Source organism: Aquarana catesbeiana, linkage group LG11, assembly GCF_042186555.1.
Source record: "Aquarana catesbeiana isolate 2022-GZ linkage group LG11, ASM4218655v1, whole genome shotgun sequence".
Taxonomy (NCBI): Eukaryota; Metazoa; Chordata; class Amphibia; order Anura; family Ranidae; genus Aquarana; species Aquarana catesbeiana.
The window spans coordinates 239,194,359-239,482,716 of NC_133334.1; positions in this window are offsets into that span (position 1 = coordinate 239,194,359).

The window sequence follows — 288,358 nt, forward strand, 5'->3', positions numbered from 1 at the left end:
CGGATTCTTTATTGGCTGTAGAATGGTCATTGACCACAACAGAACATTGATCAGTATGTCTATAGAAATGGGCAGTGTAGAGCTGCTCCAGGTTGTGATATCTTTCTCCTGTTCCTCTTTGCAGAAATCTTTGCGTGAAAGGAGACAAAACAATAAACATTCACCAATTCCAAGGCCAAAAGGTTGGCACAGGAGACTTTGCATAAGGCTGTAAGGCACCTTTGAAATAATCTTCAGGTCTTGAACCCCTGCTAAAATTTTATGATTGGGGTCAGTGGGAAAACTGCCCCTTACAATGATGGCCAGGCTAAAGCATCCCCCCCCCTACAGTTGAGGTAAGAATGCCATCCTTACAAACAGCTAAAAAGATCCTTGGAATCATACAGCTGGCTCTGCCAAGTGGCAATGGACCTGAAATCATGTAAGCACCATCAAATGGGAGGTCAATCGGCCAACCTCTGGAAGAGCCTTAGGGATCCATGGAACCATGGAATGGCTGCTTTAAGAACACACATCCAACATCACTGTCATCAAACCTAGAGTGAGATTGGCAAATGAAAATAAAAATAAGTGCAAACTTGTTTTGGTAAGTAGTCAGAGTCTGTCCGTTTTCCAAATAATCAAGTTTCAATGTTCTTTGGTCTAAAGCAGAATAATAAAGGTTTGTTGATATGAACAACAAAGACATTCTCCTTTCCTCCATTTTTATAAAACAGCCCTCATATATTCCAGATGTCTCATCTATAAAAGGGTTAATACATTGTCTCTCCGGACTGAGATGACAGATGTTGTTTGGGTTAAATGCCCCATAATTGGAAAAGCTAAGAGGCCAAAGCACCTTCCCATGTGAGCTGAGTTCATGCACAGCACATCTGCAGTGTGAAATGGACCACATCGAGTTCCAGCGTGAAAAATACATTGCAAAATGTCACAATTATTTTTTTTATTTTGAAAGAATGTGCTAGAGCCAGTCCCAACAAACTGTGCGGTTTTCAGTGGGAAAATCCATTTTAGTAGCAGGAAGCCAAGTGCAATTTTGTGTTTCTTGTCTGTGTCTGGACAGTTATTATCTGTGGGTTAATCAATAATATTACAATGACACTCTCTGAGTCTCCTCTCATAGGTGACATTCATTAGGCCTCTTTAAATTTCCACTTGAATAAAACTCTTATTGCAAGTTCAGTGAACTATTCTTAACTATTTTTTGTCTTGTGCTGTCTAGATCTTGGGACATGCATCTTATACTGGCCTCTGATCTTCAGTATTCTTTAAAGCTGAATGCTAGGCAGGTAATCACAAATGAATGCAGATCTGTATGAATGTATTTTTAAAGCCGAACTCCAGGCTAAACTAAAAAATTATCCCATGCAGTGTGGCTGCATCTGCATTGCAAGTGCTCATTGCTTGCTAAGGTCTAGAGCAGGGGTGGGCAACCTTGGCCCTCCAGCTGTGGTGAAACTACAAATGCCATCATTCCTCTGTTTGTCGGGGTCTTGCAATGTCTTATGGGATGTGTAGTTTCACCACAGCTGAAGGGCCGAAGTTGCCTACCCCTGGTCTAGGGGGACAATGAAAAAAAAAGATTTACTTACCCGTTCCCCCACTCCTCACCACTGCTTAACCGGCCTATGCCAAGGTTGACAACCTCTGTAAGTGAAATTTGCTAAGACAACACAAAAAATTTACGGACAGAGACAAATTTTTTACTAACAGTTCATAAAATTAGGCAAAATTATTGTTATCAGTGCAAATATAAATATTTAAGCTACAAACATGTAGCTAATGCAATTAGCAATGTGCTTAAGGTATTTCTTTTACATGAAGGTCAGGTTAATATAACCCAGCACAGAGTTCTCCTTTGCATCCAATGCTTTGGACTCTGGTGTAAATAGAAACTCTGATGTATTGGGGTCTCTGGTCACCAAAGCCCCCCTTACACAAGAGCTCACAGAGCTCCGCTTTACAACACAGTCCACAGAGTTTCCCCTTACATCAGTCTCCAAAGAGTTCCCCCTTACATCAAAGTCTGCAGGATTCCCTCTTACAGTGCAAGGGGGAACTCTGTAGACCCTGATGTAAAGGGAAACTCAGATGTAAAGGTGAAAGCTGCAGACCATGATGTAAGGGGGAATGCTGCAGACGCTGGTTTAAAGGGGAAATCTGATGTAAGGTCTGGTCACTAGAGCCCCCTTACAACAGAGTCTGCAGTGTTCCCCTTTACATCAGAGTTCCCACTTACATCGGGTTCTGCAGCATTCCCCTTTACACCAGAGTTGCCCCTTACATCAGGGTTGGCAGAGTTCCCCCATGCACGGTAAGGGGGGATCCTGCAGACTCTGATGTAAAGGGGAACTCTGAGGACACCGATTTAATCAAGAACACCGGGAACTCTGATGTGGTGGGGGGGGGGGACTCTGGTGACCACAGACCACCTTACGTAGAGTGAATAAACTAAGGTAAGGGAGGGTTACTGATATAAGGGGGAACCTATATATCAGTATCCCCCCCTTACCTTAATGTATTCACTCCCCCACTACATCAGTGACACCCCCCCACCATCAAAGACTGTGTAGCCTGGTGGGGGGTGCTGTCACTTACCTCATCCATAATGCTCATTGTCGCCTGGGTGCACCATGCAGGGCAAGCTCAGTCAGATGGTCGAGGTCCTCTGGTTTGATCCTTCTCCTCAGCCCTATCCAGTGATAATCCTCTTGGCTCCTGTCCCAGTGGCATTTCCACTCTCCCAGCTCACTCCCTCCCCCTCTAGTCCTTTCTGTGACATCACTGCGCCCAAGCCTGCCCAAGTCTACCTTAGGCCCCAAGCTTGCCCAAACCTGCCCGAGCCTGAGCCCGGCTGGCTTCAAAACTGTGCATGTGCTGTGCAGCCTCATCAGTGGCCTTCAGTGCCCATCAGTGCAGCTTCATCAGTGTACATTAGTGAAGAAGAATTGTTTTTAATTTATTTGTTTAACAAAATGTAAAAAACCCAGTGGTGATTAAATACCACCAAAAGAAAGCTCTATCTGTCTCAAAAAAAAATTATAAAAATGTCATATGGGTACAAGGTTGCATTACTGCACAATTGTCATTTAAATTGCGGCAGCACTGAAAGTTGAAAATTGGCCTGGGCAGGAAGGGGGTGAAAGTGCCCGGTATTGAAGTGTTTTCTTTTGTGGTACTCAGATACAATTTCATTTTGTATTAATTCGGCTTTAAAGATGTATTAATAAATACAGAGCTGTGTTAATGTGAACCCCTTATATCTGATTATGTTTTTTATATCTGATTAAGTTTTAACATCAAATGGAATAAAAGAACTAAAATATGAGGTTATTATGGAGAGCATGGGCAGCAGAGGTGGATCCTGGGGGTTTAAAGAGGTACACATGTATTCAATCCCGTCTATGAGGTTACATGAGGCTTCCAAGTCTCTCTTCTTTAGTAAGAATCTAAAGTGCTCATTGCAGCAGCATTATGAAATCAGACCACAGAATATATGGAAAGTGCTTTTAAATTGAAAGATGCAATAAAAGCGCTCATAAACTAATAAAGCTTCCTGTTAATTTTATGTCGGATACAACCTTGTAATCAATCAAAACAAACAGTAAACTTCCCAAAGATATTGATGATGTTTGTGTGTGTGGGGCTCTGTATTAAACCCACAAGGAGCTTTCCACACTCATTACAGTGATTGTGAGTCGATGTCACTGCAATGACTAATTTTCTCAGCCACGTTTCCTAGCGACTCCATTTGTCATAGGTATTGGGTCTTAGAGTTAGTAAGGTCTTCAGAAAGGCCTTAGATGCCCTGGCCTAGAAACCTGGTTTGCACAGTCATTTGGAATATATGTGGCCTGTACTGGGAATACATGCTTTACCATAGAGTAAGTCATTTATCATATACATAATCACTATCACATGTCTGGGGTTATCTTATAGGCAAATGAGTGAACTTCTCGATCTTCCAGGTGGCTGAATCAAGAAAGAAATTACCACTATTTTGACAAATAACATATTCTGATAACTGGATGAAGTTATACCGTTATAATAGTATAAAATCATTTTTTTTTTTTTTTTTTTATCTTGCATGTCTTTATTGATATTTTTGTCTCCATATTCACACGCAGACCAAGTTGACCAAAAACAGTGGCAATGACAGGGCCTGGGACAAACTATAACATTGCCAAGGGTGCTCATTATGGTTACATAGTTTTGGCAGTATCAAAGGCTTTGCGCTGGCTGGGGACCCAGGGCCTGGGCTAGCAAGTTCCCTCTTATGCCGCGTACAGATGATCGGAATTTCGGACAACCAAACCGTGGATTTATTTCCAACAGATGTTGGCTGAAACTTGTCTTGCATACACACGGTTGCACAAATGTTTTCGGAAATTCCGATCGGCTAGATTGCGCTGACGTACAACATGTACGATTAGAAGAAACCAATAGCCAGTGCACCACCCTTTGGACTCCTTCTGTTAATCTCGTGTTAGTAGAAGTTTGGTGAGAGACGATTCGCGCTTTTCAGCCTTGTGCTTTTACGATCGTTACTGCTCTTCAGTTTGTGCTTGTGGGTTCGTAGCTGGTTTTCAGTGCGTGTAGTCAGTTCGCATCTGGTTTTCAGTGCGTGCTATTTCTAGTACGTATTTGATTTCCAGTGCATTCTTGTCCGCTCGTTTCTGATTTTCAGCTCGTTCTTCTCAGATTCTTTATGATTTCCAGTGCGTTCTGTTAGTTCATTCTGACCGGCCGACCGTTTTGAAGCCATGTTGCGGTTATGTACTCGTCATAGAGTTCATGCTATGCAGGGGCTTGGTGTTGGGGTTCTTAGTTTGACCCAAGTCCAGTCCATGAACAGGGCGGGGAGGAGTTCATGGATGAAGAATTAGTTGCTCCAGCGTGACCAATTCTCGCACATGCCTTTGTTGTGGGAGATCCGCGAGAATAATCCTGATGATTATCTCCGGATGACGGACCCCGTTTTTCACCATTTGTTGGCTTTGCTGTCCCCTTATATTATGATGCAGGACACTTGCATGCGGCAAGCCATCACTCCCGAGCAGAGGCTCGTTGCCACCTTGCGGTACTTGGCGACAGGGAGAAGTCTGCAGGACATGAAGTTCTCGACAGGCAACTCCCCCCAGGCTCTGGAGATTATTATTGCAGAGACCTGTTCTGTCATCATTCAGGTCCTGCAGAAGGACTATATTAGGGTAAGTTTTATCCTTTAACATCACATTCTATGTATTTAATGTTTGCTAATGTATTGTATTTCCTTCATCATTTCATAATTACCATGATTATAATATGCTGTGAATGTCCTCTTTATCTTCAGGCATGCTTGAATTTTTTAATGCTCCTTTTTTGTCCTTCATGCATATTTGCCTTCAATAACCTCCCCAGCATGTTATCCTGGGCCCATACACACCTAGCCTAGTCACTTAACAATGTATTTTGTCAGCTCCATTGTAGTGCTTTACCCTAAACACCACCTAAAATGTGTACAAATGTTATTTTTGTCCTTAAATTCAGGGAGAGTACAAGAGGTTTTTTTTGGGGGGGCCTAAACTCATTTATAACCCTCCCTCCCCCCCAACCGCTAAGTCAACCGATACCAATGCTCTATCTGCTGACTTTGACAAACCCATACACACTATACCTACCTCTTTTGTGGTCATATTTATGGATGAATTCACAAAAGCATGTAGTGAAAGGGCCTGCCTGAATACTTTCAAATGGTGCTGTTTAAAGTTTTGTTCTCCTATTATCTAGATATGTAATTGCAGAATGTAAAAATGTGCTTCAATTTGTACAGTATGTATTCATATTTTTGGATTATGACACTTCTTACCTGTCCAGTGGGCTGCCAATAGTGTAAGTAAGGAGGGGCTGGCCAAAGTAACACATATTATTTATGCATTCAGCTCTCAATGAAGTGGAGAGGGTTACCTGTCCAAAACATCTACCCCCCCCATAAAATTTTTAAATGGGCCATCAGAGGGGGTGAGGAATCTGATAAGTGGACCTTATATTTTTGTCTTTAAATACTCCTTAAAATAAATGTTTTATACTTATGTTGGCCAAGAATGTTTTTGTCTAATCTGCTTGCAATGTTATGTGCAAAAGTACTATTTTTTTTTTCTTGTTTGACTCCACAGTTTCCTTCAGTGCCACAGGAAAGGCAGACTGTGGCTTCCCAATTTGCCCAGTGGTGGGACTTTCCCAACTGGGGAGGGGCAATTGATGGGAAACACGTCCACATCGTGCCATCCCCCAACTCTGGGTCATACTATTATAATTACAAGGGGTTTAATAGTATTGTGATGTTGGTGGTGGTGTCGGCGACATACGAGTTTCTCTATGTTGAGGTGGGGAAGAATGGCCGGATGTCGGATGGTGGAGTCATCGCCCAGACCGAGTTCTACGGATGGCTCCAGAGTGGTGGCTTGGGCTTGCCACCTGCAGAAGACAACGTGGCTGGTCTACCGTTCATCTTTTTAGCTGATGAAGCATTTGGACTTGGTGATCACCTGATGCAGTCGTTCCAGATGAGGACCCTCACCCCGGACCAGAGGGTTTTTAACTACCTGCTGGCCAGAGCCAGAAGAGTGGTGAAGAATGCTTTCGGGATAATGGCCAGCCGGTTCCACCTGTTCCTGACGCAAATCAACATGGTGGAATATAAACTAAACCATATAATACTTGCATGCTGCATTCTACACAACTTTCTCAGGAGAAATGCTACAAACTATGTGGCCTCAGTTGGGCCTGAGGCCGGATTTCCAGAACAAACAACAATCCTGACAGCGCTTGAAGCTGACTGTCCTGGCTTGCCCCCCCAAAATACCAGCGAAGGTCCATTAAAAATATATGGAATACTTTGCGGGTAGGAGGGCCATTGATATGCCAGCAAATGTTTGATAAACATTTTTAAAATATTTTTTTTTGTTAAAATGAAATAATATTTCATTTGATTTACTGCTTGTGTTTCTTTTAGCTGTCTCCTAGGTTCTCCAATGGGCTTTTCTTTTTGGCCATTTTCTTCAATAGTACAAACGTAATTTAGTTGATACATGAGGTGACAATCTCTTCTTCAGCTAACTATTATGTTGTGTGTCTGCTACACACATACAATGTTTTTGTTGTTAATGTATGTAATGCATTAATGATAAAAAAAACACATCCTTTATCCTTTTCGGCATCATGAATTAATTGTTTTGAGTCCCTAAACTGGCCTGATTGGGGCAAATTTTAGAGCACTGTTGGGGTAATTTACTAAAGGCAAATCCACTGTGCACTACAAGTGCACTGCAAGTGCACTTGAAAGTGCACTGAAACAGCACTGAAAGTGCACTTGTAGTGCAAAGTGGATTTGCCTTTAGTAAATAACCCCCATTGTCACTGTAAACACCAAATTACTACAAAAACTGGTATTGAGTATTGAAAGAAGAAGCCACACTTTGTTGAATAGAAAACATTTTATTCAAAGCACAATCACAAGTGCTTTAGAAAAGGGTTTTTGAACAAACCAACATATTTGTTGTATAACATTTTTAGGTTTGACAGCCTTTTTTGTGTTAAACGGGTATGTTTAAAACCATAACATACACAACTCAGTGACTTACAAAGTTCAACTTTGACAAAGTGAAGGCAATATCATCCATTAGTATGTCCAAACTGTGTTGATATTGCCTTCATCAGATGGGTTGATGTCACCCCTGTGAAAGTCAAATTTTGAAGATGCACACAAATTGGGAGTCAACATGTGGATTTCCCTTCTGATCCCATGCCTAATGTCAACATGTGGGGGATCAAGGGATGTGTTTCGGGGGTGCAAGCCCTTCCTCTCATCTACTTTAGTTGCGAGGAAGGGGTTGCACCCACAAAACGCGTACCTTGATATCCCGTGGTGGCAGATAGCACATTGACACACTGTGTGCATCTTCAAAATTTGGCTTTCTAAAAAAGATTTAAATGTGTGAAAAACAAAAAAATTTAAAAAAACTAGAATAATTTTGGGGTGTTTTAGATTCTGCCTAAAACATCAATGATGTTTTTGAGTCTTTTTTCCACATCATTGATGTCTTCCTTGATCTTCTGGAAATCACGATTGCACACCATGATCTCCCCGATGAGGATGTGTGCACTTGCACTTGTGAAATGAGATTCTTCTTCCACAACATCCACATCACCTAAAATCAAAAAAACACACCATGTATTATAAATATGCAGGCATCCATCTATTACCTGAAGCTTTGGTCTCAGACACTCACCTGTTGTGGTCACTATTTCGCTCACTTCATAAACCTCTCCTTCCTCCACATTATGAGGTTGTGGTATTGTGAGTTCCCCTTCTTTATGAGGTTGGGGGTCCCTGGTGACCTCAGACGTCCCAAGTCTTTTCTCCCCTATGAGAATTAAAAAATAGGTATACTTAGCACACAGATATTTGAGGCTAGAAATAGGAATATGAAAAATTGCTTGAAAGTGATGTACAATTATCTGTTTTGGCAGAGTTCCTTCCAAGCTGAAAACATGATTTTTTTTGCCTTTCCAAAGCTGGAATAATTACCTTTTTTGTGCTAGTTTCACACATGGAGACACCCCTGATATCCACTGGAGCACCTGTGTGGGACACCCTAAAAAGTTTGTTCTGGTGTCCCACACTAGTGCTCCTGTGTCCAGATGCGTAAACAGCTGCTGAGTGTCCTCTCCTTACACTGAATCAAGTTTGCATTTCATTCTAGTTACAAACCGATCTAGACAATAATGTAATAAACTTTTTTTAATACAAATAGGCCTGAACAAATGTAGTTAACCTGCATCTGCCAAAAACATCGTATTAGTGAGCGACCGAACGATGTTTACTACGAACGATTACTGTGCCCACGAACCTGAAACTTGCCATTTTAAACTGTACAACAGTAAAGAAAAGCACATGGAACAGCACGAACACTGTATGCTGTTCCGACGGACCAAAAACGACGCATGCTCTGAAGCAAGTACGGGACGGAAACTTTTGGCTACTGGCTATTGAACTTCCTTTTTCTAGTCCCGTCGTAAGTGTTGTATGTCACGGCATTCTTGACGGTCTGATTTTGGTTGGACTTTGGGTTGACTGTGTGTAGGCAAGACCGCTTGAATGGAATTCCGTCGGAGTTCCATCGGAGAAACCTTCTGAAGGGGTTTATTCCGACGGCAAAACCGGTCGTGTGTACGGGGCATTATGCCCCGTACACACGATCGGACTTTCCGACAACAAAACCGTGGATTTTTGTTAGAAGGATGTTGGCTTCAACTTGTCTTGCATACAAACAGTCACACAAGTGTTGGCCAACAAAAGAAAAAAGGAAGTTCAATAGCCAGTGCAGCTCCTTCTGCTTGATTCCGAGCATGGGTGAGCTTTTGTGCGTCGAACTTGTGTACACACGATCAGAAATTCCGACAACAATGTTTTGTTGGTGGAAAATTTGAGAACCTGCTAGCCAACATTTGTTGGCAGAATGTCCGACAACAAATGTTCGATGGAGCGTACACCCGGTTGGATTTTCAGCCAACAAGCTCAAATCCAACATTTGTTGTCGGAAAATCTGATTGTGTGCATGGGGAATAAGTCTTTCCACCCCCAGGTCCAGTGTGCAAGCCTGAAGAATTTTGTTTAGATACCTTTGGCAGCTGCTGTAATGGGAAAGGGAATCCAATGCCCTGTACACACAATAGGATTTTCCGACAACAAAATCGTGCATTTATTTCCGACGGATGTTGGCTCAAACTTGTCTTGCATACACACGGTCACACAAATGTTGTTGGAAATTCCGAACGTCAAGAATGCGGTGATGTACAAGACGTATGACGAGCTGAGAAAAAATGAAGTTCAATAGCCAGTGCGGCTCTTCTGCTTGATTCCGAGCATGCGTGGAATTTTGTGAGTCGGAATTGTGTACACACGATCGGAATTTCCGACAACGGATTTTGTTGGAAAATTTAAGATCCAGATCTCAAATTTTGTTTGTTGGAAATTCCGACGGAAAATGTCCGATGGAGCCTACACCTGGTCAGAATTTCCGACAACAAGCTCCCATCGAACATTTGTTGTCGGAAAATCCTATCGTGTGAACAGGGCATAAGGCTAGTAAGATGGAGCCTGTTTAATGTCCATTTGATCTCTAAGCTTTAGGGCTCCTTTACACCACTGCTTAGCAATAAAACACATTACATATGTTGGTGTGTTGCTAGTCCATTTATGCCTTGAAAAAGTTTTCATACCCCTTGAAATTTTCCACATTTTCTCATGTTACAACCAAAAACGTAAATGTATTTTATTGGGATTTTATGTGATAGACCAACACAAAGTGACACATAATTGTGAAGTGGAAGGAAAATGATAAATGGTTTTCAACGTGTTGACTGGCAATTGCGAGGTCATGCAACACTGTACCCAAATAACGTTTATATCATTATTTTACACAAATAGAGCTTTCTTTTGGTGGTATTTTTTCACCACTGAGTTTTTTTATTTTATATTATTTAAATGAAAAAAGACTGACAATAAAATTGAATAAAAAACAATATTTTTTTAGGCCAAAATGTATTCTGCTACATGTATTTGGTAAAAAAAAAAAAAATCGGAATAAGTGTATATGAATTGGTTTGTGCGAAAGTCTGCAAACTATGGTATATATACTGGAATTTACTCAGCTATAGACGCTATAGTGTAATGGCAGTGATCAGTGACTTATAGTGGAGCTCTGGGAACCTGGGAGGGTCACTAACTGCCACTGATGCCACTAGGGACACTAATATAGTGATCAGTTATAATACTGTACACTGTGCTAATGATGCTGGCTGGGAAGAGGTTAACATCTAGGGGAAATCACTGGGTTAACTGTGTGCCTAGGGAGTGTAATAAGTGTAATGTGTGCTGCTTTTACTTACTTTTTCAGGGAGAAGAAAGCCAGATTGCTGTTCCTATGTCACAGCGTTCTCTGTGTTTGTAAACACAGAACTCTGCGTGTGATTGGACACAGCCCAGAAGTGATCCAATGCGGGCATTCGCTGGGCACGAAGTTGAGTGAGGGCAAGATGGCCCCCACCCAGCTCTATACCCTTGGAGGACCGGAGCGACCTCACTTCTGTTTCTTGGGCAAAAAAAATGTTTTTTTTTTGTAAAGTCAAAATGTCAAAAACATTTTTTTTTTTTTTTTGGCTTTTAAAGGTAAATGAGAGATCTGCAATCTTTTTGACACCAGATCTGTCAATAAAGAAGACCTGTCATGCTTATTTCTATTACAAGGGATGTTTACATTCCTTGTAATAGGAATAAAAGTGATAAAAAAATAAATAAATGAAGGGGCAGTGTAAAAATAAAAAAATATAAAGTAAGATAAATAAGAAAAGAAAAAAAAAATAAAGTACCCCATCCCTCTGTGATTACGCACAGAAGCCAATGTCGCGCCTGTATATGTAAGCGCTGTTCAAACCACACATGTGAGGTATCACCACAATCGTTAGAGCGCACAAGGTAATCAGTATAAAAATATGTAAACTGCGCTATAAACCATCTATCCCTAGAATAAGAATAAGCAGCAATTCTTTTGTGTAACACAGTCACAAAAACAGTAAATAAAAAGTAAGTAAGAATTAAGCTAAACATTAAATGTGAAGTCCATAGGTGTATCCATATGGATTATAATCATCTGTGCAAATATGTCCACAAGCAATGTGATAATAGGTCAATCTCTTTAATGGCAGTGCCCTCATCCAACACTAAAAACCGCAGTAAATCCACCACCAGCTGTAGAAACTGTTTACCAGCACCTGTAGACCCCTTATTACAGGGGGTCAGTGTGCGCCTGTGGCTTAAAACCCAGCTGTGGCTTTTCTCCACACCTTAGGGCTTCTCCACGCTTCTGATGTCCCTCAGTGGGAAAGGGATTGGGCACCAAAAAGAGACCAAAGGCTCCACATAGCATAAAATACTTGGTGGGTTTATTATGTAATTAAAAAAAAACTTACAGCAGTGAGTATGTAAAAGCACCTTAAGTTTGGTGTGTTGGCCGGCACACAACCAAACAAACCTTTCTTTCGGGACACGAAAGAGAGAGATGGTGATGTAAGCATGTCGCTCCGCCCTACGCGTTTCATCAGACATTACGTAGTTCTGGTGCTCTGTAGCACAAGTCCTCCTCTGTAACTCTAAACTGGTAACCTGTAAAAAAATGTAAAGTGTCGTCTATGGAGACTTTTAGGTAGTTTGTTCCACAAGCATGCGCAATTTTAAAGCATGTTATCTATCTGACAAAACATCATCTTTCACATTGTACAAAACAATTATACAAAAAAATTGAGGTAACTATTGTTTTTTTTTTTTTTTATTATTCATTAAAGTGTATTTTTTCCCAAAAAATTGCGTTTGAAAGACTGCTGCCATTTTATTTTCTAGGGTCTCTGCTAAAAAAAAAATATACAATGTTTTGGGATTCTAAGTAATTTTCTAGCAAAAACATATTAATTTAAACACCATACAAGGCCTGGTCAGCAAGTGGTTTATTAGGACACACATTATTGCCTGTGTGTAAATGCAACGCACAGGTGTAAAGTCAACCTTAATGTCACGCCACCCCACATATAAGTAAATAAGAGCCATAGTTTGAAGGCTGTCAGTTGCTGCACTGAATCCTTTGCAAAGAAAGGAAATAAGTGTAAACTGGTTACAGTTATATTTTTTTTGTATTTGAAATCTTACCATGTGCGCTTGCAAAAACAGATAAAATGACTAAAAGATCATGTTTGCCGTAAGCAAAGATTCCAATCATTACACTGATACAATTGCACTAAAAGTCTCATAATTTTAATGCATTTTCGTCACTGCGACTCCGTCACCCGGATGAACCGAGCCCGGTAAAGGGCAGCCCATCTCCCAATGAGCTCATTTATCGGTAATGCAGGTAGACAACCAGCAAGAGATAAATAAACAACATCAATTGCGACTGTCTTTGTCAACTTAATGCCAAAGATTTATACCTTGTGCGGTGAGGACCTCTACCCGACACATTTTAATTTAATTAAATTTCTGTCGAATTGATGTTTTATCAATCAATAATGTTAATGTTTTTGCAATTTGGAGATTAAAACACGCACATAAGAAATGTAGATGGGTAATCATGGCCACATAACAATTTTGAACATCACCAGGCCCAAATTAGGAGCTGATGGCTTTACAGGCAGCTTGGGGAAACCAGGAATATGTGATGTACGCAGCTCACTTTCAATGAAGGTTTCCATTTTCTAAGTGGGGATTTTAATAACCTGGACCTGTCCCTAATTGAATCGGGACTTGCTCTGTTCCAATCATGTGCAGCATGGGAGAGCTTGCACTGCCTACACAAAACTACTAATGAGTTTGGAAAGGTGAGCTTACAAAATGCAGACGGTATGGGGAATTCATTTTACATAGACTAGTAAGTGAACTATCATGGTGGATTAACCCTTAGGCCACATGCACACTGTATTCTCTATGACACCTGTTTTTCCTACAAGAATTTAGCAGCAGAAAAATGCAGTAAAAAGCCGCGTTTTTGCAAGCACATTTAAGTGCACTTATGCATGTTAACACGCATGTTTACGAGTCTGACATTAATTCAGTCATGGTCAGAATATGAATCTATTGTGACCATTAGAGTGTATTAATGCACGAATGCGCATAAATGTTGTGAGCGCTTTTTATGCGCAAACGCGCCTCTTCTGAATGCGATTTTGGCGCTTTTTTCTGCCTCTAAACGCCCCTGCCTCTAACCTCCTGTAAACGCCTATGTTTTATCACGGTTATGTGATAGTTTATGGGGTTTTTTTGATGTGCAAAGAGGGATCACGCAAACACTTGTAGGTAACATCAAACTGTATATAACATTTAATATGTAATGTATATGTAATGTAATAATATTGGAAAATGTAACAAGAATACTTAGCTATAGATGTCTTTTGCCAAGGAGTCCCCCTTACGGCTTGGCACGATGATCAAACCAGGCGTGTACATGCAGCAGCCCTGGAATAGGACTACCCTATTCCCAGTGTAGTATATGGACTAGCGGGTAAGTAATAGCCAAATATAGCTCTTGAAAGAGTAGTATTCAGTGGCGGCTGGTGGATTTTTCTTTTGGGGGGGTGACAAACAGCCCTCCCACCCCAGTCAGTCGACTGGGCGGTGGCGGCAACCCCCCTCCCACCGAGAACAGTTGGGACATTAAAGCCCCACAGCTTTCTTCCTCCTCCTGTGGTGTTGATCATGGCGGTGCATCCCCCTCCTCCTAAGCGTTCAATAGGATCACCTGACCTATCAGCCAATTGGGAAATGGGAAGCAGACCTGCGCTTTCTGATTGGCGGAAAAGCGATTCAGTGTTAGAAAAGCGAATATTTATTTGCTTTTTTAACACACCTGGGTGGGCCCTGACTGCAATGCTCTGTGCCACAAGTCCACCCTATTTTGAAGCCTATTAGAGCCTATGGTGCTTCAAAAAAACACCCCTGCCACTATAATTCAAGTGCCCGGTGTCCTAAAAAGGGCCGGATGCATAAATAGGTGTGGCCAGCGGCGGCCGTTGATAGATTCATGCATATAGGGGGTGGTGTGGATAGAGGGGGCGGCACCCATGTGCTCTTAATGGACGGGCTACCCCTGGTATTATTATCTTTTAAAGAAGATAGCGCACATTCCTGAAGGAGCTTGTTAATGACTAGGGATGAGCCGAACACCCCCCTGTTCGTTTCGCACCAGAACATGCGAACAGGAAAAAAGTTCATTCGAACACGCGAACACCGTTAAAGTCTATGGGACACGAACATGCATAATCAAAAGTGCTAATTTTAAAGGCTTATATGCAAGTTATTGTCATAAAAAGTGTTTGGGGACCCGGGTCCTGCCCCAGGGGACATGGATCAATGCAAAAAAAGTTTTAAAAACGGCCGTTTTTTCAGGAGCAGTGATTTTAATAATGCTTAAAGTCAAACAATAAAAGTGTAATATTCCTTTAAATTTCGTACCTGGGGGGTGTCTATAGTATGCCTGTAAAGTGTCGCATGTTTCCCGTGTTTAGAATAGTCTGACAGCAAAATGACATTTCAAAGGAAAAAAAGTTATTTAAAACTACTCGCGGCTATTGCATTGCCGGTCCGACAATACACATAAAAGTTCATTGATAAAAACGGCATGGGAATTCCCCACAGGGGAACCTCGAACCAAAATTTAAAAAAAAAATGATGTGGGGGTCCCCCTAAATTCCATACCAGGCCCTTCAGGTCTGGTATGGATTTTAAGGGGAACCCCGCGCCAAAATTAAAAAAAAAAACGGCGTGGGGTCCCCCCAAAAATCCATACCAGACCCTTATCCGAGCACGCAGGCCACAGGAAAAGAGGGGGGGACGAGAGAGCCCCCCCTCCTGAAATGTACCAGGCCACATGCCCTCAACATTGGGAGGGTGCTTTGGGGTAGCCCCCAACACACCTTGTCCCCATATTGATGAGGACAAGGGCCTCATCCCCACAACCCTGGCCGGTGGTTGTGGGGGTCTGCGGGCGGGGGGCTTATCGGAATCTGGAAGTCCCCTTTAACAAGGGGACCCCCAGATCCCGCCCCCCCCCCCTGTGTGAAATGGTAAGGTACCATTTCACTAAAAAACTGTCAAAAATGTTAAAAATGACAAGAGACAATTTTTGACAATTCCTTTATTTAAATGCTTTCTTCTATCTTCTATCTTCTTTCTTCTATCTTCCTTCATCTTCTTCTTCTGGCTCTTCTGGTTCTTCCTCTGGTGTTCTCGTCCAGCATCTCCTCCGCGGCGTCTTCTATCTTCTTCTCCTCGGGCCGCTCCGGACCCATGGCATGGGGGGAGGCTCCCGCTCTTCTCTTCATCTTCTTCTCTTCTTCATCTTCTTCTTCATCTTCTTCTCTTCTTCTCTTCTTCATCTTCTTCTCCGGGTCGCTCCGCACTCATGCTGGCATGGAGGGAGGCTCCCGCTGTGTGATGCGTCTCCTTGACTGTGACTTGACGGGACTTCCCTGTGGCGTCACGGGGAATGCCACTGGGAAGTCCCGTCATGTCCCGTGCGTCAGAGGGGGGCAGGGTCACCGGGTGGCCCCGCCCCTCATTATTTAAGAACCGTCAGAAGACGCGTCACACAGCGGGAGCCTCCCTCCATGCCAGCATGGGTGCGGAGCGGCCCGGAGAAGAAGATGAAGAAGAGAAGAAGATGAAGAAGAGAAGAAGATGAAGAGAAGAGCGGGAGCCTCCCCCCATGCCATGGGTGCGGAGCGGCCCGAGGAGAAGAAAATAGAAGATGCCGCGGAGGAGATGCTGGACGAGAACACCGGAGGAAGAACCAGAAGAGCCAGAAGAACAAGAAGAAGAAGAAGAAGATGAAGGAAGAAAGAAGAAAGAAGAAGCATTTAAATAAAGGAATTGTCAAAAACTGTCTCTTGTCATTTTTAACATTTTTGAGTTTTTTAGTGAAATGGTAGGGGTACTACCCCTTACCATTTCACACAGGGGGGGGCGGGATCTGGGGCTCCCCTTGTTAAAGGGGGCTTCCAGATTCCAATAAGCCCCTCGCCCGCAGACCCCCACAACCACCGGCCAGGGTTGTGGGGATGAGGCCCTTGTCCTCATCAACATGGGGACAAGGTGTTTTGGGGGGCTACCCCAAAGCACCCTCCCAATGTTGAGGGAATGTGGCCTGGTACGGTTCAGGAGGAGGGGGGCGCTCTCTCGTCCCCCCCCTCTTTTCCTGCGGCCTGCCAGGTTGCGTGCTTGGATAAGGGTCTGGTATGGATTTTTGGGGGGACCCCACGGCATTTTTTTTGTTTATTTTGGTGCGGGGTTCCCCTTAAGATCCATACCAGACCTGAAGGGCCTGGTATGGAATTTAGGGGGACCCCCACGTCATTTTTTTTAAAATTTTGGTTCGGGGTTCCCCTGTGGGGAATTCCCATGCCATTTTTATCAATGAACTTTTATGTGTATGTCGGACCGACAATGCAATAGCCGCAAGTAGTTTTAAATGACTTTTTTTCCTTTGAAATGTCATTTTGCTGTCAGACTGATCTAAACACGGGAAACATGCGCCCCTTTACAGGCATACTATAGACACCCCCCAGCTACGAAATTTAAAGGGATATTACACTTTTATTGTTTGACTTTAAGCATTATTAAAATCACTGCTCCTGAAAAAACGTCCGTTTTTAAAACTTTTTTTTGCATTGATCCATGTCCCCTGGGGCAGGACTCAGGTCCCCAAACACTTTTTATGACAATAACTTGCATATTAGCCTTTAAAATTAGCACTTTTGATTTCTCCCATAGACTTTTAAAGGGTGTTCCATGGCATTCGAATTTGCCGCGATCACCCCAAATTGTTCGCTGTTCGGCGAACTTGCGAACAGCCGATGTTCCAGTCGAACATGTGTTCGACTCGAACTCGAAGCTCATCCCTATTAATGACATTCCTATAGTATAAAGTCAGCTAAGGTAACCTTCCTTATATGGTCCCTTAACCAACTTTCGTTGGCATTCTCATACATTAGTAAGCCACAATCAAGGAAAAAATGATTTCTCCATCAGCTTATAGTGTGCATGGACACGTAAAAGAAGAATACAAATATATGACACAATCCCAGGCATCATATATCCTGCATATGCTGGGGGGCAAAGTACAGATCGATTTTATTTTAGGACCGTTCCAGAGTTAGCTTTGATAAAGCCTTTCCTTTTCTTTTTTGCTTAACCACTTGCTAACATTTTTTCCCCACAAATAGCTTTCTTTTGGTGGTATTTAATCACAGCTGGGATTTTTATTTTTTGCTAAACAAACAAGAAAAATGGAAAATTTTGAAAAAAAAAAATCATGTTTCATAGTTTGTTATAAAATTTTGCAAACAGGTACTTTTTCTCCTTCATTGATATGCGCTGATGAGGCGGCACTGGTGGGCACTGATAGGCTGCACTGATGGGCACGGATAGGCACATTTAAAAGGCACTGATAGGCACAGTTAAGGCGGCACTGATAGGCACAGTTAAGGCGGCACTGATAGGCACAGATAAGGCGGCACTGATGGGAACAGATAAGGCGGCACTGATGGGCGCAGATAAGGTGGCACTGATGGCCACTGATGGGCCCTGATAGGTGGCACTGATGGGTGGCATTGATGGGTGCAACAGATGGGTGGCACAGATGGGTGGCACTGATAGGTGGCACTGATGGGCGGCACTGATGGGCACTGATGGTTGGCACTGATGGGCGGCACTGATGGGTGGCACTGATGGGCACTGGTAGGTGACACTGATGGGCACTAATAGGTGGCACTTATGTGCAGCACTGTTGTTGAGGCACTGATAGGTGGCACTGTGGGCACTGATGGGTGGCATTGTGGGCACTGATGGGTGGCACTGTGGGCACTGATGGGTGGCGCTGGTGGGCACTGATGGGTGGCACTGTGGGCACTGATGGGTGGCGCTGGTGGGCACTGGTAGGTGGCACTGCTGCCTATTGCTAGGTGGCACTGGCAGAGGGCACATGTGGGCACTGAGGATCTGGTGGCACTCGCCGTGATCGGGACTGTTGTCCCTCTCACGGCCGCCGGTGATCGTCTTTTTTTTCCTCCTCACGCTGTCAGCGTGAGAAGAAAAAATAGCCGATTACCGGCTCTGTTGATGTCACATGATCAGCTGTCATTGGCTGACAGCTGATCATGTGGTAAGGGGTCGCGATCGACCCCTTACTCCGATCTGTGATCAGGCGAGTCTCATAGACTCGTTGATCACAGAGTGCGCCGCGCGCACCCTGCAGGTAGCTCGCAGGCCGCCCATGCACGGGACGATGTCAATGGACGTCGTCCCTGCAAAGCAAGTCCGCGCTGTAGCCGGACCCAACCAGAGCGCCTTTATGCCCTGTACACACGGTCGGACATGGATCGGACATTCCGACAACAAAATCCATGGATTTTTTCCGACGGATGTTGGCTCAAACTTGTCTTGCATACACACGGTCACACAAAGTTGTCGGAAAATCCGATCGTTCTGAAAGCGGTGACGAAAAACACATACATCGGGACTATAAACGGGGCAGTAGCCAATAGCTTTCGTTTCTTAATTTATTCTGAGCATGCGTGGCACTTTGTGCGTCGGATTTGTGTACACACGATCGGAATTTGTCGGAAAATTTTATAGCCTGCTCTCAAACTTTGTGTGTCGGAAATTCCTATGGAAAATGTGTGATGGAGCCTACACACGGTCGGAATTTCCGACAACAAGGTCCTATCACACATTTTCCATCGGAAAATCCTATCGTGTGTACAGGGCATTAGCATAGATCTTTGCTTTACAGGGTAGTTTGCATAGAGCTTAGAATGGGAGTGAGAGTAGGTTTAAGCTCGACTTCCACTTTAAGCCACAGTGTATACTCCATGTCAGCCTTTCTGCTCCAGGTGTCGGTCCTCTTCAGGAGCATGTCTCGCTCAACACATGCATGAATCCAACTGATCGGGGTCGCACATTGGTAAAGTCAACTGTAAAAAGATAAGTAGGATTCCGGTGTGGCGTGCTCAGTCGCCTCCTTTTGGCCCTGCCCTTCTGATATGTTTCACCCTGATAGGGCTTCATCGCAGAGGTTATCCAGAACAATTTGGATTAAAAATAGGAAAGTAGACACATCTCTTTCATTAGGCAGGATAGGTAGGAGGAGGGGGAGGGAACTTTTTTTTTTTACTTTCTTTATTTAAGAAAAGGATTACACCACAGACGCTCAACAGAAAAACATTGTACAGGTCAGATTTTTTAAGGAAGAACAGAGTATTAAGCATGTTAATTGTACAGGTTATAAGTTATCTGTTGGCTTACCCACAGCTTCCAAACATGACCAAAAGTTAGAAGTAAAGAAATAAAGACATAATCTCAGTGCAGTGGTGTCACCCGGTTTTGGCAACATTTTTAGGAATAGTTAGGGCTCTTGCACACAGGACGTTTTTACAGCTGCTGATGTTTTTTTTAACTGCCTCTAAATGCCCCTCCATGTTAGCCTATATGTCCATGCACACTAATGCCCCGTACACACGGTCGGATTTTCCGATGGAAAATGTCCGATCGGAGCGTGTTGTCGGATATTCCGACCGTGTGTGGGCTCCATCGGACACTTTCCATCGGATTTTCTGACACACAAAGTTGGAGAGCAGGAGATAAAATTTTCCGACAACAAAATCCGTTGTCGGAAATTCCGATCGTGTGTACACAAATCCGGCGGACGCACGCATGCTCAGAATAAATAAAGAGATGAAAGCTATTGGCCACTGCCCCGTTTATAGTCCCGACGTACGTGTTTTACGTCACCGCGTTTAAAACGATCGGATTTTCCAACAACTTTGCGTGACCGTGTGTATGCAAGACAAGTTTGAGCCAACATCCATCGGAAAAAATCCATGGATTTTGTTGTCGGAATGTCTGAACAAACTCCGACCGTGTGTACAAAAAACGACAGCCTGTGCATCCAGGAACAGAGGCTGTTGAGATGTAAAAACAAATAAATATGCCCAAAAACGCTGCTAAACGCGGTTAAACGCTGCAACAAGCGTTTATCCACATTTGGCATTTTTCCATTATAGTGTTTTTACTGAAAAGACACCAAAAATGCTAACGCCAAAAAACTTGGAAAAATGTCTATAAACGCTCATCAAAAGCGTGGCTAACAGTGCGTTTTTAACGCTGCTTTTTTCACGGCAGCCACGCTGGCGTTTTTTAAACGTCATGTGCGCATGAGCCCTTATAGTTAGTTTTTTCTTCCACTTTAACAACCCAAAGTGTTATACTACACTAAACCTTTCACCAAACTTTTACAATATTGCATTTAGTATATTATAATGCCTTTATAATGGAATAAGTAGTGGTGGAAGAAACACTATTGGGTTTAAACAATCATTTTTTTGTCTAGGATATGTCTGCGCAACTAGGACATGTGGTAGGGATGTGCCCATTGCCCACATACTGTTCTGTCCCAGAGGCATGGGTAAGTGCAGATGTGGGTGGCAGTATTGGAAATATGTAGTGGAATGCATGCCTTTATATGCACATGAACTTTAATGGCATCAGAGTCTTAGTCCGTAGGGTTCAATATCATCCTTTTAACAGCAGATTTAACAGCTTCAACTCTTCTGGGAAGGCTGTCCACAAGGTTTAGGAGTGTGTCTATGGGAATATTTGACCATTCTCCCAGAAGTGCATTTGTGAGGTCAGGCACTGATGTGGATGAGGAGGCCTGGCTCACAGTCTCTGCTCTAGTTCATCCCAAAGGTGTTCTATTGGGTTGAGGTCAGGACTCCGTGCAGGCCAGTCAAGTTCCTCCACCCCAAACTCGCTCATCCATGTCTTTATGGACCTTGCTTTGTGCACTGGGTGGAGGGGTGATTATGGTGTGGGGCTGTTTTTCAGGATCTGGGTTTGGCCCCTTAGTTCCAGTGAAGAGAACTCTTAAGGCGTCAACATACCAAGACAAATTTGGACAATTTCATGCTCCCAACTTTGTGGGAACGGTTTAGGGATGGCCCCTTCCTGTTCCAACCAGTGCACAAACAAGGACAGCAACCCCAAACATGCAGCCAATGTCATTAAGAATTATTTTCAGTGTAAAGAAGAACAAGGAATACTGGAAGTGATGGTTTGGCCCCTGCAGAGCCCTGATTTCAACATAATCGAGTCTGTCTGGGATTACATGAAGAAGCAGAAGGATTTGAGGCAGCCTACATCCACAGAAACATGTGGTTAGTTCTCCAAGATGTTTGGAACAACCTACCTGCCAAATTCATTCAAAAACTGTGTGCAAGTGTACCTAGAAGAATTGGTGCTGGTTTCAAGGCAAATGGTGGTCACAGCAAATATTGATTTGATTTGGATTTCTCTTCTGTTCCTTTATGTTCCATTTTGTTGATTGATAAAAATAAACTATTAATATTTCTATTTCTGAAAGTATTCTCAACAGCATTTTTTCACACCTGCCTAAAACTTTTACACGGTACTATAATATATTTATATATATAAATATATATATATATATAACACCTATTGTGCTGGCATCCTCCCTCTTTAAGGCCCTTATGGCTCCTCAGTTTGTTTGTGTTATGTATGGACAAATCACGCTGTTCTAAATAAATGTAAATTGTTATTTTCAAAGTCACGCCGCTCCCGATACGCACCTGTGTTCTACATTCTTACACCTAACGGCATTTTCTTGCATTGAGCCAATTAAAAAAAATAAGCTTCAGGCAGCAATTTGGAGAGTGTGCAATTTGTCTTGTGCTGAAGTGCAGAGCGTTGTTGTGTGCTCTGGATGTCAGTGCAGTATTCTGAGATCTTGTCAACCTTCTTGTCCCATTCTTGGCAATGTTCTCTTCTCTTTGTGTACGATAAACACACCATATGCTTTATACAGTGTTCAAGCTCATTTTGCAGTCTAGTATTTTTAACACTCCATGTGCATAAAAAGAACATTGATAGTATTTACACCGCCTGAGCCAGATTTTGAACCGTTGCCCGTGATAAGCCCCACCTTAAGCAATAAGCTCCACCTTCTCACACAACAGCTGCAGTCCCCAATTTAGACACTAGCTGATACATACGCTAATATGTAAAGGTTCCCAAGGCAAGTTAAGAAACGTGTCCTAAGTCTACTTAGGAGGTCACCAAGAACAGGTAGTCCTTTAGAAAATGAGTATACAACTGAATGAGAAGAACAGGTGGTTTAGCTCTATGCAGGACCCCTTTCCTGAAGCCAAAAAGTAAAGCAAAAATGAATATACACAGTAAACTGTATACAACTAATACAAAAATGCCACAGATCAATTATCAAAAAGCACCTGTAATCATTGTGACATTAGACCAGTGATGTAGAAGTAGATATATACAGTATCTCACAAAAGTGAGTACACCCCTCACATTTTTGTAAATATTTTATTATATCTTTTCATGTGACAACACTGAAGAAATGTGTGTGAGTGTACAGCTTGTATAACAGTGTAAATTTGCTGTCCCCTCAAAATAACTCAACACACAGCCATCAATGTCTAAACCGCTAGCAACAAAAGTGAGTACACCCCTAAGTGAAAATTTCCAAACTGGGCACAAAGTGTCAATATTTTGTGTGGCCACCATTATTTTCTAGCAATGCCCTAACCCTCTCGGTGATGGAGTGCACCAGAGCTTCACAGATTGCCACTGGAGTCCTCTTCCACTCCTCCATGATGACATCACAGAGCTGGTGGATGTTAGAGACCTTGCGTTCCTCCACCTTCTGTTTGAGGATGCCCCACAGATGCTCAATAGGGTTTAGGTCTGAAGACATGCTTGGCGAGTCCATCACCTTTACCCTCAGCTTCTTTAGCAAGGTAGTGATCGTCTTGGTGTGTTTGGGGTCGTTATCATGTTGGAATGCTGCCCTGTGGCCCAGTCTCCAAAGGGAGGGGATCATCCTCTGCTTCGGTATGGTGCAGTACATGTTGGCATTTATGGTTCCCTCAATGATCTGTAGCTCCCCAGTGCTGGCAGCACTCATGCAGCCCCAAACCATGACACTGCCACCCCCATGCTTGACTGTAGGCAAAATACACTTGTCTTTGTACTCCTCACCTGGTTGCCGCCACACACGCTTGACACCATCTGAACCAAATAAGTTTATCTTGGTCTCATCAGACCACAGGACATGGTTCCAGTAATCCATGTCCTTAGTCTGATTGTCTTCAGCAAACTGTTTGCGGGCTTTCTTTTGCATCATCTTTAGAAGAGGCTTCCTTCTGGGATGAAGCCATGCAGACCAATTTGATGCAATGTGCAGTGTATGGTCTGAGCACTGACAGGCTGACCCCCCACCCCATCAACCTCTGCAGCAATCCTGGCAGCACTCATACGTCTATTTCCCAAAGACAACCTCTGGATATGACGCTGAGCACGTGCACTCAACTTCTTTGGTCGACCATGGCGAGGCCTATTCTGCGTGGAACCTGTCATATTAAGCCGATGTATGATCTTTGCCACCGTGCTGCAGCTCAGTTTCAGGGTGTTGGCAATCTTCTTATAGCCTAGGCCATCTTTATGTAGAGCAACAATACTTTTTTCAGACCCTCAGACAGTTCTTTGCCATGAGGTGCCATGTTGAACTTCCAGTGACCAGTATGAGAGAGTGAGAGCGATAACACCAAATTTCACACACCTGCTCCCCATTCACACCTCAGACCTTGTAACACTAACGAGTAACATGACACCGGGGAGGGAAAATGTTTAATTGGGCCCAATTTGGACACTTTCACTTAGGGGTGTACTCACTTTTGTTGCCAGCGGTTTAGACATTAAAGGAGTTGTAAAGGCAGAAGGTTTTTTATCTTAATGCATTCTATGCATTGGGATAGAAACCTTTTGTGTGCAGCAGCTTCCCCAGCACCCCCCAATTACCTACCTGACCTTCTTCTCTCTCCAGCAATGTCCACAATCCCCTTAAACATCCAGTACACTCTTCCTGATTGGCTGAGACAGATCAGAGGCGCTATTGGCTCCAGCGGCTGTCAATCAAAGTCAGCCAGCCAATCAGGGGTGAGAGGGGGCAGGGCCAGGTCGGGGCTTCGTGTCTGAATGGATACATGGAGCTATGACTCAGCTTGGGTGACAACCTGTAACAAGCTGCTGGCTGAGGGGCACTCAAAGGAGGAAGGGGCTAGGAGCAGCAAAGAGGGACCTGAGAAGAGGAGGATCTGGGCTGCTTTGTGCAAAACCAACTGCACAGAGGAGGTAAGTATAACATGTCTGTTATTAAAAAAAAAAAAAAAAAGAACCTTTACAATCACTTTAATGACTGTGTGTTGAGTTATTTTAAGGGGACAGCAAATTTTCACTGTTATACAAGCTGTACACTCACTACTTTACATTGTAGCAAAGTGTCATTTCTCCGATGTTGTCACATGAAAAGATATAATAAAATATTTACAAAAATGTGAGGGTTGTATTCACTTCTGTAAGATACTGTGTATATATATATACACATTTATATATGTGTATATATATATATATATATATATACACATTTATTTTTTATTTAATTTTCTTCCTTTTTTTTTTTTTTGGCAGATTGAGCTCCTGTGTTTTTTCCCCTAATATATAGTATATTCATAGTTGGTCAGGCTGAAAAAAAGTTGATCTGGTTCAACCAAATATAAAATAACCAAGACTGCTCACAAGCAGTTAAAGGTGAACTTAAGGAAATATTTTTATTGCATTCTTACATTTGTCCAGCTTGGCACACTGTAATTATGCATATCTCTTACCTGATGGGCTATTGGGGAAGCTGGAAATCACTAGAGTAGTTGGCATGTGGGTGGGTGCAGCGTGGTGGTGCGGCAATAACTTATACACAGTCCAAGTGTAATTGGTAGAACTTGCATTGTAGTAAAGGCAAAAGCAGTTCACAACAAACCCGGTGGGAGAAGGCTCAACTGGAAATACTCACGAATGCCAACAGCATGTAGTGGAGCAGGTATCATCTCAGAGCATCTGTGTGGAGGGCCAGAATGTGGCCTGGCCATCACATTCCCAAATGGCAAAATGTCCATGGAGATTGTGAGTCCTAAGCTGTCCCTTCTCATCTGGAACCTTTCCCTGCCACTAATACTGTCCCTGGCAGATGATTGACCTGTCCCTACATTACCCACATGCAAATACGCGCCAAACCTGGGAGCCAGGGCCTTAAGTAGGCTTTGCCTGACCCAAGATGGCTGCTAGAGTCACATGGAGTGTCAGCATCCAACTTCCCCAGTGACCCTGAAAACCATAGAGGAACCATGTTCCTCTTGACTTCCTCTCCCTTCCCCTGCTATGCGGTTGAGCACCACCTGCAATGGAGAAAGCAGACTGCACCTTTCGAACAGGCACTAATACACTGATTTCCACAATCTTCTGTGTCCTGCCCAGGATCTATGCGAGCAGCTGCTCCACTACACACTAACCACAGGGACTCGCACCAGCACCACCACTGTCACCATTCATAGAACACATACCTTGTATTTTTTTCATTGAATACAAGGCATTCTCTGATTGGACAAGCTGGGAAGGCGGGGCAGTGAAATCATGATTTCCACCTCATCCAACCAGATCAAAACCTGGAATTAATGAATTAAAAATACAAGGTGTTCTATGAATGATACTGGTGACCCCTGTGGTCAGTACCATAGAACATGAGAAGGACCCAGAAGACTGAAGGTATCACTGTAGCAGGCCCAACTGATTTTCAGCTTTCCCAGTGGTTCATCAGGTATGAGTAATGCATATGTACATTGTGCCAAGCTGGACCAACGTAAGTATGCAATATAAATAATTCCTGGAGTTCCACTTTAAACGCACATTTAAAGTACATACTTTATGTGTTATGTACATATGTACATAATGGCATTACCTGCCCCATTATTAGTAATTCCTTGAGTTAATTTTGTGATCACGTTAACCTTCCACATAGAACAGCCAGGAAGGTGACATCGTTTTTTTGGTTTAATTATGTAGCTTCCCATTTCACCTATTCACCTCAAGCTTGCTCACTGGAAAACAAATCAGCACCATCACTTGACACATTCCCTGTTTAGTTAGTAAGCAGGTGACACAGATTTCTGAATGGGGGATACAGGAGTCCTTTTCCTGGCTATGCAGAAATATGTGAATAATAAGGCGGAATCAACAGAATGTACAGGCCATTTGGCCAGACTAGCAGTTTACATATTATTATTATTATTTTTATTATACAGGATATATATCGCCAACAGTGTGTGTAGTGCAATATAAAGAGAGACCATACAGTTGCAATACAATAAAATACAAGAGGGTTAAGAGGGCTCTGCTTATAACAGCTTACAATCTGCAGTCCAAGTGTCTTTTTAATTAGTTTCCAAGGGTGAAAAAAATAGAAAAAAACGATTTTTGATACAAATAATTTTTAACATTATAATTTTATTGAATTGCATTTTTTTTTGTTTTATAAAATAAAGTTTTATTGGTTTTTCAAATATTCATAAAGTTACAGAAAAGCACACCATGCACCAAATTTGTGGCAAATTAGAGCAAATTTGTGGCAAGTATAGAAAATACAATTGTGGTCTGGATTTGCAAACATCCCAATCAGTATTAAGACTACATCTGGCTGACAGTGATGGCATAACCTGTCTCCATAATGACAGAAAGAGTTGGGTCCAAGATATGAGTCAGTACAACTGGATGCAATCAGAAATCTGTAGCTGGAAACTGATCAATTTTCTCTTTCAATAATTTTTTTACATAAATATTTTAAAGCGTTTGTTTCATATTCCTGATATGTACCATGAACTTGTATGAGAAAGCATCCTGTTCTCTTTGTATTGCTTCCTTTATGTGAAATCCCTGTTGTTCCTGCCAGTCCCCTTGCTTTCCTATTAAAAACTGACCCACCTAAGCAGGATAGCACACCTTGGTCAATTCTCTTGCCTTGTCAGACTTGTCCTGATACCCCCACCCCCCTACACAGCCTGTCACTGGGAAGCTCAGTGTGCTGCTGCTTCTCTTCTCCCCAGCTCTTATGCAGCTGAGAACAGAGGGAATGTGATCAGAATGGAAAAAAGGTATTTATAATGTATTTTTATAGCTATACAAAAATGTTTTTCCTTTCATTTCTATTTTAAACTCAATGGGTTATTTTACGAGGTGATCGTTTACAATTACTTTTTAAGGATAGAGAGTATAACCTCATGCAGATGTATGGGCAAGATTGTCATATCAGTGAGTTCTAAAACAGTATTCATCAAACATCAAGTAATAGAAGAGTAAGAGGAGAGTTGAATATCAAGTATACATAATAGTAATACAATAATGATTTACCAAGGAATGCTAAAACACAAACTACGAGCCAGTAAAGAAGTAAAGGGCACTCATAAGTTTGGTGTGGATGTTGGGTCTGCTATGTGGAAAACCAAGAATTATTTAAGCAGGGACCTCCACAGTAGGAGAGCCGAAGACAATAAGAGGAGAAAAAGTGTAGAAAAAACAAGGGAAAAAAGGAAAGGAGGGGAAGACTGCAGGGACACCCAGCCAGAGTCCTAGGGCCTCAGTTCTTATATCAGCAGTAGACATTAAAGGGTGGGTGTCTTCAATCCACGGAGTCCATGTCCATGACAGACTGAGGAATAGCATGCAATGTCAAGCAGCAGCTAGCAAACCTGGCAGACTATAGCATGCATAAAAAAGGGGATATAATCAAGGGATAAAACGATAATCCTGCAACTTTATAAAACCCTAGTTAGGACACATCTGGAGTATTCCTTCCAGTTCTGGTCACCAATCAGAAATCAGAAAGGATGTGCTGAAGCTGAAGAGAGTCCAGTGAAGGGCAACAAAATTAATATGGGGACCGGAGGACCTCAATTACGACAAATGACTACAAGCACTGAATTTATTCTCCCTGGAGAAGAGATACTTGAGAGGAGATATGATAGTGATATACAAATACCTCAATGGTGATCCCAGCATAGGAAAAACTATTCTCAAGGAGTGTAAGAGGACTCGGGACCACACAATGAGATTGGAGGTGAAGCGGTTTAACCTTAAACTGTGGAGGGGGTTTTTCACTGTCAGGGCGATGAGGATGTGGGACTCTCTTTCACAATTGGTGGTGTCAGCGGGGAATATGGATATTTTTAAAAGACTCTTGGATGTGTGTAGCAAGGTCCCAGGTCTCCTCTAGTCTATTGAGAACCTTTAGAGCCAAGAACTCCTGACATCTTTCCATATAGAGTGGGTTGTAAGGCATAGTGGGTATAATGAAAGTTAGATTCATGGGCGCCAGACACTTCTTGAATACAAAGAGAACTTTGGGAGAGAGGGTTAGGGCCAGGACACCTTTAGGTAGTTACAATGTTAATTGGCAGACTCCGAGACTTCTACAGGTGGACAGCCATACAGGGAAAGGCATCCAGCAAGATGCCACATCTGCATGTGTAGGAATGCTGTCTCCTATGGCAACAGTCTTTAACAGTTCCTAACACAAGGTGTAACAGTTCCGTCACTTCCACTACAATCACTTCTTGTAGTTCTTCAACCCACTGAGCTCCCAGTCTCTCTCTCACTAGACTAGATGATTCACTGCCACTGAATCCCTTAAGATCTTCCAATCTTCACAGTGGTATCTTCCTCAAGCGTCACCCCGGCTTCTCTGCTGGGTCCCTAGCTTGGCACTCCAGATACTTATCAAGCTTCACCCCACTGGCCTGCTCAGTCCCTGGCTTGACACACAAAGCTGCTCTGCAAGGGTCACCTCCACTGGCTGGGTCCCTGGCCTGACACCTGCTGAAGTTTCCGATTCTTCACCATCCCCGGTTGGTGAGAATTCTGCTACGGTACTTACTTCAGCTACTCACTGTGGTCCCTGGTAATAAGTTGGATGGTCCCTTAGTGGCGACAGCTTCCCCTCTACTTCCGACCACGACAGGTTCTCCAGACGGCAGAACCGTCACTTCTGGTTGGACTGCAAGCCGCAATCCCAACCCTACGCTGCTCTCTTGCTTCTAGATAGGCCCTCAGACAGCCTAGCAGCCAGATATGCCCAGGATAGGCCCAATCTCTGGCCTAGCAGCCCAGGCAGTACAACACACATCCACCCAGACAGCCGTCCAGGTGGCAAAGAACCCAGATCACCTGACTCCACCCAAATATATAGGTTCTCCCAGCAGGCCAAGGGATTCAAGAAAACCTCCCATTGGCTGAGATAACCCATTTACTCCTAATCTGTTTTGCCCTTGTCTTATGTAATGCCACCAGGTACCCGGCCACCTAGCGACAGAAGAGAGAAGTGCAGCAATTCTGGACTTAGGGTGAAATCAATCCCTAACAATGAGCCAAGGTAATTACACCTGGAAGGTAGATTTAGGAGCAACCCCGCCTAAACATCAGAGTGCTACATGTGCATCTTAATGAACACAATGGGAAATGATTATCGACACTGACACACATACACCTACACAGATTGAACTGGATGGATTATTCTCTTTATTCAACATTACCTACTATGTAACTATATGTGACTATGTTTTTAAAATTTTCTTGTGCATTTTTAGAAGAATGATGGTGAGGTTTTCATTGGTAAAAAAAGAAATCTAAACAGTGGTGGACTTCTGTAAAGGGTATAAACTGTTGTCTCTAAGCTCTTGCTATTGTTGGTTTTGCTGCCAGTAGTACATACATTGTCAATTTAAATTGAGACCTCAGGCTTCAAGTGAAACAGGACATACCACAGACGACTGATCAATTTTCTTAAAAATCTTAATTGTCATACTTTGCTTTTAAGAAAAATGTAAATTAATCTTAATTTCTCAACTTCACAATCACTGTAGCCTTGAGATTTCCCCCCTATTTATTACTTTATAATACTGACCTGGTTCTTCATCAGCGGTTCTCAGTATGTGGTGAATGTACCCCCAGCAGTAGATCTGGCAGGTGCAAAGGGTTCTCCTGCTTAGTACATTCAATCAGCATACTACATTGAAATTCCATTAAACTGAACCTTACGTAATTTTGAACTTTTTGAAGGAAACATGCTATCTAAGTACAAAGAGCATTTTTAATTGTGCCCCTCTCTGATTCGGTTTCACTTTGTTACAGATGCCTGACTTCCTCTGACTTCACGGCCCTGCCAACTGCCATTCCACTGCCCTATGTGGCTTCCTTAAAGTACAGTATATGTGAACCCTCGCCTTGTAAAACAACCCATTCAGTTTAAAATAGAAATGCAAGGCTAAACATTTGTATACAGGTGCATCTCAAAAAATTAGAATATTATCAAAAATTTTATTTATTTCAGTAATTCAATTTAAAGTGAAACTCATATATTATATAGATTCATTACACACAGTGATATATTTCAAGCATTTATGATTATGGCTTACAGCTAGTGTAAATGTAGAATATTACATACGACCAATAAAAAAAAAGGATTTTTGAGGCTGGGATAACACCAGTGTGAATTGGATGCGGGTTTTCCTGCATCCAATTTGCAGAACAGGAGATTGTCACCGGCTCTCTATGGATTCGGTTCACGCATCTCTGCAGCGGCTCCGGTATGAATTGCACAGGAGTCTTTTGGTCCGTTTCAGGTTCGAATTCAGCCAAAACTTCGGCCTGAAATCGGACCTGAAATGGTGAATGGAGACGCACCGGACTCCTGTTGTGAGCCACTGCGTGCTGTAGTGTGAAATATATCCCTCTGGGTGTAATGTGTATACTGTATATATAATATATTAGTTTCACATTTTGAATTGAATTACTGAAATAAATTAACTTTTTGATGATATTCAAATATGCACTATATTACCAAAAGTACTGGGACGCCTACCTTTACACGCACATAAACCTTAAATGGCATCCCAGTCTTAGTCCGTAGGGTTCAATATTGAGTTGTCCCACCCTTTGCAGCTATAACAGCTTCAACTCTTCTGGGAAGGCTGTCCACAAGGTTTAGGAGTGTGTCTATGGGAATGTTTGACCATTCTTCCAGAAGCGCATTTGTGAGGTCAGGCAGTGATGTGGATGAGAAGGCCTATATCGCAGTCTCTGCTCTAATTCATCCCAAAGGTGTTCTATCGGGTTGAAGTCAGGACTCTGTGCAGGTTCCTCCACTCCAAACTCGCTCATCCATGTCTTTATGGACCTTGTTTGTGCACTTGTGCAGTGGCAGCCGCTCATAAGGGGCGGCACTGCCCCAATCCATGTGCCTGGTCCCTAATCTCCATGCAGGGCGACAGACGCATTCATTTCAATGTTTTTTTTTTTTTAAAAGCACATGATTAGAGCCTGAGGCCCACCCACTTGTGTAAGAAGTAGGTCAATGGCTGCAAAGGTGTCAGTGCGTTACCTGACCAATACACAGTGATACAAAAAAGCACCACTGCCCCCATCTATAACTGGCCATCGCAGTAAGCAGCATTGAAGGGCGACAAAAGGTATCACTGTGTATTGGTCAGGCAACGCACTGACACCTTTGCAGCCATTGAGCTACATGCTGGGTGCTCAGTGTACTCCTGTACCTTTATAAAGGGGTGGCTCCCCTTCAGTTCACCTGCTCTCCATCTATCCATCAGAATGCATGTGCTTCCACTGTGGAGACACTTATAAGTTAGTGTTAGGGTTAGGGACCGCAGATACCAGGGTACCGTGGCAAGGCTCTGTGGCTTACGCATGCATTTGCAAATGCATGCAGACTAAACTCTTGCTTTTAACACATACTGTTAGACAGGTTTATTTGGTTGTCTGTGAGCTGTTCAGTAAGTAAGCTTGGCTTTTTCCTTGGATTTATCCTTGGCTTTGTTTATACCTAAGACTCATTTGACTTGAAGAAGAAGCGACTGCCGGGACTCAACTGGAGGGCGGGCGGGCGAGCAGGTGAGCGAGTGGGCGATCGATCGATCAAGCGACAGGGGAGGGGAGGTGGTGGGAGTGAGTGGGGCAGGTTTGTTTGCAGACCCCCCCAAAAAATGAACTACCAGCCGCCACTGCACTGGTGTGCACCATGCAGTCATGTTGGAACAGGAAGGGGTCATCCCCAAACTGTTTCCACAAAGTTGGGAGCATGAAATTGTCCAAAATGTCTTGGTATGCTGACGCTTTAAGAGTTCCTTTCACTGGAACTAAGGGGCCAAGCCCAACTCCTGAAAAACAACCCCACACCAAAATCCCCACTCCATTAAATGATTTGGACCAGTGCACAAAGCAAGGCCCATAAAGACATGGATAAATGAGTTTGGGGTGGAGGAACTTGACTGGCCTTCACCGAGTCCGGACCTCAACCCAATAGAACACCTTTGGGATGAATTAGAGCTGACAGCGTGAGGGGAAAAAAAAGCCGATCAACAGCTTCTGTTGAAGGGGCATCAGTCCCAAAGAGGAAGAGGCGAAGCCGCCTCATATGTGCCCACCAGTACCGCCTGCCAGTACCACCTGCCAGTGCCACGAATCAGTTCCCACAGTGCCCACCAATCAGTGCCCACCAGTAAATAAGTGCTAGAAATCAGTGCCACCTATCAATGCCCACCAGTGCCACCTATCAATGCCCACCAGTGGTGCCATTCAGTGCCTCATCAGTGCCACCTAGCAGTGCTACCTATCAGTGTCACCTATCAGAGCCCATCGCTGCCACCCATCAGTGCCCATCACTGCCACCCATCAGTGCCCATTAGTGCCAGCTATCAGTGCCACCTATCAGTGCCACCTATTAGTGCCCTTCAGTGCCACCTATCAATGCCCTTCAGTGCCGCCCATCAGTGCCACCCATCAGTGCCCACCAGTGCCAGCTATCAGTGCCCACCAGTGCCGCCTATTAGTGCCCATCAGTGTCACCTTATCAGTGCCCATCAATGCAGCCTATCGGTGCCCATCAGTTTAGCCTCATCAGCGTACATTAATGAAGGAGAAAACTTACCTGTTTGCAAAATTTATTAACAAAATATAAAACGGTTTTGTATTTTTTTTTTTTTAATTCGGTCTTTTTTAATTTTTTTAACAAAAAATAAAAAAAACCCAGAGGTGATCAAATACCACCAAAAGAAAGCTCTATTTGTGGGGAAAAAATGGTAAAAATTTAATTTAGGTACAGTGCTGTATGCCCGCGCAATTGTCATTCAAAATGTGACAGAGCTAAAGGCTGAAAATTGGTCTGGGCAGGAGGGGGGTTTAGGTGCCCAGTAAGCAAGTGATTAAAATCTCCTTTACAACGGAGCACAGACTGGAAGGGGAATGGAAGGACAGGGAACCAGTCCATTGCGCTGAAAAGCTTCTTTGCCAACAAGGAACATGATGGTACGAGGAGAGAGCACAGCGAGATGAGCTCATCAGTATGCTACTTCCCATTCATTGTCCAATCACAGGATGGGGGAGGGACAAAACCTGTATTTGTTTTATTAACTGTGATAAAGAAAAAGGCCGGTCTCCTGCTATACCAGGTAGGGCTGTGCACTAAGGCAGAGCTGTATAAATCCCAGAAATGGATGCACAAAAATAAAACAGCCCCCATATACCATACGTCTTTCATTTGTGTACTAAACTGTTTGCCTAGATTTTAGTTTTAAATGTCATTGTTTTTCTCTGTAAAAGGGTTGCCAATATGCTTGTTATCACAGCTCTTTCAGCATAAACTGTGACCATAACCACACCACTAAAACCAGCCGATATACACAATGTTATTTTTATCACAAATAATCATCTAAACAACACAGAAGTAACACTGATAACTCTAACCAAAAGTCTGGACAACACGCTAAGCCACTTCCTTCCGCAGCAGAGATTTACTCAGAATTTCTTGTTCTTCGTATTTAATCTTTCTGCAATATGTGCAAGATTCAGTATAGTAGATTCAGTATAGTAGATTCAGTATAGTAGACTCAGTATAGTCTAATCTGAGATACAAAGACATATACAGTGGGGATGGAAAGTATTCAGACCCCCTTAAATTTTTCACTCTTTGTTATATTGCAGCCATTTGCTAAAATCATTTAAGTTCATTTTTTTTCCTCATTAATGTACACACAGCACCCCATATTGACAGAAAAACACAGAATTGTTGACATTTTTGCAGATTTATTAAAAAAGAAAAACTGAAATATCACATGGTCCTAAGTATTCAGACCCTTTGCTGTGACACTCATATATTTAACTCAGGTTCTGTCCATTTCTTCTGATCATCCTTGAGGCTGGGTTCACACTAGTCCGACAAACGCTCCGACATTGGGAGCTCATGTCGCATGACGTGTGAAATTCAATGTTTCCCTATGGGAGACGTCCTAACTGGTCCGACACAAGTCGTTCCGACTTTAGAAATGCTCCCTGTACTACTTTGGTCCGACTTTGATCCTACTTCAGCCCATTGACTATCATTGAAGTCGGATCAAAGTCGGATCGCCGTCTCGCATGATCCGACTTCGGCATGCGACTTATGCTCAGATGATCTTTAGGGGGAACTCCGCGCCAAATTTTAAATAAAAAACCGGCATGGGTTCCCCCTCCAAGAGCATACCAGGCCCTTGGGTCTGGTATGGACCTTAAGGGGAACCCCCTACGCCAAAAAAACGGTGTGGGGGTCCCCCCCAAATCCATACCAGACCCTTATCCGAGCACGTAGGTCAGGAATGGGGGTGGGGACGAGCGAGTGGGCCCCCCCTCCTGAACCGTACCAGGCCGCATGCCCTCAACATGGGGGATGGGTGCTTTGGGGCGCCCTGCTGGCCCCCCCACCCCAAAGCACCTTGTCCCTATGTTGATGAGGACAAGGGCCTCTTCCCGACAACCCTGGCCGTTGGTTGTCGGGGTCTGCGGGCGGGGGGCTTATCGGAATCCGAGAGCCCCCTTTAATAAGAGGGCTCCCAGATCCCGGCCCCCACCCTATGTGAATGAGTATGGGGTACATGGTACCCCTACCCATTCACCTAGGGAAAAAGTGTCAATAAAAAAACACACTACACAGGTTTTTAAAGTAATTTATTAGACAGCTCCGGGGGTCTTCTTCCGGCTTCGGGGGTCTTCTTCCGACTTCGGGGGTCTCTCCGGTTCTTCTTCGCGCTCTCCGGGTCTTCTGCCGGGCTCCTCCGCTATCTTCTGCTCTTTTGCCAGCGGTGGCCCGGACTTCTGCCTTCTGCCTTCTTGTCTTCTTCCCTCTTCTCTTCTTCCGATGTTGCCACGACGCTCTCTCCGGCTGGAATGCTCTCTGAGCGCTCCGATGTGACTTATATAGGCGGTGACCCCGCCCCCTTATGCCGTCACAGTCCCTGGGCATGCTGGGACTGTGACATTTTAGGGGGCGCGGTCACCGGGTGATGTTGACCACGTCCCCTTATGATGGCACAGTCCCAGCATGCCCCGGGACAGTGACCTCATAAGGGGGCGGGGTCACCGCCTATATAAGTCCATTGAGGAGCGCTCAGAGAGCATTCCAGCTGGAGAGAGCGTCGTGTCAACATCAGAAGAAGAAGACAAGAAAGCAGAAGGCAGAAGTCCGGGCTGCCGCTAGCAAAAGAGCTGCAGAAGATAGCGGAGGAGCCGGCAGAAGATCAGGACACCGAAAGGAGACGCCGGAGAGACCCCCGAAGTCGGAAGAAGATCCCCGGAGTCTAAAGTAGACCCCCGAAGTCGGAAGAAGACCCCCGAAGTTGGAAGAAGACCCCGGAGCTGCCTAATAAATTACTTTAAAAACCTGTGTACTGTTACCCCATACTCATGCACAAAGGGTGGGGGGCCGGGATCTGGGTGCCCCCTTATTAAAGAGGGCTCCCAGATTCCGAAAAGCCCACCGCACGCAGACCCCGACAACCAACGGCCAGGGTTGTCTGGAAGAGGCCCTTGTCCTTATCAACATGGGGACAAGGTGCTTTGGGGCAGGGGGGGGCCGCAGGGAGCCCCCTGCCCCAAAGCAGCCACTTCCCAATGTTGAGGGCATGTGGCCTGGTACGGCTCAGGAGGGGGGGGGGGCGCTCGCTCGTCCCCACCCCCATTCCTGACCGGCCTGGCTGCGTGCTCGGATAAGGGTCTGGTATGAATTTGGGGGGGACCCCCACGCTGTTTTTTCAGCGTAGGGGGGTTCTCCTTAAGGTCCATACCAGACCCAATGGCCTGGTATGCTCTTGGAGGGGGGATCCCATGCCGTTTTTTTATTTAAAATTTGGCGCAGAGTTCCCCCTCAAGATTCATACCAAACACAGTTCCGGGCATTGGCGGGGATCCAAGTCAGATCCCCGTTCATTGAAAGTCGGACGCATGTCGGCTTCATGTCGCAGGGCAAAGTCGGATCCAAAGTAGGACGGCTGTCGTGTCGCACCAGTGTGAACCCAGCCTGAGATGGTTCTACACCTTCATTTGAGTTCAGCTGTGTTTGATTTTACTGATTGGACTTGATTAGGAAAGCCACAGTGCATGTCAGAACAAATGAGAATCATGAGGTCAAAGGAACTGCCTGAAGAGCTCAGAGACAGAATTGTGGCAAGGCACAGATCTGGCCAAGGTTACAAAAAATTTCTGCTGCACTTAAGGTTCCTAGGAGCACAGTGGCCCCAATAATCCTTAAATGGAAGACGTTTGGGATGACCAGAACCCTTCCTAGAGCTGGCTGTCCGACCAAACTAAGCTATCGGTGGGAGAAGAGTCTTGGTAAGAGAGGTAAAGAAGAACCCAAAGATCACTGTGGCTGAGCTCCAGAGAGTCGGGAGATGGGAGAAAGTTATAGAAAGTCAACCATCACTACAGCCCTCCACCAGTCGGGGCTTTATGGCAGAGTGGCCTGACGGAAGCCTCTCCTCAGTGCAAGACACATGAAAGCCTGCATGGAGTTTGCTAAAAAACACCTGAAGGACTCCAAGATGGTGAGAAATAAGATTCTCTGGTCTGATGAGACCAAGATAGAACTTTTTGGCCTTAATTCTAAGCGGTATGTGTAGAGAAAACCAGACACTGCTCATCACCTGTCCAATACAGTCCCAACAGTGAAGCATGGTGGTGGCAGCATCATGCTGTGGGGATGTTTTTCAGCTGCAGGGACAGGACGATTGGTTGCAATCGAGGGAAAGATGAATGCGGCCAAGTACAGGGATATCCTTGATGAAAACCTTCTCCAGAGTGCTCAGGACCTCAGACTGGGCCGAAGGTTTACCTTCCAAAAAGACAATGACCCTAAGCACACAGCTAAAATAATGAAGGAGTGGCTTCACAACAACTTCGTGACTGTTCTTGAATGGCCCAGCCAGAGCCCTGACATAAACCCAATTGAGCATCTCTGGAGAGACCTAAAAATGGCTGTCCACCAACGTTTACCATCCAACCTGACAGAACTGGAGAGGATCTGCAAGGAGGAATGGCAGAGGATCCCCAAATCCAGGTGTGAAAAACTTGTTGCATCTTCCCCAAAAAGACTCATGGCTGTATTAGATCAGAAGGGGGCTTCTACTAAATACTGAGCAAAGGGTCTGAATACTTAGGACCGTGTGATATTTCAGTTTTTCTTTTGTAATAAATCTGCAAAAATGTCAACAATTCTGTGTTTTTCTGTCAATATGGGGTGCTGTGTGTACATTAATGAGGAAAAAAATGAACTTAAATGATTTTAGCAAATGGCCGCAATATAACAAAGAGTGAAAAATTTAAGGGGGTCGGAATACTTACGTCCCCACGATAGATAGATAGATAGATAGATAGATAGATAGATAGATAGATAGATAGATAGATAGATAGATAGATAGATAGATAGATAGATAGATAGATAGATAGATATTTGAGACTAACCTTTTCTAGACCTTCAATACATTTTATGAAATCTCAGATATACTAAATACTTGGTTAGCCATTCTAGCCTTGTGCACGAGACCCATTGATTGAATTCATTTGCATGAATTTATCTGTGTATTGTCTAACATTGTTCTTCCCAATACCAGTCCATGAAATATGACACTATTATATAATCAGATATTAATGTCTTCTGGGAAGGACCAGTGAACTTTGGGAGTGGGGTCAGGAAATCAACACTTCCAGAAGTGGCAGCAATATTTGCAGGTACCCTGTTTCCCCGAAAATAAGACCTAGCGTGATTGTCGGTGATGGCTGCAATATAAGCCTTACCCCCCAAATAAGCCCTACCCTGTTTCCCCGAAAATAAGCCCTACCCTGAAAATAAGACCTACAAGGACTTTAACTAGGGCTTATTTGGGGGGTAGGACTTATATTGCAGCCATCACCGACAATCACGCTAGGTCTTATTTTCGGGGAAACAGGGTACATCTCTTTTTGCCATTTTCATACCCCCCAACATTTAGAGATGGGAATGAGGGACACCTACTAGAAAACGTATGTAGGTATAGGACACGCCCCCTGCCACACCCCCGTAAAGGAGAATTAACCAAAAAAAAAGGTTCATTAAATCCACAAAGGCTTTTTTTTACCACTACTTTTCAAATTTACAAATGCAGCAATTTAGATTTTGGATGGAAAGTTTAGCTCTGGGAAACACTTTTTGATAGATAAAAAGTGCATGTTTATATAAACTATATGGATCAGACCAAAATGAGGGACAAATGAGGAGGAATGAGGGACAGAGGGACATTGCTCCAAATCAGGGACAGTCCCTCGAAATCAGGGACAGTTGGGAGCTATGCATTTTAAATTTTGCCACAAGATCTGTCACAGGACTTCACTTATCAGAGGACAGAAGATTTCTACTAAAGCATCAACCAGCAGCACAAGGGACACCTTACATTGATTGTAAGTAATGTCCCTGGTACTGGTTTTCTTTAACCACTTCACCTCTGGAAGGTTTTACCCTCTTCATGACCAGGCCATTTTTTTTGCGATACAGCACTGTGTTAATTTAAATGACAATTGCGCGGTCATGCAACGCTGTACACAAATAGCATTTAGCATTTTATGTCCTCCCCCCACACAAATAGAGCTTTCTTTTGGTGGTATCAACTCTGTGTTTTTTTTTTGCTCTATAAACAAAGAACGACCGACAATTTTGAAAAAACAAATCAATATGTGTATATATTTTTTTTACATACTGTCACCAATCAGTGTCCCTGATCCCGTTATATGATAACATTGTACTGCACTGGTGACAGTATGCAAAAATAAAAAGCTGTCCCCGCCGGGAGAACACAGGGATTATTGCTAGCGGCTATAACAGCTGTTGGCAATAATCACGTGTAAAATCTGACAGGCTGGTTGTATCCAAGTTGAACGATCAATCAACTTGGGTACATTCAGCCTGCCCATACATGGTTCGAATCTCATTCGGGCTCTGCTGAACCGGCAAAGATTTGAACCTTCTATGTTAAGTTGGTTGGCTCCTGTTTAAATTGACCCTAGACTGTATGTGTATGCATTGTGAGATAGGGACCTTAGATTGTAAGCTCCCTGAGGGCAGGGACTGATGGAAATGTAGGTGTTGGTGTTAAATATAAATGCCTGTAATAAATTCAGTAGAATCCTAAAAGAATGCATCTGGTTTGAATGAGCCCTTAATTTGAATTTATATATAAACTAGTAAGCAGAAGTGGCAACATGGCTCGGCTGCGCGAATCGCCGTCATGTTACGTCGCTTCCTGATTTGGCCACTAGGAGCGCCCCCCCCTGCTTGCCCACAGTGCCCGGCGGTCGCAATCACTGCCGGGCTCCTGTGATCGCTCGGGGCACACCGAGAACCGGGATGTGTGTGTGTAAACACACAGTTTCCGGATCTCTGATGGGAGAACAGACAGATCGTCTGTTCATACGGAGTATGAACAGCGATCTGCCATCTCGCCTACACAGTCCCCTCCCCCCTTCATTTAGAACACACACAAGGGAACACAATTAACCCCTTGAGCGCCCCCTAGTGTTAACCCCTTCCCTGCCAGTGACATTTTTACAGCAATCAATGAATTTTGATAGCACTGATCGCTGTAAAAATTCCAATGGTCCCAAAAATCTGTCAAAATTGTCCGATCCGATATGTGTAAATGAATGTATCTTAATATACTGTTAAATAAGAACAGATGTGTAGATGTGTAAAAATGTTTTTGTTAAATAAAGATTAAAAAAAAAAAAATTGTCTGACGTGTCCGCCATAATGTCGCAGTCCCGAAAAAAGTCACAGATCGCCGCCATTACTATTAAAAAAAAAAAAATAATAAAAGTGCCATAAAACTATCCCTTATTTTGCGCTATAACTTTTGTGCAAACCAATCAATATAGGCTTATTGCGATTTTTTTTACCAAAAATATATAGATAAAATACTTATCAGCCTAAACTGAGGGAAAAAAATATTTTTTTATATATTCTTGGGGGATATTTATTATAGCAAAAGTAAAAAATATTGCCTTTTTTTTTTTCAAAATTGTCACTCTTTTTTTTGTTTATAGCGCAAAAAAAATAAAAACCACAGAGGTGATCAAATACCACCAAAAGAAAGCTCTATTTGTGGGGAAAAAAAAGGACGTAAATTTTGTTTGGGTACAATGTCGCACGACCGCGCAATTGTCAGTTACGCAGTGCCAAATCGCAAAAAGTGCTCTGGTCAGGAAGGGGGTAAAATCTTCCGGGGCTGAAGCGGTTAAAAAAGAAATTGATTCTCCATTTGTAATATTAAAAAAAAAAAAAAAATTATGTTTGGCAATGTATTTGTGCTATGTGTGCAGAGATCAATTCAGCAGTTTGCGTCTCTCCGTGGAAATAAAAAAAAGGCAGTTAAAAAAAAAAAAAAAAAAAATGAATGATCTTCATCCACTGACAGTGATCATCACTGGGGAATCAAGCTGGTGTGTGGGGCGTGATCAAAGAATTATACATATATATATATATATATATATATATATATATATATATATATATACACACACACATATATATATATATACACACATATATATATATATCAAAGTCTTATTTTTTCTCCCCTTTTTCTTTTTTTTTCTTCTTTTTTTTTTCTTTTCTTTCTTTTTTTTTCTTTTTCTTTCTTTCTTTTTTCTTCTTTATACACAATGTACCTTTAAAGTCCCCTATCCCTTATTTACTGTCTCTTATATATCTCAGGGATGTTGGTACCATATTATGATTAAGCTCTTTTGGAGCTGAACTCTGTCTTTGCTTATATATATATAGATCTATCTATCTATCTATCTATCTATCTATCTATCTATCTATCTATCTATCTATCTATCTATCTATCTATCTATCTATCTATCTATCTATCTATCTATCTATCTATCTATCTATCTATCTATCTATATGCTCCTTAAGGGTAGGGACTGATGTGAATGTACAATATATATGTAAAGCACTGCGTAAATTGACGGTGCTATATAAGTACCTGAAATAAATAAAATAAATGTGTATATATATATATATATATATATATATATATATATATATATATATCTGAACAGTATATTATATAGTTTGACTTGAAGCAGACGTGACAAGCCATTATCACAGCCATGAAATCTATTAAAGGCTGAACTCTGTTATCTGTTCATTGTTAGAACAGCAGATTCAGGTGATGTCATTTGCCTTTTCAGTGATATTAAAACTTCTTCAATTCTATTTGAAAATGAAAGGACAAAGAAATAATTGGCTGTGCGGTGTCAGAGCAATCTTCTTGATACGTCGACCTTTGATGTCTGTGCTTTCAACAATAGGAGACTTTTCAAGGTTAGTTTAGACGTGGGCCTTACAGAGTCAAGGTGACCCCCTAGTCTTGTAGATTCTGGCTTTATCGAGAGCAGCTGAGTGAGCTCAGTCCTCCTCTCTCAGCCTCGACACATGAAAATATCAGAATCCAAAATCCTTTGCTGCTTTCACAACCCTGGCTGGGGTTTGTTTGGAAGTTAAAGGGCCATCAATCAATAAACTGCAAGTGGGTTTATATGAAATATTTAAATGTCATTCAAAGATAAGCTTGTAAAAGTTTTTAAAGTATATCTGCACTGAAGAAATTTAGAGCTGAACTCCAGACAAAGATGAATACACAGATAAAATACATATTTGGTTGATTAATAAAAAAATAAATAAAATACACGTAGTTGATTTAACGACCAAAGGATTTGTATTGCTGTTCAGCCGGTCCTGATATTAACACAGCACTGCCAGGTTGTTGACCTGACTTTTCACTACTGCAGTTATCTGATTAAGACTGGTCAACTCTCCACCCCCCAGTCTGTGGCTTGACAGTGAAGGAGCAGCAGCAGACCACTGAGGTCATCACTCTGCTCTCTTCCCCCTGTAAAGCTGGCCACACACAGAGCAATTTACAGCCAGTTCCTGATGAACCAACCAAAATTTAACCTGTCGGTGGCCTTGTTAGCACCCATCCTTGGATCTGGAAATCGAAGAAGCTGGGCAGATAATTGTCCAATCATATGTAGCCGCTGTCAGTTATTTGGACAGCCACGGGTGAAGGGCATCAGAAAACAATAGCTAGAAGGGAGATTCTTCGATCCACGTAATTTAGCATGGAGTCCACAGATTTCTCTCATTCATTTCTTACATTGCTTGGACAGCTTAAAGTGATTGTAAAGTAGACATGTGCGTCGTCAATAAATTCGTTTCGTTTCGTTCCGTATTAAATTTAATTCATAATTCGTAATTCGCGTCCGAAATTCTATTCGGATTCGTACGAAATACGAATTTTCGTTAGGTTCGTAAACTTTTCGTAACAATAACGAAAGTTCGTTATGATAAATTTATCATTATGAGGGGCTCCCACTATCCCTGTGCTGTGCTGACTTCCTGGGGTTTTTAACTTTTAGGTTCGGTAACTTTTCGTAACAATAACGAAAGTTCGCTATGATAAATTTATCCGAAGTTCGTAAACGAAATTTCGTACAGAATTCGTATGCATAAAAATTCGTATTTCGGATCCTCACGAATGTATGAATTTTTCGAAATTCGAAATTCCGATTCGTACGAAACTAATAGCACGTGTCTATTGTAAAGGTTTAAATTATATATAAAAAAAAACAAACATGTTATGGTTACCTGCCCTGTGCAATGGTTTTGCACAAAACAGCCCTGATTCTCCTCTTTCTGGGGTCCCCTCTCCGGCGAGCTCCTGGCTCCCCCCCCCACTGAGTGCTCCCATAGCAATCCGCTTGCTATGGGGTCACTCATGCGTGCTCGCTCCCGAGCCCTGCTCTGTGTACCCATATGACATACAGAGTGGGGCATGGTCCTGCTCTCTACTCCCTCCCCACTGGCTGTGATTCGCCAGTGGCTCCCACTGCTGTGTCTGAGCCAATGAGGAAGGAGAGAGCTAGGAGGGCCTCTGCTCTGGTGCACATTGCTGGATCAATCTGCATGTAGAACGTTTTTTTACTTTAGTACATATAATAAGACGCACTTTTTGTCTGCCCCCGCCGGCACTGCCCCCGCCGCCGTCACCACCGCCCCCCGCTGCTGTCGCCATGCTAGTACCAGAAGACAGACATCCCAGGCCCCCGCGAGCGCCGGGTGTTCTCCCGGCTGGGCCTGACACCTGCTGAGATAGACGACAGAGCAGCCCCAGCAATGGCAAAGGTCAGGCTGCATTAATGGGAATAGTCAGGCTGCATTTCTTTGGCACAGGTCAGGCTGCATTTATGGCAATGGTCGGGCTGCATTTATGGAAATGGTCGGGCTGCATTTATGGAAATGGTCAGGCTGCATTTATGGCAATGGTCGGGCTGCATTTATGGCAATGGTCGGGCTGCATTTATGGCAATGGTCGGGCTGCATTTATGGCAATGGTCGGGCTGCATTTATGGCAATGGTCAGGCAGCATTTATGGCAATGGTCGGGCTGCATTTATGGCAATGGTCGGGCTGCATTTATGGCAATGGTCGGGCTGCATTTATGGCAATGGTCGGGCTGCATTTATGGCAATGGTCGGGCTGCATTTATGGCAATGGTCAGGCAGCATTTATGGCAATGGTCGGGCTGCATTTCTTTGGCACAGGTCAGGCTGCATTTCATGGGCACTGGTAAATATTTTAGTACACCATTTGGTTCAGAATATTTTTTTTCTTGTTTTCCTCCTCTAAAACCTAGGTGCTTCTTATCATCAGGTAAAAATACGGTACCCATTGCACTTTATATGAACTGTTCACTTTGTGACATCTTCTGAATTTTTTTGCACTTTACTGTATGGATTTTTGCACAATTAATTAGCAAGTCTTATGTGTATACCTGATTTGGTTTACATGATATAATTATAGGTGATTTTTTATAATCTTGAAACATATTGGTTGGGATAGTGCACATTTAATATTTTTATAATATGTTAAGTTTGTCTTTACTACCTGGTTTGGTGCCTGTTTTCTTTGATATAGCCCTACTATTAGGTACTAAGTATTATTTTCAGTGATTTACTGTGATATTGTATGTTTGTACACTCAACCTGGTGTGTCAGAGGGGCTGAGGTTCTTAAGAAGATTGAGGCAAAGAACAGAGAACCTATCCTATCCAGTGGTTCCTATGGGAATAGTATTGCAAAACCATGTGCTTTGGAAAAATATGCAGGGTGTAGAAATCACCTAGTTTTTAGCCAGCGTGAATTTTATAAAGGTTTTGAGGAAAATAACTCGGGTCTTTGTTATTGAAGACACATTGTACCTGCATAAAATAAAATTTTTAGACAAACATACGGATCTCTGGTTGGATTCTGATGGGTAATTAAATCTCCAGATGAATCCTGAAATCACGCGACCATGTTCCTTCCTGTAGGACGTGTTTGTGGTTATACAAATTCACATTCCTGGCTCTGTTATTTCATATTCAATCTGGTTATTAATAAGCCAAGGCTACGTGGGAGGGACTCCCCCTTAAGATCTCTGCTGTTTTACAGGCTTTCATTATAAAAAATAAAGTGCAAAAATGTGTCCTGCAGGGTCTGGTGGTCAATTTTGACAAAGCCTGTGAAAACAGCTAAAACATCCAGACATCTGTGGATCTTAGTTATGTAGCTGATGCACAATGTGGAGTGTCTTCTAACAGATCTGCAAACCAGATGAGCTAGGTTCTGTGTAAGCAAGGTTTATAGGTAAAAGCAATTTTAGTTGCAAATAAAGGAAAATGGGTCTGATATAAATTGGCATTAGTATATATATTCCCTATATAGACACTGGATGGGCTGCCACACTGATACATCTCTTTGTATAAAATAACATCTTTGCTTGGCAACCCTCGCTTTCACTTAGACCTAGCCGGGTGACCTAGATTGGTCCCATGGCCTTTTTTCTGGGCTCATCTAGGCCAACCTTTTCCTGTGCAGCGCAGTGTCCATTTCCCTAAGTTCGGCTCTACATTTATCGCAGTGACATATCTAGTTTGGTCTCTCAACAAACATCCCCTGAGGAAGCCCCAGCGGGCGAAACATGTCGGGATATTAGTGCTGAGTGACCCCCTTTACCATTTAATTTGATGTGTACTGCTGTTTGTGTGATTTATGTATAGCCAGCACAACTTTTAAACGTTTTCTATGTTTAATAAAATGTGATAAATATTTTTTTTACTTTGGTGTATGTTTAATTCTATTTGCCTGGCACCCTCAAAATCCCACAAAATTTTCTTCCTGTTTACATATATATATATTCCCTAATTGATACAGATGAGAAGATGGGATGAACCTTGTACTTCACCATCTCACCTGATCTGTTCCTTGTCAGCTAGCCTCATAATCTGGGTAACCTGTATATATCACTTTGTTAAACTTTTTTTGGATTAGGTTGAATACATGTAGGCAGGTGCAGTGGTGCGAGCGACTGAAGCGGCAATGTAGAAGGGGAAGGAAGTCATGAGGAACTTTGTTTTGTCTCCTAGAAAACAGCTGTCCAATTGGACGCTGGTGCCCCTTGTGACCTCTGTGGCCATCTTTGGTCAGGGCAGTGTCTATTTAAGACTTTGGCTCTCGGGTTTGGAGCACTTTTTGGTGAGGGGCTAGTGTAGGGACAGGTTCTCTGTCTGTTAGGGACAGAGCATAGTGGCAGGGAGAGGTTCTCGAGGAGTAGGGAAAGAGAAGGGACTATGCCATATCAACATAGGAAGCCTCCCATTTGAACATGGACCGACCAGGCCGCACTCCCACTCCTCGTTGCAGAATCTGTTGGCATCATCTCAAGATAACTCTCCTCTGCCACAGTGTGTAAGTGGCTCCAGTTGCCTGTGTCTACCCACCAGATGTAGTTGTGCATTGTTGGGGCTTTCTTAATACACCGTTCTCCTTCACCTTGGCCTGTGTGTGGTGTCTGTACGCTGACATACCACGTTGCACCCTGCTCTCATACATGCTTGCAGTGCATCCGAAAAGTATTCACAGCGCTTTATGTTTTCCACATTTTGTTACAGCCTTATTCTAAAATGGATTAGATTTATTTATTTTCCTCAAAATTCTACAAACAATACCTCATATTGACAATGTGAAAGAAGTTTGTTTGAAATTTTTGCACATTTAAAAAAATAAAAAACAAAAAAAAAAACACATGTACATAAGTATTTGCAGCCTTTGCTCAATACTTTGTTGAAGCACCTTTGGCACTAATTACAGCCTCAAGTCTTTTTGAGTATGATGCCACAAACTTGGCACACCAATTTTTGGGCAGTTTCCACCATTCTTCTTTGCAGGACCTCTCAAGCTCCATCAGGTTGGATGGGGAGCATCGGTGCATAGCCATTTTTCAGATCTCTTCAGAGATGTTCAATCGGGTTCAAGTCTGAGCTCTGGCTGGGCCACTCAAGGACATTTACAGAGTTGGCCCGTAGCCACTCCTTTGTTATCTTGGCTCTGTGCTTAGGGTCATTGTCCTGTTGGAAGATGAACCTTCCTCCCAGGTCCAGAGGTCCAGAGGTCCAGAGCACTCTGGAGTAGGTTTTCATCAGGGATGTCTCTGTACATTGCTGCATTCATCTTTCCCTTCATCCTGACTAGTCTCCCAGTTCCTGCCGATTAAAAAAACATCCCCACAGCATGATGCTGCCACCACCATGCTTCACTGTGGGGATGGTATTTGCCAGGTGATGAGCGGTGCCTGGTTTCCTCCAGACATGACACTTGCCCTTCAGGCCAAAGAGTTCAATCTTTGTTTCATCAGAGCAGATCATTTTGTTCCTCATGGTCTGAGAGTCCTTCAGGTGCCTTTTGGCTAACTCCAGGCAGGCTGTCATATGCCTTTTACTGAGCAGTGGCTTCTGTCTGGCCAATCTACCATACAGGCCTGATTGGTGGAGTGCTACAGAAATGGTTGTTCTTCTGTAAGTTTCTCCTCTCTCCACAGAGAAACGCTGGAGCTCTGTCAGAGTGACCATTGGGTTCTTGGTCATCTCCCTGACTAAGGCCCTTCTCCCACGATTGCTCAGTTTGGCTGGGCGGTCTGCTCTAGGAAAAGTCCTGGTGGTTCCAAACTTTTTCCATTTACGGATGATGGAGGCCACTGTGCTAATTAGGACCTTCAATGCTACAGACATTTTTCTGTACCCTTCCCCAGATCTGTGTCTTGATACAATTCTGTCTCGGAGGTCTACAGACAATTCCTTGAACTTCATGGCTTGATTTGTGCTCTGACATGCACTGTTAACTGTGGGACCTTAGATAGACAGGTGTGTTCCAAATCATGTCCAATCAACTGAATTTACCACAGCTGGACTCCAATCAAGTTGTAGAAACATCTCAAGGACGATCAGTGGAAACAGGATGCACCTGAGCTCAATTTTGAGTGTAATGCAAAGGCTGTGAATACTTATGTACATGTGTTTTTTTTTTTTCTTTAATTTTTAATTAATTTGCAAAGATTTTAAACAAACTTCTTTCACGTTGTCATTATGGGTTATTATTTGTAGAATTTTGAGGAAAATAATTAATTTAATTAATTTCGGAATAAGGCTGTAACATACCAAAATGTGGAAAAAGTGAAGCGCTGTGAATACTTTCCAGATGCACCGTATGTAACAGGACAAATAGACCTGTATTAAAGTCTATCCTGACCTGAGGCAGCATAGCTGAAGTGATTGGAGAAGAGGTAACTGCTCTGAGGCCCACAAGTTAAGCAGAACCAACTATGAGTGCTCCTGTTTTTTATTTGATAGGTGGGATTTTGGCTTTGTAATCCATTTAATCCAAAAGATTATTAGGTTTCCAGGCTGCCGAGAGTTCTCTCTGGCCCAGGCACCCACTGGCTGACTGAAGTAGTAACATGAGTGTCACCACTCCAAGGTTTTCATCACTAAAGAAATTTTAAATTTATTATTATTATTTATTATTTTAGGTTATAACCTAAAGGGCTGAATGGAACAGTGAAAAGTTTTGTGTAAATTAAATTTTGCATTAAAGCCTAATGATTAAATGAAGTTTCTCTTAACTAACATAAAGGGATTTGCACTACTGCAGTTCACAATCAGCAGAAGACAGACCAAGAACACACAGCCTGATATTCTTCTTCTTCTTATTCTAGTGTTCTCCTGGGAGACGAGGTTAGCGTTGACCAAACTTCCTTGGTTAGACATCTTTTTCTCTGCTCTGCCAAAAGTATGCAGATATTATTTTACCCCTTACAAGGTTACCGGTGTTCCACTGCAAACAAAAGTAGAATTCCTGCAACCAGTTGTTTGGCTGCACTATGTTTGGCTTCACCATGTTTGGCTTGTGTGTGTCTCCAGACAACATTTAAAGAGGAGTTCCACCCAGGGGGTCCATTAAAAAAAAAAAAAATTAAAAGTCAGCAGCTACAAATACTGCAGCTGCTGACTTTTAATTGGACACTTACCTGTCCCTGGGTCCAGCGATGCGGGGGATCGCCCCCCCCTCTGCTCGTCGGCGCCGGCATTTCAACTGTGGGCGCCGGGCTGTGGCTTCACAGCCTGGCACCCACTGCGCATGCGCGAGCGGCGCCGCGCGCCGTGATTGGCCGCTCAATCACCTGGGACCTGTAATGAGTCCCAGATGATTGAGAGGAGGGAGGGAGCAGAGCCGAGCCCTTCCTGTGCCGAGGGGGAAGTGATGTCACCAGCCCAGGCAAAGGAAGAGGCAGACTACGAGGGACCACCTAGCAACAGGCATTTAGAGGTAAGTAAAAAAAAAAAATATCCAAACGTTTTTTTGTTTTTGTTGTTAGAATTTTTCAGGTATTTTTGTTTTTTTGGGTGGAACCCCACTTTAAAGGACCTGCTGCAGCTGATAAAAGGCTGTGATAAAAGGTATGTGAGAAGGGGGATCAGAGAGTAGTTGTGAAAGTATTCTGAGAACTGAAAAAGCACCTTAAACCAACATGTAGTGAACATGGGTTTTTATATCCTCAGGAGCTTCTCCCAGGGGACAGTGGGTTGTTCACACTGGATGCTTTGGGGTTGATTTACTAAAGGCAAATAGACTGTGCACTCTGCAAGTGCAGTTGCTCCAGAGCTTAGTAAATAAGGTGAAGTTTCACTTAGCAAAGAACACCCAATCACACGCAAGGGGAAAAAAAACAGCATTTTTGCTTGCACATGATTGCAAAGTGCACAGTTTATTTGCCTTTAGTAAATCAACCCGCTGTCTCAAATTTTGTTTCAGTTACCAGCACAGGTAAAATGACAAAATCCAAGAAACAATCTATCCACCTGTTGACACATGTTGCTTTATAATATCTTCAAAAAAGAACACAAACTCAATTTTGGGTGCATTTTGCTGCTTTGTGTCAATCAGGTCAATGTAGATTGTGTAAATTGAAAGTAAATGCAACACTAGGGCACAAGTGTGACTGTTCCCTAAGTCGCACATAACAAACCCTAACCCTAGAGGGTCGAATGTGGTTCTTTGCTTGCCTTTATCTGGTTTCTGAGGTACTATTGCTCCTACGGGTGCCAACAATGAGGCACTATTTCCTCAACTAACACAAACAACAGGCATAATTCCTCCCACTGACAATGATGGAGCATAACTTCTTCCATTAACACCAACAATGGTGACGAGTTCCCACTGACACCAAAGATGGGCACAATTCCTTCCACTGTCTCCACTGATGGGGGACAATTCTTCTCCCTGACACTAACAACATTGTATTAATGTCAAACTGACACAATTTATGGGGCGTTGTTCTTTCTTCAACCGACCACAGGCGCTGGACCATTTTTTACTTCTACTCACCACCAACTCTGAGACATATTTTACTCCCACTAACCACTGAGCTTGAGGCATTGTCTATTCCCACTGATTGATGTGGGCCATTTTACACTTCCACACTTCCACTGGCCACAGAGTGGCCTCCCTAAAGCCTGGGGGACAGCGTACTGGCCCTTTATATAAAAAGTGTGGAGACACCTGCTCTGGAATAAGGTATGAAAATAAAATGAGAGCATAATATGCATATCCTCACAACCTAACTTTAGGATGCTACCCGGAAAAGAATCCTTGCTGGTAGACATACCTTGTTCAGCTTTTTATTGTGACTTTCATCTTGACTAGAGTTCCCCTAGAGATAAACTTACAAACTCATATTTTGGGAGATTTTTGTCCAATTTGCTGGTTGCTTCAAGTGCATTCGTTATTTGGGATGAAAACAACAAAAAAAATGAAATAATGCTAAAAACTTGAGCTACAGGAAGAGAAACAAAAATCAATGTTAATACTGAGAGTAAAACAATCAGGTCAAAAGTACATCTCTTCCATACAGCAGCAGAGAACATTCACAATTAGGTCACTGAACCCACGTTTGGAAAACTCTGCTTGACATGGAATGCCTGCTGCAAGAGACCGCTTATGTCTCACATACCAGCAACAAAGCAGGCGCAAGATTTTTAGTATTGAAATTCTTTGGGAAACTTGTCACCCATAGCGATCATTTCGATATTTTTTTTTTATGCACCAATTGCATTTACCGTAATCATGATCTGAAGGTGTGATCCTGCTGGTTTTCTGTTTTTTTTTTTCCATAATGAGTAAATTATTTTCTACAAATTAGGATTTAGACTTGCTGTCTCAGGGGAAACAACCCACTCTTTAATGAACTTCTGAAGGAGTCTTGTGGACCCCTTATCAGTTGACTTTCTGGGCCTTCCTCAAAAAGTGTTTTTTCCATATAAGAGTGTGGGCATTCTACCTCCTAGCTCAGATGTTTGCCATGAATTGCAATTTTGTCTCAGGTGAAACAACCCACTCTTTAATGAACTTCTGAAGGAGTCTTGTGGACCCCTTATCAGTTGACTTCATGGGCCTCCCTCAGAAAGTGTTTTCTCCATATAAGAGTGTGGGCTTCCTACCCTTTATATATCCCTATCAGTACTTTACTTAATAAGTGGTATAATGATACCTAACTATAATGGCATATTACAACAATGGGGTACCCCTCCCCACAAATTATTTGTATTATCAGTATCCAAATAACAACAGGATTCCTCCTGAATCCGGCGTATGTGTTTTTGGCACTGGTAAGTGGGCACTTGTTTTCTCAGTGTGGGACTTGCGAATGCACCCTGCCTCACATGTGAGAACCCCAGTGGGGGGTTTCTACGATTAGCTGCGAGAGGCATCCCCATTGAAAACAATGGGAGACTGCCGTCTCCTGCAGCTAATTGCACCCATTTGCATGTGCTTATGCAGCGATCACATGGAAGTTATTGGCACTGGATGCAGACTGCATGTAATCAGAGGAAAGGGTGCATGCACAAGTGTGAACTTGTACCCTTAAAAGCAAGTTAAGAAGAAAGTGTGTGCCCATGTGTCACTGATATACAAAAACATACTTGGAGGGCACACCCTAAAATGCTTTACATTCAAGATGGTGCTGCTATAATACAAAAAACAGTACAAAACAGATTACAGCGCACACATTCAAAAATGACATTTATCCTGCAAGGCTAGTTAAAAAAACCTGAACATATTCAAAAATATGGGGGTTTGGTCACACTATATGGTCATATAGTGCTAAGCCCACTTACTGCGACAAAGCATGTGTGTATCAGTGTGTCACTGATACAATGAACCCTGTTCTTACACATAAGCTGACTGTAACACCTGCCCTGCATTGTAACCCTGCCCTATGCAGAACTTTGCGGCCCATTCATACTTCCACATGTTTAACACATCACCACAATGGATAGTAATGCATGGCATTCTGTGATAGAATGGCACTCCTATGCACAATGAGAGTAATGAGCAATGAACCTGTTGTGTGCTGTGTTAGAGAAAAGACTATTTTTTTTCTGTTATTTTATGTTGGTGGTACATTCATAATGAATAGGCTGCCTTAACATAATGTACTTTAACGCATCCCAAATGTGTAAAATCAGTCCTAAATTGTACCAAACTTAACCATTTAACCTACTCTACAAAGCTTAACCCAATGCTGAAAAATAACCCCCAACATGTAACCTTTTACAATACCAATAAATGTTAGCTTAAATTTCACTCCAAACCCTAATTCTTTGATTCTAGCCTTAAAGTAAACTAGTGCTATACCCATGCAGGGTAAAGGGCAAAGAAAAAGGTTCTCATATATGCTTCCTGCCCCAGTTGAACATTCTCATCTCCCCTTCACTCAGCTGCTCTATTTGGCAATTGGGAATGAAGAGAAATTAATTCCTTCTGGGTGTGGCGAGCATGTGACTCACTCCCCTTTCTCTGATGTCACAGCACTGAGGGGGGTTGATCTGTCACTCTGGGTACTCCATGCTATCATGTGGGGATAGGGACAGATTCCTCAGCCCTGTGTAAGCTCCAAAACTTAACCAGGAGTTTGCTCCTATCTTTTCTTCCATTAGTGGGGCAAGGAAACACAAAAGCAGGCAAGTATGTGGAATTGGGGAGGGTGACGATTAGATGAGTCTATTGTTGTGCCCTGCATGGGTAAAGCACTGGTTGAATTAGCTCTAACCCATAATCTCTAACCTTTGACCATTGACTCTAACATTTACCTTAACGTTAACCTAACGCTACCACCTTAAATCCCACATTTAACTTTGGGCCTTTAAAGTTGGTACCCAACTGCATCTTGTCAGGTGACCTTCTGTTACCCAAGGGGCAGCTCTCACTTGGGTTGTGGACTTCCTGTTTGGGGACCAGTAAACTTGTAAATGGACTTTCAGACTACATTTTATCATTTCACTATCACTTTTGGCGATGGAATTAATCAGCAGTGCAGAGCAGATTTTACAACATTTGCCCATCTCTATTAGTGACTCTCTTGTGTTGAGATATAACTAAGCGGATATTTTCCTTGCTTTGGTTGAAACATTTATCTGCAGCTCAAGCCAACGTTCTGTTGGTCTTCAAACTGTTCTTACACAAATATTTTAAAACCAATAAAACGTCTAGTTCTGGGTGGCTGAGGGAAGCCGTGGTTTGCCTAGGTTTGTTATTTTTCAACTTTGTAACATTTTAAGTTGTGCTCTGTTCCACTCGGCAAGAAGGCAAAATATTTGACTGAATTTCAAGTGAACTTCCTGTTGAGGTGTGATTTGCATTACCCATTATACTCAGTTCTTCATATATCTGAAGTTTTTCACTCTTTCTGATAATAAACTTTAATATATTGTTCATACACTTTAAGCAATCATAACAATAATATTAGTAGAAATAGACATGATGGTGGATTGAAACCAGGTCTGCCAGGCATGAATTGATGCCTTTACGGCATTCTTATTTTAGGACAAAGGAGATTAGGCAGACAAATCCAACATGGCTACACACAACAATATAATAAATGCTTCTAGATTCGCCAACAAGAATCTAACATTTACAGCTATCCTAATAAAAGTTGTTGGAAAAGAACAATTACAAATACTTCAAAAACGTAGGTGCACCCCATTTTTTAAAAGGTCTCTGTCAAGTCTTCGAAAAAATGCTTACAGCAGGCCCTTGCACCAGAAGAACTTTTATACTTGCCTCTTTGGTAGTCTGTGTCTCCTACCTTCTCTCTGTTCCAGTGTTGCAGCCTCCATCAAGGTCTTGTGTGGCATGTCATGTGCCATGGTTCCATCCTCCCACGTGCATGTCATTGCTGTGTCCTGTATACCCAGAAACGTTGAATGTTGAAAACTGTCCAAAGCTGGAACAGATGGAAAGTAAAAGACATGGACTGTCAGAGAGGCGAGCAAAAAAAAAAACTCTTCTATTGCAAGAACCTGCCAGTCAGGGCTAATTTTAGATAATCTGGGGCCCTGGAAGGCCCATTGGGTCCCATTTCTGTCAATCACAGCCAGTGAGCCAATGAGGAGAGAGCGGGGGCGGGGCAGATCTGTGGCTCTATGTGTCTTATGGACGCATAGAGGAGTGACTCATGAGTGAGCATGCATCTGTGACCTCAGGGCAAGCGGCTTTCTCTGGGGGCACTGCTCGACGGGGAGGAACCAGGAGTGCCAGCGGGAGAAAGAAGAAGATGATTGAACTGCTCTGTGCAAAACCACTACACAGAGCATGTAAGTAAGACTTTTTTTTTTTTTTTAAGAAGCTTTAATACCACTTTCAACAGACTTTCTGAAAAAGTTCAAATTTAGAAACAAATTAGAATACTACACGGTGACAGTTTATATTCCATGAGATATAAGGAAAGGAGAGGTGAAGGGGTGATTGGAGGAAAAACAGAAGTGGTGGAAAGTTGGTGAAGGGATGGATTTACTGTGACCCAGAAATTATCAAAAATGTTATACCTTTAATTATTTTAGAGGTCTCATCAATTTGGTGAGTGTGGAGTGAATCCAGAAGGTGATGAAATTAATATAAGAAAGAAAAAGGATCTTTGCATATTTTTCTGTTTATTATTTGCATATCTTGTGTAGAGAAGGTGGTGGTTAACCTCTTTGGCGTTTTCACCCCCTTCCTGCCCAGACCAATTTTTACTTTTCAGCGCTGTCGCACTTTCAATGACAATTGCGCGGTCATGCAACACTGTACCCAAATTAAATTTTTATGTTTTTTTTCCCCACAAATAGAGCTTTCTTTTGGTGGTATTTAATCACCTCTGCGGTTTTTATTTTTTGCGCTATAAACAAAAGAAAAGCGCCAATTTTGAAAAAACACAATATTTTTTACTTTTTGCTATGATAAATATTCCAATTAAAAAAAAAAAATGTTTCCTCAGTTTAGGCTGATATGTATTTTTGTACATATTTTTGGTAAAAAAAAAAATCGCAATAAGCGTATATTGATTGGTTTGCGCAAAAGCGTCTACAAAATACGAGATAGATTTATGGCATTTTTATTTATTTTTTTAGTAGGAATGGCGGCGATCTGCGATTTTTTTCGTGACTGTGACATTGCGACGGACATATCGGACACTTTTGACACATTTTTGGGACCATTCACATTTATACAGATATAAAAAGCACTGATTACTGTGTAAATGTGACTGTCAGGGAAGGGGTTAACACTAGGGGGTGATCGAGGGGTTAATTATGTTTCCTAGGGAGTGATTCTAACTGTAGGGGGTGGGGACTCACAAGGGGAGGAGACCGATCGTTGTTCCTCTGTACTGGGAACACACCAACGGTCTCCTCTCACCTGACAGGATGTGGATCTGTGTGTTTACACACACAGATCCATGGTCCTGCTCTGTTATCGGGCAATCGCGGGTGCCCAGTGGACATCACAGCCACCGGGCACGCGCACTGGGTCCCGAGCAACGCGGCGGGCGCGTGCCACCTAGACAGCCGGGAAGCCCAGGACGTCATATGACGCCCCTCCTGCGGACGTCATATTACTATAGCTGGGAAATGAAGTGGTTAATAATCAGGAATCCCCCAACTCTTTAAACAAAGGGCCAGTTCAGGGGTCCATCAATCACACTGGTTAGGGTCCAGACTATGGTCACTGAGAGTAAAAAAAAATGCCTATCCATTGGCTCCTACTGCTGTCAATTAAATCCTGTGAGGAGGGAGTGGGGGGGAGCCAAGCCATGCTATGTTTGTCTATGGACGCACACAGCCTGGCTCGGGAGCACGCCCGCATGAGTGCCCCCCCCACAGCACACAGCTTGCTATGGGTTTACTCAGAAGAGGTGAGAGACCCTAAAAGAGGAAAGGGGCCACTCTGTGCAATACCTTTGCACAGAACAGATAAATATAACATTTATTATTTCAATTTAAAAAAATCATTCTCTACAACCGCTTTAAAAACATATGTTTTCCAAGATAGCACAAAGTAGGCCTAGGCCTCAGATTAGATCCATGCCACGGATTAGATTTGTGTAAATTCACCTCACAGAATGGGGTGGAAGTGCCAGCTTCTGATCTACAGAGAAGACACATTTGATGTTTGAGATAGGATAAGAAACCATTAGATGCTTAACCATCGTGACTTTTGTGGTGCTCTGAAACTGTAAGGTCAGGATGTCTGCGAACACAACTTCACAGTGTGGTTTGTGTCATCTTGTGAGTTCAATCAGCAGCTGTGCACACCAGCAAATTTACTCTGGTTTGTGCCTAAAAGAAATCTAGGTTGTTTCCACAGAGTTATTTTCTCATAAAATAAAACTTTAAGGTTGCTTAAATTTAGAACTTCTGTTATCAAAAGTAACATTTATATAGTAGTTGTCAAACGCCCAACCAATAGAAGACAGCCTGTTTGTGCTGTAGCTTCGGTAATGGTAGACCACACTAGGGAATTATGGGAAATAATGCAGAAGAGCCAGCTACTACTACCATAAGACTTAAGCTGTTATATTCTATTGCAGAATAGTTGTGGTTGTGGCTTCTTCCTTTCCTGCTCAAATGAAGCAAAATCACAAAAATCTTCAGATTAACAATGTTAATAAAAATGGCTTCCAAGCAAATGGGTAAATACATAGTAGTGATACACAGCGGTCAAACGTTGACCTGTCTAAGGATTAGTAACTCTGTTCAGCCACTTTTGTGATCAATACACCTCTGCCACACAGAACAGCCAAGGAATACACGTGTCTAGTGACCGGGAGCTCAGTGTGCTGAAGAACTACAAGGAGTGATTGTAGTGGAATAGAAAGGAACTGTTCAGCTTTGTGTTAGGAACTGTTATGCCGCATACACACGGGCGGACTTTTCGACTGACTTTTCGACTGACTTTGCGACTGACTTTTCGACGGACTTTCCGACGGACTTTCCGACGGACTTTCGAATAAACGGACTTGCCTACACACGATCAACCAAAGTCAGACAGATTCATACGTGATGACGTACGACTGGACTAAAATAAGGAAGTTCATAGCCAGTAGCCAATAGCTGCCCTAGCGTCGGTTTTTGTCCGTCGGACTAGCATACAGACGAGCGGACTTTTCGACCGGACTCGAGTCTGTCGGAAAGATTTGAAACATGTTTTATTTCTAGGACTGTCGGACTTTCAGGAAAAAAAAGTCAGCTGGAGCCCACACACGGTCAAATTGTCTGACGGAGTCCGGTCCGCCGGACCTAGTCTGTCGAAAAGTCCGCTCGTGTGTACGCGGCATTAAAGTGGCTGTAAACCCTTACAGACCACTTTCACTTACAGGTAAGCCTAGATTAAGGCTTACCTGTAGGTGCAAGAAATATCTCCTTAACCTACACGGTTTAGGAGATATTTGCAAAAAAGACTGTACTGATGTCTACGGCGCATGCGTGCCGTTTCCAAGGGCAATTGTGCCATCACTGGCGGCTCCTGCGTGCATGCGCGGGAGTGACGTCTTCGCGGCTCCGGCCAGTCACACAGCCAAACACGGAAGTCACTCCAGGAGACATGGCGGCGACGGGGGAGGGGAACGAGGACCGCTGTGGAGGCTTCGATCTCAGGTAAGTAATTCATAATGAGCTAGTATACTATGCATACTAGCTCATTATGCCTTTGTCTTGCAGGGTGTATTTTTTTTTTTCTTTTTTCTTGTTTACTTCCTCTTTAAAGACTGTTGCCATAGGAGACAGCATTCCTGCACATGCTGATGTGGCGTTTTGCTGGATGCCTTTCCCTGCATTGCTGTCCTCCTATTGAAGTCTCGGAATCTGCCAATTAATCTTGCAATTTCCTAAGGGTGTCCTGACCCTGACCCTCTCTCCCTCAAAAAGTTTATTAAGAGAAATAAACTTTTTGCATTCAAGAAGTGTCTGGCGCCCAATAACTTTAACTACTCTACACCCACCATGCCTCACAACCCACTGCATACAGAAGGATGTCAGTTATGGACGTGGAAATTCCAATATATGCTGTGCGTAATCCATGTCTCCTGCGCTAATAAAGTGCCCTTTCAGTATAATGCATCTGTGTACACCCGTATCTTCCCAAGTAAACAGACATGACCATCATCCTCACATCCTGAGCTCCACGGGGAGACTTGCCGATAATGGGAGCAATCTTTATTTATATAACAATAGAGCTTGTTAGCTTCGCAATCGGCCAATCAAGCACAGGAATTCCTTCAAACAGGAGGAGTTATACAAATCTCAACCAATGAACAATGACTAGGGGAGTCTTTGGGTGTGTCTGGGCAGTGGCAGTCTGTATGATTTCCTGCCCCCTGTACCTGTAAGCCATGCTCTCCAGTGAGACAAAGGAAGGCACATGGCTGATTTTGAAATCATGGATGAGGTCCCGGACCATAACGCACTCAAAGACTGCCGTTTTTACCGTTGGCGTGAATCCTTATTCTGCATTGTTCAGAGAACAACGCATACCTGGATTATACTACCATTCCTGAGGATGGGAGATTATCTGCAGGAACTTGCCATAGCCTCTCTACGTGCTGATCAGACACACAGAGACACACGAGCGTACATCCCCCATAATCAATAATGTCTTTGCAGTGAACACATTCCCTCCAGACGATCGTCTGTGCATTGCACAGGGGCCCTTCACTGATGAACATATCCCCACTCAGGGGCGGACTGACCATTGAGCCACTCGGGCACTGCCCGAGGGCCCTGGGCCACTAGGGGGCCCCATCAGGGTTGCCAGCCTCAGTAAAACCAGGGACAGTATGGACCAGGGACAGCCAATAGACAGTATGGACCTGGGACAGCCAATAGAAACATGTCTGTGTACACTGTGTGTACATATATGTGTATACTGTGTGTGTGTATACTATGTGGCCCCATAATCTCTGATTGCCTGGGGGCCCCATAATCTCCTATTGCCCGGGGGCCCCATGAGTTGTCAGTCCGCCCCTGTCCCCACTCTGCAAATATTTCTCTGCATCCTCAAGAAGCTTTCCACTACCAAAACAGGTCTCAACCAGCGTCAGTCTTCCCCAGTCCACTCTTTGGAGTGGGCTGCAGGAGAATTAACACTGGGAGACAGAGAAAAAGGGATCGCTGCTCACAGGTGATGCAATCGGTAACACTCCAGTGTTGCTTCTGTGAGGTGGAGTGAAAACATGGAACAGAGAATCTTCAGATCGGCAGCACACCCACACAGAAAATAAAGTATATAGTATAGTATATAGTATATAAAGTAAGAAAATAAAGTCTTTATTGAAGCATAAATATTAAAAGCACTGGATGGATACAGGCAGGGGAAATGCAGGTAGGTTGACGCGTTTCACACTATAGAAGTGCTTTGTCAAAACCACCAACACTGGGAGACACTGTGACAATACATATTAAATACATCTTAATAACATTTCCACAACACTATCCCTGGCCCTGGAGGTTCTCATTAGATCAAAGAAGGCCTGGGACTTTGCTACATATATTTTTAATGAAACTAGAAAGTAACCAAATCTTGCATTTCCTTGTACAACAACACACAGATTATACAAGGGAAGGACAAGACTGGAAGCCAATCTGGTGTGTTGCATGCAAATGGGCTAACAAGTAACATGCTTGTAAGTGGGTATTAACACATTCATACTTTACGGCATTTCTTCGCACCTGCCTAAAACTTTGCACACTACTGTATATATAGTATAAATACATCCCTGGTGTACAGAATGCCCACAGAAATGTAATTTTCTGCTTGTTTGATTGACTTACTGATTTTTACAGATGTCTGAACTAAGATGCAAGTCAGATTTTGGGCATCCCCTGTAACAAAAATGTAATTTTTGGTGAGAAACTCCCAAAGGGAAATCACATCACTATGCAGGCTGTGCCACTTTCCTCTTTGGAACCCTGCAAGTGCAGCAGCTGATAAATGTTAATTATAAAATTCCTTCCATGCAGATTCATTGCACATGGACGCAGAGAAACAGCTATTTCCTCAGAATGACAAAATACTAGAATCTGTCATGTACATAGATCACCCAGAGAGGAATGTTTTTTTTCCCCCACAAAAGTGGAGTTACTCTTTACCCTCTTATAAAATGGCATGGTCATTTTTATGCTATATTGGTTGTTTATGTGTGTCATTTATATTTGTTAGTTCCAGCTATCTTTGTATTTTAACCACTTGACTTCCAGAAGGTGTTATCCCTTCCATGACCAGGGCATTTTTTGCTATTCAGCACTGTGCTACTTTAACTGGCAATTGCGCGGTCACGCAACACTGTACAACATTTTCTTGAATTTAAATTTATATCCTTTTTTTTTTTACACAAATAAAGCTTTCTTTTGGTGTTATCCAATAAAATCGAATTTCTTCATAAATTTACGCCAAAATGCTACATGTCTTGGGAAAAAACCAAACTGCGTTTTTGGGGACACTATGCTATTAGGGACACTAGTATAGTTCTGATCGTGATCAAGATCATGATCAGATAATCGTGAATAGTGATGTATAGTGATCAGACACTATACTACTAATAAACACTCAGAGTTAATTTTGGGAAGAAGAACAGACAGATCACTGTCTGTGTACAGAGTTCTGAATGTTTGTCAAGAACTCTGTGCTGTGATTGGCCACGGTCTATCAGCAGGTTTCAGCCAAAATAATTGGCTGAAATCTTCTGACAATCTTGTGTCTAATCAGAGCATGGGTCAGCAGGGGGCACGCGCTTGTACGCCGCCAAACCAGGAAGTACCCATACGTTGTTGTGCCTGGCTATATCTAGTGTGAGCGGGCAACAAGCGGTTAATATGGGTTGTGTTCTTGAATGATAAATGCAGTTCCAAGCACAAGACACCCCATACTGGCATACAGACCAGAGAGATACAGTGCCTTGCAAAACTATTCACCCCCATGGCTTTTTACCTATTTTGTTACATTACAGCCTTTAGTTCAATGTTTTTTTAATCTGAATTATATGTGATGGATCAGAACACAATAGTCTAAGTTGGTGAAGTAAAATTATACAAATATATACATAAACTATTTTTCAGAAATAAAAAACTGATGATTGGCATGTGCGTACGTATTCACCCCCTTTGTTATGAAGCCCATAAAAAGCTCCGGTGCAACCAATTACCTTCAGAAGTCACATAATTAGTGAAATGATGTCCACCTGTGTGCAATCTAAGTGTCACATGATCTGTCATTACATACACACACCTTTTTGAAAGGCCCCAGAGGCTGCAACACCTAAGCAAGAGGCACCACTAACCAAACACAGCCATGAAGACCAAGGAACTCTCCAAACAAGTAAGGGACAATGTTGTTGAGAAGTACAAGTCAGGGTTAGGTTGTAAAAAAATATCGAAATCTTTGATGATCCCTAGGAGCACCATCAAATCTATCATAACCAAATGGAAAGAACATGGCACAACAGCAAACCTGCCAAGAGACGGCCGCACACCAAAACTCAGAGACCGGGCAAGATGGGCAATAATCAGAGAGGCAGCACAGAGACCTAAGGTAACCCTGGAGGAGCTGCAGAGTTCCACAGCAGAGACTGGAGTATCTGTACATAGGACGAAAATAAGCCGTACATTCCATAGAGTTGGGCTTTATGGCAGAGTGGCCAGAAGAAAGCCATTACTTTCAGCAAAAAACAAAATGGCATGTTTTGAGTTTGTGAAAAGGCATGTGGGAGACTCCCAAAATGTATTGAGGAAGGTGCTCTGGTCTGATGAGACTAAAATTGAACTTTTTGGCCATCAAAGAAAACGCCGTGTCTGGTGCAAACCCACCACATCACATCACCCAAAGAACACCATCCCCACAGTGAAACATGGTGGTGGCGGCATCATGCTGTGGATGTTTTTCAGCAGTCGGGACTGGGAAAGTGGTCTGAGTTAAGGGAAATTCTTGAGCAAAACCTGTACTGCCCTGTACACACGGTCGGATTTTCCGACGGAAAATGTGTGATAGGACCTTGTTGTCGGAAATTCCGACCATGTGTGGGCTCCATCACACATTTTCCATCGCATTTTCCGACACACAAAGTTTGAGAGCAGGCTATAAAATTTTCCGACAACAAAATCCGTTGTTTCCGATTGTGTGTACACAAATCCGACGCACAAAGTGCCACGCATGCTCAGAATAAATAAAGAGATGAAAGCTATTGGCTACTGCCCCGTTTATAGTCCCGACGTACGTGTTTTACGTCACCGCGTTCAGAATGATCGGATTTTCCGACAACTTTGTGTGACCGTGTGTATGCAAGACAAGTTTGAGCCAACATCCGTCGGAAATAATCCTAGGATTTTGTTGTCGGAATGTCCGATCAATGTCCGACCGTGTGTACCGGGCATACCACTCTGTGTGTGATTTGAGGTGAGGACGGTGGTTCACCTTCCAGCAGGACAATGACCCCAAACACACTGCTAAAGCAACACTTGAGTGGTTTAAGGGGAAACATGTAAATGTGTTGGAATGGCCTAGTCAAAGCCCAGACCTCAACCCAATAGAAAATCTGTGGTCAGGCTTAAAGATTGCTGTTCACAAGCGCAAACCATCCAACTTGAAGGAGCTGGAGCAGTTTGGGAGGAGGAATGGGCAAAAATCCCAGTGGTAAGATGTGGCAAGCTCATAGAGACTTATCCAAAGCGACTTGGAGCTGTGATAGCCGCAAAAGGTGGCTCTACAAAGTATTGACTTTAGGGGGGTGAATAGTTATGCACATTGACTTTTTCTGTTATTTTGTCCTATTAGTTGTTTGCTTCACAATAAAAAAAAAAAATCTTCAAAGTTGTGGGCATGTTCTGTAAATTAAATGATGCAAATCCTCAAACAATTCATGTTAATTCCAGGTTGTGAGGCAACAAAACATGAAAAATGCCAAGGGGGGTGAATACTTTTGCAGGGCACTGTATGGCCATGCACTAAAAAAAAATGACTTTATTGAATATTACTTTAAATGCGAGTGCTTTGACCGTTGCCTTAAACTACTATGTCTTGCCACTGCTTTCATTACAGAATTTCATTCATATTATTATGTAAATAATTTGTGATGTCAGCAAAATTGCATAACTGATCTTTTAATCAATCTAGGCCAGCGCAATCGAAGTGACTGAACTTTGCATAACTACCTGCAGACCCAGACACTTGTGACCTCTGAGCACGTGCTGCCAACCAATCTCAGCGCAAACACATTTTATTTGTCTGAGGAAAGCAAACAAATACAAAGTGTTTCAGACAAAATTAAAATAATGTCACGTGTAGAAGCTCAGCCTTAGCTAACCTCTGCTGGTAACTCTAAAGACAAGAGACGCTTTAGTTCCTGTTCTTGATGGCTGGCATGGCAAAGGTCAAACTAACACTTTAAGGGCTTATTTACACTTGGGGAGGGGATAAAAATAGGCAGTTGAAACATGTTTTTACCAACAACCAACTGCCCCCCTTAACCTACAAAGGTAGTCAAACAAGGTTGTCTACATCAGTGGTTCTCAACCCTGTCCTCAAGTGCCCCCAACAGGCCATGTTTGCAGGTTTTCCTTTATCTTGCACAGGTGCTTTAACCACTTCAGCCCCGGAAGGATTTACCCACTTCCAGACCAGGCCATTTTTTTGTGATATGACACTGCGTTGCTTTACCTGACAATTGCGCGGTCGTGCGATGCTGTACCCAAACAAAATTGGTGTCCTTTTTTCCCCACAAATAGAGCTTTCTTTTGGTGGTATTTGATCACCTCTGCGGTTTTTATTTTTTGTGCTATAAACAAAAAAAGAGCAACGATTTTGAAAAAAAACCCCCAAATTTTTTACTTTCTGCTATAAAACATTTCCCCAAAAAAATGTAAAAAAACTAATTTATTCATTAGTTTAGGCTGATATATATTCTTCTACATATTTTTGGTAATAAAAATCACAAAAAGCGTGTATTGATTGGTTTGCGCAAAAGTTATCATGTCTACAAAATAGTGGATAGATTTATGGCATTTTTATTATTTTTTTTTTTTTACTAGTAATGGTGGCGATCAGTGATTTTTAGCGGGACTGCAACATTGGGGCGGACAGATCGGACACCTAACTGACATTTTTGACACTTTTTTGGGAACCAGTGACATTGTTACCGTAATCAGTGCTAAAAATATGCACTGTTATAGGGCGTACACACGGTCGGACTTTGTTCGGACATTCCGACAACAAAATCCTAGGATTTTTTCCGATGGATGTTGGCTCAAACTTGTTTTGTCTACACACGGTCGCACAAAGTTGTCGGAAAATCCGATCGTTCTAAACGCAGTGACGTAAAACTTGTACGTCGGGCCTATAAACGGGGCAGTGGCCAATAGCTTTCATCTCTTTATTTATTCTGAGCATGCGTGGCACTTTGTCCGTCGGATTTGTGTACACACGATCGGAATTTCCGACAACGGATTTTGTTGTCGGAAAATTTTATCTCCTGCTCTCCAACTTTGTGTGTCGGAAAATCCGATGGAAAATGTCCGATGGAGCCCACACACGGTCGGAATTTCCGACAACACGCTCCCATCGGAAAATCCGACCGTGTGTACGGGGCATTATTGTACTAATGTCACTAGCAGGGAAGGGGTTAACATCAGGGGCGATCAAGGGGTTTAATGTGTTCCCTGCAGGTGTTTTCTAACTGTATGGGGGACTGTGTGACTGGGGAAACACACAGAAAGGATCTGTGTGATCTCCCCTGTCAGAACGAACATCTGCCCTGTTTACGCAGGCAGATCCCCGTTCTGTCACTGCGGGGGATGATCGGACCCGCTTATTGGCTCCCCCGCTGGCCAATGGGAGCATCCACAAAAGGGTGCCCACAAAAGTGAGTTCCCGAGCCAACGTACACCTACAGCGATTTGCGGGAACGTGCCACCTTGCCGCAGTATAATGACGGCGGCTGGTCGGCAAGTGGTTAAATCAGAGACAATGGCTTGGTATTTTGAACAGCTATTTTATCTAAGAGAAATTCCCAAAACATGGCCTGTTAGGGGGTATTTGAGGACAGGGTTGAGAATCACTGGTCTACATGCTCTAGCCAGAACAAAAATTATACCCCATGTCATGTTCGACAGCGTTAGTGCCTGTAAATGTGCAAGTAAGTGGGGCTGCACCACAAGCGCTTTAGCATCACGGTGGTGTGCAATTTACAGGGTTAAAGCAGGTGATTGGGAGGCAAAATACTGCCTCCCCACTGCCTGTCAAATGTCTCTGAAAAGCAATTGCTTTTTAGGGGGGAGTATATGCCTCAAGTGTAAACGTAGTGTAGCACGGACCCCTAGGGGACTGCTGAGAATTACCGTATTTATCGGCATATAACACACACTTTTTTCCCCTTAAAATCAGGGGAAAATCGCGGGTACGTGTTATACGCCGATCCCCTGCGATCCTGAGCCGTCAGATCTTCAAAATCGCGGGCCGCGATTTGAAAATGGCGCCGCCGGCGCCGAAATACACAGAGCCGGTCCTCGGCCCTTCTCGGCCACTTTCGGCTTCACTCGAGCACCGCCCGAACCTAGCCGAGTGTACTCGGCTAGGTTCGGATAGCTTCACTCACAGTCACGCCCATCCCGGGCGGGACTACGAGTGGAGCCGAAAGTGAACGAGAGCCGCCGAAACGAGCCGAGGATCGGCTCTGTGTATTTCGGCGCCGGCGGCGCCATTTTCAAATCGCGGTCGGCGATTTTGAAGCACAGGATCGAAGGCTGCACTGGGGCAAGGCTGCACTGGGGAAGGCTGCACTGACAAGGCTGCACTAACAAGGCTGCACTGGGGCAAGGCTGCACTGGGGAAGGCTGCACTGACAAGGCTGCACTAACAAGGCTGCACTGGGGCAAGGCTGCACTGGGGAAGGCTGCACTGACAAGGCTGCACTGGGGAAGGCTGCACTGACAAGGCTGCACTGGGGCAGGCTGCACTGACAAGGCTGCACTGGGGAAGGCTGCACTGGGGAAGGCTGCACTGACAAGGCTGCACTGGGGAAGGCTGCACTGGGGAAGGCTGCACTGACAAGGCTGCACTGACATGGCTGCACTGGCGCAAGACTGCACTGAGAAGGCTGTAATGATGGGCATTTAAATATAAGTTTTTTTCCCTTCAACTTCCCTCCTAAAAGTTTTTTTTCCTTAAAATTCCCTCCTAAATTTGGGGTGCGTGTTATACGCCGGTGCCTGTTATACGCCGATAAATACAGTACCTGCTCATTTGCACGGCCATGACCAAGTGAACCTTTCAACCCACCTGACACTCTGGGTTCAGACATCATTGTAGCACTGTGTGGCAATAGTCAAACAACTCAGTATGATTAGGTTCTGAAATATTTTACTTGAACCAAATAAGGGAAAGTTATTTCAAAGAGAGAGTTAATAAATCTGCTGAGCCGAGATAACAGCTCCAACTCAGCAAACAAATTCCTCCCAATGTCACAAGACAATGGTTCAGCAACAACAATATTATATGCAGTTATGTGCACTCTCTTTAGATCAGAAATCACCTCCTAGCGGATGTTTCAGTTAACTACTTATGCTGTCAAACTGAGAAAGATGTAATCTAGCCAGCTTATGCTACCCTAATGAAAGAAGCGAATCAACAAAGGGTCCTATAAGTAATGGCAAAAGAGTTCCACATTACAGATCTGATGTTCTTCGCTAGCTAGTTGGAGCTCGTTAACTGTAATCCGTTTGGTTATGATGAAAGCAATAGATTCCTTATGGTGAAAATCTAAAGATGTCTGAGCACAGTGATATCAAAGAAGGAAATGGCTGCACACCAGGCCTAAGCCTGAGTTAATTTATTGTAATATTTCAAAGTGACACACACCGAACAGTGACAGGTGCAGATGGTTGATGAATTTCACACAAGAATACTGTGCTTATGAATGAACAACCATCTGCACCTGTCACTGTTCTGTGTGTGTCACTTTGGATGATTACAATAAATGGACTTAGGCTTAGGCCTGGTGTGCAGCCTCTTCTTTCTTTAAAATCAGTTTCATGAAAGCGAGCCGGGGTTAGCACCCATACGTGGAGCCTAATAGGCCTAATCACTTGACCTGAAGTAGTGTCCTCCTTGTTTTCTAAATGGACCAGTCCCCAGCCGGTTGTTGCTGCAGCACCCAAATCTATAGAGCTTATCCAGGAACGCGTGCAATGGGAATATGGAGTACTCCTTGTTTTCTCAGTCTCAGGTGATACACAGAGATGTAAAAAATACTCCTACATGGGTTTTATTAGTTTATCTACAGTCTTCTCCTCTGTACAACCTTTCAAAATGGCAGATCCTGTTAAAAATCTTTCTTTATCTGTCAGCAGCAAAGAGGAGGGGGCGGAGAGACTGCAGTTACTGTGCGTGAGAGCTGATTGGAAGAAAGGAACACACCACCCTCCACATAGCAGAAGAGCTGTGCTGTGAATAGACAAGCTCCGTTCTGAGTGAGCACCACCCCCCACCCCCCCCCCCCCCCGCTCCGACACAAATGTATCTCATGTGTCCAGAAAACTTCTCAGAAGTGCCTCATGCTGATAACAGAGGAAGGGAGCACCTGAGAGAAACAACACTTAGAGCTTTGGAAAGAGATAAGTAAACACTACAGATATATGTGCTTTGCTCAAATTCCATGACTCAGGTTTACAACCACTTTCAGTGACACTTCCAGGTCTTGTCCCTCCGCCAGCCTGTGGCTGGACAATAAAAATACAGCAGGCTGATGAGATCATCCCTCTGTAAGTCTGTTTTCCCCCTCAATAAGCATGCTCCTTGTTAGCGTATGAGCACTGCAGCACAACTGATTGGCTCCTTGTGCTGCTTCTCCCTCTCCATATTTCAGATTTGCTCTACAGCTTATATCAGGTCAATTTCAATTACTTTCACTGCTTGCTTTACAAAATACATTTACATTATTATTACCACCTACTATACAGGATTTATATAGTGCCAACAGTTTGCACAACACTTTACAACATGAGGGCACTCAGGGCAGACAGTACAGTTACAATACAATTCACTTCAGGAGGAATCAGAGGGCCCTGCTCATTAGATGTACTAATGGATAGAAAGCTTGATTGATTTGTGTCCTTTTTGTTATCTTTATAGGAGAAATATGGGGTTTTAAAAAAATAAATAGATAAATAAAATGCTTTACATAATTACCTCTATGCTGAAGCATTGATGTGGTCCCATGACAGCTCTAAGACCCAGAACTGAGAGATAACTACTCTGCCCCTCCAACACTCACTTGAACGTTGGGCTGGGGAGAGGGGTGGGCAAAGCTGGCTCTGGCTCAATCAGACAGCTGGGTGGAACCTGACAATATGGTCAGGATCCTTCCAGAGCCTGGTGCGGCTCTGTGACATCATCTGACAGCATGCTTTTAGACCACTGTTGGCTGATTCTGGGTCACAGGAGTAAAAAGTAAGTGCATTCCTGTGACCCAGAACAGATGTATAACCAAAAAAGCTTTGACCATACTTCTCTGTTAAGGTAGAACTATATCTGGCACACCACCTTGTTTCCATGCTTTATTTTGTTGGAAAAAACACCCCCTTGCATTTCTAGCCGTGGCCATCTTGAAAGCCCCTTCTCCCCTCTCCCTTGGATGAAAGAGAAAAAAATCCCATAAAGACTCCTGGGATATATGACATCATTTTGGCCTAGGCCAAAAACTATTTAAAACAAATATACAGTAGCTCACAAAAGTGAGTACACCTCTCACATTTTTGTAAATATTCTATCTTTTCATGTGATAACACTGAAGAAATGACACTTTGCTACAATGTAAATTAGTGAGTGTACAGCTTGTATAACAGTGTAAATTTGGTCTCCCCTCAAAATAACTCAACACACAGCCATCAATGTCTAAACTGCTGGCAACAAAAGTGAGTACACCCCTAAGTGAAAATGTCCAAATTGGGCCCAAAGTGTCAATAGTTTGTGTGGCCACCATTATTTTCCATCACTGCCCTAACACTCTTGGGCATGGAGTTCACCAGAGCTTCACAGGTTGCCACTGGAGTCCTCTTCCACTCTTCCATGATGACATCACTGAGCTGGTGGATGTTAGAGACCTTGTGCTCCTTCACCTTCCGTTTGAGGATGCCCCACAGATGCTCAATAGGGTTTAGGTCTGCAGATTTGCTTGGCCAGTCCACCACCTTTACCCTCAGCTTCTTTAGCAAGACAGTGGTCATCTTGGAGGTGTGTTTGGTGTCGTTATCATTCTGGAATACTGGGATTATGCTCTGCTTCAATATGTCACAGTAAATGCTGGCATTCATGGTTTCCTCGATGAACTGTAGCTCCCCAGTGCCTGCAGCACTCATGCAGCACCAGACCATGACACTCCCTCTACCATGCTTGACTGTATGCAAGACACACTTGTCTTTGTATGCCTCACCTGGGTGCCACCACACTTGCTTGACACCATCTGAACCAAATAAGTTTATCTTGGTCTCATCCAGTAATCCAGGATCCAGTAATCCATGACCTTAGTCTGCTTGTCTTTAGCAAACTGTTTGTGGGCTTTCTTGTGCATCATCTTTAGAAGAGGCTTCCTTCTGGGACGACAGCCGTGCAGACCAATCTGATGCAATGTGCAGTCTGAGCACTGACAGGCTGACCCCCCCCCCCCCACCCTTTCAACCTCTGCAACAATGCTGGCAGCACTCATACGTCTATTTCCCAAAGATAGGCTCAGGATATGACACTGCACTAATCTTCTTTAGTCGACCTTGGCGAGGCCTGTTCTGAGTGGAACCTGTCCTGTTAAATCGCTGTATGGTCTTGGGCATGGTGCTGCAGCTCAGTTTCAGGGTCTTGCCAATCTTCTTATAGCCTAGGCCATCTTTATGTAGGGCAACGATTCTTTTTTTGAGATCCTCAGAGAGTTCTTTGCTATGAGGTGCCATGTTGAACTTCTAGTGACCAGTATGAGAGAGTGAGAGCAATAACGACAAATTTAACACACCTACTCCCCATTCACACCTGAGACCTTGTAACAGTAACGAGTCACATGACACCGGGGAGGGAAAATGGCTAATTGGGCCCAATTTGGTACTGTATACAATATGCCTTCCTATCTATTTTCTACAGCTAACAGTATGTAGCGCCTCCCTAGGTTGCTAGTCACGCTAGGTAAATTTAGTTCTTGTGGCTCTCTTGTAATCATGTGAGCAGCTTGTGATTGCCTTGGGCTGCTCTGGGCTTTGCAGGCTGCAGGTTTGATTGCTTTCCCCTGTTATCTCAAGGATTCAAGAATGCAGTGGGCAAGAGTGTTTAAATATTTATGTGGTTCTGGACAATCCCTGGGGAAGGGTGCCCAGTAGGTGGCTGGAGGTTGCATAAATAGTATAGGGCCTAAGGCAGCCCTGTCTTGTCCAGGAACAGAAGAACCAAGCCTGGAGACCTGCTGTCATCTTAGACAGCTCAGCACCATCATCAGGAGCTCATAGAGGTCCCAACTCTGAGGGAGGTGGCTATTTGCTGTGAGAATTTGAGGCTAAAGAAGGGAGATTTCACCTAGGATCCAGTCTCATCAGTTCCCTAAGGAAATGTCAGCCTGACTCTGGGAGGCATCCAAGTACTCAAGGGCTTGTGAGTACAGACCTAAGTGCAGGACCTGGGTGACTGTTTCTGCTGTTAATCCCTGGTGTACTAATTCTGAGGCTTACCTGAGCTCTACGTTGCTTATGGTGTTCCAGTGCTGTCCATTTCCTGAGCTGTTGTTAAAGGGACCGTTCTGAGAAGAAGCTGTAAAAGAAAGAATTGCTACTTAAAGTTCTGGAGTATCTGACCAACCATGTGCCCTATCCACGGTCATATCTACTGCAAGGCAAGCAAAGTGTACTTCAGGGGGGCAGCGCCACCCTGTGGTGTTGCTACAGGGGGACAATTGCCCCCCATGTGCCCCCCGCTAAATTAGTACTGCTGGCCAGCACGATCACCATCAGGGGGACAGCCCAACATGTAGGGGGCCTGGGCGCAGGGACTCCATGTGCCCTATCCACGGTCGTATCTACTGCAAGGCAAGCAAGGTGTACTTCAGGGGGGCAGTGCCACCCTGTGGTGTTGCTACAGGGGGACAATTGCCCCCCATGTGCCCCCCGCTAAATTAGTACTGCTGGCCAGCACGATCACCATCAGGGGGACAGCCCAACATGTAGGGGGCCTGGGCGCAGGGTTGCCAACTATTCGTCCAGTGAGGGAGGCTGAACGCGCAGTCAGAGATGTGATGCCACCTTTTACAAATAGCTAAAGAGGACTGGAGGGGGCGTGGCCAAGCATGGCATGAGAGGATCTTCTTCACCGGAGCTCCGGTCCAGCTGCCGGTTCTCCCTCCAGCTGCAATACCTCTTGGCCTGGATCTGCTACTCCATCCTCTGCCAGTCTGCATGCATCTGCTCTCTGTTGTGGTGCAGTCTCCTTCCGCCAGCCCGACATGGTGACACTAAAGGTTAAAGGCTCAGAACTGCCACAGAGGACACGCCCATCATGCTGAGAAACGGCAAAACAGACACAGTGAATAAACAGGGCAAGTCTGCTAAACCAGACCCTGACCATCTCTTGTATTATGCCTGCAGTCTGACAATCTCTTGCGCCATGTTCACAGTCTCTGACCATCTCTTGCGTCATCTCCGCAGTCTCTGACCATCTCCTGTATTATGCCTGCAGTCCAGTGGCAGCTGGTGCTCAAAATTTTTTGGGGGGGCGCAAACAAACTGAAAAATTCTGAAAAAAAACTATAAATTGCAGCCTCACTGTGCCCATCAAATGCAGCCACTGTGCCATCAAACGCAGCCACTGTGCCATCAAATGCAGCCACTGTGCCCATCAAATGCAGCCACTGTGCCCATCAAATGCCGCCACTGTGCTCATCAAATGCTACCACTGTGCCCATCAAATGCAGCCACTGTGCCCATCAAACGCTGCCACCATGCCATCAAGCCCTGCCACTGTGCCCATCAAATGCTGCCACTGTGCCATCAAACCCTGCCACTGTGCCCATCAAATGCTGCCACTGTGCCATCAAACGCTGCCACTGTGCCATCAAATGCTGCCACTGTGCCCATCAAATGCTGCCACTGTGCCATCAAATGCTGCCACTGTGCCCATCAAATGCTCTCACTGTGCCCATCAAATGCTCCCACTGTGCCATCAAATGTTGCCACTGTGCCCATCAAATGCTGCCATTGTGCCCATCGTATGCTGCCACTGTGACCCCCCCACCCACTCACCCCATCTCAGTGGGGCAGTGGGTCATGGTGGGGAGTGGTGTCCTCCATGCTCCTCCATGGACATGCTGCTCCATGTCCTCCATGTCCAATCACAGCACCTGTCATTTCAGCCAATCAGGTGATAGGTAACAGACCCAAGCACCTGATTGGCAGAGAGGCGGTTCAGTTTTAGCAAAGCGAATATTCATCAACACATCTGGGCAAAACTGCGCGTGCCAAGCATGGTGCTCACAGGTCACCTTTTTTGATGCCTATTAGAGCCTATGGTTCTAATCAGGTGCTTCAAAAACACCCCCTGCCGGTGTAATTCAGGCGCCCGGTTCCTGAAAAGGGGACAAGTGCCTGAATAGGGTGTGACAGCAATGGCCATGGATAGATTCATGCAATGCATGAATCTATCCATTGGCCATAGAGGGGGTGGCTTGAGAGAGCCCTTATGGATGCACCGCCACTGCTACAGTCTCTGACCATCTCTTGTGCCATGTCTGCAGTCTCTGATTACCTCTTGCACCATGTCCGCAGTCTCTGACTATCTCTTGCGCCATGCCCGCAGTCTCTGACCATCATTTGCGCCATGTCCGAAGTCTCTGACCATCTCTTGCACCATGTCCGCAGTCTCTGACCATCTCTTGTGCCATGTCCGCAGTCTTTGACCATCTCTTGTGCCATGTCCGCAGTCTCTGACCATATCTTGCTCCATGTCCGCAGTCTCTGACCATCTCTTGCACTATGTCCGCAGTCTCTGACCATCTCTTGCTCCATGTCCGCAGTCCCTGACAATTTCTTGCACCATGTCCCCAGTCTCTGACCACCTTTTGCACCATGTCCGCAGTCTGACTGTCTTTTGTGCCATGCCCCCAGTCTCTGACCACCTTGTGCCATGTCCGCAATCTCTGACCACCTCTTACGCCATGTCCGCAGTCTCTGACTATCTCTTGTGCTATGTCAGCAGTCTCTGACCATCTCTTGCTCCATGCCCGCAGTCTCTGACCATCTCTTGCTCCATGCCCTTAGTCTCTGCCCATCTCTTGCGCCATTTTTGCAGTCTCTGACAATCTCTTGTGCCATGTCCGCAGTCTATGACCATCTCTTGCTCCATGTCTGCCATCTCTGTCTTGCACCAAGACAGCAGTCTGGGACACAGCAAAATATATGCACTCGTTATCCGCTTTTAATGTACAGAGAGGAAGAGGTGGAATTCTAATAGGAAGAGGTGGAACTTAAAGTGGAAGGGGTGGAGTTTACAGATGAAGTGGTGGGTCTTAAACATAAAAAAAAAAACATAATACACCATCCATGTTATCCAGCAATAAACTTGAAAGAAAAGCACACCCTAGACTGCTCTTTGAGCCAAATTTGTGGATGCTGCTGTGTGCCTGGTAGCTGCTGTACATTTTTGGGGGAAAAAGACCCTGGGAAAAATTAGCAGCTCCTGCGGGGGTATCGCTAACAAGTATAAGGATTAAAAACAGTCAATGTTGACTGAGAGAGTTTAGTTCTACTTTAAAGTGGCTTTAGACATGGGATAATCATCATCAATATGAGCACTTTGGATACTGCTTGCTGACAGATTTAAGGTGATATAGCATTCAGTAATGTTATAAGACCTGTCTGTGGGTTTGGGAATACATCCCTCTTCCAAGGTCTTTGAGGCTGGGCCATGTCACACCAGATGTAACCAATCAGCACTAAGCAGTTGCAACTTTGGGGCTGCTCAGGGGTGTTGGTGAAACAACTGATCTGCGGGGGTGTGACTAACACATGCATCTCTCACTTCCCAATGGTTAGCAGCTGGCAAAAGGGATGTCAACATGTTTCTCACTTATTAATGTTTTCAAGATGTACCACAAAAGCCCTCTCTTATTTTAGCTTTGTGTTATTCTCCAGAAAGGTTAACCCGAAACACAAAACGCAGGCACTGGTAAACAGCTTTCCACTTTTCATAAGTATTACCTATTTGTTGTGCTATACCATACCATACCATACCATACCACAGAGCTCTGCAGACTTCCTGGCATTGCAAGGGTAAAAGTTACATTCTGTTATTTGTCTTAAATTAGAAGACTGCGGTATTGAAAAAAAGAGACATTCTGTTGAGTGTACATCACACCTTGTAACCACTGCTAGCACTGAGAATGTGCACTGCTTATTGGCGTAAGTAGATGGTTTCATTTTTCATTTTCACAAGTGGTAATAGGTATGTCTTTTCTTGTTGTGTGAAGTCTTTAGCAGAGATGATGGTGATAGTTCTGATATTAGTAGCCTGAGCCAAAAAAAAAAGTTATGTAATCTATTTATAGTTTTCAATATTTTTTAATTTGTGTAAACCTTTTATTTTTTTAATTTTAGCAGTTTTTGAGCAGTGAAGGGTTATAACCTTAGTCAGGTTTTTATTGCTGTCTGTGTCCCTGGTAGATAGATGCATGCTCTTTATTTGTGTTGGTAACACTTTTGGAATGCCCCTTTATTGGGACTTTTAAGGCAATATAATACAACTGTCTAAAAAATATGTTAAACTTTATTTATACTAGGTATTAAAATAAAAAAATAAAAAATGATGGCTGATTTTCTTTGTATACATGTGTTTAACAGCATATTGGTATATACCTACCACACAATCCCGGTTAACATAGTCCTGTATCTTATTTTGCGGACATTGTTAACACAGGATCACCTAATATATTTTAGAAAATTATATTTCCTTCTTTAGGGATTTACAATGTGGAAAATGTATCTTATGATGAACGTAATGCAGAGATAGAATGTACAGCTGTCACATAAAAACAAGGCATATGATTGCTGTCGCCCACTTAGCCAACATGGAGTTGCACCTAGGCCTGGATCTAGATGGCCCGGGATATACTGGGGCCACCCAACCTAAATACAGTATCTCACAAAAGTGAGTACACCCCTCACATTTTTGAAAATATTTTATTATATCTTTTCATGTGACAACACTGAAGAAATGACACTTTGCTACAGTGTAAAGTAGTGTACAGCTTATATAACAGTGTACATTTGCTGTCCCCTCAAAATAACTCAACACACAGCCATTATTGTCTAAACCGCTGGCAACAAAAGTGAGTACACCTCTAAGTGAAAATGTCCAAATTGGACCCAATTAGCCATTTCCCTCTCCGGGGGGTCATGTGACTCGTTAGTGTTACAAGGTCTCGGGTGTGAATGGGGAGCAAGTGTGCTAAATTTGGTGTTATCGCTCTCTCTCTCTCATACTGGTCACTGGAAGTTCAACATGGCACCTCATGGCAAAGAACTCCCTGAGGATCTGAAAAAAAAATTGTTGCTCTACATAAAGATGGCCTAGGCTATAAGAAGATTGGCAAGACCCTGAAACTGAGCTGCAGCATGGTGGTGGCCAAGAACATACAGCGGTTTAAAAGGACAGGTTCCACTCAGAACAGACCTTACCATGGTCGACCTAAGAAGTTGAGTGCACGTGCTCAGCGTCATATCCAGAGGTTGTCTTTGGGAAATAGACGTATGAGTGCTGCCAGCATTGCTGCAGAGGTTGACGGGGTGGGGGGTCAGCCTGTCAGTGCTCAGACCATATGCCACACACTGCTTTAAATTGATCTGCATGGCTATCTTCTCAGAAGGAAGTCTCTTCTAAAGATGATACACAAGAAAACCCACAAACAGTTTGCTGAAGACAAGCAGACTAAGGACAAGGATTACTGAAACCATGTCCTGTGGTCTGATGAGGCCAAGATAAACTTATTTGGTTTAGATGGTGTCAAACGTGTGTGGCGGCAACCAGGTGAGGAGTACAAAGACAAGTGTGTCTTGCCTGCAGTCATGCATGGTGGTGGGAGTGTCATGGTCTGGGGCTGCATGAGTGCTGCCGGCACTGGGGAGCTACAGTTCATTGAGTGAACCATGAATGCCAACATGTACCGCAGGGCAGTATTCCAACATGATAATGACCCCAAAACACGGCTCCAAGATGACCACTGCCTTGCTAAAGAAGCTGAGGGTAAAGGTGATGGACTGGCCAAGCATGTCTCCAGACCTAAACTCTATTAAGCATCTGTGGGGCATCCTCAAATGGAGGGTGGAGGAGCGCAAGGTCTCTAACATCCACCAGCTCTGTGATGTCATCATGGAGGAGTGGAAGAGGACTCCAGTAGCAACCTGTGAAGCTCTGGTGATCTCCATGCCCAAGAGGGTTAAGGCAGTGCTGGAAAATAATGGTGGCCACACAAGATATTGACACTTTGGGCCCAATTTGGACATTTTCACTAAGGGGTGTACTCACTTTTGCTGCCAGCCAGTTTAGACATTATTGGCTGTGTGTTGAGTTATTTTGAGGGGACAGCAAATTTACACTGTTATACAAGCTGCACACTCACTACATTACATTGTAGCAAAGTGTCACTTCAGTGTTGTCACATGAAAAAATATAATAAAATATTTACAAAAATGTGAGGGGTGTACTCACTTTGTATCTGTATCTGCTGCAGTCTGTCAAAATACTATGTTTTTCTCAATAAAAACGATTTTCTGATTTAAAAAAATAAAACCAAACCAATTTCCATGCTCAACTTACTGACCAGCCTGCGACCAACTGAATTGACCTGTCTAATAGTATGCGTTGAAAACAGGGGTTTCGTCTGCACACATTTGCAAATACATGCATAAGCTACAGGCCCCTTCAAGGCATCCTATTTTCTGTAGTCCCTAAGGCTAACTTCTAAGAGTCTCCACAGTGGAAGCATATGCTTTTTAATGGATAGGCGGCAAAGGACAGGTGAGCCGGAGGGAGCCCACCTCTTCTTAAAGGCACAGGGGGCGCACTGGACACGCAGCACATAGCACTATGGCAGCAAAGATGTCCGTGCGTTGCCTGACCAATATATTAACAATACAAACAAATGGCCAATGCCCCTACCTTTCACTGGCCTTTGCAGCAAGGATCACTGGAAAGGCAACGCATGTCAAATAAAACTAAAGCAATTCCCAGCTCAACTTACCGACCAAGAAAGACAAAAACAGAACATTCCATAGCTTAACTCACCAACCAGTCTGCCAACTGACCAAATTAACCTGTCCAATAGTCTGCGTTAAAAACAGGGGTTTAGTTAGCATGCATTTGCAAACCCATGCATAAGCTGCAAGGCCTCTTCATGGCACCCTGTGTATGCTTGCAGTCCTAACACTACTGAATTTATAAGTGTCTCCATAATGGAAGCACATGCATTAAATGGATAGATGAGGGGCAGGTGGGCCTGGAGGCAGCCCAATCCCCCTTAAAGGAAAAGGAGCACACTGGACACCCAGCAAGAGCACAATGGCAGCAAAGGTGTACAGTGTGTCCCCGGACCAATATATACCAATAACAAACAAATGGCCCCTGCCCCCACCTATAACTGGCCTTCACAGCAAGGAGCACATGGAAGGGCTATCACATGAAAGACAAAAACAGAACATTCCATAGCTCAACTCACCAACCAGTCTACCAACTGACCAAATTAACCTGTCCAACAGTCTGCTTTAAAAACAGGGGTTTAGTTAGCACGCATTTGCAAACGCATGCATAAGCTACAAGGCCAATTCACGGCACCCTGTGTATGCTTGCAGTCCTAACACTACTGAATTTATAAGTGTCTCCAACTTACCGACCAGCCTGCGATCAACTGAATTGACCTGTCCAACAGTATGTGTTAAAAACAGGGATTTAGTCTGCACACATTTGCAAATACATGCATAAGCCACAGGCCCCATCAAGGCACTCCACAGTGGAAGCACGTGCATTTTAATAGATAGGCAGAGGGCAGGTTAACCCGGAGGGAGCCCACCCCTCCTTAAAGGCGTAGGCTGGTCAGCAAGTTGAGCTAGGAAATTGCTTTGGTTTAATTTAACATACTTTGCCCTTCCAGTGCTCCTTGCTGCAAAGGCCAGATATAGGTGGGGGCAGTGGCCATTTGTTTGGACAGCAAACATATGCCTAGTTTTTATGTGACAGCTGTACATTCACTTTGTATTCATTGAAAAAATGCAAAGTTACCCCGTGCCAAGTGGCTGAACCTCTGAGTTCACAATATAGCAGGGCAGTCTTTAGGCATGGGACCCAGAAGCTAACAGAGATCACTGGAGTAGCAGTGCCTGCTACAGTCATTTCCAGCTTCTAGAGGGATCCCGCTAGTATGGTATATGCCTAGTTACATTGGTCCAAGCTTAACCAATGTTCTCCCTGGAGAAGAAGCTTGCTAAGATAGCGATATACAGATATCTCAATGGTGATCCCAGCGTAGATAGGAAACTATTCAGTTTAAGGGAGTGTATTGCCACGTACACCCTTCGAACAAAACCGTGGATATTTGTTCAAAGGTTGTTGGCTCAAACTTGTCTTGCATACACACGGTCACACAAATGTTGGCCAACAATTACGAATGTGGGAACGTGGTGACGTACAAGACGTACAACGAGCCGAGAAAAAGAAAGTTCAATAGCCAGTTCGGCTCCTTCTGCTTTGATTCGTGTACGATTGGAAATTCCGACAACAAAGTTTTGTTGGCGGAAAATTTGAGAACCTGCTAGCAAACATTTGTTGGCGGAAAGTCCGACAACAAATGTTCGATGGAGCATACACACGGTCGGACTTTCAGCCAACAAGCTCACATCCAACATTTTCCATTGGAAAATCCGACCGTGTGTACGCGGCATAAGAAGACACAGGGCCACACAATGAGACTGGAGGTGAAGCAGTTAACCTTAAGCTGTGTAGGGGTTTTTTTTCACTGTCAGGGTGGTAAGGATGTGGAACTCTCTTCCACAATTGGTGGTGTCAGCAGGAAATATTGATAGTTTTAAAGGACTCTTGGACGTGCATTTTAGTGAACACAATATACAGGGATATGGGAAATGATTATTGACATGAACACACACATAAACCATGTACACAGGTATAACTGGATGGACTAGTGCCTTTATTCAACCTTACCATCTATGTAAAAAATGGCATACCTGGAATTCTTCTTTAATTTTGAGGAGGAGAATTAGCATTGTTAACCTGCCACAGAAATGCTGTCACTGGCAGGATCTCCAGATAAAAATGTTTCAATATATTCTTTAAAAAAAAAATGTCCTTAAGAAAACTGAAAGACATGAGGAGACAAACAAACAGATTTGGGGTTTAGATACATTTTAAACCTTTTTTCTAATATGTTTTACTTACATTTTTAAGCAAGCTGTACCCACAGACACTTTCTACAATGACAACGCTTACTCATTGTACTGTAGCTATAGGAGCTGCTGCAGAGCTCTCACTCTTTCCTATGCTTTCCAAAGTTTGACTACAAGCAGCTGTGCCAACGCCCAATGTGCTGGCCAATTTTGCTGCAGTAAAACTATGATGTCCAGCAGCTGCTGGAGAGCACACTCATCTTCAGGAAGTTCCTACAAAGGGCCTACAGCAGTGGTGGTTAACTTAATTTGTCAAGTGTGTCCCCTGACATCACTATAGGGCCACACATAATCCAGTTTATATGATGCTACAGAAAGCCAATAAAGACAACAGACATGGTACAGGAGATGATCAGATATAACGAACATGCTGCAGGAGTTGTTGAAGACTGGGGACATGCTTCAGGAGACAGTCATACACCGAAGACACGTTACATGAAACTTCTAGAGCTCACTGCTACTACAGCTCCTTTACAAATCAATGCTTCCACTTTAGTGCTTGGATGGACAGCACAGAAAGAACAAAAGATAGTGTGAAAAAAATAAACCAAACCATTTAACTACTATAAACCAGTCTAAGGAGTATTTTCCTTCGACTGGCCTGAATAAGCACCAAAACCCCTGAGGAATAGATTGTAGGTACCAAAGAGCCACAGGTTGGGCACCAGGGGTCTTCAGGATGTGACAGTGCTGGGAAAAAAAACATGTACTATAAAACATTGTCATCCTATTGTAGAGCTCCTCCCGAAAGGGCCCGCTTGTAGGCAGATGCAGTCTGGAAAAAAGGCTCATAAAGTGCTGGGTGCTGCAGCGATTACCAGCTGGGTCCTGGAAACATCATTCAAGTGTACATATTCGCCAGCACACCATGGATTAACAATCAACGTCCAAAGGTTTCTTTATTGTAGAAAGATCGCATCACAGAGACAAGTGCAGAAACATGCCTGACGAAGGGGTCCTGTGTGGCTCTGAAACATTGCACTTGTCTCTGTGGTATGATCTTTCTACAATAAAGAAACTTTTGGACATTGATTGTTGATCCATGGTGTGCTGATGAATATGTACACTTGTAGGCATATGCAGTCTGCTTCCTCAACTGTAGGTGGCGCATTACAGCCTGGAGAGGAAGTCAGTGGAAACTTGGTTTCTCTGTGGGTTCCTGGAGACAGCAATCTGGTTGGCTACACTGCATCCTGGTGACCTTTGCCAGCCATCTTGGGTCAGCAGAATCTTTTTAAATCCCTGCTCCCCAGGTTTTGGTGCGTGATTGCAAGTGGGTAGTGTAGGGACAGGTACCCCATCTGTCAGGGACAGTCTTAGCGGCAGGGAAAGGTAACAGATAAGGAGGGAAAGCATACAGTTTACATCTTCTCTGGACTCTTCGGCAGGAGACAGCCAGGCTGCCTTCTGCCCCTCCGAACATGTGCTGTCAATTTGGCTGAAACCTGCTTCTCTACACGCTGTTGGAATCCGTGAGTGTTCCCGGTTGGGCTATCTTCCCACTGGGTCTGTTGTGAACTGACTTGCTTTACTTTAAAGCGGTGTTCCAGCCACAAAATTTTTTTTTTTAAAAAGTCAGCAGCTACAAACACTGTAGCTGCTAACTTATAATGAGGACACTTACCTGTCCAGGGAGCCTGCGATATTGGTTCCCCGAGGCAGATCCGTCCATCAGAAGGGGTGCAGGTGCCTCATTCCAACTAAGGTAAACCGGCAGTGGAGTCTTCAGGCTTCAACACCGGTTTCCTATTGTGCATTCGCCAGTCGTGCAACGCATCCTAAATGGCCCAGTCATCTTCTGGGACACACACAGGTCCCAGAAGGCAGCGGGGGAGAAGAGGACGTGACGCACTGAGCCACAGCGAGGCTGGTACAGAAGTACTCAAGGTACATCATAAAAGGTAAGTAAGTAAAAAAAAATTATCCAAAAATTGAGTGGTGGAGGGGTTCTCTTTCCTTTAAGACAAAGTTGTAAAAATTATCCAAAAATCGAGTGATGGAGGGGTTGTCTTTCCTTTAAGACAAAGTTGTAAAAGTGGGTGGAACTCCACTTTAATATAAGTTATTTACATGGCACCCGGACTGTTATTTACATGGCACCTGGACTGTGTGTGTTATTGCCGCGGCACCACGATGCACCCATCTACGTGCTGAATGGTCCCAGGGTACTTTCCCAAACTAGTGCATTCGCAGCCAGGCACACAATCTCAGTAACTCTTCTGGCTAAATTATCAGTCTAGGGGTATCCTTTTTCTCAAACATTCCTAGCTCAGTTCTTGCAGCAGCAAATAATGGGCTGAACTACACAGAGACACCGTAAAGAATGTCCACCTTTCAACCCAGGTTGGCACTAATGTATGAGGGATAGTAGCAGCACACAGTCACTGGGATCTCACACACCAGTCTGTACTCACAAATGTCCCTGGGTATTTGGATGCCTCTTTCCAATACCAGCCAGATGTCTCCTGTGAGCTCTTCAGACCAGATCTTCAGGTAAATCCCTTGGTCAACTCCAGCAAAATTCAGTAGATTTGGCCCCAGCTCTAACACAGCTGGGACCTTGATGAGAAAATGTAGAAACACAGCTGGACTGTCCAGAAAGGCAGCAACCCTTCACGTGGGGAACTTCTCCTCCTGGATAAGAACAGCTCTGCGGTAGGCCTGTAACTAATTATGGACTCTCCCAGCCATCTAATGGGCACCCTCCCCCAGGGATTGGCTGGGACCACAGAAATATTTAAACTGTAGATTTGACTCTCCTGGCCTTTTACTTTCCAGAAGTCCCCAGAAAACAGGAAGGAGCAGTCAAATCCACAACAGCTAAAGACCTAAATTTACCTAACCTAGCTAGCACCTAACTAATAGTGCTCTACATAACTAGGTACTATTATATAGGCATGTGGCTCTACTGGAGTTTTGCTTTGAAAATGAACAAACCCTCTCTGTGCTTTTGTTTTGAAGGCTGTTAAATCGTCTTACTCAGAAAGTCTCTTGAGTCATTAAGGGTTAAACAGTTTATGTCCATTTCCAACATGCCAAGAGATATGGGCTGGAATCAGTGCACGTTGGACTTATCTGAGCAATTAAACAGAAAGCTTCAAGACTAACAGGAAATCCATAGGCCACAGACAAACAAATTGTCTTGTAGCTTTCTGCTCCGTATGGATTAGCTGAGGTTTTTCATGACAGACTACGTCCATTCAAGGAAAAATGATGTTTATGCTTAATTAGGCCGGGCACGGGACTGGTGCCGTTCACCTGCCCAGAGGGGTTGAATTATTTTCCGATACAGTCGTATGTTTCTCTCTTGAAATTCCTCCATCTAATCCTAGCTTAATGACAATGAAATAACGAAGAGTCTGCAAGTAGGATATTTGTCACTACAGGCCCATTTATCTTTACATAGAAAGCTAAGTACGTGGCAGCTAAGAAGGTTTGTTTGCATAATGGACAGTCTGCCAATGGTTAGGTAGAGGATAGTTCAGGAGGTATTAATTGGGTCTCTCAAAATCTTCTCATGTAAATATATTTGTACAGTCACTACTATAACCTATAACTGAGGCAAAGCTTGCTTGAGAAATAACTGTTTTGTTGAAATCCTTGATTTAGCCAGCTGTTCAGTGAAGTGGAAGGTGCAAAGCATTTAAGCTTTACCGCCTTTCTCCTTTTCCTTTTTTAACTTTTTTGGCAATAGATAGTATATATTTTTAAATATCCTCTCTCACAAACACTGCTGTATATTTCTTATTAGTCTATTAAATGGGTGCTGGTCACTAGCTTCATGGCCATCACCAGTCATCCTGTTCTAAGCACATTACTGCATCCTTTTAGGACCACGGCTTTCCCAAAATGGCTGCTGGTTAGAGCTTTCTAGTGCAAATGCTTTCTGTCCTCAATTTTGCAGGGTTCTTTCGAGTTGGATGCACTTGGAATTGCTCGATTCATGTCATCCTGTCAGAAGAATTTCCCATCAGAACCTAATCATACATTAGAAACTAGTTCATCAGTCCTGGAGATGGCTACTTCCATCTCAGCCTTCTCATACAAATATTTTATTCGAAGCCAATAATTTCCTTGTAAGGAAAATAATCTATAAGTGGCATAGGTATCAAATGACTGCTCATTTGTCTATGACCGGTCAGCCCAGCTCGGTCCAGCTCAGTTGAGTCAGCCCAAGAACTGACTGTCTGATGCTAAAAGTAGTCTTCAAGAACCCCAATATTTACACTGTGGGATCATTAGGTAGCTCTCAGTTGGTGTCAAAGTGCATACATAGTTACAAAGTTACATAGGAACATAGTAGGTGAGGTTGAAAAAAGACACAAGTCCATCAAGTTCAACCTATGTGTGTGATTATGTGTCAGTATTACATTATATATCCCTGTATGTTGTGGTCGTTCAGGTGCTTATCTAATAGTTTTTTGAAACTATTGATGCCCCCCATCTGAGACTGACGCCTGTGGAAGGGGATTCCACATCTTTGCCGCTCTTGCAGTAAAGAACCCTCTACGTAGTTTATGGTTAAACCTCTTTTCTTCTAATTTTAATATGTGGCCATGTGTCTTATTAAACTCCCTTCCGCGAAAAAGTTTTATCCCAATTGTGGGGTGACCAGTACCGTATTTGTAAATTGAAATCATATCCCCTCTCAAGTGTCTCTTCTCTAGAGAGAACAAGTTCAGTGCTCGCAACCTTTCCTCATAACTAATATCCTCCAGACCCTTTATTAGCTTTGTTGCCCTTCTTTGTACTCGCTCCATTTCCAGTACATCCTTACTAAGGACTGGTGCCCAGAATTGGACAGCATACTCTAGGTGCAGCCAAACCAGAGTTTTGTAGTAGTGGGAGAATTTTCACTTTATCCCTGGAGTTAATCCCCTTTTTAATGCATGCCAATATTCTGTTTGCTTTGCTAACAGCAGCTTGGCATTGCATGGCATTGCTGAGCCTATCATCTACTAGGACCCCCAGGTCCTTTTCCATCCTAGATTCCCCCAGTGTATAGATTGCCTTCATATTTTTGCCACCCAAATGCATTATTTTACATTTCTCTACATTAAACCTCATTTGCCATGTAGTTGCCCATCCCATTAATTTGTTCTTCAGATCTTCTTGCAAGGTTTCCACATCCTGCGGAGAAGTTATTGCCCTGCTTAGCTTAGTATCATCCTCAAATACAGAGAACTGTTTACCCCATCCTCCAGGTCATTTATGAACAAATTAAATAGAATTGGTCCCAGCACAGAACCCTGTGGGACCCCACTACCCACCCCTGACCATTCCGAGTATTCTCCATTTATCACCACCCTCTGAACTCACCCTTGTAGCCAGTTTTCAACCCATGTACTCACTTTATGGCCCATGCAAACTGACCTTATTTTGTACAGTAAACGTTTATGGGGAACTGTGTTAAATGCTTTTGCAAAGTCCAGATACACCACGTCTACGGGCCTTCCTTTATCTAGATGGCAACTCACTTCCTCATAGAAGGTTAATAGATTGGTTTGGCAAGAACGATTCTTCATGAATCCATGCTGATTACTGCTAATGATACCGTTTTCATTAATAAAATCTTGTATATAGTCCCTTATCATCCCCTCCAAAAGCTTGATGTTAGGCTAACTGGTCTGTAATTCCCAGGGATGTATTTTGGGCCCTTTTTAAATATTGGTGCTACATTGGCTTTTCTGCAATCCGCTGGTACCATTCCAGTCAGTAGACTGTCAGTAAAAATTAGGAACAATGGTCTGGCAATTACGCGAATGAGTTCCCTAAGTACCCTCGGGTGCAAGCCATCTGGTCCCGGTGATTTATTAATGTTAAGTTTCACAAGTCTAATTCTAATTATGTCCTCTGTCAGCCAGGGAGGGTGCTTCCTGTGACGTGTCTTGAGGATAAGCACTGCAGTTTTGGTTAATAAAGCCCCTGATTCCCTCGTGAAGACTGAGGAGAAGAATAAGTTCAATACCTTTGCCATCTCCCCATCCTTTGTAACCAGATGTCCTTTCTCATTCTTTATGGGGCCAATATATTGTCTCTCCTCCGCTATGTGTCTTTCGTGTTCTATATTAGTCGCCCTAATTGCACCCTTACATTCCTTGTTGCAATTTTTATAAAGTCTGAATGCTGATGATGATCCCTCAATCTTGTATTTTTGAAGGCCTTCTCCTTTGCTTTTATATGCATTTTTACATTGGAGTTAAGCCATCCAGGACTTTTGTTCGCTCTTTTAAATTTATTACCCAATGGGATGCACTGGCTAACGCCCTTATTTAATATGCTCTTAAAGCAAACCCATCTCTCCTCCGTGTTCTTTGTTCCTAAGATTTTATCCCAATTTATATCTTCTAGCAAGGTTCGTAGTTTAGGGAAGTTGTCTCTTTTGAAATTCAGTGTCTTTGTATTCCCCTTATGTTTCCTATTTGTGTGATTTATACTGAAGCCAATTGACCTGTAATTGCTGTTTCCTAAATTGCCCCGTATTGCCACATTCTTGATCAGGTCTGTATTGTTGGTAATCAGTAGATCTAGTAACGCTCTATTACGATTATAGTTTCCTATTCAACATATAGGCTTAGATTATACATATGGATAGATTCGATTTTTAGAACAATGTGCTGTGAACTAAGGAACAAAAGAAAAGGTTGATTGGCCACAGTAACAACAGACATAGTTGGTGCAAGCCAAAAACAGCATTTCAGGAGACGTTCCTCATACTTACTGTGAAACATGATGGTGAAAATGTTATGGTCTGAGTTTGCTTTGCTGCTTCATGGCGTAGGCAGCTTACAGTCATTGAGTCAACAATAAATTCTGCATTATATCAAAGTGTGCTTAATGAGAATGTGAGTCCACCTGTCTAAACATTGAACATAAAATAGATTTTTTCACACTATAATGAACTGAATCTCACTAGCAAATCTATCAAGGAATGTCTCAAGATAAAGAAATGGGCAATTTATGGACTGGTCTATTTGAAGCCCTGATTTGAAATCCATTAAATGTTGTGGAGGGATTTGAAAAGGGCAGTTCATGTTAGAAAACCCACAAACAGTTTACGACTAAAGGAATTTTGCATGGAGGAGTGATCAAAATTTTACAATTCCAATATCAAAAACTGGTGGGTAATTATTCAACATGCCCTAAAGATACACTAAATTACCAAAAGTATTGGGACATCTGCCTTTACACGCACATAAACTTTAATAGCATCCCAGTCTAAGTCCGTAGGGCTCAGTATTGAGTTGGCCCATCCTTTGCAGCTATAACAGCTTCAACTCTTTTGGGAAGTCTGCCCACAAGGTTTAGCAGTGTGTGAGGTCAGGCACTGATGTGAACGAGAAGGCCTGGCTTGCAGTCTCCACTCTAATTCATTCCAAAGGTGTTCTATTGGGTTGAGGTCAGGACAGTTTGGGGTTGGGGGAACCTTACTGGCCTGCACAGAGCCCTGACCTCACCTGTGAGACTGTAAGCCAGGCTTTCTCGTCCACATCAGTGCCTGACTTCACAAAAGCGCTTCCGGAAGAATAGTCAAACATTCCCATAGACACACTCCTAAACCTTGTGGACAGCCTTCCCAGAAGAGTTGAAGCTGTTGTAGCTGCAAAGGGTGTACCAACTCAATATTGAACCCTACGGACTAAGACTGGGATGCCATTATGTGCGTGTAAAGGCAGGTGTCCCAATACTTTTGATAATATAGTGTATATTACCAAGGTCAAACACTAAAAGAAGTGTAGTCCTCATCCTTTGGTTTGTGTTAGTAGAACCTGACTAAAGGCTTGTCAGGATTTTTAGCCCTCATGTTGTAAAGCGCTGCGCAAACTGTTGGTGCTATATAAATCCTGTATAATAATAATAATGATAAAGCCCCATACACACAGGTCGAATATTGGGCGGTATTGGCCGGTTCAATAGAAATCAGCTGACATTCGACCCATGTGTACGGCAGCCGGCCCGACAGAAGTTAGCCAAATGACCGTTGTGTTCTGGCTTGGGGCCGTCCCCCTGTCAGAACACAATAGCTCAGCTGGGAGACTGATGTACTAACATCGGATAGTTAGTACAGGATCTCCTCCCATGCTCTTTAGTTTTTGTTTTGTTCGGCCCACTGGTTTGAATGAAAAAAAGCTGATAGTGTGTACCAGGCTTAGGAGGAGACATTGGTACTTTAATTTGACAATACCCTTTTTGACAACTGCATAAACCACAAGGTAAAACCATATGCAGAAGAACACAAGATGGTGAGAAACAACAAGCTCTATCAAGATAATGTTATGCGGATAGAATAGATATAAATAATGCTTAGTTTTACTTAGTTCATCTTTAATTATATTACCAGAAAATCCATGACTTGCAAATTACCATTATTTTTAATTTTCTGGATTTTATAGATATAGAATCTCAGACTGAGGCTTTCCAGATAATGGTGTGGTTTTCTCAACAAAGCTCTTTATTTGTGATAATTTATTATGGTTTTCAGCATGATCGCTCCTACTAAATTGTTAAAATTCTTTTTGTTCTGTCCCTTTTTATCCAGTTTTTTTATTTGCTGTTTTTTTTTTTCCTCATACTATTTTGTTTCAAATCATTAGCTTTGAAAAATGATAGGGTCCATATTTTCTTGTATAAATATGTATACGCCCATAATTTATCTATGACATACCAACTAATATAATACGGCAAATGAGTAATCTGAAACTTTAAGGAAGCCATAATGACCAATCAGCTTTTACTTTTCACTGTTGTGTCTGCTGTAAACTAATAAAAGATGATTTCTAATTGGTTGATAAGGCTCACTGCACCTGGCACATCACATTTTTTCTTAATACTGCTGTATTCAATAAACCTATCAGTAAGAATGAGTCTAGCACCAGCAGAATACCCACCTAGTGTGTCACTCTTTGCATTACGTCCCCCATTATTGACGTAATTTATGTTTTTAGAAGCTGCTTACTGATGACAAGAGCTGTAGCAGCTCTCTTCTAATTTTCTCTCTTGATCTGAATTGTGTTGTGTGGGGTCTCCACTTGGAGGTTAAGGGTGGACTGCTTAGTGTTGGGCTTTATTTGGATGCTGATGTAGACCAATTAGAAGGCAACATTAATCTGTCATAGCCCTTGGAGAGAGGACTCTATCTATCCTTGTTCTGAGAGAGGCACCACGTAACTAGTACAGCTTCAACAGCTTCAGCCTCTAAGTACACTCTGCAAAGGCCTACTAGAAAGCCAAAATTAACTTTTAGTTTAATTTCAGCTAAAAATATTCCAAGTACATTAAAGCAAAAGGTGTGCAAACCCCTTTGCAGCGTACACATAGTTCGGACTTTCCGACGTGAAATGTTGGATGTGAGCTTGTTGGCGTGTGTATGCTCCATCGAACATTTGTTGTCAGACTTTCCACCAACAAATGTTTGCTAGCAGGTTCTCAAATTTGACGCCAACAAAACTTTGTTGTCGGACTTTCCGATTGTGTGTACACAAGTCCGTCGCACAAAAGTTCACGCATGCTCGGAATCAAGTACGAGCCGGAAGCGCTCGGTCTTGTAAAACCAGTGTTCGTAATGGAGATATCACATGACTATTGAACTTCCTTTTTATCGGCTCGTCGTACGTCTTGTACGTCACCACGTTCCCACGTTCGTAATTGTTGGCCAACATTTGTGTGACCGTGTGTATGCAAGACAAGTTGGATCCAACAACCTTCGAACAAAATTCCACGGTTTTGTCAGAAAGTCCGATCGTGTGTACGGGGCATTACAATTTGTTTTCTTTAGAAAGCAGCCATAGGCTAAGTAGAAAGGAAGCAGTGGTCTTCCTAAAGAGGTCTGACACACCTCCTTCAAAGTCAGAACTAGAGCTCACCAATAAGAAAAACCCATGCTCCCTGCTGATTGAGAGCTTTAGCTCTTACTTAGCAGGGGGCAGGTTGGACCTCTTTAGAAAGACCACTGCTTCCATGCAAAGAGCAGGGATCCTTGTCTGCAGCATGCTGGCAGGAAGGGTTCTCTACTAAGGTTGTAATTGCTTTTCAAAGAAAATAAACTGTAAGCCTTCGTACATTGTACATTTTAAACACCTGGAATTTATTAAGCTTATGGAAACTGAAAGGTAATTTGAGCTTTAGCCCTTTTACTGCCGCCAACGTAAAAGTTAAAATGGAACTAAAGTCTGCAATATGCACCTTATCTCCAACGGTCTAACGCCTGCAAGTACCCTCATTGGCCCTGGCACCTTCTCTCCGGCTTCTTCTAGTTGACAGTGTTCTCCCATCTTGATTGGCCAGCATGGGATGACATATGTTTCATGCATACGCAGGTGTTCAGTCATTGCGGCACATAGGCACTGTGCACATGCACAGCTCAGTGTTCCTTTTAAAGAACTGCAAGCAAGCAGGTGGATTTATTTTATTTCACTTCCCCAAAATGTTTCCCACGATGACCTGTCCCTCCTGGGTGCCCAAGACCTCTATGATAGGTATAAGGATGGAGAGTGGCAGGGGATCAGCATTCTCTGATCTCCTCTGGGTAGTGTGAACCCAGAAGCGCTCAGCTCTTGGCACTTTCAGGTTCAGATCTGTCAAACAATGACTGCTCTGGCCAGCAAAGAAGATATTCAAACACAATGGGGTTGATTTACTAAAACCGGAAAGTACAAAATCTGGTGCAGCTCTGCATAGCAACCAATCAGTTTCCATTTTTTTTTTTTTTTGTCAAAGCTTAATTGAACAAGATTAAGTTAGAGGCTGATTGGCTACCATGCACAGGTGCACCAGATTTTGCACTCTGCAGTTTTAGTAAATCAACCCCAATATGTGCTTGATTAGAGTGCAGAGGTGACATTAGGGGTCTAGTAGACCCCTGATGTCTCCTTAAAGAAAACTTGCTATCTCATATGTGGCCTTATCAGCCTTGTGATAGCAAACAAGTTAAGTTTTAAAAAGAAAAACATTTAAAAAAGTGAAATTCTAGAGCCATCATTCACTATCGACTCAAAACTGATTAGCTGCAAAGACTTTCAAGATGTCGACTATGGACAATTTTGGGCACCTTAGTTTTTCGCTATTTCACGGATACATACAGTGTTGTGGTTTTATTTATTTTATTTATTACAGGTACTTACAGTTGTGCTCATAAGTTTACATACCCTGGCAACATTTATGATTTCTTGGCCATTTTTCAGAGAATATGAATGATAACACAAAGACTTTTCTTTCACTCATGGTTAGTATTTGGCTGAAGCCACTTATTATTAATCAACTGCGTTTACTCTTTTTAAATCATAATGGCAACAGAAATTACCCAAATGACCCTGATCAAAAGTTTACATACCCCAGTTCTTAATACCGTGTATTGCCCCCTTTAACATTAATGACAGCTTGAAGTCTTTTGTGGTATTTGTGAATGAGGATCTTTATCTTCTCAGATGGTAAAGCTGCCCATTCCTCTTGGCAAAAAGCCTCCAGTTCCTGTAAATTCTTGTGCTGTCTTGCATGAACTACACGTTTGAGATCTCCCCAGAGTGGCTCAATGATATTGAGGTCAGGAGACTGAGATGTCCACTCTGGAACCTTTACTTTTTTTGCTGTAGCCAATGACAGGGTGACTTGGCCTTGTGTTTTGGATCACTGTCATGTTGGAATGTCCAAGTACGTCCCATGCGCAGCTTCCGTCTGATGAATGCAAATGTTCCTCCAGTATTTTTTTATAACATACTGCATTCATCTTGCCATCAATTTTGACCAAATTTCCTGTGTCTTTGTAGCTCACAAATCCCCAAAACATCAGCGATCCACCTCCGTGTTTCACAGTAGGGATGGTGTACCTGTCATCATAGGCCTTGTTGACTCCTCTCCAAATGTAGCGTTTATGGTTATGGCCAAAAAGCTAAATTTTGGTCTCTTTACTCCAAATGACTTTGTGCCAGATGGTTTGAGGCTTGTCTCTGTGCTGTTTGGCGTATTGTAAGTGGGATAGTTTGTGGCATTTGCATAGTAATGGCTTTCTTCTGGCGACTCGACCATGCAGCCCATCTTTCTTCTAATGCCTCCTTATTGTGCATCTTGAAACAGCCACACCACTTGCTTTCAGAGAGTCCTGTATTTCACCTGAAGTTATTTGTGGGTTTTTCTTTGCATCCCAAACAATTTTTCTGGCAGTTGTGGCTGACATTTTAGTTGGTCTACCTGACTGTGGTTTGGTTTCAACAGAACCCCTCATTTTCCACTTCTTGAGTAGAGTTTGAACACTTCTGATTGGCATTCTCAATTCCTTGGATATCTTTTTATATCCCTTTCCTGTTTTATACAGTTCAACTACCTTTTCCCACAGATCATTTGACAATTCTTTTGCTTTCCCAGAATTCAGAAATGTCAGTGCAGCACTGGATGAAAGAAGCAAGGATCTGCCAGGAGTCCAGAAACTCATTGACCTTTTATACACACACACACACACACACACACACACACACACACACACACACTAATTACAAGCAAACAGATCACAAATGAGGATGGTTATCTTTAATATCCATTCAAACCCCTTTGTGTCAACTTGTGTGCATGTTAGGTCAAAATCACCAGGGTATGTAAACTTTTGATCAGGGTCATTTGGGTAGTTTCTGTTGCCATTATGATTTAAAAAGAGTAAACACAGTTGATTGATAATAAATGGCTTCAGCCAAACACTAACCATGAGTGAAAGAAATGTTTTTGTGTTATCATTCATATTCTCTCATATTCTGCTTTCAATGAGCTTACAATCTAAGGTCCCTATTTCACATTCATACATACACATACTAGGGCCAATTTAGACAGGAGCCAATTAACCTACCAGCATGTCTTTGGAGTGTGGGAGGAAACCGGAGTACCCGGAGGAAATCCTTGAAGGTACAGGGAGAACATGCAAACTCTGTGCAGGTAGTGCCATGGTTGGGATTCGAGCCAACGACCCTAGTGCTGCTAGACTTGACATATTCAGTATCTATTTACTTGACACAACCTCATATTTTATATTTCACAAAAAACGGGTATCTTATCATACTTGTGTGCACTGAAATTAGCATGAGTATATTTCTTTCCTGAAAATATAGGTCTTATGAACAGCAGCTCACAAATCACATAGTATAAAAACAGAAAATTGCATTAATACTTACCATAATTTTCTTTCACTGGTGCCTATCCATGGCGGCATATGGAGGTATGCTGCCATGTAGGCACCAGGAAAATGAATTTGGTAAATGTAACAAAGAAAAAAAAAATGGAAAAATTGCTCTGATAGAAAAAGGGTCAACTTTACCCAAATCATATATTGCAGTGTTGTATGGTGTCGGGTCATTTGAATCACATGTTGGATTCTTCCATTTCTTGTGGACTCCACTGGTGAAATATCTTCAATTCCACTGACTTGTCGACACTCTTATAAATCAAACGATGGTTACGCTTTCTTGATATGTTGAACATGTAGGATAACAAATAATTTTTTAATCCACTTACAGGAGATGCTGCCTTTATTAAGGGCTTGTAGGAGGAGGCAGAACAAAAACTAATGGAGGTTTAGTTATTGGAGTTTTTCGAGGTACAAAAGAAATAATCCAGTGAGTTCAGTTTTATGTAAAGTCTATGTCACTCACTGCTACCTCCCTAAATGCCTCTGCTAGGACCATAGTTGTATTATTATGGCATATCTGTATTTTATTTGTATACTACATGACACAGGTTCTTACCCTATGGTAAATTGTCACCCTCCTCTAGGAACCCACAAGGCAGCATATAGATGCAGATAGGGTTAGCAGCAATCCAGGAACAGTACATGACGGTATACGCTGTGCATGCAAGTAATCAATTTTATTGATTTTTTTTTTTTTCCTTTTTCCAAGTAGCTTCTATCAGAATGAACACAATATATTAGACTGACTCCCAAATCTCTCCATAGAAGACTTGAGTAACTAATAACATCCTTTTGGTCCCAAAGCGACCTGTTTTGATGGTATCATCTCATATACTTTTTTCCTGGAAAAAACGCCTGATTATGGTTAAAATGGAGATGATGTGTGGTTTCTGTTAGTGCATGCGGTTGTATGGAGGAAGACCCAAGATAACATAGAGATGGAACAGCTATAGTACAGCCAGCTCAAACTCAATTGATTGCAGTGTTAAATTAGTAATGATGGATGATATTGCTATGCTTTTAGCAGTTTACAAAAGTAATATCTCATTTCAGTTATGGAGATCAGTTTGCATTCATGAAACTTTTTTTTTCCCTTTCAGTTTCTTCATCTTGTCAACATTACACTAGCCTTGTTTAACCCTTGAGATAATAGACACAAAGCTAGCGTGGCTCCTTGGGCAGGAACGAATTGGGAAGATGTTAAAGAGGAACTGCAGTCTGCTCACATAATTTGTATTAAAAACATCTTTGCCATTCTGAAGCTTCTCACCAACCACTTTGCATATTATTTTATATATACTGTGATTCTGTACTTGCAAAATATGCTGCAGAAATCTCCCTCCACTGAGTCTGGCTGCATCCATTTTAACTGTGGGCAGCTGAAGCTGCAGCCTGTTCACTTCCTGGATTTACATAGACACACAGAGGCACACCGCCAGCTCTCATTGGCCCTCGTATGACTCATCCCCCTCTCTTCCTGGCAAACTCTCACAAGGGTAAGAGAGAGAGCTGTGCATGATGTCATAAGCCTAGGCTTTTTACAAGACAAGATACAGTATGTGGGCTGTATAAATTTACTGACAGAAAAAAAAATGTTTTACTATCCAATGTTAAGAACAACAAGGATAGAAGATTGAATAGATGGAAAGTTGAAAAAATGACTGAAGGTCCGTTTAAACTGTCCTCTGTACCAACCAATTAATCCTTTGTTCTGAATAATGAAACCTGGCTAGTTTATTTGATAACAGCTCATGATTTCCTTCAATGTTTATTTATTTGCCCTCTGTATTATTTTAGAGGCTACTGGGGACATCACAGGACAAACGGAATGATAGTTTACAAATTGTGGTTATTTAAATCGATTGTAAAGTCTTTTTTTTTTAAATTAAAATAATAAACGGGTTTATACTTACCTGCTCAGTGCAATGGTATTGCACAAAGTAGTCTCGAGCCTGCTCTTCTGCCCCCCCCCCACCGTGGTTCTTGGCTCCTCCTCTTCTGTGCCTGCCAGACATTCCGACTTGATCCCGAGCTGGGCTGTGTGCATCCAAAGACACACATAGCGCAGCTCGGCCACAACCCCTGCTCCCTCCTCACAGAATTTTATTGGCAGCTAATGGCTCCCTCTGCTGCTTCACTCCCAGTGAGTAGAGGGAGAGGGGAGAGAAGACCTTCAGTTGGGCACAGCGTTGGATTTATAAAGAACTCAGGTAAGTATTAAGAAGGGGGGGGGGGGAACAGACATTGCAAGGTTTTTTTACCTTAATGCACACAATGCATTTAGATAAGAAAACCTTTGGTGCTTACAACCAATGAAAAATTTTAATGAAAAAAAAAATGCATCCAAATCCAAAACTTTAGGATTGAGTAGGTAAGAGTTAGACATGGAATATCTCTCCAAAATGGGGAAAATCTTCGTTATGCAGTTGTCACGAAAACAAATGTCTCCATTGGAATTTTCCCCCTCTATTCCTATTTTTTTTTCAAATTAAACATTAGGGATTTTTCTTCACTTTCTGTTCTAGTGATAATGCTTATTAGATCAAATGGTGACAGTGGGGTGGATTCAGGAAAGTCAGAGAGTGCAAAATCTGTTGCAGCTCTGCATAGAAACAAATCAGCTTCCAGTTTTTGGTTTTCTTCTTTGTCAAAGCTTAATTGAACAAGCTGAAGTTAGAAGATGATTGGCTACCATGCACAGCTGCACCCGATTTTGGACTCTCCAGTTTTAGTAAATCAACCCCAGTGCATTCCCCCATCTGGGACACTGACAGCAATATGAACTTGGCAAAACTCTTTAGAAGCTCAGATTACATTTACAGACTTCTGAATTGCTGGTACTGGTATGTCCCTGGGCAGAAAGCAGTTAAGGTATTCTAGGGGCATAAATTATGCATCTAATTTTCTGACAATCTATCACATTTCTTGGAGGCCCTGGAGAACCAGGACAGTGGAAACAATTGGGGACACTGGCTCTGTTGACACTGGTACTAATATAGCAGTGATCAGTACAATAGTATGGCAGCGATCAGGACACTGGTATGCCAATAATCAGGACACTGGTATGGCAGCGTTCAGGACACTGGTATGGCAGTGATCAGGACACTGGTATGGCAGCGTTCAGGACACTGGTATGGCAATGATCAGGACACTGGTATGGCAGCGTTCAGGACACTGGTATGGCTATGTCCAGGACACTGGTATGGCAGCGTTCAGGACACTGGTATGGCAGCGATCAGGACACTGGTATGGCAATGATCAGGACACTGGTATGGCAGCGTTCAGGACACTGGTATGGCAGTGTTCAGGACACTGGTATGGCAATGATCAGGACAATGGTATGGCAGCATTCAGGACACTGGTATGGCAATGATCAGGATGCTGGTATGGGGTATGGCAGTGATCAGGATGTTGGCATGGGGTATGACGATAATCAGGATGCTGGCATGTGATATGGTGGTGATTAGGATGTTGGTGTGGGGTATGGCAGTGATCAGGATGCTGGCATGGTGTATGACGATAATCAGAATGGTGGCATGTGATATGGTGGTGATCTGGAGATTGGTATGGTGTATGGTGGTGATCAGGATGCTGGTATTGATTATGGAAAGAAACAGAACACTGGTATGCAAATGGCGGTGGATGGTTTGAGGTATGGCAGTGATCAGGACGCTGGTATGGTGTATGGCAGTGATCAGGAAAGTATTGGTTATGGCGGTGATCAGGAACACTGGTATGGCATATGACAATGATCAGGATGCTGGTATGGGGTATGGCAGTGATCAGGACATTGGTATGGGATATATCGGTGATCAGGATGTCGTAAGACAAAAACAATTCCATAGCTCAACTCACCAGCCAGTCTGCTGACCAACCAAATTAGCCTGTCTAACGTCTGTTAAAAACAGGGATTTAGTTAGCACACATTTGCAAACGCATGTGAAAGCTGCAAGGCCTCTTCATGGCACCCTGTGTTGCTTGCAGTCCTAACACTACAGGAAACAGTTAAGGTATTTTTCTCATTCAATGAATTTTTATTAGAAGTTTAGTAAATACAAATGTAGCATACATTCCAGAAAGCAAGATAGAAGGGAACGATAGGAACATGAAGTTCAAGTGTGAGACATAGCAAAACGGTCCACATGGACCAACACACAACATACTAGGTGGCAAAAGCAGTTAAGGTATTTTAGGGGCATAAATTATGCATCTAATTTTCTGACTATCTATCACATTTCTTGGAGGCCCTGGAGAACCAGGACAGTGGAAACAATTGGGGACACTGGCTCTGTTGACACTGGTACTAATATAGCGGTAAACAGTACAATAATATGGCAGCGATCGGGACACTGGTATGGCAATGATCAGGACACTGGTATGGCAGCGTTCAGGACACTGGTATTGCAGCGTTCAGGACACTGGTATGGCAATGATCAGGACACTGGTATGGCAGTGTTCAGGACACTGGTATTGCAGCGTTCAGGACACTGGTATGGCAGCGTTCAGGACACTGGTATGACAGTGTTCAGGACACTGGTATGGCAGCGTTCAGGACACTGGTATGGCAATGATCAGGACACTGGTATGGCAGCGTTCAGGACACTGGTATGGCAATGATCAGGACACTGGTATGGCAGCGTTCAGGACACTGGTATGGCAGCGATCAGGACACTGGTATGGCAATGATCAGGACACTGGTATGGCAGCGTTCAGGACACTGGTATGGCAGTGTTCAGGACACTGGTATGGCAATGATCAGGACAATGGTATGGCAGCATTCAGGACACTGGTATGGCAATGATCAGGATGCTGGTATGGGGTATGGCAGTGATCAGGATGTTGGCATGGGGTATGACGATAATCAGGATGCTGGCATGTGATATGGTGGTGATTAGGATGTTGGTGTGGGGTATGGCGGTGATCAGGATGCTGGCATGGGGTATGACGATAATCAGAATGCTGGCATGTGATATGGTGGTGATCTGGAGATTGGTATGGTGTATGGTGGTGATCAGGATGCTGGTATTGATTATGGAAAGAAACAGAACACTGGTATGCAAATGGCGGTGGATGGTTTGAGGTATGGCAGTGATCAGGACGCTGGTATGGTGTATGGCAGTGATCAGGAAAGTATTGGTTATGGCGGTGATCAGGAACACTGGTATGGCATATGACAATGATCAGGATGCTGGTATGGGGTATGGCAGTGATCAGGATATTGGTATGGGATATATCGGTGATCAGGATGTCGTAAGACAAAAACAATTCCATAGCTCAACTCACCAACCAGTCTGCTGACCATCCAAATTAGCCTGTCTAACGTCTGTTAAAAACAGGGATTTAGTTAGCACACATTTGCAAACGCATGTGAAAGCTGCAAGGCCTCTTCATGGCACCCTGTGTTGCTTGCAGTCCTAACACTACAGGAAGCAGTTAAGGTATTTTTCTCGTTCAATGAATTTTTATTAGAGGTTTAGTAATTACAAATGTAGTATACATTCCAGAAAGCAAGATAGAAGGGAACGATAGGAACATGAAGTTCAAGTGTGAGACATAGCAAAACGGTCCACATGGACCAACACACAACATACTAGGTGGCGAAAGCAGTTAAGGTATTTTAGGGGCATAAATTATGCATCTAATTTTCTGACTATCTATCACATTTCTTGGAGGCCCTGGAGAACCAGGACAGTGGAAACAATTGGGGACATTGGCTCTGTTGACACTGGTACTAATATAGCGGTAAACAGTACAATAATATGGCAGCGATTGGGACACTGGTATGGCAATGATCAGGACACTGGTATGGCAGCGTTCAGGACACTGGTATGGCAATGATCAGGACACTGGTATGGCAGCGTTCAGGACACTGGTATTGCAGCGTTCAGGACACTGGTATGGCAATGATCAGGACACTGGTATGGCAGTGTTCAGGACACTGGTATTGCAGCGTTCAGGACACTGGTATTGCAGCGTTCAGGACACTGGTATGGCAATGACCAGGACACTGGTATGGCAGCGTTCAGGACACTGGTATTGCAGCGTTGAGGACACTGGTATTGCAGCGTTGAGGACACTGGTATGGCAATGATCAGGACACTGGTATGGCAGCGATCAGGACACTGGTATGGCAGCGTTCAGGACACTGGTATGGCAATGATCAGGATACTGGTATGGCAGCATTCAGGACACTGGTATGGCAGCGTTCAGGACACTGGTATGGCAATGATCATGTCACTGGTATGACAACGATCAGGATGCTGGTATGGGGTATGGCAGTGATCAGGATGTAGGCATGGGGTATGACGATAATCAGGATGCTGGCATGTGATATGGCGGTGATTAGGATGTTGGTGTGGGGTATGGCAGTGATCAGGATGTTGGCATGGAGTATGACGATAATCAGAATGCTGGCATGTGATATGGTGGTGATCTGGAGATTGGTATGGTGTATGGTGGTGATCAGGATGCTGGTATTGATTATGGAAAGAAACAGGACACTGGTATGCAAATGGCAGTGATCAGGATGGTTTGAGGTATGGCAGTGATCAGGACGCTGGTTTAGTGTATGGCAGTGATCAGGAAAGTATGGGTTATGGCGGTGATCAGGAACACTGGTATGGCATATGATGATGATCAGGATGCTTGTATGGGGTATGGCAGTGATCAGGACATTGGTATGGGATATATCAGTGATCAGGATGTTGGTATAGATTATGGAAAGACTCAGGACACTGGTATAGCGAATGGCAGGGATCAGGGTGCTGTTATGGTGTATGGTGGTGATCAGGAAACTAGTATGGCTTATGGCGGTGACCAGGAATCTGCTATGGCGTATGACGGTGATCAAGAAGCTGGTATGGGTTATGGCGGTGACCGGGAATCTTGTAAGACGTATAATGCAGTGGCGGCTGGTGCTCAACATTTTTTTTGGGGGGGGGGGGGCAAGCAAACTGAAAAATTCTGAAAAAAAACATCATATGCAGTCACTGTGCCCCATAAAATGCAGCCACTGTGCCATCAATTGCAGCCTCTGTGCCCATCATATGCAGCCTGTGCCCATCATACAGCCTCTGTGCCCATTATATGCAGCCTCTGTGCCCATCCTATGCAGTCTGTTCCCGTGATATGCAGTCTGTGCCCATCATATGCAGCTTCTGCCCATCATATGCAGCCTGTGCCCAACATATGCAGCCTCTGTGCCCAACATATGCAGCCTCTGTGCCCATCATATGCAGCATGTGCCCATCATATGCAGCCTATGCCCATCATATGCAGCTTCTGTGCCCATCTTATGCAGCCACCCTTGGTGTCAGTGGGAAGAATAGTGCCCCATCATTGCTGCCAGTGGGAGCAATGGTTCTCCATCATTGGTGTCAGTGGGAGGAATAGTGCCCCATCATTGGTGCCAGTGGGAGGAATGGTTCTCCATCATTAGTGTCAGTGGGAAGAATAGTGCCCCATCATTGATGCCAGTGGGAGGAATGGTTCTCAATCATTTGTGTCAGTGGGAGGAATGGTTCTCCATCATTGGTGGCAATGGATAGAATGGTGCCCCAAGGGCTGGATACAGGCAAGCAAAGGGCCACATGGGCCCACGGGCTGCAGTTTGGAGACCACTGGTTTACATTCTGTTATAAAACAGAATCAAATAAAAATGCCGGGACTGTACGAACACCTCTAAAATGACCCCTTTTTTGGAAAGTAGACACCCCAACTTAATCTAATTTGTTGCCACTTTTTTGGCAATGAAGAAACATGCTGGTATTGAGGTGATTAAATCCTGGAGTTTGGATAAAAGACCCTGATGTCTCATTACAGAGGACCAATCACAAAAATAACACATATGAGACTTTTTTGTCCTCTGTGATAAAAATAGTGTTTAGTGAAAAAAAAGTTTTTAAAAATAAAGTTACTTAAAGCACTTAAAATATGACCTCCAAAAATGTTTGACACCCCCAACTCCACATACATGCACATACAAACGTAAACACATGTCAGAGGCACCTGCACATGAAAGCATTGATACACATTAAAGTGTTGCCTATGGAAAATATAGGGTACCAAAGTTTGTCGCCATTTCATGGAGCACCCAATTTTAGGGCTTGACACGTGGGGTATCAGTCTACTCAGCACAACGTCATTCTTTAGATTTTTCTAAAAAAAATGGGTCATATATTGTGTATGTGTGCCCTAATCTTAAAATAGAACTATAGGCAAAAATTTTTTATTTTATTTTGGATAGAGTAAGGGAGGGTTATAACCTCTGTAAGCTTTACTTTTGCCATCTTTGTCCCATTGGGGAGATTTCCCTTCACTTCCTGTCCCATAGCCAAACAGGAAGTGAGAGAAAATCTCTGCAAAATAAGGGGATTCCCTGGGGTTCCCCAGATCACCAGAACTAGTGTCCTCATTAGAGGATTTCCCCTCTATTACTTTTCTGGGGACAACCCAAAATTTGGGATTTTCTTTTACTTTCACTGTCAATGATAATGGTAAACAGGACAAATAGAGAGGATGAATCTCCCTAACGGGGGGGGGGGGGGGACAGACAGCAATAAAAAACGGACAGGGGTTCTAATCCCTCTCCATTCTATCCAAAACATAAAAAAAATGTTTGCCTTTAGTTATACTTTAACTCTAGTGTATTTTTACTGATATTTTACACTTAATAAATTGCTGTTCTAATATTATGTGGCATTAAAGATTGTGCAAAACCTGCAAAAAATAGCACTGGCAGTGAAAGGGTTAAAGTTTCCCTTATTCAGAAAATTTCCTATGTAGTCACGGGGCCCCAGAAAATATAAAACAAACTTCACAGCTTTGTAAAATGTTCATTAGATTTAATTAGATTTATTATCATACGTGTAGGCTATGTGAGCGTCGCCTGGCTGAAAAACGGCCAATTGGCAAACCCCATATCCTGCTATGTTGCTAGGACATAAAAAAATGTCGGTTTTCACTCCTGTAATGAGGCGCCTGCACCACCTTTTTTAAGTCGCATCACAAAGCATAGGTGTAATCGGAACCCATAGGAAATAATGGGATTCCTGTTGCTATGCATTGCCGTATGATGGCTGAAGTGCTTCAAACCGCACAGATATGAACGCATAACTAAGAAGTGGGCTGAGTCAGGTTTAATTTTGCCACAGTGATATGCAGTGAGAGAGGAATAAATGACTCGGGCTGGAACATTGTGGTAAATCTGTTGTACAATTTGTCTACTACTTCTGTATAAAATGGTCTTGTTGTGTCCCCCGTTGTCCACCATTGTGTTTATAAAAGGTTTTATTATTTCATTTTCACGTGGCACTAGTCTTAGCTCCGCCCACTTTCTTCCTTATAACAATTGTCTGAGCCTCTGGGAGGGAACCTGACAGTCTCCATGGAAACCCTGCTCACCTTCCCTTGATTGGCCCCACAAGTCACTATAGCTGGTCTCCATGAAAACCTTGACCATTCTCCTTGGACTGGACTCACAAGCCTCCATAGCTGGTCTCCATAGAAACACTACCCACTCTCACTGGATTGGACTCACAGGCCACCATAGCTGGTCTCCATAGAAACCCTGACTATTCTCCTTGGACTGGACTCACAGGCCACTGTAGCTGGTCTCCATGGAAACCTTGCTCACTTACCCTGGATTGGCCTCACTGGTCACCATAGCTAGTCTCCATGGTAACAATGCCCCCTCTCCCTGAATTATCCTCACAGGCTGCCATAGCTGGTCTCAATGGAAACCCCCACCCTCCCTGGCTTGGACTCACAGGCTGCCATGGCTGGTCTCTATGGAAACCTGTCCTTGGATTATCCTCACAGGCCACCATAGCTGGTATCCATGGAAACACTGCTCACTCTCCCTTAGTTGGATTCTCAAGCCACCATAGCGTGTCTCTATGGAAACCCTGACCACTCTCCTTGGATTGGACAAATAGGGCGCCATACATGGTCTCCATGGAAACCTCGACCACTCTCCCTGAATTAGACTTATAGCTGGTCTCTATGAAGATGGGATCCCCGGAGATACAGAAGAATGGCTCCTCTTTGTGTACAGTAAGTCTGGACAGCAGAGACAGTGTGGTGGAGGGATATCTTCTCTCAGATCACAATGACAGCGTCTGTACCTTTAACAAGTCAGCCATGGCGGATCCAATATTTCCATCCTCACAGGTTAAAACTTAATATGAGAGAAATACACAGCTTGTCATTCAATTGCAGCCACTGTGCCCATCAGTTGCTGTCGCTGTGCCCATCAAATGCAGCCACTGTGACATCAAATGCAGCCACTGTGCCATCAAATGCAGCCACTGTGCCCATCAAGTTCAGCCACTGTGCCCATCAAATGCTGTCACTGTGCACATTAAATGCAGCCACTGTGCCTTCAAATGCAGCTACTGTGCCCATCAATTGAAGCCACCGTGCCATCAAATGCAGCCACTGTGCCCATCAATTGCAGCCACTGTGCCCATCAAATTCCGCCACTGTGCCCATCAAATTCTGCCACTGTGCCCATCAAATGCAGCCACTGTGACATCAAATGCAGCCACTGTGCCCATAAAATGTAGCCACTGTGCCCATCAAATGCTGTCACTGTGCCCATCAAATGCCGCCACTGTGCCCATCAAATGCTGTCACTGTGCCCATCAAATCCCCACCGATCCTCCTCGGTGCAGCCTCACAGCAGATCCTCCACTCACACCATCCGGGCAGCAGAGGCCACCTCGCTCCCTCCCTGGCCAGCCAGCCAGCTACCTCCCCGGTCACATGGGGCTCCGGCTGGGGGGTCTCCGCATCTTCTCAGTCTTCTCAAGCCCAATCAGCCAGCTACCTCCCCGGTCACATGGGGCTCTGGCTGGGGGGTCTCTGCATCTTCTCAATCTTCTCAAGCCCAATCCGCCTTCAGCCCATCCCTCCCATGTCACCCCCAGACCACTCGGGGTACAGCAAGGGGGCGGAGTGCCGACAATACCGCACCGAGCCTCAGCCTGACCGTCCTCCCCTTCCCTGGTACGACACCGACCTCCACTATACTCCAGTCCCAGAGCACACAGTAGTGAGCCAGGAAACCGGAAGTGGTGCCGCATAAAAGCACCACCCACCGTCCTCCGGTCCCGGCAAATAAAAAGATAGGAAAGGACTGGCCACACAAATGACAGTAGAGTGGGGAGTGTTTGGGGCGCATCGCTTGCACCCCGACCACACCCTAAACATGGTCAAATCGGCTTCCCAGCCTGCAATCAGCTGATTGCAGGCTGGGAAGCTTCCCATAGACAGCCGCATGTCCGGCGCCTGGTCACTCTTAATGTGACCATTTTTTTGGGGGGGGGGGTGGTGCCCGAGTGCCCCCTATGGATGGGCCGTCACTGGTAAGGAAAAATGTCCCATCATTGGTGTCAGTGGGAGGAATCGTGCCCCATCATTGGTGTCAGTGGGAAGAATAGTGCCTCATCACTGGATTCAGTGGGGGGATTGTGCCTCATCATTAGTGTCAGTGTAAAGAATGGTGCCTCATTGTTGGTGTCAGTGGGAGTAATGATGCTCCAGAACTGGTGCCAGTGTAAAGAATGGTGCCTCCTCATTGGTATCAGTGGGAGGAATGGTGCCCCATCATTGCCCATATTGCTCTGAATGCACACTACATTTGGAACTTACATCCATGTATATGCTTTAACTAAATAGTTAGTCCATGTTATTCCAAATTTATTAGTGTCAAATCCTTGGATCATATAAAGCAGAAAGGAACACAATTTGGATGGGATTTTATACAAAAAGATTATTAAACAAAACTAATAAAAAGATCAAATTTTATTAAATACAAATGTGGTTAAAAACAGACCAAAGATCACACTACATTAAACCCAGGCTTTAGAAAACATTACATTCATCAGTCTACATAGAGGAGTCCTACAAGCCCCCTGCTTGTAAATGGTACACCGATGCGTTTCAACTTAGTCTTCTTCAGGGAGGTAGATAAAAATGATTAATTTCTACAATAAAACAGAAAATCAGAACAAGTACAGTATATAAAAAGTAGAAAACAAAAAAACAACAACAGCAATGGACTTAGAAAAACAAAAGTTTCAACCTACATAGGGCGACCAGGATGGACACAAGGGATGCTTACAAATGTCACATATGGCTGGATGTAGAAAGGAAATCAAGATAGAAAAATAATAATCAATGTGCGGGTAAACTAAGCCAGGAATATCATTACACAAGAAATTGGCCATAAACACACCTTATGGAATCATTCATAGAAAACTCCAAATTATCAGGGACTTACATTCAAATCTAGGAAACCAAAGAAAGAAAGAAACAGATAAACATAAAAGGGACCATGAGAATATGGCTAATCCTGAAATTGCCCCGAGAAATAACAGTAAAAATAAAGGCAGCCAATAAAAGCCCAGATTGACCCAACCATCAAAAGTAAATACCTATCAATGATCACAATGTGGGGTCTTAAAAGAAGATAGAGGAACACCCTCAGAAGAACGCAGCTGTCAGAGAGGTTCCCAGAGTGGACGCTGTGCTGGTGTGCGCCGGTGTGCGCCGGGGCGCACTGGCACACGCGCACTGTTGTGGGTGGCGGCGTGCTGTCACGTGCGTGTGTGGGGACGTGCCTGTGCACGTCCGTGCGCGCGTGCACAGCGCTTGGCGCCAATCAGCCTATTTAAACTGTCAGCACATTTGTCCCGGTGCTGTCCAATCTGCAGCTCCCAGTATCCCTGCACCCGCTTACCTGTCTGAACGTCTGATCTCCTGATTACCCGGCTTGCCCTTTGGATTATCCTTTGTCTTCTGCCTGCATCTCACCCCAGCCTGTCTTGACTATGAACCTGAGTGCTCCTTTGTACTACATTGCCCGCCTATTGCCGACCCTGCCTGTGACCCGACTTACCTACTCCTCTCCTGCTCTGCACCTGCTGCCTGTGCTTCAGCTGTCTGGTGATCTCCAAGCCACCTGTTACTGGGATCCTCCTGCTGTTGACCCGCCAGGCCCTCATGCCACTCTGTGCTCCCGTGCCTCCTGTCTGTACTACCAGGGGCCAGGAACCAGATACGTAAGGGAGGCCTTTCCCTGCTATACGGGGCTCATCGGTCAGGTACGTGGAAGTCTGACAGCAGCTCTCAGGAGAATCCAATCAAAATCATAAATCTGGAAAGGATTGAATCCAAAAAGATCAAATATACCGATAGTAGACACCTCAAAAGATGGCCAACGATGACTTCCTATACAGCAGGGGTCTCTCAACTGCAGCCCATGGGCCAGATGTAGCCCTTTGCTTTCCTTTATCCGGCCCTTGAATATATATTGTAGATCAGCATCTGACTGTGAATTTGTGCCACATCCAAAATTATTTATACATAACAGCAAAGGGGGTCCCCTAGTGGTGGACTTTTCAGGCACATGTAGCAATCATAAAAGAGGTATACTTGTTACAAATATAATTTATTGAATTAACATAATAAAATAAGACAACAATTATAACATCTATTGTTTAGGAATGTAAATCCATCAGTATTACAATCGTGTATATACAGAGTTTTGAAGCAGTACTTTTTCACCAGACGCGTTTCAGAGTCAATTAAACTCCTTCCTCAGGGGTAGTGTATGCTTTAATTAGTTATTAAACACTGTATTGGCTGACTTGACATTCCATAAAAATTGTGATTAAAAACAGCGACAGTGACAAAGTCTGTCTGCCCAGTATGCTCTTGATTCCAAATTGAACAAACATCTATGTGTTGGAGATGATGTAAACAGGTAGAAGTGGGTTTTTGTACTCCACCAAGAGTATATATATGTTGTTCTCTTCAAAAAGAAAAGAAAAGCCCAGGAGATGTGGGCATAAACTAAATACTTGAGGCTCCACTGAGGCCGAGAGGCAAATCCTGAAGGTGGCTCAAAAGTTGATGTTCATAGGTGTATATATTGATAGATGACATGAGAGTGAATCGGATCAAGTAGCTGTTCATGCCAGTAACATCCCGCAGCATGTGGATAGATCAGATAATCGTCCACACAGAAGAATGACGGCAACAAAAGCATGGGTAGCATGCCAATGTTGGGGGTACATCCAGAGATATTGGCACCTTCTAACATCAGATCCTAAAATTGCCAGGATCGTTCCATCACACCCCCAAATGACATATAGACAGACCCCCCCTTTCATGATAGATTAGTCTCAAGTCATTTTTCTTCACCAACTAGAAATTATTCTGATACAGCTAGAGGGACCTTTCCATGCGGCTCCTTTACCTATTGTCAGTATATTTGCCCGAACCAAACAATCGGTATATTTCATCTTTTGGGTTCAAACCTTTCCGGGTTCATGATTTTGATTGGATTCTGCTAATACACACAGAAGGAGGTCCGAATTCTTTTTGACTTTTTTCCCAGCATACTTATTCTTAGTCAGCAACTCAAAACCAAAGGATCAACGTGGGAAAAAAAACATAGCAAATAAGAAACATAATATAGCATATACAATTGCTGTACAAGTCATAATATAATTTAACCTCTTCCCAACCGCGCTATAGCCGAAGACAGCTACAGCAGGGTCGCACATTTCTGGGAGGACGTTCTCCTGTGATCACGCTACCCGCGCCCCCCCCCCCCCCCCCCCTGTGGCGCACATCGGCAGGGATCTGTGATCACTGTGTCCAGAGGACACAGCTGAACACAGATCGGGGTAAAGAGCCAATCACAGTGGCTCTTTATTATGTGACCAGATGTGTCCAATCACAGCTGATCACAGTGTAAACAGGATAACCGGTTATTGCCATTCCTCTCCTCACGCTGACAGCGCATGAGGTGAGGAGAGCCAGTAAGCAGCAATCCACACAGGGGACATCTACACTGATAATCAGGGCACTAATCATCAGTGTCCTGATTATCACTGCAGCCCCAACAGTGCCAATCAGTGCCCATCATTGCCACCTATCAGTGCCCATCAGTGCTGCCTATCAGTGCCCATCATTGCCACCTATCAGTGCCCATAAGTTCTGCCTATCAGTGCCCATCATTGCCACATATCAGTGCCCATCTTGCTGCCTGTCAATGCCCATCAGTGATGCTTATCACTGCCCATCATGGCCGCTATCAGTGTTGCCTATCAGTGCCCATCATTGCCAACTATCAGTACTGCCTGTCAGTGCCCATCAGTGATGCTTATCATTGCCTATCATTGCCGCCTATCAGTGCCCATCATTGCCAAATATTAGTGCCCATCGGTGCTGCCTGTCAGTGCCCATCAGTGATGCTTATCAATGATGCCTATCAGTGCCCATTATTGCCGCCTATCTGTGCCCATCAGTGATGCTTATTAGTGCCCATCAGTGCCACCTATTGTGCCTATCATTGCTGTCTATCTGTGCCCATCAGTGCTGCCTATCAGTGCCCATCATTGCCGCCTATCGGTGCCCATCATTGCTGCCTATCTGTGCCCATCAGTGCTGCCTATCAGTGCCCATCATTGCCGCCTATTGGTGCTCATCAGTGCTGCCTGTCAGTGCCCATGAGTGATGCTTATTAGTGCCCATCAGTGCCACCTATTGGTGCCCATCAGTTCTGTCTATCAGTGCCCATCATTGCTGCCTATCGGTGCCCATCAGCGCTGCCTGTCAGTGCCCATCAGTGATGCTTATCAGTGCCGCCTATCAGTGCCCATTATTGCCGCCTATCTGTGCCCATCAGTGATGCTCATTAGTGCCCATCAGTGCTGCCTATCAGTGCCCATCAGTGCCGCCTATCAGTGCCCATAATTGCCGCCTATCGAAGCCCATCAGTGCTGCCTTTCAGCGCTCATAAGTGATGCTTATCAGTGCCCATCAGTGCTGCCTGTCAGTGCCCATCATTGCCGCCTATCAGTGCCCATTAGTGCCACATATCAGTGCCCATCGGTGCTGCCTGTCAGTGCCCATCAGTGATGCTTATCAGTGATGCCTATCAGTGCCCATTATTGCCGCCTATCTGTGCCCATCAGTGATGCTTATTAGTGCCCATCAGTGCCACCTATTGTGCCTATCATTGCTGTCTATCTGTGCCCATCAGTGCTGCCTATCAGTGCCCATCATTGCCGCCTATCGATGCCCATCATTGCTGCCTATCTGTGCCCATCAGTGCTGCCTATCAGTGCCCATCATTGCCACCTATTGGTGCTCATCAGTGCTGCCTGTCAGTGCCCATGAGTGATGCTTATTAGTGCCCATCAGTGCCACCTATTGGTGCCCATCAGTTCTGTCTATCAGTGCCCATCATTGCTGCCTATCGGTGCCCATCAGCGCTGCCTGTCAGTGCCCATCAGTGATGCTTATCAGTGCCGCCTATCAGTGCCCATTATTGCCGCCTATCTGTGCCCATCAGTGATGCTCATTAGTGCCCATCAGTGCTGCCTATCAGTGCCCATCAGTGCCGCCTATCAGTGCCCATAATTGCCGCCTATCGAAGCCCATCAGTGCTGCCTTTCAGCGCTCATAAGTGATGCTTATCAGTGCCCATCAGTGCTGCCTGTCAGTGCCCATCATTGCCGCCTATCAGTGCCCATTAGTGCCACATATCAGTGCCCATCGGTGCTGCCTGTCAGTGCCCATCAGTGATGCTTATCAGTGATGCCTATCAGTGCCCATTATTGCCGCCTATCTGTGCCCATCAGTGATGCTTATTAGTGCCCATCAGTGCCACCTATTGTGCCTATCATTGCTGTCTATCTGTGCCCATCAGTGCTGCCTATCAGTGCCCATCATTGCCGCCTATCGATGCCCATCATTGCTGCCTATCTGTGCCCATCAGTGCTGCCTATCAGTGCCCATCATTGCCACCTATTGGTGCTCATCAGTGCTGCCTGTCAGTGCCCATGAGTGATGCTTATTAGTGCCCATCAGTGCCACCTATTGGTGCCCATCAGTTCTGTCTATCAGTGCCCATCATTGCTGCCTATCGGTGCCCATCAGTGCTGCCTGTCAGTGCCCATCAGTGATGCTTATCAGTGCCGCCTATCAGTGCCCATTATTGCCGCCTATCTGTGCCCATCAGTGATGCTCATTAGTGCCCATCAGTGCTGCCTATCAGTGCCCATCAGTGCCGCCTATCAGTGCCCATAATTGCCGCCTATCGAAGCCCATCAGTGCTGCCTTTCAGCGCTCATAAGTGATGCTTATCAGTGCCCATCAGTGCTGCCTGTCAGTGCCCATCAGTGATGCTTATCAGTGCCCATTAGTGCCACATATCAGTGCCTCCTCATCAGATTCTAGGCATCCTCTGCAACAAAAACTTTATTTTTGGTGAGATGCTCCTAAATAGGTAATCACTTATCAGTGCCCATCAGTGCTGCCAATTAGTGTTCATCATTGCCGTCTATCTGTGCCCACAGTGCTGCCTGTCAGTGCCCATCAGTGATGCCTGTTAGTGCTGCATATAAGTGCAGCCTCAGCGATGGTGCCTCATCAGATTTTAGGCATCCTCTGCAATAAAAATGTAATTTTTGGTGAGATGCTCCTAAATGGGTAATCACCTATTGGTGCCCATCAGTGCCATCTATCAGTGTTTCCTGTCAGTGCCCATCAGTGCTGCCTGTCAATGCCACTTATCAGTGCCCATCATTGCCACCTATCAGTGCCCATCAGTGCTGCCTGTCAGTGCCGCCTATCAGTGCCCATCATTGCCGCCAATAAGTGCTACCTGTCCATCAGTGATGCTTATCAGTGCTGCCTATCGGTGCTCATTAGTGCCGCATATCAGTGCAGCCTCATCAGATTTTAGGCATCCTCTGCAACAAAAATGTCATTTTTGGCGAAATGCTCCTAAATGGGTAATCACCTATCAGTGCCCATCAGTGCTGCCTGTCGGTGCCCATCAGTGATGCGTATCAGTTCCCATCAGTGCCGCATAGCAATGCAGCCTCATCATTGCCTCCTCATTCGATTTTAAGCATTCTTTTCAGCAAAAATGTCATTTTTGGCGAAATGCTCCTAAATGGGTAATCACCTATCAGTGCCCATCAGTGATGCCTATCAGTGCCCATCAGTGCCGCATAGCAATGCAGCCTCATCATTGACTCCTCATTCGATTTTAGGCATCCTCTTCAGCAAAAATGTCATTTTTGGCGAAATGCTCCTAAATGGTTAATCACCTATCAGTGCCCATCAGTGCTGCCTGTCGGTGCCCATCAGTGATGCCTATCAGTGCCCATCAGTGCCGCATAGCAATGCAGCCTCATCATTGCCTCCTCATTCGATTCTAGGCATCCTCTTCAGCAAAAATGTCATTTTTGGTGAGATGCTCCCAAATGGGTAATCACTTCTAAAGGAATGTAGTCCCTGCAACTTTCCTCATTGGAACACTGAGAGTGCACGTGTGCCAGCTGATTAATAATAAAAAGTCACTCCCAAAAGAATGACTGTAAATTGAACAGAAATACAGGCATTTTATACACTTGAAAAGTAAGTCAGTCACCACATGAACAATAACCCAACTATTTACCCAAAACATTACACAATGGTTTATTTAACAAGGTAGAGCTGACTTATGGCTAATCCCATCATAGAAGATCCTTCAAGAGTTAGTCAAATCAGCCAACATATACTAGAAACATTAAGTTGATTAAACAACTAGCCACCTGGGTAACTTAGTACCCACCCAGACTATTCGGCACCAAGTCCCTCACCCTGGATACAAAGTTCAATACTAGGGATGGGCCGAACACCCCCCAGTTCGGTTCACATCCAGAACATGCCAACAGGCAAAAAATTAGTTCGAACACGCGAACACTGTTAAAGTCTATGGGACTCGAACGTGAAAAATCAAAAGTGCAAATTTTAAAGGCTAATATGCAAGTTATTGTCATAAAAAATGTTTGGGGACCCGGGTCCTGCCCCAAGGGACATGTATCAATGCAAAAAAAAAAGTTTTAAGAATGGACGTTTTTTTTGGAGCAGTGATTTTAATAATGCTTAAAGTGAAACAACAAAAGTGAAATATTCCTTTAAATTTCGAACCTGGGGGTGTTTATAGTATGCCGGTAAAGTGGCGCATGTTTCCTGTGTTTACAACAGTCCGAGAGCAAAATGACATTTCTAAAGGAAAAAAAGTCATTTAAAACTAGTACTAGTGCTAGCACTAGTGCTGGCTATTAATGAATTATCAGGTTTCTGCAATACACATAAAAGTCATTGAAAAAAAGGATTGTGGGGATTTCCCCACAGTGCATTACCAGGCCCTTTGGGTCTGTTATGAATATTAAGGGGAAACCCGAACCAAAAATTTTTTTAAAAAATGCGTGGGGTTCCCCCAAATTCCATACTAGGCCCTTCAGGTCTGGTATGGATATTAAGGAGAACCCTACGCCAAAATTAAAAAAAAAAAGGGCGTGGGGGTCCCCCTCAAAATCCATACCAGACCCTTCAGGTCTGGTATGGATTTTAACCACTTAAGGACCGCCTAACGCCGATTTACGTCGGCAAGGCGGCACGGGCAGGCAAAATCACGTACATGTACGTGATTTGCCTCTCGCGGGTGGGGGGTCCGATCGGACCCCCCCCCGGTGCCCGAGGCGGTCCCGTTCTGTTCCCCGGCGATCCGAGATGAGGGGGAGGCCATCCGTTCGTGGCCCCCCCCTCGCGATCGCCGCCGGCCAATGGGAACACTCCTTTGCTGCTGTATGCTAAACAGCAGCAAAGGAAATGATGTCATCTCCCCTCAGCTCGGTATTCCGTTCCAGCGCCGAGGGGAGAAGACATCAATGTAAGTGCACAACACACTACACACACAGTAGAACATGCCAGGCATACAAAACACCCCGATCCCCCCCCCGATCGCCCCCCGATCCCCCCCCAATCACCCCCCCCCCCCTGTCACAAACTGACACCAGCAGGTTTTTTTTTTTTTTTTCTGATTACTGCATAGTGTCAGTTTGTGACAGTTACTGTGTTGGGACAGTTAGTATTACCCCCCTTTAGGTCTAGGATACCCCCCTAACCCCCCCTAATAAAGTTTTAACCCCTTGATCACCCCCCATCGCCAGTGTCGCTAAGCGATCATTTTTCTGATCGCTGTATTAGTGTCACTGGTGACGCTAGTTAGTGAGGTAAATATTTAGGTTCGCCGTCAGCGTTTTATAGTGACAGGGACCCCCATATACTACCTAATAAATGTTTTAACCCCTTGATTGCCCCCTAGTTAACCCTTTCACCACTGATCACCGTATAACCGTTACGGGTGACGCTGGTTAGTTTGTTTATTTTTTATAGTGTCAGGGCACCCGCCGTTTATTACCGAATAAAGGTTTAGCCCCCTGATCGCCCGGCGGTGATATGCGTCGCCCCAGGCAGCGTCAGATTAGCGCCAGTACCGCTAACACCCACGCACGCAGCATGCGCCTCCCTTAGTGGTATAGTATCTGATCGGATCAATATCTGATCCGATCAGATCTATACTGGCGTCCCCAGCAGTTTAGGGTTTCCAAAAACACAGTGTTAGCGGGATCAGCCCAGATACCCGCTAGCACCTGCGTTTTGCCCCTCCGCCCAGCCCACCCAAGTGCAGTATCGATCGATCACTGTCACTTACAAAACACTAAACGCATAACTGCAGCGTTCGCAGAGTCAGGCCTGATCCCTACGATCGCTAACAGTTTTTTTGGTAGCATTTTGGTGAACTGGCAAGCAAGCACCAGGCAGCGTCAGGTTAGCGCCAGTAGCGCTAACACCCACGCACGCACCGTACACCTCCCTTAGTGGTATAGTATCTGATCAGATCAATATCTGATCCGATCAGATCTATACTGGCATCCCCAGCAGTTTAGGGTTCCCAAAAACGCAGTGTTAGCGGGATCAGCCCAGATACCTGCTAGCACCTGCGTTGTGCCCCTCCGCCCGGCCCAGCCCAGCCCACCCAAGTGCAGTATCGATCGATCACTGTCACTTACAAGGCACTAAACGCATAACTGCAGCGTTCGCAGAGTCAGGCCTGATCCCTGCGATCGCTAACAGTTTTTTTGGTAGCATTTTGGTGAACTAGCAAGCACCGGCCCCAGGCAGCGTCAGGTTAGCGCCAGTACCACTAACACCCACGCACGCAGCATACGCCTCCTTTAGTGGTATAGTATCTGAACGGATCAATATCTGATCCGATCAGATCTATACTAGCGTCCCCAGCAGTTTAGGGTTCCCAAAAACGCAGTGTTAGCGGGATCAGCCCAGATACCTGCTAGCACCTGCGTTTTGCCCCTCCGCCCGGCCCAGTCCAGCCCACCCAAGTGCAGTATCGATCGATCACTGACACTTACAAAACACTAAACGCATAACTGCAGCGTTCGCAGAGTCAGACCTGATCCCTGCGATCGCTAACAGTTTTTTTGGAAGCTTTTTATTGAACTGGCAAGCACCAGCGGCCTAGTACACCCCGGTCGTAGTCAAACCAGCACTGCAGTAACACTTGGTGACGTGGCAAGTCCCATAAGTGCAGTTCAAGCTGGTGAGGTGGCAAGCACAAGTAGTGTCCCGCTGCCACCAAAAAGACAAACACAGGCCCGTCGTGCCCATAGTGCCCTTCCTGCTGCATTCGCCAATCCTAATTGGGAACCCACCACTTCTGCAGCGCCCGTACTTCCCTCATTCACATCCCCAACCAAATGCAGTCGGCTGCATGAGAGGCATTTTCTTTATGTCCTACCGAGTACCCCTACCCAACGAACCCCCCCAAAAAGATGTTGTGTCTGCAGCAAGCGCGAATATAGGCGTGACACCCGCTATTATTGTCCCTCCTGTCCTGACAATCCTGGTCTTTGCATTGGTGAATGTTTTGAACGCTACCATTCACTAGTTGAGTATTAGCGTAGGGTACAGCATTCCACAGACTAGGGCACACTTTCACAGGGTCTCCCAAGATGCCATCGCATTTTGAGAGACCCGAACCTGGAACCGGTTACCGTTATAAAAGTTAGTTACAAAAAAAGTGTAAAAAAAAAATATATATATATAAAATAAAAAAAAATAGTTGTCGTTTTATTGTTCTCTCTCTCTATTCTCTCTCTCTATTGTTCTGCTCTTTTTTTACTGTATTCTATTCTGCAGTGTTTTATTGTTATTGTTATTATGTTTTATCATGTTTGTTTTTCAGGTATGTAATTATTTATACTTTACTGTTTACTGTGCTTTATTGTTAACCATTTTTTTGTCTTCAGGTACGCCATTCACAACTTTGAGTGGTTATACCAGAATGATGCCTGCAGGTTTAGGTATCATCTTGGTATCATTCTTTTCAGCCAGCGGTCGGCTTTCATGTAAAAGCAATCCTAGCAGCTAATTAGCCTCTAGACTGCCTTTACAAGCCGTGGGAGGGAATGCCCCCCCCCCCCACCGTCTTCCGTGTTTTTCTCTGGCTCTCCTGTCTCAACAGGGAACCTGAGAATGCAGCCGGTGATTCAGCCAGCTGACCATAGAGCTGATCAGAGACAAGAGTGGCTCCAAACATCTCTATGGCCTAAGAAACCGGAAGCTACGAGCATTTTATGACTTAGATTTCGCCGGATGTAAATAGCGCCATTGGGAAATTGGGGAAGCATTTTATCACACCGATCTTGGTGTGGTCAGATGCTTTGAAGGCAGAGGAGAGATCTAGGGTCTAATAGACCCCAATTTTTTCAAAAAAGAGTACCTGTCACTACCTATTGCTATCATAGGGGATATTTACATTCCCCGAGATAACAATAAAAATGATTTAAAAAAAAAAAAAATGAAAGGAACAGTTTAAAAATAAGATAAAAAAGCAAAAAAATAATAAAGAAAAAAAAAAAAAAAAAAAAAAGCACCCCTGTCGCCCCCTGCTCTTGCGCTAAGGCGAACGCAAGCGGCGGTCTGTCGTCAAACGTAAACAGCAATTGCACCATGCATGTGAGGTATCGCCGCGAAGGTCAGATCGAGGGCAGTAATTTTTGCAGTAGACCTCCTCTGCAAATCTAAAGTGGTAACCTGTAAAGGCTTTTAAAGGCTTTTAAAAATGTATTTATTTTGTTGCCACTGCACGTTTGTGCGCAATTGTAAAGCATGTCATGTTTGGTATCCATGTACTCGGTCTAAGATCATCTTTTTTATTTCATCAAACATTTGGGCAATATAGTGTGTTTTAGTGCATTAAAATTTAAAAAAGTGTGTTTTTTCCCCAAAAAATGCGTTTGAAAAATCGCTGCGCAAATACTGTGTGAAAAAAAAAAATGAAACACCCACCATTTTAATCTGTAGGGCATTTGCTTTAAAAAAATATATAATGTTTGGGGGTTCAAAGTAATTTTCTTGCAAAAAAAAAAAACTTTTTCATGTAAAAAATAAGTGTCAGAAAGGGCTTTGTCTTCAAGTGGTTAGAAGAGTGGGTGATGTGTGACATAAGCTTCTAAATGTTGTGCATAAAATGCCAGGACAGTTCAAAACCCCCCCCAAATGACCCCATTTTGGAAAGTAGACACCCCAAGCTATTTGCTGAGAGGCATGTCGAGTCCATGGAATATTTTATATTGCGACACAAGTTGCGGGAAAGAGACAAATTTTTTTTTTTTTTTTTTTTTTTTGCACAAAGTTGTCACTAAATGATATATTGCTCAAACATGCCATGGGAATATGTGAAATTACACCCCAAAATACATTCTGCTGCTTCTCCTGAGTACGGGGATACCACATGTGTGAGACTTTTTGGGAGCCTAGCCGCGTACGGGACCCCGAAAACCAAGCACCGCCTTCAGGCTTTCTAAGGGCGTGAATTTTTGATTTCACTCTTCACTGCCTATCACAGTTTCGGAGGCCATGGAATGCCCAGGTGGCACAAAACCCCCCCAAATGACCCCATTTTGGAAAGTAGACACCCCAAGCTATTTGCTGAGAGGTATAGTGAGTATTTTGCAGACCTCACTTTTTGTCACAAAGTTTTGAAATTTGAAAAAAGAAAAAAAAAAAAAGTTTTTTCTTGTCTTTCTTCATTTTCAAAAACAAATGAGAGCTGCAAAATACTCACCATGCCTCTCAGCAAATAGCTTGGGGTGTCTACTTTCCAAAATGGGGTCATTTGGGGGGGTTTTGTGCCACCTGGGCATTCCATGGCCTCCGAAACGGTGTTAGGCAGTGAAGAGTAAAATCAAAAATTCACGCCCTTAAAAACGCTGAAGGCGGTGATTGGTTTTCGGGGTCCCGTACGCGGCTAGGCTCCCAAAAAGTCTCACACATGTGGTATCCCCGTACTCAGGAGAAGCAGCTAAATGTATTTTGGGGTGCAATTCCACATAGGCCCATGGCCTGTGTGAGCAATATATCATTTAGTGACAACTTTGTGCAAAAAAAAAAAAAAAAAAAAAAAAAGTGTCACTTTCCCGCAACTTGTGTCAAAATATAAAATATTCCATGGACTCAATATGCCTCTCAGCAAATAGCTTGGGGTGTCTACTTTCCAAAATGGGGTCATTTGGGGGGGGGTTGTGCCACCTGGGCATTCCATGGCCTCCGAAACTGTGATAGGCAGTGAAGAGTGAAATCAAAAAGTTACACCCTTAGAAATCCTGAAGGCGGTGATTGGTTTTCGGGGTCCCATACGCGGCTAGGCTCCCAAAAAGTCCCACACATGTGGTATCCCCGTACTCAGGAGAAGTAGCTGAATATATTTTGGGGTGCAATTCCACATAGGCCCATGGCCTGTGTGAGCAATATATCATTTAGTGACAACTTTTTGTAAATATTTTTTTTTTTTTTATTTTTTGTCATTATTCAATCACTTGGGACAAAAAAAATAAATATTCAATGGGTTCAACATGCCTATCAGCAATTTCCTTGGGGTGTCTACTTTCCAAAATGGGGTCATTTGGGGGGGTTTTGTACTGCCCTGCCATTTTAGCACCTCAAGAAATGACATAGGCAGTCATAAACTAAAAGCTGTGTAAATTCCAGAAAATGTACCCTAGTTTGTAGACGCTATAACTTTTGCGCAAACCAATAAATATACGCTTATTGACATTTTTTTTTACCAAAGACATGTGGCCGAATACATTTTGGCCTAAATGTATGACTAAAATTGAGTTTATTGGATTTTTTTTATAACAAAAAGTAGAAAATATCATTTTTTTTCAAAATTTTCGGTCTTTTTCCGTTTATAGCGCAAAAAATAAAAACTGCAGAGGTGATCAAATACCATCAAAAGAAAGCTCTATTTGTGGGAAGAAAAGGACGCAAATTTCGTTTGGGTACAGCATTGCATGACCGCGCAATTAGCAGTTAAAGCGACGCAGTGCCAAATTGGAAAAAGACCTCTGGTCCTTAGGCAGCATAATGGTCCGGGGCTCAAGTGGTTAAGGGGAACCCTGTGCCAGAATTTTTAAAAAAATGGCGTTGGGGTCCCCTTAAAAATCCATACCAGACCCTTATCCGAGCACACAACCTGGCAGGCTGCAGGAAAAAAGGGGGGACGAGAGAGCAGCCTCCCCTCCTGAACTGTACCAGGCCACATGCCCTCAACATGGGGATGTCCCCATGTTGATGGGGACAAGGGCCTCATCCCCACAACTCTTGCCCGGTGGTTGTGGGGGTCTGCGGGCAGGGGGCATATCGGAATCTGGAAGCCCCCTTTAACAAGGGGACCCCCAGATCCTGCCCCCCCATGTGAAATGGTAATGGCCATTTCACAAAAAAAGTGTCAAAAATGTTAAAAATGACAAGAGACGGTTTTTGACAATTCCTTTTATTAAAGTCTTCTTCCATCTTCTTCTGTTCTTCATTCGGTTTTCTTCCTTCATCTTGTTCTTCCCCCGCTTCTTCCTCTGCTTTTTCCTCCACATCCTCTGCTTCTTCATTCGGTCTTCTTGTCCGGCATCTTCCTCCGGCTTCTTCTTCCCCGCTTCGTTCTTCGGATGATTCGCATCCATGGGAGGTTCCCGCTGTGTGACGCTTCTGTTCTTCTGACACCTGTTATATAACTGAGGAAGGGGCCTCCCGGTGACCCTGCCCACTCTGACGCACTGGGACTTTACGGGGACTTCCCTATGGGCTTCCCCATGGCGTCAGAGGGGGCGGGGTCATCGGGTGGCCCCACTATCAGTTATATAAAAAGTGCCAAAAGAACAGAAGCGTCACACAGCAGGAACCTCCCATGGATGCGGATCGTCTGAAGAACGTAGCGGGGAAGAAGAAGCAGGAGGAAGATGTGGACGAGAAGACCGAAGGAAGAAGCAGAGGATGCGGCGGAAGAAGCAGAGGAAGAAGCGGGGGAAGAACAAGATGGGGGAAGAAAACCGAATGAAAAACAGAAGATGATGGAAGAAGAAGGTGCAGAAAGAAGAAGAGATTAGTAAAGGAATTGTCAAAAACTGTCTCTTGTCATTTTTAACATTTTTGACACTTTTATTTTTGAAATGGTAAAATGGTAGGGGTACATTTGTACCCCATTACCATTTCACACAGGGGATGGCTGGGATCTGGGGGTCCCCTTGTTAAATGGGGCTTCTAGATTCCGATAAGCCCCCCGCCCGCAGACGCCCACAACCACCGGGCAAGGGTTGTGGGGATGAGGCCCTTGTCCCCATCAACATGGTGGCCTAGTACGGTTCAGGGGGGGGGGGGCGCTCTCTCGTTCCCCCCTCTTTTCCTGTGGCCTGCCAGGTTGCGTGCTCGGATAAGGGTGTGGTATGGATTTTTAAGGGGAACTCCATGCCATATTTTTTTTAAATTTTGGCACAGGGTTCCCCTAAAATCCATACCAGACCTGAAGGGTCTGGTATGGATTTTGAGGGGGACCCCCATGCCATTTTTTTTTTAAATTTTGGCGCGGGGTTCCCCTTAATATCCATACCAGACCTGAAGGGCCTGGTATGGAATTTGGGGAAACCCCATACATTTTTTTTTTTAATTTTGTTTTTTTTCAATTACTTTTATGTGTATTGCAGAGACCCGACAATTCATTAATAGCTGGCACTAGGGTTAGTACTAATACTAGTTTTAAATGACTCTTTTTTCCTTTAGAAATGTCATTTTGCTCTTGGACTGTTGTAAACACGGTAAACATGCGCCACTTTACAGGCATACTATAGACACCCCTCAGGTACGAAATTTAAAGGAATATTTCACTTTTATTGTTTCACTTTAAGCATTATAAAAATCACTGCTCCCGAAAAAACGTTTTTAAAATTGTTCGCTATTCGGTGAACAGCCAATGTTAGAGTCGAACTCATGTTCGACCCGAACAGACAGCCCATCCCTATTCAGTACACATTACCTTTAGGGATGAGCCGAACACCCCATCATTCGGTTTGCACCAGAACATGCGAACAGGCAAAAAATTTGTGTAAACAAGTGAACACTGTTAACTACTTCCCACCCACCGCCAGTCAAATGACGGCTGGGCGGCGCAGCTCTCGTTCTGGGTGGATGTCATATGACGGCCCTCCAGAACGACTGATCTGTCGGAGCGACCCTGACTATTTATTACAGCGGCAAGCAGTTTTAAATGACTTTTTTCCATTAGAAATGTCATTTTGCTGTAGTATTGTTCTAAACACGGAAAAAAATGCGCTACTTTACAGACATACTAAGAACACCCCCCAAGCATGACAATATTTAAAGGAATATTTCATTTTTATTGTTTAACTTTAAGCATTATTAAAATCACTGTTCCTGAAAAAACTGACTTTTTTAAAACTTTTTTTAGCAGCAGGTCCCCATGCTATTTTTTTTTCAATGATTTATATCTATACTGCTATACTGTCGGGATCCAACAATTCATTACAGCCCCGAGCAGTTTTAAATGAGATTTTGTCCTTTAGAAATGTAATTTTGCTGTGGTATTATTCTAAACACGGAAAAGATGTGCTACTTTACATGCATACTAAGGACACCCCCAGTCACGATATTTAAAGGAATCATTTTTATTGTTTCACTTTAAGCATTATTAAAACTGCCGTTTTTAAAACTTTTTTTTGCATTGATACATGTTCCCTGGGCAGGACCCGGTCCCCAAACACTGTTATTGACAATTACTTGCATATAAGCCTTTAAAATGAGCATGTTTGGTTTTTCATGTTAGTGCCCCATAGACTTTAACAGTGGCTGTTTAACAACAGCTTTCGAATTTGCCGCAAACACCGCATAATGTTCACTGTTCAGGCGAACAGGCGAACATCCTTTTTTCGAGTCGAACTTAAGTTCGACTTAAACTTCAGGCTCATCCTTAATTATCATAAGCATAGACTTCTCACAATGGTTTGCTAGCAGACAGACAAAACAATAGGACAATGGGCAGACACATAACACCTTAATAAACAGACTATAGCAGGCGACCCCAGACAGGTGGCTTGAGCTGATGACATTTGCTTTGAGTCTCACAGTGTGAAGCTAGGGTTGCCACCTTTTCTTTAAACCAAACCCAAACACTTTAGCAGCCTGGGAAACCTTTGGGTGGCCCAAGGAGAGTAGTAATGCGGTGGGCATAGCGTGCTGCAGCGAACAGTGGGTGTGGCCAATATTCTCTTGCTGACATCATCACCCTGCTCCCCCCAGTGATGCCGACCCTGCCCCCAGACAGCCGGGCGGCAACAGATTTGTGTGTGACTATTTTGTTTACTTGGGGTGTCACAGCCCAATCTGAATCATGTGTCCGGGTTTCAATCTGCCTGGAACCCGGACACATGATTCAAAACTGGGTGAATCCAGAACAGGTGGCAACCCTATGTGAAGCAGTCACTATTGGTAATGAGGCAGCTAGGCCCTAAACAAGGACTCCAGGCAGGGGGTCCCATAGTCTGTGTGTCTTGGGGAGACATGGACTTGTATCCAAAGTAACATTGCTCCAAGGGTCCCCCCAGGCATACACCTCAAAAAGAGTAGTGTTCCCTTTAAAGCCATGGCCCATGGTCAGTATGTAAGAGGCGAGCCTGCAGTCCCCTCCAAAAGCCTCTGTCCTAGGTGAGTCTGTCACACACATATTTTACACATCATTTCTGAGCTCTGGAAGGCAGGAAGCAGGGATCAGATGTCACACATTGCACATCACAGACCAGGGTACTGAATGTAAAGAGACCTGAGTTGAAGGAATAGACACACACCCCTCTACACAGTCTCATAGCAAAACATGCACAGCTGAGGCTGTCAATCACCTGCGGTGTGCTTGAGGTGGGGGACGGGACCATCTCCCAGGATCGTCTGGTATGGACACAGACGTGACTCATGCACATAGCAGAGAAATGACAGAGCAGACAGAAATTACAGTAGGTGCTTTGGATCAAGGCAAGTATACATAATAGAAGGATATGCTTTGTTCACTTTAAAGTGATTTTAAAGGTAATTTTTTTTTTTTTAATAAAAAACATGTCATACTTACCTCCACCTCCCTAAACCTGCTCTTCTGGGGTCCCCCGGTGGCTCTAGTGGCTCCTCCCCACATCTGATAACCCCTCTCGGAGAAGCGCTTCCCTGAGGGGGTTACCTCCCGAGTCCAGCATTCAGCGTCCATAAAGGCCGAATGCAGGACTCGCCCCCCCCCCGGCACTTGCATCATTGGATTTGATTGACAGCAGCGGGAACCAATGGCTGCGCTGCTATCAATCTATCCAATTAAGAGCCCAGAACCCCGGGCAGAGAGAAAGCGCATCCCCATGGGTCAAGTTCGAGGGTTCAGGTAAGTAAAACGGGGGGGGGGGGGGGGTCACTGACAGGTGTTTTTTCATATGCATAGTATGCATTAAGGTGAAAAAACACGAAGGTTTACAAACCCTTTAAGTTCTAAAAATGAACTAGTTACTATAATAACTAATTGAAATATATTTTCTATTTCTTGACTAGCCTGTCTCTGTACTGGGATCCTGTACCGAGCTCCATATAGAAACTCTCTTTGCTGGTTTTTCCTTCTGAAAACTCTGGCTGCCAGGATTCCGTGCATGGCAACCATGCCTTCGGATTCCCCTGACCTGACATATAATATGGCTGTAGAAAGGCATAACTTTGCCTCTCTAATCCTTCTTATACACAGCCGGACAAACAAACCAAAGGAGATATTGCTGTGTATGCAAAACCCATAAATTTAGAGCCCCTAAATCACGGGAATGACAAGTCCACAGCACAGGAGGGAATCCCACAAGACTAGGGAATCGATAAAGGAGATTCTGTATGTAAGAGCCTTGAAATATTTAGGAGGTGAAGTGTAAATCCCTTTAATGAGCAATATACTGTAATAATGTGTCATTCCAGAAGACAGCAAATACAATTGTGTAACAGTGTAGCACTTACTCTGTATTTATCAAAGCCCTAAAAAACAAAGCACATTGCATGTAGATATAAACTGATTTCTAGCATAACTTTGCTGTGATTAAATGGTTTATGAAGTTTTCTTCTTTGTGATTAAAAGGGTGCTCCACTCTCCCCCAGAAAAATTCAAAGTCAGCATCTTCAAATACTGTAGCTGCTGACTTTTAATATAAGGACACTTACCTGTCCAGGGATTCAGGGTTGACCTCACCTGAGCTGATTCTTCAATCGGCTTTGGGTCCAGGCGACGGCATCTTAAGGGAAACTGGCAATGCAGCCTTGCGGTTTCACAGCCGGTTTCCCACTGCGCTTTGTGAATGGGCCCGCAGTTCTTCTGGGACCTGTGATGTGTTCCAGAAGACTGCCGCTCTTATTCTCCCACTCTACAAGACATTCTCCCGCTCTACAAGACTCTGGTCCAGCCGCACCTAGAGTATGCTGTCCAGTTCTGGGCACCAGTCCTCAGGAAGGATGTACTGGGAATGGAGCAAGTACAAAGAAGGGCAATAAAGCTAATAAAGGGTCTGGAGGATATTAGTTATAAGGAAAGGTTGCGAGCACTGAACTTATTCTCTCTGGAGAAGAGACGCTTGAGAGGTGATATGATTTCAATTTACAAATACTGTACTGGTGACCCCACAATAGGGATAAAACTTTTTCGCGGAAGGGAGTTTAACAAGACACGTGGCCACTCATTAAAGCGGTTTAACCTTAAACTACATAGAGGGTTCTTTGCTGTAATGCCACATACACACGGCCGGAATTTCTGACAACAAATGTTCGATGTGAGCTCGTTGTCGGAAACTCCGACCGTGTGTAGGCTCCATCAGACATTTGCTATTGGAATTTCCGACAACAAATGTTTGACAGCTGGATCTCAAATTTTCCGACAACAAAACTTGTTGTCGGAAATTCCGATCGTGAGTACACAATTCCGACACACAAAAGTCCACGCATTCTCGGAATCAAGCAGAAGAGCCGCACTGGCTATTGAACTCAATTTTTCTCGGCTTGTCGTGCGCGTTGTACGTCACCGCGTTCTTGACGTTCGGAATTTACGACAACATTTGTGTGACCGTGTGTATGCAAGACAAGTTTGAGCCAACATCCGTAGGATATAAATCCACGGTTTTGTTGTCGGAATGTTCGATCGTGTGTATGCGGCATTAGAGTGGTAAGGATGTGGAATTCCCTTCCACAAGCAGTGGTCTCAGCGGGGAGCATTGATAGTTTCAAGAAACTATTAGATAAGCACCTGAATGACCACAACATACAGAGATATACAATGTAATACTGACATATAATCACACACATAGGTTGGACTTGAGGGACTTGTGTCTTTTTTCAACCTCACCTACTATTTAACTATGTAACTGCAGGGGAAGGAGAGGGGGCCAAACTTCTGCTCAGATTGCTGTGGCGATCTGACCAGAAGTGGGAGCGGGTACCTGTCAAAACCACCCCCCTCACCCCCCCCCCCCAAAAAAAAAGTATAGATCGTTCTGGTCCTGGAGACCTGTTGAGCCTGGGTATGCTCGATAGGCTCTGTGTTGAATGTCATACCCTTCAAAAAAAATAAAAATAATTTGCAAAAAAAAAAGAAATGGGCCCCAAATCACAGAAGGCCATTTTGCACACATACCAGACCCTTAAAGTAGTAGATTTATGGAGTTTACCTAACTAGTCTTAAAAATGCTCCCTCTCCCCTCCTAATATCTCTGCTTACTAACCTGTCTAAGAAAGATCTGTATACTTACCTATTTTCAGCCAACTCCAGTCTGGTCTCGTGACCGGCTCCACTGTGTCAGCAAATGACAGCTGCATGGGAGAGGAGAAAGCACCAACAATAGATGGTCCTCTTTGTAGCATACGTCCACAGGCTTTCCTTAACTCCGGTACCTTGCAGAACTGGATACTGTCACAGACATAGCTGGTTACTGGATATATGTAGGTATCCCTGAGGACAGGGCTATTGAAGCGTTTCTTTACCTCCTATCACAGCCCAGCCTTGTAGCCACTCTTACTCCGAACCCTTGGGGCCTCCTAGCCCCAACAACCCTGGTCGTATGACTGCATGTCCTGGGCTGGTTACCTCCCTAGTGCTCAATATTATGACTCTGTTGGACTATTGTGGCCTACTCCATTTGCACTATTATGTACCATTGTTATATCCCTATATTGTTTGGTTATGTCATTACCTACTACCGCCTCTTGCAACGTACCACTGATGCTGCACTGTGATTCCTCTCTTTTTTGGAATACCTAATGTTTTTGTAAACTTCATGTTATACTCATTGCCTTTCAATAAAATATTTGAATGAGAAAGCCAGCCTTTTACACTCTGAAGCCTCGTACACACTATCGGACTTTCCGAGGGGAAATGTTCGATGGCAGGCTGTTGGCGGTAAATCCGACCGTCTGTACGCTCCATCGGACAATTGTCGGATTTTCCACTGACAAATGTTGGAGGGCAGGTTTTAAAATTTTTCACGGACAAATGTGTGTTGTCGAAATTTCCGTGCGTGTGTACACAAGTCCATCGGACAAAAGTCCAAAGTCCAAACGTACAAACACACATGTTCGGAAGCAAGGACGAACCAGAAGCGGTCGGTCTTGTAAACTAGCATTCGTAATGGAGAATTAACATTCGTAATGTGGCAAATTATGAAATATCGAAATGCAGCGAACATTCTCTTCTTCTTTAATGGGATAATAATGAAGCTGCTTTGCTGGGGATACTGATGAAGTTATTGCAAACAAATTTTCAAAGGGTTTTTCTTTTCTAGTGATATCAAGAATAATATTATTATGCTTTTTTTTTTTTTTTATTCGGGTAAGTTACCACAACACCATTATCCCGTAGTTTTTAAGATAAAAGATACAACTATGTTGGTGTCCCTTGTTAATTTTACATAAAACCAAGTATTATTATAGCCAAGTATTATTCTCCACAATTCTTTTTATTGTGCATTAAAAAAAAAAACAAATAAAATTAGACATGCTATCTGCCAATAGAACTTAACCAAAAAGTGCATTCTATGCATCCAAAAATATAGAAAATATACCAAATCAATTCATTATTCAACCAAAAAAATAATGTCAAAGTAAAAACTCCAAGGCCAATAATAAATAACACGTCATCGCCTCCGATTCCGCAACATGTCTGGTTGACGAACGGCCGTTCAGAAACGACCTGAAAAGTGCGAAATGAAAAGTGCGAAAAGAAAAGCACGAATCAACACTCACCAAACTTTTACTAACACAAAATTAGCAGAAGGAGCCCAAAGGGTGGTGCTAAAGAGCTGAAAAACAACGTAGTATGTCACTACATTCGTAATTGTTGGCCAACAATTGTGTGGCCGTGTGCATGCAAGACAAGTTTGGGCCAACGCACTTTGGACAAAATTCCACGGTTTTGTTGGCGAACAATCTGATCGTGTGTACGAGGCTTTAGCACTGTTATATAGGCTGTTCTTTATGAAGGACTGCCTTAAACTTTAACCACAAATCTGTGGTTAAAGCCATTGCCTGCATTAACCAGATGGCACCAGATTAAAATCTAAATTTGTACATTATCCTTAGAACCTCAACTCTGCCTTGTACACTTATCCGTGGACCCAATTTTGCCCTTGTGCACTAGTTGTCAGGCTCTTGACCTGCATTATAAGCCTTGGAATCAGAACTTACCCTCCACCGTCCCATTTATTAGATTGGTGGTGGCACCAAATGTGTTTGTGGTAATTCTGATTCATTATGACAGGCTCACTTCAGTTTATGTTACAATATATGTAGAAAGTACATGACACTAATCTGGATGACATGTAATATATTTCAGCTGCACTTTTCATTTGTAAGCATAATTTCCAGTTTATTCCTCTTGTTAGTCATTTCCATTCACTCTCCGCCAGTGAAATCTTGTAATGGCAAAGTGCATTTTTAGCAGTGTAAAGTTTGGTCTTCCTTGACAGATTCACTGTGACGGGAGCGTTCTGTATTACACCTTCTGATTATTCAGGGAATGGCCCTGTGTGTGTGTTTGCTCATGATATGAGGACATGAAAAATTGCTGATCATAGATCACTCCCATAAATCTTACCGACAATAAGTCTTAAAATGTGGTTCTCTACATATGGCTGTAGCCTAGGGATTGCCATGCCATATGTAGAAAGCAGACACAAAAATATGTTTGCAGTCTGATCCTTCCTTACGTGCAACCTATATATAGTGTATGGAGCGGTATCTTTAGAGGTGTCACATTGAATTATTGCACTATACTAACTTCTGCTTTACAAAATTGTCTACTTTAAAGGGACAGGCCAAATAAAAGGGGTACATCTTTTACAGGCGGAGTCTGTTGAGCTGAGTCAGTCAGTCTGTCTATCTGTGTCTTTTATTGGTTTTCTGACATATCTCTTTTTAAATAGGTTTATTATACCTACACCAACCCCTAATCCAGCCTTTGTCAACTTTTTTTTTTTAACATAGAGGCATCCTTGAAATAAGTTTAAGGCCTCGTGCACACTGGACGTTAAAATAACGTTATAAAAGTAGCTTTGCAGTGAGTTTTTCAACTTTTTTCAATGTTTTTGCAATAGCGTTTTTTTAGCATTTATTAGCTTTTTTTAGCATTTTTCGGTGTTAGCGGTTTAGTAGGTTTTTTTTAAGAAAATTTTCTTTAATTCTCTTTTCAATGGATCAAAAACGTTAAAAAACGCTGGTGGGGCAACGTTTTTGAGCGTTTTTTGACATTTATCAGCATTTATCAGCGTTAGAGCGTTTTTACAGCTGAAAAACATCTCTTAGAACCCACTAGTTTTTTTTTTTTTTTGTTACTGTCCAAAACTGTTGATAATAGCCCAGAGCTGGTAAGGGGGGGGGGAGCGGATGCCCTGGGCGGTACACTTTATTGGGGGTGGGGGGGCACAGTGAAGTGTGACATGCCGGACTTAAAAACGGGGGGGGGGGGGTGCAGTTTGCCATCTTCGCCCTGGGCACCTAATGGCCTTGTCCCAACATTATAACAGCCTATGTGTGCATGGACACAACATAGGATAACATGATGGAGAGTTTAATGTCTGTAGAAAAAAATGTCTACAGCCAAATACAGCTGCTGTAAAAACGTCAAAAAACATCCAGTGTGCATGAGGCCTAAGAGCTCAGGGATCCCCTGCTAAAAATGACTATATCTACAACTCATGATACATTCATGCAGGGGCGTAACTGCCACCATAGTGACCCATGTGGGCGCTATGGGGCCTGCAGCCGAGTGGGGCCCAGTGAGGATAAGAGCACCGTCACAGTCTCCCAGCCAGGGGAAGAGAGAGGAAAGGAAGAGGCGAGCTGTCCGTATCAGCAGAGAGCTGAATTGCCCGATGTAAGAGCTTTCATTAGAACTTCCAGTGTTCCCGGGGCTCATCGTCACATAGCTCCACCTTTTGGCCCGGCGCCTTTGATAGACAGAACGCCGATCCAATGCGGCACATGTGACGTCATCAAAGGCGTCGGGCCAAGAGGTGGGGCTATGTGACGATGAGCCCCGGGAAGATAGGAAATTCAAATGAAAGCTATTACAGCGGGCAATCCCGCTCTCTGCTGATCCGGGTGGCTTGCCTCTTCCTCTGCATAGGTGGGGCTGTATGGGGCACAGGTCACGCTGTATGTGGCACAGGTCACGCTGCATTGGGCACAGGTCACGCTGTATGTGGCACAGGTCACGCTGCATTGGGCACAGGTCACGCTGCATTGGGCACAGGTCACGCTGCATTGGGCACAGGTCACGCTGCATTGGGCACAGGTCACACTGCATTGACACTAGGGCAGCTGTGGGGGGGGGGGGGGGGGGCTGTTTGCAGGGGGCCCCATACAACATTTTGCTATGGGGCCCTGCTATTTCTAGTTATGCCCCTGCATTCATGTGATGGTCATTGAGAAGAATGCACCTTACACTTGTGGACATTGGGAAGAATTACCCCCTGACTGATAGCTAAAGATCAATGGTTTCAATGGGAACTTATCTGAGAGGCAGAAAGTGCCCATTGATCAAGGAACCCCCCAGCAACCCCCGGAGGAGCCCTAGGGTTTCATGGAACCCTAGTTGAGGAACCATGCCCTAACCTGTGGGACAATTTCTGTATTTAAGTATATTTGATGGGGCAATTCAAAGCTGTAGCTTCTAATGCACACTGTTAGAACTTCACCATATGTAGAGATTTAAAAGTAAGCAATTTTAGTACAGGAGAGAAACCTGTACAACTGTGCAGGACTGAAAGTAAGGCTGGCTTTCTAAATGGGCTATTTGGAGCATACAGATTTGCCTGCGTGTATAGCATTGGTCTCCAAACTGTGGTCCGGGGACCAAATGCAGCCCTTTGCTTGCTTTTATCTGGCCCTTGGGGTATCATTCCCCACGCTGTCAGAAACAGTGGGGCAGAGTTCCTGCCACTGACACCAACCACGGTGCGCTACTCCTCCCACTGACATCAATGATGGGGTACTATTCCTCCCACTGACTCCAATGATGGGGCACTATTCCTCCCACTGACACCAATGATGGGGAACTATTCCTTCCCCAAATACAAAAGATAGGGGCACTATTCCTCCCACTGACACCAATGGTGGGGCACTATTCCTCCCACTGACACCAATGGTGGGGCACTATTCCTCCCACTGACACCAATGATGGGGCGCTATTCCTCCCACTGACACCAATGATGGGGAACTATTCCTTCCCCAAATACAAAAGATAGGGGCACTATTCCTCCCACTGACACCAATGGTGGGGCACTATTCCTCCCACTGACACCAATGGTGGGGCACTATTCCTCCCACTGACACCAATGGTGGGGCACTATTCCTTCCCCTTATACCAAACATGAGACATTGTTTACTCCAGCTGACACCAGGACATTTTCTACTTCTGCTGGCCACAGTCGGGTCGCCCTAAAGATTTAAGGACAATAAACTGGTCCTTCGTTTAGAAAGTTTAGAGACCCTTGGGGTATAGAATCATCACGCTGTCGACCAATCTGTGGGATGTGGATTGGGGAGGACAGATTTCAATGTTATACACACCTAACTTTAGCCTTTGCTAGGTTTCAAATAGAAAGGGTTTTAACCCCTTGAGCTCCTGAAGATTTTACGCCCTTCATGACCAGGGCATTTTTTGCTATTCAGCACTGTGCTACTTTATAGGGCTAAGTTCACATTTACAGGAAATTTGTAAGGTGACCCTACAGTTGACCCCCCCCCCCCCCGGGTCCTGCTATACTATAATCCTGCGATCCTGCCCTGTCAGGGACCGGAACGCTGCTTCACTGCTTCAGGGATTTGAAATCCTCCTGGCTTTCTCTACTCTCCTCGCAGTGCTGACAGGACTGACTAGATGGATTCTGATTGGTCAGCCCCATCCATATGATGGGGTTGACCAATTAGAAAGCCTCTTGTCTGAACACGCTGAGAGGTACGGAGAGGAGAATAAGATGCAGGGATTTCAAATCCCTGAATAGTGAAGCGGAGCCCTGGTGCCTGACAGCAGGGGATCGCGGGACACTGATACAGCGGGACAGGGGGGGGTGTCCAGTGTAAGGTCAGCTTATAGCTTTTCTGTAAAGGTGAACTTACACTTTAACTTGGAATTGAGTGGTCATGCAACACTGTGTGTAAATGAAATATATATATTTTTATTTCACACACATAAAGCTTTCTTTTGGTGGTATTTGATCACCACTGGGTTTTTTTATATTTCATTATATAAATGAAAAAGATCGATCATTTGGGGGCAAAAACAATATTTACTGCTTTCTGTTGTAAAACACATCCAATAAAATCTAATTTCTTCAAAAATTTAGGCTAAAATGTATTCTGCTACAATGTATATTATTTGGTTTTATTAATTGATAGTGTCTACAAACTATGGTATTTACAGTATATTTGAAAATTGATCAATCCTGATGTACTGACAGCTTATTTCATTTCTCGAGGTCCAAAAATGCCAGAACAGTAGAAATAACCCCCAACTGATCCTTCTTTGGAAAGTAGACAGTCTGATGCATTTAGTAAGAGGCATGGCAAGTTTTTTGAAGTTGTAATTTTTGCCAATTTTTTTTTTTTTTAATAAAGAAATTTATTAAAATGTGTTTTTTTCTTTCACAATCTTTTTTACATGCTGTCACTAGTGCAGAACAGCGTCATCATATGACTGGTGTGGTGATGATCAGGTTTACTGACTGGTGACTGTATGTAAGAAAAAAAACACTTACGGTAAATCATTTCTTATTCAATTTAAAAAAAAAAATAATCTTTTTTTTTTCTTTGTTTACTATTTTTTTTACATCCTGTCATTAGAGAAGCTCTTTGTCACCATAGTGACACATAGTGACAAAACCCCTTTTTTGGGGTTAAAAGCACCCCGCTAGTAACCAAAAAGCGGTGCAAAAGCCCCACTTAAACAGCGGTAAAGCTCTGCTAAAACGAGCAGTGCTTTACAGCGAATGCACGGGGGGCCCCAGTGTGAAAGGGGTCTTAGTGAACCTGGGAGGTTTGTGTTGATGGCATCAGTTGCAGAGATTTGCATTATCAAAGACTTGTATGGGAATGCAAAACCTGTCTTAAAGGAACAAAAGCCCATCGACACAGACCCTAAACCTATATAAAGCAGAGTATAAAAGATAGGCTTTGGCCAGGTGGCATTCAAGGCAAAATGACTTCCACAAATGAAAAGCAATAATAATGGGCATTGGAAAAAGAAACTTATAAGGGACCCTCTGTAATATAAGCCTAGCCAAATACGCTTTGATTTCTCATTCCACCAAACAGGCTGAACGAGAGAGATCAGTCAATTCCTCCATCTATGCTAAACAGTGTGGACATCTGTATTGCTGGCTATTGTATTTAGCGCTGAACCCTATGGAGTTGCATTATAACACAATGGGGCTTATTTACTAAAAGCAAATCCACTTTGCACTGCAAGTGCACTTGGAAGTAAAGTTGCTGCAGATCCGAGGGGGATATGCAAGGAAAATAAAAAACAGCATTTTAGCTTGCACATGATTGGATAGTAAAATCAGCAGAGCTTCCCCTCATTTCAGATCTAACCCTTAGATTTAGAGCGACTGCACTTTCAAGTGCACTTGCAGTGCAAAGTGGATTTGCCTTTCGTAAATAACCCCCAATGAGTGGTTTGAGATCCTAGAGGTTGCTCACCAGTCTTGCTGGACCCTCAGAGAAGTTTATTGAGGAGTTTTGAAAGGCTGGGAGTGCCACACCAACTTACACTGTATTACCAAAAGTATTGGGACGCCTGCCTTTACACACACATTAACTTTAATGGCATCCCAGTCTTAGTCCGTAGGGTTCAATATTGAGTTGGCTCACCCTTTGCAGCTATAACAGCTTCAGCTGCTCTGGGAAGGCTGTCCACAAGGTTTAGGAGTGGGTCTTTGGGAATGTTTGACCATTTTTCCATGTTAGATGAGAAGGCCTGGCTTGCAGTCTCCACTCAAATTCATCCCAAAGGTGTTCTATCGGGTTTAGGTCAGGACTCTGTGCAGGCCAGTCAAGTTCCTCCACCACAAACTCGCTCATCCATGTCTTTTTGGACCTTGCTTTGTGCACTGGTCCAAATCATTTGCTGGAGGGGGGATAATGGTGTGGGGTTGTTTCTCAGGGGTTGGGGTTGGCCTCTTAGTTCCAGTGAAGGGAACTAACTGTTAAGGCGTTAGCATACCAAGACATTTTAGACAATTTCATGCTCTAAACTTTGTGGGAACAGTTTGGGGATGGCCCCTTCTTGTTCCAACATGACTGCGCTCCAGTGCAGTCTCAGCTGCAAAGGGTGGGCCAACTCGATATTGAACCCTATGGACTAAGACTGGGATGCCATCAAAGTTCATGTGCGTGATAGATTTGTTCCAATTTACGTTCCTTTTTGGTATGTGTCTCTTGCTCTGATGTTTTGTTTCCAAAGTATTTGCTATGTATGTTCCGATAGAAACTGGCTTTCTTTCCTAAATAAAGAATTAAAAAAAAAATGAATGTGCGTGTAAGGCAGGCGTCCCAAGACTTTTGGTAATATAGTGTATATAGACTTTTTATTTTGTAACAGCCAACATGTTTTGGGTATCACGCTCTCCCTTCGTCAGGGCCAGATAATGTAGATACTTACATTGTAAAAACCCCTATTCAGACAGCAGAACCCAGAACATTACCTTCATCTGGTAGGATGCAGTCACTGTTTGGCTGGCAATTTTCCACCCAGCTCAGTCATATTTAAAATAACTTAGGTTGCCGACAAGGCCACCTATGGATCAACTTTCAGCCAAATCTGCAGAGATCAAGCAAAACTAAAGCATTATTTGGCTAGTTTAGGTTTCTGCCACTTCCTATTGGCAGGGTCTTCTTAATAGCATTATGGGCCCCTGGGAAAAGTAATGCACTGGGGGCCCAGGGGCCCCAATTTACGCACCTACTCTCTAGAATTAGTTTATAGAATTAAACATATATTTATTAGTACTTTCAATAAAATCGATATTAAACAATATAAAAAGCATTCGATAAATCAAAAATAATCAACACAAAAGGCACAGGGGGGTCAGGAGGGCACAATACGGGGATCAGGGAGGCACAACACAGGTTCCAGGATGCTGCTCAGGAAATGGCCATCCTGCGACAGTTTAGTAAAAATTTTGACTGGTCTGGCAAATCCGGGACAGTTGGTATGTATGATGTAATAGCATCATGGGCCCCTGGGTAAAGTAATGCACTAGGGGCCCAGGGGCCCCAATTTACGCACCTACTCTCTAGAATTAGTTGATAGAATTAAACATTAATTTATTAATACTTTCAATAAAATCGATTTTAAACAATATAAAAAGCATTCGATAAATCCAAGACTAATCAACACAAAGGGCACAGTACAGGTGGGTCAGGAGGGCACAATACTGGGATCAGGAAGGCACAACACAGGTTCCAGGATGCTTCTCAGGAAATGGCCATACTGGGACAGTTTAGTAAAAAGCTTGACTGGTCTGGCAAATCCGGGACAGTTGGAATGTATGATGTAATGCAAGACTATCATGGGGCCCCCTATGCACCTGAGGCCCCTGGGCAGTGCCCAGGAGTGCCCATGGATTAAAGTGGAGTTCCACCCACTTTTACAACTCTTCAGCATCCCTCACTATACTGTGCACTATAAACGAATTGGATATTTAAAAAAAAATTTTTCTCAGCACCTACTGTATATCTGCTGTATTCATTTTTCACTTCCTCCTCCCTTGCCGCGGCCCATCGCATCATTTCCTGTTTGCAATGCCTTCTGGGAAGGGGCAGCAACTTCCTCTGACACTGCCGTTGCTATGGAAACCTGACCTGAAACCTATTACACTGCTTGTGCTGCACTGAGCATGTGCAAGATCTGCAAGGATGAGATTCAGGAAGAAATACAGTCTGGCTTCAGAGGCCCACACTTAAGATGGCCACGGCCTGCTGTAAGTTTATAAAATAACAAACTACTGCTATAAACTAACAGAACAGACCTTAGTTTACAGACTAACTTTACTAGAATAAATTAAGCTTGTGTATTATAGGGGTATTTTTATTTAAAAAGTACAATTTCGGCCAGAACACCACTTTAAGACAGCCCTGCCTATTGGTGTTATTATAGTAAGCAATGCTTGAACTTGTCACATTGCTTGCTACTATCAGCCCATGAATGGTCACCAACATCTCAATGGCTATAACTTATCATTGGATAATGGATGTTATTTCATTTCTATTACCATGACCTTCATTTGACCAGTTAAACTCACCTCCCCTTTGGTGTCCACTATCCCTTGTATTGCATTTCTATCACCGCCGATACCCCATTTCTGTCTCTAGACATCCTAATGTCTGTCACATCCAGATAACAGTCTCTTTCTGGTGCCTGATGCACTGAGAGATTCTCCATAGACTCACTCAGTCTAATTGTTAGTGAAGAACTCCTGCAGCAGACTCCATCGCTAGCCGTCTGTCCTTATCTCTTTGATATTCTGAATGGGTTCTTGTGAAACTCTGGGCGATCTTCAACATAATCTCCTGGCTACTTTATCATCTATTTGTAGTGCTCTTATCTAATTTGATGTGGAAATATGAGTATTAACTCATTTTCTGCCAGGCCTTGAAAAGCGAATTTGACAAAGACGAATGTACATCTCTCTTTGCATCTACAGCCCTCAAACAAGTTTAATATACCTCGTCTGAAATTGGCATCTTTATTATTTTGAGTGTCTTGACATCTCTCCCGGCGCTTTTTTTTTTTTTTTTTTCCTGCGCTGTTTCTCAAATGCAGCACCGCAGGATGTTTCCGAAACTCTTTATTAACCTCATGAATCCTGGCTTAGAAATAGAAGTTTCATTATTAACTTGAAAATAATGTGTTTAATTTATATATTTCCGTGCTGCTTGCATCGGTTCTGGAAACTGGCTTTAAAAATATGTCTGCTTGGGAGTTTCTGTTTCCAATTGTAAATTTCAAATGTAAAAACAAATTAGCTCCAAACTTTAAAGGGCCACTAATCCGAAAAAGAGGCTAATTCAAACAAATTAGAATTAAAGGGGATCCACAGTGTTTATAAAATATTTCTAATCATGGCCATGTCGCATTTGTGATTGATATAGGTAGGAGTGATCACAAACAGTTGAGCCATATTGGAAATATTAATTGAATTGCAATCTATATTTCCTCATTTTAAGCGCTTCAGCCCCAGAAGATTTTACCCCCTTCCTGACCAGAGCACTTTTTGCGATTTGGCACTGCGTCGCTTTAACTGACAATTGCGCGGTCGTGCACCCCCCCTGCTAAGCCTAGCTGGAACCTCAATATCTTCACAAAGGATTCTCTAGCACTCCTGCCTTGGGGCAGAACCCCTGTACAGGGTTCTCCTCCAGCAGGATTGGACCAAGGAACACTGCGCACTGCTGCCCAGGCCTCAGACTACTTATGGGCTCCCCAGCCACCTACTGGGCACACCTTCCGAGGGATTATCTAGAGTCCCATAAATATTCAGGCTTCATGTCCTGTCCTTCTTCTCACTATGATTCTAGAACCCTCCAGAAAACAGGGGTAAGTAACAGAGCAGCAGCCCTAAATATGCAACTCCTGCTGTACTGATTACAGGGAAGTGAAACTAAATTTACCTAGTAGCCTGCCCCACACTAGGAGGGTGCTACACACACATAGATATTTGTTTCCTTGATCAGAAGCAATTGCCACAAAATCATATCAAGGCCAATTGATCAAGCATTCACTAGTTTTAGTCTTGGGGTGGATACATTAGTCGCATTGAATGATTATTTGTATGATCATATCAACATGTGTCTGAGCACCATAAGTAATACATATAAAGAGATCAACTTAACACAAATAATTTTATCAATCTGTGCTAAAGGGAATGAATAGTTTTCAAAAGGATTTTTAGCTGTACACATAAAAGAGATTAGCTTGGTATAAATAATGTTATCACTATGTGTTAATGTATTTTAAAAAGATGTTTTTATGTATAGTTTGTACTTTATATATGTACATAGAGACAGACATATTTGCTCATTATATATGCAGGCCCTGCTTCCTTTTTTTCAGTGGTTGTGCTCTATTGCTCCTTCTCACAAATTGATAAGTAAGCCTACCTATTAAAAACCATGTACTCCCCTTGTGGGTGAATGCTTATCGCAACAGTTAAGTACGCTGACCGAGTGAGGCTCAGCCATATACAATGCTCCCTCTAGTGGTAAATCTAGAAATCTTTATATTAAAGAGAATGATAAAAATATGGACAAGTAAACATTTGTACACGTGAAAATCATTAATAAAGAATTCACATTAAACACTGTAATAATACCAATTTTTAATATTTGCTTAATAGAAATACTCTATACTTTCAATTAAAAATATTAGGTAATATATTGGTTTATCAAACCCTTAATTTGTCTAAGTTATTGACACATTTCTAATTAAAAGTGTGCTATGTGACCCCTTATTGTTCTCATCAAAAGAATAATTATGAAAGGTTAGATGCAGATGTTAATAGATGTCTGCAACTGCAGGTTGAATGAATAAAATTGAACAGATTTCTCTATCCATGCTAAACAGCATGGGTGAGTGAATCTCCCTCTGTGGCTATTGTATTCCCACTGTCAGTTCTGCCAGCTGTCCGAATACCTGGACAGTTCCTGCATCTGATCGGCTGCAGCAATTTTCCTCCCAGCTCCTTCGATTTTTCCTTCAAAGGATTGGTACTGATGGAGCAAATTTTGGCCAGCTTTAGGACAGTATTTACTTTGCCAACACTGGACAGACTAAAGGTACTAAAACAATTCAGAATTCTTCATCTGCATTTATATTATTTAATTAGGAGGGTAAAACTAATATGTATATGTCACTTTAAATTTGAAAACTGCAATTATTTAACTGTCTGCCATGACAGTACTGGAAATTGCATCACTCTCATTGCTGCACTAAGCTTCACCCGCACTCCCAGTCTTGCAACTGCACCACCCTCTATTTCAGTGGTCTCTAAACTGTGGCCCGGCTTGCCTTATCTAGCACTTTGGGGCACTATTCCTCCCACTGATACGAGACACTATGCTGCCAACTGACATCGACAATGGGGCACCATTTCTCCCATTGGTGCCAAAAATGGGACACTATTCCTCCCAGTGATACCAACAATGGGACACTATTCCTCCCAGTGATACCAATGATGGGGCACTATTCCTCCCAGTGATACCAACGATAGGGCACTATTCTAGCCAGTGATACCAACAATGGGGCACTATTCCTCCCAGTGATACCAAGGACTGGGCACTATTCCTCCCAGTGATACCAACGATGGGGCACTATTCTTCCCAGTGATGCCAGCGATGGGACACTATTCCTCCCAGTGATACCAACGATGGGACACTATTCCTCCCAGTGATACCAACGATGGGACACTATTCCTCCCAGTAATACCAACGATAGGACACTATTCCTCCCAGTGATGCCAACGATAGGACACTATTCCTCCCAGTTATACCAACGATGGGGCACTATTCCTCCCAGTGATACCAACGATGGGGCACTATTCCTCCCAGTGATACCACTATGGGGCACTGTTCCTCCACCTAATACCAAACATGGTGATGTTTACTCCCACTGATGCTAAGAACATTTCCACTCCCGCTGGCCACAGTCCGACCCCCTAAAGTCTGAAGGACAATAAACTTGTCCCCTGCTCTATGCATTCTCAGCAATGCATTCCTAGGGGAAAGCCAACTCTATGTAGGGCAATTAATCCTGTAATAATTCCAAATTGTATACAGATATAGAACAGTTGAACAGTGCAAATTCTGTTTCTTTCATCATCTATCCTAATGCGGCTGCCTCTGAGTTTCTCACTTTGCCTGCTACTCAACATCATCTCAAATATCTTCTATTCTGCCAGCCTCCTGAACTGACATATATAGTTATTGTTAAGATTTCTTTAACAGACTTGATAGTTTACTTGTCCAAAAAACGCTTTCTAGGCAGCAACACCAAAAATAAAACTCCTGCCAGCAAATAAAATGATTAAAACTGCAAGCAGATATTAAACAACACTAAGAAATGCAGTTATGTATTCTTAAAAAAAATAATTTGATGTATTTTTAAATTGTGACTTGTTAAAGGGACTCTGTCACTTTATCATCAGCAGCTTAAAACTGATGACAGGTATAACATGCAGACACCGAGAGGAAGATTTACTAAAGCTGGTGCACACAGAATCTGGTGCAGCTGTGCATAGTAACCAATCAGCTTCCAGGTTTTATTGTCAAAGCTTAAAGTGGTTGTACACCCTGTACAACCACTTTTACCTATAGGTAAGCCAATATTAAGGCTTACCTGTAGGTGCTTGAAATCCTCCACGGTTTAGACAGTATTTACTAAAAAGCCGAGTGCCGATCACGACGGCGCATGTGCACATTAGAAAGGGCACATAGTGCCGTTTCTAATAGGGGTCATGCCGTGACTGGCGGCTCCCGCACGCGCGCCGGAGTGACGTCAACCGACTCCGGCCAGTCACAGCGCCGGAGTTCACGGCCCCGGAAGAAAGAGGGGCGAAGATGGACGCTCCCTGCCAATGGGGACAACGGAGACATCGCAGGCTTCGGTTTCAGGTAAGTGACATATAATGGGCTACTATGCGATGCATAGTAGCCCATTATGCTTTACCTTTGCAGGGAAATAAAGAGGAAGTAAAACCCACCCTCTTTTATTGAACAAGCTGAAGTTGGAAGCTGATTGGTTACTATGCACAGCTGCACCAGATTCTGTGTACACCTGTTTTAGTAAATCTCCCTTTTAGAGACTATTTTCACCAATGAGTTAACACGCACGTTACGACAGCGCTTGTTACATGTATTGGTGCACTGCAGTGCCCGTGTGAACGGCACCTCAACTAACTTCCAAAATGCACGATGTGCCGTGTGTTGTGCTGCTCTGCCATATTTTCGCATGTATTGCTCTGCAATTTAGCCCATTTTGAATTTTAACATTTTTTGCAGTTTAACACATTGAGGCTGATTTACTAAAACTGAAGAATGCAAATTTGGTGCAGCTGTGCATGGTGGCCAATCAGCTTCTAACATCAGCTTGTTCAATTAAGTTTTGTCAGAAAAAAAAAAATGGAATCTGATTTACTATGCAGAACTTGCACCAAATGTTGCACTCTCCATTTGCAAATCTCCCCCACTGTGTTTTACGGGATCTGTTGCTGTCAGAATATACTGCAGACAATCGGCTCCAGCTGCTGATTCACTTTAACAGAGGTCTATCAAATGATCAACTTCTCTCAAGCAGAGACTGCCACACACCGATCGAAATTGGGTCAGTCTCTGCTTTACTGGCCGAGTTTTGATCCATCTATGGCCAGCTTTAGTTTGCTAAAGCATTAACAATTGCCATGACTTTTTTCCCCTAAAATAATTGTTTTCGTCTTTTTTTTTTATCTCAGTGTTGATACCTTCCAACTTCTTTCTGACACTTCCTGTCTACATGCAATCGCTCCGGTGTCGGCACACATTTAGCTTTGGACCAGTTTTATGATAGTACACTATTGGACCTTTCCTGCACAATGTGTATCAGCACAGCAGCTTATATTATCCATTGTGTGCATGTGACTGGGTGACACAGGAGCGCATTTAAGAGACAGTTGTCACCCCATAGCAGAGATAATCTTAACCGCTTCCCGACCATCTCACGCAGATATACTGCGGCAGAAGGGCACGTACAGGCAGATTAACGTACCTGTATGTTGCCCTTTAGGAGGCGGCTTGCGGGTGCCCGCCGGGAGCTCTGTGACCATGATCGTGGGTCCCACAGTAAACAAGCATCTCCCCGTTCTGCCTAGTGACACTGTCACTGATCTCTGCTCCCTGTGATCGGGAGCGGCGATCAGTGTCATGTCACACACAGCCCCCCCCCCCCCCAGTTAGAAACACTCCCTAGGACACACTTAACCCCTACAGCATCACCTAGAGGTTAACCCCTTCACTGCCAGTGACATTTTTACAGTAATCAATGCAATTTTTTAGCATTGATGCCAATGGTCCCAAAAATGTGTCAAAATTGTCCGATGTGTCCGCCATAATGTCGCAGTCATGATAAAAAATTGCTGATCGCCGCCATTACTAGTAAAAAAAATAAATAATTAATAAAAATGCCATAAATCTATCCCTTATTTTGTAGACGCTATAACTTTTGAGCAAACCAATCAATAAAAGCTTATTGCGATTTTTTTCACCAAAAATATGTAGAATACGTATCGGCCTAAACTGAGGAAAAAAAATGTGTTTTTATATATTTTTTGGGGATATTTATTATAGCAAAAAGTAAAAAAATAATGTGTTTTTTTCAAAATTGTCGCTTTTTTTTTTTGTTTATACCGAAAAAAATAAAAAACGCAGAGGTGATCAAATACCACCAAAAGAAAACTCTATTTGTGGGAAAAAATGGACGTCAATTTTGTTTTGGAGCCTTGTCGCACGACCGCGCAATTGTCAGTTAAAGTGGCGCAGTGCTGAATCGCAAAAAGTGCTCTGGTCTTTGGGCAGCAAAATGGTCCAGGGCTTAAGTGGTTAAAGGGTAACTCTACCTTTGTGGGGGAAAAAAATAGCAAATAAAGAAAAAATTATATAGCGTATACAATTGCGGCACAAGTCATATTGTAATTGAATGTTATTAAATCTTACCTTTCTTTTTCAATCTGCAGACACTGTAATTTTCTGAGAATACATTGCAAAATGGCTACCTGGAGTTGTTCTGTACACAGAGTGTGTACTGACCACTTCCCAGAAACATCATTTCCCGCTTGTGTGATTGGCTCACCAATTTTTCCCGAAGTCTGCATAAGATACAAGTCAGAATTCATGCATCCCCTGCAACAAACATGTCATTTTTGGTAAAACACTCCCAGTAGGAACATGTCTAAAGGGATGCAGGCTCAGCAGATTTCCTCATTAGTGCCCTGCAGGTGCAGACCTGATAGATAATTGCAAAACCACTCACATTAGACCCACCCATCACTAAGGCTCAGAGGAACATACAGGGATTACTTCAGAATAACAAAAGGTAGGAATCTGCAACAACGGTTTTTATAATCTTTGCAATGTACATAGATCACCCATAGGGAATTTTTTTCTCAAAAAAGTGGAGTTACTCTTTTACAAATACCTTCATGACTGGATCACAAAGTATAGATTTAATCCCTTGCCGACCAGCCACCGTCATTATACTGCGGCAGGTCGGCATGATCCTGCAAACTGTCTTAGCTGTACATGGGCTCGCGGGATCGGGATAGCAGGCGCTGGAGGCACGTGCATGCGCCCGCTGCACTGCGGGGGTGCCGATGTTTGTGACAGATGGTCACGATGACCGCCAGCCACGAGCGATCGCGGGCACAAGAGGCAGAACAGGGACGTGTGTGTAAACACACGAATCCCTGTTCTGTTCTGTGAGGAGTGACAGATCGTGTGTTCCTAATAGCTAGGAACCACGATCCGTCATTTCCTCTAGGTCAGTCCCCTCCCCCTACAGTTAGAAACACACACAGGGAACACAGTTAACCCCTTGATCGCCCCCTAGTGTTAACCCCTTCCCTGTCACTGACATTTTTACAGTAATAAGTGCATTTTTATAGCACTGTTCACTGTATAAATGCCAATGGTCTCAAAAATGTGTCAAAAGTGTCCGATGTGTCCGCCATAATGTCGCAGCCCCGATAAAAATCGCAGATCTCCGCCATCACTAGTAAAAAAAAATAATAAAAATGCTATAAATCTATCTCCTATTTTGTAGACGCTATAACTTTTGAGCAAACCAATCAATATACGCTTATTGCGATTTTTTTTTACCAAAATGTAGAAGAATACATATCGGCCTAAACTGAGAAAAATTTTTTTTTTTTTTTTTTTAAATGGGGAATTTATTATAGCAAAAAGTACAAAATATTGTGTTTTTTTCAAAATTCTCGCTCTTTTTTTGTTTATAGCGCGAAAAATAAAACACCAAAAGAAAGCTCTATTTGAAACTTTTTTTCAAGGTGTCACTTAAACACAAAGCTTCAGTGAGCAGACTAGTCGATAAGTGGTTAGCAATCCTGGCTTGCAGTACTGGGGCCCTCTGTTTTATTCATGTCAAAAATACTGTGTGGGGGTACACCCAGGAGCAGGCGGAGACTGCGGTCATGTAAACAATCTTAACATTAGACATGTGCAATTCGTTTCCGTCCAAATACAAATTCGGACACATTTTTTGTATCCGAATCTCCGAATGAAATAGTAACAAATAGTAACGCATTTCGTTGAAATTAAAACTTGTTTAATTTATTCGTTTTCGAATGAATTCCAATTTTTCAGAACGATTAGAATTTGAATTGGTCGAAAAATGATCGACCGATTTGAATTCTGTATGAAGAATAGCTGGAAAGGCGGCCGCCAAGTCCTTAACAACCGATGAGTCATCAGCTGTCAGCTGCTTCCCCAATGACAGCTGAAATGTAAACAAAACAATGCCGGTGTTCTGTCAAAACTGCCAACTCGCCAAAATCTCCAACCACGTCACTTCCAGTGACTCTCCAGCAGCAGTAAATGCAGATTTCAACACCGGCAGCGTATACACTACAGTACACGATATAATGAAATGAACATTGTTAGTCCGCCCACTAGTAACCAACAATATGGCTGCCTCCAAGGCGGCGACAACCTCTTTACTCCTTAGCCAGTGTTCTGTGAAAACAGCCAAGTCGATGTGTACCGCAGTGTATACACTTCCGGTGTTCTGTGAAAACAGCCGTCGAAATCTGCAATTACTGCTGCTGGATAGGCACCAGGAGTGGCGTATTTGGAGATTTTGATGAGTTGGCTCTTTTGACAGTACACTGGCATTATAAAATTCTGAAAAAAAAATGGTGTGGGGTCCCCCCCCAGTCCATACCATATGGTGTGTGGTTGTTTTTCAGGGATTGGACTTGGCCCCTTAGTTCCAGTGAAGGGAACTCTTAAGGCATCAGCATACCAAGACATTTTGGACAATTTCATGCTCCCAACTTTGTGGGAACAGTTTGGGGATGGCCCCTTCCTGTTCTAACATGACTGCCTACCAGTGCACAAAGCAAGGTCCATAAAGACATGGATGAGCGAGTTTGGGGTGGAGGAACTTAACTGGCCTGCACAAAGTCCTGACCTCAACCCGAATACCTTTGAGATGAATTTGAGCGGAGACTGTGAGTCAGGCCTTCTCATCCACCATCAGTGCTGACCTCACAAATGCACTTCTGGAAGAATGGTCAAACATTCCCATAGACACACTCCTAAACCTTGTGGACAGCCTTCCCAGAAGAGTTAAAGCTGTTATAGCTGCAAAGGGTGGGCCAACTCAATATTGAACCCTACAGACTAAGACTGGGATGCCAATAAAGTTCATGTGTATGTAGAGGCAGTTGTCCCAATATTTTTGACAACACAGTGTATATCTGCCCAGAAGGACAAGACAAGCGTCTCTGGCTCCAATGACATCAATGCCCTGATACAATATGGACCAATAGATTTATTGGCCTGTTCAATTTTTACATCCCCCCATGACATCAGCAGTCTCCACACCCTTCCCAGAGGACAGGTGGTCACTAGTATGAGCAGGAACCAATCTCACTTACAGTTTATCAGCCCAGAAGACTATAGAACAGTGGTTCTCAACCTGGGGGTCGGGACCCCCTCGGGGGTCAAATGATGATTTGCCGGGGGTCAACAAATCCTGGGCTGTTCCTGAAGCCCGCACCTCTCCCAGCCTTTTTGCGGCCACCCAGCAGGGCTGTCCCTGGAGCCTGTGGCACAGTGAAGCCGGAGAAGCAGTGAGTAACACTACCTGTGATTGTAGTTAAAAGTCCCCACTACAGTTCTAAGATCAGCAGATGACCTTGATCAAGAGCACCCAAGTTGGCTGATCAGAACTCTCCACAGCATTGCCAATCATCCCAACTCCCACGGGCACTGCCACTCATCCCATTCTTCCCCCACCCGCCACCAAGGAGTAAGAGAAGGAATGAAAATAGAGAATACATGGAAGGGAGAGGAAAAGAGGGGGAAGAACAAATAAAAAGGGAGAGAAAGAATAAGAGCAATAACAAGAAATTAGGATAGAGAGAGGGATGGGGGAAAAAAAACAAGAAATTAGGATAGAGAGAGATAAAAGGAAACAAAAGGAGAACAAAGAGAAAGAGTGGTACATCCTAAAATGTACCATAAGGGGTTTAATACTGTACAAGTGGAAGGGACTCAGGGAGCGCTAAATGTGGGTTAGAGGTGCAAATTACTTGTCATGCCTTGGGTGCTGACAACCCATGCCACGAAAATAATTTTACTTTTAGGGGTCCTCACAACCTGTGAAATTTTATCAAGGGGTCACGACACTAGAAAGGTTGAGAACCACTGCTATAGAACAAGAATCTCTGCCTTCAGTGATGTCAGTGCCCTGATACAATATGGACTGATAGATTTCTTTACTAGGTTAACGCCAGCACAAACCAATTATTTTTGTTGATGACAACATGGTCTCATGCACAGATTTCCTGTTATTTAGTACTAGTAATTAAGATTATTTTGCCAGTAACCCACATAAGCAAGTAGGAAACAGCCTTGAGTTCCTGGTAGATGCCAAAAATATTATGGAATTTTTCTTTTTTTAAGCAGTCCTGAAAAATGAGGCACAGACCCTTTTACAGCAGATATATATTACACTGTTTTCTATGACTCTGGTTGTCCATCAGTCATTTGAATCCATATAACTCAGCAGTGCAGAACACTGGCTGGCCACTGCAGGCTTTTGTAAGCACAGCCCCATTCTGGACACCAAAGTGTTGATTTACTAAAAGGCAGATAGACTGTTCAGTTTGGAAGAGAAGTTGCACTTTGAAAGGAAATTTTCCCCAAAGCTTAGTAAATGAGGTGCTGACTTCCATCATCCAATAACATACAAGCAAAAATGCTGTTTTTTTTCTTTATTCGTTTTCCTTGCAGGTGATTGGTTATTCTTTGCAAATTGAAATTTCACCACATTCACTAAGCTAAGGGAAAAATCCCCTTGCAAAGTGAACAGCCTATTTACCTTTAGTAAATTAAACCATACGTCTCACCTGGTCTTCACCCACCGCTGTCTGTTGATGATGACATATGTATTTTTAATATTTTTTTTCTTGAGATATTTTGACAGAGATCAAACAAAGACTGTGCCTATGAATCAACAGCTAGAGATGAGTAACATAAGTTGGCCGTAAAATCGTGTCACACCCACTCAACATTCAGTATCAGCCACATTTCCACAGCACATTTATTTTCGCTCTCATAGGAAGCATGTCTCAGGGTTGCATCATCGTTGGCTACAGTTATTTTCTCAGAACTTATATTGAAGTACAACGTAGAAGCTTGTCCTAATATAGGGCAATAAAGTCATCTTCTTACCTACCTGCACTTTTCACAAAAGAAAGAAATTAAAGTGCAACTGCAGGATTCTGGGAGTGCTTTGTTGCCCTCTTCCATTTACCAATTCTTTTCACAGGTTTCACCCGTCCATTCCACCTCATTGAGTCGGATCAATTTCTCCACCAGATGCTATAAAAAGAAATTGTAGCATGAGTTGGCAGGTCCAGGAAAGTGGATAGAAAGGGTAAATGATGGAGGCGTCAGAATTTACATATCACTCTCACAACAGAATGATCCAATCATCCTCCCATGGTTATGCCGAAGTATATCTTAATCAAACCCATGCTTTGTCCATTTAGGGGTTTTCTTGCATTCTAGTGCGTACAGTGCACTTCCTGTAAACCCAATATCTCTGGTTACAGAAGAGAAGTTGACTTCCCCTATGATAGAGTACTAGGTACTTGAGCTGACAACTGACAGGCATAAGGTTGGTGAAAGTGTCCTTAAACCCATCTCCAGCAAATAGACTATATTTTCAAAAGTATTGGGATGCCTGCCTTTACATGAACTTTAATGGCATCCCAGTCTTAGTCCGTAGGGTTCAATTTTGAGTTGGCCCACCCTTTGCAGCTATAACAGCAGCTCTTCTGGGAAGGCTGTCCACAAGGTTTAGGAGTGTCTATGGGATTGTTTGACCATTCTTCCAGAAGCACATTTGTGAGGTCAGGCACTGATGATGGAGAGAAGGTCTGGCAGTCTCCGCTCTAATTCATCCCATAGTTGTTCCATCGGGTTGCGGTCCAGATTGTTCTATAGGGTTGTGCAGACCAGTCAAGTTCCTCCACCCTAAACTCGCTCATGCATGTCTTTATGGAGCTTGCTTTGTGCACTGGTCCAAATCATTCGGTGGAGGAGGGATTATGTTGTAGGGTTGTTTTTCAGGGGTTGGGCTTGGCCCCTTAGATCCAGTTAAGGGAACCCTTAAGGGACCATCTAGTCCCATTTTATACCCACCTCAGTCCACTATCCATGTCCCTTGCTAGTTTCTCTTTCGGTAGTGGGGACTGCTGATCAGGTGTTGAAATCAGACACTGCGTAGCTCGGTCTTGTTGCCTCCCCTCATCATGATGTTTCCACACTGTTGCAATCCTTTGGAACATGAAAGGAACCTGCAACTGGACAGCTAATGGGACATGCCCATGTGACCCAGGCAGCACCGGAAGAAGGTTTCTCTCTCTCTTCAGTCCAGAATATAGAAGACTAAGCACCTAGTGAGTCACATGACCATTTATTTAATCCTAGAAAGTCAGTAGATTGGGGTAAGGGTGCTTGTGTTGGTGGGGAGAATGTGGCCAGAGATTGGCTTATCCCAGTTTTTAGTTTTTACCCATAGTTTACCAGAAACTTCCACAGGGATTTTGGAGGCAGCTCCTCTGGTGAGCGGGAGGAAAACAAAATAAATATAAGCAATCCAGCTCCCCATGTCAGCCAGTGGGAGCTGCAGGGGAGATGAAGGAGCACCAGCAACAGATGAGCCATAGAAAACACTGCTTCCAGGAATTCCCAGCAATCTCTCTTCTCCCATGCAGCTGCTGCTGGCTGACACAGGGGATCACGTGACTGGACCGGAGCGGGCTAAAAATAAGTAAGTACACACATTTTTTTTTTTTTTAACGTAGGTTACTAGTATAGGTGTTAAGAGGGGGATCAGACATTTTGAGAACTAGTTATGGTTTAGCTGGAGTTCTACCTTAAATTCTTATTTTGCCTTGAATGGGTGGATTTATGTTAAAGTGGTTGTAAACCCTTACATATACCCAGGGAAGTAACCGGCATCAGGTGATGCACAGAGATGAAACAAATCCCCCTACATAAGTTGTACCTTTTTATCTACGGTCTTCTCTTCTATACATCACAGTCCAGAATCTATAAAGCTTGTCTTAGCTATCAGAAAAAAGGGGTCAGAGAGCAAAAGTCACCCTCTGCAGAGCTCAGTTAGGAGAGGGATTGATTGATTGGAGGGAAGGGACACACCCCCTTCACACAGCAAACAGGAGCAGAGCTAAAGGTTTCAATCACAGGCTGAGTGCTGAAGCTCCTCCCTGTCATCTTTTTTCTCATGGTGTCAGGAAAACTTGGTAGGAGTGATTCATGCTGATAGCAAAGGAACGAAGTAACATACAGAGATGACACTTAGTGCTCTTAATTGAGACAAGTACAGGCAGTCCCCGAGTTACATACACCCGAGTTACGAACAACTCCTACTTACGAATGGCCTCAAATGCCGGCCACTCGTGCTCCACGCTGGTCCTGGATACCTCCGGACACATCCCTTACTGCAGTACTACATGTACTGCATGGCCTGAAGAGCCCCAGATAACATAACAAGCGCCCGAAACATCCCACATCCATGCACAGGCAGACGTTATACTTACGAATGCAGTATTCCGACCGGAAGTTACACTTACAAATGCAGTGTTGCGACTTACGAACAACTTCAACTTACGAACAAACCTACAGTCCCTATTGTGTTCGTAACTCAGGGACTTCCTGTACACACTAAAGACGGATTGGTTTATTCATATTTCATGTCTGAGGTTTACAATCACTTTAAGCATTTCAATTAATATGCAGGTTTTTCAAATTGCTATGTTCAGTATATATAAAGAAGAGCTTTGTCCTGGTTGTCTTGGCCATTTTCTTTTTGTAATTTGGTTAATATCCAAAATGTCCCTGGGGGACTGGTCATTGCATGGGGCAGTTGTAAAGCCGAGGCATTGAAGGAGAAGTACAGCCAAAGCTCATTTGGCTGTACTTATCCTGTGGATCATAGGAGTGCAGATTGTTTTGCACTCCTGTGACTCGTTTTCAGCAGACAGCGGGCTGAAGCTCGCTGTCAGCTGCCATCACAGAGGAAGTCCAGGCTGGGGAAAGATCACGACCATAGGTCAGGATCCGTCCACATGCTAGGACCGACACCCAGCTCAGGCTCTCAGTGGGCTGCTGAGAGCCTGAGCCGGCCGCTTCCGTCCCTCCACAGCCCAGGGCTACAGTGAGCTCAGAAGGGAGGGGGGCAGAGCAAAGAGCCAGTGACTGAAAGTCACCAGCTCTCTGCTCATGGAGTACTGCGCACCAAGCGTTCAGCAGTATTTGATCGCTCGGTTCTCAGCCTTAGAGCCAGTGGAGGACAGATGCTGCATCCACCTAGGTAAGTATGATTTAAAAAAAAAATTCCCATACTTCTCTTTTAAATCTGTTTCCATGTTCAGGTATTAGGTAGGCATCGAAAAGTTGGTCTACCATTAATAGGTCAACCATCTAAAATGACTTATTTGTCCAATTGGCTTGTGTGTGGGTCAGTAAAAATGAATCAAGTAGCACATTACTGAAAAACACACAAAATTACTTTTAACAGCTGTTCTTTATTTGTAATAATATTAATTCTGCAATCTGGAAATAGTGTCACATTACCACAATACCAAAATTGTTCTTAATAAGTAATGGTTATGGAAAATGAGGAAATGTACGCTGACACTGTTCCACAAAGCATCACACGTCCGTGATGAAGCTACGCTACAGCCAATAGCGAAACGCGTTGATGTCATCAACGCCGACACGTCATAGACGCTATACTCCGAACACGGGAGTTAACGAGGAGGCAGACGGGGATGCATGTAAACATCAGCTAGCCCGTGGATTCAATCCCCTCAGGCGGACCTTCTGAAGCTGAGTGACTCCGCTGATCGGGCGACGCTTGCAGCATTCACCTGACCGAGAGGACGAGCTTGCGGTGCACTATTTCAAGTCCCGCTGCCCCTCCAGCTACTTACACTGGATCAGAAGCTGCACACAATATTACATCCCCTGCGAATGAAGATGGAAGTCTCATGATCAACTAGATCGGGACCTGGATGATAATCGGTGCAAGGACTGGTAAAGTTCCACGAAATTCTCACTTATATCAAGTATATACTTCATATTTACTCAATCACAGTTATTATCAGTGACTTTTATTGGAACTACTCACGTGGACAATCATCCACCAACAGCATCATGCTTACCAATATCCTTAATTAATCTTTCTGACACCTATCAATAGGGCAGGTTACCATCTCATGTGTCTTTAACAAAAACCTGTAGCCCAGAACAGGTGTATATTAACCAGCACAGATAGCACCACCCCATCCTCCCCCCATCATTCTTCCCCGTATACCTCCCCAGGATCTTTCTCGTTTGCTTACTAGTACCTTTTTGGCTATTATTTAATTATTTGATATTGTGGTTAATAAACCAAATAATATCACCAAATATCAGCACTATTTTCCTTGTACCAGCCAACACGTAGCAAGATCCTAAAAGCGTCCGGACGCTGTTCTACGTTGCATGTTTTTTGTTTTTTGTTGTTGTTTTTGTTTTGGTCTAATGCAATTATTAACCATTGTTCGCTCTGTCTGACCTGTTACCTGATGACATATGTAGCAACAGGGTCCCAGTGGAACCCAACATAACCAATCTAATTTTACTTCAATCCAACTTGATGTTTAACATGTTTAATGCTGTTTTAAAGTATTTAATAAAGTAATTTATTTAATTAATTTTTTGGCAATTCAGTTGGTAATTACCGACAATAATATTCAATTAGTGCTGCTAAAGTAACCCCTTACCCGGACACTAGCACCGGGTACTTTTTTCTTTTTCTGCGTATTATGGTTACAGCCTGCACTTAATTGAATACATTTCAGGTGTTTCTTGTTCCCTTTTCTTCCCCCATCCCCTATATTATCAACCATCTAAAATGACTTATTTGTCCAATTGGCTTGTGTGTGGGTCAGTAAAAATGAATCAAGTAGCACATTACTGAAAAACACACAAAATGACTTTTAACAGCTGTTCTTTATTTGTAATAATATTAATTCTGCAATCTGGAAATAAAGTGTCACATTACCACAATACCAAAATTGTTCTTAATAAGTAATGGTTATGGAAAATGACAAAATGTACGCTGACACTGTTCCACAAAGCATCACACCTATTATTTTGCGTGAATGCAAGCAAAGTTTATTAAAGAAAAAATAAGCATCCTTTCCAGTGTTGTCAACCTACCGGATTGAAATATACTGACACAACACCCAAAATTTACTGGCACAGCTCAGCTTTTACTGGCATTTTCAAATGTTACAAAATGACAGTTTTGAGTGCAAATTTCAGTATTTAGGCTACAAAGAAGTGCAATAAGCAATTAGCAATGTGATTTAAGGTAGATACAGTGGGGACGGAAAGTATTCAGACCCCCTTAAATTTTTCACTCTTTGTTAGAGTTCATTTTTTTCTCATTAATATACACACAGCACCCCATATTGACAGAAAAACACAGAATTGTTGACATTTTTGCAGATTTATTAAAAAAGAAAAACTGAAATATCACATGGTCCTAAGTATTCAGACCCAGTTGCTCAGTATTTAGTAGAAGCCCCTTTTGATCTAATACAGCCATGAGTCTTTTTGGGAAAGATGCAACAAGTTTTTCACACCTGGATTTGGGGATCCTCTGCCATTCCTCCTTGCAGATCCTCTCCAGTTCTGTCGGGTTGGATGGTAAACGTTGGTGGACGGCCATTTTTAGGTCTCTCCAGAGATGCTCAATTGGGTTTAAGTCAGGGCTCTGGCTGGGCTATTCATGAACAGTCACAAAGTTGTTGTGAAGCCACTCCTTCGTTATTTTAGCTGTGTGCTTAGGGTCATTGTCTTGTTGGAAGGTAAACCTTCAGCCCAGTCTGAAGTCCTGAGCACTCTGGAGAAGGTTTTCGTCCAGGATATCCCTGTACTTGGTTGCATTCATCTTTCCCTCGATTGCAACCAGTCGTCCTGTCCCTGCAGCTGAAAAACACCCCCACAGTATGATGCTGCCACCACCATGCTTCACTGTTGGGACTGTATTGGACAGGTGATGAGCAGTGCCTGGTTTTCTCCACACATACTGCTTAGAATTAAGGCCAAAAAGTTGTATCTTGGTCTCATCAGACCCGACTGGTGGAGGGCTGCAGGGATGGTTGACTTTCTACAACTTTCTCCCATCTCCCGACTGCATCTCTGGAGCTCAGCCACAGTGATCTTTGGGTTCTTCTTTACCTCTCTCACCAAGGCTCTTCTCCCCCGATAGCTCAGTTTGGCCGGGCGGCCAGCTCTACGAAGGGTTCTGGTCATCCCAAACATCTTCCATTTAAGGATTATGGAGGCCACTGTGCTCTTAGGAACCTTAAGTGCAGCAGAATTTTTTTTGTAACCTTGGCCAGATCTGTGCCTTGTCACAATTCTGTCTCTGAGCTCTTCAGGCAGTTCCTTTGGCCTCATGATTCTCATTTGCTCTGACATGCACTGTGAGCTGTAAGGTCTTATATAGACAGGTGTGTGGCTTTCCTAATCAAGTCCAATCAGTATAATCAAACACAGCTGGACTCAAATGAAGGTGTAGAACCATCTCAAGGATGATCAGAAAAAACGGACAGCACCTGAGTTAAATATATGAGTGTCACAGCAAAGGGTCTGAATACTTAGGACCATGTGATATTTCAGTTTTTCTTTTTTAATAAATCTGCAAAAATGTCAACAATTCTGTGTTTTTCTGTCAATATGGGGTGCTGTGTGTACATTAATGAGGAAAAAAATGAACTTAAATGATTTTAGCAAATGGCTGCAATATAACAAAGAGTGAAAAATGTAAGGGGGTCTGAATACTTTCCGTCCCCACTGTATTAAAGCAAAAAACATATTTCTTATTTTATTTTCAATATAGTAAGTATGTAACTCAGGGACAGGATTCAGGAGGGTAAGAAATTAGAATGGGTGGCACACACACATGAAATTAAAGCTCACAGTGACACTGACAGCAGTGTGCAGCAGCACAGATCATCGACACGATACCTCCCGAGTCACAGTGACAGTCTCTCTCCATGCCAGGTGGTCCCTTCAGTCCCCTCCAGGCCAAATAGCACTGACAGTCCCGATCCCGGCTTGCCTTGCTCTCGTCCCGCACACGAAGCTCTGGCTGCTCTGCTCGGCTCTCTTGCACCATGACATCACACGACACACTCGGGGCACCACCTCTGCCAGACCTATCGGTGCTGCCCGCCGCCTGTAACAGGCACTCGGATGGCCCCATCCAGCTCCGAGCCGAGCGTCACTGCTGTATTTTAACTGCCAACCTTTTCCTGTCACTAGCGTTTACTGACAGGAGAAAAGTGCCCATTTTTTTACTGGCTGCCAGTAAAAATACTGACGGTTGGCAGCACTGATGTCACTCCGACATTTCATATTCCTGATATGTGCCTGTTGTACCACATATTTGTATGAAAAAGTACCCTGTTCTCTTTGTAATGCTTCCGTTGTGAGAAATCCCTGGTGTTCCTGCCAATCCCACTGCTTTACTATTAAAAACTGATCACACTAGGTATGAGAGCACAGCGTGGTCAGCTTTCTGGCTGTGCTGGGAACTCAGCCTGCTTTTCTGCAATGATTAGACTTGTGCTGACACGCCCCCCCCCTTTCCCTGGACAGCCATTCACTGGAAAGATCCGTGTGCTGCTGTTTCTCCTCCCCCAGCTTTCTGAGCTCCTTATGCAGCTATGTGATCACTTATAAGAAAAGGAAAAAAAAGGTATTTATAGTGTTTTTCAATATATACTGTATATATATATATATATATATATTTTATATATATATATATATATATATATATATATATATATATATATATATATATATATATATATATATATATATATACACACACACACACACACACGTTTTCCCTTTCATTTCTATTTTAAACTAAGTGGGTTGTTTTAAAAGGCGAGGATTCACATATACGCGAACATAAATCTTATCAGTAAGTGATAACGTATTAAAAATCAGATTTCTATCATTTCTATATATAGTTTGCATATATACATGTGTATGGGAGCAGCCAAATTATAGACATTATACTGGTTTTTGGTTAGCTTTATATAAAGTTGATTTAGCAGCAGATATATATTTTCATGTTAAACTCATGCATGCTAAGTAATGTGTATGAGTATAAATAATACTAAAATTACTGGATGAACCCTCAGCTAACTTTACAATAAAAAAATAGGGATATTTAGTTCACACATATTGCAATACATGTTTAAGCTGGCCAACTGCACCAAATGAATCCCTCTTTAGCCAGTCCTACTCTGCTTTGCCACTGCAAATGCTACTGTGGACACTATGCCAACATTTTGTGTGTGTTTGCATTGGCATTATGTCCACAGTAGCATTTGCAGTGGCAAAGCAGAGTAGGACTGGCTAAAGAGGGATTCATTTGGTGCAGTTGGCCAGCTTAGCCGCTTCCAGTCCACCCACCACATATATACTGCGGCAGGGTGGCCCTGCTTCTGCTGTGATTGGAGCTAATCAGTCGATTGCTCTGTGGAGAGACAGAACAGCGGTGGGCCCATGTAATCAAGGCAAATCGCTGATCTGTCAGTGAGCAAAAGAGAGATCTTATGTCTCATCTAAGCTGAAAAACGATTCCTCTTTTCCTCCAGTGTATTTGTCCCTCACACGGTTAGAAACACCTCCCAGGGACACACTTAACCCTTTGATCTCCCCTAGTGTTAACCCCTTCCCTGCCAGTGTCATACAGTGATCAGTGCATTTTTTTTAGCACTGATCACTGGTCCCCAAAAAGTGTCACTAATGCCTCGTACACACGATCGAACATTCCGACAACAAAATCCATGTTTTTTTTCCGACAGATGTTGGCTCAAACTTGTCTTGCATACACACGGTCACACAAAGTTGGTCTGAAATTCCGAACATCAAGAACGCGGCGACGTACAACACGTACAACGAGCCGAGAAAAATGAAGTTCAATAGCCAGTGCTGCTCTTCTTTGTGCGTCGGAATTGTGTACAAATGATCGTAATTTCCAACAACGAATTTTGTTGTCGGAAAATTTGAGAACCAGCTCTCAAATTTTGTGTGACGGAAATTCCGATGAAAAATGTCCAATGGAGCCTACACACGGTCACAATTTCCGACAAAAGGCTCCCAAGAACCAGCTCTGCAGGGAGTCTGTTCCACATATTCTTAGCTCTTATTGTGAAGAAGCCTTTCTGTATTTGGAGATTAAATTTCTTTTCCTCCAGACGTAAAGCGTGCCCCCTTGTCCTCTGTGATAACCTTAACGTGAACAAGTTCAACATATGGACCAATTATATATTTATACATGTTGATCATATCCCCCCTTAATCTCCTCTTCTCAAGAGAGAATAAATTCAGCTCCTCTAATCTATCCTCATAGCTGAGCTCCTCCATGTCTCTTATCAGTTTGGTTTGCACTTTCTCCAATTCCCCGATATCCTTTTTGAGAACTGGTGCCCAAAACTGAACTGCATATTCCAGATTTGTACGGGGGCAAAATGATATCTCTCTCTCTCTCTGGAGTCCATACCTCTCTTGATACAAGAAAGGACTTTGCTCGCTTTGGAAACCGCAGCTTGGCATTGCATGCTATTAGTAAGCTTATGATCTACCAAAACTCCCAGATCCTTCTCCACTATGGATTTCCCCAGTTGTACCCCCCTTAATATGTATGCTGCATGCATATTCTTAGCCCCCAAGTGCATAATTTTAAATTTTTCAACATTAAACCTCATTTGCCATACAGTTGCCCAATTAGACAGTGCATTGAGGTGGGCATTGAGGTGGGCTTGTAAATTGGAGACACCCTGTAAGGTTGTTATTCCACTGCATAGCCTAGTGTCATCTGCAAAGACTGAAGTGGTACTTTTAATCCCAGACCCTATATCATTAATAAAGATATTAAAAAGTAAGGGTCTCAACACTGAACCTTGGGGTACACCACTGATAACCTTAGACCAGGGATCCTCAAACTACGGCCCTCCAGCTGTTGCAGAACTACATGTCCCATGAGGCATTGTAAAACTCTGACATTCACAGACATGACTAGGCATGATGGGAATTGTAGTTCCTGAACAACTGGAGGGCCGTAGTTTGAAGACCCCTGCCTTAGACCATTCAGAGTAAGAGTCATTAACCACTACTCTCTGAATTCGGTCTTTTAGCCAGTTTTCTGTCCATTTACAAACTGATTTTCCACGCCTGTAGACTTTACCTTACACATGAGCCATGTGTGGGGAACTGTGTCAAATGCTTTTGCAAAATCCAAGTATACCACGTCCACCGCCACCCCTCTGTCCAACGTTTTACTTACCTCCTCATAAAAAGAAATCAGGTTTGTTTGACAACTTCTGTCTTTCATGAATCCATGCTGTCTGTTGCATAAAATATTTTTTTCCAGCAAGAACTCGTCTATGTGGTCTTTTATTAAACTCTCCAGTATCTTCCCGATTATAGAAGTTAAACTAACAGGTCTATAGTTGCTTGGTAAAGACTTTGATCCCTATTTAAATATAGGCACCACATTGGCCTTACGCCAATCCAGTGGGACTATTCCAGTCATTAAAGAAATCCTAAAGATTAGAAACAATGGCTTTGAAATGACAAAGCTCAATTCTTTTAGGATCCGTGGATGATTGCCATCTGGTCCAGGTGCTTTATCCACCTTTATTCCACCTTTATTGGATGCCATCTGGTCCAGGTGCTTATATTTCTGGACCATTTCACATTTGAGCCATTGTGGATCATTCGGGGCTGTGTCAATACCATCCCCATTATGGACTTGAGCTCCCCCATGCTCCTTTGTATACACAGAGCTGAAGAAGGTATTTAATAAATTTGCCTTCTCTTTGTTCCCAGTCACCCATTCCAGATTATTTTGTAAAGGGCCTTGCTAGCCCTGGCATATGAAAAGGTTTACATGCACTTTAAAGGACAACTTCACCAAAAAAAAATTAAAAAAATGTCTACAACCCTAGAGAAGTCGTACTTGGGTCATCTATTTGCACAGGATAAATGCTAGGTTAATTATTATTAGGTTACATCGTTTTAAATGTAATTGCAATATCTGCTTGGAGTCAAATGTATATAAAGCAGGTGAGAATATGACGTATAACGCACACGCATATCCATAATTATATAATTAGCCATTCTTCCCCTTAACTTCAGAGTGCTCGAGATGGAAGACTGATCAGGAAATCAAATTTTTACTGCTTCTAAAGACAGGAAGACAAAGTGACAGCCACAGACTTACGGAGATCTAAGATCTGCCACTTAAGAGTCATTTATAAAATGTGTCTCCGCTAGACAGTAACACTCTGAATCAGCCCGGCTCTGCGTGTTGTCAGCCGGTGATATGAAGTGATAACTTTGTGTGTTAATAAGGAGCTGAAATACATCTGTTCATGAAATGTCTAAATATTAGAATCTCTTGCCCTAATTTGTCTTCAGTTTTTTTTTTTTTCGTATTAGCAATACTGGCAGCACCTCCAGAGACGCGCATAACATATGAAGTGTCACATCTGGTGTACATGCTACACTAGCGCATAATATTTGGATTGCGAGTTCTTGGTGTCAGGGATTTATTTCCACTAATGGTCTCCACTCTTCGCTGTGCAAGTCGCATCTTTGCTAGATGATAAGACTTTTTAGAAGATGAAAGGTAAATGGAAACCTGACAGCTCTACTTAAAACAATACATAACACAGGAAGCGTTAACTTCTTTCTTTAATTCTTTGTCTGGATTTTTAAGTGGATTGGATTTAAAGGACTGTTACACCTAAAGTAGCTTAAAGAGCTGCTAATAACACTTACCACTGATGTAAAGCTACCTACCTGTCAAGAAATGCAGTTTAAAATATATGTTTGTCTTTAAGAAAAAGATAATAAATGTGCATATTTTTGCAGCAAAAAAATGCTTTTTTTTCCCCTGATGAGTCTGCAGAGCATTGCACTCATGATCAGTAGATCGCAAGTGCAACATAAGGCTCCTACAGCTTGCCTGTCTGTACCTCCAAATGGGCAGACAGCTACAAATCCCCAGGAAGTGTCAAAGAATTACGAAGGTGCTCATTTGTGTCCTTGTATTCCATTGAGAACTAAAAGCCATTCGCCGCAGTGGCAGACAGGACTTGTAGTTCATTTTTTAACAGATCGTTGTGAATGAATGATGCGTTTCTGTGGGCAGAGTCCACACTGCTGTTTTTGTAGTGGGTGCAGTGAGATGATCCCCCACCAGCTGTCACAAGGGAGAGGTGGGGGGTCAGGGGGGCGCGGGGGGGACAAACCTAGAGAATGTTACATGTTACACCCTACATGCTCCAAAAGGTAAACTTATCCTTTAAAAAACAATTATAAATCTGCAATAGGGCTTGTTGGGGGGCTGTAGAAGGGTATGTATCAGTTTGACCATTACTCATTACACAGGCACTGCCCACAACCTCCTTTTGGGAAATGTTCCTGCCCCCCCCCCACCTGCCCTTTCTGACTACACAGAGGGCTGGTAGGATGTAAGCTCTGCACCAACCCAATACTGACTGGGCAGTGTAAAGTACACTTGTAGCGGAGTGCCCATTTGCTCACCATGCAACAATGCAGGTGCAAGCCCCTTTAACTCCATTTCCCACAACTCCCTGGGTTCTTCGACATGTCCAAGGAGTATAAATTCTTCAGCTTCCATTCCTCAGCAGCCCCAAAAAGGCCATACCTGATGATGCAGAGGTAGTTATCTACAACCAGGTGAGAGGTCCCCCGCTTTCAGAACCAGCGTGCGGGCAGCTAGACCAGAGCCTAATACATGCAGCTACTCCAGAAGACCCAGCTACTGTGGGGAACTCCTCCCCAATTGCTACCAGTACTGCAGTTCCAGTGGGGTGACCCTTTGTACTTGCACCTTGGGTCTCTCCGGTTGTTCACCTGTGTTACCAGAGTTACCCTGGACATCATTGAGAGGGTTTCTGTCTATGAGGATAATCATTAGTAGCTGTGTTCTGTTTTACTGAGGTAATGATTCTTGAGTTGAACCTTTTGCTATAGAGTATTATAGAGACTATGCTATGCAGCTATATGTAGGCAAGTACAGGTTCCCCCTCCATTCTGTAGGTTGTACTGTGCCATTATACAGATGGAGTGGAATGAATTCAGGGGAATTAGCCACTCATGAACTCCATCAGTCTTTCAGGGAGGTCAGCTGTCTCTCAAGATCAAAGGCGGCTATCTTGGTGTGGGACCCTATATAATAGTGATAGGTCAGGGACAGAGACCCCACTAGTGAGGGAAAGTATATAGAGCAGGAAGACATGCCTGATGAGTAGGGTCAAATCAGGGACAACACTTGAAGGAAACATTCCAGTATCAAAAAAAGTTACATGGGGCTCTTTTCAGCAGCATTACAGTGTCATCCCAGTAGGCTGCCAACTGCCACTCTTCCAGCATATGCCGTCCTCCGGTAGTACAGGCCCAAGCCTGGTAACACTGTATAAATATCAACTATTATGCCTTATATCAGTGCCTAAATATATTGTTGTTATCCAGTCTGCTAATCTATATCCAATATACAGGATAATTATAACATCAGGGACTGTGTATGTTCTCTCCTGGATTGGATACCTAGGCCCCGCCTATACGTATGTTATGTTGAGGAGGGACATGGGTAACTTTAAGCTTGGTAGTAGTAGGGTCATGTCATTCAAACAAGAATTGACAGTGTAGCACTCTTCCTCTAGCAATGACCCCCTAAGCAGTGTGGCAGGCTAACAAATTTTTCGATGTATGCTGGGGTGAAAAGTAAGCTGGACACCAGTCACTTTAGAATTTCTATTTTTTTTTCCTGAACTCAGTTCTAGATAAGAGGATTTAAGGGTAGAAGGCCTGCTTTAACCTGAGTTGCTACTTTATAAAACACAAGTTGTGACATCAGATTGTGACTTCCTACAGATAAAAATGAAACAAAAAGAAGAACCCGTTCCAGGTGTCTACTTCCTAATGATCTCTCCTCTCTCCAGGCGTGGGTGCTGCTCAATCTGCAACCATATCCATCCGGACCCTTTTGTTTAATTTCTGCAGATAAAAATGAAAGCTATGAAAAGGTGTGTTATATCTCAAGATACACATTTCCCGATTCCAACACCTGTTGCACAGTAAGGATGGGCGAACAGCTCTGCCCGAGCATCAGTTCGGGCCGAACATTTGCCCATTCTGCCGTTCGCCGAACTCCCTGCAATGCACTGAGTGCTGCACAGTGCATTCCGTGCCCTGATTGGGCAACGCTTTGCCCAATCAGAGCACAGTTTAAGCTGGTTGTTAAGGGGCGCCCCCCCCTCAGGGGGGCCCCCCTAGTCCATGCAACCTTCCCATCCACATCAGTGCCTGACCTCACAAATGCGCTTCTGGAAGAATGGTCAAACATTCCCATAGACACACTCCTAAACCTTGTGGACAGCCTTCCCAGAAGATTTAAAGCTGTTATAGCTGCAAAGGGTGGGACAACTGAATATTGAACCCTACAGACTAATGCCCCGTACACACGGTCGGATTTTCCGACGGAAAATGTGTGATAGGACCTTGTTGTCGGAAATTCCGACCGTGTGTAGGCTCCATCACACATTTTCTATCGGATTTTCCGACCCACAAAGTTTGAGAGCAGGATATAAAATTTTCCGACAATGGAAAATCCATTGTCGGAAATTCCGATCGTGTGTACACAAATCCGACGGACAAAGTGCCACGCATGCTCAAAATAAATAAAGGGATGAAAGCTATTGGCCACTGCCCCGTTTATAGTCCCGACGTACGTGTTTTACGTCACCGCGTTTAGAATGATCAGATTTTCCGACAACTTTGTGTGACCGTGTATACGCAAAACAAGTTTGAGCCAACATCCGTCGGAAAAAATCCTAGGATTTTGTTGTCGGAATGTCCGAACAAAGTCCGACTGTGTGTACGGGGCATAAGACTGGGATGCCATTATAGTTCATGTGCGTGTAAAGGCAGGTGTATTAATACTTTTGATAATGTATATAGTATATATAGCCCCCCTGTTTATTTCACAACCTTCCTCTTCTATTGAGGAGAGTAGACGCTGTATTCACAGTTCAAGATGCCTCAAAGGAATCTGAAAAACTGTATAAATTGACAGAACGTTGTTGTGTTCTTGATTTAGAACACTTTTCCCTGTGTTATGAAGATGAGGTCAGGGGAGGGGTTTGGAAGGATTCTATAGTCCAAATCAAGAGCAAGTAGCCAAGGGTGACAACCCTGCTCTTCTATAGATACAGTAGAGTGAGTGTTGTCACCATAGGACAGGATATGTGTTACTGGCAGGACCATCTGGCAAAAATAAAAGAAAACATTTTTTGAATAAAGAAAACTAAAACAGCCACCACATCTGGTGGCTGGTAAGCTACAATATATTACATTTATCTTTTTTGGTTTAGGTAAACTTTTAATGCAACTAATAGGCTAATATAATAACTTATATAAAGATCATAAATTTGGAGGCCTTAGAATATTACTTAAAATAATTTAAATATGTATATCTAAATTAAATTTGTGAATATGAACATATGTTTTCTATATTCATGAAACAAAAGTGTAGAGTTTAGATCTATGATAACTATCCGGAATGAACTTAGCAGTCTTTCCATTATAAGTAGTCAACATTGAAGACAGATATTAGTCAAGCATCACTGAGTTCATTGTTGAAATTTCTATACATTTGAATGACCTAAGTAGGAAATCACCACATTAATGTCTTCTGTACAATAATGTGGAGGAGTATAGATTGAGGCTACAGACTGACCATCCAATTTTATTGCTTCTTCTGCTACCTCATGTACATATCCATGGAGTGACCTCTGCTCACATCACCATTTAGTGCAATGCTTTCCAGGAAATCCTAACACTCAGAGGGAGGGGAGCGTGTTTTAAAGGAAACATTCTGACTGATAGAGTCGGAATCATGGTGACAACAAGAATATATTGTGACCAATATATAGATATTTAGCAACATAAGTTCAAGGCTATCCATTAAAAAGACTTAAATTTATTGATACCGCAGCCAGACATATAAAGCTCTGATCAACTCACCCATAAATCAGCTACCCCCAGTTTTCTTTTCAGGGTGCATGATCGGTGTGTTCTTCAAAGTTTCCAATATGTAATACATTGGTGTATGCAGCCTATAGCATTAGGGTGTGCACCCCAGAGCACAAACACACATGCGTATATATCAGCAAAGCATTGGACGGTGTCAGTAGAGCAGAGACTGGTGTCAGTAGGGCAGTGGACGATGTCAGTTGTTTTTATTTGTATTTTTTTTTTTAAATCTGTTTTACAATTTTCATTTTTTAATAATTTTTACAATATTATTTTTCATTATTTTTTTTAGGAGCCCATTGGGGGGCTTTGGTGAAATATCAAGGGTCTAAACAAAGAGAAAGGCACTGAGGACAGAGCTTCCCCAGTCCCTATCCCTGCAGCCTCAGCTGCACTGGACAGTGTACAAATGGGAATTGCTCTCTGCTGAGCAGCTTCCTGTTCATCCACAAACTGAAGCATAGTAAACATGGTTTACTATGCTTCAGTTAAGAATGAACACAGGAGTGATCGGTACAGATCACACATTGTGTTCATTCATTCATCCATCCTAAAACATCACCTGCAGCAGCCGGTGGGAGAGGAGAAAGGGGAAGCCGGCAGCACTGCAGGGGGAGACAGGGGGCGCCAGGAAGCAGGGGGAATCGGCACTGCACAGGGTGATTAGGGTGTGCCCGGTCACATCCGGCACACCCTGTGCACACACCTATGATGTAATACTGTGGTCAGCCAGTCAGGGGACTGGGGTAGGAGAAAGATAGCACATCAGTCTACGAAGGCAGGAAACATAAGTTCAACACTGATTCTAGCACTCCCCTTCAAAGCTGTATATTGACTTAAATATTAAGCAGGCAAAAAAAAAAAAAGTGGCCTTGTGTACCCCACTCTAAAAGGTTTGTTTGGTACCCTCACTGATTATTCATATCGTTCAGATCTTCCCATCACCCTGAAATTCCAAATCTGCTGCAGAACAGTCCACCACTAACCAAGAAGACCAAGTTGACCAGATATATTATTGCCTGCTACAATTACAGGACAAAGGCTCAGTGATAACAAGTTGTGAAAATATTGTACATACCTCTCAACATTGTGAGATGGGAAAGTGGAACACAATTAAGCATGAAGTTTATAGGCAAAGGGCACAACCCTGATATACCTCCAGTAACACAGACCTTATAAATAGCCACATGACCACAAGCTGGAGTTAAATGGCCATAGCAGCTTTTTATTAACAAACTGTATACATAACAGGTAAATAACACGTTAAAACCCAGTTTTACTGGAGCCTCAAGGTCCCGGTATGCATCAAAAAAGAAAGTACCTGCGTCCAACTTAATTAGGCCTCCTGCCACCACAGCACCGACTCAGGGACAACCAGTCACAGAGACTAACATACCAAATTCTGGGAGCCATACCTCAGACGGGTCCCTACCAAGTATATGTGTTGCCCCATATTAGCCTACCAGGACCTTGTACCTAGCCACTCCTGGTAGGCATTAGAGAAGAAAGTACCTGCCTCCAACTCAATTAGGCCTCCAGCCGCCACAGCACCGACTCGGAGACAACCAGTCGCAGATATCAACATACCAAATACTGGGAGCCTTACCTCAGACAGGTCCCTACCAAGTATATGTTTGCCCCAGATTAACCTACCAGTACCTTGTTCCCGGCTTGCTGCCATGACAAATAAAACAATAAAAACTTCCTTAAAAAAGGAGATGGGGGGGACCCCAGAACCAAAATCCAGAACAAGGGTCTTGTGGACATAAGATCCTAATCTCATCTAACGAAAGACAATGTTCATTTTTCTTACCTTATTGGTTTATCAATGTTCATTTACATGACTATTCAATGTATATGACATTTTTCTCTTCTGTTTGTTCTATATCTTTAAAAAAAATTCAATAAAATGTTTATGCAAAAAAAATCCAGAACAAGAAAAAGGGAGAGAGGGTGGGAATTTTTTTCCAACGTAGCTTCCCTCCGACTGAAGACCTCCTAGGATCCCTAGCTTGGCTAATCCCTGTAGCTCCACCTGTTCCTGTCCTAGCTACCAATCAAATGATTCCCACCACTTATATTTCCTGTCAGACAAGGCTGAAGCTCCTACTTGACCCAAAACCCTTTAACCCCTGTCATGCCGGCCCTCCGTCCATGTCTTTTATCTCCTTTACTCCGGGCCTCCCTAAAAGCCCAGTCCTGGTATAACTTATGTAAGCCACCCTTTGCCATTCAGAGTAACTGAAAAGAATTTCACATTAATGGACACCAGGACACGAAGCTGGATCTGAACATTTCACCTTTGGATAATGATCCTCAGTCTGAAACGCACTGCTCTGTTTTTTTCCCGTGTGCGGTGCCAACAGCAATACTTCATTTATCAAGTTTAAAAATGGATTTGCAACCGGCGGCAGCTGAATCCGTTTAGCACACATGGTGCCTGGGCTGTTTAAACTGTCACTGGGGAAACAGATTTGCTGGTTCCCAGAATCCTTTCACTGCTGGAGATGCTACAATTTTCATTACCCCTAAATAGCAGACATAAGGCACGTTCACGGGGGCCTGGAGGAATGCCTCAGAGGGCCTTCTACATGTGCTGCTTGTTCGAGGAGCCATTTTCAAGGCTGAGATGGAGAGGGCCGCAATGTCTTCTCCATGATGAAGTGGAGTACCAGTAACAGATTTATGTAAGCGAAATGAATAAAGGAGAAGACACAACATGAGAAGAGATAACTGAGGTAGAGTCATAAAGAACAGAAAAGGCAGATGGGTCCCAAATGATTTAGCACTGCAATTAGTGATTGTTAGTGACTGTGTAAAGCCAGCGTAGACATCCCGCATTAGAGATTTTAAAGAACCAGCAAATCTAAAATACTTGTTACTTTATGATCTGCATCTATTTGTATCCCCACATATAAAGCATGTCATCTGGCAACTCTGGCAGTTGACAGAGGGACTGGTATGGTTTGAGCTCCTAAAGATTGAGGGGTTGATTTACTAAAGGGAAAAAGACTGTGTAAAGTGCAGTTGCTTCAGAGCTTAGTAAATGAACAGAAACTCTGCTAACTTCCATCATCCAATCATGTGGAAGCAAAAATGTTTTTTTTTTTCTTTGCACGTGATTGGGTACTCTTTGCAAAGTGAAGCCTTACCTCATTTACGCCCTGGAGGAACTGCACTTGAAGAGGCCAACTGCCCTTTGCAAAGCACACAGTCTATTTGCCTTAAGTAAATCAACCCCTGAATGTCCACATTCAATAATTGCTCAAATTTAAGGGGATTACTTACTAAAACAAGAGTGCAAAATCTGGCACAGCTCTGCATAGAAACCAATTAGCTTCCAGGTTTTATTGCCAAACAAATTGATGTTGGAAGCTGATTGGCTACCATCCACACCTGCACCAGACTCTGAGTGCAAAAGTTTTAGTAAATCTCCCGCAAAGTGTCTCATAGACATTCTTCAGTTGGGTTTCTTTACTGCAGTTGAAAGTGAATGTATTCATAAAACATTATTGAATCACAGGTCTTCAAAGATTATATTATAGATTAGGTTTAGAGTGCAATTCCTTATTTGTCATATTTGAACAGGCTTTAATATTGTTTTATTTTTGGATGCTTTAAAGGACAACTGTACATATGTACAACTGTCATTTTAATAAAATCAATTACTATGACTAATATTTACTTTTGATCCTGATTCAGTGATCTTAACCTCCCTGGCGGTATTCCCAAGTGTGGCTCAGGGTGGATTTTCAGTACCAAAAGAGGTAACCCGGAGCCACACTCGGGATTACATTGCAGGATCCAGGAATGTAATTCCTCAGGCTTGTCCCCAGGATCCTACGTTGTCTCCCTGCTGTGTGAGCGAGCCGTCCTCCGCTCGATTCATCACAGTGCCCGGCTCTGTTCCCTGCGAGCGTTGCGATGCATGGGGACGGAGAACGGCGCCAAATTCAAAAAGTGAAACACACAATACACATACAGTACACTATAATCTTACAGATTACATTACTGTATCAATTTATTTAAACTTCCTTTTGTCCCTAGTGGTTTCTCCAGTGCCATGCATGCAGTTTTATATTATAAAAACTCTTCTTATTGCCTGGAAACTGGAGATTGTCTATAGCAACCAAAACCGTCCCTTTACATCAAAAGTAGGTTTAGACCATCTAGAAAACAGTGATAATAAATTAGAATCACTTGCAGAATTGAGTGATAGTGATTTGTGGGGAGATCCGTCATCAAACACTGAAAATAATGACAGCGACAATTCTGCAACTGAGCAAATTTCAGTGTTTTTGATTTGATTACATTATTGAATAATTTTTATTATTATTATAGTAGTATTTCTTATAATTATTTATTGTTATTTATTATATTATAATTTATGATTTAGTGTTTCAAACTTTATCATACCCGGGATGTCTACTAGACAGTTGTTTGGACAGATGTAAGTGAGTTATTCCTAAGAATTACAGGCCTACAAGATAAAACGCCAAATTTCCATGCAAAATAATGGTACCACTTTCAGCACCAAAAATCTGAAATAATCATACCGCCAAGGAGGTTAACTGTGCAGCCCAACTTGGGCCCGGACAGCTGAAGCTGAAAACAGCTCTTTCATACTGCACGTCATAATTTACACTCATTCTTAAAGGTACAGGAGCAAAATTTATTGTGGCTCCAAGGGATTGTAGGCAGGTGCAGTCTGAACTCCCCACTGCAGGTGGAGCTCAACTCACAACTGAAGCGGCAATGCAGAGGGGGAAGTAAGTTGTGGAGAACTTGGTTCCTCTATGACTTCCTGCTGTCACAGGGAGACAGCTGTCTGATTGGACGCTGGTGCCCCATGTGACTCCACAGGCCATCTTGTGTCAGGTAGAGTCTGGTTAAGACTCAGACTCCTGGGATTTGGCATACTTTATGTGAGTGGCTAGCGTAGGGACAGGATCCCTGTCTCACAGGGACAGAGCTTAGAGGTAGGGAAAGGTTCCAGAGAAATAGGGACAGTGCAGAGACATCTACCTCTCTTTAGGAAGCCTTTCCCATGGGTGTGGACCAGCTAGGGCGCATCCTGCTCCTCATTGCAGAAGCTGTCGGGATCTTTAAGTTTTCGGACCACTGACACTGTTTGTAAGTGGCTCCGGACGGGTGTACTACAATATTAGCTTGTGGTTATATGTGACAATGAGTGCAATTAAACATGTAGTACAGAGGAACCCTAAGGGCTTGTTTACCTTGCAATCCATGTGTTCTATATGCGGTTTCGCATGTGCATTTACATGTATTTTTTAATGTGTTTGTGGTGTGGTTTTTTTAAACATTTTTTACTTGCCTTTACATACAGTGCATGACCAGTGTAGTCTAAATGTCCCCTTCATTCTTATTGCTGTTACCCACTTATCTCCAACCCGTACCTTACCCACCTCAAATAATGAGACCACACTTATATTTTATGGAGTAAAATGGCCATAACAGCCTATTTTATTAAAACAAACCAACTAAATAACTCCAAACCACTATATATATTATATATACTGTATATATAAATATAATAAACAATAACATAACCTGTTAACCCCAGTCTGATGGTCTCTGACGGTGACCCACCTTTTAACCACGTATAACCACATACCACACCAATGCACTGTGGGACCTTTTCCAAACTGATAGGCCTCCAGCTGTGACCGCTCGGAGACAACCCCTTCCCACAGTGCAACCATTCCAGTATTCCATCCACCGTTCAGGAATACACCGGAGGGGCACATACAAACGATGAGCCCCCCACCCCTTTTTGATCCCTCCGTTTACTGCCACCGTCAAAGACCACCAGAAGAACACCGCCATAGCCCTGAAGGGCACCTATCCGCTGTCATGACGACCTTCTTCCTTTTCCTGCAATAAATTAAAAACAGAGCAGCAAGTACACACGGACACATTGCACACATATATCTAGGGCGGGAGGGTGGGAAAAACTGCCTCCTCCTGTAAGTTCATCTTCACACTGACCCTTTGCACCACCCCCTCTATAAATATAACCACTCCCCTTTGGCAAAAACTTCTTTCTTACCTTCCCCTTTCTTGCCACTCCCATTACTCCTTTCCACATTAACCCCATATGCGTCTCCCTTAGACACACTGTCATGCCCGGCCCTACACTATCCCTCCTTGCAGTCCTTTCGTTCCGGGCCTCACTTGACCAGTGTAGTCTAAATGTCCCCTTCATTCTTATTGCTGTTACCCACTTATCTCCAACCCGTACCTTACCCACCTCAAATAATGAGACCACACTTATATTTTATGGAGTAAAATGGCCATAACAGCCTATTTTATTAAAACAAACCAACTAAATAACTCCAAACCACTATATATATTATATATACTGTATATATAAATATAATAAACAATAACATAACCTGTTAACCCCAGTCTGATGGTCTCTGACGGTGACCCACCTTTTAACCACGTATAACCACATACCACACCAATGCACTGTGGGACCTTTTCCAAACTGATAGGCCTCCAGCTGTGACCGCTCGGAGACAACCCCTTCCCACAGTGCAACCATTCCAGTATTCCATCCACCGTTCAGGAATACACCGGAGGGGCACATACAAACGATGAGCCCCCCACCCCTTTTTGATCCCTCCGTTTACTGCCACCGTCAAAGACCACCAGAAGAACACCGCCACAGCCCGAAAGGGTGACAACCTTACCCTTGAGGGCACCTCCACACCCTCAGGGCCCGTTCTATTCCTTCCTGTAAACCCATAGCCATAAGTCAATCCCCACTTCAGAGAGACGAACTCCATCACTCCTCAAGTAGAGCCCCACATTTTTTCCAAGCTCTCTGTGCCTAATCACAATACCCCCATTCTGTGCCACGAACCTACCCACTACTTTGTTGATACGAGTCTTACTGATGCTCACCACAGATCTAGCCCAACGCCATGTCGTTCTAGCCACAATGTCAGACCACAGCAAAAAGGGGTACCCGGGAATGTAGTGCGCAAGTGCGTGAAATCGGATTTAATATCCGCGATCAGGTCCCTGACTGTCCGGATCCCCAAATCATTCCTCATGTATCACTAACACGTCAGGTGGTCTATCCAGCCTTACGTACCTCTCCACCTCCACCATCACTCTACCCCACCTCATCCCGGGTATCCCCAACCATCTCCGATAAGCCTCCCTCCTGGAAAATACCCAATTGCCTGCCATCCGGTCTTACGTCTCCTCTCCTGGCCCCCCAACACACCTAGGAGTGCCCTATGATCCAGACAAGGCGTACTGAACCTCCATCTGAAACGACAAACAAATAACATAAAGGCAGCAACACACCTGTCAACTTAACACAACCATATCACAACATGCGAATCCCACATGCACCCTCCTTTTCCTGTAAACATCCAAGATAGTTTTTTTTTTTTTTTTTTTTTTATATCTATTCCACGGCCAAATGAGGCCTAATATAAGACCGAAATCTCACAAATCCCATCTTCCAATTCTGCGCACAGCCGCCTCATCCAACCCACATCTGGCAGCTTCTGTAGCCGCCCCTATGCGGAAGGAGTGTGAAGCGTACCCTGCCCCGTCCAACCCAGCTGCTTTACGACATTTCCTAAAAATTGATATGAACTGAAACTTTGACAAGTAGTACCCATCCTCATGCCTCAGGAATGGCCCTGCCCCATCTGTTCTAATCTTCGGAAATTCACGCACTGCCTCAACAGGGCACACCCTAGACCCAGGTAATGCGAACAGCGACACATCCACACCCTTACCCTGGTGATCAGTTTTTGACCTGGGCAGCCGCAAACACACTCTATCCACCTCCACCTGCACATCTTGCTCCCAACAGGCCTACTGCCAAACACTTCGATGGGCTAACCAACTCCCCTGTCCGAAAAACCCCAAAAATGCTAGCGAGAACACTGCTGTAAACAGCAACGCTTCATACCGCGATTTACATATTGAACCCAACATCGCACATACGGACCCCAGGTTCGCAAAAGTGACAGGCCGTCTCACATCCTTCCACATATGCTGTTTTCGATAACCCTTTATGGCCTGCTTCACCCAAAATCTTTTTTCCAGTCCTCCCCTCCCATTAATTTGAAAAGAAACGATAAGCCCGCCATTTTTTTATCGATGGAAGAGACCGAAAAAACATTTTTCAATGTTCCTAGCTACAAAATACAATACCAGTAACCGTCCGTCAGACCCCATTTTCCCAGCCCCTGCCTCCTGTACCAACCCTGACCATTCTTTCCATACCTTCGTGTAGGCTGACCAAGTGGACTCACTTAGACTGCCGAATCCATCCCGCGGTGACTCCAAGGGCAGCTCCCAAATCCAGTCCGGGCAAGGAACTCCTTCTTTTTGTGCACCCGGAGCCAGCTCCCTGAACTTGTTCCATTGAAATCGAGACAAGGAGTCAGCTAGCAAATTGTCGACACCCGGGATGTGCACCGCATAAATAAAATATTTAATCTCAAACACCTCAACACCAGTTTCCGCAAAAGCCGTATAACTGGTTGTGGTGACGCAGACATGCGATTGACCACCTGCACTACTCCCATGTTGTCACAATTTATTCTCAACTTTAGAATCTGGCATGCCTCCCCCCACAGTTCCAAAGCCAGCACCACTGGAAAAGTTCCAGTTGCACTAAATTCTTAAGGAACTCCGCCCTCTCCCAAGACTGCGGCCAGGGGTCCACGCTCCACTGCCCTTGGAAAAAATGCACCATAGCCCATGGAGCCTGCAGCATCTGTAACCAGCTCTACATCGAAATTACTCACCGGGCCAGACATCCACACCGCCCTGCCATTGTATGAGGCTAAAAACTCATACCACACCTTTAAATCCTCCCTGTGTTCCCCGGTCAGGCGAATAAAATGAGTCGGGGCCTTTACCCCCGCGGTGGCTGCCGACAGCCGTCGGCAATACCTGCCCCATGGGGATGATCCTGCAGGCAAAATTCAACTTACCCAGCAATGGCTGCAGAGTCTTCAACTGAACTTTCCGCAGTCCGTGGATTTCCCGAATTTCCTTCTGCAAGTCCTCCAACTTACCTCTGGGCAATCGGCACTCCATCGCCATTGAGTCTATTACTATCCCCAAAAGCTAAGTTCAGCCGTTGGGCCTTCCGTTCTTTCTGCGGCCAATGGTATACCAAACCTGCCTGCGATGTGCTGCAACGTGGAAAGTAGAATCGCACACACAGAGGAAGCAGGGGGGGCCTATACACAAAAAGTCATCCAAATAATGTATGACTGAACCTAAGCCGGAAACCTCCCTAATCACCCACTCCAAAAACGAGCTGAAAGCCGCGAACATGGCTTTTGGAAAAGATAAGTGGTGTATCACGCGGAACTTGTTCGGTTCCTTCTTGGGCACCACCCCCAATGGTGACACCACCAAATCCTGCCAGGGTTTGTTGGCAAAGGGCCCCCCCATGCGCCTCATGGCCACTTCTCTTCCCAATTTGTCCTCCACCACCCCCGGATGCTGTAAAGCAGATGTCAGATTCCTTGCCTTTGGCAGAACCATCGCCAACGAACACGGGTTCTTAAAACCGTCCTGAAACCCCGAAGCCAATAACTTTGCCGCTTCCCTGTCTGGATACTTACTTAGAAAAGGAAGCATCCTTTCCACCCTCACCGGCGTCGTCCCTCTTTTGAGCAGAGTCACCGGCATGCTTCCCTCTCTTAAAACACCTGGACAATATATGGGCTCCCCCTCACCCAGAGCACTCGTGCTTGAACTTTTATGCTGCTCCAAATTTACAGGAGCCCTCATTGCACTGCCAGCATACTCCCCACTTCTTTCCGGCCGGCAGTCCTGAGGAATGTGTACCCCCGGCCTTCCCCTGAAAAAACTGAGGCGGGGCCCTCGCTGAAGACATAAGCCTCATCCAGAGGCTAATATCTTTATGATCCCAATGCAGAGACAGGCGGACTGCTCTGCGCTGTCTGAACTGCTCGTTGTATCTAAGCCAAGCAGTACCACCGTACACCCCATGTGCCCCTCCTATAGCGTCCATGTAACAGAACAAAGCCGAGCAATGCTCGGGGTTCTTCTCACCAAAATGGCAAACGCTTGCAGCCAGTTAACAAATGTACACGGTATAAGCCTGTACCTCCTTCTTTCCTCGTTCTCCTTCTTGGAATCATCAGGTTTCACCCTGTCCAAGTTAATTTTTTCCAATGGCAGTAGCGAAAAATCTCCACATATTCGCCCTTGTAAATCTTATCCCGGACTTCCTGTTTTAGATGAGCTCCCAGCAGGCCCTCTAAGTAGAGGTATACCTCGCACTTCGCCGCGTTCGCAGTCCTGACCATATTGGTCCTCTCCGCCTTCTCCGTATCCCCTTTTTCCCCTGCCTTCTCGGTGACCACTCCTACCCCTGACTGCACGGGTATCGGAGCTGCCGGGGGCATCTCCACCCCAGATCCCCCAGTTCCTCCAACCACTGCCTCAAATCTACCTAACAACGCCCGCAGGCCCTCCAATAAATCCGTCAGCTGCCTGTGCCCTGCCCCCTGCTGGCCCAGCGTATCCCCCCTGACTGTATCAAAGGAACTGCTGGCCTAACCGTACCCGCAGCTACCACCCCTAACACATCCTGCAATGCATCAGACAAAGACAAATTAACCATTGACTTACCGGGCTGACCAGGAGCTCCCCCAACAGCCGCCGCGTTGCTCTCCATCGCTGGTACTAGTGGTTCCTCCTCCCCTGATGCTTTCCCTTCTGACCTCTCATCCTGTTCCAGGATGGGTGGCATAGCAAGCCCCCCGGGAGATGAAATCCCTAAGGCCGTGGTGCTTGGCAGTTGTGGGGCCCGCTTCACCCCCGAAATTCCTCCTTCTCCAGACCGGCGTCACTGACCTGACCTGGCGATGTCCTGGCTGTCATGTGTTGTTCTTCCTCCGCCATCTTGTCCCACCGAGCGCTGTCCCGGTAGGCTCCGCCCCCTCACCGACTTCCCGATCTCCCGCTCCACCACCTCCGTGTCTCTGCTCGGCTCTCCGTCCCTCATCATCTCCCCCCTCTGATCGCTGTGTGCGGATGGGGATGCCGCCCTGCTTCCTGACCCACGATGTCCGTGCGGGGAACCGGCGCCATGTTGGCCCGTGGCCCCACCCACTGGATTAGGCAGGCGGCGTGTGGACCACCCAGGGCCTGCTGAAAGCTGTGGCTGATGCTGTTTTGCCGGGGGAAGCGATCGCTCCTCTGTCGGGCTTCTGGGGAGGTGAATGGGTCTAGATGCAGGCCCTGGTGAAAAGCACGCTGGAGGCCGCGACCTCCGCGATGGGACACCTCACCTGACGGGGATCCGTCTGTCTCATCCTCCATGAGCTCAGCGCCTGTCTCTGCAGCCACTCTGGTATTGCTTCAATCTCTGCCATCATGGAGGAGCAGTGAGAAAAACTGCCTCCTCCTGTAAGTTCATCTTCACACTGACCCTTTGCACCACCCCCTCTATAAATATAACCACTCCCCTTTGGCAAAAACTTCTTTCTTACCTTCCCCTTTCTTGCCACTCCCATTACTCCTTTCCACATTAACCCCATATGCGTCTCCCTTAGACACACTGTCATGCCCGGCCCTACACTATCCCTCCTTGCAGTCCTTTCGTTCCGGGCCTCACTTTCTGATTCTTTCACATGCAAAAAAAAAAAACCAAAACAGCATGCTGTACTTTTTTTAAATGCACAAGAAAGCACCACAATGATATAAACTAAGTTCACTGAAATATAGAACTACATTTGTCTGTCATATGCGGTTAAACTTAAAGGGATACAGTAGTTCACCTTTACCTCAAAACAGCCTATGCAGAAATGGGGCATCTGTAGATAGAAACAAACTGTGCAGCTCTGACTAAAGTTGAATAAAGCCCTTTGCTATAGGTGTAGGCCATTTACATACCTTATGAAGCCTGACTGGAATACTCCCAGGACGTTGCTAAGTACTGTAGCACCCTCTAGGTAGTGAGGTGCTAGAGTAAGGTTTTTTTCTCTGGCAGCGTAGGTAAATTTAGGCAGGCCTAGCTGGTTGCTAGGCCTGTTTGTTTTCATTCTGGGCTGGGAGATGCTCAGGGGAGCAGCTGATGACTCACAGGCAGTGTCACTTCTCTGTCACCTCCCTTTTCCTTCTAGAAAGTGCTGGAAGGAGAGGGGGAAGAGAGGTGGAGCTGCCTGGGGTATTTTAAGGAGCCCTGACCAATCCCCAACTTGGATTGACAGGGGGCAGGCCTCCTTAGATACCTGGGGTCAGTCCAGCTGGGGAGGACTTGTCAAGTGGAAGAACTGAAGTGAGAGAGTGTGGAGGCTGTCGGGCCCACGGGGAGCTCCCTTGTCTGGGTTGACCCTGGGCTGGGGCTTGGGTGCATCCGGAAGGAGTGAAGAGATCCTGGAATCAGAGGCACATGAGAAAGCAGAAGAGAGGACAAAGAAAGAGCACTCCAGGAGGACTATTGGTCGCAGCCAGGAGGGCTGGTGAGTGAGCACATTCAGGAGGACTGGGGAGGCACGCCTGAGAGAACTTGGAGATTGCAGTTTGAGAGATGAGTGCAGAACCAGTAGAGAGAGGACTGTGGAGAAGGGCAGTGGAAAGGAGTCTTTGCAGCCAGGCTGGCTGGCAGGACCTGAAGAGAGCTATCTAGGAGTGGTAGCTGAATATAGGACAGCTAGCACCTGAACTATTTCTACACCACAGGGTCCCGAGGTCCCTGCCCGCAAAAGGCAGTTCATTAAGGTTTGGCTGACGCAGTGTCAGGCCTACCCACGAGGTGTTAGTTAGTCTGGAGGAGTAACAGTCTGCAGCAAGTGAAGTGCTGGAGGATGAATAGTGTGCAGCAAGTGAAGTGCTGGAGAGAAGAATGAGGTGTATGTACAGGGAGTATACATAGTAATCCCAATTGATTGCTCTAAACTCTACAATTGATTGCTATAGAATCTACAATTGATTGTTCCACAATTTCTGGGCATCCCATAATTCCCAAATTCCTATCCAAGTTTAATCCCCTAAATAAAAAAACAAAGCAATGGACTGGTCTATGTCTCTGAGTGACTGAGAAATGGATGTCGGGCTGGGCAGGGTGACAGGTGAACCACCACACTCAGCAACCACTATGGGGGCATGGCTACAGTACTCCCAGGACATTGCTAAGCGAGGCCTAGTCATCACTCCTCACCATCACAAGAGTGAGCTCTTAAATGCCAAGCTTAGAGCTACTTGCATCAGGGGAGAGAAAGAGCATGTGGGGGGGTTTGAATCAGAGAAAGAGCTCACTCCTGTTATGGTGGAGGTGAGCAGTGACGACTAGGCCTCACTTAGCCATGCCCTGGGAGTACTTAGCAATGTCCTGGGAGTGTTCCAGTCAGGCTTCATAAGGTATGTATGTAAGGGTAGTATTCATCTTTAGTCAGAGCTGCATAGGGTTTGTTTTAATCTACAAACATCCCTTACCTGCGTAGGCGGTTTTTTTGTAAAGGTAAACTATCTTTTTAAAAACACTTTTGACTGCATCTGGTGGCCTAAGTGACAAAGAAAAGAAAATAATTTGGGTTTCCTACACAGCATAAAGAACATTTTGCTGAAGTGCACTGAATAAGCTCATGATAAACATGTGGCAGGGTGTTACCAGAAGGGGGCCTCAGCTCAGGGGACAGTACTTTTTGCTGCAGCCCACCTCCCCGAGGTGCATTACCGGCTGTCCCGACGATCACTCGGGAGCTGCAGGGTTCTGGAGACTAGAGGGAACCATAAAGAGGCCTGACATGTCCTCTGCAGTGGGCTCTGGGAGACCATCTTTGTAAACCCTGTGCCTATTAAGGACACATTCCATGGCCCCGATAATTTCTATAGGAAAGCCAAACTCATGGTGGCTTCCAGCAGCTGCTTGGAGTATAGCTTTCCCACAGAAATGAATAGAGGCCGTGGTGTAGATCAGTGGTTCTCAACCCTGTCCTCAAGTACCCCCAACAGGCCATGTTTGCAGGTTTTCCTTTATCTTACACAGGTGATTTAAATCAGAGTCAATGGCTTGGTATTTTGGACAGCTATTTTATTTAAGAGAAATTCCAAAAACATGGCCTGTTGGGGGTACTTGAGGACAGGGTTGAGAACCACTGGTGTAGATGAACAGTACAAAGTGTCCATTTTCAGGAGAGCTGAACCATGCAGTAAAGGTCACGGGATTGGGGCTGAGGGTATTTGCCCCTGTGCACTAAGGAGAGCGGGAGGAATTTAATAAAGGATAGTTGTACAAATAGTCTAAGAACTGACACTTCCTGAGAATCCCTGGGTCTTTCAGTCTAGTGCTTTTCCAGGTGAGAGCTAGATCTGACACAGCCAGGCACAAGCAGGCAGAACAATAACCAGAGAGATCACTGCTTCGTCACATTAGAACTTCTACATTTGGGATGCAACACAGAGGAAATGGATTGGACACGCAGTAAATTGCCTGCCCCATTAGCGAATATGGACAAGCTAGGTGAATGAATACATGGACAAAAGGGAATCTATCAGCCATGACATTCCAAAACTGCAGTCACAACATGAGCCCATCATTACTAGGTAAGGCATATCAATGACACAGACACTAACACCAAATTAAAATATGAAAACTTTTGAAGGTGCACAATGTCTTTAAAGTGAATTTAATAATTCATATATATATATATTTTTTTTTTTTTTAATTATTTTTGGATGCTTTAAAGGACAATTATACATTTGTACAATTGTTCTTGTAATTAATACCCCCATTTCCCTGACTGCAACCCACTAGGACAAATACTTTAACCACTTCAGGCCAGGAAGATTTGACTGCTCAATAACCAGGCCATTTTTTGCGATACGGCACTGCATCACTTTAACTGACAATTGCGCGGTCGTGCAACGCTGTACCCAAACAAAATTGATGTTCTTTTTTTTCCCCCACAAATAGAGCTTTCTTTTGGTGGTAATTGATCACCTCTGCGGTTTTTATTTTTTGCGCTATAAACAAAAGAAGAGCAAAGATTTTGAAAAAAACACAATATTTTTTACTTTTTGGTATAATAAATATCCCACATTAAAAAAGAAAAAAAAAAATGTTTTCCTCAGTTTAGGCCGATATGTATTCTTCTACATATTTTTGGTAAAAAAAATTGCAATAAGCGTATATTGATTGGTTTGTGCAAAAGTTATAGCGTCTATAAAATAGTGGATAGATTAATAGCATTTTTATTATTATTTTTTTTTTTTTTTACTAGTAATGGCGGCGATCTGCGATTTCTATCGGGACTGCGATATTGCGACGGTCAAATTGGACAATTTTGACACATTTTTGGGATCATTGACAATCATACAGCGATCAGTGCTATAAAAATGCACTGATTACTGTATAAATGTCACTGGCAGAGGAGGGGTTAACACTAGGGGCGATCAAGGGGTTGACTGTGCTCCCTAGGTGTGTTCTAACTGTGGGGGGTGGGGGGGGGTGGAACTGACTAGGGGAAGAGGTTATTAGGTTTAGGGGGCAATTACATTTTCACATAAAGCCAGGCAGGTTTGGACAGCTTTTTTGCCTTAATAAATAAAATCATCATTAAAAAAAACTTCATTTTGTATTTACTCGGGTTATCTTTGTGTAATAATAAAATTTGTTTGATGATCTGAGTCATTTAAGTGTGACAAATATGCAAAAAAAAAATCAAAAAGGGGGCAAATACTTTTTCACACAACTGTAGCTGAAGGTAAATCTAAAGGAAATTGAACGAGAAGTTTTAATAATGTATGGCCAGCTTTAGAGAGATGTATCCTTACTTTCTGTCCTGTTGACAACCTGCTGAGTAAATGCTGCTAGGGAGTGGACTTAACTGCTTGCCGACCAGCCGCCGCAGTTTTACTGCAGCAGAATGGCACGGCTGGGCAAAACTACGTTACCTTATGTCTCTTCACCTTTTGTCCACTAGGGGCGCGCGGCTGGAGCTGCTGTGCTCGTCCCCATCGCTGGAACGATCGGGTTCAGGTAAGTAAAAGGGGGGCTCTGGGGGGCTGCTGCACTACAGAAGGTTTTTAAATTTGTATGTATAGAATGTATAGAATGCATTAAGGTGAAAAATCTTGAGGGTTTACAACCCCTTTAAAGCTGCTTTCACACTGATGTAGCGCAGTGCAGCATACCTGTGGCTTTCTTTGGGTTAGCTGCACTTTGTCATTGAATTCTATTATATCTTGCAGGTGTGGTGCACTTTCTGAAAGCGCACCAAGCCGCCAGGTAATAACAGAAGTCTATGACTCAGTGCAGGTAACCCGCAGGTCCACTTCACTGCACCTGTGGATCAGTTTGAAAGCAGCCCAGTGTACCTAGTGCACCAGTGCATAGAACAGATATGCCAATTGCTGTTTGATTTTAATTAAAAACTCACCTCAATCTTCACTTCTTCCTCAGGATTCCTGCAGTTATCGCTGACTGCTGATGTCCCCCAGGCATGTATGGCTGGTGGCTGCTGTTTTCTCCCAGGGTGGGTATTGCTGGGGCTGCTGCTGTACCCCAGGTGAGTATGGCTGGAGGCTGCTGCTGTCCCCCAGGGTGGGTATTTCTGGCAGCTGCTGCTCTCCCAGGCGAGTATCAATAGCTGCTGATGTTCCCCAGGCAGGTATGGCTGGTGGCTGCTGTTGTCTCCCAGGGTAGATATTGCTGGGGCTGCTGCTGTACCCCAGGTGGGTACAGCTGGTGGCTGCTGCTTTCCCCCAGGGTGGGTATTGCTGGCAGCTGCTGCTGCCCCAGGCAGGTATGGCTGGCGGCTGCTGCTTTCCCCCAGGGTGGGTATTGCTGACAGCTGCTGATGCCCTAGGCGGGTATGGCTGGGAGGCTGCTGCTGTCCCCCGGGCAGGTATGGCTGGCCGCTGCTGTCTCCCAGGTGGGGTATGGCATGTGGCTGCTCCTGTCCCCCAGGTGGGGTATGGCATGTAACTGCTGCTGTCCCCCAGGGGGGTATGGCTGGTGGCTGCTGCTGTCCCCCAGGGTGGGTATTGCTGGCAGCTGCTGCTGTTCCCCAGGCAGTTATGGCTGACAGGTGCTGCTGTCCCCCAAGGTGGGTATTGCTGGCGGCTGCTGCTGTTCTCCAGGGGGGTATGGCTGGCAGGTGCTACTGCATAGCTCCCAACTGTCCCTGATTTGGAAGGACTGTCCCTGATTTGGTGCAATGTCCCTCTGTCCCTCTATTTTCCTCATTTGTCCCTCATTTTTGTCTGATCCATATAGTTGTATATAAAATGCAATTTTTATCTTTCAAAAAGTGTTTCCCAGTGCTAAACCTTTCATCTGATTTCTAAATTGTTGCATTTGTACATTTTAAAAGCCAATATAAAGGAATAGTAGTGGTAAAAAAAGTTATTGTGAATTTAATTAAGTTTTTTTTTGGTTAATTCTCCTTTAAGAGGGTGTGGCAGGGGGTGTGTCCTATGCCTACATACATTTGTTAGTAGGTGTTCCTCATTCCCATCTCAAAATGTTGGGAGGTGCTGTTGTCCCCCAGGGTGGGTATTGCTGGTGGCTGCTGATGTCCCCCATGCGGGTATTGCTGGCGGCTGCTGCTGTCCCCCAGGCTGGGTATTGCTGGCGGCTGCTGCTGTCCCTCAGGCGGGTATGGCTGGCAGCTGATGCTGTCCCCCAGGGCGGGTATGGCTATCGGGAAACTAACCCTTCTCTACTATTGCAATACTATGAAAAAATGTTTGATTAGACATACACTAAAGTTTGCCTATGGTTTTCCCCTTACTAAAGAACTTGTTTAACAAGTGTAAAAGTCCGAGGGAGAAGTGTAAGCCCAGGCTTTCCTGTACCACACAATTTCTACAGCGGATTAATCGACTTTGAGAGCCTACTGTCAGGCACAGTTGGAAGTGATATGTCTGCTTCAGAATAATTGGGTTTCTACAGCTGTGTTTCTGCAGCGATGCAATCATTGGGTAGACTAGTAGGACTCATAACAACACAGTTTCATCTATCTATTAATATTTTAGCATGCTTTTAAGAAAAATTGGCCTTTTTCTTGCTCTGGTCTCCACACAGACATTTATTATAGTTAATGACAGACATTACACTTAGTATCTCCATGCACAAAGTGTATTTCCTTTATTCCTCTCCATTCTTTAACATCTATTATTAACACAAAAAACTAATTTCATGCAAGTTAATTGTTAATCTGTGTGTTTCCAGTCTGTGTTACCAGTTGTGTTTTCATTTGCACTCTTCAAACCGAAGAGTCAGTTGACTGTGTACATAAACCATGAGATTAGGAGTATTAATGGGTTATATCTTCTTCCTATTGATAGCGGGAGTCATTCTTGCAAACATGTCCACAAGAAATACATTAATATCTAATACTCTGGAGCCATCTTGTCTAGAGAAAGATGGGCCATTTATCTTCAAGTGAACCTGCCTGTTGCACAATCTGTTGGCAGCCATTTTGTGAGGGGAATCATGATTGTTAATGTTAATACTTCAGATTTAGTTCATCTGAGTCATAACCTATGTAAGAAATGAGGTGGCTTTGTTGCTTAAGGTGGCCAGCTTAAGCCCTTTGTGAACTGAAAAAAATGCTTTGAGTGGCCCATTCTTTTTAATAAATTGTCCCTCCTGCCTGAGGTCTCCAGGTCCAGTTGGATCTGTGATGTCCAGGACTGCCATTAGAAACCATAGGGCCCCATAGAGCCTACCGGACATGCTGAACGTGGAAGACTTGTTGGGCTGCCATTCCTGCTCTTTCTAATCTATGTAAGAAATGAGGTGGCCTTGTTGCTTAAGGTGGCAAGCTTAAGCCCTTTGTGAACTGAAAAAAATGCTTTGAGTGGCCCATTCTTTTTAATAAATTGTTCCTCCCGCCTGAGGTCTCCAGGTCCAGTTGGATCTGTGATGTCCAGGACTGCCATCAGAAACCATTTGGCCCCATAGAGCCTACCGGACATGCTGAAGGTGGAAGACTTGTTGGGCTGCCATCCCTGCTCTTCCTCGGTGTCACCTCATTTTCAGCAGCTGGATGAACCAGAGTATAGGGGTTATTAGTGCAAGGAGGCAGCCACATCCTTGCCCACCACCCCCGCCTGCCTGGGGAGAGGGCATTGAGCTCTGAGAGAATGTCCACTAGCTGCCAGCCCCAGGATTCTTTTTGAGAGGGGAATTGATTAGGAGACTCAGGGAACACACTGCACCCTGAGGAGAAGAGAGCTACAAGCATCCTCTGCTTGGCCTGGCCCCCCTGCTGACCCAGGAGGACTGCCAGCACCCCCCATCAGCCCTGGTGATGTCACTAATTTTAATGTAGTGACAGACTCCTTTTCTAGAAAGAGATTCATATTCATAAAATTATGAATTCCTATCTTGTCGGCCAAGAAAGTTTAAAAGAAAAGGTATATTTTTATTTTTTACGAGAAGAGGGTGCAAAAAAACTCAGACATCCTATATTAAAAAGTGGAGTAAGGGCAAGCGTCATTGAATTTAAAAAACGTGACTTAAAATACACTATATTACCAAAAGTATTGGGACGCCTGCCTTTACATGCACATGAACTTCATTGACATCCCAGTCTTAGTCCGTAGGGTTCAATATTGAGTTGGCCCACCCTTTGCAGCTATAACAGCTTAAACTCTTCTGGGATGGCTGTCCACAAGGTTTAGGAGTGTGTCTGTGGGAATGTTTGACCATTCCTCCAGAAGCACATTTATGAGATCAGGCACTGATGTGGACGAGAAGGCCTCGCTCGCAGTCTGCGCTCTAATTCATTCCAAAGGTTTTCTATTGGGTTGCGGTCAGGACTCTGTGCAGGCCAGTCAAGTTCCATGTCTTTATGGACCTTGCTTTGTGCACTGGAGCGCAGTCATGTTAGAACAGGAAGGGGCCATCCCCAAACTGTTCCCACAAAGTTTGGAGCATGAAATTGTTCAAAATGTCTTGGTATGCTGATCCCTTCACTGGAACTAAGGGGCCAAGCCCAACCCTTTACAAACAACCCCACACCATAATCCCCCTCCATCAAATGATTTGGACCAGTGCACAAAACAATGTCTATAAAGACATGAATGAGCAAGTTTGGGGTGGAGGAACTTGACTGGCTTGCACCTCAACCCCATAGAACACCTTTGGGAATGAATTAGAGCGGAGACTGTGAGCCAGGCTTTTTCGTCCAACATCAGTGACTGACCTCACAAATGCGCTTCCGGAAGAATGGTCAAACATTCCCATAGACAGCTGTTATAGCTGTAAAAGGAGGGCCAACTCAATATTGAACCCTACAGACTAATGCCCCGTACACACGGTCGGATTTTCCGATGGAAAATGTCCGATCGGAGCGTGTTGTCGGAAATTCCGACCGTGTGTGGGCTCCATCGGACATTTTCCATCGGATTTTCCGACACACAAAGTTGGAGAGCAGGAGATAAAATTTTCCGACAACAAAATCCGTTGTCGGAAATTCCGATCGTGTGTACGCAAATCCGGCGGACAAAGTGCCACGCATGCTCAGAATAAATAAAGAGATGAAAGCTATTGGCCACTGCCCCGTTTATAGTCCCGACGTACGTGTTTTACGTCACCGCGTTCAGAACGATCGGATTTTCCGACAACTTTGTGTGACCGTGTGTATGCAAGACAAGTTTGAGCCAACATCCGTCAGAAAAAATCCTAGGATTTTGTTGTCTGAATGTCCGAACAAAGTCCGACCGTGTGTACGGGGCATTAGACTGGGATGCCATCCAAGTTCATGTGCATGTAAAGGCAGGCGTTCCAATACTTTTGGTAATATAGTGTATTTTAAGTCACGTTTTTTAAATTCGATGACACTTTCCCTTACTCCACTTTTTAATATAGGATGTCTGAGTTTTTTTACGCCCTCTTCTCGTAAAAAATAAAGATATATTTTTTGTAAAGGCAGGCGTCCCAATACTTTTGGTAATATAGTGTACACCCAGACACATAACTAATGGAAAGACATGAAATGATGCAATGAGTTAAAGTGGAGGAGGAGATTGTCATGGGACATTAGCTATAAAACTAGGAGAATATGAGTGTCATGAGTTGCTGGCAGTCAATTGAGGGGATTGGCAGTCATGAGTTGTTAACTGTGAAAAAAGGAGAGATATGGATGTCACGGGGTTTGACTGTAAATGAAAGGGGACATGGCCGTCATAGGGTGCTGGCTGTAAAACATGGGGTACATTGCCTGTCATATGGGATTGTCTGTGAATGGTAGGGCATGGTTGTCATGGGATGCTGGCTGTGAATGGAGGGGCATGGCTGTCAAGGGGTGCTAGCTGTAAAAAAATGGGGGCATGAATGTTACAGGGGGTTGACTGTCAAAGGAGAGGCATGGTTTTCATGGAGTTCTGGCTGTGAATGGAGGGCATAGTTTTCATGGGAGAAATGTGAAAAATGGGGAGCATGGCTGTCATGGGGAGTTGACTGTGAAGGGAGGATAATGGCTCTGATGGGCTGCTGGCTCTAAAACATGGGGTGCATGGCTGTCACATGAGGTTAACTTTGAATGGAGTGGCATGGTTTTCATGGGGTGCACAAAGCAAAAAATGAACTTGCAGGGGTTTTAATAATTTTTTACTCTATCCAAAACTTTAAAAAAAAAAAAAATAGCTGTAAATGCATTTCGAAAATAATATGAAAATGCTAATTATTTTTTTGAGATAAATACAGAGCCGATCCACCCTATACACAAGCTGCGTAGGGCCCCGCCGCTGTGGGGGGCCCCCAAGGGCGGATCGGCTCTGCTCCCGGTGCTCCAATCTGCTCGGACGATCCCCAGCAGCAGCAATCCCGGATGGCCTCTCCGTCCTCCTCCTCCTCCCCTGCCCTGGGCGGGCCCCTGATGGAGGAGGGCGGGGCCCCTCTCACCTGTCACTCAGCCACCCGCTGGGCCCCTCCGGAGACTCGCATCACCCCGGGAGACACACGCTTCTCCCGGCTACTGAGCAACCTGCGGACTGGAGGCTTCCAATCCATTATCAACTACTGGGGGGCCCCGAACTCAAAGACGAGTTGAGTGTGGGGGCCACAGTTGGGGGTGGGACAGTGATGGGGGGTGTATGTAATCAGCGGGGTGTCCGTATTACATGTGGGGTGTATATTATGAATGGGGTGTCAGTATTGCATCTGGGCTGTATATAATTAGTGGGGGCTAATAGTATATGTGGAGTGTATGTTATCAGTGGGGGGGGGGTAGTATTATATGTGGGGTGTATATTATCAGTGGGGGGGGCAGTATTATATGTGGGGTGTATATTATCAGTAGGGGGCAGTATTATATGTGGTGTGTATATTATAAGTGGGGGGCAGTATTATATGTGGGGTGTATATTATCAGTGGGGGGGGCAGTATTATATGTGGGGTGTATATTATCAGTGGGGGGGCAGTATTATATGTGGGGTGTATATTATCAGTAGGGGGCAGTATTATATGTGGTGTGTATATTATCAGTGGGGGGCAGTATTATCTGTGGGGTGTATGTTATCGGTGGGCGGGGGCAGGCTTTGGTGAGCAGAGACCCCCTTTACACCAGAGTCACAGCATTCCCCCTTAAATCAAGGTTCCCAGAACACCTCTTACATCAGATCCCCCCTTAAATCAGGATTTCCCTTTACATTAGAGACCACAGAGCTCCCCCTTACAGTGTAAGTGGAAATGCTGTGCAGACTCTGATGTAAGGGGGCCTCTGTGCAGACTCTCATGTAAGGGGGGCTCTGTGCAGACTCTCATGTAAGGGGGGGCTCTGTGCAGACTCTCATGTAAGGGGGGGCTCTGTGCAGACTCTCATGTAAGGGGGGGCTCTGTGCAGACTCTCATGTAAGGGGGGGCTCTGTGCAGACTCTCATGTAAGGGGGGGCTCTGTGCAGACTCTCATGTAAGGGGGGCTCTGTGCAGACTCTGATGTAAGGGGGGGCTCTGTGCAGACTCTCATGTAAGGGGGGGGGGCTCTGTGCAGACTCTGATGTAAGGGGGGCTCTGTGCAGACTCTCATGTAAGGGGGCTCTGTGCAGACTCTGATGTAAGGGGGGCTCTGTGCAGACTCTGATGTAAGGGGGGCTCTGTGCAGAATCTGATGTAAGGGGGGGGGCTCTGTGCAGATTCTGGTGTAAGGGGGACCTCTGTGTGGACTCTAATGTAAGGGGGGCCTCTGTGTGGACTCAGATGTAAGCAGGGCCTCTGTGTGGACTCTGATGTAAGGGGGGCCTCTGTGTGGACTCAGGTGTAAGCAGGGCCTCTGTGTGGACTCTGATGTAAGGGGGACCTCTGTGCGGACCCTGATGTAGGGGGAGACTCTCTGAGGACACTGATTTAAGGGGGGCTTTTTGTAAATGGTAGCTCAGGGCATCACGGGTCAGGTAGAGGGCCCCTTAGCAGAATTTTGCTTAGGGCCCCAGGGAGTTCAGGATCGGCACTGGATAAATATAAATTATTGCTTATGAATAATTTATATTTGCCACTTGCAGCCAGCAGGTGATAAACTAAAGAGATGTTTTATATACACTGTACTTCTACAGAATGTTTTGCTACTATGCTGTGATTACTTTGCTCTCCAGCTGTTCGGGCCCATTTATAACATGCACATAGGTGAGAAAGTCAGTAGAGCAGCACATCCTTTTTCCTTTTCCCGGCTCATAAAAAACCATATGGATTGTCAATTATAGAGAGGCAGTCAAAAACGAATCAGGCATGGTTTGGGTTTCTTGTTAAAAAGGCCAGTATGCTGTGCAAACAAAATATAACGGGGAAAAATGTATTTGTAAAATATAGAATTTAAACAGGAATTAAAAAAATAGAAAACATATTACATTTACAAACTACAATGACAGAGTGATATTGAAAATAATATAAAATTGACCAAAATTATTACAATTTCCCTTTAAAGAACCAGCAGGATTTTCTTTTTTGAACTCCTGTAAACAATCTGAGACAGACAGCATGTTATAAATGAAACAGAATTAAATTTCAGTACACAAAGAAATTCTAATACATGTCCTAATTGCTGTTGGCCGCACCGATCATGAGTATTTTGGCTCTAATGATTACAAATCCCTTTCTTACTGCGGACGGAGATCCATGCTCAGTCACAGCTGTAGTGCAGCCAGTGGGTGTCACTAATGAAACCGAAGGAAAGGACTGGCAAGAATATCTTCACATACTCATACTGGGATCATCACCCACGCAGGAGCGCAACAATTTTAACTCCTTCATGACCATGGCCATGTTATACCTGTCTGAAAGAAATGATTCTTTTTAGAAGCTGATTTTATTATTATTTTTTATTTTTCCTGCAGTTCACTGTGAGTTCAGAGTGTGCAACCCCATGGGGGCAGTCGAAGGGGAATTTTAAGAATATACAGTGGGGACGGAAAGTATTCAGACCCCCTTAAATTTTTCACTCTTTGTTATATTGCAGCCATTTTCTAAAATCATTTAAGTTCATTTTTTTTCCTCATTAATGTACACACAGCACCCCATATTGACAGAAAAGCACAGAATTGTTGACATTTTTGCAGATTTATTAAAAAAGAAAAACTGAAATATCACATGGTCCTAAGTATTCAGACCCTTTGCTGTGACACTCATATATTTAACTCGGGTGCTGTCCATTTCTTATGATCATACTTGAGATGGTTCTACACCTTCATTTCAGTCCAGCTGTGTTTGATTATACTGATTGGACTTGATTAGGAAAGCCACACACCTGTCTATATAAGACCTTACAGCTCACAGTGCATGTCAGAGCAAATGAGAATCATGAGGTCAAAGGAACTGCCTGAAGAGCTCAGAGACAGAATTGTGGCAAGGCACAGATCTGGCCAAGGTTACAAAAAAATTTCTGCTGCACTCAAGGTTCCTAAGAGCACAGTGGCCTCCATAATCCTTAAATGGAAGATGTTTGGGATGACCAGAACCCTTCCTAGAGCTGGCCGTCCGGCCAAACTGAGCTATCGGGGGAGAAGAGCCTTGGTGAGAGAGGTAAAGAAGAACCCAAAGATCACCGTGGCTGAGCTCCAGAGATGCAGTCGGGAGATGGGAGAAAGTTATAGAAAGTCAACCATCACTGCAGCCCTCCACCAGTCGGGGCTTTATGGCAGAGTGGCCTGACACATGAAAGCCTGCATGTAGTTTGCTAAAAAACACCTGAAGGGCTGCAAGACTGTGAGAAATAAGATTCTCTGGTCTGATGAGACCAAGATAGACCTTTTTGGCCTTAATTCTAAGTGGTATGTGTGGAGAAAACCAGGCACTGCTTATCACCTGTCCAATACAGTCCCAACAGTGAATCATGGTGGTGGCAGCATCATGCTGTGGGGGTGTTTTTCAGCTGCAGGGACAGGACGACTGGTGGCAATCGAGGGAAAGATGAAAGCGGCCAAGTACAGGGATATTCTGGACTAAAACCTTCTCCAGATTGCTCAGGACCTCAGACTGGGCCGAAGGTTTACCTTCCAACAAGACAATGACCCTAAGCACACAGCTAAAATAACGAAGGAGTGGCTTCACAACAACTCCGTGACTGTTCTTGAATGGCCCAGCCAGAGCCTTGACTTAAACCCAATGGAGCATCTCAGGAGAGACCTAAAAATGGCTGTTCACCAACATTTACCATTCAGCCTGACAGAACTGGAGAGGATCTGCAAGGAGGAATGGCAGAGGATCCCCAAATCCAGGTGTGAAAAACTTGTTGCATCTTTCCCAAAAAGACTTATGGTGGTATTAGATCAAAAGGGGGCTTCTACTAAATACTGAGCAAAGGGTCTGAATACTTAGGACCATGTGATATTTCAGTTTTTCTTTTTTAATAAATCTGCAAAAATGTCAACAGTTCTGTGTTTTTCTGTCAATATGGGGTGCTGTGTGTACATTAATGAGGAAAAAAAATTAACTTAAATGATTTTAGCAAATAGCTGCAATATAACAAAGAGTGAAAAATTTAAGCGGGTCTTAATACTTTCCGTCCCCACTGTATGAGTATTAGGGATGAGCTTGATGTTCGGGTCGAACATACATTCGACTCGAACATCGGGTGTTCGCCTGTTCGCTGAAGAGCGAACATTACGGGGTGTTCGCGGCAAATTCAAGCGCCGCGGAATGCAGTGCATTTCTGTATATGATTGGCCAAAGCATGCACCTGACCTGCATGCTTTGGCCAATCCCAGTACCCTCTGCTAAGAGAGCCATAATTGGCTCAGGGAGACTAGGTCCACGCCTCACACTATATAAGGCTGCCTACACGGCGGCCCCGTGTAGGGTTGTTGGTGTGGACGGAGAGATAGCTTGATTTAGATTAAGCAGGCAGGTTATTCAGTTAGTGGCAGTGTATTTAATATATATTTCTATATATATATGTATATATATTTATATACATATATACGGTATACAGTCAGTCTAGTATAAATATATATATATATATATACACTCTGCATTTAGCATAGACTATAAATTCAGTGTTTACTCTATATTTTGTCAGTGCAAGCAGTGTATTGATATATATATATATATATATATATATATATATATATATATATATATATATATATATATATATACTTACTCTAAATCCCGTGTAGCCTATATCTACAGTGCATTCCATAGTATACTGTTTCTAATACACTTCAGGCGGTGTACACAGTATCTAATACAGTGTGTAAAGTATCTACTACACTTCTGGTGGTTTACACAGTACACAATACAGTGCAGCCGTAGTATGGTTTCTACTACTTTGCTGGTGGTGTACACAGTATCGAATACAGTGTGTACATTTTCTACTACACTTCTGGTGGTATACACAGTACACAATACAGTGCAGCGTAAGTACAGTTGTTAATACAGTGCAGGTGGTGTACACAGTATCTAATACAGTGTGTACAGTGTCTACTACACTTTTGGTGGTGTACACAGTATAAAATACAGTGCATCCATAGTACAGTTGCTAATACCGTGCAGGCGGTGTACACAGTATCTAATACAGTGTGTACAGTTTCTACTACACTTCTGGAGGTGTACACAGTACACAATACAGTGCAGCTGTAGTACAGTTTCTACTACTTTTCTGGTGGTGTACACAGTATCTAATACAGTGTGTACAGTGTCTACTACACTTCTGGTGGTGTACACAGTATAAAATACAGTGCATCCATAGTACAGTTGCTAATACAGTGCAGGCAGTGTACACAGTATCTAATACAGTGTGTAAAGTATCTACTACACTTCTGGTGGTTTACACAGTACACAATACAGTGCAGCCGTAGTACGGTTTCTACTACTTTGCTGGTGGTGTACACAGTATCGAATACAGTGTGTACATTTTCTACTACACTTCTGGTGGTATACACAGGACACAATACAGTGCAGCGTAAGTACAGTTGTTAATACAGTGCAGGTGGTGTACACAGTATCTAATACAGTGTGTACAGTGTCTACTACACTTCTGGTGGTGTACACAGTATAAAATACAGTGCATCCATAGTACAGTTGCTAATACCGTGCAGGCAGTGTACACAGTATCTAATACAGTGTGTACAGTTTCTACTACACTCTGGAGGTGTACACAGTACACAATACAGTGCAGCTGTAGTACAGTTTCTACTACTTTTCTGGTGGTGTACACAGTATCTAATATAGTGTGTACAGTGTCTACTACACTTCTGGTGGTGTACACAGTATAAAATACAGTGCATCCGTAGTACAGTTGCTAATACAGTGCAGGCAGTGTACACAGTATCTAATGCAGTGTGTACAGTTTCTACTACACTTCTGGTGGTGTACACAGTACACCATACAGTGCAGCCACAGTACAGTTTCTACTACTTTCTGGTGGTGTACACAGTATCTAATACAGTGTGTACATTTTCTACTACACTTCTGGTGGTATACACAGTACACAATACAGTGCAGCGTAAGTACAGTTGTTAATACAGTGCAGGTGGTGTACACAGTATCTAATACAGTGTGTACGGTGTCTACTACACTTCTGGTGGTGTACACAGTATAAAATACAGTGCATCCATAGTACAGTTGCTAATACCATGCAGGCGGTGTACACAGTATCTAATACAGTGTGTACAGTTTCTACTACACTTCTGGAGGTGTACACAGTACACAATACAGTGCAGCTATAGTACAGTTTCTACTACTTTTCTGGTGGTGTACACAGTATCTAATACAGCGTGTACAGTTTCTACTACTTTTCTGGTGGTATACACAGTATCTAATACAGTGTGTACAGTTTCTACTACACTTCTGGTGGTGTACACAGTATAAAATACAGTGCAGTCATAGTACAGTTGCTAATACAGTGCAGGCGGTGTACACAGTATCTAATACAGTGTGTACAGTTTCTACTACACTTCTGGTGGTGTACACAGTATCTAATACAGTGTAGTATGGTGTTGCAAAACAAAATATACATCCAGAACGCCACCAAGAAGAGGCAGACGCTCACAGGCCACTAAAAGAGGGCAAGCAGCCTCTGTGTCTACAGTCAACAGTGCTGGTCGTGGGCATGGTGCATCCTCTGCAGGTGGCTGTGGGGCACGCTTGTCCTTTTTTTCTGCTGCTGGCCATGTTATTGAGCCAGAACATGCAGAAGATTTGGTGCAGTGGATAATGAAGCTGTCCTCATCCTTCTCATCCTCTGTCACTCAGGCTCAGATTAGTTTGCCTTCCAATGCAGCTGCCAAAGTGGCCTATTCCACCTGCTCCTTGTCCACAGTCACTTCTTCCATAGCCCCACCATCATGCACAGAGGAGTCCCCAGAACTATTCGACCACAGTGTCGGGTACATGCTGCTGGAGGATGCGCAGCGATTTGAAGGCTCTGATGTTTGTGTCCAGGTCAAGGAAGGGAGTAACGTGAGCCTAGAGAGAGGAAGGGGGCCAAGAAGGACAAGAAACTGGTAGTCATGTTTCTCCAGCTGCAGCATACTGCCAAGTTTGTTCCAGTGACGAGGAGGGAGGGGATGATGAGGTCACTGACTGTACTTGGGTGCCTGAGAGAAGAGAGGAGGAGGAGGAACAACTCCAACCAGACAGGATGTCCTCTAGGGGGCAACTTAAGGGCAGCCACCCTATTGCATCACACCGCAGAGCTCTGCAGGTGCAGGGCGCTGCTGACTCCCCGCTGTCTTTTAAAAGCTCCTTGGTGTGGGCCTTTATCGACAAGTGTGCAGCAGATCGCACAGTTGCTGTTTGCAACCTATGTCTGAAGCGGATCAAGCGTGGCCAGAACAGCAGCCGCTTGGGCACCACATGCTTGACCAGACATACGACGACCTGCCATGCAGTCCGTTGGCAACAGCACTTGAAAGACCCACATCAAAGATAAAGGCGGACTTCTCCTTGCTCCTCATCTGGGATCTCCAACCCTACTATACCTCCAGTCCTCTCAAAAACCTGCACTGAGAGGAATGAAGGTATAGCAATAGGTGTCTCAAGTACTTGCAGCCAATCTTCTAGCAGTGCACCACCATCTGATTTTAGCAGGCAAATTTCCCTACCCCAGTTGTTGAACCGTAAAAAGAAATTCAGTCCCAGCTAGCTTGGCCAAATTGCTAGCACTGCAACTGTTGCCTTTTCAGCTGGTAGACTCTGCCCCCTTTCGTGAATTTGTGGAATGTGCTGTACCTCAGTGGCAGGTTCCAAAATGCCATTTCTTTTCACAGAAGGCCATTCCGGCACTCTACCAGCATGTGGAAGTCAATGTTTTGGCCTCGTTGGACAGGGCGGTCTGCAGTAAGGTGCATACTACCGCTGACTCATGGTCCAGCAGGCATGGGCAGGGATGTTACCTTTCCTTCACAGCGCACTGGGTAACTCTGCTGGAAGCTGGGAAGGATGTAGGACAGGGTTCAGTATTGTTGGAACTTGTTACGCCACCACGCCTCCAAAATGCTAGTGGTGCTTCTGCCACAGCTCTCTCCTCCACCCCCTCCTCTTCTTCTTCCTCTATGGCCTCTTCTGCAGATTTGTCCTCTGAACCAGATGTTGCTCCGTAAGCGTTCAAGGGTTCAAGGGGCTACGCAAGCAGTCAGGCAAAAAGATGCCATGCGGTGCTTGAGTTGGTCTACAGTGGCCGCTGGTGCTCAAAATTTTTGAGGGGGCGCAAAAAAATGAAAAATTCTGAAAAAAACCCCATCAATTGCAACCTCACTGTACCATCAATTGCAGCCACTGTGCCATCAAACGCAGCCACTGTGCCCATCAATTGCAGCCACTGTACCATCAAACGCAGCCACTGTGCTCATCAATTGCCGCCACTGTGCCATCAAATGCAGCCACTGTGCTCATCAATTGCCACCACCCTGCCCATCAAACGCAGCCACTGTGCCAAACGCAGCCACTGTGCCCATCAATTGCCGCCACTGTGCCATCAAACGCAGCCACTGTGCCCCATAAAATGCAGCCACTGTGCCCCATAAAATGCAGCCACAGTGCCCATCAATTGCCGCCACTGTGCCATCAAACGCAGCCACTGTACCCATCAATTGCTACCAGCATGGCGCTCGCAGGTAACCTTTTTTGATGCCTATTAGAGCCTATGGCTCTAACCAGGTGCTTCAAAATAAAACCCTGGCACTGTAATTCAAGCGCCTGAATAGGGGGTGGCAGCGGCGGCCATAGATAGATTCATGCAATGCACCCGGGTCCCCAAACACTTTTTTATGGCAATAACTTGCATATAAACCTTTCAAATTAGCACTTTTGATTTTTCATGTTCGTGTCCCATAGACTCAATATTTTGCCTGTTCGCATGTTCTGCTGCGAACCGAACCGGGGGGTGTTCAGCTCATCCTTAATGAGGATAGTTATCAGGTTGGTATTGATTTAAGCCTATTTGCAAGTATAGGATATAAATACAGTGTTGTTCATGAAAGTGTTACATGAGTGTAGTTATTTTTTTTATGAGTGCCCCCAACATTTGGCCAGTGAAGCAATATAGGAATGTGAAGTGTGCAATTTGTTAATATAGGGGTGAACCACCTGAATGGATGGCAATCAGTGTGTTATAAAACATATGTAGCACCCTCTACCTTATGTAGGTAGGTGCTAGTGTAGGTTTTTATGTAAGCTGTCAGCACAGGTAAATTTAAGCAGGCCTATGCTGTGAGCTAGGCCTGTTTGTTTTGATCTGGGGGCAGGGGAGTGGTTTAGTCTAGCAGTAGGTGACTGACATGTGCCTCAGCTCTTGGGCGCCTCCTCTCTTTCCAGGGAGAAGGTTCTGGAAAATGGGCAGGGCAGATAGCTGGGGTGACATGGGGTGCATGTTGGAGCCCTGACCGATCCCCAACTAGGATTGGCAAGGGGCAGGCCTCATATATATACCCATGGTCAGCCTGCTGGGCAGGGAGTTGTCGGCTGGGTGAACTGGATGATGGAGTGTTAGACTGTCGTGTCTGAGGGAACCCCCTTTCTGGGGGGGTGTACCTCAGGCGGGGAGCTCGGGAGCTGGGAGGGAGCCTCCCTTTACATGGTCATGGAGAGGTGTCCTGGAACAGGAGCTAGAAAGGACAGTTAGTCAGCATGTCCGGAGTAAAGTCATTCAGGATGGATCCAAGCCAGGTGTCGGTGAGTGGAAGCACAGTGGAAAGCCCTGGAAGAGACATGCCAGGGGAGCTGGATGTAGAGCCAGAGGGAGAGACTGTGAGAGTTTTGTGTCAAGTCACTGCAGCCAAGAGGGCTGGAAGGATTAGCAAATCAGACTTGCTGGGAGCAGTAGTCCATCAAGTACATTTATCCTTCTCAATCAAATGGTTACTACTACAGAGGGCTACTGCAGACCTCGGCCTGCAAGGGGCTATCAAGTAAAGACATGGGGACTTATTCAGAGTGAGGCCTACTCATGTGCTGATGGTGTGACAGGAGACTAAAGTTGGACAGTGAAGTAAATGCTCCTAAGTAGTGTGCTGGAGGAAGTGTGCTGAGGAAAAGACTGTCACGTTTAGAGTCAACCATCTTTTGTTCTACTAAGAAGTATATGCGCAGTTACTTTTACTCTGCTGAGAAGTGTGCCGCAGCTACTTTTATTCTGCCAAGCAATATTCATCCTATGGACATCCCATGTCCCTTTTCCCCAACCAAGTTCAATCCCCTAATAAAAACAACAAAAACAAACAAGAGACTGTTCATTGACTGAGAAGTGTGTCTAATGGATGTCTGGGAGCAAGATGAAATGTGCGGATGCTGTAACAGGTAGCAACCCCACGGGCATGGGCGTCCGCAGGTAGGGGCAAGGGGGGTTAAGTGCCCCCCCTGGAATCAGGGATCGGATTTTAAATTCAGCACAGTTGCGTTGCTATCGGGGTGCGAGCAGCCCGCACCCGGGTGCCACCAGCCAGTGAGGTGACACCACCAAGGTGCTATCAAGCCCCCCCCCATCAGTGTAGTGTGCTCTTTTCCCTGCTCAGTCCAGCAGAGAACTCAGTGGCGCTTTGACAGGTGAAAGGTGAGCTGCGGGCTGTCAGAAGTTTCCTCCCCTTGCCCCCCTTTCTCCTGTCAGGGAGAAGAGACGGCGGCTCTCACCAGGTTCCCCACCCAGCTTCCTGCCCGCTTGTTCCTGCCCTATTGGCCATAGCTGAGGGTCAATCAAAGGAGACTAGGAGAGCATCATGGGACATATAGTCCCAAAGATTGGCGGCTCCATTTTCCACAGGGAGGAGGCTGCAGCTCGATCAAAAGAGAGATTGAGAGACTGCAGCCTGGAAAAAAGCTTAGGGAGAGAGTGCTACAGGGCAAAAAATGAGCAGTGTGCTGGGCGGAAGCCAGAGAGAGAGCCATGCTGCCCAGCGCCACCAGAGAGAGAGCCATGCTGCCCAATGCCACCAGAGAGAGCCAAACTGCCCAGCACCACCAGAGAGAGAAAGAGCGAGCCACTACCAGGGTACAGACATACTACACTACTGACCAGAGTCGCCCCCGGGGAACTCAGAGTGAGCGATCATCCATCCGGAGGGATCACTGCTGTAGTTTCGCTGGGTGTAGTAAGAGGGCCTGTTGGCCATTATCCATTACTTATCCTAGGTACTCTACTATGTCTGCAGTCTCTGACCATGATAATGTGATAATGACATTGTCGGTAAGGGGTGACCCTAAAATAAGGCCCCCCCCCCTGAAAAAAGTTCTGCGGACGCCCATGCCCACGGGGCCAGCGCTACACATATTTCAATTTAACTAGAGGGTGAGGCATCAACTGGCAGGTCTTCAGTTAGCAGTCTAATTTGGTACCACTGGGTGTATTGAAAGCATTGTACTATAGATTGTTGAGTATCTACAGGTAAGGTTTCAATGATAGATATTAATATAAACATGTTGCTCTGACCCTGAATTCATATAAACAAATATCCAATATTAAAAAACAATATGTGATGAAAAACTATCATGAACTGAATATAAAGTCCTAATCATGACAAATAAGTGAAGAAAATTCCAAAAACTGTGAAGTAAAGATTATCCCATTTGATAAAGGATAAGGATAAGTGATAGAAAGAAAGGTACAAAGTCCTCCACCCAATAGTATTCAAAAAGGCTTAACACCAAACAGCCATGACCTTCTTATAATAGGAAGATCGGACAATGCATCTGCCCAAAAGGGCTATTAGAAGTCCTTCAAGACTGGATCTCGGTCATGAGGCTATGTATGTTCATACCCAAAAGAAATATAAAAAGTCCACATAGTGTCATAAAAACTTAAAGTTTAGAAAAGAGAATAACCCTTAGAAAATAGAAAAGAGTAACACTAAAAATGAAATAAAATTAAACTCCGTACAGGGAATCTGGCCGGTCTACAAAATGACTGCACGTAAACATCCGGTAGCGCAATGACGTCAACGCAGGCTCGTCCCTACGTGTTTCATCACAACTCATGTCTTCCCAGGGCATCTAAATGAAAAATGATCAAACTGCAAAAAAATGTTGGACCCGTGATTCCTTACATTTAGAGGCCTCCACCTATTCCATACAGAAAACATATGATAATATAGCTATAAACAAAGACGTGATGGGGGTTCTGAGTAGGTGTTATGTTTTTTTTATTAATAATTATTCAACTCCATTACTCTGTTTGTTCCTTTACCAGCGCTCTGTATGGTTCATTTTGAAATGGTGCACCTTTTACAATATGTTTTTTATTCATTTTTATTGATTTGCACATATAGACACAAGATCTTATTTTTTCTGTTTTATAGTTACATAGTTAATCTGGTTGAAAAAGGACACAAGTCCATCCAGTTCAACCAACGAAGAAACAAAGAAAACCAACACACTATCCAATTCCCATAGTTGATCCAGAGTAAGAGTAAAAACAATAAAACATGATCCAATTTCCATTTATGCATGTTTTGTAGCCCTGATGAAGTTGTTACCCCCAAAGTGTGTTGGTTGGTTTTTTTTGGTCAAATAATGAACTATTAAAATTTTTCTGGACTCTTTCACATCACACCCATTTGTGTATGTTTATATCATAGGGGAATTTTATGACAAAGGAATGAAAAAATTAGGACTTGTGAACAAGTTCATAAACCTTTAACCTACGCACCCCGGATCAAATATACATAAATGTCTAATTATAATAATAAATAAATAAATAAATAAATTAAACAAAAAAGCAGCCCATAGTGAGTCCAGAAGGTCTAATAGTAAAAATAAAAATTAAATAAAATTTTCCATACTGCGCTTTTTTTGATACCATTAAACAATAAATCATAAATATGCGTCTACACAATAATAAAGTCCACAAACCACCACCAAAAAAAAGTCCAACAGTGAAGTGAAATCCTTTCTTGGTTCAGTAAAGTGTGGTGTTGTCTCCCACCAATAACTAGGCACACATCCTACTGGCCAGTGAAGCAATATAGGAATGTGAAGTGTGCACTTCACATTCCTATTTTGTCTTACTGTAGATGGATATGACAGTGAAAGTTTTTTTTATGTATAAAAAATAGTAAGCACTTACAGTTCAGTAAGACTTGGACAGCATGTAAAATCGAGCAGGCACGCCGATTGCATTCCACCTGCATTCCAGAGAGGTGGCGGAAGTGAGGTATCGCACACTAACTGGCCCAATGTGTTTCGTCAGCAATGTCTGACATCATCATGTTATGACAAAGGAATGTTTAGCCAAAACAACTTTGTCAGGCACATACAGTGGGTGAATGGAGATGAGAGGGTTAATATGCAGGATAAGGGAAATGAAGGAGTTAATATACAGGTGACATGGAAAAAAAGCATAGAGATGAGATTTACATGGGAGGAGGGAGTTAAAGGGTTAAAAAAATCTCACAACCAATTACATCCCTTTATCATGGATCTGCTGGTGCAGTTCCCTTCATTCCTAAATCTTCATTCACAAATCTTCACTTCCTCCCCTTTTTCTATTGTGACAAGAAGGGTAGGCTCTCAGATTTAAATGCGGGGAATGTTATATTTGCAGTGTGAAGTACATGGAGCCCTAAGGCTGCATTCACACCTGAACTCGCTTTCCCATTGTTTTTTTTGTGCGCTATCTATACATTAATGTGCGCCCCATCTAGGGCAACCTATTCACTTGAGTCGACAGCCGAGCCCAGGCCTGAGGACACCCCCCCCAGATTAGGGGGCTACCCTCAAGGGCCACCGACAGCCTAACACTCCATCTCTAGCTTCCACTCGAACTCCACTGCCCCAGCTGGGCTGACCCTGAGTATTTGAGGGGGCCCCCCCCTTGCCAACCCGTCTGTTGGAGATTGGTTAGGGCCCTTATGAATAATCCAGGCAGAGCCTCCTCATCTCCACTCCCATTATTCTAGAAGTTTCCAGTAAGTTCCAGAAGTAGGAGAAGGTCTTGGAGATGCTGCCTGTGAGTCATCCAGCCTTCCCTGAGTCACTCACAGTGACCCGGAAAAAAACACAGGCTTGACCAAACAATTTTCCTACACTAACAAAACCTATTCTAGCACACTAGAGGGTGCTACAAAAAGATTTTACATAACACATTAAAAAAGGAGCGGGGGGGGCATTCTGAATCATTATTGTACGTGTACCCAAACCAAATATCCAGCTTCCAGCTCTCTACAAGCTTATTACAACCAACTGCTCTGCCCAAAAATGGACCATGTACAGTGTTATAAATAAATTCTACAGAAGGAGGGAGGAGAAGAACGTCACTAATGAGCTCTACACGTTTAGTGGTCCAAGCTGCTTCATCATGAGGAGTACATATCAGAATCTATATTGCAATCTATAAAACAAAACGCGAAACGCGTAGAGCTCATCGATGACCCTCTTCTCCTCCCTCTTTGTATAGAATTTATTTATAGCACCGTACAGCAGTTGGTTATCTTGACTTACAATTGTAAAAGGCTTGTAGAGGGCTGGATATTTTTTTTTTGGTATACCTTTATCAGAATCTTTTCCCCTCCTTTTTTAATATGTTATGTATAATCTTTTTGTTTTATGTAAAAATAAAATTATGTATGTTTATATGTGGTTGTCATTATATGATACCTTGTGCCTTAAAAGCCCAAGTGCTTTAGTATTTTTTGAAATGCTGAATGAGACTGAAGCCCAAGAGGAATCCAGCAAAAGCACTAATGCCAAAAAAAAGAAAAGAAATCTGCCAATCCTGTTTCTGGTGAGGACTGAATCCAAGACCCCCAACTACTCAGCTGCCCTCATCATTTTGCACAGGACGATTGAAATTCATTTGTGTAGCTGAGCCTATCTATAGCTTCCACTGGGTTGTAATTATCAAACTGCCCTCATAAAGCACTCTTGTCTGTCCAAATATTATTACACTTATTACAGAATCCCAATTCTCTGCCAGTCTCAGAATGCTTTATAATTGGCCTGATTGCCGTTCCTGCGTCTCCTCATTATTCTTCTCAACAAGGCCCAGTTTCTGTTAAATCCACATTTTAAAGAGCCTTTCTGCTAATTAATAGGCTCACGCTCCGTTCTACAAACAGAAATGAACACCAGCTCTTATGCAATTCTCAGTAAAGCACCGGGAGTCTCTTTAAACCCTTTGTGAAGTTACAAACTGATTCCATTGAAGTAAAAAAAAAAAAAAGAGAGAGAAAGAGAATACCCCGTGAGCATGTCTTCGGAAATTCGCTGAATTACAACGCGCACTTAAACGCTGAACTTAATTAATGCCCCTAATAGTTACCTGAATGTTCTTTTCTTTATTGCAGGAAAATATTGCAAATGTTCCTTTTTAACCCGAGTTAATCAAAAAATCTGACTACTTAATTAGAAATATTTAAAGCCCCATTCCCTGTGCTGTTGTAAAACTTATATCTTTGTCTCACACTGGAATCCCGATAAGGCTATTCTTAAGTGGAATTTGTCTGAAAGATACATTGATTGTAAAAAATTTGATTTTCCATGTCACTCTGCGGGCTAATAGGGTGCTTGAGAGTCATTTTACATGGCATTTAAAGGAACAGACCAGTCAAATATTAAAAATGAACCTAAAACTAGAGACAGAGGCTACCCACTCAAAGTGACACTAAATGATAGCATTATTCACCATAAATAATCCATACTCATACTACTTCAGTGATATTAAAATTAAAGATTTTTTTGTTAACTGCTTGCTGACCATATAACTTACTTATATGACGACTCTGCTGCGTAGGATCACGTTCCTAGTACGTGATCCTGCACTTCCCGGTCTGGGGCACGCATGCGCATCGCTGGCGACCCGCTCCCGCTGTGATCATACACAGCAGGAGCTGATTTGCAGGTACCACAGACTCGATGTCCTCCGGCAGATCGCCGTTCTGTCAGTAGGGAAGGCATGGATCTTGTGTTCCTGAAAAGCAGGAACGTGGATCTATGCCTTCCCCTAGTAAAAGCACCTCCCACACAGCACACAAGCACTGGTTAGGCACACAGTTAACCCTTTGATCGGCCCTGATGTTAACCCCCTCCCAGCCAGTGTCATTAGTACAACGGCAGTGCATATTTTTTAGTACTGATCACTGTATTAGTGCCACTGGTCCCCAAAAAGTGTCAGTTAGTGTCCGATTTGTCCACCGCAATATCGCATTCCCGCTATAAGTTGCTGATCACTGCCATTACTAATAAAAATTCCATAAAGATATCCCCTATTTTGTAGAAGCTATAACCCTAAATGGATGAAGAAATTAGATTTTTTACATTTTTTATTGGATGTGTTTTTTATAGCAGAAAGTAAAAAATGTTGTGTTTCTTTTCAAAATTGTTGGTCTTTTTTGTTTATAGCGCAAAAAATAAAAAGAGGTGATCAAATACCACCAAAACAAAAGCTCTCTTTGTGGGGGAAAAAAAGGACATAAATTTCATTTGGGTACAGCGTCGCCGTATTGCAAAAAATGCCCTGGTCCGGAAGGGGGGGGGTGTAAATCTTTAGGAGGTCAAGTGGTTAAATAACAAACATGTCATACTTACCTGCTCTTTGCAGTGGTTTTGCACAGAGCAGCCCTGACCCTCCTCTTCTTGGGTCCCTCACCGGTGTTCCTGGCCCCTCCATCCTGCTAAGTGCCCCCAGACCAAGCAGCTTGCAATGGGTGCACCTGAGCAAGCTCACTCCCGAGCCGTGGCTCTGCTTGTTCATTTACACACAGGCCCCACCCCATACATCTCCTCATTGGATCACTAGCTGCTGTCTTAGCCAATGAGGGGGGAGAATCCCCGGAGAGCATCAACTCTCGTGCATATCGCTCAGATAAGGATTAGGGGGCACTGGGGGGGGGGGCTGCTAAACAGAGAAGTTTTTTTTTTACCTTCATGCATAGAATGCATGAAGATAAACCTTCAACCTTCACAAACACTTTAATGGCCCTGAAACTATTTTTCATGAAAATGTTTCTTCCTTTTCCGCCTCACTTCCATTTGCTTGGAACAAGCTGAGTACATTAGTTGTGGTCATGTATGCTACTCTATGCACACTCCCATAGTCCCTAATTTCTAGTCTATCTCAGGAGAAAGAGAAGGTGGCTATGTTCCTACATACGGTAGAACTATGGAGAATGAATATAGCCACCCTCTAACAGAGAGTTGGATCAGAGCAAGAAAAAAAAGGAATTTGGAGATCTAGAGGAGGCCAAGAGCAATAGAAGGGGCTGTTTTTCCCCCTCTGATGAAGCCACATGATTGGTGCAACGCGTAAAGGGCAGAGCCGGTGACATCACATTGCTATAGACCGGCAGTAATATTGTGTTTGTTTAGAGCTTGGCTACATCTTAAGGGGCAAGCACATGTTTTTTTTCTCTGTGGTGAACCAGTCCATGCACAATATACTGTGGGTGTGATTTCAACATTTAAGAAAAGTGGAAATTTTTCTTTCTTTGAGCACCTATTAATGAACACAAAAACAAGTTGATATATTTATATGGAGCACTACTCCCACAGGAGCCACTGGCATGTTTGTTCAGGTCTTCTTCACTTCTTGGCCCACAGCCAGGCACAAGGTATTTCCCACAGCCAAGTGCACACTCACTTCCGCTTGTTACTCCAATGACCAGTCTAGGGGTTTTGTTTTATTGGAGAACTTGGATAGGGTAAGGGATATAGTGGGATATTTCCAAGCTGAACTATTCACACTGAGGACTCTAACTTCTCTTCCTAGTGAAACTTGGCTGAAGTCCTTGCAGAAGGCAGATGTAGACTTCTTCACAGCAGCAGCAAACTGATTGCAGAACTGAGCAATGTCCAATGGTAAAGTAATGGACAGTCCTCTTTGTGTGGGCCCTCAGTGGGGATATCTGTCTAAGGATCCTTAAGGTGTCTGTACTCAGACCAGATGCACTGTAGACTCTCCCTCTGTCAGCTATGGTAGGACCAGGGTCGGCCACACAGACTTCAGGTCCTCAGGTCACCCAACTTCAAGGCCACATGGCAGCAAGTCCCGAGAAGCAGCGCCTCTCCCCCAGCCTAGTGCAATCCTCTGCTAGGAAAGACACAGAGTCCATGTGCTCCTACAATATAAATACAGGCACCCGGCATGCATAGGGGCACCTCCCCTTGTCATTTTTCAGGGCTGTATGAATATTCATGCTCCCATCTGCATGGTTTCTACCTACTATCCAGGACTTTTTATAGTTGCTAGGACAGTGTGAAACTTCAAGACAGCATGAGCAGCACCAAAGCACACTTAGCAGACTACACTAGCCGATCGTCGCTCTCTGTTAAGCAGACAGCAAATAAATGTACCTATCTGCCTCTCTGTTAAGCAGAGAAACAAAAACCTATTATACACCCATACTAGCACCTACCTAGGAGGGTGCTACACTCACCCCCCGCCAAAATAGGCCATGTCCTCACTGGCCTGGGCAGCTGCCCCTACAAAAACTTTTTACAAAAAATCTAGACGGAGTATCCCACAAACTTGGAAGGGGGAAAAGGGAAAATAACAAATGAACAGGGCCATGGGGCATATCCCATATGTGGCCAGTATGTACAAATAAGTTACAGGTGAAAAAAAATATTTCTCTGCTTTACAATATATAAGGTAGATCCCTACCAAGTGCACTTTTGTTTGTGCACCCCCCGCCAAAAATAGAAGAGATTGGTGAGATAAGATAAAAAGCCACAACCTGACTAACCCTACACTAACTAACAATTCTACAGTATTATACAGTGGAGCGCCTCCACCGAGGCATGGTAGTTCCTCGCAGTCCTACAGGGAGACAAAAAAAACACATATGTACATCTATCACATATCTTATGTACAGGTAGACAATGGAAGTAGTGAAAATAAAAAGAAAAAATGTATCTTGCGCTCGTGAAGGCGTTGTTGGTATAGAGTGGTAGTACTTTCAAAAGAAGAAAAAATGGAAGATGATCATGCATGTCCCACTGCCGAAACAGATCAGGGGTGGTCTGAAGAAAGTCAAGTGGAAAAAAGAGAGAGGTGGAAGGCGCGTGATCTAACACTTGGATCAAGATGCAGTTTTATTCATATATAAAATAGATAAGTGCATATAAAAAATATCTACATATTCATAAAAAAGAGGTTACAAAATATACACATAAAATTAAAGATTAGACATGCCCATACAGGGGCCAGTGCTAAAATGTGGGCTAACGCGTTTCGAGGGGATCCATCTTCATCAGAGCCTTAAAGAAAAAGAAGTCTGTACACTATGGTACACCAGCATAAAAAGGAGTGGTTGGTTGGGAGGTGTATGACATGGTAAGTGATGGATTCTCCTTAGTTCTGGAGCTTTCCATATCCCAGCGCTCTACCTATATAGCGTAGAGAGATGTGTTTTATAGGTTTTTAAGGTTTTTGGGAATTCCATATGTGTCATATTTGTCTGTCAACTGTACCTGCATCAAGGGTTATGAAGAAGCTGCAGCCTGCATACCGCTGAGACCGCTGACGTTTCACACATATGGAGACAGCTACAAACGTCTTTTTAGCAGAAGGCAACACTTGGATAAGAGACATAGAGAACAGCTACAGAAACAACTGCCTCCTGTTCCTAAATTGATGTATGCAGGCTGCAATTTCTTCATAACCCTTGATGCAGGCCCCACGTTTACACATCACCTATTATATACTGCTAGGAGCTGGAAGCAATCATGTCCAATGGCACCAATTCTCTCCAACCACAGGAAGTAACCCATCAGGTAGAAACCAAACGTGACACCGGAGACCAACAAAGTAGACATCCTGTGTAGTGGCTGCAGACGGAAAGTAGAAATTACCAGTATTGACACCAGAGAACCGGAAACAGAATACAGGTATTACCTATACCGGTGATGGCGAACCTTGGCACCCAAGATGTTTTGGAACTACATTTCCCATGATATTCATGCACTCTGCAGTGAAGTTGAGCATCATGGGAAATGTAGTTCCAAAACATCTGGGGTGCCAAGGTTCGCCATCACTGACCTATACAATCGCTTTAAATAGGCTCTGTCCTCATCCAAGATGGCCGCAGAGGTCACGAGGGGCACCAGCGCCCAATCAGACAGCTGTTCCCCTGGTGACCACAGGAAATCATAGAAGACACATATGTTGGACTTGATGGACTTGTGTCTTTTTTCGACCTCATCTACTATGTAACTTGAACTAAAGAAGTTCCTCATGACTTTCTTCCCCTTCTACATTGCCGCTTAGGTTGAGTGCCACCCACAGTGGGGTATACAGACATCACCTGCCTACATGGGGATTTCAGGGGCAAATGTGGGTTAGTGGGTGCAGATCCTTGGCCAGATATAAGCTCAAAGAACCTCATAACAGATAAATTATAACAACAATAACAGATAAACCCTTTCAGAAATAGAGGTACCAAGAGCGGCAATTTTGCATCTGACAGTAAATGCAACTGTACAGCATGTACTTTAAACATATACAGCCGCAAGTGTTTTGAACCTGAACAGGATTTATCAGAAATTCAACAGGGAACTCACTTTATGGGCTTGTTGAAGTATAATGGTTCCTTCCGCAGTTCTCAGATTAATAGTAGTCTCATTCCTGCAGAAACAATTGTTCCTGTTATGAACAAGAGGGGTCGTAAGCAATTTGTAAGGTGAGCACACCAGCAAGCAAGAGCAAGAAAAAAATGGTGTAAACCCGTGATGGGAGGCTTTTAATAATTTACTGTTTCCTACCAGGGACTGATAATGTAAAAGTGAGGTGTCGAAGTCTGATTAGCAAGAAGGAACACAACAGCTTAACCTCTAACACTTAGCACTCTCATCTAGTTCAAATTACTGATCCTTATCTTGTAGAGCTGCTGCAAGCAAAGACCGGGGAAACATTACACCTTCACAGGGACCTGTCAATCTTTGTCTGCGCCTTCACACAAAAGAGTCTCATTTATCAAACTCTCCAGTATGTAAAAATGAAGGAGAAAACAGAATGCCATTTACAACAGGAACACGCCTTGCCACATTTTAAATAAGGGCATATCTGTTAACATATTTACTGCCAACTTAAAGAGACTCTGTCACCAGATCATTTATTGCAATAAATTCTTCTAAGATTATTTGTGCATTTAACATATTGTAAACTTGTTTACCCGTAAAAGATTCTCATGTGTAGACATCCAAAAGGCCTGAGACTTAGGGTTGCCACCTGTCCGGGATTGACCTGGACAGTCTGGGTTTTGAATCATATGTCTGGGTTTCAGTCTGCCTGAAACCCGGACACATTATTCAGATAGGAATGTGGCTCAGAACAAGACCTGACTGGGTGAATCCCAATCCTTATGCAGGCCGCATTACTATTCTCTTTGGAGTGCCCAAAAGTGTCCCAGATCTGTTACAATCCTATCGTGTATACTATTGAAGAAAATTTGCTGTGCGCCTCTAAAGTGTTTGGGTTTGGCATGAAGAAAAAGTGGCAACCCTACTGAGACCCACAATGGACATGGCCATCTTGGATGTGATGTCAGCAGCTCCACTCTAAATTCCTCTTTGCTCCTTACCTGACAGCTACGTAGAAGGCTATGTAGGGAGGGGAAGGAGCTGGGCCAGCACAGAGAATAATTAGACACTCCCAGAAAAGGAAAGGGCTATGACATGCAAGGAGGGAGGGGGTTGTACTAGGGAGATGACTCCTTCTAGAGTGGTCAAATTGGTATTGTTGAAGTTTCAGTCTGAGCCAATTCTGACATTCCTCTTCTACATGTAAAAAAATGTTGTTTATTTTGCTAGAAAACTACTTAGAACCCCCAAACAGTATATATATATATTTTAAGCAGAGGCCCTACAAAATAAAATAGTGGATGTTGCATATGGTACACACAATATTTGTGCAGTTTCTGTTTAAAATACACTTTAATTAACCGATTGCCAACCAGCCGCCGTTATTTTACTGCGGCAGGTCGGCACGTTCCCGCGAGCTATACGTCAGCTCATTTAAGCGGCATAGCAGCCGCTGCACTGCAGGGGTGCCGATGCTCGTGACCGCCGGTCACGAGCGATCGTGGGCACAAGAGGCAGAACAGGACTGTGTGTGTTTAAACACACACAGCCCTGTTCTGTTCTGTGAGGAGTGACAGATCGTGTGTTCCTATTAGCTAGGAACCAAGATCTGTCATCCTCTCTAGTCAGTCCTCTCCCCCTACAGTTAGAACACAGTTAATCCCTTGATCGCCCCCTAGTGTTAACCCCTTCCCTGCCAGTGACATTTATACAGTAATCAGTGCATTTTTATAGCACTGATCACTGTATAATTGTCAGTCATCCCAAAAATGTGTCAAAAGTGTCCGATGTGTCCGCCATAATGTCGCAGTCACAATAAAAATCGCAGATCACCGCCATTACTAGTAAAAAAAAAAATAATAATAATAAAAATGCCATAAATCTATCCCCTATTTTGTAGACGCTATAACTTTTGCGCAAACCAATCAATATACACTTATTGTGATTTTTTTTTACCAAAAATATGTAGAAGAATACATATCGGCCTAAGCTGAGAAAAAAATTTGCTTTTTTGAAAAAAAAATTGGGGATATTTATTATAGCAAAAAGTACAAAATACTGTTTTTTTTTAAATTGTCGCTCTTTTTTTGTTTATAGCGCAAAAAATAAAAACCGCAGAGGTGATCAAATACCACCAAAAGAAAGCTCTATTTGTGGGAAAAAAAAGGACGTCAATTTTGTTTGGGTACAGCGTTATACGGCCGCGCAATTGTCAGTTAAAGCGACACTGTGCCGTATCGCAAAAAATGCTCTGGTCATTGAGCAGCCAAATCTTCCGGGGCTGAAGTGGTCATTTTAATGTGCAAACACCCAATGTAATGCACAATTGTTTGGTAAAATATAAAAGATGATGTTACAACAAGTAAATACCAAACTTGTCACGCTTTAAAATTGAGTACACCTGTGGAATGGCGCCAAAGTACGGTACCTAAAAATCTCTATAGGCTATGCTTTCAAAGCCTTTATGGGTTACCAGTTTAGAGATACACAGGAGGTCTAGAAAGATTGCTCCCACGGTGATGCCTCACATGTGCGGTTTAATCTCCATTAGCACATTGCATGAGCACAGGGGGGATGAGGGCATTTACATTTTTAAAATGGTATTATTATTTTTTTTTTTAACATTGTACCTTTAATTTTTTGATCAACTTTATTGCTTTCACAAGGGATGAACAACATCCCTTGTGATAGCATGGGCTGTGACAGGTCGTCTTTATGGAAAGATCTGGGGTCTATGAGATCTGGGGTCTATGAGATCTGGGGTCTATGAGGTCTGGGGTCTATGAGATCTGGGGTCTATGAGGTCTGGGGTCTATGAGATCTGGGGTCTATGAGGTCTGGGGTCTATGAGATCTGGGGTCTATGAGGTCTGGGGTCTATGAGATCTGGGGTCTGTGAGGTCTGGGGTCTATGAGATCTGGGGTCTATGAGGTCTGGGGTCTATGAGGTCTGGGGTCTATGAGATCTGGGGTCTATGAGGTCTGGGGTCTATGAGATCTGGGGTCTATGAGGTCTGGGGTCTATGAGATCTGGGGTCTATGAAATCTGAGATCACTTTGATCTGATGCTTTCACAAGCCAGCTTGTTTACATGAGGCCGAAAACCGAAGTGACCAATTCCTCATTGCTTCCGGTTTCTGACTTCACACAGCAAGTGGGTCAACATGAGTTCCTCTCACTGTGTCCCAGGAACTGAATGCCACCGCTCACATCCTTACCGGGATTCCCGATTAGATAGGAGAGTCAGGTAAAGGTGGCGGTGGAAGGAGGACCCCCCTTCCTTCACCTGTAAACATAATCCAGCGGATGTATAGCCATTTATATTATTTTATTAGAAAGAGAATAGGCTGCTGAAAAAAAAAACATGATACTGTAGCTGCAGTCACAATGCCGGTATAACAACTTTAACCTTATAAACGACCTAAGCGACAGGAAGTGGTTAAGGTGAAAATACAGCATTTTTACTATAAATACAGAGAAAACTAAAGGGATTTTGACGGTGCAAGCAAACTAGACATAGAGAAAAAAGTTTTTTTTCTAAAAAAGACAATTTATTAATTAATTTATTCTTTTTCGAGCACTATTTTGGACACTTGTTTGGCACACTTGTGTGTTATTTAAGAGACTATATCATTTACATACTCACTTTTATGGTTATATAGAAGTGTGTGGTGATGCTCATGGATCGCCATCTAATGAACTAATATCTTTGGGCAATCATTGCATGGGGATTATATTTTACAGCATCTGAGTAATATTGACACCAAGTCACATTTTTGTATTTATTTTTGTGGTGTTCATATATATTGTTTATATATATATTTTTTTTTTATTTTGATGTGGATTTATCAATAGTATATTTTCATTATAGTTCTATTGCACACATCTTTCTATTTTTTGCACTATATGTAGATAAGCACCAGCAAAGAGGTGTTCGTTAGATTTGAATTTTTCACCATAGGAGGTGGAACAGATTCATTAGTAATAGCGCCACGATTTAACTTTTCACGTGTGGTGTTTTTACACTGATCACACAGCACGGATTTAAATCTCATATACACAATTTATTAATTCAACCATTAAAAAAGAACATACAAATTGTACATAGTATCAGAAATTACAATTCTAAAAACATGGTGGTCAGATGGGATACGAGTGTGTATTATGGTTTAGCAGATGATACTTATTGCATACTAGCCCGACATGTTTCGCATTGTCGCTTTTTTAAGGGATATGCAAACTGGTGGTGATATCATCCAACACTCTTAGTGATTCCCCATATTGACCCAACAAAAAACCTCGTCAGTCCCAGCGCGCACTAACCCAAACCGGGGCAGCGATGAGGCCAGAAAATGCAACCACAGGGAACAGAAAGATGGAGTCTGTTGATTGATCAGAGCAATACCCAGAGAGTGGAAGTGGTCATCAATATCGATTGAATTGTAGCTATAGGAAATACTTCAATATTGCAGTCACTGACACTGCTGGGAGATGAGTTCCATCCTCCGGCGCTGCCCCGGTTTGGGTTAGTGCGCGCTGGGACTGACGAGGTTTTTTGTTGGGTCAATATGGGGAATCACTAAGAGTGTTGGATGATATCACCACCAGTTTGCATATCCCTTGAAAAAGCGACAATGCGAAACATGTCGGGCTAGTATGCAATAAGTATCATCTGCTAAACCATAATACACACTCGTATCCCATCTGACCACCATGTTTTTAGAATTGTAATTTCTGATACTATGTACAATTTGTATGTTCTTTTTTAATGGTTGAATTAATAAATTGTCTTTTTTAGAAAAAAAACTTTTTTCTCTATGTCTAGTTTGCTTGCACCGCCAAAATCCCTTTAGTTTTCTTTGTATTTATAATTTTGTTCAGGGATGTGGTGCCTATCTTTTAGGGTGTTTTTCCCATATTTGGAACCAAAATCATAATACAGCATTTTTACTGTTCATAGATACAGTATATACATGAACATGATCACTTTGTTGAAAATAACCTTCTAACAGCGTGTTAATGTTTAACCACTTGCCGACCAGCCGCCGTCATTATACTGCGGCAGGTCAGCGCGATCCCGCGAACCGTCATAGCTATACCTCAGTCCCTTTAAGCAGGATAGCAGGCGCGCGCGTGCGCATCCTCTGCACAGCGGGGGGGTGCTGATGCTCGTGACCGGCGGTCGCGATGACCACCGGCCACAAGCAATCGCAGGCACGAGAGGCAGAACAGGGACGTGTGTGTATAAACACACACATCCCAGTTCTGTGAGGAGAGGAGAGGCAGATCGTGAGTTCCTACGAGCTGGGAACCAAGATCTCTCATCTCCTATAGTCACTCCCATCCCCCACAGTTAGAACACACACATAGGGAACACAGGTAACCCCTTGAACGCCCCCTAGTGTTAACCCCTTCCCTGCCAGTGATATTTTTTATTTTTATAGCACTGATCGCTGTATAATTGTCAATCGACCCAAAAATGTGTCAAAGTGTCCGATGTGTCCGCCACGATGCTGCAGTCATAAAAATCGCAGATTGCCGTCATTACTAGTAAAAAAAATAATAATAATTAAAGTGCCATAAATCTATCCCCTATTTTGTAGACACTATAACTTTTGTGCAAACCAATCAATATTGTCAATATTTGTGCAAAAATATGTAGAAGAATACATATTGGCCTAAACTGAGGAAAAAAATTAGCTTTTTTAAAAAAAAAATGGGGCTATTTATTACAGTAAAAAGTACAAAATATTGTGTTTTTTTCAAAATTATCGCTCTTTTTTTTTTTTTTTATAGCGCAAAAAAATAAAAACCGCAGAGGTGATCAAATACCACCAAAAGAAATCTCTATTTGTGGGAATAAAAGGACGGCAATTTTGTTTGGGTACAGCGTAGTACATCCGCGCAATTGTCAGTTAAATCGACGCAGTGCCGAATTGCAAAAAATGGCCTGATCATCGAGCAGCCAATTCTTCCGGGGCTGAAGTGGTTAATAAATCTTCTCTCTGTACAGTCTGTAATGATAGCTGTACATTGGGGGGGGGGGCATCTATATTTGTTCATTACTTCCTGCTTTCTGCTAATTCCCTAATCTCATACAAGTCTACCACCAGGCCACCAAAGCTTGTTTGGCTGTATTTCTCCTGTGGAGCCATTCATTCGGCACTCCTGTGACCCATTTTCAGCAGACAGCAGGCTAAAGCTCGCTGTCGGCTGACATCATAGAGCCGGTCCAGGCTCGGGCAAGATCGCAACAATGAAGTTGGGATTTGCCCACATGCCTGGACCAGCACCCGGCTCACCCTCTCAGCTCCCGCCCCCCTTCACAGCCCAGTGCTCTAGTGAGCGAAGAGGGGCAGAGCAGAGAGAGGTGACTGACAGTCATCAGCTCTCTCTTCAGGGACCTCTGAGAACCGAGTGATTGGCAGTGTTTGATCCCTCGGTTCTCAGCCTTAGAGCCGGCGGGGACAGATGCAGCATCAGACCGATGTTGCATCCACCTAGGTAAGTATGATTCTAAAATAAAAGTCCATACTTCTCTTTTAAAATATTATTATTATTTCATAATGCTGACATGTGTCCTATTGATGCATGGGACTTTTAATAAAAAGATAAGTCAAAGCAGAACTATACTCACCTGTTCTCCAGCGCTGTGATATTCCACAGCTCCCCGCAAGCCACTGACATCTTCAGCCTGACAGTTTCCGGGTGATGATCTCCGGTCGTTTACATTGGCTGAGTTGAGATGTGTCAGGGCTCGGCTCAGCCCTCCCTTCTCAGTACTCAGCTGTCGGTTAATTGCCAGCACTCATCATTCCTCAGTGCCTCACCTGGTGATCATTTCCTGCTGGTCAGCCAGCCCCTGCTGGCTATTTAAACTGTCTGGTTCATATCTCCCATGCCTTCGGCTTGGTCAACATATCTGAAGATTCTCTGCTGTGTTCCTGTTAAAGACTTGCATGGCTGACATCCCTTCTGGTTCCTGATCCTGTTTGCTGTCGCTGTCTATGCTGATCTCTGGCTTCCTGATTTACTGGCTTGCACTGTCTATCTGCTTTGATCACCAAACCCTGGCTATGTTTTGACTACGTTTACTATTTGCACCATGTTTACCACTATATTAAAAGGTGTGATTTTTACTGCATTTTCTGTCTCCGTCTGATTCATCGTTCCTGACAATATGACATCACTCCCACGTATGCGAAGGAGTTTGGTGATCCCGGCATTGCTGATTTTCTTACGCTGACCTGCACATGAGCAGCCCTGTGTACAGTGCAGACAGGCAGCTAAGTAACTTTAATGCAGAAGAGACATAGCAGGTCTATTCTGCATTAAAAAATCCTGCTTGCTCACTTTTTTTTTTTTACTTTTGTTTAAGGTAAAGTTGCACTTTAAACACTCCTTTGTTTAGTATGGGCAAATGTTTGTACACACCTGACCATCACAGTCCAACAAACAAGTGTACAGCACTCGAGATGTGTGTGCATAATGCCTGTGTATTACATCCAAGAACAGGGGTGCCTGCCCGGCTCGCCTCCGAGAACAGCCGGAATAAGGAAAAAGTTGGATGGCCGGACACTCCATGAGGACTTCAATTGCTTTATTGGTAGATATCAAAAAGTGAGGGATAAAAACATGACAGCACAAAGAGCACAATGGAAAGTAATCGTTGACGCGTTTCACTTGTTATGAGTAAGCGCTGTCTAAGCGCGAAACACGGCAACATTTAATCTCCTTTGTGCTCTTTGTGTTGTCATATTTTTATCCTGTACTTTTTGATGCGTACCAATAAAGCAACTGAAGTCCTGAAGTGTGGCGATCCAACTTTTTCTTTATACATAGCCATCACAACTACACTATATGGCCAGCCATAAATGGACACCCATTGAGTTCAGGTTTTTCCAGTGAGGGGTACAGGAAATTCTTCAGCATACAAAGACATTTTAAACAATCATGCAATTCCAGCCCTGTGGCAGCAGTTTTGGGAAGGCAAAAGGCCGGCCCCACAAAGACATGGTTTGAGGAGTTTAGTGTGGAGCACCTCAAGTGACCTTCAGAGTCCTAACCTCAACCTTGCTGAACACATTTGGAATGAAATGGAATGCCGATTGTAAGCCAGGTGTTCTTATCCAATATCAGTACCTGCAGTGGCGTCTCCAGCTTTCATATTTAGGGGGGGCACATGGGGGGACAAAAGTAGGGGGGCAACTATAAAATGCAATTATATATATATATATATATATATATATATATCCTGGGGCCCTTTACTACGATCTCACAATGGCCCTTTCACATGTTCTGCAGTGAGCTCCCTTCCTACTGTATTGCCCCCCCCCCCCCCCCCCAGGGTCTCAGAAAACAAGAGATATATGTCACCAGCATACCAAGAAAATATAGGGGTCCAAAGCAATGGGAGAACTATCAGGGTCTTGGCATCTCTTGGAATTTACAGGCTGGTTCTCCTGTCCTAAGGACAGGAGAAATCAGTCTGTTTTTTCAGTAACTGAGAGTCCTCGTGGAGTCCTTCCTGCAACTCGCTCTTTTCCCTACCAATGGGGATGCAGGGGAAGGAGCAGATCAGGCGGCCGTGGATGTGTGAGCTCTCACATTATGCAGTGCCAGCGAGCAGAGGGAGGGGGGAGGAATCACCCGCAGGAGCTGACTGGGGCCGCTCTCCCTCTTAGACATTGCCTTTTTGTAAAAAAACAAAAAAAAAATTTTTTATAATTGGGGGGGGGGGGGCACATGGTGGGGCACAGCATAATGTTGGGGGGGGGGGGGTCAGGGCCCCCTCTGCCCCCCCCAGGGACGCCATTGAGTACCTGACCTCAGAAATGCCCTTCTGGCAGAGTGAGCACTAATTCCTACAGACACATACAAAAATCTTTTGGAAGACTTTTCCAGAAGAATGGTGACTACAAGGGGACAACTCCATTTTAATGACCATGGTTTTGGAATGGGATGTTCAACAATCTCAAATAGGTGTGATGGGCAGAGATTCACACACTTCTGGCCATATAATGTATGTACCGTAGTCCCTGATGAAATATGAAATTGTAAAGAAATATACCTTAAATTACTTTTTTTTTGTGTACACAGATGTGAAACTCAAAAACAAGTCAAATGCAGCATTCTTTTAGCAAAAAAATGTTTAATTTGGAATATTTTTGGCATGCATTTGAATTGCGTTTCTGATACTATTTTTTGCATTCCCAATGACTTATGTAGAGAGATAGAAACAGCTGAAATGAGAAGGGGAGTATTGAGATACTTATAGTTCATTAGGGTTAACGAAGGGTTAATGAGGGGTAAAAAAAAAACAAATGCAACTTATGAGGTTGTGAGAAATGTCTTAGGACGCATTCAGTGTGTTGCTGTACATTGCGTTAAAGCAGGTCATTTATTTGAATGGGTTGCCCACACACCTAAAATTGGACCTGCACAAATATATCCGATGCAGCACACCACAATGCAGGGTAGTGAAAATGAATGGCACTGCCACACACCAATACATGTAATATGTGTTGCTATGTGTTGCAGTAGGTGCATAGGTGAATGGGCCCTTAGTACTGGCATTTCTTTTACACCAAGATTCCTTCATGGAGCTTGCTGTGGATGTGTCTGGGAATACCTGAAGGAGAAAGGCCTCATACACACGATCGGATTGTTGGCCAACAAAACCGTGGACTTTTGTCCAAAGAGCGTTGGCCCAAACTTGTCTTGCATACACACAGCACACAATTGTTGGCCAACAAATATGAACGTAGTGATGTACTACGTTGTTTTTCAGCTCTTTAGCACCACCCTTTGGGCTCCTTCTACTAATTTCGTGTTAGTAGAAGTTTGGTGAGTGTTGATTCGTGCTTTTTGCAGAATCGGAGGAGATAACGTGCTATTTATTATTGGCCTTGGAGTTATTGCTTTGACCCAAGTCCAGGAACAGGAGGAGGAGGAGTTCTTGGACCAAAAATCGGTGGCTTTATTAATTGTCACCAATTATGTCATATGCCTTTGCTGCGGGAGCTCCAGGAAAATAATCCAGATGTTTTTCAGAATTATCTCTGGATGACGGACCCCTGCTTTCACCAACTCTTGGCATTGTTTACCCCCTATATTAAGAAGCAGGACACATGCATGAGGCTTTTATTTTATTTTTTGGTTGAATAATAGTGATTTGATTTGGTATATTTTCTATATTTTTGGATGCATAGAATGCACTTTTTGGTTACGGTAAGTTCTATTGGCAGATAGCATGTCTAATTTTATTTGTTTTCTTTTTTTAATGCACAATAAAAAAATTGTGGAGAATAATACTTGCCTATTTGTTTTACTTCAAATGACAGTTTGGGAGTAGGCAGTTACATTTAAAAAAATACAATGTAAAATTAACAAGGGACACCAACATAATTGTATCTTTGATCTTAAAAACTACAGGATAATGGTGTTGTGGTAACTTGCCCCAAAAAAAAAAAAAAAAAGCATAATAATATTATTCTTGATATCACTAGAAAAAAAAAGCCTTTGAAAATGTGTTTGCAATAACTCCATCAGTATTACCAGCAAAGCAGCTTCATTATTATGCCCCGTACACACGGTCGGATTTTCCGATGGAAAATGTCCGATCGGATCGTGTTGTCGGAAATTCCGACCGTGTGTAGGCTCCATCGGACATTTTCCATCGGATTTTCCGACACACAAAGTTGGAGAGCAGGAGATAAAATTTTCCGACAACAAAATCCGTTGTCGGAAATTCCGATCGTGTGTACACAAATCCGACGGACAAAGTGCCACGCATGCTCAGAATAAATAAAGAGATGAAAGCTATTGGCCACTGCCCCGTTTATAGTCCCGACGTACGTGTTTTACGTCACCGCGTATAGAACGATCGGATTTTCCGACAACTTTGTGTGACCGTGTGTATGCAAGACAAGTTTGAGCCAACATCCGTCGGAAAAAATCCTAGGATTTTGTTGTCGGAATGTCCGAACAAAGTCCGACTGTGTGTACGGGGCATTATCCCATTAAAGAAGAAGAGAACTGTGCGCTGCATTTGGAGATTTCATAATTTGCCACGTCACAAATGTTTATTCTCCATTACAAATGCTAGTTTACAAGACCGACCACTTCTGGCTGCGTGTTTGTACTTTGGACTTTTGTCTGACAGATTTGTGTACACAAGCTCGGAAAATCCGATAACAGACAGTTGTCCGCGGAAAATTTTAAAACCTGCCATCCAACATCCGCGGAAAATCCGACAACAATTGTCCAATGGAGCATACAAACGGTCGGATTTTCCGCCAACAGCCTGTCATCACACATTTCCCGTCGAAAGATCGTGTGTAGGAGGCTATAGACTGGTAGCCTGGAACATTACAACAATACCTGGATAAACAAAGGGAGGTCTGAAGGTAGACTGGGCTTAGACTTCACTGTGATTTTGGAGTATACTTATCTCAATAAAACTGGAAGAATAGGGAAGGTGAAAGGTCCTCTATGGAGATTATGTATCTATTAAAAAAAGATCACCTACCTCCTGACATGGTATAATATTGCTTGGCATCCCCCATCTGCTAATTCTCATGCATTTTTTATATGCGTAAAATCTCACAAAGTGGACAGATTGTACAGCTTTGGAACATTGACTTGACCTAATGAGCAGTGCAGTGTATATTAGAAGAGGATTCATTATTAATGTGTTTAGACACTTCCCTTGTTGCTTCAAAAGTTAAAAGTGCTATGTGACCCAGGACTGGAGAGGTACCTGATGTTAAGCATTGCCACTGGGTCATAACAAATCTGTTAGACACAAGGTAATGCTGGAATATTAAAATATAGATGATCAAATCAGAATAATCGCTAATTCAGCCTTGCTTGATTCTGCTGAATATTGCGCCTAGGACTGTGTATCTGTGGAGAATTGCACAATTTAGGAATCCAGTTATTCTTTATGGATCAAACAAATCTGCAGGCATGTAATTAGGAGGAGCAAAGCATTTGAAAATCACCTGGTTTATAAGGAAATTTGCTCATCACTAAAAGTCAAATGCATTAGGGTTGATTTACTAAAGGAATAGAGACTTCACACTTAGCAAAGTGAAAGCTTGCTAAAGCCAGCCATAGATGGAGTGATTTTCTTTCGTGCAACCATGGGGGGTAGGGAAATCACACCTGCAGAGCCATTAAGTTCTACTGGTGGTTGGGGGGCGTCCTTGCCGGGAGAACACAGTGACTACTTCTAGTGGCTATAGTAGCCACTAGCAATAATCACATGTAAAATCGGACAGGCTGGTTGTACAATCTATCAATGATCGATCAATTTGGGTATATTCAGCCTGCCCATACATGGTTCAAATCTTGGCTGGTCCCTGCTAAACTGGCCGAGAGTTGCCGAGAGTTACTGCAGTTTATAAAGCAGCAGTATGGCGTTACTGTAGCTATACTAGAGCCTAAATAAAAAAACTTGCACACATTTATAAAGCACAAAGATGTGGAGATCTACAGGAATCAACAGACACTTTAGGGTCAGTAGTAAGAATGGTTGAATCTGCCAAGGTTCAGTTCGTGAGGAGTCCTGTTTGAAATTCACAAAACTTAAACCAAGCAGAACCCCAAAAAACCTAATTCTGATCATTTTCAAGGTCAATAGCCAAGCACTGCAATAGGAGGCCTGAGTCTATACCAAAAATAAGAAAAATTATTAGAGTTGGACAGGGTCCTGTGCATAGGGCCCTGTCCAACTGTAAAGGCAACATAAAAAAATAAAAATAAATCTTTCAAATAACAGGTTTGAGAGATGCCTTGAAGATATACATTGTATTTAGGAACCAGCGGTGGTTTGAAGGCACATTTTCATTCACAGTTTACTTTGGCAGCATGTTTTTGGCTGAGGATTTAGAGAGCATCAGCACCCCAATTTACTTTCATTTAAATGAGATCAGTTAAAAAAATATTTTTTTAGGTGGCATGATTTGCAGAACTAGTAGCCCCAAACTATCTTTTATTTTTGTACCCTATTCCTCCTCCTTTACTAATAGTACCAGAACCCTTAAAATTGGCTTTGACTGGATCCTGGAAATATTTGATCACTCCATTTCTGGCTTGGGTTACAGGTTATTTTAGAGCAATACCCAGCTTTCCTTCGAACCTCTACCTCTCCTTGAACTCTGTAATTATCTATACCTCCTAAATTCTATATCCCACCAGCCTCCTTCAAACTGTCTACACTGGGAGAAGATGGAATTGTTTGAGCGCCCCGTTCCTGCTGGTTGTATGTGGAGCCATGCATATCTCTAATTTTGTTCTCAGGAGTAGTACTGGCAGTGAAAAAATGATTAAAAGAGGAGGCCGTGCTCCAGGCAGAGGACAGCAGCCATGCAGTAGCACCATCTTTCGTAGAGCCAGCAGCCCATGTTTTCTTCAAGCTGGGCCTCAGTGGGCAGTATGCTGATGATGTGTCAGACTGAACTTGGGTGCCAAGGAGGAGAGAGCAGGACATCCCTAAAAGAAAGTCAGAAGTGGGAGAGCAGTGACTCGCTGGATGAGGGATCAAGGGGACATCGCCATGTACAGCAGGCATCAGTTGCCATCTGGATCTGCAAAAAATAAGCTACACTATAACCACACCCAAGTCTGATCCTAACTTTTATCCAAGCTCTTTTTGCTATAACCACTTCCATATCTATAACCAGGCCCATTTTTGTTTTTAGGACTATCTCTCTTGTAATAGTTTTCCTCTTTGGGAACACACTGGGTTGATTTACTAAAACTGGAGAGTGCAAAATCTGGTGTAGCTGTACATGGTAGCCAATCAGCTTCTAACTTCAGCTTGTTCAATTAAGCTTTGATAATTAAACCTGGAAGCTTAGGGCCCTTTCACACTGGGGTGGGGGCGGTGTCGGCGGTAAAGCGCCGCTATTGTAAGCGGCGTTTTACCGTTGGTATGCGGCCGCTAGCGGGGGCGGTTTTACCCCCCTGCTAGCCGCCGAGAAAGGGTTAAAACCACTGCAAAGCGCCTCTGCAGAGGCGCTTTGCCAGTGGTATAGCCGCGCCGTCCCATTGATTTCAATGGGCAGGAGCGGTGAAGGAGCGGTATACACTCCGCTCCTTCACCGCTCCGAAGATGCTGCTAGCAGGACTATTTTTCCCGTCCTGCTAGCGCACCGCTCCAGTGTGAAAGCCCTCTGCTTTCATACTGGAATCAAAGCAGCTGCACTTTCGGGTCGGTTTGCAGGCGCTATTATTAGCGCAATAGCGCCTGCAAACCGCCCCAGTGTGAAAGGACCCTTATTGTTTCTTTATGCAGGGCTGCACCAGATTTTGCACTCTCCAGTTTTAGTAAATCAACTTTACTGTGCGGCCTAAGAGGTGTGATCACTCACAAAAAAACATTCATTGCAAAACCTTCCATATTTAGTGCAAAGAAGTGATTGATTATTCCTGCCTGTCTCTGTAAGAAGATTCTAGGGAATAGAGAAGCCATTGATGTTATGAATATTTATCTGCTCTCAACCAATCCCTGGAAGGGGTACCCAAAAGATGGCTGAGGGAGAAGATAAATGTTTGAGAGGCTTGCTCAGAGTATTCTTGCTCTGCTGGGAGGGTTCCTTTTCTTCTGGGGCTGCTGCCTCTGGGAGGCAGCTAAGTATGAGACAGAAGGTGCAGTTTGGGCCTCAGCTGGTGTTAGATTGAGGGCTTGGAGAAGATTACTAAAGTGACTTGCTGGAAGACCTGGTCTGGAGAAGGATTATTTTTTCTCCCTCACGGAAGAATGTCATGTGGAAGCTAGGTGGCAGACAGCTCCTGGGACATTGTGAGTAAGAGCTGAGTTTGGATCCCTCATGTGTGCCTGCTGCTGCTGGATTGTGCTTGAAAGAAGTTTGCCCTTCTACTGATTTCTGATACTGTGGCATATACTGCACCTTTATCCCTCTTCTGTTTTTTACCAATAAAAAATCCACAAAAAGACATTGCCCAGACTGAGCCTATTATTTCTCTTCTTGTAAGGCTGTGCCCTCTGCTCAAGCAAACACAGGCAGGGGCAGCAGGGCTATAAATAAACAAATGAAAAATGGGTGTCGAGGATGTACCACTGGCTGGAGTTGCCCCAATATATACACAAGGTAACGGCCTGCCCTGCTGCACATGTCATGTCAGAGATGGTCTTCAGTGCCAAAGAAGGAATTGTGACAGTTGTGATGTTGCTAAACCCAGGCACTAAAATCTCACACAGGCTTTAACATGATATCATCACATGAACATTTTCACATGTCAATATGGCGGCTGTGACCTCTCCCTTTTATTGTAAGGGGGCTGGCTTACCCAAGAGCCCTCTTATTGACGCATGCTCTGAAGCAAGTACGAGACGGAAGCTATTGGCTACTGGCTATTGAACTTCCATTTTCTAGTCCCGTCCTACGTGTTGTACGTCACCGTGTTCTGGATGGTCGGAATTTGGTGTGACCGTGTGTATGCAAGACAGCTTGAGCGAAATTCTATCGGAACTCCGTCTGAAAAACCTTCAGAGTTTATTCCAATGGCAAAACCAGTCGTGTGTACAGGGTATAAGTCAGGAACCTGTAAAAGCTGTGGGGAACCCAGGAGATTGAAACTACCAGAAATGTAAATTTCCCAAGGAATTTGAGGGGACCAGTTCTCACAGAGTTCAACAGCACTGGCAGCGGGCAGGTAAGTATTCCCTTCTTTGTTAGAGGTATGTGCTTGCTTTGTACATCTTAGTTATATAACAAGGTCAACATAGAGTGCCCTATACATACAATACATTTTGGTTACAGTGTTTTTTCACTATGCCCTTAGGTGTAAATATGTCAAACCAGCAACCAACGGGTAAAAACCTATGATACATCTGTGGCCAGACATACGGCCAAGGAGGGGATTGATTTTACTAGCATTCCTTCTGGGTTTGCGATGGGAAATGTTTGCGAGTTCTGAACATACAGTAAGTAAATATATTAGATATGCAATGGATTCCCAGGGGCCTGACGGATATTTTCCTTTGTCCTCATTCCACTCTCATCACTTAATAACCTGCTTGTTGTAAAAAGCGGATTTTAATATCCCAGAATTACATGAATCCTCCACCGTGCGGGAATAATGCAATAAAGAACTGAAGGATCTCAAATAATGAGAAGTAATAATACCATAAAACAAATAATCTCTTAATAGGTTTATGTGTATTTCACAGATATATTGGTATTTAGGCAAACTGGGTCCCTTTAGCTCCGGCACAGGCAAGATGCTGTAAGCTGCTGCTACAAGTTTCAACATGCTACATTACAGTGCCTTGAAAAAGTATTCATACACCCTGAAATTTTCAACATGTTGTCATGTTACAACCAAAGACGTAAATGTATTTTATTGGGATTTTATGTGATAGACCAACACAAAGTGGCACATCAATGTAAAGTAGAAGGAAGATTATAAATGGTTTTCAATTTTTTTTACGAATAAATATCTGAAAAGTGTGGCGTGCATTTCTATTCAGCCCCCTTTACTCTGATACCCCTAACTAACATCTAGTGGAACCAATTGCCTTAAGAAGTCACTTAATTAGTTAATAGAGTCCTCCTGTGTGTAATTTATTCTGAGTATAAATAAAGCAGTTCTGTGAAGCCCTCAGAGGTTTGTTAGAGAACCTTAGTGAACAAACAGCATCATGAAGTCCAAGGAACACATCAGACAGGCCAGGGATAAAGTTGTGGAGAAGTTTAAAGCAGGGTTAGGTTATAAAAACAATATCCCAATCTTTGAACATCTCATGGAGCACTGTTCAATCCATCATCCGTAAATGGAAAGAGTATGGCACAACTGCAAACCTACCAAGACATGGCCATCCACCTAAACTGACAGGCCGGGCAAGGAGAGCATTAATCAGAGAAGCAGCCAAGAGGCCCATGGTAACTCTGGAGGAGCTGCAGAGATCCACAGCTCAGGTGGGAGAATCTGTCCACAGGACAACTATTAGTTGTGCACTCCACAAATCTGGCCTTTATGGAAGAGTGGCAAGAAGAAAGCCATTGTTGAAAGAAAGCCATAAGAAGTCATGTTTGCAGTTTGTGAGAAGTCAAGTGGGGGACACAGCAAACATGTGGAAGAAGGTGCTCTGGTCGGATGAGACCAAAATTGAACTTTTTGGCCTAAAAGCAAAACACTTTGTGTGGCAGAAAACTAACAATGCACATTACACTGAACACACCATCCCTACCGTAAAACATGGTGGTGGCAGCATCATCTTGTGCAGATGCTTTTCTTCAGCAGGGACAGGGAAGCTGGTCAGAGTTGATGGGAAAATGGATGGAGCCAAATACAGGGCAATCTTAGAAGAAAACCTGTTAGAGTCTGCAAAAGACTTGAGACTGGGGTGGAGGTTCACTTTCCAGCAGGACAACGACCCTAAACATACAGTCAGAGCTACAATGGAATGGTTTAGATCAAAGCATATTCATGTGTTAGAATGGTCCAGTCAAAGTCCAGACCTAAATCCCATTGAGAATCTGGGGAAAGTCTTGAATTGTTGTTCACAGACGCTCTCCATCCAATCTGACAGAGCTTGAGCTATTTTGCAAAGAAAAATGGGTAAAAATGTAACTGTCTAGATGTGCAAAGCTGGTAGAGACATCCCCAAAAGACTTGCAGCTGTAATTACAGTAAAAGGTGGTTCTACAAAGTATTGACTCAAGGGGGCTGAATACAAATTCATGCCACACTTTTCACATATTTATTTGTAAAAAATGTTGAAAACCATTCATCATTTTCCCTCCACTTCACAATTATGTGCCAATTTGTGTTGGTCTATCAGATAAAATCCCAATAAAATACATTTATGTTTTTGGCTGTAACATGACAAAATGTGGAAAATTTCAAGGGGTATGAATACTTTTTCAAGGCACTGTATAGACTCTATAAGACAATGTTTGAGGGCACCTAACCATCAACCTACCTATATGCGCAAAAGTCAATGGACATTCCTACCAATGATTGAGTAAAGTGTTTCCAGTGAACGGAACTGTTATACTGATACAGTATACAAAGACATTTTAGACAACTGTACAATCTCAACTTTGTGTCAACAGTTTGAGGAAGACCCTTTAATCAAAACTGTGGACCTGTGCACAAAGCGAGTGTCAGGATTGCAGTGCCAACCATCAGGCTTTGACGCGCTGTCTGGCTAAAACGCATAGGCATAGACGTGCACATTCCAATGAGCATAGAAGATGGATGGCACCTTTGTCATTGCTCACATGTTGCGCAGACTTTCATGCACATACACTGCTGCCAGAGAACTGGACGGTCTGGGGAGGCTGTTATTTTGCAAAGCACTGCTACCTTGCTGGGAGGGAAAACACTCACCTCATCACATCCAGAAAGACACAAATCTGACGGAGGAGTTCCTCTTCTGTGGTTTGCAGGGCATTCTTCCAGAACTCCCAGGCAGCAGGCAGATAGAGGGAACCTGCGTCTCTCAGCCAATACAGCTTGCCGATAGAGTCAGGGGGCTGGGGCTTTAACAGATAGGCGGAGCTTCGAGGAAAGCAGAAGTTCATGTGGGTACTGGAGGTTTTAGTCGACCAAAATACGACTAAAACTAAAACAATTCAGATGACTAAAATACAACTAAAACTAAAATGGCATTTTAATCAAAAGATTATGATTAAAACGAAATCAAAATGTAACATAAAAATTAACACTGGTTTCCGACCCGGCTTCATCTCTGACCTTGCTCTCGAATTGTCCTTGTCTGCTCACGTTCTCTGTCTGCCTCCACTACCTACCATGGCTGACTACTGAGTAGGTTTTTGCCTGGAGAATCTGTACCTCACTGCCCGGTTATTGCCAGCTTCTGCCTGTTCTTGACTCTGATTTTGCTTACGTTCTGGTGTCCTTCCATTCCGCTATCAACCAGGTTTGGGACCTGACTCCACCCTCAACTGAACTTGGCATCTCCATGGTGCATTCACAGCTGTACCTATGCTCATCAGATACCAGTGCTCCCAAGTTCTTACTCACAGTGTTTACATCTTGGCACTTGTGCCTTTTCTTCACCCCTGCAGACCCCGTCTCAATGTCCAGGGGTGCTACAATGGGAATTGAGTAAGTGGCCACACTCGTCATCTCAGGCTCCGCATACAGGTATAGGACAGTGAGGTCCCTAAAATAATGGTTTGATGGGCTTGGTGTGGCAGAACTTGAGTGACCTGTCCAAACCTCAACCCTACAGAACATCTTTGGAATCAATTTCAATGCCAATTTTAAGCCAGGTCTCCCTTCCAATAACAGTACCCGACCTCACAAAAGTTATTTTGGCTGAAATTGGCACATATGCTCATAAACACACAAAGTGGAGGCTACAAAGGGGGGGCTTATGTTACCCCGTGCCTGAAAATGCTTCGGCAGTGGCGAGTGACAGCGGAGGAAATTAAGTCTCTTCCTAGGAAGGACCTGGAGAGAAGGGTTGTTGAATCTGCCTTTAGCAAGCCACTGGCCTTGAGGGATTGCCCAGGCCCTGTTGTGAGGGAGGCTCTGCGTTTGCTCAATCTAGAGAGAATCCCTTTAAAGTTTCAGGATTTGGCCTGGCGCTCATTTCATGGCAGACTCTATGTAAAGGGCCACCTGAAGCATCGCTCTGCGGAGAACCGTGATTGTCCAAGAGTGGAATGTGGTGGGGTAGAGGAGACAATGGACCACTTCTTGCTTCAGTGCCCCTTCAATATAGAATTCTACAAGCGGGTGGGTGGGGCTCTGGGTATCCCCTTCCTTTCCTACTTGAGTTATGTGGAGTGGTCGTACGGGGCCTTTGAGACACATCAGGACTTTGATTTTAAGACACTTTTTCTAGTTAGCTTAGTAGTCTGTTTCTTCACATGGAATGCACAGTGTCAGGTCTCCAAGACCTTCCTGTCGAGGTGGTGCACGACATTCTGAGTGAGGTTGGGAAGATTCGGGGTCTTGAGAAGGACAGGTGGCGGCCGAGGGCCTGGACAAAGGCGTGGAGGAATGTCAGGTTTCCCTAGCTGCTTTTTGTCAGTCTCTCGGTGTGCGTCTTTCTTCCTGTCCTTTCACGTCCCCTAGACTTTTATATAAGATTGTATTTTTGGAAAAAGGCTGCATGCATGGGTTAAATGTGTAATGGTTTCTTAGCCTGAGGCTGTTTTAGGTGGAGGTTATGGCTTTGTTTAGGTTGGTATATTTAGTTTTCTTTCTGTTTTTGCTATGCTGATGCTATTTTTGTTTCTATATATATATATATATATATATATATACTGTATATATTTTGTATATATGTATATATATGTTTTTATTATGTTTGTAAGGTTTTTAATAAACAAAGATTTACAAAGGGGGGGCTTTTTCTATATTGATGCCCATACTTTTCGAATGGGATGTCCAACAAGCTTATATAAGTCTGATGGTCAGGTGTTACTAATGGTGGCACATCACAGAACTGAGCTGATGAACACTTTTCTAAGGCTTTCTATACTCCTATGCATTTTTTACAGTACGATGTCTGTATTAACCTGTAACAAACACTCCTTTTATCCACTCTGACATTTTCAAACGAACACCAGAGTTCCCGGTTGAGATTAGCTTCAAAGCAGCTGAACTGATTTGTAACAACATGAAATTGTCAACCAATTGTCAGTCTTTAACATTGCATGTGGCATTTCCCAGAATGCTGTGTTTTCTGTTCTCTGGCCAAAGACTGAGTCCTGCAAGGCTTGGGCTATAAACACGGATTCAAGTTTGGCCAAGCAGGGGATTAATACTCTTTTTCAGCTTTTTTTGTTTGCTCGGCTTGCCAAGAAGGAACATGTTGGATGTTTGCAGCATTTGTTGTGTGATGCTTTGCTCAGGGCAGTGTCTCAAAAAGCAATTAATCAGCCATTTAAAACTGCAGGTTTTCACAACAAGCAAATGTATTACAGAGGGTTTGTTCAAAGAGATCCGCAGGTACAAAGAATAACGCCATAAAAATGACATGGTTCTCCATGGGTATTACAGTACATTGTGATTGTATATCCATCTTATAAATATGCATTTTATTAGAAGGAACAGCTGAATAATTATAAAACACTTTGAGGCAACACAAGTTAAAATGATTATGTCTGGAGGAATAAACTGTTTTTTTTTAAAGTTTAAAAATTAAGGGGGAACTCTGTTGTTTTTAAAGATTATTTTTAGATATATAGTATGTGAATGTAATCATAATGTCCTACCAATGAATGTAAAGTTTTTAAAAAATCTCTTTTGTAAGCAAAAATATACACACACCGGCCACTTTATTGGGTACACCTTTCTAGTACCGGGTTGGACCCCCTTTTGTCTTCAGAAGTGCCTTCATTCTTCGTGGCAAAGATTCAACAAGGTGTTGGAAACATTCCTCAGAGATTTTGGTCCATACTGACATGATAGCAACACACAGTTGCTGCAGATTTGTTGGCTGCACGTCCATGATGTGAATCTCCCATTCCGTGCTCTATTGGATTGAGATCTGGTGACTGTGGAGGCCATTGGAGTACAGGGACCTCATTGTCATGTTCAAGAAACCAGTGGTGAGATGATTGGAGCTTAGTGACATGGAGCATTATGCAGCTGGAAGGAGCCATCAGAAGAGTGGCGGCTGGTTCTCACTATTTTTTTGGGGGGATGGCAGAACAACACCCCCCCCCCCGGAGACACAGGCGATCAGGCGATCAATCAACCCCAGCACCATTAATCCCCCCGTGGGAGACAGGCGGCGGTAATAACCCCCCCCCCCGCAGGATACACACGCAGTGATCAATCAGAAACACCAAATCCCCCCCCTCCCCCATGGGAGACAAGTGGCAGTGGTAATCACCCCCGTCCTCCCATAGGAGACAAACAGGCTGCCTTACCTTGTGAGGCATGAAGGCTGGGAGGAGGCACAGAGAAGGAAGAGCCGGCGTCACTCCGGCGAGCATAGATTCTCCTTCCGACGGAATATAAACCCCAAGTGTGTCCTGAGACACAATTGGCCAGGAAGTCCTAAGACTCCCAGGGGATATCTGAGAATGGAGGAGAATGAGGCAGAATAGCGAATATTCATTCGCTAGGGTCACGCAACAGGGTGGGATCAGGACGCGGTGCTCTGCGCCCCAAGCCCACCCTGTTTTGAAGCCTATTAGAGTCTCTGGCTCTAATCACGTGCTTCAAAAACACACACCCCCTCCCCCATTAGAATCCATAGTCCGGCACCCTGATATGTAGATCAGGGGGCTGGACGCATGGATAGGCGGGTGGCGCCCATGCGCCCCTTATGGAGCGGCCGCCACTGATGGGTAGACTGTAGTCATAAAGGGATGGACATGGTCAGCAACAATACTCAAGGACATAGAAAGAAAGAACTTGTGAAGGGGCGAGTGGCGCTACCTATATGTCAAATAGTGCCAAATAACTCTATAGTGGCTAAGTATTAAAAGACACAGTGTTATTGTGGAATAAATTATAACAAAACAGTTATCATAAAGGTGATAGAGGCTGCAACCTTCACACACGTCCTAAGCGCAGACCTTCCTAATTAATTTGTTAACAATACTCAAGGAGGCCGTGGCGTTTAAAGGATGCTCAATTGGTACTAAGGGGACAAAAATGTGCCAAGAAAATATCCCCCACAGCATTACACCACCACCACCAGCCGAAACCATTGATACAAGGCAGGATGGATCCATACTTTCATGTTGTTTATGCCAAATTCTGACCCGACCATCTGAATCTCGCAGCTGAAATTGACATTCATCAGACCAGGGAATGTTTTTCCAATCTTCTATTGTCCAATTTTGGTGAGTCTGTCTGAATTGTAGCCTCAGTTTCCTGTTCTTAGCTAACAGCAGTGACACCTGGTGTGGTCTTCTGCTTCTGTAGCCCATCTTCTTCAGGGTTCGATGTGTTGTGCATTCAGAGATGGTATTCTGCATACCTTGGTTGTAACGAGTGGTTATTTGAGTTACTGTTGTCTTTCTATCATCTCAAACCAGTCTGCCCATTCTCCTCTGACCTCTGACATAAACAAGGTATTTTCATCCACACAACTGCCGCTCACTGGATATTTTCTCTTTTTCAGACCATTCTCTGTAAACCCGAGAGATGGTTGTGTATGAAAATCCCAGTAGATCAGCAGTTTTTGAAATACTCAGACCAGCCCGTCTGGCACCAACAACCAGGACACATCCAAAGTCCCTTAATTCCCATTTCTTCCCCATTCTGATGCTCAGTTTGAACTTCAGAAACTAAAAAAGATAAGAGGATCGCTCATAGCTGGATTAACTCTTCATGGCAAGACTGGGCACAGATGACATGAAATCCTATGCTGTATAAGATTCAAGCTTTAATTTAAAAAAATAAATACATTTGGGTTTGCATCCACTTTAAAGCGGTATTAAACCCAAAACCAAAAACTTAATATATTGGAGCTTACCAATGTGGTGGCTGCATCAGTTTTCTTAGCTTTAGCTTTCCCCCCCCCTCTTTTCACCCGGTGATCTGGCCTGTAACACACTTCCTGTATTAGTGAGACACAACTCTGGAGGAATGAGCACAGGAGGCACAGCAGACAGCAGCCTTGTCAGTTGGGCGGGGCAGTGTTAAATGTATTAGAAAATTTTAAAATACTCCAGCTCACAATTTATAATCAGTTACAGCAAACAGCTTTTTCCGTTTGGGATTAAGGTTTTGCGTGAGTAAATAAAAGCTGATCATTTTACCACCCCTGCCAGTGTTAAATGGTTTGTCTCATCCATGTAAACTGATATATTCAGGGCTTAAGCTTTCGAAAAACAACAGACTTGCTAGTCGGCTCACCAGACGGAAATAGAAGAAAAAAAAAGCCTAAAAAAGAAAATGAATGCAGCCATCACATCTAAGCGACTGAGTGAAAGTGCTGTTTAATACATTTTTAATATTCAAAGCAAACTCGCCCATTCATCCATGTCCATGTTTTATTTTGTTGAGAAATCACTTTGGAAAACACCCCCCTCCCCAGCATTTCTAGCTGCTGCCATCTTGAGTAAGGGCAAATGATTCATGTGGCATTTACTTCCCAGAATCCATCTGCCCATAGCTCAGGCATGCAAGCAGGAAAGCATGCTTAGCTGAGAAAGCCCCTTCTCCCCCTCTTAAAATGAAAGAAAAAAATGCCTAGGAAGATTCCTGGAATGTATGACATCATTTTGGCCTAGGCCAGAAACCATGAAGCAACTGAAGAAATGTGAAAAAAAAAAGAAATAAATATAATTTATATTAGAACAGTGTAGAATAGTGCCCCATCATTGGTGTCAGTGGAAGGAAAAGTGCCTTGTATCAGTGGGAGGAATAGTGCCCCATCATTGGTGTAAGTGGAAGGAATAGTGCCCCATCACTGGAGTCAGTGGAAGGAATAGTGCCCATCGTTGGTGTAAGTGGAAGGGATAGTGCCCATCATTGGTGTCAGTGGAAGGAATAGTGCCCCATGATTGGAGTCAGTGGAAGGAATAGTGCCCCATCAATGGTGTCAGTGGAAGGAATAGTGCCCATCATTGGTGTCAGTGGAAGGAATAGTGCCCATGATTGGAGTCAGTGGAAGGAATAATGCCCATCATTGGTGTCAGTGGAAGGAATAGTGCCCCATCAATGGTGTCAGTGGAAGGAATAGTGCCCATCATTGGTGTCAGTGGAAGGAATAGTGCCCCATAATTGGAGTCAGTGGAAGAAATAGGTTATAGAGAGAGAACATCCAACCACGCCACTAAATAATTGCCAACATCCCTTGTGCAGATAGCAAAGAAAGGAGGTAACCCCCAAAAAGGAACTGGGACTTTAACGGCAATGAAGGTACAATAATACAAATATAATTTATTCAAAATATATACACATATATACAAATATGAAATATCAAACCACTAAAATTGACTAAGAATGATGATGAATTTCTGTGTGGATCCAGACAACCCGACCCGTTTCAGGACACAACGTCCCTTCGTCAGGGACAATAGTCAGGAAGGAATCACACTGTATGATAAAAGTCAAAGTACAAAAATAAATAACAGTACACAAATGTCAATAATTAATTAACAATAATTATTAGCAATAAAGGACACATAACACAAAACCTGCATAAAGCATACCCAGAAAGGTCATCATGTAAATTTACTGCTGATTGGAGGTGGCATTACAGACCCACATCACTAATGTCGCAAAGACATTGTTCTACCGGGTGGGTCATCAAGCATCCACACAAGTCCTGCTAAGGGCAGCAGAAAATGGTGGAAGGAATAGTGCCCCATCATTGGAGTCAGTGGGAGGAATACTGTCCATCATTGGTGTAAGTGGGAGGAATAGTACCTCATCATTGGTGTCAGTGGGAGGAATAGTGTCCCACCCATCATTGGAGCACAGGTGTGTCAGGAGGAGGCTGTCTCTCTGGAGTTGCTGCAGATCCGTGTGAGAGGGGACTGGTGAGGAAATCTCTCCCAGCTCTCCTGGCCCCTTTCTGGGGAAGCCATGGAGGCCAGCAGGGCCTCTCCTGCTGGAAGCTCCCAGCCATCTCCTGGGCCGTCGGGTGACATGCCTGCCCCTGTACAAGCTGATCTCTCTACCCCTGGTGGGGATGAAGGTTCCGAAGCCATTCGGGAGCGAGTGGTGGCCGGGATTAAGGTCCTAAATAGGGAGAGGGATAAGCTTTACAAGCTACGAGCGGAGCTGAAGCGTCTGCGAAGGCAGCGGGAGGGCTTACACAGCCAGAAGCGTGGATCCATGGATCCGGAGATCCAGTTGGCCAAAGTCCGTGTGGACCATCAGGAGACCATTGTGGCCATGATGGAAGGCAGAGATGGGCCATTTAAGGAGAAGTTTGGAAATGACAGGAGGTTTGGAAGGATGACAAAGATGGAGGTGGAGGAGGAGACCCCCAGTTCTGACCCCCTGCCCCCTCAGGGAGAGGTAAGCAGCCCCATGCCTTCCCAGGACTCAGGAGGCATGCTCAGGGCCATCCAGGTAATGGAGTCTCCTATGCGGAGGAATCAGTTAATGTTTAATGAAGAGGACATTACTGATGATGTACCTGATAAGGTAAAGACTGCCAAGTCCCATGTTGTGGATAAGACTGTTTTTGTGTCTTTTAACACCGACAATGTGCCTAATGACAATCAGGCTGCTGATCCTGTGTGCAGCAATGTTGTGCCTGCTGATGCTGCAATGCAGCAAGAGTTACTTTTAAAAAATGTCATTTCTGTAGAAGAACCACAGGTGTCAGCAGAGCCCATTAACCCCCCTTTAGCTGAGTCCAAAGCTGTTTGCCCCACTGCTGCTGAGGACTCTACAGCGCAGCATCAGGAGACAGCTGGTATTGCAGCAGAAACTGTGACCTTTCCTGATGGGAAATTGAATATTGCTGTGACTGATAACAATCACCCCAGTATCAGTGTGATGGACAATCGTCCTGCTATGGATTCTGCCAGTTCAGTTCAGACAGTTGATAATGATGTACAGACTAATGTGACTTCAGTGTGGGGCCTTGGCCCTGATAAACCTACCTTTGCTCAGGTGGTACGCTCTGCTCCTGGTAGCTCTGCTCCCAAGCGGGGTTTTCCCCTACAGGCTACCACTTTGAGCACCCCAGGATCTGGTCTTGGGTCTCTGGCTTCTGCTGGGGGTCCCAGACGTAATGTTGTTATTCTGAAATGGGAAGGTGGTGCGATCCCTCCAGCACGGCGTGCAGTGGTGGACATGATTTTGGAGATGGGTTTTGGGGCAAATGATCTGTATGCCTTTATACATGTAGCTGGGACACGGGATTATACAGTTAGCTTCACCAGGCCAGAGGGTCTTGACCTGTTCTGGGAGAGATATGAGGCTCGGTGCAGGTCAAGACCTGAATGGGAAGGTCTGGCCCCAGTTGCAGTTTCTCAGAGGTCTACAGTAAAAAAAATCACAATTATCCTCACTAATGAGAGTGTCCCTGCCCGGGATCTAGAGGTTTGGTTAAGGAACTATGGGGAGGTTTTGACCAAGCCCAATAAAATCCTTGATGAGCGTAACATCTGGACTGGGGGTTGGTCAGTTACAGTCAGGTTGGCCAGGGATGGGAATGTTGTCCGTCACCTGCCCTCCTCAGCTTTTATAGGGAGGGATAGGATGACTATTTTCTACCCTGGTCAGCCGAAGCTGTGTCACCGCTGTGGAGAAAAGGGGCATTTGAGTTCCTCCTGTTCAGCCTTGATATGTTCAGTGTGTCGGGGTCAGGGTCATATGGCTAAGGACTGCACCGAAATGATCAGGTGCAACCTGTGCCTGCGCCTTGGCCACCCCTACAGCAGATGTCCTGAAGCCTGGCACAATATGGAGAAGGAGGTAATTGATGACATGTCAAGGCTGGACAGGATGGAGGGTGAGGCCCCTGGTGTACCATCCTCCTCTGCGGTGACCGACTCCCCTGGTCCTGCTCAGGATCCCTCTCCAGTTCCTGTGGCCACCCCTCATGTGTCTGTAAGTATTCCTTTTGTATCTGTATCTGTCTCCCCCCAGCCTACTGTACCCTCTCCTCTTGTGTCAGAACCTTCCAAGTCTGTGCCCCCTGAGTCAGTTCCCCCCCAGGAGTCTACCCCTCCTAAGTCTGATTCAAAGGGAGCACCCCCCCCACCAGCAGTGGTAGTGGGTACTAAAAAGGTTGCTTCTTCCTCTGTAAAGAAGTCTTCTGTAAAGACTTCACAGAAAAAAGTAAGAGATGAGGGCATCTCTGAAGCTGACCTGCAGTACCTGGAGGAGAGAAGGAAGGTTGGGAAGCGGAAGAAGCAGGTGGTGAGGACAGAACAGGCTCCAGTGCCTGTCTCCAACCGGTATAGGTCCTCTAATTGGGATATCTCTTCATCTGGAGCTTCTTCGGAGCGAAGTTCTGATTCCGAAATGGAGTTTGAGGCGGCCTCAAGAAAGAGAGAGGCTTCTGGTGATGAGCAGCAGAGGGGAGCTAAGAAGCAAACCACCCAATAACCCAAATGGCGGTTCCCCCTCCGTTAAAAGTGGTGACAATAAATGTCGCCAGCATTAAGTCAGTAAGAGCTCGTTCTATGGCCTTCTTTTTGTTCAGCCAATTAGATGCTGAAATTTTATTTTTGCAAGAGACTAGGCTCACCTCCTTGGCAGATATTCATATGGCCAAGAGAGAGTGGAGGTATGGTCCATCTTACTGGTCTCTTGCGGCCGAGCCTTACGGCGGTGTGGCGGTGTTGTTTAAAACCGGCATGGTAACTGTCCGGCGGGTTATTGAGGTGGAGATTGGGAGATGTATGGTCTTAGACGTCCTTGTGGGAGGGCAGGACCTGCGCCTAATTAATGTTTATGGACCGCACACAAAGTGGGACAGGAAATGCCTTTTTACAAGGATCAAGCCATTTCTTTTTACATCCCGGCAAGTGGTCTTTGGAGGTGACTTTAATACAGTAACTAGGCCCAAGGACAGGAAGGACTTCAAGGACAGGCTGGGATATGATAGCGTTTTTTTAAATAGTATGGTTAGGGATGCTGGTCTTGTGGATGTGCACATTAAGCACCTCCCGGATGACACTGGGTTCACCTTTCATCGAGGTAATAGTCAGAGTAGAATAGATAGGTTTTTTTTGAAGGAGACCTCTGCTTTCTCACCCCCAGTGGTGCAGGCAGTAGAGTTCTCTGATCACTGTATGCTATCTGTGGTCCTGAATGCTTCAGACGCCCCTCAGAGGGGCAAGGGCATCTGGAGATTGAATTCGACTCTACTCAAGGAAGAACATGTTAGACAATCCTTTGAGGAATTCTTTCAGGCACAGGTGACCATCCTGGACTTTTGTAGCAGCAAGGCTGAGTGGTGGGAGCTGACCAAAAAGAGGATTGCTGGATTCTTCAGGGGCCTAGCCAATAGAAAGCAGTTTAATAAATACATGACCTACCAACGTTTACGGAGGAAGCTGGATATTCTTGTCTCGAGAGGAGGAGATCCTGGGGCAATCTCCGAAGTGAAACTCCTTCTCAGGAAGTGTCAATATGACCGGCATGCCTCTTTGGTTCTGGAGAGGGACTATGGGAAGTACCACTCGCCTGACCCTTACCAGAACTGCAAACAAGGTGTAGCTGTTAAAACGGTCGTTGGCCTTAAGGACAGTACAGGTTCCTTGACAAAGTCCAGGTCAGGGATTCTGGAGGTCGTGAGGTCCTTTTATGCTGACCTTCTTGGGAGGAAAGAGCTTGACCGTGACAAGATGGAAAGCTTTTTGGACTCTACTCCAGGTCTAAATGATGAAGATGTCCCATTGATGAATTTGACAGAGGAGATCACAGTTGAAGAGGTGATAAGGGCAATTGAACAGCTTGCCATCAAAAAGTCACCTGGACCGGATGGCTTGACGGCTGAGTTTTACAAAGCTTTTAAGTCTATTCTGGCCCCACGTTTGGTAGAGGTTTTTAACAGTTGCCTTGCTGAGGGGGTACTTCCCTCTTCCATGAGGCACTCAGCTGTGATTCTTCTTTCAAAGGGTAAAGATCCTTCGATGGTTGAGAATTGGCGCCCCATCAGCCTTCTTAATGTCGATAGAAAGATACTGGCAAAGATCATTTTCTGGCGCCTATCGTCAGTAGCAGAGTCTTTGCTTTCTCGCCATCAGCACTGTTCGGTCCAGGGTAGGTGCACCTTCACAGCAGTTTTAGCTGTCCGGGAGGCCTTGGAGCGTTGCAGGGCTGCAGGCTGGGGAAAGTATTTGCTGACATTGGATCAGGCAAAGGCTTTTGATCGTGTTAACCATGAGTACCTGTGGTTGCTCCTTAGTAAGTACGGTCTGCCGGGTGGTTTTGTCGATTGGTTAAAAGTCTTGTATGAGGGGGCAGAGAGCTTTCCTCTTGTTAATGGTTGGGTTGGGCAGTCCTTTGAGGTTGGCTCCGGGGTGCGCCAGGGTTGTCCCCTGAGTCCCCTGCTCTATGTGTTTGCAATCGACCCCTTCATCAGGAGGCTAGAGAGCGGCATGTTGTGTGGGGTGCCAGTGGGGCTTCCGGGTGTGCCGCCTTTGAGGGTTGTTGCCTATGCGGACGATGTGTCGGTGATTGTCACTGGGGCGGATGAAGCAGAGGAGGTGGTCTCTCTGACATCACGGTATTCTGAAGCATCAGGCTCCAAGATCAATCAGGAAAAGAGTGAAGTTTTCTGGATGGGAAAGGAAGGTGAGGGGTTTGATCTCCCGGACACCTTTCCAGTGCCCCAGGAAAGAATTAAGATTTTAGGCATTGAATTTGGACCTGGCGATTATGGCCTCAAAAACTGGGAAGGCAGACTGGAAATTGCCAATACTAAGGTGGTCAGCTGGAAGAGATGGAAGTTATCTATGAGGGAAAGGGTTGATCTGATTAAGACTTACCTGATTCCGATCTTCTTGTATGTCAGCTTTGTCTGCATCTTGCCAGTGTCTCTCTATGCTAGGGTCAGTAGTGTGTTCTTCCAGATGTTGTGGGGGAACAGACTGAACCCCATCAAGAGGAATGTCACCTATCTATCCAGGAGGGAGGGTGGCTTAGGTATGGTCAACCCAGTTCTTTTCTTTTCACTGCTTTTTCTCAAGTTTAATATTGGTAATATGCTTGCAGTGGAACCTCCTGGATGGGCAGGCATATTTAGATCTTGGTTTAGGCCTTTTCTACGACTTTGGGAAGAAGGTGGCCAAGTGAAGAATCTCAGGGGTCATCGTGGTCAGCTACCAGCCTATGTCGCTCCGTGCCTGAAGTTACTACGGCAGTGGCGATTGTCGGCTGAAGATCTCAGATCGGTTCCGAGGAAAGTCCTTATGAGTCGAGTCTTGAGCGAAGTCTTTCATGACCCACTGGCCTTAAGGGATTGCCCAGGCCCAGTTTTGAGGGCAGGGTTAAGACTGATTAATTTGGACAGAGTACCTCCTAAATTTAGGGATCTGGCCTGGTTGTGCTTCCATGGGAGGCTCTATGTTAGGGGCAATTTGAAATTCCGCAGTGGGGTGGATCGTAGCTGTCCTCGGGAGGAGTGTGCAGGTGAGGAGGAGACTATGGACCATTTTCTGCTTCATTGCCCCTTTAACATAGAAGTGTACAAACAGGTGGGGCGGGCCCTCGGTGTCCCTTTCCTCTCCAGGCTGGGTTATGCTGAGTGGGTGTATGGAGCATTCAATACTGGTGGGCTTTTTTGTTTAGATACACTTTTTCTAGTTAGCCTAGTAGTCCGTTATTTCACTTGGAACGCACGGTGTCAGGTCTGCATTCGGCGTAAAATCCTTCCTGTTCAGGTGGTGGTGTATGACATTCTGCATGAGGTGGAGAAGATTCGGGTGCTCGAGAGAGACAAGCGGAGTCAGGGGGCTTGGTTGAAGGCGTGGAGGGGTTTCAAGCCTCCCTGACTGCCAGGAGTCTCTTTCCCGGGTGTGGCTGTCTGTCTCTTATCACCCTAGATTATTATTATTTGGATTTATTTTTTGATAAATGGCTGCGTACATAGGTGATGGGTTGTGCCTCTTAGGCCCTCTCTGCTGCTTTATGTAAATAATTTTGGTAGTGGATTATGTATATATTGTATATATTCTGAACATGGATGTGTATTCCTTGGATTTATGTTGAAGTTTTGTACTTTGGTTTTGTTTTTTACTTTTGTATAAAATTGGTTGCTTGATTCTTTTTAATAAAAGATCAATAGTGTCCCATCATTGGTGTCAGTGGGAGGAATAGTGCCCCACCCATCATTGGAGCACAGGTGTGTCAGGAGAAAGGTGTCTCTGGAGCTCCTCCAGGTGATCTGTGTGAGAGGGGAGTGGTGGTGAAATCTCTCCCAGCTCTCCTGGCCCCTTTCTGAGGAAGCCATGGAGGCCAGCAGGGCCTCTCCTGCTGGAAGCTCGCAGCCATCTCCTGGGCCATAGGGTGACATGCCTGCCCCTGTACAATCCATGGCTGGTGATCTCTCTACCCCTGGTGAGGATGAAGGTTCCGGGGCCATTCGGGAGCGAGTGGTGGCCGGGATTAAGGTCCTGAATAAGGAGAGAGACAAGCTCTACAAGCTCAAAGGGGAGCTGAAGCGCTTGAGAAGGCAGCGTGAGGGCTTGCATAGCCAGAAACATGGGTCCATGGATCCGGAAATCCAACTGGCCAAGGTCCGGGTGGAACATCAGGAGACCATTGTGTCCATGATGGAAGGCAGAGATGGGCCATTTAAGGAAAAGTTTTGCAATGATAAAAGGTTTGCGAGGATGACAAAGATGGAGGTGGAGGAGGAGACCCCCAGTTCAGACCCCCTGCCCCCTCAGGGAGAGATAAGCAGCCCCATGCCTTCCCAGGACTCAGGAGGCATGCTCAGGGCCATCCAGGTAATGGAGTCTCCTATGCGGGAAGATCAGCTGGCATTTAATGAAGAGGACATAACAGATAATGTGCCTGACAAGGTAAAGCCTGTCAAGTCCCGTATTGTGGATAAAACTATTTTTGTGCCATTCAACACTGTGACTGATACTGACAATGTGCCCAGTGACAATCAGGCTGCTAGTCCTATGTGTAGCAATGCTGTACCTGCTGATGCTGCAGTACAGCAAAGTTTGCATTTAAAAAATGACATTCCTGCAGAGGAACTGCAAGATTCAGCAGAACCAATTAACCCCCCTTTAGCTGAGTCTAAAGCTGTTTGCCCCACAGCTGCTGAAGACTCTACAGCACAGCTTCAGGAGACAGCTGGTATTGCAGCAGAAACTGTGACTATTCCTGATGGGAATGGGAATGTTTGTGTGACTGATAAAAATCATCCCAGTACAAGCGTGATGAACAATGGTCCCAGTTCAAGTGTGATGGACAGTCCTACCAACTCCGTTCAAGCAGTGAATAATAATAGTAATGTACAGACTAATGTGACATCAGTGTGGGGCCTTGGCCCTGATAAACCTACATTTGCTCAGGTGGTACGCTCTGCTCCTGGTTGCTCCGCTCCCAAGCGGGGTTTCCCCCTGCAGCCTATCACTTTGGCCCCCCCCGGGATCTGATCTTGGGTCTCTGGCTTCTGCTGGAGGTCCGAGAAGAAATGTGGTAATTCTCAAATGGGAAGGTGGTGCAATCCCTCCAGCACGGCGTGCAGTGGTGGATTTGATTTTGGAGATGGGTTTTGGGGCAAATGACCTGTATGCTCTAATACATGTAGCTGGGACTCGAGATTATATCATTAGCTTCACCAGGCCAGAGGGTCTTGACCTGTTCTGGGAGCGATATGAGGCTTGGTGCAGGTCAAGACCTGAATGGGAAGGTCTGGCCCCAGTTGCGGTTTCGCAAAGGTCAACGGTGAAAAAGATAACCATCATACTCACCAATGAGAGTGTTCCTGCTCGGGACCTAGAGGTCTGGTTAAGAAACTATGGTGAGGCTTTGACTATACCCAGCAAAATCCTTGATGAGCGTAACATCTGGACTGGGGGTTGGTCAGTTACAGTCAGGTTGGTCAGGGATGGGAATGTTGTCCGTCACCTGCCCTGCTCAGCTTTTATAGGGAGGGATAGGATGACTATTTTTTACCCTGGTCAGCCGAAGCTGTGTCACCGCTGTGGAGAAAAGGGGCATTTGAGCTCTTCCTGTTCAGCCTTGATATGTTCAGTGTGTCGGGGTCAGGGTCATATGGCTAAGGACTGCACCGAGATGATCAGGTGCAACCTGTGCCTGCGCCTTGGCCACCCCTACAGCAGATGTCCTGAAGCCTGGCACAATATGGAGAAGGAGGTAATTTATGACATGTCAAGGCTGGACAGGATGGAGGGTGAGGCAACTGGTGTACCATCCTCCTCTGCGGTGACTGACTCCCCTGGTCTTGCTCAGGATCCCTCCCCAGTTGGGCCACCCCTCCTGTGCCTGTAAGTATTCCTTCTGTATCTGTCTCTGTGTCCGCCAGCCTACTGTACCCTCTCCTCTTGTGTCAGAACCTTCCAAGTCTGTGCCCCCCAAGTCAGTTACCCCCCAGGAGTCTACCCCTCCTAAGTCTGATTCAAAGGGAGCACCCCCCCCCCACCAGGAGTGGTAGCGGGTACTAAAAAGGTCGCTTCTTCCTCTCTAAAGGAGTCTATTGTAAAGACTTCAAAGAAAAAAACAAGAGATGAGGGCATCTCTGAAGTATCTGGAGGAGAGAAGGAAGGTTGGAAAGCGGAAGAAGCAGGTGGTGAGGACGGAACAGGCTCCATTGCCTGTCTCCAACCGTCATAAGTCCTCTAAGTGGGATATTTCTTCATCTGGAGCTTCTTCGAAGCGAAGTTCCGATTCTGAGATGGAGTTTGAGGCGGCCTCAAGAAAGAGAGAGGCTTCTGGTGATGAGCAGCAGAGGGGAGCTAAGAAGCAATCTACCCAATAACCCAAATGGCGGTTCCCCCTCCATTAAAAGTGGTGACAATAAAAGTCGCCAGCATTAAGTCAGTAGGAGCTCGTTCTATGGCCTTCTTTTTGTTCAGCCAATTAGATGCTGAAATTTTATTTTTGCAAGAGACTAGGCTCACCTCCTTGGCAGATATTCATATGGCCAAGAGAGAGTGGAGGTATGGTCCATCTTACTGGTCTCTTGCGGCCGAGCCTTACGGCGGTGTGGCGGTGTTGTTTAAAATCGGCATGGTAACTGTCCGGCGGGTTATTGAGGTGGAGATTGGGAGATGTATGGTCTTAGACGTCCTTGTGGGAGGGCAGGACCTGCGCCTAATTAATGTCTATGGGCCGCACACAAAGTGAGACAGGAAGTGCCTTTTTACAAGGATCAAGCCATTTCTTTTTACATCCCGGCAAGTGGTCTTTGGAGGTGACTTTAATACAGTAACTAGGCCCAAGCACAGGAAGGACTTCAAGGACAGGCTGGGATATGATAGCGTTTTTTTAAATAGTATGGTTAGGGATGCTGGTCTTGTGGATGTACACATTAAGCACCTCCCAGATCACACTGGGTTCACCTTTCATCGAGGTAGTAGTCAGAGTAGAATAGATAGGTTTTTTTTTTAAAGAGACCTCTGCTTTCTCACCCCCAGTGGTGCAGGCAGTAGAGTTCTCTGATCACTGTATGCTATCTGTGGTCCTGAATGCTTCAGATGCCCCTCAGAGGGGCAAGGGCATCTGGAGATTGAATTCGACTCTACTCAAGGAAGAACGTGTTAGACAATCCTTTGGGGAATTCTTTCAGGCTCAGGTGACCATCCTGGACTTTTGTAGCAGCAAGGCTGAGTGGTGGGAGCTGACCAAAAAGAGGATCGCTGGATTCTTCAGGGGCCTAGCCAATAGAAAACAGTTCAATAAATACATGACCCACCAACGTTTACAGAGGAAGCTGGATATTCTTGTCTCGAGAGGAGAGATCCTGGGGAAATCTCCAAAGTGAAACTCCTTCTCAGGAAGTGTCAATATGACCTGCCTCTTTGGTTCTTGAGAGGGACTATGGGAAGTACCACTCGCCCGACCCTTACCAGAACTGCAAACAAGGTGTAGCTGTTAAGACGGTCGTTGGCCTTAAGGACAGTACAGGTTCCTTGACAAAGTCCAGGTCAGGGATTCTGGAGGTCGTGAGGTCCTTTTATGCTGACCTTCTTGGGAGGAAAGAGCTTGACCGTGACAAGATGGAAAGCTTTTTGGACTCTACTCCAGGTCTAAATGATGAAGATGTCCCATTGATGAACTTGACAGAGGAGATCACAGTTGAAGAGGTGATGAGGGCAATTGAACAGCTTGCCACCAAAAAGTCACCCGGACCGGATGGCTTGACAGCTGAGTTTTACAAAGCTTTTAAGTCTATTCTGTCCCCACATTTGGTAGAGGTTTTTAACAGCTGCCTTGCTGAGGGGGTACTTCCCCCTCCCATGAGGCACTCAGCTGTAATTCTTCTTTCAAAGGGTAAAGATCCTTCGATGATTGAGAATTGGTGCCCCATCAGCCTTCTTAATGTCGATAGAAAGATACTGGCAAAGATATTTTTCTGGCGCCTATCGTTAGTAGCAGAGTCTTTGCTTTCTTGCCATCAGCACTGTTCGGTCCAGGGTAGGTGCACCTTCACAGCGGTTTTAGCTGTCCGGGAGGCCTTGGAGCGGTGCAGGGCTGCAGGTTGCGGAAAGTATTTGCTGACATTGGATCAGACAAAAGCTTTTGATCGTGTTAACCATGAGTCCCTGTGGTTGCTCTTTAGTAAGTACGGTCTGCCGGGTGGTTTTGTCAATTGGTTAAAAGTCTTGTATAAGGGGGCAGAAAGCTTTCCTCTTGTTAATGGTTGGGTTGGGCAGTCCTTTGAGGTTGGCTCCGGGGTGCATCAGGGTTGTCCCCTGAGTCCCCTGCTCTATGTGTTTGCAATCGACCCCTTTATCAGGAGACTAGAGAGCAGCATGTTGTGTGGGGTGCCAGTGGGGCTCCCGGGTGAGCCGCCTTTGAGGGTTGTTGCCTATGTGGACGATGTGTCGGTGATTGTCACTGGGGCGGATGAAGCAGAGGAGGTGGTCTCTCTGACATCACGGTATTCTGAAGCATCAGGCTCCAAGATCAATCAGGAAAAGATTGAAGTTTTCTGGATGGGAAAGGAAGGTGAGGGGTTTGATCTCCCGGACACCTTTCCAGGAAAGAATTAAGATTCCAGGCATTGAATTTGGACCCGGCGATTATGGCCTCAAAAACTGGGAAGGCAGACTGGAAATTGCCAATTCTAAGGTGGTCAGCTGGAAGAGATGGAAGTTATCTATGAGGGAAAGGGTTGATCTGATTAAGACTTACCTGATTCCGATCTTCTTGTATGTCAGCTTTGTCTGCATCTTGCCAGTGTCTCTCTATGCTAGGGTCAGTACAGTGTGTTCTTCCCGATGTTGGGGAGTGAACAGACTGAACCCCATCAAGAGGAATGTCACCTATCTATCCAGGAGGGAGGGTGGCTTAGGTATGGTCAACCCAGTTCTTTTCTTTTCACTGCTTTTTCTCAAGTTTAACATTAGTAATATGCTTGCAGTGGAACCTCTTGGATGGGTAGGCATATTTAGATCTTGGTTTAGGCCTTTTCTACGACTTTGGGAAGAAGGTGGCCAAGTGAAGAATCTCAGGGGTCATCGTGGTCAGCTACCAGCCTATGTCGCTCCGTGCCTGAAGTTACTACAGTAGTGGCGATTGTCGGCTGAAGATCTCAGATCGGTTCCAAGGAAAGTCCTTATGAGTCGAGTCTTGAGCGAAGTCTTTCATGACCCACTGGCCTTAAGGGATTGCCCAGGCCCAGTTTTGAGGGCAGGGTTAAGACTTATTAATTTGGACAGAGTACCCCCTAAATTTAGGGATCTGGCCTGGTTGTGCTTCCATGGGAGACTCTATGTTCGGGGCAATTTGAAATTCCGCAGTGGGATGGATCGTAGCTGTCCTCGGGAGGAGTGTGCAGGTGAGGAGGAGACTATGGACCATTTTCTGCTTCATTGCCCTTTTAACATAGAGGTGTACAAACAGTTGGGGCGGGCCCTCGGTGTTCCTTTCCTCTCCAGGCTGGGTTATGCTGAGTGGGTGTACGGAGCATTCAATACTGGTGGTGTTTTTTGTTTAGATACACTTTTTCTAGTTAGCCTAGTAGTCCGTTATTTCACTTGGAACGCACGGTGTCAGGTCAGCAATCGACATAAAATCCTTCCTGTTGAGGTGGTGGTGTATGACATTTTGCATGAGGTGGAGAAGATTCGGGTACTTGAGAGAGACAAGAGGAGTCAGGGGACTTGGTTGAAGGCGTGGAGTGGTTTCAAGCCTCCCTGACTGCCAGTAGTCTCTTTCCCGGGTGTGGCTGTCTGTCTCTTATCACCCTAGATTTTTTTTTTTTTTTGATTAATTTTTGATAAATGGCTGCGTACATAGGTGATGGGTTGTGCCTCTTAGGCCCTCTCTGCTGCTTTATTGAAATAATTTTGGTAGTGGATTATGTATATATTGTATATATTCTGAACATGGATGTGTATTCCTTGGATTTCTGTTGAAGTTTTGTACTATGGTTTTGTTTTTTACTTTTGTATAAAATTGGTTGCTTGATTCTTTTTAATAAAAGATCAATAGTGCACCATCATTGGTGTCAGTGGAAGGAATAGTGCACCATCATTGGTGTTAGTGGAAGGAATAGTGCCCCATCATTGGTGTCAGTGGGGGGAATAGTACCCCAAGGGCCAGATAAAGGCCAGCAAACTCCACAGTTTAGAGACCACTGGTCAAAGGAATTGTTTGCAGCCGTTTTCACTCCTTGGGGAAGTCTTCTATTCTCCATCTAAATAGCTCAGTGCCCTAGGACAAAAACCATTGCTCCTAACAATGAAAACCACGGCTTCATTCATCGGTCCCTTGAGTGGAGGGCCCAGCTAAAGGAAGCCATCTGACAGTAACGAATGTCACAGCGTGGTTGTCTGCCAGGCTGCCTGGTTACACTTATATTTATTAAGCTTTTGGTATAATAAACCCTTTTAGCCCCAACACCTAGAGAACGCTTGACAGGCTTGAAAAACTCATGGTAAGTGCACCTTTTTCATTCTTCTATGCCTGGTGCCCTATGTACATTATTTTATACTTAAAACTTTATATATATTCTTTTTTTTTTTTTTTTAAACCATTTAGCTTGTATTCTCACGGTGCCAGCTAAAAGACATCCTCGGTTTCTATCACTGTAACATTGAATCTTTTTATTACATTACTCATCCCAGAAGAGACACTGTATCTTTAAGGAAATAGGCCCGCTATCCCATTTCTGGAGTATTAAAAGCCTTTAAAGCGACAGCCAGCGCAGTAAACCCCTGTCATACAAGCGTTCTCTCTTCATTATCTTGTCCAGTATCTATCCCTGCTGAGCAAATCTGGTTGTGTGTTTCTCCAAAGTGGTCATAAGACGAAATTTATTTACTTCTGCTTGCACTGGAGGGGCATTACCACGTTTCAAGGCTCTCCAAAGTAATAAAGATTTTGCAGTGTGAGCAGAAGGAGCTGAGATTCAGAACTTCTTCCCCCCTCGGAGGTCGTTTGGCCGGCCTAAAGGGGGAACACTTCTCATTCAGTGACAGGGTTTATATGCCTTCCATTTTCCAATTAGCAGAAAAAGGTCATACTAATGTTAGTACTGAGCAGAGCAGGAGGTTGGGGCTATGCAGATAGTCACATCCCTAGCAGAGGATAATGGCATGGAAAAGGCTGTGATTCTGTGCCCATTGTTCTGAGGCTTTTGTGCCTAAGTTTGCTCAGAGCTTGGCATGTCTTGTTATTAACCCTCCTGTGGCTGCTAGCCGTTTGGTTTGGTGACCATTAAATTGCAAGTTCACCTTCATAGCCTGTATAACCCATGATAAATCGGATGTATATTCCTTATTCCTGCATGTTTGTTTAAAGGGTAAGTCCACCCAAAAGTGATTTTTAGGCAGAGGTGGAGCCTGGTGGTCTATGTATGTTTCTAATTCATCTTGGATGCTTCCACAGTAATGAAGGCCATACATAGGTCGAATTCTGAACAAATTTTCTTTCGAAAACCAACAATTTTGTGTGTTTTGTGATCTGATGGTGCCACCATTGATTTCGCAATTCGACCAAGCAAGCCTTCCATTTCACCTCATGTTGCTACAGAAAATAAATTTTGTGGCCGGGAATCTTCTTTTCTTTTCCAAGTCACTGCTTATGTGCATTTCTTTTTCGATTATATTTCTCGCACGATTCTCCCATCATTGGTTAGAAATTTGTTTGTTTTTCAAAAAATTTCCAACATGCCCGATCACTCAAATTTGATGGCCGCATGAAAATCGGCTGCGGCCCATTTAATGGTGCGAAATTGGAACGAAAATTCTTAGTTCCGGTTTTCAAAAAAAGAAAATTGTTTCGTAATTCGACCCATGTATGGCCAGCTTAACGAGATCCTCAAAACTGTCCCTTTCCACCTAGGACTTTGGAGATTCTCAACCACTTTTGTTGTAAGAAGTGAGGGGGGGGGGTAACAAACCCCGGGACTTTAACGGTGTTCAGGATAGAAACAAGGTAAAGACACAATTACAGCACCAATAAAATTTAAATATTTTATTATAAAAGTAAAAAACATGAGGAAATTGAACCATCCCTATCAAGGTTATAAGTTCCACTACAAGGCATATATACAGACAATATCACTCAACATGTTTCGCTTTTTGAGCTTCTTCAGGAGATTCTGGTAAAATGTATATTATGCTAGGGATAACAAAAAAGACAAGGATGAGATCTCATGTTGATTGTTTGAGATAAACAAACAAAAGACAAATAAATCGCTGTTAGTATATTGGCAAATTACCAATGCATGGATAATCAGTACATATATACAAAATCACATGAATGAGAATACAAAAATATGTAGGTGTGGAAAGGAGACAAATCTTACCTAGGCTGCCAAAAAGCTATGTATAAACTTGATTTAGAAATGGAAAAATTTTGCGTCCCATATATGTTCAGAGAACCCCACCTGAGTGTCCGATTCCAAGTGGTCGCAGGAGGAAGGAATTTATATATCCATGGGAAAGGGAAAATAAGGAAAAGTTGGGAAACAGACCTGCGCCGGATTTGTTTCTGAATCAGCAGGATATTAATTGATTCCATTTTTTGCATCATCCTTTTAGAGGTAATTCTTTTATCATAATACAGTCGTTGCTGGCTTTTGGCATCCTTTGATATCAGTGGCCAACATCTGACTTTGTTTTCCAACTTTTCCTTATTTTCCTTTTCCCAGGGATATATAAATTCCTTCCTCCTGCAACCACTTGGAATCGGACACTCAGGTGGGGTGCTCTGAACATATATGGGACGCAAAATTTTTCCATTTCTAAATCAAGTTTATACATAGCTTTTTGGCAGCCAATGTAAGATTTGTCTACTTTCCACACCTACATATTTTTGTATTTTCATTCATGTGACTTTATATATATGTACTGATTATCCATGCATTGGTAATTTGCCAATATACTAACAGTGATTTATTTGTTTTTTGTTTGTTTATCTCAAAAAATCAACATGAGAACTCATCCTTGTCTTTTTTGTTATCCCTAGCATAATATATATTTTACCAGAAACTCCTGAAGAAGTTCAAAAAGCGAAACATGTTGAGTTTTATTGTCTGTATATATGCCTTGTAGTGGAACTTATAACCTTGATAGGGACGGTTCAATTTCCTCATGTTTTTTACTTTTATAATAAAATATTTAAATGTTATTGATGCTGTAATCGTGTCTTTACCTTGTTTCTATCCTGAACACAGTTAAAGTCCCGGGGTTTGTTACCCCACCTTCCTCCACCTCTTACTATAGAAAACATTGGGATGTGGTGTTCTTTCTGATTTTTCTGCCTTAGTTTTTTAGTTTTTTATTTTGTCACTTTTGTTGCATGCTCCATGATAAAAAATAAATAATCAAGCAGGGAAGGGGAGGAATCTTTCATGATGGTGACAGGTTTGCAGACCTGGGAACTCAGGACAGAGTTATCACCAATAGAACCCCAGAGAGATTTAAGAAAATACCAGGCCTACTTCTCTATGTCATTTGTTAGTTTTGGATGGAATTACCCATCTTTTCCATTTTCCTTGGTTGTGAACTAGCTGTGTCCTGGCCCCATCCAATTTTTCTCAATATTTGGTTTTACTATCAATGGTCTGTGCACATGTGGAACCACAGTACAGGCTGGCTGCTTGAAGCATCTAAAACCTCATTGTAACGGCAGGTGATACCTTCAGTGAAATGTAACAGTTTCATTACAGAAACAGTATGCAAATGTATCCAAACAGAATTGTTTTTTAATTAATTACCCACCTCAGCTCAGACATTTTTTGCTATTCAGTACTGTGCTACTTTAATTGGCAATTACGCGGTCATGCAATACTGTACACAAATTAAATTTTTATTATTTGTTTTTCACACAAATAGAGCTTTCTTTTGGTGGTATATGTTCACCATTGTTTTTTTTTTGTTTTGTTTTTTGCGATATACATGAAAAAAAGACTAAAAATTTTGAAAAAAACCCCAATATTTTCTACTTTCTGTCATAACACAAATCCAATAACATATCCAACAATACCCCATGGACACACTTAATACCTCCTTTATCCAAGACAGTGGTCTCCAAACTGCGGCCCTTTGCTTGCTTTTATCCGGCCCTTGGGGGACTATTTTGATCAACTGATATCAACAACGGGACATAATTCCCCCCATTGACACTAATGAAGGGGCACAATTGCTCTCAATAACACCAAAGATGAGAGGCACAATTCCTCTCAATGACACCAATAATAGGGCCCAATGACACCAATGATGGGGCACAGATCCTCTCAATGACACCAACGATAGGGCACTATTCCTCCCACTGAAACACATGGATGGGGAATTGTTTATTTCCACTGACATTCTGACCTTTTCTACTTCTAATGGCCACAGTCCGCTCCCCTTAAGTCTGAAGGACAGTAAACTGGCCCTTTATTTAGAAAGTTTGGAGACCCCTGATATAAGATATTGTCTTGGCCATTGTTGCCTCCAAATTTATCACTGTGTGGGCTCACAATCAAGCCACAGAGTAAGTAATTAATGTAAGTAAGTAATGCCCAATCTTCACCATTGTCCTTACAAAGAAACTTGGAATTGGCTGCATGACAACTACCAGAGTGCTATCTTAAAGAAAAACTGTAAACTTGCCCGTAAATTCAGTTATTGTAATTTTCAAAGATATATATATATATATATGGGGCTTGGATAACCTACAAAACATCTACAACATTGCAGAACAAGTCCAGTTGAATGTGAATAAATACTACTCAATATACCATGGCCTAGATACTATAAATGAGAACATTCAGAGAAATACCTTGTGGCTCTTCCTGATATAGAGCGACAGTGTTCTGTCCCTGTCTCCCAATTGCTTTCCTACGTTGTGACCCTGTCATATGCACTTTCAGTATAGAAGTGGTCATGCCAAAGCAAATTGCACAGGTATGACTCACTTATTTTACCATCAGAAAGCCATGCCATAGCAATAATGAAATCTGTAGACCTGAAAGAGACTAGGGGAGATCATAACCAATATACAAAAATGAATTAAAAAAAATTAAAACAATATTTTTCAAAATTACAGTATGCTGTTTGGCAAACTAAACTAGAGTTTGCTACTACTTTAATGACAGATTTTCCTTAGCATTTTGCTAAATCTCTGTGTATCAATACTGCCTGGACCAAGAAGAAACGGATAGCTTGGGTTCAGCTCTGGGTTTGGCCCAGGAATGAAAGTTGCCTACCGAGTTTTGCAGAACCGAAAATTTGGCCAAAACCCAAGCTAATGTAGACCTTGAAAGCTGGCCCTAAAAATAAAGTGTTAGTGCAAATAAAGAAGAATTAAATAGAGTACTCAGCTGTGTTTGCACACTTTATAAAGGGGCTGAATCCTATTATTATTTGTAGTAGTATTCATAGTAATAGTACCAGTAGAATTTAGTGAGGACATTCTGCAGATTATGACAATGTAAATATATAAATCACTGTGTATGCCCTAGTAGACATTACAATTAAAAGACAGTAAAAGCTGCAGATGTGTGGACAGGCAGGATTTAGGAGAAGAGGAAAGTAGTGCAGTGACCGTGAGGGGTAAATAAAGAGAAACTGTAAATCCACAATTAAAATTCAGATATGAAATGATAGGATTCTCCCTTGTCAAAAGTCTGATGGAGTTTCACAGCATGAAAGGCTATATAGAATAGCTTTCTGCTGTGCAGTCTGTCTATAGTTGGCCATACACAAGTAGATATTTGCTCTGAGACTGACAAGTACATATCTGCTTGAAATCCCATCAGTCTTTCATGAGGGCGGCCCGTCGATACAGGGGGCGCACGGGAGCTGACCCTCCCCCCCCTTGTCCATGCGCCCGGTCCCCTGATCTACATATCAGGCCGCCGGACTATGGATTCCAATGTGGGGTGTGTTTTTTTGAAGCATGTGATTAGAGCCAGAGGCTCTAATAGGCTTCAAAAAAGGGTGGGCTTGGGGCACAGATCATTGCACTCCGAGCCCACCCAGTTGTGTGATGATAGAGAATTAATTTTTCCCTATTTTCACACAAAATTTCCTCCCCACCAATCAGGAGGCAGGTTGTGGAACTTGTTTCCCGATTGGCCAAAACGTCAGGTGATCCTTGGATGCCTAGCGTTTAGGCAGGAGAGAGAGGAGACACACGACGGAGGAAGCTGCTGGAGGAGCAGACAACGGAGATGCTGCCTGCACCCTGCCACACGCACAGTGGCCGGACCGTTCTGGAGGACACCACAGTCTGCCACCTAGATTGGGTAAGTGCCGAACCATTGGCCGGCCGAGCTGAGGGGTGGTAGTGTCGCTCCACCAAAAGAAAAACCCACCAGCCGACACTGGACCCAATACTCACCCAGTTCGGGTAAGAAAGGACCAGGGCCCTTACAAGCTGGTAAATCTACTAAGCACTAAAGGCATCTAAGATAAAAAAAATAGGTACTATATTGCAGCTTACTAGTCCTTAGATGTGGGGCTGTATTAGTTTTTTCTCAGTCTTTTGTTTTCTGGTAAACCTGCGACTAACACACTTCCTGTCCTACAGTGACAACACTTAAGCCGGCCATAGATGGTTCGAATCTCGGCTAGTTCAGCAGGGACTGGCCAAGATTCCAACCATCCACAGACAGGCTGATTTTACCCTAGCCGATCCATCAATTATGCGATTTTCTTTCCTGCAACCATGGGTCAGTGTTAATGGGGGGAATACCTCCCGCGGTAGCCCCCCCTGCCGGGAGAATATAGTGATTACTGCTAGCAGATATAGCTGCTGGCAATAATCACATGCTAACTATCCGACATTCTGGTTGTACCCAAGTCGATCTATGGGTCGACTTGGGAACAATCAGCTTGCCCATTAATGGATTGAGTCTCGGCCGGTCCCTGCTGAACTTGGCAAGATTCAATCCTATGGACAGCTTTAGTGGAATGGGGATGGCTGTATTTAAAATAAAGTAATCCTTGACTTTCCTTACTAATAGTAAGTAGGCTAAACATAGAGTATTTCAGACCTTCATATCATCAGTTTCCTGAGTACAATAACTTTTTTTTAGCTTTTGGTTATATATATATTATAAATTTAGATTAGCTCCTCTGTAAACAGTGGGGCAGGGATTGATTGCATAGTGCTGTTCGGTATTTCACAGGCTGCTGCTCTGCTACTTCTCCCTGTTTTCTAGAAGTATAGTAGGAAGAGAGCAGAACAGGCATCCTAAATGTTTATCGAACTCGAGCCAATCCCTGAGGATGTGTGCCCAGAAAGTGGAGGGAGAGCTTATAATTAGTCTGAGGCCTGAGCAGCAGGTTCAGTGTTCCTGTTTCCAGTCCTGCAGGAGAAAGCCTTAGCAGGAGGTCTTAGCTGAGGGGCCTATTTACAAGTCCTAGTTCAAGGATCCAGTTGGGTCTGGAAAAAGCTCACAGATGAAAGCTGGGAGGAAGCTATGGGAGAAAGCCCAAGTTGTTCAGAAGTGGTGTGAGTCTACATCTCCCTCACTAGGAAGAGCCGGGTGGATATCGGCAGGAGGCAACCAATGATCCTGTGGCTCAGTAAATACAATTCTCCAGTGCTGGACAGTGCGACAGTGTGGTGCTTTGGGACTCTGGAAGGAGCACAGGTCACAATCAGCCTAGACATTCAATGGGACATTTCTTTTGCAAGGGCTGTGCAGCCAGGAGTTCTGCAATACAGACAGAAGTCTGTGCATAGCAGAAGTCAAGCAGTCCTCAAGTTGTACAGTTTTGCAGTACCGTGGTATCCCATGCTCCCCATCCCTATCCAAGTTCCTGTTCCAATACAAACCCTAAAAATAAACCCCCTAGAGTGATCTTTTAAGCTAGAGGAAGAATGCCAAAAATGTATATATGTGTATATATATATGTAGAGGGCACCTACTTTTAGGTAGGTGACCTTTTTGTTAGTTTACAATGTCAGGTAAATTTAGACAGGCTTGTGCTATTACAGCAGGCCTGTTTTTGTTCATTTCTCATTTGAGTGGCAGGTAGTTTGTATGCTAGTCTCAGCCAATCATTAATTTGCTTGGTAATGCCCGGGACTCTCATATAAAAGCCGGGTCACATGGTTGAGTAGGAGTCTTCCGGTTCGAGAGTGGAGAAGCCAGCCTGGTTCCCGGAGGGGAGAGGTTTCCCCCTCCGGGGAGCCAACGGAGCTCCCCCCTTGCAAGAAGGGTGGGGAACGGGTCTCCATGGAGGAAGGGACGACACCTTACAGCATGTAGTCGCTGGTGTCGTTGGCCGCCCCTGCGGGGAAGGGAGTGTGCCATAAAGGAGAAAAGGGAACAAAGAATCATTGCGGAAGAAGTAGCAACAAAGCGGAAGGAAACTGGGCGATTGATCGTTTATGAGTGGCACATGGACTATTGATCACGTGAGTGAAAGCCCAAGGGAAGGGTACTGCCAGAGGCTGAGGGATGTTGGTACGCAAGTCAGTGAGACAGGCGGTGATGGCCTGTGACTTTGGGTTCAGCAATGCCCCCGGGATTCCAATCAGTCAGGCGGGAGAAGTTATTCAGAGTGACTCTTTATCAATTATTCTCTATCAAATCTACTTTCATCTTCCCTGATTAAAGAAATCACACAAAGTGATTTCCTAATTATCCGCAAATTATTCTAGTTCTTCCATAAGAGATAGTGAAAAGATGACAATGTAACAAAAGAGCATCTCAAAAGAAGTCCTTCTCCCATCCCAGTTCATGTTAATTAATAAAGCAAGAGAAAAAGCATTATGGACTGTGTTTGGATTTTATGGGCTGTGATGGGTTAGGTGGTAAACGTGAATTATAGATATAACAATTGTTAAGCTGCTCTTTCCGGGGTAAGCGCTTCATATATATATATATATATATATATATATATATATATATATATATATATATGTGTGTGTGTGTGTATTTGTGTGTATATATATATATATATATATATATACACACACATATATATACAGCTTATTGCATTAGGGTGTGCACCCCAAAGCTCAAACACACATACGTGTGTGTAAATATATATAGGGCAGTAGGACAATGGACAGTGTTAGTAGTACAGATGTTGGTGTCAGTAGAGCAGTGGATGGTGTCAGTAGGGAAGAGATTGATGTCAGTGGTTTATTTTTTTTTATTACTTTTTTACAATAATTTGTATTATTATTATTATTTTCTGAGCCCCACTGGGGGGCTTTAGTGAAATATCAGGAGTCTAAACAGACCCCTGCTGTCTCACTTTGGAGAAAAAGAAAGGGACTTAGGACAGAGATTCCCCAGTCCATTTCTCTGCAGCCAAGCAGCAGAGGCAATCTGCGCAGCACAGGGTGATTAGGGTGTGCCCAGGCACACCTGGCACACCCTGTGCGCACACCTATGGTACTCAGAATGGTTTGGGTATGTGGCAGGAAAAGTAGGTAGCCACTGACAACATCTTACTTAGGGTGGCCTAGTCTGCAGCCTCTGGCCGTCAAAAATCATTTTCTTTTTCAATTAACAGTTTTCGAAGGAGCCAGTCCAAACATTCTCAGCTGAACAACTCTTTCATCCAATTAGATGCAGCCACTGTTCAGGTATTCAGCAGCCACTGGAGCAGCAGGTGCTGAATATAGTAGCTGAGGGCTGATATTCCTCTATCCTTGCTGCTTAGCTTGGATGAGGGAATCAATGAATGTCTCTCGTTTAGCCAGGGGACTGAACAAGAGAAATTTGAATCATGCATGGCCAGCTTTTTTTTAGGACCAGCTTTATTTATGCTACAGGCAAAAACTAGCCAATGCTTTTCAGTACAATGAAGTGCAAAGCTATGTGAGCCTGAGAAAAGGAAGAAAAGGATACTAAAACAGCCAGACCATCTAAGGCCTTCAACCACTTGCAGACCACCCACATGCAAAGTACTACAGATTGGGCACCTGTACATCACTCGCCTGTTCCAGGTTAGGGCATGTGCATATCAGCAGGTCCTGGCCAATGATTCCTGACAGAGACCTGTTGATCGGCTGTGTCCAATCACAGCCCAGAGCTCTGTGTTGACAATCAACACAGAACTCTGTACAGAGGGAACAATCTCTTTGTTTCTTCTCCTTGCAAACAAAGAGATTTTTAGTAAAAAGCAGCACACATTAAAGCAGAGTTCCACCCAAAAGTGGAACTTCCCCAAATTTTTTCTCCTCCCCCCGGTGCCACATTTGGAACCTTTCAGGGGAGAGGGGGGAGTGGATACCATGGATAACATACCTCTTTATATACAGGCGTTTTTTGTTTATTTTTTTATTTTTTTTATATCCAAAAGTAGCTTTCCTTTTTAATGAACTAAAATAGATGCCAACCCCTCTATAATATATATATATATATATATATATATATATATAGATAGATAGATAGCAACTAAACAACACACAACAAATGTGACTCACTCGCAGAGGATAAAAAAAAATACAGAACAATTTGTTTTATTTTTCACTTCCCATATAATAAAACATTTGTGCGCTCTGTCTACAGTAATCATGAATTAACAATGACCCCCAAAAACATTTGCAGCCATAAATTAAGACAATGTAGTAATTATTGGGGGAAAGGGCATTTTATTACTGGAGGATTATTAAGATAAATGCAGGAGACAGACAAAAGGCAGGACACCGTTTACTGTTATTGCTGGAGGAGACAGTTCAAACCACATTAGCAGGAGCAAAGACAAAATAGCATTAAAGATGGAGTCAAGAGAACGGAGATCTGTACAGCAAGTCTGGCGCACAAACCGACTAATATATTTTCCTTTTTATTGAGCAGCTACGGTTCAGGATGTCCTACCTTGTAAAACAACAAAAAAAGCCAAACGCATTGCTTAATGAAACCTTTTACTCGGTCTAGTCGCTGCCATGATCTGCAGTGTAAATCTCTCATTTATTGTTTTTTTTGGTGCTTTATATGCTGTGAATGTCATCCGCAGTAATTTCTGTGGTCTCCTCGAGTCTAATTAACCTGGTATTTTTATTTTCCGCTGCCTCTTAATGTTTTGCGTTTATGAAGTACAAATCAGCAGACAATCACAGCAGGAGAGCCGCGATGCGTCTTAAAAGGTTGTGCGTTCTCTGGCCTTCCCAAACCAACAACTATTTCTTCATGTCGTATGTTGCTCTGCCATCAAATACAAGTATGAAACGGGTAGGGCCCTTTGTAGTTGGGGCCGCGTGAGTCACAGTTCTAATAATTTCCCATTATCAAGGGAAATCCCTTTAAGCGGTAATTTTAGTTGGGCTGTCAGTGGCTGAGTTTTAAAATGATTTTTTTTTTTTTTTTTAAATGTGGTTTGAACGTAATGTAAATATATAGATTTCAAAGCATGACTCTAAACCAGTAGACTGATAGAACTCAGTTGTTCGTAGTGTTGTAGTGTTTACTAAGGCCTCAGCTTTGGGTTGGAGTTTAGGGAGAAGGTTATTTCAATTTACCTACAGCTACAAAACAGTAAAACACCAGAATGAAGAATACGTTGTATGTATGAACAAATACAGTATTTACTATTACAAAGTAATTCTAAAGGCTGAAGGTTTTTTACCTTCATGCATTATATAGACAAAGGTAAAAAAAAAAACCTTCATAGTGCAGCTCCCTCTTATACTTACCTTATCCTGATCCAGCGATGTGCATGAGCGCAGCGGCTCTCTCGAGTCTCTCACTCCTCATTGGCTTAGACACAGAAACAGGAGCTGTAGCAGAACCCCCATAGGGGGCTGCTAAGTGATGTGGCCCACCTGTCACCCTGCCCAGCCTGGCATTCAATTCTCAGTCACTCTAATGCCACGTACACGCGGTCGGATTTTCCGACGGGAAATGTTGGATGTGAGCTTGTTGTCGGAAAGTCCGACAGTGTGTATGCTCCGTCGAACATTTGCTGTCACACTTTCCGCCAACAAATGTTGGCTAGCAGGTTCCCAAATTTTCCGCCAACAAAACTTTGTCCGATCGTGTGTACATAAGTCAGTCGCACAAAAGTTCACGCATGCTCAGAATCAAGCAGAAGGAGCCGCACTGGCTATTGAACTTCCTTTTTCTCGGCTCGTCGTACGTCTTGTACGTCACCACGTTCTCATGTTTGGAATTGTTGGCCAACATTTGTGTGACCATGTGTATGCAAGACAAGTTTGAGCCAACATCCTTCGAACAAAAATTCACGGGTTTGTGGGCGGAAAGTCCGATCGTGTGTACGGGCGTAAGACAATGAACAGTCCGTGTGCTTGTTTTTGTTTGTTTTATTAAGGGAATTTAACTTGAATTGGGTAAGGAAAATATGGGATGCCCGCTGAATTGTAGAACAATCAATTGGTGAATACTGTAGAACAATCAATTGGCGAATATTGTAGAACAATTAATTGGTGAATATTGTAGAACAATCAATTGGTGAATTGTAGAATAATCAATTGGGACAAACTATGTACACTTCCTGTACACATCACTACCTTAGTCTCCTCCAGCACTTTCCATGCTTGCAGACTATTGCTCTTCCTTCCTCCTGCACAACTCTTGACTCTCAGGATCAGCTAGTACTAAATGGTTAGGCCTGACTCTGACTCAGCCAGACCTTAGCATCCACCCTTTGCAGGCAGGGATCATAGGCCCCTATGGTGTAGCAAGACAATAGAAAGTCTCCAGTGCTAGCTGTCCTACAGATGGACTACTGCTCCCAGTCAGCCCTCTTCAGGCCCTGCCAGCCCACCTGACTGCAGCTGCCCAACTCCACTGCCCAGGACACCACAGTCCACTCAACTGACTCTGCACCCACCCCAGACTGCATGCTCCAAGTCCTCTCAGATGTGCCTCCCAAGTCCTCCTGTCTGTGCTTGTCACTCACCAGCCCTCCTGGCTGCGACCAGTTGTTCCTCTCCTTGAAGACTTGTCCAGCAATGCTATCCCCTGCTGTCCTCTTTGCTCCTCCTTAAAGAGGTTGTAAACCTCAGAAAAAACAAACAAACAAACAAAAAAAACCCTGAAAGACAAAGGCATAATGAGCTAGTATGCATCGCATACTAGCTCATTATGAAATACTTACCTCAGAACGATGCCCTGAATCGGCGTCGGCACTCCGAGTACACGGCTGACATCTCCCACCGGAGTTACTTCTGGGTTCGCGGTTCCAGCGCTGTGATTGACTGGAGCTGCGATGACGTCACTCCCTCGCATGCGTGCGGAAGCCGCCGGGCACGGCATGAGTCCTGGAGAAACAGCAGCAGCAAGATTCACAGTACCTACAGGTAAGCCTTGTTATAAGCTTACTTGTAGGCCACCTACTTGTAGGTAAAAGTGGTGTAACAAAGTTTAAAACCACTATAATGACATTGACTGTATGTTTGGGGTTGTTGTCCTGCTGCAGAATAAACGTGGGGTCAATCACACGCCTCCCTGATGATATGGCATGATGGATAAGTATCTGCCTGCATTTCTCAGCATTGAGGACACCATTGATCAGGCAGCATGGAGGCCCGTAGGCACAGTGGTCAGCCAAGGAAACTTAACCTCCCTGGCGGTATGATTATTTCGGATTTTAGGTGCTGAAAGCGGTACAATTATTTTGCATGGAAATTTGGCGTTTTATATTGTAGGTCTGTAATTCTTAACAATAACACACTTAAATCTGTTCAAACAAGAGTCTAGTAGATATCCCGGGTATGATAAAGTTTGAAACACAAAAACATAAATTATAATATAATAAATAAAAATAAATAATAATAAAAAAAAAAAAATAATAATAAAATAAATTTCCCCACGATTCACTATCGCTCAATTCTGCAAGTGTTCTAATTTACTATCGCTGTTTTCTAGCTGGTCTAAAGCCACTTTTGATGTAAAGGGACACTTTTTGGTTGCTATGGACAATCTCAAGTTTCCAGGCAGAAAGAACAGTATATATAACATAAAACTGCATGCAGGGCATAGGACAAAGCACTGGGGACAAAAGGGATGTGAAATAATTTCATACAGTACTGTAATCTGTAAGGTTACAGTACTGTATGTGTTATGATTTTACAAGTTTTTGAATTTGCCGCCAGGCTCCGCCCCCGTGCGTCGCGACGCTCGCAGGGAACGGAGCCTGGCACGGAGAGGCTTTGGAGGAGGACGGAGCCCACAGACACTGAGGGGGACATCGCAGGATCCCGAGGACAAGGTAAGTAAAGGCACACCAGGATCCTGCGATGTAATCCCGAGTGTGGCTCGGGGTTACCGCTAATGGTCCTGAATTTTAACCCCGAGCCACACTCGGGAAAACCGCCAGGGAGGCTACAGTGCAGTTTAAAACAAAAATGAAAGCCAAAATATTTTTGTATAGATATAAAAAAAATATTATAAATACCTTCTTTCCCTTTTTTATAAATGATCACATTCCCTCTGTTCTCATCTGCATAGGAGCCGGGGGGAGGAGAAGCAGCAGCACACTGAGCTTCCTAGTGAAAGGCTGTGCAGCAAGGGGTAAGTCGGGAAGTCTAATCATTGGAGGAGAGTTCCCAATACAACTAGAGAACGGACCACGACTGTGTGCTCTTCTGCTTAGTGTGGTCAGTTTTTAATAGGAAAGCAAGGGGACTAGCAGGAACACTGGGGATTTCACACAAAGGAAGCAATACAAACAGAACAGGATACTTTCTCATACAAGTACATGGTACAGCAGGCACATATCAGGAATATGAAATGTTGGGGCAACAAACACTTTAATGCAGCCCATAAAAGGCATGCATGTGACAGTAAGTGTACCAAAATAAACTAAAGCCTGACTGTAAACAAAATTATGTATTCTTATCCTACTGCTGGCCCATATCCTAAAACTCATGGATTATCAAAGATCTTCTGTTACAGTATGTCATAAGTAAAAGAAGGGGGGAGGTGTGCTGTAGATCTGTTCTAGGGAGGCATTACTGTTCCTCCTAAGGCAGGCCATAGATGGTGCAAATTTTCCACGGGTTGCAGCAAAGAAATTTGTACGATTCCCCATCAAACACAGACAGAGGAATCCCACCTGCTAAGACATTGTATTCTCCCATCTGGGGGGCAGTGGGGGGCAGCTGCCCCCACCAGGAAAACACTGTGATTATTGCTAGCGGCTATAGCAGCAGCTAAAGAAGTAAATCTGGCAGGCTGGTTGTACCCAAGTGGATTGATTGATCAACTTGATACATTCAGCCTGCCCACACACGGTTCAAGTCCTAGTCGGGTTCCTGCTGAACTGGCCGAAATTCCAACCACCTATGGCCAGCATAAGATATAGAAGGTGTGTGTGGGACCACCAGGTGATAATAAAGGTAAGACAAGCCTAAAAAAATTCAGCCATCACAAAACTGGTAAACTGCAATATATGATATTTTTGTTCTTGAGTTTTTCTACATTTTATTATTTACATATTATGAAAATAGAATCGGGCATACAGCTGAACTGGGGACCAGAGGAGTCTCTCGGGAACTTATAAGACATCTCCTCCATGCCGCTCACTTGTGAAACACGTGCATTTGCCTGAGATTATTAATGCATCTGCTTGCTTTCACACAATGAATCACGTTGCGCTCCCCTCTGCCCTCCGATTTCATTAGGATTTTGGCTTTGTATCAGAAATCTGCAGTGGCTGCCTCGGTGCTGGACCCCATAACTTTCACAGGCCCTTTGCTGCGAACAGACAGTTTATTGATTTCTATTTTTAGGGAATAAAAGAAGTGAATGGCATTACACTGCCGCTATGAAGTGAAGGTCATTCAGTGGGAAGATTACAGAGATGAACTTTGCATTGTGTCTGGCACAGAATAAACATGATAATGTACACTTACATTAGGCCAGGGGGGAAAAAAAGAACATGTACATGTTTGGTTGTGAAAACAGAATTAAATGACAGACGCCATTTAGAATAAAACTTCTCAGCCAATTTATACAAAATATTGAACTGTGGTATTTAGTATTTGTATTTGAAGGTTACAAGTTAGACCAGGGCAAATTTTAAATTAAGGTAGTTTGTGCATTGAAAAGGGCGTTCATTATTGGAGGAAACTACAACATACACTCACCGGCCACTTTGATAGGTACAGCTTACTAGTACCGGGTTGGACCCCCTTTTGGCTTTAGAACTGCCTTAATTCTTCATGGCATAGATTCTATAAGGTGTTGGAAACATCAGTGGCGTCACTAGGGTTGGTGTCACCCGGTGCGGAAAAAATTGGTGTCATCCCCCTCCACCAACTATAGTCCCCCCCTCAGTACAGACCCCCCTCTCTCAGTATAGCCCCCCCCCCACTAAGCACAGATCTTCCTCCCACAGTATAGATCCCCCTCCCTTAGTACAGACCCCCCACTAAGTACAGACCCCCCCATGAGTAGAGACCTCCCCCTCAGTACAGACCCCCCCCTCCATAAGTATAGACCCACCCCTCAGTACAGATCTCCCTCACTAAGTACAGACCCCCCCATCAGTATAGACACCCCCCTCAGTGCAGACCCCCCATCATATAGACACCCCCCTCAGTGCAGAACTCCCATCAGTATAGACCCCTTAGTGCAGACCTCCCCCCATCAGTATATACACCCCCCATCTCAGTGCAGACATCCCCCCATCAGTATACACCCCCATCTCAGTTCAGACCCCCTCCATTAGTATAGACACCCCCCTCAGTGCAGACTCCCCCATCAGTATAGACCCCCATAGTGTAGACCCCCCAATAAGTATAAACACCCACCCTTAATGCAGACCTACCCAACAGTATAAACATCCCCCTCAATGCAGACCCCCCTCAGTATAAACACCCCCCTCAATGCAGACCCCCCAGCAGTATAGACACCCCCTCCCCCTCAGTGCAGACCCCCCCATCAGTATAGACACCCCCTCCCCCTCAGTACAGACCCCCCATCAGTATAGACACCCCCTCCCCCTCAGTGCAGACCCCCCATCAGTATAGACACCCCCTCAGTGCAGACCCCCCCATCAGTATAGACACCCCCTCCCCCTCAGTGCAGACCCCCCATCAGTATAGACACCCCCTCCCCCTCAGTGCAGACCCCTTATCAGTTTAGACACCCCCTCCCCCTCAGTGCAGACCCCCCCATCAGTATAGACACCCCCTCTGCCCTCCCATAGCGCCCCCATGTCCATCTAGACTACACATAGTAAAGTGTACAGACCTCAGACCAGAACAGTTTGGACGGACACAAACAGCGGTGTCCCTCGGTCTCCTCCTCCTGTGTGGATGTGGGAGGAGGAGGCGGCTTCAGTCCGCTCCACTGAGGGACACGAGAGATCTGAGAGGCGCAGATTACTGTAGGGCAGTGTTAGCGGTGCCGCTATCCACGGGTGTCACCCCTCTGGCGGGTGTCACCCAGGTGTGGACCGCACCCCCTGCACCCCCCTAGCAACGCCTCTGGGAAACATTCCTCAGAGATTTTGGTCCATAGTGACATGATAGCATCACACAGTTGCTGCAGATTTGTTGGCTGCACATCCATGATGTGAATCTCCCATTCCACCACATCTCCCATTGCTCTATTGGATTGAGATCTGGTGACTGTGGAGGCCATTGGAGTACAGTGACCTCATTGTCATGTTCAAGAAACCAGTGGTGAGATGATTTGAGCTTTGTGACATGGTGCAATATCATGCTGGAAGGAGCCATCAGAAGATGGGTACACTGTACTCATAAACTGTACTCATAAAGGGATGGACATGGTCAGCAACAATACTCAGGTAGGACGTGGCGTTTAAACGATGCTCAATTGGTACTAAGGGGCCCAAAGTGTGCCAAGAAAATATTCCCCACACCATTACACCACCACCACCAGCCTGAACCATTGATACAAGGCAAGATGGATCCATGCTTTCATGTTGTTTACACCAAATTCTGACCCTACCATCTGAATGTCGCAGCTGAAATCAAGACTTATCAGACCAGGCAACATTTTTCCAATCTCCTCTTGTCCAATTTTGGTGAGACTGTGCAAATTGTAGCCTCAGTTTCTTAGATAACAGGAGTGGCACCCGGTGTGGTCTTCTGCTACTATAGCCCATCTGCTTCAAGGTTGGATGTGTTGTTCAGAGATGGTATTGGTGATGGTATGCATACCTTGGTTGTAACGAGTGGTTGTTTCAGTTACTATTGTCTTTCTATCATCTCAAACAAGTTTGCCATTCTCCTCTGACCCCTAATATCAACAAGCCTAATATTAACAAGCCATTTTTGTCAACACAACTGCCGCTCACTGGATATTTTCTCTTTTTCGGACCATTCTCTGTAAACCCTAGAGATGGTTGTGCGTGAACATCTCAGCAGATCAGTGGTTTTTGAAATACTCAGACCAGCCTATCTGGCACCAACAACCATGCCACGTTCAAAGTCACTTAAATCCACTTTCTTCCCCATTCTGATGCTCGGTTTGAACTTCAGCAAGTCGTCTTCACCACATCTAGATGCCTAAATGCATTGAGTTGCTGCTATGTGATTGGCTGATTAGAAATTTGTGTTACCAAGCAATTGATCAGGTGGACCCAATAAAGTGGCCCGTGAGTGTATATTGAATGTAATGGCACGTTTGTGTTTGGAAACCACAGAAGCTTTCTAAGCCTTGGTGCCTTAAAGGCCTGAAGCATCCAGGGACACCAAGTAGGGAAAGGAGAGCAGCAATTAGCAACGATGGCCAATGTAGGTGTGCTTTAAGAGCACATGTTTACATAATGTAGCCCCTAGCCGGCAGCTGCCCCAGTCTGCATTGCTGCCACAGAGTGGGCTACTACTGCTGCTGCCCCCACACCTCCTCTTCCCTGCTCAAGCCACTAGAGGGCGGATGTTTGAGAGGAAAGAGACAAAACACTGATGCTGCAAGGCAGTGTGCAGCCCATGGAAGCCCCGCCCACCACCTGGGAAAATAGAGGAAGAGGAAATGGACTGCTGCGCATCCTGGGAAGGGCAGTGCCTGCAGAGTGGAGCTAGGACTTGTGGGGGATGTAGTCCCCAGGGAGACTGAGCCCATGCTACAGATTTGTTCTGTAATATCTGTGATAGCAGGGTTTTGCAGAGAAGGAAAAAGGAAAGACTGTTCCTGGGCCCAGGGCAGTCTTTTGGAGGACGTGGTGGAGCACACAATACAGCAGGGGGGGGTCTGTAGTCCACAGAGAGAGGTGGGAAAATTTTAACTGATAACAGTGCAGCACAGGCTCAAGATGTCTTGAAGAATCAGCAAAGAACAGAGAGAAGCACATCGCTCCAGGCAAACTCAGGTGCAGGATGGATCACAGGTGCAGACCTCTGTTTACCACCGTGGAAGACAAACAAGACAAGGAATTGGTCGCACACTGTGAACAAGCAAGCTATCGCTTGTGAAACGTCTACCATTGCCTGTATCTGACCCTTTTTTGACAATAAAGATGACATCGAGATAATTTGGAGTTCCAGTGTGCGACCAATTCCTTGTCTTGTTTGTCTTGAAGAATCAACAGGTATTTATGTGCAATTATAGAATGAATTGGACAAAATGCTTTCAATTGTGTATTTAACAGACTGAAAGGGAGCAAATAAGATGTTTGTTAGAGATTACGTTACCTTCCATTCAACACATCTTAGGCCTTTATTCCAGAATTAACATAACACCTTTATAGTAGTCTTGATGAGATGGTTGATGAGGGGTGAAAATACCTTTCGTAAAAACGTTGCTTTTCTGGGCTATTTTCAATTCTGGTTACAAGACTTGAAGCACAGGCATCTGGCCAAAGCCTTTGCAGATAGGGAGGAGCAGTCAATAAAAGCACTGATTCTCCCCTAGAGCAGAAATCAAATGACCAAAGGCTTATGCCGCGTACACACGGCCGGACTTCCCGACAGAAAAAGTCCGATGGGAGCTTTCGGTCGGACATTCCGACCGTGTGTATGCCCATGGGACTTTTTCTGTCAGCATTTCCGACGGACTCAGATATAGAACATGTTCTAAATCTTTCCATCGGAAATACCGATAGAGTTTAGCCCGTTGGCAAGTCCGGCCGTGTGTACACAGCATTAGGCTTTGGACACATGACCATCACAAGAGGGATAAAGGGCAACATTTTCTCCTGGAAAAGTATTTTAGCCCTTTTATTATCCATTTATTTATCCATCTCATCTAGACTGCTAATGTAGCTTTAATTTAAGCTTTATTTAAAGGTTCACTTCCCTTCTATTCATGTAAAGCGAGACTTCACTTGATAACATTTATCTTTCCTAGGGAAAGGTAAGGCCTCACCCCCCATATCAAGCAGCATTTCCGCTCGGAGCTAGGACAGGTGAGATCAGTGAGTCAGATTTGAAACAGTCATTTACGGTAGCCTAAAATTGATGGAAACGGAGAGGAAAATGCTGTATTTGTAAGTTTCTTCCCCCATTTCTGCTGAATGCAGCTGTGCAGAGCTCCCCAAGCAGAAAGATCCGATATGGTCTCAATGTTCAGCGTGACAGAGGAGTCGGGAGAGGCAAAGCTGAAACCCAACGAGTAATCCAGCTTAAAGACTCCCTGTAGGCGTCATTTAGGGAAACGATCCGTTTTTTTTTTCCTTCTCTTTTTCCCTCTTCTAATTCTGCCAAGCGTGCAGGTTAAGAAGATCAGTGAGCAGCACTGATAGTCAGCACCTGCCAGGCAAGGAAGGTTTGTGATAGAGAGGCTTAGTTAATAATGCTGCACTCTTTGCTAAATGTTTAAGTAGAAGGACAGGTTTGTATGGCCATACGAACCATAAGGTGCCTAAGGCCCAGTTGTCTAGGGCAGCAAAATGCATGGGATTCACAATTTGTAAATTATTTACTAAAGTGTACTTAATAAGTGTAAGGTAAAATTTACACAAAACATCCAATCATGTGTGCAAATTTCCAACTTTTCAAATGACCCATGAACATGATTGGATCTTTGAACATCACTTTCTCAACTCTATTTCAGCAAATTACTCTTTATGTTTGTTTTGTTTTTTTTATCCTCCTCGGTCATCCCAATACTTTTATGGATAATCAGGAAGCCATAATAAATGGAAAAGGTGAAGCAACTGTACAGAGGAGTCACAAGGTTCTTTGTTCAAGGAATATACAAACAGTCTTCCTCTTTTAACTGGCCTTTGGCTAGTTACGGGCTTCACTAGCATCTTCTGTTTTTACATAGTAATAGAGCTATATCCTAGAAATTAAATTTTTATGTTTTTTCTGTTATGCCCCGTACATACGGTCGGACTTTCCGACAACAAAACCGTGGATTTTTGTTCAAAGGTTGTTGGCTCCAACTTGTCTTGCATACACACGGTCACACAAATGTTGGCCAACAATTACGAATGTAGGAACACAGTGATGTACAAGATGTACGACAAGCCGAGAAAAGGGAAGTTCAATAGCCAGTGCGGCTCCTTCTGCTTGATTTCGAGCATGCGTGAACTTTTGTGCGACTGACTTGTGTACACACGATCAGAAATTCCGACAACAACGTTTTGTTGGCGGAAAATTTGAGAACCTGCTAGCCAACATTTGTTGGCGGAAAGTCCGACAACAAATGTTCGATGGAGCATACACACAGTTGGACTTTCAGCCAACAAGCTCACATCCAACATTTCCCGTCGGAAAATTCGACTGTGTGTACGTGACATAAAAAGATGAATGAGATAGTTTTGTAACATTGTGTTTTTGTTTTTTTTCTAAAAAAATTGTTATTTGCATATAGGTTTTTGGGGGGCTCCAGGGGTCTGACTTTCAATCAAAAATTAGACAGCTTAGGGTGCCAGGAATTCTTCTTTTTTTTTTTTCATTTTAATAACATGGAACTAAAATTATACATAAAACCCCTATTCTGTCCCCTGTACACTTTGCCCTCCTAAATAAAATAAACAACATTACAAACCTCAAAATATGGCAAATAAGATGCCACACCCAAAAGACTATTTTGCAGTGTGCAGTTTTGCTGTGTCCCATAGAAAAAGATACAGAGCATGAGCTCCCGACAAAGCAGAGATTTTGAAGGTGTCAATAACTCTCAAATGCAAGATAAAATTTCAATATTTTATTGCAACAATTAAAATTGTATCAAAATAAAAAATACTAAATAAATGAAAAAACATATAATATATGTTGCAAAAACGCAATGGATCAGTTCATCTTAAATAATTACAAGCATGGTTTGTGATAGATGGTAATCATGGAATGATAATCCAGACATGTTTCGACAATTATTAGGCTTCTTCAGGAGATTTTTATCATACCTAAACAAATAAGTCAAGGTTCAATGAATGAGTATACATATAGAGCTGTATCCCATCTCACTACTGAAAGCATACATAAGGTTATAAAAAATTTAAAACATGTGGACCCAGGAGCCCCAATTTTTTATAATATAAAGCCAACTTTTTTTTCAGTCTTGGATAGAGTATCGAGTTCTGTCATCCGTCTCCCAGGGAAGATTCACCATTTTTGTCCTGGTGACCACTGTCGTTTTAGCAAGTAATGAGAAATCCAACATTTCTAATTGATCACAAAAGCAAAAATATAGCCAAAATAGTCCTGTTCTGGTAACAACTGTCTAAGAAAGGAAATCTCCTTGCTTTGGAGAGATCTCCTTTTAGGTCCTGCTGTGTCTCTGGAACAAAAGTGAAGGTAAATCTCCTAAGCAAACAGGAAATAAAAAAATCCTGACGGGGTCTTAACCATTCTCTGCTCTAACCAAAATAATTTAAAAAATAGTTTTGGCTTTATATACACTTGAATGTGTGGACGAGGCCAAGCCTTAAGAACTAGTGAGCAGACTGGGCCAAACTCGGCACATGATCCTTGCCTGCTGTACCATATTAGGGTCACAAGAAAAACTTCAAGTGGTTCTTAAAGGGGTTGTAAACCCTCGTTTTTTTCTTTTAGATAACAAACATATTATACTTACCTCCACTATACAGTTCGTTTTGCACAGTGTGGCTTCGATCCTCCTTTTCTGGGGTCCCCCAACAGAGCTCCTTGCATCGGTAAACCCCCTAGGAGAAGTTCTTTCCCGGGGGGGTTTAACTTGCCGGCATGCTCCAGAGTCCAGCATTTGTGTCCATAGACACAAAATGCCGGCCTCTGCCCCGCTCCTCGGTGCCCGCGTCATTGGACTGATTGACAGCAGGGGGAACCAATGGCTGCACTGCTATCAATCTAGCCATAAAAAAAGCCAAGAACTCCGGGCAGAGAGGTACAGCATGTCTCCGCCGAGGGAACAAAGGGGCTCAGGTGAGTAATAGGGCTAGGGGGCCGGTCACTGTCAGAAGTTTTTCCACCTTAATGCATAGGCTCCATTAAGGTGAAAAAACACGAGGGTTTACAACCCCTTTAAGGCTTAAGGTTTTTTTTACCTTAATGTATTATTTTAGTCCAGCTACCCCGCCCCCCCTATACTTATCCGAGCCTGATCTCTATCTAGTGGTGTGCACAAGAGAGTGCAGAACCTCTCTCAGCTATCTCCCTACTTCTTGGTCCAGACCTGCTGCTGTCAAATACAGCCAATAAGTAGGGAGCGGGGGACGGGGCCAAGCATTGCCCTGTGTGTCAATAGACACAAAGCTGGCTCAGGGTAAGCGGCCTGCTATGGTGAGCACCTGGCTCAGGGGTGTATTGGCAAGACCAAAGTATAAACAGAAAAGTCAGTGCTACTACTCATACACAACATAGATAGCAGAGCTCCCAGGTGCTCGATCCACAGTCGCTGGCTGAGTAGAGTAATGTTATATTGAGTAGCCACAGTGAAAAAACGCAGATTAAGTCAGTTGACACATTTCAGCCTATAAGGCCTTAGTCATAACCATTGGCAAGACCGCCAGCAAGGGACTCCAGAAGCAGAGGATCAGGGCTGCTCTGTGCAAAACCATTGCACAGAGCATGCATGTATAATATGTTTATTATTTCAAAAAATATATAAAAATGGCTTTACAATGACTTTTTCCAATAGCAATCATCAGCTCCCATATCCTATTCCCTTCAAACTGTACAAATAGGATCAGAACCACACAAAGTCGACATTATAGGTAACTGTGTATCATGTACCTGATAGCAGAGCCTGATAGGATGAGGAAGGCCTCTCTTACACCTCTGATTCAGGCCCCTTGATAGTGTAGACAGGAGTACAGAGTGGCACGAGTACCTGTAGGTCTTGCTAGCAGCAGAGCAGGTGTCCACGCTGGGCCGGAAAAGTCATGAGATGACTTCAGAAAGCAGGGAATTTACATATACGTATATTGTACATTCATATCTGTCCCAGCCTTCATGGAACTTACAATCAAAGGTCCCTAACTCACATTCCTACATACACATAGTAGGGACAATTTAGACAGGATCTAATTACATTTCCAGCATGTCTATGGAGTATGGGAGGAAACCGGAGTACTCGAAGGAAACCCATGCAGGCACGGGGAGAACATGCAAACTCCAGGCAGGTTGTGCAGCATATACAATACACACATTTCTGACTGCACTCCCAATCCTTTCTAGATACCACAAACTTTCTATACCTCTATATTGGTTGATAAGGCTGTCCATCATAGTTTTGGGCCAGTAAGAAACCACAGGAGCCAAAGAAGGCAAGCCATAGCTCTGAACTACACTGGAATTAGCATTAGTGTGCCTTCCAATGAGTTCTGGAAGATGTGTGATGGAGTCTGCAGGCTTCAAGAGGACTTCAGTAGTGGTAGGTCTTCTAATGTCCTTTCAACGACTTAGGGCTGTATTTTTTTTTTTTTTAACTTTTAGTTGGCAGTTATGCCGGGAATACACGTTGTATGAATTTGGAATATTTGGTAACTGCGTACAAGGGTTACTGTATTAGTGTATTTTTGCCTTTTCCACAGCAATACATTTCTGCATGTGCTTTTATGTTTACAGTCTACCATGGGATGGCCTGGCAATTTTTAAATCAATCATTGTTTTAACAATTACCCCACCATTATTACAGTTTCTCTTTTTAATTGTTATTCGAGAATGCTATTATTTTAGTGTTAATTACAAGCATATAACACTGTGTTTAGCATGCACATATACGTAAACCTGTTTTTTTTCTTTTCTCTTTAATGGAATTTGAAGCTTCTAATCCCACCAGAGACCGAGACAATTTTCAAACAGCATTTACACACATCTTCAACTCCAACAAAATGCAATAGTGCAGTACCCACTGGGGATCCTAACAGGAACCGTTTTCCTGCTTTATATTAGCATTATGTTCCATTAAGTTTATACAGAATGCAGTATGGTTAATATATCTGTTCACTAAAGTGCTTGCCCTTCTTTAACTATTTCATGCATGGAAGGGTCTTTATTGGGGGTATACTTGTTCTAGTGACAAATGTATAAGGGGAGATTTATGTCACTTTGTAGATATTTCCTTTCACTTCCTGTTGTGTCTACAGAATAGGAAGGAAAGAGAAACCTTCTTAATGGGACACAGATGGCAAAAAAAATGACATGGAATTTAACAATTGCCTACTCAATCCAGAAGGATTTGTCTGTGGGGTAAGACGCCGCTCAGTATCGACCCAGTGCTTCAAAGGGAAATTGCCTCAGCCAGCACTGCTCCGGCCACGCCCCGTGACATGTTTCACCCCGCCTCCTGGAGCGGGGGCGAAACATGTCAGGGGGCATGGCCGGAGAAGTGCTGGCTGAGGACATGCACAGCCATATTCACATCTGAAGCACTGGATAGGTTTTGAGAGGTGTCTTACCCCACATATGTCCATGCTTCTGAATTAGTGCCTGATGCCTGCTCCCACTTTCTGAATACCAGTAGAGACACCTGTTATCCTCCAGTTTTGAGCAGCGCTCCAAGTCTACACATTATCACAGAAGGATTTGTCGTTTAGATATTTGTAATAGTATGTTTATTGCAAATTACTTCATTTCTACTGATCATAAGATAAAATGGGTGGTGCTATAACTGTATACAGGGAAAAGCTCCTTCTTTTTCTTTGCATCCTACAGGAAGAAGCATACATGGGTTGATTTACTCAAACTGGAAAGTGCAAAATCTGCTGCAGCTTTGCCTAAAAATCAATCAGCTTCTAGGTGTTATTGTCAAAGCCTAGTTAGAAGCTGAAGTTAGAAGCTGATTGGCTACCATGCACAGCTGCATCTGATTTTATACTCTCCAGTTTTCGCCAATCAACCCCATAGTGTCTCATGATAAATTTGAGCTTTCTACTGTCCACCTTGACAATTTGACTCTATGTGCCATCTTTACATCTGCCACCCCAACAAATGAAAGCATTAAAAGTGTGGCCTGTTTTTAAATTTTTATGAATTGCTTTCTTTTTTCTAATAAAATACATTTAAATACACATTTCCTGGTAAATAACTATGGATATGGTCAGTCCTTAGAAAAATGAGTCTTTCGGTTTTATGTTTGATAAAGCTGTACAAACACCCCACAGTAATGAATAACAACCAATAGGATTTTAGGGTATTGTAGTCAGATTAGTAAAATACATTTTTAATGGTAGCTTAGGGATACTGCACATTGCTCTCTACATTATGTGTATGAAGTCAAGCTTGCCATAGACCAGCAGAATTTAATTGGAAACAAATTGTTTTCAGAACATTCAATCAATTTGGTAATGGGATCAAATTGATGATCATCTAAAACTGTAGTGACGAGAAAAATCAAAGGAGGAGAATGGACAATTTCTCTCGTATGAACAAAATTCTAACTGTAATTGTGATTTTCGTTTCGGAAAAATTGTACATGCTGTAATGAGCAAGTGCATCAAGAAATTGCAGAATTAATTTGAAATACTGGCATGGCGATTGAATGAAAATTTTCAGACTTTACATATGACTTTTGACAAGCCCATATTGGGAATATCCAATGCTCTGGCAGATTTCCATTCAAATGCTAAAATGAAATTCCATTGGGTTACACTGGGTTGGCACCTATTGTAAATTGATGCACCGACACTGCACAGTGTGACAGAAGCTTCAAAAAGACCAAGGGAGGACTTTGCTGGGAGACAGGGAAGTACTTGTCACCTATTTAGTGCTAATAAGATATGCTGAGATGGTGGCCCTGAATGGAGATGTGACACTAAATGCCAAGAGCTGCTAAAGAAGAAGATGTGAAAAGATGTGTCATGATAAACTGTGTTTTTTAAGAACAACTTATTTTTACCATGCCCACCAATCAACAAGGACCATGGCACACTTTGGACAGACATTTGATCCTACCGTGAAAGGGCTGATTGGTTGTGTTTGCCCCCCCAGGCCAAAGGTTTCTGATCCTCCCCAGATAAGTGCACATTGGTACAATTTAGGGTGACAGTGACCACTCCAGAATGCACAAGGGTACTAATACTTGATATACTGTATATACATGTAGCACCCTCTTAGAATAGGTTCAGGTAAATTTAGTCTTTTTGGCTCATCTGTAAACATTGGAGCAGTGTGTGATTTTTTTTTTGGCTGATCTGGGTCTCACGGGCTGTAGGCTCAACTACTTCTCTCTGCTTTCTAGTAGGTTCTAGAAAGCTGTGAGCTGGAGGAGGCAGGCCCTGGGCCTGAATATTTATATGGTCTCAGCCAATCCCTGGGAAAGGGAGACTGAGCGCCTTGTAGGTGGCTGAGAGGGAGATAAATAGTCTGAGGCCTGGAGCAGCAGGATTCTCATCCTTGAGGAAAAGATCCAGCCTGAAGGGCTGCTGCCCTTCCGGGCAGGTAAGCTGAAGCCTGCAGGAGTTCACCGAGGTCCCAGCTCAATTCGTGCCGGGAGACCCATTGCAATTTAAGCCAAATCAAGGGGGTGCACTGAGAATGTGGCCTGGAGATTAACAGGAGAAATATCTGGTGGATATGAGAAAAGTGTCCTAGTACCTGGAAACACAGTGAGTAGAGACCTGGAGGCAGGGTCCTAGTTACTGATTTGTGTTTCGAGTCTATGCCAAGAGAGTAGAATGAATTGAGAGTGTCCTCCAGTTATTTTGTGCACTAAATTTGGAGTAGCTTCCCTACACCCCAACCAATATTATCCTGCAATAAAGCATAAAAAGATACCCACTGTCTGGTTATTGTGAGAGAATTTGCCCGAGTGTTGTGTGCCTGGCTGCCTGTAGACCCAAACGGAAAGAGAAGCTAGGACAAATCAGTGGGACTTTCAGGGGTCTGCGTTAGATAAAGTATATATATATATATATATATATATATATATATATATATATATATATATATATATATAAACAAAAAGCTATTAAAATGACTACTAATTTCCTTTTAAGCCACACCTAGTTAATAAATATGCCACCAATTTATTTTGCCCCCAACATTTGTTTCCCAAGAAGTTGGACAGTACAGATCTACTGCTGAGGTTATTTTGTTTCTTCTACCCCATGTCCTTTTAAATTGCAAGGCAAAGTGTTAATTTCTAGTTGTGTATGTTATCATTTGATTGTTATAGCACTTGTATGAACAGCATGGATACTATCTAAATCATTTATATTACTATAAAACACTTTTTATATTTATATGATTTCACCTATACATATCTTAGGACTTTATACCATTATCTCATACACAATAAATGGTTGTCCTGTATTGCAGCACCCTGTTTGGAGCAGCATGACAAGGGGTAAAGACAAAGGATATGTGGCTCAGGACCAATGTGAGCTGATTTCCACGGAATGTTCGGATATGTAAGTGATGTCACGGATGGCTGAACAATAGGAAGTAGTGCTCTGCTCCTGAGGGAGCTGTCAGAAAGCTAATTCATTGTGGAAAGCAAGTGCGATCCAATCCACCACCTCTGGGGTGACTCTGCCTGTCCGCTCTGAGGCGGGCAGGGATGTGATCCTTGTCTGTTGTCATGACCTTGTTTTATTGGATGTTCTAATAGAAGCTGAAATGGATATTGCCTATAATTATTCATTCCGCAGGATCCTGTAGGTCACTCTATTGTAGCAGGGTTGAGAACCTTCATTGTCTACATTGCTTAAATTACTGAACATTTTGCCAATGAGTCCTGTATTAGTGCTCAATAATTATCTTGTGGCTCCAAAAACGTCCTTTTTATCATTCATAGGATGTGTGTAATTTAGTCAGATACAATTGAACAGCGATTATAGTCTTCTAACATTTTCAATGCTGGGTTGAAATGGGTAAGGGTTACAAACTTAACCCTTTCCTCCCTTGGTAAAGTTAGACTGTTGAACCATAGTGTAGTTTTTTTTTAATTGTATGTATATGTATGTTTTCTCTTTTTGTAGTTTTTTTGTAGATTTTTTTCCCTATGCCATGTTTCATTTAAAGTAGAACTATAGGCGAAACTTTTTTTTTTTTCCAAATGCTTTATTGGAAGAATTAAAAAACAGTAAACAGAAATTGGCATTACATTTGGAGTATTAAACAATAGCATTAATGCCGTGTACACACGAGCGGACTTTTCGACCGTGTGTGGGCTTCTTCGGACCTGCTGCGGACTTGTTTGGTCGAAAATCTGCCGGACTTTAGATTTGGAACATGTTTCAAATCTTTACGTTGGAACTCCGCCAGACCCAGTTCCTATCGAAAAGTCCGCTCGTCTGTATGCTAGTCCGACGGATGAAAACCGACGCTAGGGCAGCTATTGGCTATCAACTACCTTATTTTAGTCCAGTCATGCGTCATCACGTACGAACCTGTCGGACTTTGGTGTGATCGTGTGTAGGCAAGTCCATTTGTTCAGAAAGTCCATCGGAAGTCTGCCGAAAGTCCGTCGGATAGATCATCGGACCAGTCCGGTCAAAAAGTCCGCTTGTATGTACGCGGCATTAGGTTGCCCAGCTGGGAGTCTGGTAATATACAGATTTCCCATTATAGATAACAGATATTAACCATGAACAAAAACAAACAGTATCTAATAGTGGTTTTTAATGTTCGTAACCATAGGCGTGCGCAGATAGGCGTGCGCACCATAGTTACCAAATGTCTTAAATGATACGCACATTATCGGGACAAATCTCCTCCCCCTACCTCCTCCCCCAGCAATTTCAGACACTCCTGGCTCTCAAGAGGACTGCAGGAACATCCCCAAGATGGACTCTGCCTCCTCCTTGCTTTCTCCTAGTACTGGAATTAAGTTTGAGTGGGCGGGATGGAGATCTGCCTGGCTTCGAAGATCGCGCCCGGCACACCTTTTTCTGGTGGTGTGTCACGTGTGCACTGTGCAGAAGTTAGAGGGAGCAGGTGCTAAAATTATATACAGTATGTATGTATCTATCTATCTATCTATATATATATATATATATATATATATATATATATATATATACATATATATATATATGTAAGACACTATATTGTCAAAAGTATTGGGGTGCCTGCCTCTACACGCACATGAGAAAAATATTTATTTATTTAGTTTTATGATTGAACTAGATGGACTTGTATCTTTTTTCAACCCGACTAACTATGTAACTATGAACTTTAATGGCATCCAAATTCAATATTGAGTTGGTCCATAAAGCAAGGTCCATAAAGATATGGATGAGCGAGGTTGGGGTGAAGGAACTTGACTGGTCTGCACAGTCCTGACCTCAACCCGATAGAACACCTTTGGACTGAATTAGAGCGAAGACTGTGAGCCAGGCCTTCTCTCCATCATCAGTGCCTGACATCACAAATGCGCTTCCGGAAGAATGGTCAAACATTCCCATAGACACACTCCTTGTGGACAGCCTTCCAAGAAGAGTTGAAGCTGTTATAGCTGCAAAGGGAGGGCCAACTCAATATTGAACCCTACGGACTAAGACTGGGATGCCATTAAAGTTCATGTGCGTGTAAAGGCAGGTGTCCCAATACTTTTGGTAATATAGTGTACATCCTCCCAAGAAGCACTGCATGACAGGGGGGACACTCTCATCTGAGACGAGGGGTCGTTTTTTTTGTAAGTTTTTGAAAGGGACTCTTTAACAACAACAATGGAGATTCAGATCCTTACAAATGCCATAACTAGCTCCCTTCAAGTTTAACCTTTCAGAAACCTGGATCAGTTTTCACTTTATTTTATGAAGGGGAATTTAAAAGCACAATGACTGCATTTATCTTGAGCACCCTGTGCAAGCTGCACAATATATTTCATGTAGGGAAATAAGAATCCTATTATCTAATGAGACATTGCCACAATTAAAGAAATAGAAGTATTCCAAGGGAAGGGTCTGCTCCCTGTAGCTGTGAAGAAAAAAATGAGAAAATCAATATTGATTCTAATTTTGTAACTAGTTTCATTTAAATGATCCATTTCCTGACTGAACCAAAGAAAGAATTAAGCAATTGTTAATTGCATCTCCGCATAGCTAACATACACCTTCCCAAGCCAAAGTCAGCAATACAAGAATAAAACAGTATGTTGGAATCTCTTTGATCTGAACTATTTTCTCAAGTTTTTTTTTTTTTTTTAAAGGAAAGAAGCAAATATACTGAAACCTACAGATTATTTAATGTTACAAATAAATCTAAAAGTGTAAACAAATGTATGAATTAAATGTCTAGTTTAATATTATGTTTTAAAATTTTGGATAGCATGCAAGTGGTTCTTGATTTGATATTGGGACAATTTTATGACTTTTCCACACCATTTCTTTTCAAAATAGGTTATTATATCAAGGCACAACATTTTTTACTTAGCCCCCCCCCCCCCGAGTGCTGCAAGTCTGGTTTTATATTTATCTTCAGCCCTGATTCAGTATTCCTCGCTGCATTACCCTTGTTTACCACTTCAGCTCCGGAAGGTTTACCCCCCTTCATGCCCAGACCGTTTTTTGCGATACGGCACTGCATTATTTTAACTGACAATTGCGCGGTCGTGCAACGCTGTACCCAAATAAAATGTATGTTCTTTTTTTCCCACAAATATGGCTTTCTTTTGGTGGTATTTGATCTCCTCTGTGTTTTTTATTTTTTGCGATATAAACAAAAAAATACAGACAGTTTAACCACTTCCCGCCCGCCCTATAGCGGATTGACGTCCGGGAAGTGGTTCAGTTATCCTGACTGGGCGTCATTTACCATGTGATCAGCCGTGTCCAATCACGGCTGATCACACTGTCAATAGGAAGAGCCGTTGATCGGCTCTTCCTCACTCGCGTCTGACAGACTCGAGTAGAGGAGAGCCGATCGGCGGCTCTCCTGGCAGGGGGGGTCTGCGCTGATTGTTTATCAGCGCAGCCCCCCGCAGATCACCACACTGGACCACCAGGGAAGGGGCAACATGTGGCTGGCCAGGTATGTACCCCATGGCCATCCACATGTGCCCAGTGTGCCCAATCTGTGCCAATCAGTGCCCACAAATGGGCACTGATTGGCGCCATTATGTTGCAGTGATGCCCAGCAATGCCACCCTTAGGGGCATCACTGCAAACAACCAGTGTCATCAGTGCCACCCATCAGTGTCCATTCGTGCCACCTGTCAGTGCCCATCCATGCCCATCAGTGCCCATCTATCAGTGCCCATCTGTGCCAACTATCAGTGCCACCCATAAGTAACCATCAATGCCACCTACGAGTGCCCATCAATGCCACCTATGAGTGCCCATCAGTGCCGTAAAAATCTAATTTCTTCATCAGTTTAGACCAATATGTATTCTGCTACATATTTTTGGTAAAAAAAATTCCAATAAGCGTATATTGATTGATTTGCACAAAGGTTATAGCGTCTACAAACGATGGGATATATTTATGGAATTTCTATTTATTCGTTTATTTTTTACTAGTAATGGTGGTGATCAGCGACTTATAGTGGGACTGCGGATAAACATTATTTTCTATTATAATACATATCCAATAAAATCAAATTTCATCATTAATTTAGCCCAAAATGTATTCTGCTACATGTCTTTGAAAAAAAAATCCCAATAAGTGTATATTCATTGGTTTGTGTGCAAGTTGTTGAGTCTACAAACTATGGTATATACAGTATATTTAAAAATTGATCAGTTCTGGTGTACTGACAGCCTCTCATCTCTTGAGGCCCTTAAAATGCCAGGACAGTACAAATACCCCACAAATGACCCTTTTTTGGAAAGTAGACAGTCCAAGGTATTTAGTAAGAGGCATGGCAAGTTTTTTGAAGTTGTAATTTTTTTGTCACAAATTTTTTGAAGATGAAGAAATTGAATGCAAGTTTTTCTTCTCCAATTTTTTTTTTCCATACTGTCACCAGTGTCACCATAGTATCACTGTACTACTCTGAGGTGGAGATCAGGGATTTTTTTTTTTTTTACATTTTGTTTGCTGTTAGAATGATGATGATTATAACAAAAACATTTTCAAATATCTTGAATGGGTTACATTCATGAAAGCTGTGATTACTAGCGATCGGTGATTGACTACATAGGGGTTTCCAAAGCGAGCAAAGTCCTTTCTTGTATTAAGAGAGGTAAAGTTGATCCAAGGAAAATCCAATTGCCTCTTCCTCTGCTGGAGCAAATTGGATCATGCTTTGCTGGGGTTGTTTAGCTTCCTCTGGGTCAGCTGTTGGTATCGGATTGGGTATATGGGATTGTATGATTATCTTTTTTTTTTTATTGGTTGAATTAGATGGACAACAACAACTTTGTACTCTGCCCTTCTCCCCCGTGTACTCTGCCCCCCATACTGTGCCCCTCTCCCCCCTGTACTCTGCCCCCCATACTGTGCCCCTCTCCCCCCTGTACTCTGCCCCCCATACTGTGCCCCTCTCCCCCCTGTACTCTGCCCCCCATACTGTGCCCCTCTCCCCCCTGTACTCTGCCCCCCATACTGTGCCCCTCTCCGCCCTTTACTCTGCCCTCCTGTACTGTGCCCACTGACTGCAGCGATGTACAAGGGCAACAAGAGCCTTCCCCACTCTACTCATATGAATGTCTATACAGTGCCAACATCTTCTACAGCGCAGTGTAAAGACATATTTCCTTCCAGCGACACCATTAAGGTGCAGGGACATTTATTCCTTCAGTGACACCACATATGCAGATGCATTTCTACATAAGACCCTGTTCACCCATACTGTAGTGACTTGTGTTTTAAAAATGGTCATGATCATGATTATTTTTATTTTTTTGGGGGGGGGGGCGGCAAGTAGCTGGTCTTGCCTAGGGAGCAAATTAGTCTAGCACCGGCCCTGCAAACAGTTCTCTGTTTATTCCACAATCACTCACTGTGGATCTTCGCTCAATGAACTCCCAGTCTTTCACTAGACTTCAGATCCAATGGCCACTGAATCCCTTGAGCTCTTTCACTGTTAGCACTCAGTATCATCCTCAAGCATCACCCCCGCTTCTCTGCTGGGTCCCTGGCTTGGCACTCACATCACAGATAAAATTTGAACACGTTGAGATTTGTAAGCACCTTTGAATTATTGCAGCACCGTATTTATTATTGTATGTTTATTTGTTTTGTTTTTTTATATATGGCAGCTGATTGACACACTTCATTGTCACTTTTTTTTTTTTAATTCAAGTTCGTTAAGGAGTGGTTTCTTTTTCATAGCACCAAAGATTTATTAATTACAATTTTAAAGTATAGTTGTCTAAAACACTTGCTACATTAATTGCATTATTTGCTTTAAGTACATTATTGATTGTTGTTTTACTGGCAATAAAGTGGAACTCTAACCAAAATAATAATACATTTTTATTTATAGAAGGTAAAGGGTTACTACTTCTGTCAGCATTTTGTTGTCTGAAATTTGTCTATTGAATAAGAGAAAAGTCCTGTGAAAAAAATACAGTATTTATCGGCGTATAACGCACACTTTTTCCCCCTTAAAATCAGGGGAAAATCGTGTGTGCGTGTTATACGACGATGTAGGGCTGCCTCGGAGGGGAAGAAGGGAACAAGCGCCACCAAAATAGACACAGCCGCGGTCTCCTGTGTACTCGGCTCGGCTCACAGTCACGCTTAGTCCCGTCTCCTAGCATTGACGTCCCGACATTGGACCGGTGTTATGTCCATCATAAGAGCCGGGCCAAGGGGCGGGACTGGGCGTGACTGCGAGCTGAGCCCAGTACACAGGAGATCTGTCTATTTAGGCAATAACAAGGCTGCAGATGCGCACTGATTAGGCTGCAATGATGGGCAAAGCTGCAGATGGGCACTGATCAGGCTGCAATGATAGGCAATGGCGAGACTGCAGATGGGCACTGATCAGGCTTCATTAATGGGCAATGGTGAGGCTGCAGATGGGCACTGATCAGGCTTCATTATTGGGCAATGGCGAGGTTGCAGATGGGCACTGATAAGGCTGCATTGATGGGCACTGACCCTTATACTTTGGTTAAAAATTCTTTATTTAAAATGTAGGGTTTTTTTTCTGAAACTTCCCTCTTAAAATTAAGGTGCGTGTTATACGCCTGTGCGTGATAAATACGGTATATAATTTTGAATGGACTTCTCTATCAATGAGCTGGATGGAAACACAACTAATTGGGCTTGAAGGCTCCATTTGCCTTCCTGAAATTTAAACCATAATTTTAGCTTAAAAAAAAAAAAAATGTGCAAGCGGGAATTATTGCAGAATAGACATAGAATTAATTTTTAACTCCCTGTTTGGAAGTTTCTGTAGAATGTAGACTGAACTCTACATGCCTTGGTGCCGGGATAAATGAACTCCCCTGCGCATGTGTGCGAGTTAAGTCATCCAAGCCCAGACAATCAAAAAGGTTGAAGATGCTAAACCCTGAAGAAGCCCAAGAGAAAATGTTGGTGCTGGGAAGAAAGTTCAGGGACATTGTGTCGCTGGAGTGGAGGTAAGTTTAATTCTGCTTTAAAGTGGATGTAAAGACTTAAGATTTTTAACCCTTATGCATTCTATGTGTGCTTCTGTGTGCAGCAGCCCCCCCCTCCCCCCAGGCCCACCTAATATTTACCTGAGCCCCCTCTCGATCCAGCAATATTCTTGAGAGCAGCTTATCTCCCAGGTCTCTTCCTCCTCATTGGCTGAAACAGCAACAGAAACCATTGGCTCCCGCTACTGTCAATCACAGCCAGTGAGCCAATGGGGAGATAGTGGGGGCGGGACAGGTCTGAGCCATGCTTCATGTGTGAATGGACACACACAGCGCAGCAGTTCGGAAGTAAGCCTGCTTGGGTGCCCTTTAGCAAGGTGCTTGCTCTGGGGGCACTTGGCAGATTGGAGGTGCATTAGCGCCAACGGGAGACCCAAGAAGAGAAGGATTGGGGCTGCTCTGTGCAAAACCATTGCACGGAGCAGGTAAGTATGATGTGTTTGTTATTTTTTTAAAAATCTGCCTTTAATATAACTTTAACCATTTCAATACCGGGCACTTATACACCTTTCTGCCCAGACCAATTTTCAGCTTTCAGCGCTGTCGCAGTTTGAATGACAATTGCGCGGTCATCCAACACTGTACCCAAACTAAATTTTTATCATTTTGTTCCCACAAATAGAGCTTTCTTTTGGTGGTATTTGATCACCTCTGCGGTTTTTATTGTTTGCTAAACAAATAAAAAAGACCGAAAATTTTGAAAAAAATAAAAGTTTTGCTTTTGTTTCTGTTAAAAAATGTTGTAAATAAGTAAGTTTTCTCTTTCACTGATGGGCACTGATAAGGCGGCACTGACAGGCACTGATAAGGTGGCACCGATGAGGTGGCACCAATGAGCGGGCACTGACGGACACTGACGATGGGCGCTGATATGTGGCACTGATGGGCAATGGTAGGCGGCACTGATGGGTGGCACTGATATGCAGCACTGATGGGCATTAATAGGCAGCACTGATGGTCACTCATGGGTGGCACTGGTGGGCACTGATGGGCACTGCTAGGCGACACTGGGCACTGAAAGGCTGCAAAGATGGGTTCTAATGGGTGGCACTGATGGGCACTGATAGGTGACAATGCTGGGCACTGATGGGCACTGATAGGCAGCACTGCTGGGCACTGATACGTGGCACTGATGGGCACTGATACGCGGCACTGATACACGGCACTGATAGGCATCCCTGGTGGCACTGGCAGTGGTAGGCATTGTGAGTGGGCACTGATTGGCAGCTGCCTGGGCATTGATTGGCAGCTGCCTGGGCACAGATTGGTATTTCTCTGGGGGTCTAGGGGGCATACCTGGTGGTCCAGTGTGGATGGCTTCCCTGGTGGTCCTGGGCGGCTTCCCTGGTGGTCCTGGGTGGGATCCGAGGGGGAGCTGTGCTGATAATTAATCAGCACAGACCCCCCCTGTCAGGAGAGCAGCCGATCGGCTCTCCTCTACTCGTGTCTGTCAGACGCGAGTGAGGAAAAGCCGATCACCGGCTCTTCCTACTTACATCGTTATCAGCCGTGATTGGACACGGCTGATCACGTGGTAAAGAGTCTCCGTCAGAGACTCTTTACCTAGATCGGTGTTGCGGGGTGTCAGACTGACACCCTGCAACAACGATCGCCGCGATGCGCGCCCCCCGGGGGCGCGCAGTGACTCAATATCCTGCGGACGTCATATGACGCCCAGTCAGGGTATTGAAACCACTTTGCCGCCGTCATTCTGCTATATGGCAAGTGGTTAAGGTATGACTGACTGCAATAGGTCATTAAGTTTTATGTGTAAATTTCAGCTTCAGATATGGAGGTCTGAATATACACTATATTACCAAAAGTATTGGGACACCTGCCTTTACACGCACATGAACTTTAACGGCATCCCAGTCTTAGTCCGTAGGGTTCAATATTGAGTTGGCCCACCCTTTGCAGTTATAACAGCTTCAACTCTTCTGGGAAGGCTGTCCACAAGGTTTAGGAGTGTGTCTATGGGAATGATTGACAATTCTAACAGAAGTGCATTTGTGAGGTCAGGCACTGATGTTGGAGGAGAAGGCCTGGCTCATAGTCTCCACTCTAATTCATCCCAAAGGTGTTTGTGTTAGGTTGAGGTCAGGACTTGCCTTGTGCACTGATCAAAATCATTTGGTGGAGGGGGGATTATGGTGTGGGGTTGTTCTTCAGGGGTGGGGCTTGGCCCCTTAGTTCCAGTGAAGGGAACTCTTAAGGCGTCAGCATACCAAGACATTTTGGAGTTGGAGTAGAGGTGTTCTATTGGGTTAAGGTCAGGACTCTGTGAAGGCCAGTCAAGTTCCTCCACCCCAATCTCGCTCATCCATGTCTTTTTGGATCTTGTAAAATAGCTCAAGCTATGTCAGATTGGATGGAGAGTGTCTGTGAACAGCAATTTTCGAGTCTTGTCACAGATTCTCAATGGAATTTAGGTGTGGACTTTGACTGGGCCGTTCTAACATATGACTATGCTTTGATCTAAACCATTCCATTGTAGCTCTGGCTGTATGTTTAGGGTCGTTGTCCTGCTGGAAGGTGAACCTCCGCCCCAGTCTCAAGTCATTTACAGACTCAAAAGCCTTGTACACCCGATCGGACTTTCCGACAACAAAACCGTGGAATTTTGTCCAAAGGGTGTTGGCTCAAACTTGTCTTGCATACACACGGTCACACAAATGTTGGCCAACAATTACAAACTTAGTGACGGACTAGAGGTACTACGTGGTTTTTCAGCTCTTTAGCGCCACCCTTTGGGCTCCTTCTGCTAATTTCGTGTTAGTAGAAGTTTGGTGAGTGTTGATTCGTGCTTTTATTTTCGTGTTTTTCATTTATCGCTTTTCATTTATCGCTTTTCTTTTCATGCTTTTCGGTTTGTTTCTGAACGGCCGTTCGTCAACCAGACATGTTGCAGAATCGGAGGGGATAATGTGTTATTTATTATTGGCCTTGGAGTTATTGCTTTGAGATTATTTTTTTGGTTGAATAATGATTTGATTTGGTAAATTTTCTATATTTTTGGATGCATAGAATGCACTTTTTGATTATTTTCTATTGGCAGATAGCATGTCTAATTTTTTTTTTTTTTTTTTAATGCACAATAAAAAAAATGTAGAGAATAATACTTGGCTATGTGTTTTACTTCAAATGACAGTTTGGGAGTAGGCAGTTACATTTAAAAAATACAATTTAAAATTGACAAGGGACACCAACATAGTTGTATCTTTGTTCTTAAAAACTACGGGATAATGGTGTTGTGGTAACTTTAACAAATTAAAAAAAAACAAAAAACATAATAATATTATTCTTGATATCACTAGAAAAAAAGCCTTTGAAAATTTGTTTGCAAAAACTCCATCAGTATCACCAGCAAAGCAGCTTCATTATTATCCCATTAAAGAAGAAGAGAAATGTGCGCTGCATTTCGAGATTTCATAATTTGCCACGTCACGAATGTTAATTCTCCATTACAAACACTAGTTTATAAGACCGACCGTTTTTGCTTCCGAGCATGCGTGTTTGTACTTTTGACTTTTGCTCGATGGACTTGTGTACACACGCTCGGAAAATCCGACAACACACATTTGTTGGCGAAAAATTTGAGGACATGCTAGCCAACATTTGTTAGCGGAAAGTCCGACAGCAAATGTCCGATGGAGCATACACACAGTCAGACTTACCGCCAACAAGCTCACATCCAACATTTCCCGTCGGAAAAGCCGATCGTGAGTACACGGCATAACAGGTTTTCTTCTAAGATTGCCCTGCATTTGGCTCCATCCATCTTCCCATCAACTCTGACCAGCTTCCCTGTTCCTTCTGAAGGAAAGCACATAAAATCCCAATAAAACACATTTAAGTTTTTGGTTGCAACATGACAAAATGTGAAAAATTTCAAGGGGTGTGAATACTTTTTCAAGGCACTGTATATATTTACTTTTTATTGGGCATCACACCTTCAAACCACACTTCAAATCTCATTGGCAGTACCTATTGCTCTATTTTTAAGAGGTCATAGATGTCCATACACTTTTTTCTTCAAGGACCTTGAGTGTTCAAACCATTTGTTCAGTGTAGATATTGCAATAAAAAGTGGCATGTTTGTATTTACCATATTTGCCGGCGTATAAGGTGGCTGGGCATATAAGACGACCCCCTAATTATCATTTTAAAACATTGGTTTTGTGCTATACTCACTGTATAAGACGACCCCCTTGTGCGGTAATACCGTATGTTCAGAAACTACGTTGGTACCGGGTAACATGCTGTCTCACAGTATTCATACAGTATACCGCCCTGAGCCAATCACGGCAAGCTATGCATTCTATTATTGAATACAATGCCTGCTCGGATTGGCAGAGGCTGTAACATCATCAGCCTGCGCCTCTGACTCTCACAGCCAATCCGAGCAGGCTACTGTATTCATTAATAGAAAACATTGCTAGCCGGGATTGGCTCAGCGGTGTATACTGTATGTATACAGTATTACCGCACACTCAGCGAGCATCCGGAGGGCTTAACCCGGTGTATAAGACGACCCGCGCTTTTTGCCCGTTTTTTTTTTTACTGTAAAAGGTCGTCTTATATGCCGGAAAATACAGTATTAATTTTTTTTTACTATTATAACATAGACCAATATAATGCCCCATTGTAGGAGCCAGCCTATGCTGTAATCTATTTTCTACAGCTGTTAAAGCACTAGTTCAATTTCTCCCACAGGTTCACTTTAAATTCCGCTAAAATTCTTGGGAGTCAGTGCGTATAGATTCTTCATTGCCAATTGTTATTCACTGTGGTTTTACTTTAAAGGCATGGAGCATTGTATCAAGTGAGCTGAAAGATTTGAGTGACAAGGGAAAACATTTGAATAAAATCACTTATGCTGCTATTTACTAGAGTAACGCACTTTGAAATGCCAGCGGCTCTGGCTCTTATTTATGAATCACAAGGAGGTCCTCGGGTAAAAAGCATAGAAGCGTTGTATGCGATCCTCAGCCAGTCCTCCCCGCCAGTGGCAACACATTGACACAAAATTAATGTGCAGAGAATATTTCCTCCAGAAAGTGCTAACACAACAATGCATCAAAACTAACTGTTTCCAAAAGGTAACAATACAGAGGCGTGATATGACTTTCATCTTGTACAAGTGAGGCACAGCAGTTATGTTAGGACAAAAGGTGGTGCGATTCCCAAGATAACATGGCAGTGACATTGTTCCATGTTTTACGCAGCTGAACAAGAATGGACTTCTGGCTAGGCTGAGACTGGAAGCTGCCATACTGGAAGCTGCTTTAACATGTTTACTGTTATAAAACAATATCAGAGCCTTACATTTTTACCTGGAAACCAATATGCATCCAATTTTAAAGAATCTTATGCCGTGTATACACGACCGGTTTTGCCGTCGGGATAAACTCCGAAGGTTTCTCCGACGGAACACAGACGGAATTCCACTGAAGCTGTCTTGCATACACACGGTCACACCAAAGTCCGACCGTCCAGAACACGGTGACGTACAACACGTACGAGGGGACTAGAAAAAGAAAGTTCAATAGCCAGTAGCCAATAGCTTCCGTCTCGTACTTGCTTCAGAGCATGCGTAGTTTTTGGTCCGTCAGGACAGCATACAGACGATTGGTTTTCCCGATAGGAATTGGTTCTGTTAGAAATATTTAGAACATGTTCCATTTCTAGGTCCGTCAGAATTTTCGAAAAAAAAAGTCCAATGAGGCCTACACACGATCGGAATAGACGATGAAAAGCTTTCGTCGGACATTCCGCTCGTGTGTACGCGGCTTTAGTTACACTTTTTTTAAAAAATATATATGGGTGTCAGCTATATTTAAAAAGGTCCTGTTGTCCAACTAAGCCGGACAGGCAGACTCAGAGGTGTAGGGGAAAAAATTTCAGAACTTACAAACTTGAACAGAACCACTTTAAAGCGATAGTAAACCGCAGTTAAAAAAAAAAACTTCTCTGCAAGGCAATGTCATAATGTGCTAGTATGCATTGCATACTAGATCATTATGAGAGACTTACCTATAAAAGGAACCCCTTCTGCAGCGCGCTGTCATTGTTGACAGGGCTTCCATCTTCACCCGATCTTCCTTCCAGGTTCCTCCAGCTACATGAGTGGCTGGTACGTGATGATGTCACTCCTGCGCATGCACGTGGGAGCCGCCATTTACAGCACCGCTTCTGAAGGTCCGTCACAGTATGCCAGACCTTCAGAGCTGAGATTAGGAAACCGGCAGCGCTTAATCTTGTCTCCACAGAGCTACTTCTTCTCTGCTAGCTGGCTGTCTGTCTACACCTGCAACAAACACATGGACTTATTTAAGCCAGGGCTGCCCATTTTCTACCAATATTCTCCTCTATACAGGCATACCCCGCTTTACGTACACTCCCTTTACTTACACTTGCGAGTACGGACAGAACCGAGGGTGTACGTAAAGCGCCTCACAAGAACAGACACATTGGCCTCTATGTTAAATCTTGGTCAGCTTGACATGGCACTGTTCTCGGTTTTTACCATTGGCGTCTATGTGAAATCTTGGTCAGCTTGGCATGACACTGTTCTCGGTTTTTACCTTTGGCATCTATGTAAAATTTTAGTCAGCTTGACATGGCACTGCTCCCGAACCATAATTGACAGGAACATGAAACTTGGGGAGCCAGGACTACAACATATCCGATTTTGGGACCGGCCACCATGCCTAGGTAATCTACCATGCTGTAGTCATGGGTCCCCTTAACGTGATCCCCAAGTTTGGTGTCTCTGTCACTTATGGTTCGGGAGCAGTACCGTGTCCAGCTGACCAAGATTTCCCATAGAGCTAGTGTATTTACACTGAGAAGTGAAAAAGGTATTGCTTCACTTTAAGTACCTTTTCATTTTACATACATGCTCTGGTCCTATTGTGTACTTAAAAGTGGGGTATGCCTGTAACTGCTGATCTGGTGTATGCACCACCCCCATTGTACTCGTACCCCCGCCTGACACCTGCCTGCATCACTCCCTTTAGAGCTTACGTTATCCCCTCTCTTCAGACCTTCAGAGTGTATTCCCCCGTGACGTCACCAGCTGCATGCAGTGTGAATATCTTCTAAACAGAGCAAGTTTAGGAGATATTCACAGCACTTACAGGTAAGCCTTATTATAGGCTTACCTGTAGGTACAAGTGGTAAAACTGAGTTCACTACCACTTTGAGAGGGAAGAAATGTCATCAGCACACCAAGGATTTCTCAAAAGGGTCCAAAGCTTATTTTAAATGGTCACATGTGGCGACGGTCACCAGCCTGACGAAGGGGCCCTGCTCGGCTCCAAAACTTTGTTGTATGTGTACCATGTGACCCTGTGAATAAAGCTTTGGACCCTTTTGAGGAATCCTTGATATGCTGATGACATTTCTTCACTCTGATTGTCTACAGTTTCCAGCCTATGGTCATTACAGCACCCAGAATTACCACTGCCCTTTTCAGTAATGTGTGCATGGGTATTATTGTGTTTGGACTTGCTATTACTTTAAGGAATAAGCGGGCCCATGACAAAGATCAGTACATTTCTAAATCAAAGTGTGAGCTAGCCATAGACAGTCACAATATGCATTACGAAAAGAGAGATGTATTCCTTAGCACTGCTGTTATCCATAAGATCTCCCCAATATATTCACACAAATGTTACACCTTCTTATTGAGAAGACTGAAGATATGGCTATTGAACACAGAGTATTCCTACATGCTGGAAAAGTCTAGGCACTTATCATCATTAATTATGCTAGCTCTAAATGACCCTAAACTTCCATTAGCATTGTATCATGCATTGGATAGGGGCAGGATCTGGCCATTTATGACTTTACATTTTAAACAAACTAAACCTTGAAAGGTAGCTAACATTTTGTTTCACAAAGGTTTTATTGAGTTTCCTTTTTAGAAGTTTATTCCAAAACAATACATAGAAAAAAAAAAAAAAAAAAAGTAGGTACGACATAGAAAACAATAGGGTGCACAGAGGTGCAGTCAGTAAAGAAATACACTAGTGCACGACGATGCAAAATGTTATACAGCAACTGTGGCACACAGGTCATATAATAGCAAACGTCTCATAACTAGAGCGAAGAAGTGAGGGTATTGATGATTGCGGTGAGGAATGCTCCATGTTACCATTCATGTGAATGTACCATTCATCTCTATTGTCGCAGTCAGAGAGGGAAGTGCTAAACATTTCGTAAAGTAAGCAAAAGTACTAAACATTTTGTAAAGTAAGTGCTGAAGGAGAATTCAAAGAATTCAAGGGGAGAAGAAGGCTGAGGCAGAGAGGTAGTGTTTGCCTGCGGTTGATAAAATTGTGGGGGGGGGGGGGGGGGGTAAGAGTGAAAGGAGTGGGGGTTGGGGAGTGTTCCCAGCCAGCAGCCAAAATGCTAAAGGGCAGTGATGGGTAGCATCAAAGCAAAGTTCAGTCTATGTTCAGGTGGGCATTATAGAATATTCAGGGGTCCCTTTGAACGTTTTGCACGAGAGTCTTCGAGTATGGGAGGGAGCTGCTCGTGGACCATGGTCCCCAGTAGCCTTTGCTGGACTTTAGCAAAGTTGAGAAATGGTTGTCTCCCAGCTCTAGTCAGCGTTTGCTGGGCCGCTAGGAACAAAAATCCCACCAGCTTCTTTTGGGTAGCAGAGAGGGTCGAATTCAGTTTGTGCACCAAGGCTTCTGAGGGGTTATGGTCTGGGGAAATGTTCAAGACTGGAAGCTAATATTTTGAAGAGATGTTACATGTTTGTTGGACTCTATTCAAAAAGACCCTAACTTGAAAATGGAGGACTTTAATGGTACCACGTATAATATAAAAAGTCAATATTTTACTAATATTAAAAAACATATATGACACATAAAAAAACGTAAGTATTGCATGTCAACATTACAAGTACATGAATTTATATTCTGTATTGTCATTCATCATTCTCGCCCTACTGGGCAATGGATTGCTTGCTGTAACTTCAACACGTTTCACGGGTCCATGCCGGCTTCATCAGGAAGATATCCACAGTCAAGCTCTACAATAATAGAAGGTACATTTGTCAACTCATCCATATAATATAGTTACATCCAACAGGTTTATCATCCCTTATAGGAAATTAAAATCTTACATACCTGTATTTTACATGTACCAAATTAATAGCTGGTATACCATAGTTGATAATTAACCCTTGAAAAGGATGGAAAACTGATTTTAACCAATAGGATACACATACTGTTATCCATGTTTACATTTAGTACTATCACTATGTTCCTCTTCCTTTTACTTCTAGTAATCCTAAATAGGACACAGTATCAGCCAGCATACAAGCCTGGTCCCATATATAGGCCTTGCAGTGAACAGGTTTAAGAAGAAATGGTCAATTCCTTCCAGGGGGTTGCAATTGGTGGTGGTGTTATCACTATGTTTATTAATTTGGTCTTTAATTAGTGTCTTTTTGAATGCAATTTTCTAAGGATGTGGTACCAGACACTATGTGTCTAAAAGTTATGAGGTTCCATAACGGGACTCTCCCCTCCCATCATTTAATCTGATTCATAAATATCTATGCCCTAATTCAATTTAATAAGTAGAACAGGATGTGT